At 46.4% G+C, this 287,507-nt stretch overlaps 3 protein-coding genes across 6 annotated transcripts; 2 read left to right on the top strand and 1 right to left on the bottom strand.

Moving 5' to 3' along the window:
• Nucleotides 1-17,619: 17,619 nt before the first annotated feature.
• CD2 (CD2 molecule) lies at nt 17,620-28,591 on the bottom strand. Its single transcript, XM_068538153.1, has 5 exons — nt 28,519-28,591; nt 28,075-28,380; nt 23,495-23,728; nt 19,056-19,178; nt 17,620-17,955 (listed from the first exon to the last, which is right to left on the bottom strand). The coding sequence occupies exons 1-5, from the start codon at nt 28,577-28,579 to the stop codon at nt 17,657-17,659; spliced, it is 1,023 nt and encodes a 340-aa protein (XP_068394254.1). The 5' UTR covers nt 28,580-28,591; the 3' UTR covers nt 17,620-17,656.
• A 58,404-nt stretch (nt 28,592-86,995) lies between these two features.
• Nucleotides 86,996-187,813, top strand: IGSF3 (immunoglobulin superfamily member 3). 4 transcript variants are annotated; one of them, XR_011073572.1, is made up of 13 exons: nt 86,996-87,081; nt 87,719-88,389; nt 142,892-143,269; nt 151,011-151,421; nt 155,908-156,297; nt 157,696-157,755; nt 160,497-160,898; nt 163,587-163,991; nt 173,446-173,856; nt 177,648-178,055; nt 182,353-182,835; nt 184,666-187,206; nt 187,311-187,813. XR_011073572.1 is itself a non-coding variant. In XM_068540579.1 (12 exons), exons 2-12 carry the CDS (start codon nt 88,347-88,349, stop codon nt 184,914-184,916), a joined length of 3,642 nt encoding a protein of 1,213 aa, XP_068396680.1. In that variant the 5' UTR covers nt 86,996-87,081; nt 87,719-88,346; the 3' UTR covers nt 184,917-187,813. The 4 variants fall into 4 exon arrangements, 3 of the variants coding, with proteins under 3 accessions (XP_068396680.1, XP_068396683.1, XP_068396681.1); XM_068540579.1 differs by having other exon boundaries at nt 184,666-187,813; XM_068540580.1 differs by lacking the exon at nt 86,996-87,081 and adding an exon at nt 87,515-87,592 and having other exon boundaries at nt 184,666-187,813.
• A 3,752-nt stretch (nt 187,814-191,565) lies between these two features.
• On the top strand, nt 191,566-235,868 carry CD58 (CD58 molecule). Its single transcript, XM_068540578.1, has 6 exons — nt 191,566-191,702; nt 212,974-213,270; nt 221,708-221,977; nt 227,176-227,247; nt 229,839-229,879; nt 234,746-235,868. The coding sequence occupies exons 1-5, from the start codon at nt 191,633-191,635 to the stop codon at nt 229,856-229,858; spliced, it is 729 nt and encodes a 242-aa protein (XP_068396679.1). The 5' UTR covers nt 191,566-191,632; the 3' UTR covers nt 229,859-229,879; nt 234,746-235,868.
• Nucleotides 235,869-287,507: the final 51,639 nt, after the last annotated feature.

Raw genomic sequence — 287,507 nt, 5'->3', positions numbered from 1 at the left:
AGCGGCTTTTCCGTAGATACCTTCTCACTGAGCCTCTTGGACTATGTCAACATTTTATGGGGTTCTCTTTTCCAACTCTCACCTTGGGATGGGCCTGAGGCTTTAACTTCAGTCCTTACACAACCATTATACTCAAAACTCTGGTTTATGGGAATCAGCAAATCTCCAAAGGGCAGCTACAGCTTCAGAGTCAACTCATTGCAAAGTTTTCCAGCTTCAGCTTCAGTTGGGTATGTATTTCACTACCTTTTTTGCCAAGATTGGTAATGACTTTCAGAGGAGATTTGATATATTTTGTCCAGGATTTCTAGATTTCTTGCAGTGGGATATTTTCTCAGGACATTTCACTCACAATATTGGCAGAAACAGAAATCTCCAGAATGCTAAAAAAATTGAACACAGAGACTTTTATGTCAATAAAATTGATTGGCATAGCACCATGGCACATGGTACTATATCCATGTGTAGTGGACTTCGCCATGCTTTGTGACCACCTTATGTTATTTGAACAGCTTCCTATGTTTGGCAAACTTCCCATATTGCTGAGTGCAAGTGTGGACTTGCACTTCCTAAGGTGGAAACCAGAACTCAGTTCCCCATCTTCCCATGTGGGTGTAGGGGACAGGCATGCTATCTAGACTTGGCTTATCCAATGCCCCAGTGTAAGAATTGGATTTGGAAAAGAGCAACATGAAGAGCAGGAACACATGGAGATACCTTTTGGCCAGAAGAGCAGCAGAATGGCTGCTTTTGGGGGGAACAGTGACAGAGCTTCTGATGTATAGTGCCTGGCATCGGCGGTGGGCACTATGGTGCTGCCCAGGGTGGTCTTTCTGATACAACCCTGTGATGAGTCGTACACTGGGCTGTGCAGCTTCCAAGCCCGACTGGCCCTCTCAGACAATCTGTGTGCTACCTCATAGCCCATAATAAATTCCCTTTTTGCTTAAACTAGCTAAGTGGGTGATGGTGTTTTGAATTAAGGACTCTGACTGATAGCCTTTGGATATAGCAAAGTAAAGAGGTTTAATTATGAAGACTAATTCTGCAAGGTACATGCAGAAATCAATATCATTATATACAGTTCCGCCTCATTGACTTCTGTGTGCTAATAAAGAGAAGGCTTACAAACTCAGATTATCAAAATAAATGTGATATTGTATTTAGAAGAGAAAAGTAATTTAGACTTTAAAAAGATACCTTTCTTAACAATTTTGGTTCAATGGCTTTTTAAATTATACAGAATTCTATTGTTTGGTTCAAATTTAGGAGTATAGTGGTATGTGTGTGTGTGTGTGTGTGTGTGTGTGTGTGTGTGTATGTGTGTTGCAAGTTTGGTTTGATCTGTGGTTTAGTTAAAAATAAGAAATGAGTATTCATTTCCAGTTGGGATTTTATGTAAGTTCCTGGCAAGGTTATTATTACAAAGATGCAAAGAGGTCAGCATCATGGAGATAAATAATCACAATGATTTTCCACATGATATCCCACGACACCCATGATAAATAAAGACTACACATCTCATTTCCATTCCCATTTCACCTCTGCTCGGAATTCCCTCCCCTCTGTCTCTGCAGACCTAGATCATAGTTGTCCTTTAAAGCTCCCTTTTCATGCTGCTTCCTCCATCAAGCCTTCCTTTCATCCCAGCCAGAGGAATTGAGTTCTACTTAATATTCGTGTATATGTCTGTAACCTGGCAGCATCCCTTCCGTGGAAGGTGGTAGAGCCAAACAAGAATGGTCTTTCAGTGGTTGGTCAGTCGGTTCCAGGAGTGACCATCTTCATTTCGCCGCCTTCTGTGGCCCAGGAGCGCGCTGGTGAAGGAAGGGTGGGAGGTGGGTGGGAATGGGAAAGGTGACTTCATCTAGGTCTCATGGAGTCAAACACACAAACGGAATCACAGAGGATGTAAAACCAGCTCTTTATTTCTGTCTCCAGCCTTATAATCCAAAGCATTCAGGGTCCCAGTGGTTAGTTCACTTCGCCTTTTAATTTGTTCCCACCTCGGTTCATGGGCACAGGCCTCCCTGTTCAACCTTGGGGTCCACATCGAGCAACTGCTCTGCGTGGCAGGGTCCATTCCCCAGATCTTCCTTCGGCTGCCCACTTCTCCCCTCCCAGGCAGTTATCTTAACCCTTTCCCTCCACGGCACCACCCCCAGGTCCCACCTCTCTTTGTGTCTAAGCTTCCAGATGCCTTGTCAGTTACTCTCTGCTTCATCTCCTTCCGCTCTGGGATGGGGGAGAAGGGGAACTTTGAATGCTAGAGTAGAAGAAAGTTGAGGAAGGAACCCTCATGGGAGGCTGAGCATGAGACGGAATATTTTAAATTAATGTAAGATCTCTCAGAAGGCAAATGTTAACCTCTTATCTGCCTATCTCCTGTATCTCATTGTATGAAAAGACTGTCTCTTTCCAAGACCTGGATTTCATAACAACAAAACGACCTCCTTTATTATTGTAACCTTGGGAGGTTTATTCTCTGGGAAGGGGTGGGGATGGTGAGGAAAAGAAAACCCCATCCTTCCAATTACCTCTCTGGCTAGAAATTAAGCATTTTGAGAGAACGAGCTGTTTTCTTACAACTTCCTCAGTCCTTGTACAGATAGATCAACAAATATTTGTTTAATGGATGGATGGACTGTGGAACTAATCTAGCAGAGAGAATGTCATGTTCTGATTTTGATGATACGTATTATGTCTTCAAATGACTGGTTCTTGTTTTTAAGGTGAGGCAAGTTTGTTATGACCTAAATCGTCAAGACATTTATACCCACCTAAGGCGCTCTCTATGGCGTGGAAGTGGATGCCCACAGCCTTTATTTGCCTGCTGCAGCCCAGCAGGGCTAGCCCTGGGCAGGGTGTGAGGAGGGGGAGTTTGTCCTTGGCTCTCTTGCTCTCCTTTTTGTCCCCCAACCCCCAGGAATCTCCCCTCCTCTTCCACCCCAGTCAGCGCTTTCTTGCTCTCAACTTGCTTGCAAAACAGGAAAAGGTCTGATAGCATGTGTATTTTCACTGAAATTGCTTCAGGTGAGATAACTAGATGATTCAGAAAAATTGTAGATGCTGTCTTTGAGATACCGTGGAAGTGTGACAGCCCAGATAAAAAGCAATTCCAGAGCAACAGAACTTTATCGGAGAGCCTGGAAATCTCGAAGGACACAACAGGAAGTTTCAACAGAAACTGCTTAAAGTGTCCACCCAAAGCTCCCCGTGCAGCAAGCGGGAGCAGGGCGGCAGGGCTCTGTCTGGGATGCAGAGGTGAGGGAGGGAGGGAGGTAACAAATGAGGCAAAAGGGGGGAAACAGCTGTAGCTCCAGGCAGGCAGGGGGTGGGGGTGGGAGGCTTGGAGTTTAACAATTGCTGTGGGTGGTCCAAGTCAAATACCACTGTACTGTCACTCCACCCTTGTTCATTCCCAAGGCTGATGAGACTAGGGAAATAAAGGTGTGTACACTGCAACTGGATGGTGAGTTTTCTAGGCCAGCTATAATATTTTCCATCCTTCTAAGCCCGGTGCCTAATACTGTACCTGGCCTGATAGATGTTCACATAGAAAACTACTGAAGAAATGGATGGCTGAATGAATGACTAAATGAAGAGCACATCTTACATTTTCCCAGTTCTCTGAGCTGAAAATCAAACAAACAAACAAAAAATAAAGTTGAAGAGGAAGGAGGCATGGTAGCTTCTGCAGGGGCCTGAGCAATTTCCTGAACATTCTAAGCGATTTTATATACCCATTAATGCCAATGAAAATTCAGAATTGCCTCATGTTGCCCTCCTTCCCCACTCTGCAAGGTCTGGTTGTACTCGCGTGGTCATAGGGCTGTCCCTCCACACCTTTGCTGTATCACATACTCTTATGGTGGGTGCTTTTGAGCACTGCTGACAACTTGAGGGTTCAGGTCTCTGGGCTGAAGTTACGACAGTTCATTGTGCTGAGACCCAAGCCATGTGGTCCCACATCCCGCCGCAGCAGGCTAAGAGAGGGCTGATTTTCCGTCCCCAGCCTCTCCAGGAGCCTTTAAGACATGCTACACTCCAGGACCAGCCACAGCATAGTATGGTTTGAGGTAGAAGGAGAAGGGCTCTCACACAGTCCTTGCCATGTTCCTTGCACACTTGCTGAAATTCCTAGAGGGCACCAGGTTTCTCCATAAATTGCACATGGCCGGCTGAGGGGAAGCATTGCTCTGAATGGATGTGACTGCATTTTCAGCGAGGGTGTAAATGATGATGTATGACCCTGTCCTGTGAGAAAGCAGAAGCAGATCTGGCTCTGAGAGACTGCCAGAATCCACATGACGGGGAAGGGTAGAAGGGAAAGAAAGTTCTCCCTGAGGAGAGCTACCCCTCAGGACGGCTCCCCCTGAGGGGCGCTCCCCTGAGGAGAGCTTCTCTCTGAGGATGGCTTCCTCTGAGCAAGGCTCCCCTGGCCTCTTCCCTACAGATTCTCCCCTGGGCTCTGGGTTGAGGAAACACTCTGTCTCCTAGAACGGGGGACTTTCCTCCTTAGAAGAGGACAGATTTCTCTTTCACTTTCCAGGCAGCTCTTGGAGGCTACCAGGGGCGGGCGCGTGGCAGGGGGCAGTGGTCTTCACGGGCCTGACAGCTGCTCGGGAGAGCCCAGGCCAGCTGCCCTGCCTACCCAGCTCCGTCCCTCTGCTCTGGGGCTCCGGGGTCCAGTGTGCTCTGAGCAGGGCTGGCCTCAGGCAGAGTTCTGAGGGGACAGAAGTTGGCCCAATCCCCTCCTCACATTACTGTCCCACCCCTAAGCTACACGCTCAGTCCCCCAACCTCATCCTACCGTCTCCACACCTTCAGCACCTGGTGCCAACCTGCCCTTCTTTCCACACAAAAAGGCTGCACTCTTCTGGGAAGACTCACATTCTAATAGGGCTCAAACCCTTAAGCCAGAGGCGGGTGGCCTTTCCCATACTCAGGAAAAATACAGTGCACACAGGCCCCACTTGCTTCCCATTGAAGTAAATATGAAAAAAAAAAAAAAAGAAAGGATAATCTCAGGACCTGGAATACCTACCTTACTGAATAAAAGAATGTCTGTGGCTTCCCTGGTGGCGCAGTGGTTGAGAATCTGCCTGCCAATGCAGGGGACACGGGTTCGATCCCTGGTCTGGGAGGATCCCACATGCCACGGAGCGACTGGGCCTGTGAGCCACAACTACTGAGCCTGCGTGTCTGGACCCTGTGCTCCGGAACAAGAGAGGCCACGATAGTGAGAGGCCCGCGCACCGCGATGAAGAGTGGCCCCCGCTTGCCGCAACTAGAGAAAGCCCTCACACAGAAACGAAGACCCAACACAGCCATAAATAAATAAATAAATAAATAAATTAAAAAAAAACAAAACAAAACAGAATGTCTGTGAGGAAATTGACAGGGCTCCCTAATCATTAGAAAGTTAGGAAGTTCATCCTGAAATCACCGGGCAGTCTGATGGTCTCACACGTGGCTCTGAGTCCTCAGGTTGTTCCTCACTGCTCCACACTGAAAAACGTGAAGCTTTAATAGTGGGATTTCAGTTATCAGCCAGTGGGATGGTAGCATCTGGGGGATGGGGAGCAGCGGCCCCTCAGAAATCACATCAGTGGGTTCTCCTTGGGCCTGGCCCTGAGACATGGATCTCTGAAATATAGAAGGGACTTTCCTCTACCTCCTTACAGCTTCACAGAAGACCCCTGCTCCAGGGAGGTGAGTGGTAGGACACACTGATGACAGGCCTGCTCCCAAAGCAGGAATCTCTGCTATTTGTTCCCCTCACGTTCTTAGGGAAACGTGTTTCTGTGGTGTAACCAACCGTCACACTGAATCTCTTTATCAGCTCTGTGAGGGCAGGTGTTGATGCAGTGACCAATCTAGGTCACAGACACCTTGCTTTTTCCCATCAGGGTTTGCCTCTGCTGATGGGCATGCTGATGTGGGACCTATTCATTCAAACACTGGTTAGTCAGCTTTCTTACTTCAGGTAGCTCTGCTGTCGTCAGGCTATTGCTACTGTTAGCACTCTTAAGGCACATGCAGCCAGCTTTGCCCCAAGAGCATCTTATAAAGTCAACCTCAATGGCCTGACCTTGAGGCAGGAGCAAAAGGAAGCAGCTAGAGTCTCTGTGAGCTCTCCTCTGGCACGAAACCCACCTCTTCAGACCACCTGCCTTCTCCCAAAGTCTTCTGAGGGTCAATTTTCAGTCTGGTGATTGTGAAGGTGAAAAAGACAAAAATATCCACACAGGTGCTTTCGTTTTCTGGAAATTGCTTCCCTATTCTCTTAAGCTCATTCCATCTGGGGCCAGGGAGCGTGAGTGGAGAACCTGCCTCGGGTCCCTGGGCTCTTCCCTGGCTGCCACCTGCCCACTTCTCACAGATGGTCCTGGTCGTCTCCTCATCTGTAGACACAACCCTGTCCCAGTTCTCAGATGAGTCCTGACCAGGTCCATCCTGTTCCTGTCGTGGGAAAAAAGCTACACATTGATTACGCCGTACTTCTGGTCGGGGCTGTGGTTCCTGAGGTGGTCCTCTGGCTCCTGAACCAGTCACACCCGTGCAAACATATTTTAATGATTAAATCAGTGAATTTGTTTAAAAATATTTATTGAGCACCTACTATGTTTCAGGCACCATATTAAGTACGGGTGACTCCAAGGCAAACAAGACAGACCCAGGACACATGGCCCAGCACAAAAGGCAGCATTAAGCAAGTGACTGCTCTAAAATGTTAGGAAGGTTGTGGAAGGGGATGGTCATGGTGCTGTGAGGGATTTGGGACAGGGGCCTTGTACTCTAGTCTGTTAGGGAACGTGGTTGGGGTCTTAGGTAAGAAGAATGATATTTAATCTGGAACCTGAAGGACAGATAGGAGTTTGCCAAATATGGCGGCAGGGCTGGCATATGCAAAGGCCTAGAAGTGAGAGTTTAAGTATATTTAAAGAACCGAATAAAGTTCATACACCTAGAACTTAGTGATGGGGGGTAGATGTGAGGAGATGCTTGAGAGGCAGGCGGAAGTCAAGTTGGGAAGTGCTTCAAAAAGTGGCAGTAAAGAGTTGGGCCTTTTTTGAATTTGGAAAAAATACATGTATATGTATAACTGAATCACTCTGCTGTGCACCTGAAACTAACACAACATTGTTAATCAACTATACTCCAATATAAAATGAAAAGTTAAAAAAAGTTGGGCCTTTTTTTTTAGACGACATGGAAATAAGATGGCTCTTAAGCAGCACTGGTATTTTACAACTTTTTTTTAAGATTAGGATTTATTCACTACTGTAATAGAGCAGAGCGTTCATGCCTGAGCACCAAGTTCTCCACAGTCTCATACCTATGAGCTAAATAACAACCTCCTGCCACACAAGTATATCGTAATAGTCTTGGTCAGGAAGTGAAATTACAGCAGAAGAGCAAAGATCTAATGACATCCTGACATCTTTGCCCTTAATTCTGCAGTTGCTTCCAGACCCCGTTTGCATAGTATTTGTATGGAAGGTTCTTGCTAGCCTGCCTTTATTTCTCCTTTAGTCTTGTAATTATCTGCAAAAATGTCTCATTGTTCTGGAATAGTCAACAGACTTACCCACCCAAGTTTCCTTCTAGTTTTTTTTTTTAATGGTAAAATAATTATAGATTCATAGGAAATTGCAAAAACAGTATCTAGAGTCCAATAAATTCTTCACCCAGATTTCTTCAATGGTGACATCTTATATAACAGTGTTACAATATCAAAACCAGGAAATAGATATTGGTACAATCCTGTTGACTAAATCACAGATTTTATCTGGTTTTCACATGAACTCTGAGTGTATGTATGTATATATGTGTGTGTGGCTCTATGCATTTGGGTCCCATGTACAGATCTATGTAATGAATCTGTAAATACTGAACTGTTCCATCACCATGAAGAACTCTCTCATCTATCTCTTTATAATTGCTCCCCCTGGCAAAAATAATTCGTTAGCAGTACTGTTTTTAAGATGTCTCCTTGTTGCTGTGTACTCATTCAACTTGTTGTTTCTAATTGCATAAAATTCCACACAAGCACCAAAATATGCTTATCCATTCTCTTGGTCACCTTCTAGATTACCTATAATTCTTTGTAAGAACAGATATAAGGGGCTTGTACAGGTATTTCTCTAAGATATATACACCCAGGGATAGATTTGTCAGGTCAAATGTTTTATGAATTCTTGATTTGACTCCCCACTGCCAGATGGCTCAGAACGCTGCCCTTTGACTAGAGCCTAAATACTTGGCCACATCTAGTAGCCGAGGGTGGATGGGAAATGTAGTCTTTACCTTGGCAACCATGCTATCCAGGTCAACTGTTATCATTAGAAGGGGACCAATTAGCAACCATGGCTGGATATTTTATTCTTAGTAGGCTAAGACTTTTAATCAAATGTTGTTTGTTTGTACACTAATATAGTCATGATTTTTCTCCTTTCAGCTATTTTGTAATTTTATTGATAGATTATTTTTATGTTGATATTTCCCTGAATTTGTTGGATGAACACTACTTGATCATGATGTATTTTTAAAAATATAATGTTGGCTTTGTTTGTTAATATTTTATCTAGGATTTAAAAAATCTACATTCATAAGTGAAATGAACTCATACTTACCTTTTTACATTGTTCTTATTCAGTTTTAGAATCAGGATTATTTTAACCTCATAAATTGAACTGGGCAGTTTTCACTCTTTCTCTATTTTCTGAAATTACTTGTATAAGATAGAAATTAGTGCTCCATGGACATTTCATAAAAGTCACCTGTAAAATGCACTGGAGATATTTTAAAAGGTAGATCTCTGATAATATATCACTTTCTTTAACACCTCATAGTTTATTCCTGTTTTGTGCCTCTTCTTGTGCCAATTTTGCTTTTTAAATTTTTCAAGAAATATAGCAAATTTCCTTAGTGTTAAAAATATATTAGTGTATAGCTAGTTATTCATAATGCTCTTCTATGAATTTTTAAATTTCTGCTGCATCTGTAGTTATCCCCTCATTTACATTCTGTAATTTTTTTCTTATTTGAATCTTCAACCTCTCTCTTTTTCCTTAAGTAGTCTCACCACAGGTCTATCTTATTAGTCTTTCTAAAACACTAGTTTATGATTTTATTAATACTCTCTAGTTTTGTTGTTGTGATTTGCGATTTCATTGATATCTGTTCCACCTTTATTATTATTCTTTTCTTTCTGTTTCTTTGCTTATTCTTTTCCCACCTTCCTGAATATTATCCTTTGCTTGTTTTCAACCTGTCTTATATCTTGATAAATATATTTAAAACTACATATTTGTTTCTCAATACGTACTGCTGTAGATGTAGTCTTCAAATTTTAACATGTAGTACTTTCATTATCATTTGGTTTTATATATTTACTTCTTTGGTGATTTTATTATTAACCCAAGAATTACTTAATTATGTGTTTTCTATTTTTCTAGAAATAATGTATTTCCAGAAAAGTAATGTTTTCTAGTAATCTGACGTAGATTTCTTTTCACTAATTTTTTAAATAAAGTTATTTATTTATTTATTTATTTATTTATTCTTGCCTGCATTGGGTCTTTGTTGCTGCGCGTGGGCTTTCTATAGCTGCGGCGAGCGGGGGCTACTCTTTGTTGCGGTGTGTGTGCTTCTCATTGTGGTGGCTTCTCTGGTTGCAGAGCACGGGCTCTAGGCACACAGGCTTCAGTAGTTGTGGCACATGGGCTCAGTAGTTGTGGCTCACGGGCTTAGTTGCTCCATGGCATGTGGGCTCTTCCCAGACCAGGGCTCAAACCCGTGTCCCCTGCATTGGCAGGCAGATTCTTAACCACTGCGCCACCAGTGAAGCACTCTTTTCACTATCATTTTTTAAAAAATTTTCCAATTTAATTCATTATAATTGAAAAAGGTAATCTGAATAGTAGTCATTCTTTAGACTTTCTTGTAATTTCCTTTGTGGCCTAGTATGTGATTAATTTTTTAAACTCTTTTATGTGTACTCAAAAAGAATATGTACCCTATTGGATATAGATAAATTGAGCTTTATTGATTGAAATATTCAGATCTTCTACATCATGGCTTATTTTTTTCTCTGTTTAACCTATTCATTTCTGAAGGCTCAGTCTTCCCCTATATAATTTTTTAATGTTACAACTTCCAACTAAGATTATTAATTTGGCTCTTTCTTATCAAGCTCTATCAGTTGTCAGTTTATATTTTTTGAGGTAATATTCTCAGGTGCATATGTGTTTGCTCTATTATTGTTTCTACCAACATATGATTTCCTCCCTTGTCCCTGGAATTTTCTTTTGTCAGGTATTAAGACTGCTGTCTCATCTTTTTTGCTTGATATCTTTTTATTTTCAGCCTTTCTATATTCCTTTCTTGTAAATGTGTCCTCTGTAAACAATATATTGTTGGATCTTTCAAAATGTCCAATTTGAGATGCTCTGCCTTTTGATTTGTGACTTAATCTATATACATTTATCATAACCACTCTATATTAGGACTTGTTTCTGCCATCTTATTTTGTAGTTTCCATTACTGATATATATATATATTTTTCTGTTTTAACCTTCTTACTCTTCACTGAGTAGATGTGATTTTCTTCTGCTGGTTTAAAAGAACATATTTAATTTTTGTTCTTATAGTGGTTGCCCTTACCTTAAGATACATATTTGATTATTTCTTCTTCCTGACTTATTAAATGTATCAATATCTATTTCCTCTCCCTGACAAGGCAGGTAGTTTAACAGGTTGTCTCACCTATTTAGACTCTGCTTCCCCTGTCCCACACATAATACACACAACGAAAACCACACACACACATACACACGAAACTGATATAGCCTAGATCAAATTTTAGTTCTGGATTCTTATGAATATAGTTTTCCCTTTGCTTTTTTTCTGTAACCTTCACATTTTTTTTTTTTTTACACAACAGTTTTGCTAGGTTATTTGATCATCCTAACTCTACATTTCTCCTCAGCGTCTCTTGGATTCATTTTCCTCTTTTTTGAATATTTCTTCCAAGGGTTTTTCAAAATGAGTCTACGTATAGCATAGTTTCTGAGGTTTTGTATGTCAGAAAATATCCAGAATACTTTCTATTATGTCCTCACATTTCAATGTCAATTTGGGTGAATATAAAATTCTATGTACAACACTTTAAAAATAGTATTGCTTTTTAATCTTCTTGCATCCAGTGTTGCTACTGAGAAGTATAATGTAAATCTGATGCCTGTTTTTTTGGATGTGAGCTTCTTTCTCTCTCTGAAAACATTTCAGAATTTTCTTAGTCGTCAGTGATTTTAATTCATAGTAATGTGTCTAATTTGGGGGTTCCTATCTCTTCTGTTTGGCTCCGCATCATAGCCTTCATTTTCTTCCCTATGTTTTTTTTTTATTTTTTCTTCTGTGAGATCCCTGTTATCTGAATGTTGGTATTTTTATCCCTCATATCTCTTAGTATTTCTTTTACTTTTTAAAATCTCTTTATATTTTCCCCTGCCTTCTGGAATAAGTCTTCAGGATTATTTTACAGCTCCTTAATTCATTCTTTCACTGTATCTATCTTGCTACTTATCCCAGCTCTTATGTCTTTTGCTTCCACTACTATATTTTTCACATTTGATATTTCCACTTGGTTGTTCTTACATCGCATTACTAATATCCTCCCTGATCGAATTTCTGACAAGCCAATGAACCAGCTTGTGCTGCTGGTCCCTTCCTCCAAAATTAACTCTTGGCAAACTACAGAACTACTGGAGGGAAAAAAAGCATGGATATGAAAAACTAACATAAAACTGAGGACCCATGGGGGCTTCCCTGGTGGCGCAGTGGTTGAGAATCTGCCTGCCAATGCAGGGGACACGGGTTCGAGCCCTGGTCCCGGAAGATCCCACATGCCGCGGAGCAGCTGGGCCCGTGAGCCACAACTACTGAGCCTGCGCGTCTGGAGCCTGTGCTCCGCAACAAGAGAGGCCGCGATAGTGAGAGGCCCGCGCACCGCGATGAAGAGTGGCCCCTGCCTGCCACAACTAGAGAAAGCCCTCGCACAGAAATGAAGACCCAACACAGCCAAAAATAAATAAATAAAATAAAGAATTATAAAACAAAACAAAACAAAACAAAACTGAGGACCCTCTGAGAAGACCGAAGGCTCTTGGTGAGTGGGAGTGTGAGCAAGGGGACCTGAGGGGATGGATGTCCACAGCCTGGGGCAGAAGAGGGTAGGTGAGCGGAGAGCTTTTAAACCACCCCTGCTCTCTCCTCCCTGTCTGGGCTGCCTCATCACCACAGCAATCCTGGGCAAGAGTCCCAGCAGCTTGGCGGTGGCAGAGAGAGTGAGGGCAGCTAATCTGAAGGCAGTGCCAGAAGAAAAAACAAACGCGTATACAGTCAGTTCTCATTATGCATAGTGGTTATGTTCTCTAAAGCCACCACGAACACTGACTTAGCAAATACTGAACTATGCTCCCAGGGGGAATACAGGGTTAGGTTCCTGGAAGCCTCTGGTCACACATTTTTATCAACTGATCAATACAGAACCTTGAACCTTATTTTATGTGTGTTTCTGTTTAAAGACACCTAATTTAGTATACATTGCTGATGCATTAACATTGAACTCACGGCCAACAGTACTATAACTCATGCTTCAATGAAGCTAACCTGACACATGGGTTTTTTCCATAGGACACATAGAGCCTTCTTGCCCTTAGGAACACTAGCACTTCAACACTGTTATGGACTAAATTATTTCCACCAAAATTTATATGTTGCAGCCCTAATCCCCAATGTGACCGTATTTGGAGATGGAGGAAGAGTAAAGACCAAAACCTCTGTGAGCAGGAGGGGTTTAACGACTAGCTGGGTGGTTTTACTGGGAAACCTTGGTTGTCAGTGTCATTAGGTCTTTTTAGGTGAGATTTTTCTTTAGCTGATAAATCTTTCCCAACATCCTGCCTGAAAATATCATGAATACTCTGCCTGATTTCTGCAAGCTGGGTGGGGTAAGAGCTCAGTCTCAACATTCAGTAGAGAACTTGTATTTAATCCCTCTGTTTTTAATTGTGCTACTGTTTTTTGTTTTTTTTTTCCCTCTGTTCTCTTCGTCCTTGTAGTTTGTGTCTTTTATTGTTGTTAAGTTTAATGTTATTTTTGTTGGGTTTCAGAAGGGAGTAAAGGCTGACGCATGAGTTAAGCTGCTACCCTTAACTAGAAACTCCCCTGCTTTACTGTTACCCCTGCCCTGTTCTCTCCCTGAAGACGGCTCCCTGCAATCCAGGTTTTGCTTCCCCAGTCCATGTGGCTGGGCTCTGCGGCACCAGTTCATGTGGGACCTCCGGGACTGCTTGACTGTTTGCTAAAATCCATGAAATTGATTGTCCCTCCCAACATCTGCTGTAAGCACCTTCCCGATGCCGGCCCTGACCAGTGGGTAGATCTCACACCCTATCAGAGGCAGGCTATCAGAAAGACCCGAACTTCCCCTGCCACCCCTTCCCCTGCTCTGTATTGCTGTGAATAAACCACCTTCCTGTGGTTTTCAACCTCCATCTTGTGGAGTGATGTCCAAATGTGTCATCAGGGTGGCCCTGCTTATGGGGCCTGGGAGCTGTCAGCAGGCTGGTGGCCCAATCCAGGCTTTGTGGGGCTGCCTCACAGGTCTGTTCTTTGCTTTTAATATATCTGGCTTTGGATTTTATCAATTTGTCCCATGTGGCCAGATGTTAGGAAACTAACTCAGGTGACTCAAACTCACAGCACACTAAGTCACCTTACAGAGTGCTTATTTATTAATTTAAAATGGGTTGTATCTCTTTCTGATACTGGACCATTTGTATCTGCTATCCAGGGTATTCATTCTCAGGTATCAAGCCAGAAAGAAAGCTCAGAGTTGTCAGATTTCTGCTGTACACCAGGGCATCCCAGTTACATTTACAGACATTATTTCTAGTTAATCCTCACTTTAACCCTGTGAGGTGTTATCCCCATTTTACAGATGGGGATAACACCTCACAGGGTTAAAGTGAGGATTAACCAAGGTTCAAAGAGGCTGAGTAAATTATTCAAGCTTTCAAAGCCAGTGAGAGAGAGTCAGAACCTTCTGGCTGCAGTACCTGTGGGCCTCGTCCTCCTTTGAACTAGAGGACCACAGAATGAGACACAGAGATGAGATGGTCTCACAAGGTTCATGTCACAGCAGAGTTCAGGGGTCAGGAAGGGCCTCTTTCATGACCCTCAGTCTGAGTCCTGAAAGAAGAGTGTGGACAGGTGAAGAGCCAGGTGAGGAGTGTGGGCAGCGGGGTCAGCACGTGCAATGGTCCTGCGGTGGGGAACACATGGGTGAGCTTGAGGAACTGTGTGGCTGCAGCCCAGCCAGCCCAGGCGAGCTCACCCTAGAGACTGCAGAAGGAAGACTGAGATGAAATTGCTAGTCTGCAGCCAAGGTCCCCTTGGAGCTAGGCTGACCCAGTTGCTAGGATCAGACTGCTTTTAGGGAGAGCAGGGAGGATATCAAAAAGACCGGAATTTTCCATCTTCATGGGACACTCTAGGGTGTTCCAGTGTCTCAAATTACCTAAATATATCTTCCAACCAGGATGAATTCATCGTAGTGGACATTACCCGCAGAGGATTTTTTAACTGGACTGTCACTGTTTTTCTTACAATGCTGTATTATCTATAAAGTCCTCAGGTTTGACAAGTCACTGAAGATTAATAATTGGAGGACCCGTATTGGACCACCAGACCTGTGGTTCCCCACTTGAAAACCCCTCAGAATTGTTATCGTTAAAAATAACAGAGCCTCGGGCCCCAACCTAAGCTACTGAATCATCAATTTTTTTTTTTTTTCTCACAAGCTCAGCAAGCTATTCTGCAGCTGGCCTGACCACTTCTCAGAGAGTCCACACTGTGGGACAGGCTCAGTGGGAGATCACACAACCTCAGCAGGGGTGACTGCAGCACAAGTCTTGAGTGAGGCCTGTGTTTTCCGTCTCACGGTGGAGATTCCAGCAAGCCGGGGAGTGTATCTTCCGTGTGTAGATGCCACGGATGTTCACTTCCCCTCCTTTTATCAAGACTGTACTCACCCATTGAGTCAACTGGCCAGTGAAATTTTCAGTAAAGTGGTACGGGCAATGCTGAGAAATGGTCAACATCCTCAAGAGGCTTATTAACCATGCATTTCATTGCTTCTAAAATGCACTTTTTTTTTCACATTTTGACACCTCAGGAATGGGGTTGGGCCTAAAATTGATTGTATCTTAGCATTTGTTACAGTGCGATTGAGAGTGTTTTTTCTTTCTTATGGTATGTAAATAATGGTGCCAGTTAAAAATCAATGGTATCGGGGGATTCCCTGGTGGCGCAGTGGTTGAGAGTCTGCCTGCCAATGCAGGGGACACGGGTTCAAGCCCTGGTCTGGGAGGATCCCACATGCCACGGAGCAACTAGGCCCATGGGCCACAACTACTGAGCCTGCGCGTCTGGAGCCTGTGCTCCGCAACAAGAGAGGCCGCGATAGTGAGAGGCCCGCGCACCGCCATGAAGAGTGGCCCCCACTTGCCCCAACTAGAGAAAGCCCTCGTGCAGAAACGAAGACCCAACACAGCCAAAAATAAATAAATAAATAAATAAATAAATTAAAAAAACATCAATGGTATCTTCAAATTGATGAAACAGTAGTTGAAAAAGGAATAACACATTTATATAAACAGGTAGTCGGCATGAGCTTGCCCTTGCTGCTCCCTTTACATGGGTAATTCTGCACCTCTGCTTCACCAGTTCTACTAATCTATTACAACTCAGTTCAAATGCCACCTCCTCCAGGAAGCCTTCTGTGTCACCCCAGTCCCACCACTCAATCCAGATTCCAAGTCCTTCCTCTGGGCTCCTGTATTGGCCTCTGACCTATACTTATCACACGGTTACATTTATCCTGTAATTAGTCTACCCCTCCCCCAACTAGACAGTGAGCGTCTTGAAAGCAAAGATGCCATGTACACCTCTGTGCTCCTAGTACCTAGCGCAGAGCCTGGTATGTAGTAGAAGTTCAATAAATGTTTGTTGAATGAATAAATGATGAAGGATTGAATAGTTAGAGGCAATACATGTTCTGTATGGTATATAATGCCACAAGATTTCAGGAGAAAGGCACAGCGCGGGCTGGCAAGGCCAGGGAGGGCTTCAGGAAGGGAATGGGATAGGAGCCATTCTGGCAGGATGGCCGATGTAATAGCTCAGGACTGCAATGAGGAAGGAGAAAGGGGGCAGTGCTAAGACCTTCATTTCTCTTCCTAGGTTGATCTTGTGATGACTGTTACTTGACTGGATTTCATGTTTGAATTTCAGGAAGCTATGGGCTTCCATTCATCATTATTCTTAATAATTAACTCTGGGTGCTAAAACAATGGACGCTCAGGTTCAGAGAAAAGAGCAGTTCAACCCTCCGTGAGCTCTCACAGGAAGTCCTGAATGTACATAGACTTTGTGGTTTAAACCTCAGAGCTTCCTGCCAGAGCCTGACAAGGTTTAGCAAGTCTAAGAAGCTGGGAGAAGGTGGGCGGATGGGACCACAAACAACATGGTACCAACATTTCAAAGCAGGTGGCTTCTCACCACCTATTGTTTTAGAACCTTAACTGTAAACTGTTCTTTTCTCTCCCACTTCCCTCAAAGTACAGCTAGCATGACTGCTAGCTGGGGGTGGGGCCTGAACTTTTAATAATGGTCCCTTAAGACTTGGGATTTGCTTCAGCCAAGTTGTCTCTTAGCCTGCCCTTTTACATGTCGTCTGGTAGGCTCATGGCACCTTCAGTATTCATGGATTTCCCTCTTTTCAAGGATGGTTCTACAGATCATGGTGACCATGTCTGAAGAGTCAAGGAAGTGAAACCCAAAATGAGATTATGTTTTCTGGTGTCTCTTGTTGAAGTTTGTGCACAGAGATTTCAATTCATTGTATAAATCTACCAATAGGCTGTGGGTCCAGCTTTGCATCTGAGACCTGGAGAGTGGATTCTGGTTGTGCTGGTGGGGATTAAGGTGGCCCAGTTGAATTGGGATGGCCAAATTTGGTCCTGCTGTCACACCCCACCCACTAGCCTCTTTCTCATTCAGCAGCTGGATGCTGGACTCCTTTCTACAACGAGTAGATGCTGGGGACAAGTCAAGGCTTTTGTTTCACTTGTACTCCCGATACAGTGAGCAAGTGTCCACCTAAGAAAACCAAGGGTCTCTCAAGCAGGAAGCTGCTTGCAGCGAGACATGGCCACAGCGACTGCTTGACATCTGACACCTGCACGTGCTCTGAGAGGGAGGGTAGGAGAGCTCTAGGATTCTGCGCTCGATCACCCATCATCCTAATGTGTGCACCTTTATTGTTTTTCCCTTCCTGGTGAGGTGGAGCTCTGTGAGGAGGCCAGAGACTCCAGACGTCAGACCACATGGCTGAGTTGGAAGGTACAGACATGGCTGTGGCTCCTGGGCTGGGGAGGTGATCATGGTCTGCTTGTAGAGCACACTTGATGGAAATGTGGGTGTGCACACCTGGAGTGGAGAAATTCCACAGTGCCTTTTATGGGAAAGGACGGTTTTTAATCTCTTTTAGTTAGAGGAAGAGGACAGCTGCGTCAGGAGACAGTTATGAGTTTTCTTCAGCCTCACAGGGAGGTTTCGTTTGAACTCGAGGCTTGGGGAGGGGAGGGCCTTTTTGCTGGTGAACTTGTTTGCCCAGGGTTGGAGGAGGCCTCTTCTTCTGCTGGTGCTGGACACGGGGGCCAGGAGGCCTGGGACGACGAGCGGGTGCTTGGGAACGATGACCAGGTATTGGAGGAGTTTGGGACATGGTTGGATTTTGAGGAGTTGAGCCTGGAATTTGGTGGGGCTTCAAGCCCCTTTCCTCAGGGGTCACTCTCTTCCCTCTTATCTCCAGCTCCTCATCTGCAACAATAAAACCTCTGAAGAGTTTTCTTGGCAAGATACAATCAAGATCAATGTAACGATTTATTATTGAGTGTCCCTCCTGTGTACAAGATGTCATGCTAGCTGCTCTGGGGGATACGATGAGGAAGCAGAAGCCACCTCTACCCTCTAGAGATTCCAGGCCTTGGGGGGGGCGGGTAGGGGAGACAGAAATGCCCACCAGAAAGATAGAGGGAGAGCCTAGGGCTTTAGAGCCCAGGGCTTTAGATGGTTTTGTGCCTGGGTCTCCAGGGAGCAGAGAGGGCACTCAGACCCCAGCCCTGCCTCTGAGTCATCCCAGGGATCATGCCCTAGAGCACGGAAGGGCTAGAGCCCTTGTAATAAGCTCTGAGTAGTCAGAGAGGACATTAGTCCCTACCTGCCTCTGGATGCGTCTCTCCGTTAGATCTGCCTTTCACCCAGTTCTGCTGTAATTCACCCACACTGCTTGGAGTGGCCTGGACGCTCCTTGAGCCATCTCCTCACTTATGAGCATAACTTTCTCATTCTAGGTGAGTTGTCAGACAGGCCTGATTCAAGGAAGAAACGCTCACAGCCCTAACCCCTCCCCTTGGAACAGTGAATGGGAAAGGGGATATAAACATCCAGTTTTAGAACAAGTGTGTTCCTGGGAGTCCCTGTGATGTCCTGAAATGTTACCTGTGTTCCTAGGAGCTCGGTCTTGAACCCACCTTGGCCACACCCTCAGGAGAAGACAAGATGTTTGTTCATAGAAACGGTGTTTCGAAGCTTATCTTTCTACCCACATAGATATATGTGGCTCATTCAACATATGTCCACACAGCTTTATACCCAGTCAGCCTCAGGTGGTGGATTCCAATGAGGCCGGCCTGGATGGAGCTTCTCAAAGCTCCCACATTGTTACCCCTGAGAATTTGTTTTTCAAAAATCAAGCTAACCACAAAACGGAACAAACTGTAACTGCCGGTTACAGCCCTGACATTCTGAAACTACCCACCTCCATTATCTTCTTTCCAGACTCTAAGTGCCAGACCCATGAGTTGTTTCCACGGGGATTTCACCCAGACCTGCGGTGGGACAGAAGAGAGGGAGCTTACCATTTCTCTTTCTCCTCTGTTTTTTCCTCTTGCTAATGTAGAAAACGAGTAGCGCCATGAAGACCAGGAAGACGGTGCCTCCTCCACAAATGCCAATGATGAGATAGATATCCAGACCTTTCTCTGCAAGAGGAACAGACGTGGGATGGATGGGAGGGTCCTGGGAAGAGGGGCCATTTCGTTGCTCTGGCCAAGGACTTGAGGACTCCTGCCTCCTATCTTTCAGATAAAAGAGCTTGGTGGGACTTTTCAGCCTCAGGGAAGACAAGCTCATGGAGGCTGGTGAACTGGGTCAATACCTGAGCGGGTGCAGGGTCCAGGATAAGCCCTCTCAGAACGCTCCTTGGAGAACTGCTCTCCTGAACCACAAATGCCTGATTCTTCATGTACCAAGCACTGTCCCCTATCAAGGAGAATGTCACAGAAGTTTAGATCTGAGAAAGAGTTTAGAGAAGATCTAGGGTAACCTCTAGTTTCACAGACAAGGCCCAGAGAGGGAGGATGAGTTGCCTGAGGCCACACCGTATCCATTCCTGAGTGGTTCCTTTAAGCAGCCCCTCATCTCCACGTTTCTGCACTGTTTTTCCAGCTTCATCTCTGGCTGCCCTCCCACGTCATGATTTTTTCTCACCCTCTTGGCCAGAAAGTTTCTAAAGACAGGATACATGTTTCACGTGTCCAACCCAGTTCTCTGACCTCAGAGGCAGCACCCCGTCCCAGACTTTCCCTGGCCTGTGAGAGAAACTCAAACACACAACAAGTTAGCAGCAGCAGTGGACTTGATCTTCAGCTCACAGACCTTCAGCTGCTGTCATGCAATGAGGATAACAACGACTGTGTTAAGAGAAATGGGTTTGAGTGCAGGCTCTTCTAGGCAAGAGCTGTGTGACCTTTGGCAAGTTACTCCACCTCTCTGAGCCTGTTCCTCTCTTTAAAAAATGGAGCTAAGGAACTTACATCACAGGCGGCTGCTGGAAGTCAATCAGATAATGGATGTGAAAGTGCTTTGTAAACTGTAAAACTACACACAAAGATGAGGGTCTGCTCTGACTACAGTTCTGTGCACCGGTGCTTCTGGGAGCTATTTCCCGGGAGGAATGCTGGGCCATCTGCCCTTTTGTGAGCCAACAGCAGTCACAGAGGCAGCAGCTGGGGCCAGGGGTCAGGGGACTCGTACATCTGGAGAACAAATGGAGCTCAGGAAACCAAGGAAACCTTGGAAAACAAGGAAACCCTTCTCTAGCCAAACATTCCTGGGAAGATACTATTGTACATGAAGCCCAGGATGGGCCCCAGGAGTAAGCCAGAGGCTCAGAAACTAAACTAAACAGGTTTTCAGACTGCGGTGGTTTGTTAATCCTTGCTTTCTTTCCTAAGTCTCTCTCTGACCCATTGTTTGCCTGCCCATTACACAGCCTCTCTATGCTCTGTGGATGAAGGGGCTTCCGTTAGGAAAGCAAGCATAATCCTAACCTGCTGTGAAGCTGGACCGGGAAAGTTAGGTGGGTCTTTTAGGCTCTGCCTGCTTGGAGGAAGGGCCAGGGCTATTGGAGTCCACCTTGGGCTGAGCCAAGGACTTCCCAGGGTCTGACCTGGGTCGGGGGTGGCGGGGGGGCGTGGGCCTAGGACCAGTTGGGGAGCAGGGGCTAAACCATGAAGCCACTAGCTTGTCTTCTCAGAGTCCTCAGGCAGGGCAAGCACGCCCCTATCTGGGCACGCTTGGGAATGTAGGAGCGCCTTACACAGTCTGTTCACAGATTTGTCCAGCACAGCCTCTGGGTGCTTTCTGCGGGGAATGTTCCAGCCTGTCTCAGAGGCAGCTGTGGCTCTGTCATTCAAAGCTATGTCCTCGCAGTCACTAAATCCAGCCACGCTCCTTCCTGCACTCCCTCTTGGAGATAATGTGCCTGCGAGTTTATGTGGTGGAGTCCTTCTTGTGTGTCCAAACCTGCTCCTTCCTCCTACTGTTTTGGTTTTAAGTACATGCTCATTCTTTTCTGAGCCAAGTGGTTAATCTTATCATTGCTCCTCTCTGCCTTGGCCTCTTAGGACGAAACATCCAGATCCATTTTACGGTCTTCAAGAGCAGCCCTTTCCTCCCCAGTCTCCCCCTAGGTATTCCTCCCATCTCTCCAGTGGCCCTTTCCCAGACTGGCTCCCACTCTGTACCACAGAGTAAGGGACAGGAATGCTCCAGTCTTCAAACCTCAGCTTCCCCCAGAGCCCTTCTTCCCTCGCTCCATCCCTCACGCACACACATTTTGATACTGGTGGGATCTAGGTTGCCAGATAAAACACCGGATGCCCAGTTAAATTTGAAATAAGCAACGAATAGCTTTTAGTATAAGTATGTCCCACGCAACACTTGGAACACATTTATACTGTCTCCTTTTATTTGCTAAATCTGGCAACTCTAATTAAGAGCCTCCTAAAAGGGGATAAGAGCTTGTGAAGTCGAGGAGGGGCGACTTCACTCGCTCTGCCTTAGTGATGGGGGGCACGGAGGGACGGCTGGTGGGCAGACATAGACTTCATAGGAGGTGAAGCGACGCTGGTCTGAGCGTGTGACTGGCAGACTCTAGGATGGTCCCCGTTGAGCCCTGCCTCCTAGTATTCCCACTGATGTGAGACCCCTTCTGATTCAATGTGGGCTGGACTTACTGAGAGGCTCCTAATGAATAGAATACCGCAGCAGTGATGGGACATCTATCACTCCTGAGATCAAGTACAAAAAGGCCACAGCTTTTGTCTTGGCCGCTTGTTGTTGCTCTTTCTTAGGCTGCTCTGAGGGAAGTAGCTGCCGTATTGTGAGGCAGCCCAATGCCGCCCCCGTGAGTGAACTTGGACATGGATGCTCCCCCAGTAGTGCTTGCACCTGACTGACATGACTGCAGCCCCTGCCTGTGTCTTGATTATAGCTTCATGAAAGACTCTGAGCCAGAAACATCCAGTTAAGTCACTCCCAGATTCATGTCCCACAGAAACTGTGAGATAATAACTGCTTGTGTTTTAAGCCACTAAATATGGGATTGTTTGTTACGCAGCAACTGATAACTAATTCAAAATGTATATTAAAAAGTCTCACTTCTGACTTCACACCAGCTCAGGGCTGCTTCCTAGGGTCACTGACCAGCCATACTCACTATAGAAACTCAGGGTCTCTGGCCAAATAACTATCTTTTGTGCTCAGTTTCTTGTCAGGGGGTTGACTAGACAGCAGTGGAAAGATAATCCCAGAGTATCAGATGAGTAGACTCTTGGGGATCACAGGGCTCATCTTCTTTGTGCACCAGGAGGCTGAAGCCCAGAACGGGGAAGAACTCTGTCCAGGTCATCCCTATATATTTGGACAGGCCCAAACTAGAAGTCAAGACCCCTGGCTCCCAGAGCAGACCACCTTTCAAAAATTACTTCTAGGGGCTTCCCTGGTGGCACAGTGGTTAAGAACCCACCTGCCAATGCAGGGGACACGGGTTTGATCCCTGGTCCAGGAAGATCCCACGTGCCGCGGAGCAACTGGGCCCGTGCGCCACAACTACTGAGCCTGCGCTCTAGAGCCCATGAGCCACAACTACTGAGCCCTCGTGCCACAACTACTGAAGCCCGTGCACCTAGAGCCTGTGCTCCACAATGAGAGAATCCACTGCAATGAGAAGCCTGCGCACTGCAACAAAGAGTAGCCCCCGCTCGCCACAACTAGAGAAGGCCCGCACGCAGCAACGAAGACCCAACACAGCCTAAAATAAATACATTTATTAAAAAAAAAAAAATTACTTCTAGGGGTCACATCAAGCTGGCAGTCCAGGAAAGAACTTAGACTCTTGAAGTTTCAGAACTTTCTAGTGCTGGGCTGTCTGCTCTGAGGCAGTAAGAGCATTGCCCACCTGTGTTCATGGTCTTCCCTGGCCTCGAGCTCTTCCTCCCCACAAGCCTCTAACTCCCAGGGTTTCTACAGCCCTTCTGCCTCTGCCCCTGATAGGAGGTGCCAGCCATCTCCCCTCCAGAAAGGAATCTTTTTTGCTCCCTATTATTGCCCTAAGAGCCACAATCATGCTCACTGACTAGCTGAGGGATCGTGGGCAAGTCAGCTCGCCTCTCTGGGAAGTGGCGGTCTGTGTGAGATCACCGTTACAGCTCCTTTTATCTCTTCTACTCGGCAATTCTTTCGCCTAGAAGAGAATCTTTTTCATTGCCTGAGGTTATACCACGCTCCCTGAGAAGACTCCCAAGACGGGCAACCATAGAGCACTACCTCCTCTCTCCTCTAAGACTTCCCTTGAAGATTTCCGGGGAAAAGAGGTATGTTTTCAGTCCTCATCCTGAGCCAGGGATGCCTCGCAGCCCAAGCCCCCAGGCCCTGGAGCGGTCCTCTGCTGTGGGCCTCAAAGGCTGTGTTTGTGAAGTGAACTTGGGGTGTCTGACCAGTGCCCACCACGCACCTGAACAGCTGATGGTCACCGTGCTCTTTTGGGCACTGACATTGTTACTTGCCACGCAGTTGAACGATGCAGTCCATTTGCTGTTCCACTTGTGTGTGATGACCTTCTGATGACTTTCTTTGATACGGGTCTCATTTAAAAACAGTTTTAATTTAGGGTCACTTCCTTTTGCTACCTCGCAGATCAGGGTTCTGTTGGTACAACTCCAGGAAATTACAGGTTTCGAGACCACCTCTGAAAAGAAAAGAAAGATCCAATTCATATTAGGCCATTTACTGATTGTAAAAGACATACCTATTTAGAGAGGGGAAATTGAATTAGTTTGGGACCAGAAAAAATTTCAAAGACCCCTAGCAATTTTCAAAAATCATTTCTATTTCATTTTATTTGTACAGCACATTCAGAACAAATTTATTTCTGATATTTATAGATACATTATATCAGTAAAAAATACATCATATCACATGCTTATGTGCTGTTTTATACCTTAAAATGTTTCCATATATATGATATCATTTCACCCTAACAAACAGAGAGGCAGATGTTTTTCTTCTTGTTTACAGATGAAGTGCCCAAGGCTCTGAGAGGTTAAATGGACAGTCCAAGGGCACCCACTAATAAATGGCAAATCAGGAGAGGACCTCACCCTTCCAAATCCAAGTTCAGTAGTACGGGTAAGAGGTTTACCATATCCTGATCCCCATACGCTCAGGAGCCTGTGAGGGATAGCGGGGTGGGGGCAATGTTTTAAGAGCAGCTGCGAACTTGACCCTGGAGGACTGGTACATGTGTAGCCTGGGGCCTTGGTCACAAATGAAGCAGCAGGTCCTGGGAGCAGGGGGCCAGGTGTGCAGTTCAAGCTCTGGAGGGAGAGAGCGCCTTCAGCTTTCCCAGAGCTGCTGTACCTCACTGGACCTCACTGGACCTCATCCACAAGAGAAGGATAAGAAAGACATTCCCCACCTGTCACAGCAGGGATGACGTGACAAAGCCCTGGCACACTGACAGGTACTGACAATATTGGTGGTAGTTGTTATAATCATAATCATACACGCCCTGCCTCTCCTTTTCTGACATGATAATATTCGAAGGCTGCATCATGAAAGAAAAAGCCCTGGCCTTGGCGTCAGTTGGGCCGGGTCCAAATCCTACTCCACCACTTGTGAGCCGTGCGACCAACTTCTGCCCTTTTTCTCGTCCTTCCCTCTCTTTCCTCAGACTTGCTACTTTCCTCTCTCAGCATCTTTCCATTCATTATGCAGATGGATAGCTTTTTTTTTTTTTATGATTTCCTCCGTCCCAGACAATAATATCTTCCCCACGAAATTTCTCACCAAATTTCATTTCTGTCCCAAAATATAGGCAGGCAGAAATTAAGGTTTTTTTTTTTCCCATCCAGGGATTCGGTGTGACCCAGAATGAAGAGGATGGAAAAACATCACCATACAACAAGACAGGGTCAGTGCATACGCTAGGGGTTGAGTCAAGGAGTTTGCTTGTGTTTTCAAAATGGAAATACTCTTTTTTTATTTATAAGAGTAAATCGCATTACTGTAAAAATTGATGAAATACCAAAAAAGTTTCAAGAAGATTAAAAACCACTTGCAATTCTACTACCCAGAGTCAATAATTATTAATGTTTCGATGCATCCCTTTGACAAATGTTTTCTATGCCATGCATACCACATATGAATAGTGTTCTAAAAACTAAAACTGGATCATAGGTTTTTTTTTAGTCTGCCTGTTTTCCTTTAATGATCTATTATGAAATTATTTTAGGAACACCAATAAATATACACTTTCATCATCTTTTTAAATGACCTATTCTTTTTTTTTTTAAGAGCTCCTGACCTATTTATTTATTTATTTATGGCTGTGTTGGGTCTTCGTTTCTGTACGAGGGCTTTCTCTAGTTGCGGCAAGCGGGGGCCACTTTTCATCGCAGTGCGCGGGCCTCTTACTATCGCAGCCTCTCTCGTTGTAGAGCACAGGCTCCAGACGCGCAGGCTCAGTAATTGTGGCTCACGGGCCCAGTTGCTCCGCGGCATGTGGGATCTTCCCAGACCAGGGCTCGAACCCGTGTCCCCTGCATTGGCAGGCAGATTCTCAACCATTGCACCACCAGGGAAGCCCTAAATGATCTATTCTTGATTTAATTAATAAGTTCCTATCTGCTGGGGACTTTAAGATCCTTTCCAGTATTTCACTGATATGAACCACCCAGAAATGGCCATCCAGTCGAAGTTATATCTTTGCATACATCCTCTCTGTAAGATAGTTTCATACAAGAGGCATGGTTGGATCCTGCGGGGCATGTCTCACAGATGAGGCTCTTTGATTCCAGGTTGCTAGGACAAACTCCTTCTCCACTAGCATCTGCTTTTAAGGGGCCTTCCACTGGTTCCTCAGCTGGCAGCAGCAGCCCCTTCCTTAAGGAGATGTGGGTACCAAGGTTGGAGACTGAGAAGCATGGAGGAACAAAGAGATGGGGAGAGCACGAGCACTGAGGAAGCAGGTATTGTGTCCCAGGTGCCCAAGGCACCTATGCTTAGTTGTCTCCCTGAAGCCTTGTCCCACTGAATAGCCGATAGAGTTATTATTATGAAAATCAGACTCAGAGCAGACAGAGAATTTGCCCAAGGTCATGTGGCAGGAAATGGTGACTGGACCCACAAATTGACATGCTGTGTGACATTCACACACACACACAAACACAATGAGATGGCTGTTGTGTCATGCAAAGATCTGTGTCTTTTGGCCAAGGAGTGAAGGTTAATTTTTGAGGTCATGAAAGCATTCTAAAATTGATTGTGGTAATGGTTGTACAACTCTGTAAATATATTACAAGCCATGGAATCATACATTTTAAATGGGTGAATTTTATGGTATGTGAATTATACCACAATAAAGCTGTTTGGGGTGGTGGGTGGGGGAATGTCTCCATCCTTGCTAAAACTAGCCTTGGGTTTGGATCCTGACTTTGCTCCTGTCAAGCCACTTCTGTCTCCTTATAGATAGTAAGGGGATAATAACAGCTACCTCTCAGGATTGTTGGGAACCTTAAATAAGATCACGTAGCAAAGCACGTGACATCTCACTGGTAGCCATTATTACCACTGCAGTACTAAAGGAAACACGAATGTGAAGCTCAAGTTCAAAACAGGACACTCAAGCCCATGTTGGCAGGAGTCATGACATCTGTGGTTCCCAGAGCCCACAAGCAGAGGTCCCTGCTGGCTCCATTCTGTCTCGCCCCATTTCTGGAATGTACCCTCCGTTCTGGTGCAGGTCTAGGTATGGAAAGTTGTCATTTGCAGAGGGGCTGACAGTGTCTGTGACTGTTGGAGGGGGGCTGCTACCAGGTCCCAGTGCTCAAGAACAGGGCTGGATGGTGACTCTAGGTAGAAGGAGGGGGCCCTTCCTTTGGCAGCGTTTCCTGTGCGAAGCACAGAAATGCTTATTTGCTCACTGAATCTCTGGCTTGTGCTCATGCTGGGGTTCCTGTCTTCCTCTCCAAGCTAAGTACAGCTTCCTCTTCTCACTTTTATCCACACCCAGCCAAGGGACCCCGGACTCGTGACTTCATTGTCACTTCCATTCTATTGCACTTTCTCTTCCCTCTCTCCCGAACTCAAGGCACTTTGTTCATCCTTTCTCCACACATGACCCCCAGTGTAATTATTCTTTAGGCATTTTATAGGCACCCTTTAGTCTAAGCCACTAGTTATCAGCTTTGGCTGCTCATTAAAATCCCCTGGGGAGTTTAGCACCTATGATGCCCAGGCCCTGCACCAAGAAACTCTGATTAAATTGGTCTGGGATGGGACTTAGCACTGGTAACTTTAATAGCACCTCAGTTGATTCCAATGCGAAACCTGAATTGAGTCTCACAGACCAGCCCCTCCCTACTTCACTTGGATTAAAGCAGCAGCTTCCTAGCTAGGCTTCACGCTTCCATCTTCAATAGCTACTACTGCCCTCCCAGTACACGCATAGACATACAAAGCCACACCTTGTGTATTTTCTACCGATATCAGCAAATATCATCTTCCACCGTTGATCATGCCGATGTTGAGCTGATTAGAAACAAGGGCTGTTCATCCTTAAATTCATCATTTCCAGCCCTTTTCTGCCTTACAATTACTCCTTCAGGACATCCTGGCTTGAAATTGTCTCTCTGGATGGAAGACCCACTGTCCTCCAGTCCGCCTCCCCTTCCCAGTCTCATACCTAGCTTGCCCTTCACCATCCACCTGGAACGGCCACCTTTTTCTTCTCCCCACCTGTTCCCCTCCTCTTGATTAACGCAGGATCTTAATCCAGATCCTTCACTCAACCCTGCATCCCCACAGCCTCTGAAGAGAGAGTTTGACGTATGTAGACTTGAGGGTCTATTAGCTGTGGATTCCATCTCTCTCACAGGACTGGAGCCTGCACCGAGGCAGGAGGGATGCATTCGATTTCCTTTAGGGCTCCCCCAAGGCCAAGGTCAGGGCTGAGGACATCTCATAAATGCTATTCCTCACCTTGCTAAATAGCACCCATACTGAGATGGAGGAATTTAGGGGACAAAGACTTACCTTGAATCTTCAAATCAAATGCTTTCTCCAATATGTTTTTTCCATTCGAATCATATACAGATACTGTGTAGACATCGCTATCATTTCTCTTCAGAGCTTTAATTTTCAGAGTTCCATTTTTTAACATCACGTACGTGTCCGTTATCTGGTAAGGTGGCTTGTCTTGTTTTAATTGTGCGATCTTGATTTTGTTTTTGTCCCATCGTGTGTCTGCTATCCCATCATTCATTTGGAAACCAGGAATGTCCAGGTTGATGTCATGATCCAGACGACCCCAGATGACTTTAGTATTTTCAGAGACCTCACCTACAAAAAGCAAGAAAGTTACTGAGGTAGCTCACTGCCGAGGAAAGCTGGGCTGTGACTTCTCTGATTCTTACACTCACTTCAGGGTTGCCAAAGAAGCTTCTAATGGTGACAGTGGAGACCCACGCACCAACTTACCTTTGGTGGAAACAGCAAAAATCAGAAGGAAGCTGGCTAAGATTTTACACGTAAGGCTCATCTTTGGGGTTAGTTTCCTTCTTGTGACTCTGAGCTCTTCTTTTAAAAGGAACTGAAATAACACCAGTGGAATCCACCCCCTGAGAGCTTAACCACGTGCCTCTCCTTTTTGCTTCTTTACAGTGACATAGAAAACAGACACACACACACACACACACATGCACGCACACGCACACACATAAAAAACCTGGCTGATGTGCTCCTTTGCCAAAGCAGGTATATTTATGAGTGTATATCTTCTTATAACATTTTAATCCTCACAACAACCTTGGGTGGGTTTTAGTATTCCCATCGAAGAGAAAAGGAACTAAAAGGCTAAATAAATCACTCAGGATCACCCTTTAGTTAACAAGGAGCCAAATCCAACCATACGGCCCATCTTCTATCCATTCTGCTGTAATGTCCCTAACAGGACCACATAGAAATATAGGTAAATATTTATAAGCGAATAGTTAGTAGAATACAATCATTTATTCCATGATTACAAATACTGGAAAATGTATACATACTAAATAATTATGAAAGTGGAATTTTTTCTCTTTCTCAAAAGGCATTTTAAATGTTCTAAGACTGTTTATGTGATAAAAAGAAACAAATATAAATTAAGTCTCAGCTGTAAATGCTTGAAATCCCCAAATCTTATGTTTAGCATACATTTTTAAAAAATTTTTGTATTTATTAATTAATTTTTTATTTATTTATTTTTGGCTGTGTTGGGTCTTCGTTTCTGTGCGAGGGCTTTCTCTAGTTGTGGCGAGCGGGGGCCACTCTTCATCGTGGTGCGCGGGCCTCTCACTGTCGCGGCCTCTCTTGTTGCCGAGCACAGGCTCCAGACGCGCAGGCTCAGTAGTTGTGGCTCACGGGCCTAGTTGCTCCGCAGCATGTGGGATCTTCCCAGACCAGAGCTCGAACCTATGTCCCCTGCACTGGCAGGCAGATTCTCAACCACTGCACCACCAGGGAAGCCTAGCATACATTTTATAACTATATTGAAATTCACAGATAGGTAAATAAAAAATTGTTCCAAAACAAACAAAAATGCATTGAGACTATGAAATGCTATTAAACAACCAGAACAAATCATCCAAGAAACATTTAAGATGGTTAACACTGTAGATGGTTAAGGAAAGGAAGAGATAAGGAGAAAAAAGAGAAGTGCTAGAGGACCAGGAGAAAGAAAGAGGAGAGAAATGTGTGAGACAGGGAGAGAAACAGAGATGCACTGATGAACACAGCCAGAAAAAGAGGCACAGAGAGACCCAGCTATAGAGAGAGGAACACCCAGTTACAGATTTCCAATGTAAAATTCTAGCCTTATGATTCTTCAGGATACAGTGAGCAAAAATCTTAAAAATTGTGCTTGTTTTCTGTTTCAACTTTAGGTGCAACTATGGATGTCCTGTCTCAGAAAGTTGCCCAGGAAATGAAAGCAAGTCAAAACAATGGATCTCAACCACTGGGCAAAAGGAAGCCTGAATAGAATATTTACCTCACGATTGTGTGGCAAATCCCTAATTCACATCATCCACAAAAATAGAACGCAGTTGGATTACATTTTTAAATGTTAAAAGTATTACACAGTGCTACAAAAAACCAGTATAGAGGATATCTTCATGCCTTTGAGTATGGAAGGCCTACCTACATATGCTATAGGTTCCAAAAGTATTAATAAAGAAAAGATGGACACAACTATGTAAAAATGTAACACTGAAGTATAGGCAAAGAGATGATGAACAAAATGAAAAGACATGACAGAAAAATTTGCAATATATATGAAAAACTATTAATATCCAAAGTATATAAATTATTCCTATCAATCAAAAAGACAAATGAAATTCAGTTTTTAAAATGAGCAAAAGATATAAATGAGCAGTTTATAGAGGAAATACTTTATAGAAAAAAAGTCAATAAATGTATGAGAAGCCATCTAATGTTACATATATATATATATATATATATATATATATATTATAGCCATAAAACACCATTTTCACAATCAGACTGGCAAAGTTAGAAAAGATAGTGATTTACATTATTGGCACAAATGTAGGGAGAAACAGGCACCTTCATATAATATTAGAGGGAGTATATAAAGCCATACCTCCCATGGGGTGGAATTTGGAAATTTTCACTGAACTTTAAAATATATATATTTTTTACCTAGTAATTTTAATGTGAGAAATCTATCCTTCACAAATACTTGCATGAATGTGCAAAAATCCTGTTCAAGGATGTTTGTTATAGTGTTTTTTTGTAATAAAAATGTTCAAACAACTAAAATTATGGTACATTCATACTATGAAATATTTAATAACAGTTAAAATAGAATGAAGTAGCCCTAAAAGTAAGAATATATTATATTATATCATTATTATATTATATTATATCACATGTAATAGTGTATGCATAGGAAAAAGTCTGTAAGGACTCATGCCAAACTTTTAACAGTGTTTCCCCTTTCAGGACTAAAATTTGGAAGCGGAAGAAAGGAAACTTTTACTTTTTACTTTATCAACTTCTGTGAAGTTAGAAATTTTGATAATGAATACATTAATTTTGTAATAAAAAGTTTTTTTGATAGAGGGTGCTTAAGACACATGTTTTCTCAAAAGTATATGCAGATCCTGAGAAGCAATTATCATCTAGCTTCCTTACTTGTAAGTGGCTAACTCACTGGCCAACTGCCAACTCCAGCCTCTCAAGGTCTGGTCCAGACGGTGTGGTGACGGCCATGGTGTTACCTGCTTCAGCTTTCCTGATAGTTTTCCTAGGCTCTCATGGAGCAAGTGGAGAGCAGCTCTCTGTTCTTTTTAAAACGTTATTCCTGCTCCTCTCACATCTTTCTTAATTCTGAATGACGAATGGGCAGGACTTCAAGGGCAGAAACTGAAAAAGAAAGGGATCGATAAATCTATGTAAAATTTAAAAATTTTGTACATAAAAAGCCCTAAAAAACATTAAAAGACAAAGTACCAAAAGGGGCAAATTATTTGCAAGATATATAACAAAGGTTAATATCCTTAAAATTAAATTTTTTATGTAAATGTAGAAAGAAAATGTAGAAAAAACACCTTGATATTAAATTTGGTTAAGGTTGTCAAAGGGACAATTCACAAAAAAAGAAATACAACTGAATAAGCCTATGAACATGTAGTCAATTTATTAATAAAGCAATGTAAATTTTAACATAGATGCATTTTTCATCTTTTTTTAAAAAATTAAACTATACAGTGTTAATGATGGTAAAAACAGACATTCTTGAATATGGACAGTAGAAATGCAAACAGGTGTAGAGTTTCTGGTGGACAGTTTGTCAGTGTGAATCAGAAGCATCAAAAATATTCATATTTTGACCAAGCAAGTCCACAAGAATGATTTTGTCTTAAGAAAATAATGAAAGACTTACAAGACTTGGCTAAAAGTTTATATCTTGTAGCATTTTTTATAAGTCAAAATTGCAGATGATTTAAACATTTGAAAGGAGGAAATCTGTTAAACAAATCATGATATGGGCAAAAACTGAATATGGAAAAAAAAAAGGTCACGATAAACAATGTAATCCCATTTTTGTTTCTCAAAAAGTGTGTGCTGGGTGTGTGTCTTTTGGAAGGATGTCCACCAGGGTGTTGGTCTCTGCGTGTGGGATAATGGCTATTGTTCTGTTGTCCTTGGTTGTTGCTGCTATTCTAACATTTCCGAATTGAATATATATTGCTTTTCAACTGATTTCTTTTTAATTCTAAGTGGGCCTCCCACTTAGGTAAAAGCTCCCAGTACTGAGGGTGGGTGCAGTTCCTGCCCGTCTGTATGTGAGCTTCCGGGGAAAATCCACTGATGACTCATTCCAAATTTTCCCTCTCCATCCTCACTGCCCTCTAGGGACTGTCTCTTGTTCTGTCTTCATTGACTCTTCCTACCCAAACTAATACTCCTGGGGAAATAGTCTAAGAGGGAAGGGAGTAAGAAGCAGAGGAGGAGGGGGCGGAAGAAGACGTTTCCAGAGATCTCGCTCTAGGACTAGTTCCTATCCCTGACTACTGAAATACCTTTGGTCCTCACTCCTGCCTCCCTCAAGTCGTGTCAAGGTAACGCGCTTGAGAGAGAATCAGGTTGTGTTCACGCTGCAGCAGTTCACGCCCAACCAAATGTCCTGAATTGTCAGATTTTAGAGCAGCAGGAAATTCAGGAAGCGATCTAGTCTCCTCTCTGCATTTCAGCTGAGGGTCTTGAGCTCAGGGAGGTTCTGGGGTGTGTCTGTCCCCCTTGTCCAAGTCAGCAGCCTAATGCCCAGCTTCTGGGACACTGTCTGTTTCCTACTGAGACCTCAGGGTCATCTTTGCCTCCCAGCCCTCGTGTGCTCCCTCAACTTAGGAATCACTACGTCCAGCCTCGCCTTCCTACTTAACATCCATCTCCTCTCTTTGGTACCTCTGCTTGTGCCCTTGTTATACCTTCCCGCAAGCTCAGGTGAGAAACACGAAAAAGGAGGTAAGCAGGTTGCATTTTATACTAAAAACTGAGTATGCTGTGGCTTCAGTGAGGATCAGAAAGGCCACACCGTGTGTGTGTGTGTGTGTGTGTGTGTGTGTGTTTGCAGCCTGGTCCTGTTGATATTCAGCTTGGCTGTGTATCTGGGTGGTCACATCAGAATCGGCATCAATCCACAGCCATTTTCACTGCCAGGCAGCGAGTGGGCCTTCTCCCAAAGGCAGCCTCGTGCAATCAGCCGCCGACGCATATTCCACGCAGGGAGACCCCCATCTCTGAGCGCCAAGTCCTCTGCCAGGTGTTATCTCCTCTGAGGCAAGAACGGAGCTTTCTTTTCCTTTGGTGTTTCCCACCCACACAGCAGGCAGGACAGAATCAACCCACAGAGACAGTTCCTGTGTGAAGTCTGGATACCTGAAATGAGAGTCGTTCAGCCTGGAAGTCCCCCCCGGGGGTGGGTGGCTGGGGGGGGCCCGTAAATGCCTCTGAGAGAAGGGATACACTGTGTCTGTGTATGTCACTAGTCGTATAATCACGTGATTACAGAGAAAAGAGATTTGTGCCAAACAGAGCCGGCCCACGCATACTAGTTATACAGATCTAGGCATGCAGTTCCTGCCTGTGAGACTCCGTTTCCACGTTTGTGAAAGAGGACAGAGACTTCATTCTCAAGCTTATTGTGAGTCAGATGAAGTGATGTGTGTCCAGCGTCTAGGGCAGTGCCTGGCCCCGAGGAGATCCTCGACAAACATCAGCTTTCCTGTTTGCCACTATGTTCCTGATAAAGGGGTCTACTTAAGAGAATAAGGGGAGGGGACAAAAATTGAGAAGCTTTGCCTTCAGAAATAAGCCAGGAAAGCTGGAGGCTCTCAGGGTTTCGGAATACTTTCCAGCAAGAAAGTTAGGGATTAAGACCAACAAGAGCTAGGAAACTATAAGATTTCTTAGGACACATATTGCTTTTCTCTGCTTTTTATTTTTGTAGTCTTCTTCCCCGTATTTATTTCTCAGGGTTGCTGAGCTAGAACACCAGCAGGACCTGTGAGTTTGTGATAGAAGAAGCAGTGAAACAGAGCGCTTCTCAGCTGCTAGGCTTGGGGACACGAGCCCAGGGCACAAGAAGACAGTGCTGGCCGCAGAGTAGGGGAAAAAGAGACTGAGGGCCAGCACCTGAGAAGAACAGGATGGAGACACCAGCTGGCCTAGGCCCTGAGAAGGGTCCACGGTGGCTGGAAGTCCATGTAACTCTCCCACAAACAGCAAGAATGCAATAAATGCTGGTTGCGTGAACAACTGAATAGAGAAGGTGAAAGAAGTGGTGGTATGCTGGAAGTCGAGCTGGAAGACCCAGGTTTAAAGTGAGTTCTAACTTTTCCCGCTTGCTAGCTGTGTGCTCCTCAAAGTCCTTCTGTGAGCCTCAGTTTCTTCGAGTCTGGGATGGCGAGGTGGAAGAGGGGCAGCAATTCTGCTGGCTCAGTTTAGCTCAGAAGGTTGTGGTGAGGGCTAGATAAGGTAACCGATGAAAAACTTACACGTGACGGTGAGGGTGGCCATCAAAAGCTTATGGAGAAATCATCAAAGGGAGGTTTCTGGGCTTAGTGCAGGCACAGCCAGATCCCACTGCAGGAGAGAGGGCAACCTCTTCCGAGTTAGGTGAGCTGGGCAGAAAAGAAAAAGATCACCGATCACCGATCACCGCAGGGCAATCCAGCAGCTCCCGGCACTGCTTTATTTCAAAGGACCATGGGGCAAAGCTTCCGCCTGCTGCTGCTGCCACCCTCTGGTCACAACCTGAACCGCACCCTTGCTAATTGCACTGGAGGTGGTTAGAATGCTTAACCTTTGCATACAAACTATTTGTGTAGTGTTTTTGTTTACATTCCCCCCCCAAGAAAAACCACGTTCTTTCACCCACACAATATCCTTGCAGTATAAACATTTTTTGTAGGTGAAGAAACCAAAGCTCGAGGAAGTTAAATGAATTTCTGTGGAGACTTAGCCAGGAGATGACCCAGATTCTTTTATCCAAGAACTGTGTTCATTCTGCCACTGCTGTAGTAGGGGTGTGTCCGTTAGCTCTGCCACTACTATAGTAGGTCTCAGAATCTGAGCATGGGCTTCTCCCTACCTCTTCTCCTACCCCATCCTTCCTCCACGGTCCCAAACTCCTGATACCCCATCTGTATCCGAGACCACCCGTGAGCAGGGTTGGTGCGGCTACAAAGATGAGCAAGGCACATGCAGCCCCTGTCCTCCCAGGGATCTCAGACTCATGAGGGAGGTGAGACGGGCATCCAGGGACCCCGGTACCCATGAGAAGTGCCACAGACACGCTCAGGTGGAATTCATGGGAGCTCAGAGGCTCCAGCTGGGAGAGGTTGTGCCTGAGCTGACCCTTAAAAGACTAACAGGATACAAGTTCATAAAGTGGTCAGTGAAGGACATCCCAGGCTGAGGGCCCGGCAGGAGGGAAGCACAGATGCAGAAAAGCTTCAGTGCGAGGGGAAGAGGAGCTCCTGTTTGGCAGAAGAGAGAAGTGGGCAGTGACGCTGGACATGGAGGTTGGCGACAGGATGACATTCACACTACTTTCTAAGGGCCCTCCATTCTTCATGCTTTCCACTTTCTCAACAAATATTTATTGTGACAGGCACATATTCAGTTTGTTTCTGAGGATAATAGCAAAACCAACACTTTGTCACATAGTATTCATTTATTTATTCAATGAATATTTATCGACTGCCTATTTCCCTGTGCCAGGCGCTCTCCGGGGCCCTGGGATGTATTCTACCCCCTCCCCTCCCCCAGTGAACTTACATTCTAGTGGAGACACAATCTACAGCATAAATAAGTAACATATAAGCATTTAGATGGTGAAAATGAGGGAGAAAAATTAGGAATAAAGCAGGGGTGCAAGCCGGGGTGGAGGGTTTGCACTTTTAGAGAGTGTGACCACGAAGGTCTTACTGAGGAAGTGGCTCAGGGTAAAGGTCTAAGGGAGTGAGGGAGGGGGAGGGGGGTAGCATGTGTGGGAGGAGCTCTCCAGGCGGGGGAACAGAGCACACGAAGGCCCTGAGGTGGGACCGCAGCGCATTGCGTTTGGGGAGGGGGGCTCCAATGGGGATGTGTGGGGCCGGGCAGGTGTTGGGAGGGGAAGAGGTCAGGGAGGCAGAGGAGGGACAGGCGGTAGGAAGTCATAGGAGGCTTTGTTCCGAGTAGGAGCAACTCAGTGCTGCCTGCCTTGAAGTCTCCTTCTTTCTGCAGAGTTTAAAGCAATGTGAAAGGAGCCTTTTCTGCAGCCTGGTTCTGTAGATTTGATTGGGGTGTGGGGAAGTGAGGCCGGGGGGCCTGGGATGCACAGCAAACCGCCACAAACGTAGTGGCATAAAACACCACCATGCCATTATGCTCACAGAACCCGTGGGCACGGCTCTTCCCTGCCCTGCCACGTCTGTAGCCTCCACTGGGAAGGCTCAGGTGGCTGGAGGGATGCTGGGAGAGCTGGGAGAGCTGGGCCTGGGGGAGGCACGTCCAACACTGACTCTGTTCGTAGGCCTGATGCCTGCACTGGGGGGCTGCAGCACTGTGGGCCGGAGGACCCCACGTGGCCCTTTATGCGGCAGTGTGGTGGCTTCCTTCCGAGAGGGAGGGGCCCCCAGAGAGCCAGGATTCCAAGAGGAGCAGGCACAAGGGCCTGGCCTTTTATGACCTAGCCTCAGGAGTCCCAGACATCCTTCCCATGCACTCAGCTGGCTGAAGGAGTCACAGAGCTCAGATTTCAGGGGCAACTAGGCCCCATGTCTTGATGGGGAGCATCTCAAAATAATAGCAGCCTCTTTAAAACACCACCTCAATGAACCTTGAGGCCTGAGGCCAGTCTACAGGCCGGTCAGAGCAGAGCACCAGACTTCCCTGGTGGTGCAGTGGTTAAGAATCCGCCTGTCAATGCAGAGGACAGGGGTTCGAGCCCTGGTCCAGGAAGATCCCACATGCCGCGGAGCAACTAAGCCCGTGCACCACAACTACAGAGGCTACGCTCTAGAGCCTGCGAGCCGCAACTACTGAGCCCACGCACCACAACTACTGAAGCCCACGTGCACCTAGAGCCCGTGCTCTGCAACAAGAGAAGCCACCACAATGAGAAGCCCGCGCACTGCAATGAAGAGTAACCCCCGCTCGCCGCAACTAGAGAAAGCCCATGCACAGCAACGAAGACCCAACGCAGCCAAAAATAAATAAATAAATAAATGTATATTTTTTAAAAAAATCAGAAAGACCCAAGTTACCTTTAACACCGTGCTCACGTGAAGAGGTCTACTGCCTGTGTGTCTCTGGGCCTTTAAAAGAACGAGCTCTGATGAACATGGGAATACATGATTCACAATAGCCAATAGATGGAAACAAGCCAAGTGTCCATCGACAGATGAATGGATAAAGAAAACGTGGTATATGCATACAATGGAATATTTTTCATCCTTTAAAAAGAAAGAGACCCTGCCATTTTGACAACATAGATAATGGTGGACATTATGCTATGTCACAGAAGGACAAAGACTGCATAATTCCACTTATATGAGGTACCTAAAATAGTCAAACTCATGGAAGCAGAGAATACAGTGTGGTTGCCAGGGGCTGAGGGAAGGGGAGATGGGGAGTTGTTGCTCAGTGGATGTAAAGTTTCAGTTATGCCAGGCAAATACGTTCTAGAGATCTGCTCTACAACACAGGGCCTGTAGTTCGCAATACGGTATTGTGCACCTCAAAATTTGTTAAGAGGGTAGATCTCACGTTGTGTTCTTTCCCCCCAGCTTTACTGAGATATACTTGACACATAACACTGTATATGTTTAAGGCTTACAACCCAATGATTCGATAGGAGTGTATTTTGCAAAATGACTACCATAATAAAGTTAGTTAAGAGCTCCATCACCTCACATAATTATCTTTGTGTGTGTGTGTGTGTGTGTGTGTGTGTGTGTGTTAAGAACATTTAAGACCTACTCTTAGCAACTTTCAAGCACATAATTCAGCATTGTTAACTATAGTCACCAAGCTGTACATTAGATCCCCAGAACGTATTCCTTTGATGAGTAAAGTTTGTAGATGAAAATCTTCCCATTTCCCCCACTCCCAGCCCCTGGCAACCACCATTCTAACTCTCTGTTTCTATGAGTTCAGCTTTTTTAGATTCCACATATAAGTGAGATCATACAGTATTTGTCTTTCTCTGAATTATTTTGCTTAGCATAATACCCTCAAGGTCCATCCATGTTGCCACAAATGGCAGGATTTCCTCCTTTTTTATGGCTGAATTATGTATTTTCTTTAACGTTCATCCGTTGAGGGACATTTAGGTTGTTTCCATGTCTTGGCTATTGTGAATAGTGCTGCCATGTACACAGCATGCAGAGATCTCTGAGTTAGTGTTTTTATTTCCTTTGGAAATAAATCCAGAAGTGGAATTGCTGGATCATATGATAGTTCTATTTTTAATTTTTTGAGGAAACTCCATACTATTTTCCACAATGGCTGTACCATCATGTTAAGTGTTGTTATGACCAAAAAACAAAGGGACACAAGGGGACTTTGGAAGGTGCTGGATATGTCTGTTACCTGGATTGTGGTATCATGGATCTTGGCATATGTCCAAACCCATCAAATTGTGTACATTAAATATGTGCAGTTCTTTGCATATCAATTATACATCAATAAAACTGTTTAAAAAAAAAGAAGAAGAAGAAAAAGAACAGTAGTTCTCCAGAAGGGCCCTGGAAAGGCGGCTGCATCCTAGGCCTTTTCCCCCTGTGGGCTGTGTCTGTAAACATACAACTAATCCCTCCTCCCTCCCCACGGGGGACGGGGCAGTGTCGGGTACCAAATTTGTGCCAAGTATGTATTAATAAACCCTGAACCATATTGGCAGCTTTGTGGTTTTCTGCAGCCTTTTGCAACCTGGAAAAGGTTTTCCGATTAGAAGCCCCTGCTGTTTTATCTATTACACGTGAAACCGAATAAGTCTACACGTGTCCGCTGGGAGTTGGTGAGTAACATCAGAGTGTGCAGCGAGGGGAAAGGAATTAAAAAGGGAGCTAATGTCATCCGTGGGGAATAGCTGGGGGAGGGAAAAACCCGCTCTGGAGGAGAAGGGCTGCCGAAGGATTTTTTTGCCATGTGTTACGGCCACTCAGGCAGGAGCACACGTCTGCTGTCCGCACCCCCAACGTGTAAAAGGCAGCTGCACAGAATGTTACACACGGGCTGACTTACAGGGAGAAAAATTTTTATCTCACAAGGCAGATTTGATTTCCTGAGACCATATGCTCGCTTGTCTTTTCCCCAAAGAGCCCACGATCTCATGTGGGAAAAATTCAGAGTTTTATTGGCTTTCGGAGAAGAGGGAATTGGAAATGTTAGCTAAATAGAGACCATGTGGACCAGAATCTCGTAGCACTCCCCCAGGGCTGTGGATGAGCGTCGTGATATGAAGCTGCAGATCTGCAGACAGAAATGCAAAACTAAGAAGAGCTGTGGCTGGGAGCAAGGAAATGTGGGCTTTGGTCCCTGCTCCGTTGCTTACCTCTTCCGAACCACGCTTTGCCTGTGATGTGAGGGGAGGGCAAGATTTGCCCTGTTTATTTTGGAAAACCAACGTGAGTAAAAGGGGCACCATATATAACACTGACTTGGGACACAAAAGTGGTGGTCACAGGCCAGGTATTGTTATTATATGAAGATGTAACTTACAATCTGACCAAAGCTAAGTTATTCATTTGTCCACTTTGTAAGCAACTATTACTTGAATGCTGTATTAGGGCACTCTGTCTACAGGTGGCATAAAGCCAAATGAAAATACCTTACTCAAAATAGGGAAGTCATTAGTTCATTCACTTATTCATTCATTCAACAGTAAATTGACAATACTCTGAGTCCCTGCTATGTGTCAGTTGCTGTTCTAAGAATTGGATATACAGCAACAAACTAAACAGTCCAAGTTTCTCATAGGATGTACATGCTAATGAAAAGATACAGATAGTAATAACCACATATATATATAATTTTTCAGGTAGTGATGAGTGATATAAAGAAAAATTAAGCAAGGCAAGGGGACACAGAGTGACAAGGAAGTGCTGTTTTAAGGAGGACTGTCCAGGAATGGCCTAACTGAAAAGGCAGCAGCTGAGCAGAGCCCTGAAAGGAAGAGGGAGCAAACCATGCAGCAGTCTGATGCAAGAGCATTCCAGAGAGTGGGAACAGCAAGTGCAAAGGCCCTGAGGTGGGAGTCAAAGGCCAGTGAGGATGGAGTGAGCTGAGCTAGGGCGAGAGTGGTGAGAGATGAGGTCAGAGGGGAGCAGGCAGGTCACGCAGGGCCTCTGAGTCAAGGGAAGGATCTTGGAATTGAACACAGAGCTTTCAGAGGGTTCTAAGCAGAGCAGTGGTATTACCTGACTTATGGGTTTAACAGGATCTCTTGGGCTACCCTGTGGAGAATAGTGCATAAGGGAAGAGGGTGGAGCCAGGGAGACCAGTGTGCAGGTGTTGCAGTGGCCTGAGCCTGAGGATTAGGAAGGTGGCTGCAGACATACAAGGAGGGGCTGGATTATGGATGTATCTTTCAGGCAGTGCTAGTGGGATGTGTTTACGGCTTGGATGTAGGGTGTAGGTTACCACAAAGGTCTAGGGTGGTTCCAGCACAGCTGGATCCATGAGTGCAAATATTAAAATCAAGACTCTTAGCCTTTCTGTATCTCTTGGCTTTGCTTTCTTCTGTGTTGGCTTCATTTTCGGGTGGGCTCTTCCACATGGTGGTAAAGATGGCCACCTGCCCCTATGTCTTACTTCGGGAAGCCCTCTCAGAAGGGCAAGGAAGCATTTGTCCCAAAGTCTTCAATAGATGGCCCCTCTAGTCTCCTCGGTTTGAACAGGGTCCTGTGCCCACAGTGAACCAATGAGAATGGCCAGGGGATGGAGTCACATTGACTGGGTTAGGCTAAGCCACACCCTCCCTTTCTAGAGCAGCGGGGAGAGTTAGCTTCTCCTTGGCACAGGAGGAGATGCAGGTAAAGGGAAGAAAACCAAGAGTGGCTACTAGAGAAGGGGGCTGGCTGGGGCGCGGCCGCCGCCATGTGCATGGCAACCAGGGGAACTTTAGCAAGGGCAGCCAGGGCACATGGAAAGGGGTATACACCAAAGATGCAAATTGGCGAAATATCGTGTGTGGAGGTTGAGGGAGAAGGGAGGTCAGAGATAATTCTAGAATAATTTAGGCAATATGTTAACAGAAATGAGGACCGTGGGATCCAAAGTATGTTTATATTGCAAAGGGGTGAGATGATGAGCTAGGTTTTGCCATGTGAGAGACACATAAATGACTAACCACGAGTCAAGGCAGAACAAAATAGACGTTAAATGAGAGGCATAAGCAAAATACACCTGGGAAGCTTTAACTGTGGTGCCCACAGGTCAGAAATGGAGAGACAGACAACAATCAGGTAGACATTTAGCTCTGGCTCTCAACAGACCAGGAGTGGTGTTTCACTGTCACTGATAACGAGCACTTAATTATCCAGGGCCGCTGGCCCCGCTAAGTGTGCAGCATATTTTCAGTTGTTAGTTTCTCCAGCAGTCTGTGCCCCAAGCTGCTAATAGGTACCCATCTGACTGCCCAGCTTCCCTCTCCCTCAGGCACAGCCTTCTGTACCAGCAGCGAAACAGCCAGGGGAAGAATCACCTGCAGTCGAGGGGCAAAGAGCACTTTGGCTGCAGATGGAAAACTGGAGAAACCTGGGTGGTTTTCAGGGGAGAAACAGGTGGCAAAGGAGGGGGCCCACCCATAATTAAAGCCCAGCCCAGCCCAGCACTTCTAAAGGGGAAGCGAAATACAATCAGTGCAACTTCCTCCAAAGACTGATGAGAGAGCTGCAGAGAAAGAAATCCACTCCTGTCTGTGGAGAAAAAGGGAGAGAATTAAATGAGAATATGCTGCATCAGTTAAAGCTTCCTGGGAAAAGATAAGAGTGGTGAAAAATCAGAATTAGATCACACCAGCCAAAGCAATTAAGGAGAATAAGATGTGCTTTCACAAATATCAGGGGAAAGGAGATTATGAAGAGGAAATAAGACTTAATAAATGCAGAGGACCATGAAATTAACGATGACCACAAATGGCTGAAAGACCTGATTCATTCTTTGTTAGCCTTTAAGTAGGAAAACAAAGGAAAGAAATTGAGCAATTAAAAAGCAAGGACAGGGGCTTCCCCGGTGGTGCAGTGGTTAAGAATCTGCCTGCCGATGCAGGACACAGGTTCGAGCCCTGGTCCAGGAAGATCCCACATGCCGCGGAGCAACTAAGCCCGTGTGCCACAACTACCGAGCCTGCGCTCTACAGCCTGCGAGCCACAACTACTGAGCCCGTGAGCCTAGAGCCCATGCTCCGCAGCAAGAGAAGCCACTGCAGTGAGAAGCCCGCTCACCACAAGGAAGAGTAGCCCCCGCTCGCCGCAACTAGAGAAAGCCCGTGCGCAGCAGCAAACACCCAACGCAGCCAAAAATAAATAAATTTATTTTAAAAAAAGAAAAAAGCAAGGACGACTTGAGAAGAGAGTGACATAGCTGCCGGCAGGGAGGAGGTGTCTACCTCCGTGGTCCTCAGGCACTTTTTTGGGACCTGACACACGGGGCTCGCGTATCAGCCGCAGCCCTGCACGTGCACTGGGCTGGTGGGTGTGGTACCCTCATTTTCCTGAGTCTAATGAACTGATGGAGCTGAGGAAAGAGAACAGAGTGAGAAGGGGAAGGAGAGACTCCTATGCTACGGTGAGTTTGGAACCATCATAATGACCCCGAACTAAGTTCAGCTGGGCTTCGGCGTGGCCCCTGCCCTCCCCTTCTTCCCGCCCTGCCTCGGGACCTCCGTCCTCAGGGCTTACTATCCAATGTTTAGTGCACATTTCTTAACGTTTTTCCTGTGAAGAGCCCACCCACAAGACTGTCCTGTTTCTGAGAAACGGAGAGACTAGGGCGTGCTGACCAAGCAAGAGTGGCTTGTCCTTTTCTGCTTAAGTGAGGAGATCGAGTTGATTTCTACAACTTGTAACCAAAAGTCCTGACTTACCCAGCCAGGTTCTGTGACAGGCACTGGAGATACACGGGTATGAAGATAAGGGCACTGCTCTCAAAGAGCTCACAGACCCCTAGGAGAGACCTCACATATACACAACTTTTTGCAATACAGTGCGATGGAGGCAATCGTGGTGAACGTCTGGAGGAGGTGCCCCAACAGCTCAGAGGAAGAAGCGACTCTGCTCAGGTGGACCAGTGAAGGCTTCTAAAGGTCTCTTGAGCTTGCTCCTGACAGATGCCTGGGATTTTTGACATGTGGCATAGGAGCGCTTTTCGGACAGCGGGAACCCCGAGTGCCAAGGCCAAGAGGCACCCACAGCGTGTGGCCTACAGGATGTAAGTCATTCCCTTTCGTTTCTAAATCTTTCCAATGTCTCCATCCTCCAGGTGCCTAACATTCTCTTGTAACAAATATTTCTTGCTAGAGAGAGTGTTTTAGGAATAGATTAAACTTTTGGCTAAACTCAAGCGTTAGAACACTCTCACCTCCCTTAACTGCATTACAGAAAAGACTGAAAAATTGCATATATATGTGGCTATTATTATCTGTATCTCTTCATTAGCATGTACTTCCTATGAGAAACTTGGACTCTTTCGTTTGCTGCTGTATGTGCAATTCTTAGAACAGCAGCTGTTCTAACTCAAAGACTTGGTTAAGGACAGTGCTTAACCAAGTAATAGACCTCCTGACTTGGTGGTTACAGAGGTTTGGAGGGAGTCGGGGAGGGGACTCAAGGGCTGGAGAGCACCATATTGATGACCACCTCCTCTGTCTAGATGGCTCCTAGGCCACTGGAAGACACTGGAAGCACACAGCACCTCACACACCTTCTTCTCTTCATTCTTTTGTTCAAGGGGTGCTGTGCTGAGCGCAGACGACTCCTGCCCTCCCAAAGACTAGAGGCTAGCAGGAGGCTCAGGTCACCACAGAAATGAATGGACAGCTGCCAATGGGAGAAGTGCTGGGAAGGAGAGGCATGGGTGTTGTGACCGTGGACTGGACTGAGTCGGGGGACAGGGTGGGGTGCAGGCGGTGTGATCTGGCCAGGAAGACCAGGGGAGGCCTCCCTGAGAAAGCTCCACTAACCCGGGATGGGTAGGACAGGTACCTTGCCTAGGCCAAGACGGGTGGGAAGAACAGTCCCCAAGGCAGAGAGGAGAGCAGAGCAGAGGCCCATGGTGGGAGGGTTCGTGGGTGGAAGGAAAGTCGTGTGCCTAGGACTGAGAGAGCAGGGGCTGGGGGAGGAGCTTGAAGTAAGACTGAGCTGGAGAAGTACACAGGTGCCAGAACAGGCAGGGATGAGGCTGAGATTCTTTATCCCAACAGCAATGGGAAGTCACTGAAGAGTGTAAGCAGTGGGTGACTGGACTGGTTCTGATTTGTGTAAAATAAACTGGAGGGAGCCGCATGGTGTGGGTTCAGGTTCAGATGACAGAAGATAGATGGAAAGTGGGCAGGATGTGGTGATGGACTGAATATGGCGGGGTGGGGGGCGGGTAGGGAGAGGAAGGCATAGCATATCTGATGGTCAGAGGTGCCATCAACAAAGATGGGGACCCTAGAAGAGGACTGTGGCCTTACTAAGCCTCAGCTCCCTTTGTTCTTGTGCGTGGACCTTGCCAAGGACTGTTTGGAGGTGCCAGCACTGTCACCGTCGCCCTAATTGGCCTCCAGACCTCTCCTTTGATCATCAATAGGCCACAAGGTGTCCTTCTTTCCCAGTGGAGGGAGAGAGGCACAGCCGGACAACAATAAGACCTTGAAGTTGTGGCTATATTGTTTTTGCCAACTTTTTTGCTCCCCCCCTCTAGAGGGAAGACAAGAGTCTAATGATGAAGACAAGAACTTTAAAAGGAGCTATCGACTTGGGAAAACATACGGAAGAGTTACATGATCAATCAACCATACAGTGTTGGAATTGAAAAAAAACTTAGTGAAAGAAAAAACCAATCTCTTCCAGAGCAACTTTGACAGCTGTTAAAACACCCCCTGCTTCAGCATTTCCAATTGCTGGGGGCAAACTGTCTGAACAATCAGCCGGCTCCATTGTCAGAGGGCTCTGATAGCAGGAGATAGGGTTTTCTTGCATTCAGTCGGAATTTCTCTCTGAGCAACTTCCACCCATTTGTCTTCGTTCCATTCTCTGGAGGCAGAGCAGGTCAATGTCCCTTTTAAAATGTGGTGCCCAGAAGGCGACACAAGACTCCAAATGTGGCCTGATTTAATTAAAGCCCTGTGGGGAATTTAGAGGGGAAAAAAATAAAGCCACTGAGTTAACCAGCTTTAAAAAATGGCAGTCATAGAAAGCGCCCATAAGCAGAACCTTAGAATCATAAACTAAAGGGGAGCCTTTGAAAATACCCAGCTGGTCCCTTTCCCTGAAGAGATCACACCTAAACCTGTGCAACCCAGAGAAGCTGACCTATTTTTTAACATCTCTAAAAGCAAGGATTCCATGGATGTTTATTGCCAAGAGGCTTCTTACAAATCAATCATTGTAAAATATTTTCAAATCAGTGTTTTCTAGTAGACTAATTTGTTTTCACATTTTCCTTTCTTGCTATTATCTCGCCTACTGCATAACTCGTCTTCCTAATGAAGCCGCTTATTGTATCATTTTCTGGGAGTGCATGTTCTTCTGCTCTTTCTGCTTCTGTTTCAGTTCCTACTGCATTAATTAACCACACTTCCTCTATTATTTTCTTCTTTTTTGTATGGGATCCATGCTATTTATCCTTATATTGTTGCATAATGCTTTTTGTGATGGATGTGTTCTCAAAATTGTGTGCAAATCTAATCTTTGTAAATTGAGTCTCTTCAATTAGAAGTGCCTTCCAAATGCATTTTGAGTGTCATTTTGAGGCGTTCTGTGGGAGGTGGTCTGGTAGAATGGGAAACACTGGGCCTTTGGAGCGAGAAAACGAAACCACCCAGATCGGGGTCTGCGTCTTACAAGCTGTGTAACCTTGACTGGTTACATAATCTATGTGGGTCTTTGTTTCTAATCCACGAAATGGAGATAATAACGGCTGCCTCCAAATGTTGTTGGAAAAAATAACTAAGCAAGGATTTCCCTGGTGGTGCAGTGGTTAAGAATCTGCCTGCCAGTGCAGGGGACATGGGTTCGATCCCTGGCCCGGGAAGATCCCACATGCTGCGGAGCAACTCAGCCAGTGCGCCACAACTACTGAGCCTGCACTCTAGAGTCTGTGAGCCACAACTACTGAGCCCTCGCACCACAACTACTGAAGCCCACACGCCTAGAGCCCATGCTCCACACCAAGGGAAGCCACCGCAATGAGAAGCCCACGCACCGCAACGAAGAGTAGCCCCTGCTCGCCACAACTAGAGAAAGCCCGCGCGCAGCAACGAAGACCCAACGCAGCCAAAAATAAATAAATAAATAAAATAACTATGCAAAGCAAAATCCCTGCAACTCCAGAAATAGATACATCTTCCTCTCTTTAAAGTGGAGAATCATTTTTTTAAGTAAATAATCTTCTCAAAAATCTGTTTTGCAAGTTCAGACGTTTCTGATCACACGTCCTGAAAGCAGGATGCAGCAAACATTGATTTCCTTCACTGACTTAGGAAGCTTCTACCAAACCTTGTCTTGAGTTCTCCCCTCTGGACCCCACCCTGTTCTGACAGACCTTCTCACCTGGTCCATAACAGAGGTTAACATCTGCAGTGCTAGCCGCGGCTTTGCCAAGTCTGCTTCTACTCAGCAAGCCTGAGTTCTTGACGCTTAAGTCACATTCCTCTGTTCTCACTAGCATCTACGTCTCCTTCTGAACATCTTTACCTGCTCTTTTTCTTGTTATTTGAATCTTTTTGGTTTCCCCAAAGTTCTTCCCCAGAAGGGTGGGATTTTGCATTCGCTCGAATCACCCATCTCTCCTCTCTGACTCTGAGTTCCTTGAGAGGCCACGCTCGCCCCCAGGCCAAGCACGGTGCATGAATGAAGGGCTAGTGACCGTCCCTGGGAAGCTCTTCTACAGCCTGACATATGGAGAAAGTCACTTCAGTTCTCAATTTATCTGTAAAATGAGGAAATACAATGATATTAGTGGTTTCCAGGCTGGAGTTCATAGTCTTTAGGGATCCACAGTGGGAGAAATGGAGAAAAGGAGAAAACTACTCTGAATGTTTTTAAGAGTTCAAAAGAAAGTGTGCATCTACCCAATTATGGCTACACTGGTTCATGTAAACCTTGTCTCTTGATCTAGTTGGAATGATGTCAGTTCTGTGCAGTATCACAGGTACAGTCATGTCGCTCAGCATGTGCACCAGTCAGGATTCTTGGTTGTGAAGAACAGAAACCAAGTCTGATTGACTAAAGCAAAAAATAAGTGCGTTGGAAAGATGTCAGCTAGCTCCAGAAGAAATGGAAAAGCAGGAGGAACAGGCTCTGGAAATGGGCAGTAAGCAGAGACAGCTGAGCAATGAGGTACTCAGATAAGGTCCCATGAAAGGAGCAGCCCAGTGGGGGATGCCACTGGACACCAGGCACTGACCCACTGGAACCACCACTCTAGGGCATAGGACGCTGTTGCCCAATGAGATGAATTCCAAACCATGGTGGCTTCTTTGTGTCCCTCACTCCAGATGCAAAGTCTCAGGTGATCATCCAGTGGGCTAATCTTAAACTTTTTGTGCTCGTGTCCAGCTTCTGGAGAACAAGGATACTTGCTGGATACTTTCTAGTATCAGTTCTTCAGAATCTCTACTGTATTAGGAAAATTCCCCAAATATAGAAAGAGAACCAGCTGTTGGACAGCCCCCAAAATGGCAAATGTCCACTATGGTTGTTAAATGTTTGCCATGATGAGTAAACCAATTAGAACTTAATTGACGGGGGGAAAATTTATTTTGAAACATAGGATCCATAGAAGAAAAAAGTAATGAACATGCTTGATGATTAAAAAAAAAAAAATTGATCAGAAAGGATGATTTCTAATGTCACTCCCAGGCTTCGGTGCCCCCTGCAGGCAAGATAGAGGAATAAGAACTGAACTGATTTTTCTCAAGCTCTTTGTTTCATCAAATACAGTTGTCCCTCAGTATCCAAGGGAGATTGGTTCCAGGACCCTCTGTGGATACCAAAATCTGCAGAGGCTCTTGTCCCTTATATAAAATGGTGTATTTGCATATAACCTACGCACATCTTCCCTTCCATATACTTTAAATCACCTCTAGATTACTTATAATAGCTAACACAATGTAAATGCTATGTAAATAGCTGTAAATACAGTACAGATATTATGTAAGTAGTTACCAGTACAAGGCAAATACAAATTTTGCTTTTTGGAACTTTCTGGAATTTAAAACTATGTATATTTTTGATCCGTGGTTGGTTGAACACACAGATGCAGAACCTGTGGCTGTGGAATTTGCCTTGCACTGACTGTATATGCCATAAAACCCTGGACTTATAGAATTAATCACTGCTCAGGAGTAATTAGCCATAGCTAATTTTAGGTTCTGCTGCATATAAGAGAAAACAAAAGGAATAATAGCATAAACATGATATGGAGTTTTCTTTTACATAAAAGAAATCTGGAGGTGGGCAGTCCCAGGCTGGTATGGTAGTTTCATAGTGTTCATGAATGCAGGCCTCTTTTATTTTTGCTCTTCCATCCTTAGTAGTTCAGGCTCTTATCCACAGGGACACTTCCTTAAGGCTGCTGGAGCTCCAGCCATCATGTCTGCATTCCAGACAGGAAGTAGGAGGAATAGTGAAGGGACAAATGGCAAAAGGGCACATACAAACTGCCCTCTTAAGACTTCCTGAAAGTTGTACTTAACAATGTCTGCTTACATCTTATTGACCACCTCTAATTTCAGGACAGCCTGGGAAGTATATGATCTTTTAGCTGGGCACTTTGCCACCCAAATATTGAATGGGAAGCTAGCAGTCTTTTCCTCCCCAGTGAACTCTCAAGGTGATCAGAGGTAGGCAGAGGTCTCATTTGGTGCCCATCAGCTCTCTGCAGTTAGGTTTGTGGGTATCACTTAAGATCAAGGAAGCCTCAGTGGGGAAGACCAGCACAGATGCCTTAGGAGCTACCTTTCTGAAATGCTTGGAAGGTGGTTATGGGTCCTTTGAGAAACTTCCTAGAGAATAACAAAAATAGTGAACATTTGTTGAGTGTTTACCTTCTGCAGGTGCTGTGCAAAGTGTTTTATCTCCACTCTCTCACCTCATTCTTACAGCTACTCCATGAGGTAGGCAAATATGTGCCCAGACTACACTTGAGGAAACCAAGGATTAGTGGCGATAAGCATTTTGTCTGATCAGAGTTAGTAAGTGGGAAAGCAGGGTCAAAACCTAAAGGGTCTGTCTGACTCTGAGCCTAATACACATACACACACAGCAGCTGCGCTGTCCCATACGGTGGTCGCCGGCCACAAGTACATTTAGATTAAAATTAATTAAATGGAATTAAATTAAAAATGAAGTTCCTCAGTCCCACTAGCCACATTTCAAGGGCTCAGTAGCCACATGTGGCTAGTAGCTACCATATTGGATAGCGAATATATAGAGCATTTTCAACAACACAGACAGTTCTATTGGACCACCTTGTGCTACACGGATGGATCATTCCTGGATTCCAGCTCTCATCATAAATGAGGTGATGAGATAGTCTCTTCTTTTCTCTGGCCCCCTTTCCTGTTTCTGTAGCCCCATCTTGTTACACATACAGCCCAGCCATGCAAAGAGATGAAAGAAATTCTGAAAAAGAAAATACCCATGAAAGTTGGAAAAGCGGTGGCGTGTGTTATTTGTGCTGCTACCGTACTTAACTTTGGGGCAGGGGAGCCACTGTGGAGGGCAGAGCCGGCCTGGGGTGGAGGGTGCCCCCTGCAGTTCACAGTCAGCTCAGCTCACAGGGTGGCCACAAGACTGGCCTGAATTCCTGAACACTAAGTTGCAGCCCCCTTATCTCTCCCCTCCTTTCTTTAGCTCTTCCTCCCTCCTTTTCCCATTTTGGCACATGCCAAATGTGCTTTCATTTAAACCTGCTCTGTTAAAAATTTGCAAAGCTCCCAGCTGTTGCGAAGTCAGATTTTTAAGAACACATTTGCATCTTTTCTCAGTTGCTGCCTTAATTACATATAATAAAGGTACTTAGTTATAGAAGAATAGCTGATGAGTCTGCACTATCATAAAAAGGTCTTTTGCCAAAAGCCGTTTCCTTTGTCAGGAGAGAACTTGCTCAAAGACAGTGAGAAGCCATGATTCATTCTTATGCCGCAGTGTTACTCTAAAAGATTCGGTTCACTGCCGCACAAACTTTAAGCAGTGACAGAGTTCTCAGCCGTGTTCTGCAACCAACACCTGTGCCTGGACTGGAAAAGTGTGATAAGAGAAGACCGGCGTCGTTTGTGACTGGTTTATCAGGGTCAGGAAGCTTTGTGAGCTGACTGCCTGTTTTTGCAAATAAAGCATTATTGGGACATAGTCATGCTCATTGGTTTACCCATTGTTTACGGTGGCATCCACGCTACAACAGCAGAGCTGAGTAGTTGCCATGGACTCCACCTGTAAAACCTAAAATACCCTCTGCCCTTTCACCAGCCCCTGGCTTAGAAGGCAGGAGTTGGGGTAGATCAGAGGTCTCAGTCCTATCCTGTTTGGGTGTCTCTGTTGGAGGGTTTGCATGGACCCTGCCCTCCCACCTGGTCCAGGGCACCATCACCTCACCCCTGCATGACTGCCCTGGCCTACTTCCTGCCTACCTGTGTCTCCCTGTCCCCTGCAGTCTATTCTCGATTCTCCAGTGACTGATCTAGTCACTGCAACCAGAGTGCCCCTTTGAAACATAAGCCCTTTCTTGTCACTGCCTTGCTCAAAGCCCTCCAAGGGCTTCCATTTCATAGAGAGTAAAGTCCGAAGTCCTTAGGGTGAACTGCAGGCCCCTCCATCATCTCCCCACCACCCACCTTGCCCCACCTGGCTTCCCCTGCCCCAGCCAAAGCAGCCTCCTTACTTAGCCTTGAATTACCAGGCCCTGTCTCCACTCACAGGTAGAGGGGGCCAGCTGGCCCCCAAAATGCCTGTCCACAAAATGCCCTGTTGCTGGGAAGTAGCAACCCCGTCAGACCCCTGGCATTCAGGGGTAGCCTCCTGACTGGTTCTCACCGATGGAACATAGCAGGAAGCGGTGCTTGTCACTTCCGCTGGGGGTGTGGTCTTAAGAGCCGTCTGTGCCTTCTCCACTCCCCATCTGCCCCTTAATGGGGAGGTCTTCGAGGCCCTTGGAAACAGGAAAGCCGCAGGATAAAAGGCATTTGAGTCTCTGGACCCAAATGGAGACTGCCCATCACCAGCAGCTTAACAGTAGACTGGAACATGAACGGGAAATAAACATTCATTGTTGCCATCCTTTTATTATGGAGTTTTAGGATTTGTTTGTCATGACAGCATTACCTGGACTAAGACGGGGCCTTTGCATTTGCTGTTCCCTCTGCCTGGAAGGCTCTTCCCCAAATAGCTGTATGGCTTTTCACTTCCTTTAGGTCTCTGTTCAAATGCTATCTTATCCTAGAGACTTTCCCAGCTGACCCTAAATAAAGGAGAACAAATCACCTGCTACCCCAGCACTATCCACCCTGTACTGTTTTATTTTGCTTCATAGCACACACCATCACCTGATGTAGTCTCTATTTACTAGCTCATTGCTCAGTGCCCGACTTGTGTGCCATCTTTCTCACTCCACTAGAATGTAAGCACCCACGTGTCCCCGGGGCTGAGCACAGTCCCTGCTACAGCGTAGAGGTTCAATAAATGTCTGATGAATGAATGAATGAATGAATGAATGGACCAACAATCTCAAGGATTAGTGGGGAAAACAATAAGATTTAGAGTAGATGGTCGGGTGGGGAGAAGAAAGGATGTGGGATGATTCCTTTTGCAATTTTTTACATTAAGTATTATCTGATGCCAAAGGCAGTGCAGACACCTGGCGTTTGGAGCACCTGCTCTCATGAGTGTGTGGGCACAGGTGGCAGCATACCGTGAGGGCTGCTCTGTCACAGGGAGCCCAGGGTGCTCAGGGGATGGGCATCCAAATTAGCCTGTGGGGTCATGGGATGCTGGCCAAAGGAGAAAACACATAGAAGGAACTGGCTGTGAGAAGAAGCCAGAAGAGGAGATTCCGGCACATGGGAAAGCAGGAGACGAGCCCTGAACACTCTGATGCGGCGTGAATTTGGGACAGGTGGAGAGTGAGAGTAGGGGTGGGCAGCAAGGCCTGTGGGGCCGGATCCTGAACAGACTTGCTTGCTATGCTAAGAAGCTTGAACTATATCCTGAAAGAGATGGGAACCAGGCAAGAGAGGGCATAATCAGAGGTGCATTGTATGAGGCTCTTTCTGGCAGCAGCCTGTAAACGGGATTGGCAAGGGTGTGAGATTAGAGTCTAGGTGAGGCAACTCTATGGAGATGCCCTGGGGTGGTCCAGGATCCCCGCCCCTCTCTGCTGGAAGACAAACAGCACGGCCTAGCTCTGGGCAATGGGAGCCTGGGAATCTGTTTCTACTTTCTTCCTCCCTGTGCCAGGTGACGGGGTGGGTACCATCTGGGTCTAGTTTCATAAAACCATGGGCTCCAGGAAAAGGCAGTGACTTCAAGCAGTGGCATTTCTGAATCCTTACTGCATTCTACCTTCCCTCGCTATCCAGCAGGGACCCTGCAGGGATGGTGGACCCTGATGTATCTCTGCCACAAACCAGTGCCTATGAATATGCCGAGAGCCTTGGGGTCCAGATGAATGGAGGATGTTTGGGAGGCCCCGGGCACTCAGGTCTGCCATGTCGTAACCTAAGTGTTTACGGTCTTGGCACCTGAGGGGTGTCCAGAGAGGAGATATTTAGATGACGCAACTGCATTTCAGATGAATGGGGTTGGCATTCTCCAGTTAGGAGAGGCCAAGGAAGATAGGGGGATGTCAGCAGGGGGCAGCTGCAACCGCTCAAAGGTCAGCAGTAGCCCTTTGAGACTCTTGGTTTGCTCCCAGGCATTTGGTGGCTTCCACACATCAGCGTCCACACAGCACTAGAGCTCTGGATACGTTCATTTCCATCATCTCCTGAGCTCACCCTCCCCTGGAGCACTTGCTGAGGATCCCAGGAACGGGAGGAGGGTGGATGGGGTCTCCCAGGGTTGTAGCTGAGCAGTGGGTGAACTGCAGGGGTCCCGGCTTCCAGCAATGACTCATGAAATCTGGGAGACGGTCAGGTCAGCCCTTGTTTCTCACATGGTTTGTGCTGTGAGCGAGCCTTCTGTGTTCAAGGCACTTGGAGAAGTTGCCAGGCTGAAGTGAGGAGCACAGGCGCTGGATGTGTCAGTGAGGTCAGAAACAGAGGAAGCCATGTGGAACGTGTGACGAGTGCCTGAAACAGGGCATTATTGCCCAGGACTGGCTTTTACAGCTCTCTGTGACTCTTGTTGTACATGGGTGGCATGGGAGTTTGAGTTAGATGTTTAGAAGGGCCCACGGCCATGCAGATGAGTAAAGTGGGCAGGTGATGACCAGTCTCCATCCAAAGGGGGAGCCACCCTTCATCTCCAGCCACTTGTTGCCATGGGGCTCTGGAGGCCAGTGTCATCAGATCTTCTGACTCTTTAAGAGAAGGACAAGGTCCAGATTGTTACGGGCTATCTCCTCTATCCGTCACTTTTTCTAGGTTAGGCTGTGGTAACGAGTAGCCCTCAGAGTATCACTGGCTTGTAACAGTAAATGTTCATTTCTGTTCCTGCTACATATCAGCAGCAATGGTTCTGCTCTGCGGTTCCTCTCTTTCCAGGATCCGCACTGAAGAGCAGACCCCATCCTGGGTGTGCTCCCAGGTGGCAGAGGGAACTTCTGCTCACATCCCATCCACCAAAGCAAGCACCCTGGCCAAACCTGAGCAATTGAGGAGAAGGGTGATTGCCCACCCCCTCACCCCCCCACAGGGAGACATAGCTCTTCACGTGGCCACTGGTGGGAGGGCAGAGGGTAATTGGGGCAAGAATATGATCCGCCACGCTTCCTCTTTTTAAACGTTGGCAACTGCACCAAAAGCATCATAAAACGTGGGCAGAGCCAAACAAACACAGGGAACCACAGGCTACTAATTTATAACTTCTAATTTATGGGGTCACAGATGGAGTGAACAGTGTCACTCTCTTCCTAAAACACAGACACTGGCTCAGAATCCCCTTAATAGTCCTCTCAAAAAGAAAAAAAAAAAATGCTTACAACACCTTAACATTATGGGTGAATCTATACTGGCTCCTAGTAATCACTACTTCCTATTTTAGGTACTCATAAATTCCCTTTAAACAATTCTTTCATAAATACTACCCAGGATCCAGGTTGCTTGCCATTTGTGGTTTTCAGAATTCACCTTCTGTTTGTTTTTTTTTTAATTTATTTTTTCTTATTAGTCATCCATTTTATACACATCAGTGTATACATGTCAATCCCAATCGCCCAATTCATCACACCACAATCCCCACCCCCCACCACTTCCCCCCCTTGGTGTCCATACGTTTTTTTCTCTACTTCTGTGTCTCAATTTCTGCTCTGCAAACTGGTTCATCTGTACCATTTTCTAGGTTCCATATATATGCATTAATATATGATATTTGTTTTTCTCTTTCTGACTTACTTCACTCTGTATGACAGTCTCTAGATGCATCCACATCTCTACAAATGACCCAATTTCGTTCCTTTTTATGGCTGAGTAATATTCCATTGTATATATGTACCACATCTTCCTTATCCATTCGTCTGTCGATGGGCATTGAGGTTGCTTCCATGACCTGGCTATTGTAAATAGTGCTGCAATGAACATTGGGGTGCATGTGTCTTTTTGAATTATGGTTTTCTCTGAGTTTATGCCCAGTAGTGGGATTGCTGGGTCATATGGTAATTCTATTTTTAGGTTTTTAAGGACCCTCCAAACAGTTCTCCATAGTGGCTGTATCAATTTACATTCCCACCAAGAGTGCAAGAGGGTTCCCTTTTCTCCACACCCTCTCCAGCATTTGTTGTTTGTAGATTTTCTGATGATGCCCATTCTAACTGGTGTGAGGTGATACCTCATTGTAGTTTTGATTTTCATTTCTCTAATAATTAGTGATGTTGAGCAGCTTTTCATGTGCTTCTTGGCCATCTGTATGTCTTCTTTGGAGAAATGTCTTTTTAGGTCTTCTGCCCATTTTTGGATTGAGTTGTTTGTTTTTTTAATATTTAGCTGTATGAGCTGTTTATATATTTTGGAGATTAATCCTTTGTTGAAAATCCTCAACAAAATACTAGCAAACAGAATCCAACAACACATTAAAAGGATCATACACCATGATCAAGTGAGATTTATCCCAGAGATGCAAGGATTCTTCAATATACAGAAATCAATCAATGTGATACACCATGTTAACAAATTGAAGAATAAAAACCATATGATCATCTCAATAGATGCAGAAAAAGCTTTTGACAAAATTCAACACCCATTTATGATAAAAACTCTCCAGAAAGTGGGCATAAAGGGAGCCTACTTCAATATAATAAAGGCCATATATGACAAACCCAGAGCAAACATCATTCTCAATGGTGAAAAACTGAAAGCATTTCCTCTAAGATCAGGAACAAGACAAGGATGTCTACTCTCACCACTATTATTCAACATAGTTTTGGAAGTCCTAACCACAGCAATCAGAGAAGAAAAAGAAATAAAAGGAATACAAATTGGAAAAGAAGAAGTAAAACTGTCACTGTTTGCAGATGACATGACACTATACATAGAGAATCCTAAAGATGCCACCAGAAAACTACTAGAGCTAATCAATGAATCTGGTAAAGTTGCAGGATACAAAATTAATGCACAGAAATCTCTTGCATTCCTATACACTAATGATGAAAAATCTGAAAGAGAAATTAGGGAAACACTCCCATATACCACTGCCACAAAAAGAATAAAATACCTAGGAATAAACCTGTAGAGACAAAAGACCTGTATGCAGAAAACTATAAGACACTTTTGAAAGAAATTAAAGATGATACCAACAGATGGAGAGATATACCATGTTCTTGGATTGGAAGAATCAATATTGTGAAAATGACTATACTACCCAAAGCAATCTACAGATTCAATGCAATCCCTATCAAATTACCAATGGCATTTTTTACAGAACTAGAACAAAAAAATCTTAAAATTTGTATGGAGACACAAAAGACCCTGAATAGCCAAAGCAGTCTTGAGGGAAAAAAACGGAGCTGGAGGAATCAGACTCCCTGACTTCAGACTATACTACAAAGCTACAATAATCAAGACAATATGGTACTGGCACAAAAACAGAAATATAGATCAATGGAACAGGATAGAAAGCCCAGAGATAAACCCACACACCTATGGTCAACTAATCTATGACAAAGGAGGCAAGGATATACAATGGAGAAAAGACAGTCTCTTCAATAAGTGGTGCTGGGAAAACTGGACAGCTACATGTAAAAGAATGAAATTAAACACTTGCTAACACCATACACAAAAATGAACGCAAAATAGATTAGAGACCTAAATGTAAAACCAGGCACTATAAAACTCTTAGAGGAAAACATAGGAAGAACACTCTTTGACATAAATCATAGCAAGATCTTTTTTGATCCACCTCCTAGAGTAATGGAAATAAAAACAAAAATAAACAAATGGGACTTAATGAAACTTAAAAGCTTTTGCATAGCAAAGGAAACCATAAACAAGACGAAAAGACAACCCTCAGAATGGGAGAAAATATTTGCAAATGAATCATTGGACAAAGGATTAATCTCCAAGATATATAAACAGCTCATGCAGCTCAATATTAAAAAAACAAACAACCCAATCCAAAAATGGGCAGAAGCCCTAAATAGACATTTCTCCAAAGAAGACATACAGATGGCCAAGAAGCACATGAAAAGCTGCTCAACATCACTAATTATTAGAGAAATGAAAATCAAAACTACAATGAGATATCACCTCATACCAGTTAGAATGGACATCATCAGAAAACCTACAAACAACAAATGCTGGAGAGGGTGTGGAGAAAAGGGAACCCTCTTGCACTCTTGGTGGGAATGTAAATTGATACAGCCACTATGGAGAACTGTTTGGAGGGTCCTTAAAAACCTAAAAATAGAATTACCATATGACCCAGCAATCCCACTACTGGGCATATACCCAGAGAAAACCATAATTCAAAAAGACACATGCACCCCAATGTTCATTGCAGCACTATTTACAATAGCCAGGTCATGGAAGCAACCTCAATGCCCATCAATAGACGAATGGATAAGGAAGATGTCGTACATATATACAATGGAATATTACTCAGCCATAAAAAGGAACGAAATTGGGTCATTTGTAGAGATGTAGATGCATCTAGAGACTGTCATACAGAGTGAAGTAAGTCAGAAAGAGAAAAACAAATATCGTATATTAATGCATATATATGGAACCTAGAAAATGGTACAGATGAACCAGTTTGCAGAGCAGAAATTGAGACACAGAAGTAGAGAAAAAAATGTATGGACACCAAGGGCGGAAAGCGGCAGGAGGTGGGGGTGGGGGTGGGATGAATTGGGAGATTGGGATTGACATGTATACACTGATGTGTATAAAATGGATAACTAATAAGAAAAATGATAATAATAAGTGAGTTTAGTATGGTTGCAGAACACAAGATCAATATACAAAACAAATTGAACGTATTTCTGTATACTAACAATAAGCATGGAAAATAAAATTTTAAATGGAATTTTTCAACAGCACCAAAAATATAAAATACTTAGGAATAAATTTAACCAAACATGTACATGACCTGTACACTAAAAACTACAAAACAAAAAACAAAAAAAACCCCTGCTCTTAGCAGCAGTGGGAGGAAAAATGCCAAAAGCCAGGCTCTGGGTCCCCCATCTGGACCTACAACCTACCTCAAAGGAACCCAGTACTGTGTGATCCCAGGATCAGGGAACCACCTGGGGGATGGGGACGTAGCTCCTGGTGTTACTACCTGTGAATCCTCGCAGGTCCCCAAAACCTAGCTTCAGCAAGGCCAAGGCAGCTCAGCACCACCTTGGAGATCAAGGCCCCGAGCCTCTGAGCTCCTTCAAGTCCGTGGTAGAGCCAGCAGCCTTCAGCTCTAGCACTGAGGACCCCTTGCCTACGCTGCACCTGACTGAGCAAGACATCGTCCTGAGCAGCACCATGGCAGTTCCACTACTAGATGTGTGTCCACTGGGGTCTGTGGCCCTCACCAAGGAGAGCTCAACCAGGAGGCCGCCTGGCACCACACTCCTCAGCCCTCAGACTGTGAGCGCATCCAGCAGTCCCTCCCCAGGAGCCCCTGTCCGAATCCCCAAGCACCAGCAGGTGCTGCCCCCGTACTTGCACACTGCAGACTTCTACCAGCGTCTGTGGACAGAGACGCTCTCCTTCATCTTCTTCTATCTGGAGGGCACTAAGGTGCAGTACCAGGCAGCCAAAGCCCTAAAAAAACAGTCGTGGCAATTCCATACCAGATACATGATATGTTTCCAGAGGCATGAGGAGCCCGAGGCCATCACCGTCCAGTTGGGGCAGGGCCCCTAAATCTATTTTAATTAGGAGAAGTGGGGATCATGGAAGAAGGAGGACTTCACCTTTGAGTGCGCCGGCCCCTCACTCCACCCCACCCCTCTCCCTGGCATACTGATCCTTCTGCCCAGGTGAGGGCCCTGCCCTGGAAGATTGATGGGACTCCCCGCCCCCCTTTAGAAAGCAGGGAGCGGGCCCCGAAGTTTTCCCATCCTGCTGGCCCAGGAGCAAGGGTTGTCCCCCACCTCCCCAGTAAGGGACATTTTTTGGTAAACCTATTTTCATTTTGGAAAATATTTATGAATAAAAAAATTTATGTAAAAAAAAGGAAAGATATACCCTGTTTGGGAATTGGAAGACTCAGTATTGTTAAGCTGTCAATTCTCCATAAATTGATTCAACATGATCCCAAGCAAAATCTAAGCATATTATTTTTTAGCAATTGTCATGCTAAACCTAAAATTTATATGGAATTGCAAAGAACCTACATTAGCCAAAATAATTTTGAAAAAGAAATTCAAGATTGGAGGACTTGAACTATCTGAGTTCAAGTCTTGTTTTAAAGCTACTGTAACCAAGATATATTGTCTGTAGTTGCTTTCTCACTATAATGGCTAAGTTGAATAGCTGTGACAGGGACCATATGGCCCACAAATCCTAAAATATTTACTATCTAGCCTTTTACAGAGTTTTCTGACCCCTGTGATAGATGATGTTTATATATAAGACATACTCTTAGGTACAATTCCTGGCCCAAAAGGTATTATTCTACCACTTTCTCTGCTGCTCATTATACCGTATTAGAATGCAGGTTAGTCAGCATAATTTTAGAAATAATCTTTAATCCCAACTAATATATTTAAGAATATAAATTGTTCATAAATTATGATACCTTATAATTAATAATATATTGTTTGCAATATCCCTTACAACTGCCCACAAAGCCATGGTTGAAAACTGCTCCTAGCAGGATGAATATAATTGCACATTAAATTTGTATGTAAATATGTAAATGAGGCATAGTACTACTAGGCCCATTTTAAATACTTTTTTAAAAAATTTATTTATTTATTTATTTATTTTTGGCTGTGTTGGGTCTTCGTTTCTGTGCGAGGGCTTTCTCCAGTTGCGGCGAGCGGGGGCCACTCTTCACCGCGGTGCGCGGGCCTCTCACTATCGCGGCCTCTCTTGTTGCGGAGCACAGGCTCCAGACGCGCAGGCTCAGTAGTTGTGGCTCACGGGCCTAGTTGCTCCGCGGCATGTGGGATCTTCCCAGACCAGGGCTCGAACCCGTGTCCCCTGCATTAGCAGGCAGATTCTCAACCAGTGCCACCAGGGAATCCCCTAGGCCCATTTTATAAATGAGTGGCAAATGTATGTTAGAGCCTGTTGTAGGTGGTTAGGAAAAGCAGACCAATGAGACAGTGGGATGAATAGGTACAAACTGGTGATGGATTGGATATAGGTAATGAAGACAAGTATTGAAAAAAGTAATTCTGAGGGTTATTGGAGACTGAGTTTTTAGATGTAGTTGCTTTTGACCTTCATGGGAAGATTGTGAAGAAATATTTATTTAGCTGTCGAGAGCAGAAAGGCTATGAGTTCAATTTGCAACTGCTTAAAGCAATGCGTTTCAGATTAATGAACTTGCCAGGTCATCCTGCTGGAATGTAGACTGATTCAGTAGTTTTGGGACAAGTCCCAAGTTTCTGCAGAAACCAAGAAGTTTCCAGGTGATTCTGATATGGCTGATTCAAGGAGCATGCTTTGAGTAGCTAACAGAAATTCAAGTGTAGGTTTCTTCTGGAAGATAAGGGGAAGGTTGTAACAGGGAGTGATTTTTATGCATGGAAGGAAAGAGTCTATTGGTCTCCTCTAGAGGCAAGATTGTAAAGGGCCTGCAATCTTGAGGAGATCCTTAATGCAGAGAAGAGGAGGATCCAGGGCAATCAAGGAGAAAGAATAAAGAGAAAAGTCAGGAAAAAGAGAAAGACAAACCAGGTGAATTTAGTGGCATTAAGGAATCCTATGGAATACTGAGTTTCAAGGAGGAGGTCAGTGGAATTCCAATATATAATTCATTCATCACATTATCTTCCCTGGTCCTTTTTCAGGTCCTCTCTTGGCTGTAGTAGATATTGATGGATTGTCTGTCCAAAGCTTACCCGCTCCTTTTGCTAAAAGGGCCTCTCCTTATCAGTGTGAGGTCCGTAAGAGCTGCCATGTTTTTATATAACCCCATGCCCCCTCCCTACAGTTGATTGGTCCAGGCATGAACACCTGATCCCAGCTGGGCCAATCATAGTTCTTCCCTAGGATAACTTGAAATAGGACTTGATCATGACAAGAGTTGTTTGGTACAGAATAGTTTCTATAGTGGTAAAGGTGTTAGGTACAGAATCTGCTAGTTGTTGCCAGCCATGTTAGAACCAGCACAGAGGAAAATTAAAGACATGTGATGGAAGAGAGCCCTGGCAGTGTTCCAGCTGTTCCAGCTATTCCCAAGCCCAACTATATGCCCTTTTATTCCCCGTAATTTGGTTATTCAACACTCCCTTCTATGACCCTGAAAATTCCCCTCTTGCCTAAGTGAGTTTGAGTCACTTTCAGCAGAATTCTGACTAATACCCAGCAAACCTTTTCCCAACACGTTTCCTCATATACATCACTTCCCAGGGCCTCTGCACCCTGTTGACTGAAGCCTTCCCCAGATGCTTCCACAGGGTGACACTAGGCCAGAACCAGCTGCTTGACAAGGACCAGAAACTCCAGCTTTGGTCTTGGTGGATGTGAATGTGTCACTGAACACCAGTGTACCAAATCCACGTGTTCATGGCAACAGCCGAAAAGAGCCCACGAAAGTATAATCTTCAGCACACTGGGCCTGTCCCGGCAGATTGTTAAGACCCTGGGCCAGAGCTTAATGTGCATGAGTATCGGCAAGGCACAATTTCCTTTTTACTCGTTTCGACTAAATTAAATTCATTTTGGAATTCTCAAAGTCATTACTTGTTGATTTCTCCTGTCACCCTTACTTCACATTCTGGTTGCATTTCCTCCCAAACTGAAAGTCACCCCCTTCTCTAGTTTCCTGGGTGCCTCAGATCCCTGGAGAGGTTCTATCCCTTGGCAGTTTGTTACGGTTCGTGGAATAAGTTAACTCCTTCACTGTTGGGAAATTAAAAAAACAAAAAATAAAACCTGCTGTTCTACAAAAAGGCAAAGAATTTCCCACTCCCTTCCCCACCTCCACTACACACACACACACACACACACACACACACACACACACCAGGCCTGTCTGAGGGCAAGAAGCCTACCTCCTACCACCCCTTCCGCAGGCAGAAATGCTGGCATTCGTGAGCTGTCACTCTGAGGAGGACAGCAGCTGTGTTATTCTCTGATTTATAGAACAGATTTGCATTTCCTTGCCTTTGAAGATTGCCTATGATCTGCCACATAAATATTTGAAAGACAGGATGGTGGAGACAGACCTAAGCAGCTTAATCGAACACTTGGCAGGTAGAGGACTTGGGCTGGTGTTCATTTCAAATGTCCCCATTGCCCTGGGGCCTCTTGGTGTGTGTATACAAAATTGAAATTCAATGTTTAAACCCAATCCTACAGTCAAAAATCCCACTTGGAGGAAAAGCCAGAAGAATGCCCGTTGGAAAATAGGTTTCATTTCATGTCTGGTCTCTTGGGCCAAAAGCCTGTTTGGCTTCCTTAAACTCTGCTCCAAAAAACAGGGGGCAAGGAGTAGAAGCATCTCAGCCACTCCGGAAGCCCCACCTGTGCAAATGGGGTGATCTGAACTCCACCCTGCCCTGCAGCCGCCCTGAGGCCACGGAGAGCCAGCTTCACCAGGGAGTAGGAACACAATTTCCCAAGAGTAATTCGGGGTTTGGCTGTCTTAGGGAGCCAGAAGACCCTGGTCCCAGGGAGCCAGAAGACCCTGGTCCTGGGGAGCCAGAAGACCCTGTTCGAGGAGCAAGGAAGCTTCAGATTTTCCATGCCTCTTCCCCCATGCAGCATTTCCCAAAATGTGGTACAGAGCGCAGTTTCTGGAGTTATTATAGGTTCCTATTAGATGGCCATAGTCAGAAGCTCTAAGTCCTGCAGTAATAACAATCATAATTTGTATAACCTAATTGTTTGAGCAGAATATATGCATTCTTATTTTCACAGGAGTCCTATTAATATACTATAGAATAAGTAGAAAATAGCAAATTATTCCCTAATCTGATTCAATAAATATGTGTTGATTCTCCTACTTGGCCTAGGAGAGGGACTGTCAAAGGTGGTCTTCATCCTCAAGACAGACCACCGATGCCACTCGTGGCTGGGCCCCTTATCAGATGTCATACAAAGTTGGTGGAGGGCTGAAGGAGGAGGTGCTCCAAGATAGAAGGACTTTTGTAAAATTCTGAATGGGAGAGGACAGATGATGCAGTAAACAGAGACGCAGACTGAAAGTCAGGAGACGTGGTTAACCCCATCCTGCCGTGAGTTCTGTGGTCCATGTCCTGAGTTCAACCACTTCCCCTCTCTAGACCTCTGCTGGCTCATCTGCAGAATGAGGCAGTTGATCTTAGGGACACCCCCCCACACACAACTCCCTTTGATGTTAATATTCTACAACAGGCTGGGTTAGAGCCAAGATTCAGGTACGTCTGAATGATGGAGTGACATCTTCCCACCTGGATTTCCGGAGCTGCAGAGAAAGAACCCCAGCTGGGGTTGCCTGCAGACTTGGGACAAGGAGAGGAAGGAGGCAGGGAAATTGGTGACAAAAGTCAAATGTGAAGCTCCTGAGAGATGGTTTAACCTCAAGGAGAACAGAGCCTGGCAGATTCAGCGGCACAGGTCCAAGTCAGGAGGAATCAGTGGTCCTGGGGCCAGTGTGGTAGTCTCTATGGCAACCAGCCACCCTGGAGGCAAGAGGACAGCTGGGGTGTCTCGCCCTCCTCCCAGCCCCCCGGATGCCGAGCGACCCTGTTCTAGGGCCCGGTAGTATTGTCACACTGGGGGCAGGGAGGTGTTTTCCTTCTTGTACTCCCAAACTGACTGCCAAGAGCCAAAGGTCCAGGAAGGCAAAGCGATTTGCAGACATCCCCAGGGACTTCCAGAAAAGCTGTGGCTATGAGACACACCAGGCAGGTGGGTGTCCTGGGGCAGTGAACAGGGACAGGGTACTGATGTGAATGTGGCCTCATTTGGACACTCCACGAGCCTACCCTAGTTTACTTAAAATGGATCTGGGGGGCTTCCCTGGTGGCGCAGTGGTTGGGAATCTGCCTGCCAATGCAGGGCACACGGGTTTGAGCCCTGGTCTGGGAAGATCCCACATGCCGCGGAGCAACTGGGCCCGTGAGCCACAATTACTGGGCCTGCGCATCTGGAGCCTGTGCTCCGCAAAAAGAGAGGCCGCGATAGTGAGAGGCCCGCGCACTGCGATGAAGAGTGGCCCCCGCTTGCCACAAGTAGAGATAGCCCTCGCACAGAAACGAAGACCCAACACAGCCAAAAATAAATAAATAAATAAAATTTTAAAAAAAGAAAAAAAAGAAAAAATGGATCTGGGGAGGTAGCTGCCTGGAAGACGGAGGCAAAAAGACCAGCCTCCAGAGGAAGCCCCGTGAGCACGCCTGCCATCACAGCTGACAGAGGAAGGGGGAGGAGGACCCACTGCTCTGGCCTGGCCGGGCTGTGATGGGCATGACTGGCTTGAACCTGGCAGAAGCAGGTGAAAATCCCCAGAGAGGTTTTCACTGTTGGCAAGAGGAGGAAAGAAGAGGAATGACCAGTCTCTGAAAAGGAATGAGAATTGGGGACCACATCTATCAGTCCATCCTCATGTCCACCTAGAAACTGGGCTACAGAAAGGTGGGAGAGAGTCCTACAACAACAGCCCAGAATCTCAGGCCCTGCCTCTTCATCCCGCAGAGCTGTCACACCTAGCAGCAGCCTTGCCCTGCTTTCACGTGAAGGAGGAGCAGCTGGGCCCGCCCTGGCACGATGGGGGAGCCTGTGAGCCCATGGGGGACACAGAAAGCAGTTCCATGGTTACCTTACACCTGTCTGTTCATACCCCCAGGTAGCTGTGGCCGAGGAAATCTCTGCTACACAAATTAGGCGAAGTCTTTGACCCGATGTGTGGGTCCTTTGTCAGAATCATGGTGGCTTTCCCTCTCTTCACAGGCTGATCCCACAGCTTGCCTATTGTCCTGTGGCCTCAGCAGCTGTGCCTCTGACCTGGGTGGGGCTGCAAGTCTGGGCAGGAGAGGCTCTGGGAAGCCGGAGTTGTTGCCAGTCATCTGTTTCCAGCCTGGGGTGGGACCTGGGCTGGGCTCCAGGAGCAACATTTGATCAGTCATTAGGCACAGACTCTGCTCCAGCCACACCATCACCTCATTCCTGCCTCAGGGCCTTTGCACTTGCAACGTCCCTCTACCTAGAGTACTTTTCCTCCTGATCTTCACCTGACGTGTGCTCCCTGTTCCATCAGATGTTACCTTCTCAGAGAGGCCTTCCCTGACCACCCAGGCTAGTGTAGCCCCTGTTCTCTCTCTGCTATACTGCCCTGTTTATTTCCTTTTTGACACTCCCAACAGTCTGTAATTCTCCTGTTAACCTGTTGACACGTTCACTGTCCCGTTCCCCACCGGAATGTTGGCTCTTTGGGGGGAGGGGTCTTTTGTTTCTTATTCACAACTGTCCACAGCTTCCAACACGATGCCTGGTGCATGGTAGGCGCTTAACAAGTATCTTGTTGGACGAATAAATAAATGAATGAACGCCACAGCAGCCATGATAAACTTACCCCCACGCTTCTCCCTTCTTCACAGAAACTCAGTGTTGTTTGGCAGCCTGTCCTACTCATTACCATGAGTTATGAGCCATCATGGTGTCCCTTTCCCTGTGCTAATAAGTGGCTACAGAAAGAACAAGTAATAGAATTCTGGCCAGAACCATGAGCAGAAGTCTACTAGGTGAGGGTCAGAGGTTCTAAAAGAGGTTTTCGCATCGCAAAAGGAGCAGCAGATACTGCCATTTGATCTGGATACCACGCCTGAGTGCATCTGTAGACCCTGGGTCCTCTTTGGCGTTATTGAAGAACAGTACTTCCTGTTCTGGGCATAATAAATGTTCCCATTTTTAAGCCATTGTAAGCTGCATCTTTTGTTCCCCGCTGTCAAAGGCTTTTGAACCATAGAGACTATGGCATATTCTGGTCCTTAGTCCTAGCGGCTGCCCCTGGCCGGTAGACTGGAGCCTCGGCTTTTATCCCCTGGGTGTAGTGTTAAGTGAACATGAATTAATGAACTAGTTCCTTCCTTACCTCATCTGTACAGCCAACAAACCTCACTGAAAACATCTGTGCTAGAAAGAGAGATGGATGAGGCAAGGTCCCAGCCCTGAAGGAGCCCAGAGCCCATGGGAGGAAAGCTTGTGAATAGACTGGCAATCCGGAGGGTGCCTGCTACAACAGGGGTCTGAGAGGTGCCACGTGGAGTCGAGAGCAGGTGAAACAAGGGTCTGAAAGCAGGAGGTGGGAGGATGACTACAAAAGAGGTTGTGTGTGAGCTGAGTCTTGAACAAAAAACAGGAGTTGACCGGATGGACAAGCTGGCAGAGGGAACAATAATACCCCCCGTTCTAGAAAAGTAAAAGAGTAAGCAGGACCACTTTTTAAACACCTACAATGAGCCAGGCACTGTGCTAAGTGATTTAACATACATTTCCCCTCTCATCCTAAGGATAAGCATTTCAAGGCAAATACTGTTAACCCATTTTACAGTATGGAAACTGAGGCTCCAACTAGTTGTGACTTACCCAAGGTCATGCAGCCAGAAAGTGGCAGGGTCAGGCTTTGAACATGGACCGTCTGGCTCCAGATCCCATATTTTTTCTACTACCCCAGCACTCTTCCTACAGAAGTGGACCCAGCAAGCACACATTTGTAGTCTGACCCGGTGACCCACATGTGGACAAGACACGGCTCCATGAGCAGCAGAGAGAAGCGAGTAAGAGGCCATTGGCAGAAGGTGTGCTCTGGGTGGGGTAGAGGTGAGGCAGGTGGGTGGTTGATGGAGACGGTGGGCAGAAAAGAGAATGTAGGTGACCTGGAAATGCCTATCTCTCTTACGCGGGGTTTATTTTAAGTTGCATGGCTATAGTCAGGGTTGCCATCTCCTAACCGTTTCCTTTTACATCACCCTTACAGCTAAATATTATCCTAAAAATTTACCAGCCCACACATTTTTGTTAACCAGCCTGCTACAAATATTATACAGATGGCAAAATAAATAAAACTCATCAGTAGTTATGACTAGCCTCCCTGAAATGGTAAGTGGCCTCCGGCTCACAGAGACTAAGCTTTGAGAAGACTGCCTTAAATAATGAACAGGAAGATGAAACAAACTCCCCGTCTCCAGGCACTGCGTGGCCCTGCAAGTTAGCACCCCAGATCCTGCAGACACTCTGGTTTGCAAACTCTCTTTTTCACGAAACAAGGGGTATGGCAGACACCCATCATCATAATAAAATAATGGCACCAGCTAATTTCCCAGCAGGGAAGGATATAATATTACAAGCCCGCAGAAGCCAACCAAGTGGTGATGAGGTAGTTCTGTTTTACATTACATTAAATGTTACTATTTCTGAAGGGAGTATCTGTGGAGCACTGGTGTAACCCATAGCAACCAGCTAATAAATTGTAACTTACACTGCCTCAGCTTATTGTAGGGGTGGAGAACAGCAGGAAAAAAAAAAAGACCAAAATTTAAAAGAAAAAAGCAAATGCTGGCAAAACCGCCACATTTTCCCCCTCTCACTACCTCCCCTACACAGACACACACACACACCACCCCCCGCACCCCACCGCAAATACAGGCTGCATCAGCATACTCTGGCAAAATTACTTAAGGTGAAGCGGGACAATTAGCGGTTAAGGGTTTAGAATTCTTGACCTTCATATTTATATATATGGTGCCTCTTTAACGCTCAAAAGATGTACTTTAAATGTTTCTGACTCTGGGCCCTCCCCTCTACAAGGATAACCCTGTGCATCATTTCACAGCCTCTACGGAGGGTGACAGTCCTCAGCGTCAAGGCTGCACCTCGAACTGAGCCGCTAAGCTCACCTCTTCTCTGTCTGTCTGCAAATAGCTCATGCCTAATTGCCCGCATACTTCAAACTCACAGCTGGCTGCTGGGCCTCCTTCTTTGCTACAATGTGCCTACTCTCCAACCCCAAGTCCAATAGATTCCTCCCACCCGTTAACTCCTGTTCCCAGAGCCGTTCAGTCTTTCACCCACCCAATCAGGCTCTCTGAAACTTAGGCACTGGATTCCTATTTACATGGGGCACTCTGCGGCCTTCAGATAGTCTGTTTACATGTGGGCTGATTAACTGTGTATCCGCCCCCATCTGTCTATGTGAACAACGGTGAACTTAAGGAAATTGCTTCCTATTCTGAAATGCCGGTCACTCAGCCTACTGGGAGGAAGTGACCGACGCTCATGCCACCTGAATAAGTGTCCCTGGGCATCTCCTTTCTGCCTGGCCATCTCCACTCTGCATGCAGAAGAGGGGTGTCAGGGAGTACACCAAGGCTCAGACCAGAGGGAATTCCCTTGTCTCTTCCCCTAGGGGACCAGCACAGGGTACAGAGACACGTGGGGCTTGGAATCAGGCCGTCAGGATCAAGAACCACCTCAGGTACTTACTAGCTGAGTGTCACTGGGCAAACCTATTTTGCTTCTGGGGGCTTAATTTCCTCATCTGCAAGTGAGGCTACTCTATCAGTTAGCACACATTTGGCGGCAGTAACTGAAAACCCAACTGACAAGACTTTAAAAAGGAGGAAAGATATTTTCTCGCTTGGCCATGGTTAGGGCAGGCTGGAGGCTCTGCTTCTACTTCCCTGTGATTCTCTCCTGGTGGGCCCCTTTTCTCCCCACATTCTCCTCACCAGAGCGTGTCTCTCTACTGCAGTTTGTGTGTTCGTCTCCTCACCTAGACCTGACCCCCTCACTCATCTCTGAAAGCCCCCTGCCTCTAGCTCAGTGCCTGAATGTGGTTGGGATGGAGAGATGGGTGGGTGAATGAATGAGTGAGTGATTAGAAACAGTCCCCCTTCTTATAGAAGGAAAAGGAAATTGGGGGAAAATGAAAAGCTGTAATAAGTGTGAAAATGCTCTGTAAACTGTGAGATGCTACAAAAACTTTAGGAAATGCTATAAGTATTCATTATTACAATCATGAAGCTTCCTGCTATAGGAGCAGCCTCTTGGATGTTAGTATGGGCTCTAAGGCACACCATACTATCGGCGAGGTTTTTAATGGGACAACGGAGGGCAGATTTTTTTTTTTTTCAGGAAAAGTAGACTTTTTCAGGAAAAAGACTTTAACACCCACAGTGTAATTATTAATTACAAAGGTCAAACGTTGTCTTTACAATGAAGAGATCTGATAGACATTCCCTTAGCCGAATTTTTAAGCTTGGCATCACAGACAATGAGGGTAACTGACGTTATGGCCTCCTGATGTGGGCAGTGGGATGCACACAGCTTCACCTGTGTAGTATTCTTGCCTCAAACACTCAGCCTGAATATAATCATGAGGAAACAATCAGCAAAACCCAGATCGTGGGACGTTCCACAGGATAACCAGCTGAACTCTTTAGATAATATCAGTGTCATTAAAAAAAAGAAGTCAAAAGGCAGGGCTCTTTCAGATGAATGGAAACTAAGAAGATATAAGAACCAAACTGCAATGAGTGAACTTAATTGGATCCTAGATTATAAAAGTGCTATAAAATATATTTTTTCGATAGTTGGACTATATATTGGATAATACTATTGCAATAATGTCAAATGTCTTCAGTGTGATAGCAATATTTTAGGAGAGTGTCATTATTCTTAGTAGTTACATAGTGAAGTGTCTTGATATCCATAACTTACTTTGAAATAGTTTACAAAAAAAATACGGACACAAATACACTCATGTAAACACACACACCACACACAACAAACAGTCAGGCACACATATACACAGAAAAAGCAAAAGTGGCAAAATGCTAACTAGTGGATCTAGGGGAAGGGTACAAAAGTATTCACTGCACTATTGTTTCAAGCTTTTTGTAGCTTTGAATTTTTCACTTTAAAACACTGGGCAGAAAGACATTAGCAGAGAGCATGAAAATCCTATTTACTTATTTAGACACTATTCTAATTAGACATTTACATTTTGTCCATTTTGATTCTCTCAATTTTTATTATTATGCATTTGTCTTTGGAATCCTTTTACCTAGGCTAAATTAGAAAAATGAGGGTAATGTATCAGAGCACATATATTTGTAAGGATACATCATTCTTTCGAAAACATCATCTGGGCTCCTGCTCTGTATTCCTTCTGTGCCTCTTCTCTCTCTCTCTCTCTCTCTTTCTATCCTCTCATGTCTTCCCATCAGCGACCTCAAGTGCCCTATGCATTTAAACGACCTCGGTCCCTGCCCTCCAGCCCTGTGTACCCTACACAAGACTTCCTTTGAGCAGAAGCAAGGGAAAAAGCACCAGTCACAGCCCCAATGCCTGCCTTGTATAAACACACACCTGAGACTTGGACAAAAAAGATCAGCGGGGCTAAAATTTAGCCTTGGTTTATCCAGTCCACAGTACAGGTGGTATTTGGGGAAGGATCGTGGTAGAGGGAGGGGCTCTGAATTGAAAGGCTTGGTCTGGCCCTGGCTGATAAAATGTAGATCAAGCCAAGCCCAGGATGCTAGACCATCTGGCAGAATTTCTAGGAAGGGCTGGTCCCTGCTGTGTCTTGTCCCCGAAGCCGGAAGAGGCCAGGCTGTCCTACTGGCCATTGGCAAGTGGCCCTTTGTCCTCTGGGATATCCAGTGTTGGCTGTGCTCGTTTACCAGATCCACACACCTCTATGGTATTTGGCTGTCTTGTGACTTCATTCCTCAACTTTCCTCTGGTACACTTCTGCTCCCCAGGCAGGGCCCGACTTTTCCACAGGCAGGACCAGCGAGGTCCTGATGGTGACACAGAGGTCCTCTGGCACCCCACCTCACGGGGTGCTGCCCCTAGTTTTAGGACCGTCAGGCTTGATTTACCCATTAGGCATAGAGGACAAAGAACCTTAGGTCCACGGTACTTTTAGGGGCCCACAAAAATGTTTTAATTTCTTTTAACATCAAAGGGGAAAAAATAAGCTGTTAGGGTCAAAGATTATATTCTTTATTCCAACATAGTCATAAAACGTAATTTGTAATATTTTTATAGAAGAAGACCTGCTCCCTACACCCCTCCCCCCAAGGAAAGCATGCCCTGGAAGGTCATGACACAGCCCTGGGGGCTAGTTGCCTCTACTCCCCTCCCTCCCCCAAACCCAGGGCGCCCAGAAAGACGAAGTCCCAGACGCCTCAGCACCTCTGTCCACCTCTGTCCACGTTCCTTCACTCTGCTGCTGCGCCTTCCCCAGCTTCTCTCCCCACTGCAGCTCTAGGACTCATGTTTTCATGAATCTGCAGCCAAATGAGAAAAATAAGAACAATGTGATGATTTCTTCACAAAGTTAAAATTATACCAAGTACAGGACAGTCCTTTTTTCTGAAGTTGTGTATTTTTTTTTTAATTTTTATTGGAGTATAGTTGATTTACAATGTTGTGTTAGTTTCAGGTGTACAGCAAAGTGAATCTGTTATACATATATCCACTCTTTTTTTAGATTCTTTTCCCATATAGGTCATTACAGAGTATTGAGTAGAGTTCCCTGTGCTATACAGTAGGTCCTTATTAGTTATCTATTTTATATATAGTGGTGTGTATATGTCAGTCCCAACCTCCCAATTTGTCCCTCCCCCTCCTTGCCCCTGGTAACCATAAGTTTGTTTTCTACATCTCTAATGAAGTTATGTACTTCTGATTTCTCTTTCTTTCTTTCTTTTTTTTTAAATTTCAGGTGCTAAAAGGCCTTTCATCTATAAAATTATGATAATGGCAGGTGATATTTTATATGATCATTATCTCACAAAATGTAAACGTCGGTGACCCAGTAGTGGCCCTGCCCTCCCCAATGATGACGTGAACATTGTGCTGGTCTCTGACCAGCACTGGCTGAGATTATCTGAGCTTATTTTCAGGACTTGCCTCTCATTGCTCATCCTCCAGGATGCCCTCCCTGGCCCTGGGCCCTAGGCTCCATAGGTCCCTCCACTGTTTCCACCACGGCATTCACTTCCTCTCGTCCTGTTAGCGTTTTCTCGACCGTAGCCACGACTAGGCATCTTCTGGAAGGCAGGCCTGCACCTTACTTCTGTGTGTCTCCTCCGCCTGGCACGGTGCCTGGCACACAGTAACTGCCCAATCAGTCTTTGCTGAATGAATGAAGAAATAGGCTAATTCCCAGAAAATTAAGTTAATGGATAGAATTTCTCCAGTTTTTTGTTTTTTGCTCTCTACATTTTTGTTAAATCTTTGGCACCTGCTATTGCTTGTCCACTGGCCAGTGCTAGCAGATGACAGAGAGAATTAGCAAGTAGCAAGTGTATATTAATGGACCCAGACATAGCCGCCGGTGCTTAGTTTGACAGCTTGTTTTTTCTATGGACAGGTGTTTGGGCTTATGGTTGTGGTTTTATATTGGGTGTTAGTGTCCGTAAATTTAATTAAATTTAACATTTCTAAGCAACTTAAGCATACAGTAGCTAAATATCTAATTTTGTGCTAAATCATAGGCTGTATTTTGGACTTAAATATATCAATATTTTATGGTGTTCTGCAAAGGGTACCGTGACTGATGGGAGCTCCACTGTATAAAACATTAGAGACTAGAAGATAGAGAACCACTGTCCTGGTGCAAATGTGGGCTCTGGGGGCAGATTTTAAACAGAATGAGGGGTGGGGGGGACTTCCCTCGTGGCGCAGTGGTTAAGAATCCACCTGCCAATTCAGGGGACACGGGTTCAATCACCGGTCCGGGAAGATCCCACATACCGCAGAGCAACTAAGCCCGTGCGCCACAACTACTGAGCCTGCGCTCTAGAGCCCGCGACCCACAACTACTGAGCCCACGTGCCGCAACTACTGAAGCCTGCGCACCTAGAGCCCGTGCTCCGCAACAAGAGAAACCACCTCACTGAGAAGCCCGCGCACTGCAATGAAGAGTAGCCCCCGCTCACCGCAACTGGAGAAAGCCCGCGCACAGCAACGAAGACCCAACGCAGCCAAAAATAATAAATAAACAGAATGGGGATTCTTTTGTGTTATAGGGAGCCTAAAAGAAGGGGGAGTGGAGCGGAATCCAGGAAGAAGGGTTGGAGAGGTTTGTACAAGGCCGGGGCAAATGATCTGTCCCTGTTCCTCCCTCCCACGGCTTGGGTCTGAGAATGTAATTCTCTCTTGTTTGTTCTTGCTGAGGCTTTAGGTGCATCTATATTAATGTCTGTGTGTGTTGAGGGTGTGGCAAATAATTAAAACAGTTATTATTTGGTAAAAAAGAACAGGCTTCGGTCCGTCTACTAAAGATGGATCTCCCCACATTCAGCTCTGATCCTGTTACCTATCTATTGAGAATATCCCCAGGGGCCGCCATTTGCAACCTAAGCAGACCCTCATTTCTTGGCCTGGTATTTAAGGTGTCTCAAATCCTGACCCAGTGTAACTTTTCTACATTATTTCCACCCCTCCTCTACACACTTTCCATACGCCAGCTGAACCGGATGTTCTACTTGGCTTTCCAGACCAGTCCACTTCCTGGATTCTGCCTTTCCTTGTACAGATTCCTAGTTTCTAGACCTGGAAAGCCCTTTACTCTGTCTCTAAAAATCCTACCTACTTTTCAAGACCCGGCTTCTATTCTACTTCCTTCATGGAGACTAGCCCACTTTCCCCCAATGGATGCTATCAGTATCTTCTTTGACCTCCTGTATCTCTTTCAAGGCACTTAACATATTCTGCTTTCTAGAAGAGTAATTTTATATTTTATTATTCCCATCCCCCAATACAAACACACATAGATTTGTTACAAGTAAGTTATGGTAAGGGAGTTTTTCTCATCTGTGTCTAATACCATGCCTGGCACGTTGTTCTCATTTTATCTGTGTTGCGTCGAATTGAATTGGTGTCCTCAATAAAGCCAAGCTAAATTCTGCATCTATTTTGCTGATATTCTGGGTATCAAATTTCTTCCAGTTGCAAAACACAGATGAACCAACACAAAAGGGCAACATCAATAAGGAAAATAGCTGATAATATCTCACATACTAAGATGGCAGGAGGTAGGGAGGCTCCTGGGTTGAATTCAATGGCTCAGTGATGTCATGAAAGACCTTCCTTCTTCCGTGTGGCCCCCCCTTAGACCTGGCCGCAGTGTGGCTGCTTCAGACTCAGGTTCTATACACAGTTAACACAGGGGCGCTAAGAGAAGAAATATCCTTTCTATGATTCTCTTTTTATCATAAGGGAAAATCTTTTCTAAGAGACTGCCAACAGATCTCCCCTCACATGTTATTGATCAGAATTGCAACACATGTCCAGGCCTACAACAATTGCTGGCAGAGGGACCAGAATTATCTTCATCAGCTCACACTAATCAAGATTCACAACCTTGGTCAGGGAAAAGACCCAGACTCCCCTAAGCACATGGCCACCGTGTATCTGAACAAAACTGGGTTCTGTGTCAAGGAGGAAGTAAGAAATGGCTTTGCCTAGGCTCAGTAGTGCCTACCAAAGTCACTCTACATTACAGGCTATACAAAGCCTGGATCTACCAGTGTCCTAAGTCCTGGAGAGTAATGGGTAGGATGGGAACGCTCATCTCTCACAGGGAGAGCATACAATGGCTACCATTCATTTCTACCCCTTCCTCCTTGACCTTCCAACACCCCTTCCCTTATCCTCAAGTTCAGCCAATGACCTTGCCAAGAAAACGTCAGCAGTGAAATTTCGTATACTTCTACCGACATCTACTCATTAGCTTACATCAGTTTCCACGTATTGTGCCTTTCCTCCCACATTATGTATGGTCCATTCTTGTTCCCAGCTAAGGCCAGTGCCTCCACTTATACCCTGCGTCTTATTTCCACTCAACTCAAGGACGTTATCCGGCGAATCTGCTTTCTGTCTCCTTCATCACTTGATTTTCCTCTCTCTACTAAATCATTCCCATCCATAAACAACATGCTCCCAACCTTAAGACACCTTCCTTGATTGCACATCCTTCTACCACTATGGATGCATTTTCTTATTTTTCTTTTATATCAGAATCCCTCAAAGGGGATTTCTATGGCCATGGTTCCATTTCCTCTCCTCCCATTCACTCTTCAATTCCTTGTAAGCAGGCTTCCACTCATCACTCCACTAAAACTGTTCCTCTCAAGCTAACTAAAAACGTTCATGGACTAAATCCATTGGTCAATTCTCAGTCTTCATCTTATTGAAACCATCAGCAGTATTTAACATAATTGATTCCTTCTTTCTACCAGTAACACAGTCTGCTACTTGGTACCAGGACACCACACATGCCTGGTTCTTCTCCTTTTGCACCGACTGGTCCTTCTCGGTCACATTTGTAATCCCTCTTCCTTTCTGGATGTTGTGGTGTCTCGGGCCTCAGTCCTTGGACTCCTCTTCTGTACCTATACTCACACCGTTGGTGCTTTCAGTCTCATGGCTTATCTATCATTGATATGCTGATGACTCCCAAGATGTGTTTGCAGCCTGGACATCCCCTGGATTCTAGACTCATACGTCCAACTGCCTACTTGACATCCCAGCTTGAATGTCCATAAGACATTTCAAATTTCACGTGATTGTACCAGTTATCTATTGCTCATCAGAAACCCTAAAGCTTAGTGGCATTTTGGGCTGGACCAGCTGGATCACTCATGAGACTGAAATGCTCTGGAGGCTTTACTGGGACCAGATGGTTGAAGATGCCCTCATTTACATGTCGGACCATTAGCTGGAGCTCTTGGTTGTCCTGCATATTCCTCTCCAGCAGGACAGTCTGTGTTTCTCACATGGCTGAGGCAGCCTTCTAAGAGGGCAAGTCCCAGGGTACAAGCCCCAATGCATGACTCATTGGGGGCTATTGAGGCAACAGTCTCGCACAATATCCAAAACAGAACTCATAGCATTTACTCTAAATGGCAATTTCATTCAGGCCAAAAATCTCACAGACATTCTAGAACTCCTGTCTTGTTTTCACACTGCTCATGGAATCCGTCATCAAATTCTGTCAGTTCCTCCTTAAAAAACATATGCTGAATCCAACCCACTTCTCACCACCTCCTTTCTTCTGCCTGATCGAGGCCACCACCGTCTCTCACCTGAACTACTACTGCACTGGCCTTTAACTAGTTTCCCTGCTGCCACTCTGACCCCTGTGGTCTATTTTCAACCCATCAGCCTGAGCACTCCTGTTAAAACCTTAACTGTATTATATCACTCCTCTCCTTAAAACTCTCCCAAGTTTTTACAGTGATCAAGAAGTCCCTACGTGATTGCACTCCCTGTTACCACCCTACCCTGCTGCACATGCGAACCATTAACCCTCTGGCCTCATTTCCAACTATTCTCCCACCCCCACTCAGCTGCAGCCACACCAGCCTCCTAGATGCTTCTTAGCCCCACCTGGTGCACACCTGCCTCAGGGCCTTTGCACTTGCTGTCCCCCCTGCCCAGGAGGTTTTTCCCTCAGACATCTGCAGGCTGGGCTCTTTCACCTCCTTCAGCTCTTTATTCAAATGTCACTTTCCAGGGAGTGTTGGCCACTGTATTGAAAATTGCAAATCCCCCCTCCTCCAGCACTCCTATCCCCTCCCAGATTTTATTCTTTCCACAGCCCTTTTCATCATCTAACATCCTACCTATTTTACTTATTTACTTGTTTCTTGTCTGTCTCCCCCTCCTAGAATATTAACTCCATGAGATCGGGGTTTGCTTTTTGTCTGTTTTTTCTCCCAGCACCTGGAACACAGACTGACATTTAGTAGGTGTTAATCATATTCGTTAAATGACTGAATTCTTTAAACATTTACTATGTGCTACAGATTTTACCCACCGTATTACCCCTGAGCTCCCTGTGCTAACCCTGTGAACGAAGCACTCCAATACCTCCTCACATGAACCAGGTGCTATTATCTCCATTTTGCAGTTGAGGAAACTGAGGCTGGTAGGGTAAATAAATTATCTAAGGTCACGTAGCCAGTGAAGGAAGAAGCTCTTCCCCAAAAGCTGAACTGTATTGCGGTGTCCTCTCACAGCCCGGAGGTGGGGTTGGCAGCTCTGGGGCCCTCCGGGCAACATCTTTGTGTGGTGAGCCTTCCAACTGCCTTGCTGGACTTCCATTGCTGTTCCAAATCTGCAGTGTGAAAGAAAAAAGGAGGAGGAGAAGGAAGAGGAGGAAGAAGAGAAGAAGAAAGCATTGGGAGAGAAAGGGATGGAGGAGGTGGTGGAAGGAGTGGGGTCTGGAGCCATCCAGCTGCTTCCTGCCTCGACAGTAGGACACAGGACCACCCGGGAAGCACCCACGGGAGGAGGACTCGTGTGTGCTCCCCACCACACACCCCAGCTCCTGGTGCTTCTTTCAAGCCCTGGCAGTGAGGTCTGTCCTGGTTTTCCCTGATGGTCACGACTGGATCCCTAGGTTGAAAACAAGCCTTTTTAATAAGCAGCAGTTGCTGAGCTTTGAGAACAGCCCTAACCCACCCCATCTCCGTTCCCAGGAGGCTTTGCTCTCACCCTCCCCACCCCCTCACCCTGCACCCCTAGCTGGCCTCAGGCTAGATTAGGCCTCTCTCAGATCTGGGGGGGGTGGAGCTTGGAGAGGGTTGTCAGCCCTCACCACTGCACAGACCAAAATGGCTCTGCGGTGGGTGAGGATGAAAGGGAACCTCTGGCTGGCTGACATCTGGCGGCCAGGAGTGGGCTGTGGGCTGGGAGAACCCAACTGAATTCCACAGGGCAGCCATTGTTGCGATGGTCTTGTGACTGATACACACACGCACATATTTAAAAAAAAAAAAAAATTCTTTTTTTTTTAAACAGTCTAGGACCAAGACAGACGGCTGTGGTTGGTAGTGTCTGGAGAAAACTAGCAACTACTGTGTTTGGGTTATCATATGGCAGCTCACAAAGAAAGGGGCTTTGTTCTATGATTGGTTTCTCTAGTCAATTAAATGTGTAATATCTGTCATGAGGTCCCTGCTGTTTAAGTAGAGATACTTCAGATATGTTTCTTAGAACCATGTGTGGTTACTTAATTTAAGGCTCTTTCTTCTTTCTTTCTTCTTTCTTTCTTCTCTCTCTGTCTCTTTCTCTCTTTCTCTCTCTCTCTCTGTCTCCCTCTTTCTTTCTCTTCCTTCTTTCTTTTCTTTCCCTCTGCTCCTTCCTTCATTCCTCTCCCTTCCTAATTTTTCTTCTTTGGTTCATTCTCTCTTTTCCAAGTTCTTTTCTTCCCTTTCTGCTTCTCCCTACCACTTTTTCCATAAATAGAAAATTATAAGTGAGGAAAAGAGTGGAAAGAGGACCAGGGGGCGGGGGGGGGGGCGGGTGTCAGAGAAATGTTATAGAAATCACAAGTGATTATGAAAGAAGCTTGTTAATATCCATGTATGGTCATTTGTGCTGTGAACTTAAGGCACACTGTGGGCTCCTAAACACTGTCAGCTTTACCCAAAGCCACCCAGTAGAAATGCTGTCTCTGATTAAGTCCCAAGGGCCATGAGGTCTGGGCTGCGGTGGAACTTGGGGATCCCAGGGAGATGGGCAGGGGTGGTGGAGGGCATATGTCCCTTGCCTGGGGACTTTGTGGAGGGAACTAAAAAGGAAGGCTCTTGGGCACAAGTAGGAACAAAAAATTTGACCTCCTACTTGTTTGCATGGACCATCCTTCCAGAGCAGCTGGGCAGAGAAGCAGATGCCATGCATAAAGTCACCCAGAGTAAAACTCATGAAATGCCCCAACCCCTGGCTGCTGTGGCTTCCTGGAGCTCAGGGGCTGGGGGTCCACTCTGTGGGCTTGAGGATACAGTCCAGGGTATTCACATAACCACTCCTTCATCTAGCCACTAGAGCTTTAGTTGAGCGCCGGCTAGGTGCCAGGCTCAATGCAGGGAGCGGAAGACACAGTTCTATCAGACAGTCTCTGACCTCAAGAAACTCGTTAGACAAAATACACAAGTAAACACATAACCTTAATCAGTGGAAAAGCGCTAGCCTAGAGGTCTACACAGAGCTTTCCTAGATGATGAACTCAATGCTGGGAGGAGGCAAGCAAGGAGAGGGGAGAAAGTCTGCTTCATAGAGAAGCTGATGCTTCAACTGTTCCTACTAGAAGGGTGAGCGTTTGCCAAGTTGATGGTAGTGGAAGGAGAAAGGGCATAAATGGCAGATGACGGCATATATAAAGGTGCGTCCAGGAAACCATAGGTAACTGGGTGAGACCAGATCATATCATAGTGGGAAGAATCAAGGGCATAGAGAAGTTGGAGATGGCTCCAGAGTGGGTGTGGGGATGGGGGTATTGGAGGAGGGGCCTGTAACCCATTCTAAGGGGTTTGAATCTTCTGTAAGCAATTGGAAGCTCCAGAAGGGTTCCACCTGCACTTTAGAAAGATGTGTACTTTAGAAGGATGCATGGGCTGGGAGAAACCATGAGAGTGAGAAACCATGACAAGAGTCTAGAAAGAGGTGACAAAGCCTGAGCAAGGGCAGAAGCCATGAAAACAGAAAGGAGCACACATCTTTGAAAGATGTTAAGGAAGGAGGTAGAATCGCCAGTCCCTGTTACCACTTGGACCTGGAAAGTGAGAAGTCTAGAATTAGTCCCAAGGTTCTGACTTGTCGAGTGAAAAGTGGTATCATTAACTGAGATAGGAAATTGAGGAGAAAAAAAAGAGTTTAGAGGGAAAAATGACGAGCTAAGTTTTGAGCATGTTTAGTCTAAGGTCTGATGACATCCAGGTAGAACATTTCAAAAGGTGGTTTGCTCCATAGGGGTAAAGCTCAGAAAAAAGGACTGGGCTGAAAATTACAATTAGGAACTTGTCTACTGAGAGAGAAGTAGAGACCACGTGGGGACTGGGGGAGAACGGGGTCATAGAGGGAGTACACGGGGGCGGTGAGCTATTCTGACCTTTTTCCCATACCCCATGTCCAATCCATCAGGAAGAGCTGTCAGCTCTCCCTTCAAAGTATATCCCGAATTCACTTCTCACCACCTCCATCACCACCACCCTAGTCTAAGCCTCCATCATCTCTCACCTGGACCTTGCAATGATCTACTAATTGGTCTTCTTGCTTCTACTTTTGCTTCCCTGTAGCCTATTTCCTATACAACAGCCAGATTCGCCTTTTAAAAAAGCAAAGTAAGTCATGTCACTTTAATGCTGTAAGCCATCCAATGGTTTGCCTTGACACATGGAATAAAACCCAAATTCCCATCCCCACATGATCTGCCTTTGCCTTCTTTCCTGAACTCACTTTCCACCATTCTCTCTCTCTCCCGCTCACTCTGCTTCTGCCACACTGACTTTCTCTCCCTCAAATGTGTCTCAGGGCCTTTGCACATGTTTTCCTCTCAGCCTGGAATACTCTTCCTCTAGATCTTTCTACAGCTTCCAGTTCTCTGACAAAATTTTCCAGTTTGAATTTCAGTACGTGTAGTTATTCTATTGGCTGTGTCAGATAACTCCAATATCTTAAGGATGTGTGGGCCTGTTTTAGTTTTCTGCAGTTTCTACTGGTTCTCACTCATACTGTCTTATTTCCTGGTTATATATGATTATATGCTGGAAATTTCATTTTAGAATAATAATAGGATCTCCCTCCTGAAAGGATTTTCATTTGCTTCTAGAAGGTACCTGGTGCTGCTCCCAGTCTGCAACTCCTTTAATGGAAGTTCTAGGCTCCTGTCACATCCAGATGACTTGAAGCCAAGTCAACAAATATTTATTTACTGAGCACATTCTTTGTGCCAGGCATTTTGCTAGGCATTGGCACACACTAGAGGACCAGGCAGACCAGATTCTGGCCCACAGGGAGCTTACATTCTCAGGAAAAGACAGACAATGAACAGAAAAATCAACACAGTGTAAAGTCTACGAGGATAGGAAGCATGCCTGCTTTCTCCAGCGCTTCAGGGCATAGAACAGTGCTTTATGTTAACTAAATATTTGCTACATTTAAAAAAAAATCCTGTCCCAATGTTATTTTTCAGTATTATTTAATCACTGGTGTTTCAACTGTATTGTTGGTTGACTGCTCTTTTCCTCTTAAATATGTAGTATTTTAAGCATATAAAGGGTTAAAGAGACTTGTGTGTCAGCCTGGAAATATAATCACCATTTATTATCTTACTCTTATGGGGAAATATTTTCTGAGTTCCAAATAATTAACTTCAAAGTGAACTTTTGGAAACTGTCAGCCGGGCCCACATATATTTGGGTGAGATTGGCCAATGTCTTTGCACTCTTTTATAGAAACAGGCAACATGCCAGCCAGATCAGGCCAGACAGCCTGGGTGATCAGCGGGGTAACAGATGTCTCAGAAAGAGCACCTCCACATCCAGAAGGCTCTATTCTGCTCTAAGCTCATGGTTGTTTAATCCTTAGAATCTTAGGTCTGTGGTGACACACCTTCCCCTGTAGGAGGACGGAGGCTCTATGATCAAACTAACATTCTTTTTTTACAAGAGAGGCCAAGCCAAATTCTTAAGAGTCCTCCACCTGGGCAACAGCATGGTTGAAAGTGGCAGGCAGCCCTGGCAGCCAGCCCGGCTGCCCTGGGACACTGAGAGAGTGAGACAGAGATTGGGGTCAGCCAACCTAACTCAGAGGAATCACTCCAACATGACAAGCACCACAGCGTTCAGCCTGAGCTCAAAATCCTTGCCTACCCGGAGGCTCTGGATTATTTCCATTCTTTAGCAAAGGGAGGGAGTGCAGAGAGAGAAGAGCACAGGTGGTGAGCCAGAGTTGGGTGTAAGAAGCCCATCTAAGGCTGTTGTTGGGTTTAAACAAACAAACAAAAAAATCAGGACTTGCTGAGATTTGGGAAAGGAGGCATGAAGAGCAATGAAACGCTCAAGGCTTGGGGTGGGAAGGATGGGGAGCCTCTTGACATGGTCAGGACGAGGTTTAGAATGGAATAGTGGTGGAAATGATGGGTTCTTCTAATTCTTTTGATCTAGGTGACATGCTATTGTAGTTGAGGGTCCTCCCAAACAAAATCAGAAATGGACTTGGATAGAGGAGATGGACCTTGAATTTCCATTTATGATGGAAAGATCCATCATAAAATTTTGAGCTGGAAGAGCCCTTAGAACTCATTTAGTCCAGTCTCACACCAATGCTTGGAAACTGAATCTTCTGGGATGGGGCTTGGGAATCTGTATTTTAATGCTTCTGGAGTAATTCATGCACAGCAGTTTGGGACCTTCTGACTCCTCTGACCAACCCCATTTTACAGAAGACAAAACTTGGGTCCAGAGAGGTCAAAAGACAGCATAAGCAGCAGAGTCTGGACTGAAACCTCGAATTTCTGGCTCCCGGTTCCCGGCTCCTTGGACTGTGTGAAGTTTATAATCAGTGAAGAGAATAGCTAATGAGTACTGAGAACTAAGTACCAGGCATTTTGCTAAGTTCTTTCTACATATCAGCTCGTTTAATCCTCACAAGCTCCTTGCGACGGCAGGTGCTATTGCGATCCCTTTTTGCAAACCAGAAACCTAGGGTGAAGGAGGTGAAGTAACTTGACCAGAGTTGAGTGTCAGTAAGTGTAGATCATACAAACCCAGGCATTCTTCTCCAGGTCCACTGTTCTCTGTCAGCCGGAGAATAAGCGAGCACAGCTGTGGGGTTTTGTGGAGAAAGGAGAATGTTCGCTGAATGAATCTTACTTTTCATCCCGGATGAACCAGCCTTCAGAGTTCCATGGGCAGGTGGGTGCAAGTCCAGACCCTTCTCTAACGCTAGATGGCACCCCTTGGGTTCTGAGCACCCACCTGTGGGGAAAGCTTAAGGGGCCTACCCCTTCACCACCCCATCTCAAGACAGAAGAGTCAACTCTATATTTTTTAAAGACAGATGGTATCCTGAGTAAGCTATTCCTAGTCTTCAGCTCTGGGGATCCTCGCCCGTGCAGGAGGGTAATCACCAAGAAGGAAGCTTCTACCAGGAAGATTGTTTAGTGGCACTTTGAGCTCTTACTTGGCTGTTTAGTGAAGGCATCGCTATTTCCACCCAGCATTTCAAGATGCATTAGGAGCAATTAACATCAGTGCTTGTGAGCACGCAGGGTCAGGCTATATTTAGGCAAAATGCCTTGCCCTCAACTTCTTTCGGCTGACAAAAGAGAACTAGGTTAATGCCCCCTTCCTTTTTTTCCTTTTTTAAAAAATAGAACTTTCTGTCAGTTGTGGTTTTGTATTAGTCTTTCGATTGCAGCCGCAACAGGTCTGGAGACGTCAAAACAGATAGAACCACTTGGCCATATTTATCCACAAAGAAATTCTGTGCTGTTGCTCCCCAAGAGTGTTAATTTTTAAACACTAGCTTCCAGCAAATAAAATTAGGAAGAATTCAGTGAACGTCTGGATTTCCTGCTTTTCCTGAAAAGTAGGAAAATCAGGCAACACTGGACCTTTGTTCCCGAGTGCAGCGCTTTGCTGGAGCTGTGCTTCTGTAGGCTTCTTCGTTTGACTCCCTGGGGGAGAAGATTGAGTTTTCCAAAACACTCAAACTATCCACCCGATTCCAGACCAGTCCAGGAGAGGCTTCAACATTCCAACGTAAGATGTTTTGAAGCACGTTGCTAATGTTCAGCCTGGGCACCTGACAGATTTGCTGACTGGGGACTTCTGTCCCCTCTTCTCCTTGGATGCTTCTCCCTCCCTTGTGACTTGAGTCTCTCTCGGCCTGTGGATGATCTCCTGAAAGGGCCACTGTTCAGCACTTACTTCATGTACTTGTTCCTCTGTCCGAAGGGCAGAGGCATTCTTTTAATTGTACTTTACTCTCCCCGCCTGACAGTTAGCACAGCTTTTTGAATATCAATGTGGAAATAGGAAAGATACTAGGCTGGGAACCAGCCATAACGTATCTGGAGTGGTGATGGAAGTCCAGGGTTGACAGATCATCCAGAGGGATGCCAGGGGTCTAGGTGGTAGGAGGTGGGGTGGGTTGAGAAGGAAAGAACTGAGAAGGGATAACTGAGTACAAGGTTCAAAGATGGAGGAAGTGGCCTGGGCAGAGGACTGGGGTTTGAATGCTTGGGAAGCATGGTCTTGGAGAAGGGTTTGGGCAGCCTGGTGGGGCTGAGAGCTCCGTTGCAGGCTGAGGTGGATCTTCTGGAAGAATCCTCGACTCTCCTCTTTCTCGCCCCTTCCATATCCAGTTCTCCAGAAAATTCCATTGAATCTACTTTCAAAATGCTTCCAGACGCCACCCATTTCTCACAACCTGTATCTCTACCACCCTAGCCTGAGCCACCATCCTCTCTCACCTTTTCAGTGTCCCTTCTCAACGCCTATATCCCAACACTGTAGTTCCCCCCCAGACTGCCCCCAAGCCTGCAAAGTCCTACAGGATTTTGCCTGTGCAACTTCCCTGATCATATTTCTCCTTCTCCTTCCCTCCTATGCCGTTTCAGGCACACTAACACACCTTCTATTATCAGAGCATGTTAAGGGGCTTTGTGCTTGCTGTTCCTTAAGCTTGGAATGCTCTTCCTCTAGAAATATCCAGGGCTCACTCACTCCTTCTAATTTGATCTCAGCTCAGATGTCACTGCCTTTGTGAGACCTTCCCTGACCGCCTACTTAGAACAGAATCTTCCTCCTTACCCCACACACATACATGCATATTCCCTTATCCCAGTTTTCCTCAGAATACGTCACATGATGCCATATATTTCTTTGTCTCATTGTCTGTGTTTCCCATGAGAATGTAAGCACCACGAGCGAGAGCAGAGAGTTTTCTTGGCACATAATAGACACTCAATAAATAAAGGAAGGGGTCTAGCAGATAAGGAGAAGTGAGAGATGCCGGAGTCAGGGTTGTCTTGGGGGAAAGGGGTAATATTTAACACAAGAAGAGATTTTCAATACAATACTTGGCAGATGTGATAAATATTTAATTTAATTCAATTCGGTCAAAGTATTAATACTGTAATTATTGTATGCAGATCACAATGTCAAGAGCTGTTTGGGGTAAATGATAATTAAAGGGCAGATCCTGCCCACAAGAAATTTATAGCCAAGAGAGAGGGGTGAGGGCAAATAAGACCCCTTAGTTATTTTTGCATCCCCATAGCATGACCTTCATTGCCCTGCAACCTGGTGAGGGGAGGGGGTAATTAACATTTTTTTTTTTTTTTTTGGTATCAGTGGATTATCAGACTATTTCTTCACTAAATACTGTCACCATCACACTGTCCAATGGGGTGAAAAATACCTTACAAAGCCATAGTACCTTTCTGACTTCTGAACTCCACTCTACCCTTACCCCCCATCCCAATTACATTTTGGACATCTTCATTTGCATGCCTCTTGAGCATCTCAAGCTCAATACATCCAACCTGATCCTATGTATTGTGATCTCAGCTGCTGAGGTTGCACTGGTTTTTCTGTTCCATTCCTCACCCTCAACCTGGCATTCCACAGAGCCTAGCTCCTGACCTGCTCATTCCTCTCCCTCCCTGTTGCTACTTCTGTGGCCCTGGTCACCATCATCTCTCGTCTGGAGATGTCGAGCCTCCTGTAGAACTCCCCTCCCATCCATCCTCCACACCTAGGCCAGAGTGGTCTTTCTAGAATGTACATCTGATAACAATACCGCCTTACTCAAAATCTACAGGGGCTTTGCTATGGCTCTGGGCTAAAGTCCACACCCCTTAACACATCATATGAAGCCCTTCAGGTTCTGACACCTGATTTCTTCTCTGCTCGTTTCTTGCCACTTCTTTCTTACAGATTAGTTTGGGCCCAACAGAGATTTCTGATCCCCTACCTGGGCCACTCTCTCTCTCCTCTCCGGGCCTTCAAGGATACTGATTCCAGGGCCTGTGAGTCCTCCCCTTCCTCTTCTCTCTCCCCCTGGTGCCTCCCTCTGCTCTTTTGGATTCTACCTAGTTTTCATTTCCTCTGAGAAGCCTTCCCGGCACCTGGCCTGATCTGATCAAACCCCCCTCCTCCTCATGCCCTGACCCCCCAACACAGGGTCGGAGGACTTGCACGTGCTTCCTCAACACTGTTCTTTTCCTGCCATACCTGTTTTATGGTTTCCTTACTAGACTGCAAGCTCCAGGAGGGCAGGACTGTCCTATTCTACCTTGGTTACCTCGGGTCTGTGCTTACTCAGTACATGCATGTGTTGGACAAGTATTGAATGAATGAAAATGCACTTGCTTGGATACGAGTGTTCCTCATAAAATAATTATAGCTTACATTTACTGAGTGCTTAAGATGTAGCAGGCACCATCCTAAGTGTTTTACAAGTGTGCCATGGACATCTCATATAGCCCTATTAAGCATAGGCCATTTCCTTGTATAACAGGTGGGTAAACTGAGGCACAGGGCTATTACGTAACTCGACCAAGGTCCTTAGCAGGGAAGTGGAGGAGCCGGGGTGAGAAGCCAGACTGTTTCCAGAGTCCAATTCAGTCTCAACGTCTAGGAAATTCTGTCTTAGAGTGAAGTGCAATGTAGGGTTCTACTATATGAACAGATTCAAGGCTCCTGCAGAGGGCTTTGTTTTTGTTTCCCCGAGAGGGGACGTGCTCCCGGTCCGCCCTCTTCCAGGCTCAGGGGTCCTTTGCTGGGCTTTGGGAAGGGCCTGTGCATCCAGCCGGCGGCCGGGTAGTCTGCATGTGAGCCCCCTGATTAACTTTCGGCGCTGCCCGGCCCCCACGCCAGCTGCGCCCAGGTCCTCGGGCGGCCCTTGCTACCCGCAGGTGCGGGTGGGGCTCCACCAGCCGCACCCGGGGCCCCCGCCCGGCCCCCAGCGCGTCCGCCCGGCCCCGGGGGTGGGGGGGAAGGGGCGGGCCCGGGGGCGGTGCCTCTAGCCGAGGCCACCGCCCTCGCCCCGCGCTCGGCTGGCCCGGGTGCAACGGGCCGGGTGGAGGGGGCGGGGACTGGGGAGGGGCTGGAGCGCGGCTGCTGGTGCCGTTGCGGGAGCAGAGGGAGGAGGCGGCGCGTCCCTAGAGGCGTGCGCCGGGACAGACGGACCGACTGACCGACGCGCGGAGGCAGAGGGCCGGCGGCGAGGTCGGTATCCGGCGAGCGCGCGGGCGGCGCGGGGAGGGGCGGCAGCGAGGGGAGCCGGAGCCCGGGGGGGAGGGCGGCGGGAGGGGCGGCGGTGGGCCCGGCGGCGGCTCCGCTCGGGGGGTCGGCCCGAGACCCCTCCCCTGGCAGCGAAAGCGGAGCCCCGGGCTCCCTTCTCCCTCCTTCTCTTTTCTTTCCAATCAGCGAAAAATAAACACCCGGGAAGGTAAAACAATAGCGGGGCCACCTGGGACGCGGCGCGCGCCGAGCTCCCACGTTTGGGGCGAGGGCCGGGGGTGGAACGGGGAGTGGCGGCCCCACCTCGGAGCCTCTTCCCGATTTGCCCCCGCGGAGGGTGGGGCTACCCGCGGCGCCGGGGCTCGGTGGGAGGCGGAAGGAATTCCCAGGAGTGAAGCATTTGGTGAAAGTATTGCAGGAACAATCGGGCTTCCCACAATTGCTCGGCTCTGTGCGGGGAAACTGAGGTGGAGGCTAAGGTGGCGACTTGGCCAAGGTCAGACTGCAAAGGTTGACCGTCCTGGTCCAGGACCAGGTGCCCGGACCAGCTTGGCGCTCAGCCCCTCTCGCTTTTGCGGCGGCCGTGCTTGCCTTTGATAAATCTCTGTTGTGTTTGTTTTAGAAAGCTGCTGGCATTGTGGGACCGCTTCAGGGCTGCCGAACGAACGCCAACTTGCTTCGTGCGTTGCGGGCAGGTCTGGGGCAGGTGGCAGCCCCGTGACCCATCATCATGCATGGAGACAGACTTTTTGATGAAGAAACCCAGAGCAGTCGAGGCCGGCTAGGGCGATTTGGCTGTCAAAGGTTTTGACAAAACCTGCCCTGTTCCCTTTCGGGAATCCGAATGAGGGAAGATCACAGACACCTTCACTGAGAAGCCAAGGACATTTCTGTATAATCAGTGGATGAAAGGATTTTCTCAGACTCTTTTTTTCCTTTTCCTTGAGGATTAATCCACCGCAATCTACAATTACAGCGGAAACCACAAGGCACAGGATGTGCAGCAGGAGCCTCCAGCGCCGTCCGAATTGTTCTGGACCCTTCTTTTAGCCTAGGGGAGTTTAACACTTGCCACCCGCCGCCCCTCCCCCACTCCCTCCTGCTGAGCTCTTTAACCTGTTCTCATTCCCTGAGTTAAGTTCTGTTTCCAAAACTGTCTTCTGGAGCTATAAGTGGATTGCCAGAAATGAGAGATTAAGTGCTGGGAGAAGAGGAAGCGCCCTGTGTTGTGTCTCCTCTCGGCTGCCGACATGAAGTGCTTTTTCCCAGTGCTGAGCTGTCTGGCTGTGCTGGGTAAGTGGCTGCTGCTTATCAGCACGATCGATGTGAAAGTTTAACCTGCTCTTGGCTCCTGTAATTCCTTGTGGTTCTTTCCCATCAGCACTCGGCTTTGGGGGACCCCGGGAGGCAGCAGCGTGTGTCACAGGTTGGAATAGAGCCCCATTTCTGACCCAGGAGGAAAGGTGGCACATCGTTTGTTGTCTTTAAGAAGGATCATTTGCTGTCCTTAGTGTCTGTCCCGGGCCTCGCCGTGGGGTCCCCCATCTATGTCGACGCTTTAGGGACTCCATGTGGATCGTGGATTGGTTTCCTGTATTTTATAAACGTGGCGCTTCAGCATCTAAATGTCTGTGTCAGTCCACGTCAATTCCTAATCCGAAGTGGCAACGTCATTCCCACTCTCAGGAAAGTTGGTTTGGTGATAACGATGGTGTTGTTTTTGTTTTTTGGGTTTTTTGACGGGGAAGGAAGCATGGGTGGAATAGGGGTTGAAGGGATGCTTCGCCCTACCTAAGTGATCAGTGGACTAAAAATGTTTGAGGGTCTAGTCATATGTCCCCTCACCAAAGAAGCGCAGATCGTAGTTCTGGGGGGAAGAGAGACTGGAGGAGTGGTGCCTGGTAGGGGGCTGTGCTAGGATCGGGTTTTGTGACCCCACAGAAGGTTAGGATGGTTAGATCGGGATGGAGAAACTGTGGCCTGAGAGGTGAACCCTTGGCACCTCTCTTAAGATTCCCTCCCATTGAAGAGGCCCCCCCTTTGCCCGACATTCTCTGATTCAACAGTGCTTTCCATGCCATCGAATGCTGTCTTACTCTTAAGTGTGGTATCTCAGGACACATCTTGGGTCTAAGATAAGCTCCCTGGCCAGGATCTGATGCATCCTCTCCCTCCATTGCCTTAGACCTGGCACGTGAGCACACCCCGCTGCCCTCTGGGTTCAGCTCAGTCCCCTGCATTCAGAAGAGGTCATCACTGCTGCTTGTGGTGTTTGCATCGCCACATCTAGGTGTCTTGCATTTATGGGACTTACTTGAGACCTACCGGCAGTGGAGATTGCTTTCGTGTGTTGTCTACACCCTTGCAAGAGTTCACAGAAGAGTGGAAAGAGAGTGGACTTTGGCAGTGGAGAACCTGAGTTCAGATCTCAGCCTGACCATGATTGACGTCTGAATCACAGTAAAATGGGGTGTACCGCCAAGGGCTATCTTGACAGTTAAAGGCTACAAGGTGTTCTAAAGGTCTTGACTGCTTTGAAAAATGTCGGGAGCACATAAGTATGTTCCATCAGTGGTTCTCAAACTTGGGGGCCTGTTAGAATCACTGGGGGAGCTTTAAAAAATCCCGATGTCCAGGCAGCGACCCCAGACCAATTAAACCAGATTCTCTGGGAAGGTGACCCAGGCATGAGTCTTTTAGCTCTCCTAGACAATTCCAGTGTGGAGCTGAGTTAGAGAACCGGTGTGTGAGTTCGTCGCTGCCAGCTCTGTCCTCCCGTTCGCAACACTCACAGGGACACCCCGTCTGGCGGCAAGTTTAGTCTGTCTTCTCCTCAGGTGTGGGTCAGGATACAGTGTCTCTGTGTCTCCTGTATGCTCAGGCAGAGTCAAGAAGACAGGTAGCTCTCCATTCGCCAATCCTAAATATTGTATTGGTGTTTGTCATTCACTTAGTGTCTGGGTTTAAATCAGTAATTAGTGATTCATGTGGATACAAGAGGACAAACAGGGGAAGCCCTCCGGGAGGCTTGGGCATGGGTTCGATGGTGTGGCTAAGGCGGGAAAGAGGGCTGAGTGGAAGGGTAGGGCCCAGGGCAGGAGAAGGAACCACCAATGGGCAAACAAGGAAATGTGACATTTGTGCCTTTTGTTTCTCCTGGCTGCTCCAGAAATGTAAGGCTGCTGGCTGGTTCCCCTTCTGTTCACCCTCTGGGCCACTCTGGAGTGGAACCCTGGCACTGGGCACTAGTATCTTTCCTCCACTCCCAGCCTCAAGTATAAACAGGTGCCATGGAGGAAAATGAGTGTCAAGGTGGTGTCAAAGGGGAACGGTGGCAGAAGACCACACCTGGGTGAGAGTGGGGAGGTTTAGAACTGTGGACATGCCTGGTGTTTTTGATCCCCCACTGGTGAAATCTCACCTTTTCTTATCACTCGATGACTGGCAGCATGGCAGGGAGGGGGCCTCGCTACTACTTTGTTAACCTTGGAGACTAGAAGGTCTTTTTGGAGGGAGCAAAACCCAGGTTGGGGTCTTATTTCTTGCTTGCAATCTGGTGTGATCTGATTCATGTGTCAGCATTCTGGCTGTGTGATGAAAATTAATGTGTAATATGAATTGAAAATAGCAGAGACTCTCAAGGTTTTGTGTCCAGGTGGGTCACACACTTGGAATAAAATTTTGTATGTAAAAAGTAGGACCAGTTTAAGTGCTCTGCAAAGTGAGACTGATACAGGTACTGCCAGCCTCCAGAAGTGGCAATTTGAGAAAACCCTGTGACAGTATGTGAGGGGTATACAGGGTAAATCTGAGATGCTTGTGACTCCCTCGACATCATCAGACCCGTGCGTTCCGCTCCCTTCCTTTACCGATGTCTAGGATTTGGATCAGGTTCCTCCTTTTCTGCCTGCTTGGGTACCGATTCCTGCCCTCTTGACCACCGTGTCTTGTTTCGTCCTGTTGCAGCTCTGGGTGCCCCACCCAACTAGGGAACCATCGGCTGCCATGGCCACCCTTATTCCAGTTCTAAAGCCGTCTTAAGCGTGGGCTTGGTTGAGCCAAGAGGATAGTAGAGTCTCCGCTACCGAGAAGGGATGGAGCCAGAGGGGCAGAAGATGAGAGAGAACAGGGGCTGGTGTGGACGTGGCTTGAGTGTGAAAGAGGGAATAAGGAGAGAAGAGGGTGGTTGTGTCTGTGCCTAGGCCCGGGGCAGGGAGCAGCCTGTGTGAGTGACAGGGACATGGAAAGGTGACAGCACTGTGGGGGAGACAATAGGATTTGTCTCTGCAAGAACAGGAAGGGAATAATCAGGAAAGTTGAATATAAGCTTTAAGCACATAAAGCAAATTTCAATTTTGCGTAACCATGAAGAGTTAGGCCTTCCAGACCAGTGCTGATGTTGCAAACAAGCTGAAATAGCTTTGAAAGTGTTAGCAGTGAAAAATGTAAGTGATTGGGACATCCCTGGATCAACACAGAGAACTTGTAGATGTCAGATGGTCATCTGTGTTCTTCTCCAGTGGGAGAGAAATTCATTCGTAGAGTTTGAAAAGCCTCTTGTTTGAATAGGTTGGGACTGAGGAAGCGATCACGACCTTCCCAGTTAGTTAGGGAAGGCTTCTTAGGGGTGAGGCCAGAGGGTGCTTCCAAAAGAGATTGAAAGGGACTTTGATGTTCTGGGGGGAGTGAGCTCAGAGGCAGGACTGGGTGATCAAAGGCAGAGGAGAAGGAGGAGGAAGTGGAGAGCAGGGAGGTGGCTTGGGGCAGTCGGGGAAGGGTTCTGAAGGAAGAGGATGGGAATCGTGATTTACGGATGAACAAACACCACTGTCCCAACAGTTGTCCCAGAGGCAGCGCCCTTCCCTTTTTTGGGGACCATTTGACAAGGGTGCCAGAGAAGGGAATTCTTGTCAGGACTAGGGTAGCTAAGATGCCTTTCAACTGTGTGAATCACTGAGCCACCCCTGGGCACCCAGGGCTGTGTTAAGATGTCCCAATCCCCTCCATTTGTCATTGCAGCAAGAGAACAGTAGTACTACCACCTCTCCTAACTCTAGCCCTTACTGTGAAGCAAGTCCTATCTCATTAAATCCTCAAACAATCTTGCCAGCTAGATACCTTATATTATCGTTCTTTCGTAGATGGGGATATTGAGGTCCAGGGAGGTTAAGGAACTTGCCTGAGGTAGATGACTGTACCAGTTTGAAATGGTGCTCCACAGGGGTGGGGACCAGGTCCTTTCTGTCTTGTTCCAAGTGCAGGCCTCTATTCCCAAGGTCATCTCATGGTCCAAGATGGCTGTGCTAGCCCCAACCATTAGGAAGGAGGAAAAGGTTTGGTGAAGGGCATGCCCTGGTGAACACATTACTTCTGCTTATATCCCCATTGGTTAGAACTTGATCACATGACCATACTTTGCTGCAACGGAGGCTGGGAAATGTCATCCTTAATTCTAAGTATCCAGCCAAAACTGGGGTTCTATCATTGTAGGGGAAGGGGAGGACGGATTTTTGGGTGGTCAGCTCTTGGTCTCTGGCACAGTTACAAAGCTAGGAAGTGGCAGAACAGGGTTTTGAAATCAGGACCGTTTGGTTCAAATCCTGTGTTCTTGCATCTAACAAGTTGCCCCTCTGAGTATGAGGCCCCGCCCCGGGCCTCCAGGAAGCCTTGTTGGGAAGGCATGAGCTGGATGAACCAACACTTGTTACATGGGAAGCAACACAAATCAGCATATAATTGAATGCTCAATATTGTGGTTTTAACAGTGGTACTGTAGTGTTTATAGAATGCTTATGTGCCAGTCACTGCCAAACACTTTATATGGCATGATCTTCTGTATAAAGTGCTTAGGGACCGTCTCTGTCCAGTTCATTACTGTAGCCCCAGAACTCAGCCTTGTGCCTGGCACAAAGTAGGTATTCAGTTAAATTTTTGATGAATGAATGGTTTCACAAGGTAGGTGTTGTTTCTATATTGACTCCCTCGATCAAGATGAGGAAATTCAAGGCTCAGGGGCTTCAAATCATTGTGCTCAAAGGGAAAGAGCTAGAAATCGGCAGAGCCTGGATTTGAATCCAGGTTGTCTGGCTATAGAGCTCGTGCTTTTACTCCACTGACCAGGGGTTCTTAACCTTTTTTGTGCCATGGATCCCTTTGGCAGCCTGGTGAAGCCTATGGACCCCTTCTTAGGATAACATTCTCAAATGCATAAATAAAAACATAGGATAACAGAGAAAATCAATTATATTGAAATGCTGGCATCAAAATATTTAAAAAAATTTATGATACAGCAATGTGCTCCTTTAATAACACATTAAACAACAAGATCTACCAGCAGATCTAACAGTTACGTAATTTTGCTGTAGTGAAGGGTGAAAATGATATTTTGAGGTATCTGCCTCCACTGTGATGTGATATGAAAGTATGTGTGATTTGTATTGTGACATTCACAGGTCCTGGAAACATTACCATGATGCTTGCCTACATTCACAATTAAGGAACAATTAACTTAGAGGTTTGTGAAAATAAAGATGTAATTTTTTTTCCCGTTCAAGTTCACATACCTCCTGAAATCTGTCCATGGACTGCCGGGAAGTTCAAGGTAAAGTTCAATGTAGTCACTGGTTGTTGTTTCCCATAGGTCACTGGGAAAGACCTATGCGTGAGGAGTTGGGCTGGGCTTTCAGAAATGGGCAGTCTTTGGATGGAGAGGGCATTCTCTTCCCATTAAGAGTCCTACAAATGCAGAGGAGTCGGCAGTCATAGTGGTGGCATAGTGGTGGCATAGGGATTGGAGAAATGACTGTCAGTAGTTTTAGGGACCAGTTCATGCAGGATGATGCCGGACACAGAATTAGTTCAGATTGTAATGAGTTTGGGATTTGGGCTTAGACTGGGTCTGTGGAGCTCAGGCAGACCACTTCCACTGAGCCCTAGCCTGGGAACTGGATGAAGTGGCTCCACTTACTGGCCTCCCATGGTCCCTGGCCTTGTGCATCCTGAATTATGGTTCCTTGATTATTATTTGTAGGTTCCTTTGGGAGTTCCTCATTTACCGCGATTGGACACCTGTTTCTTTGCTGCTTCGATGTGAGCACAGCTATTCCTTGTAAACGGTTGGATTTTAATTTAAGGAAATTTAGGACACCTGTGTGTGAATGGCCCTGCTTTTCAAAGAAATGAATGGTTGCATCAAAACCAAGCTTTATATTTGTAGAAAATCACATGTTGCCAAATTCCCTCATCGAGACCCCTTTATTAAGTGACTAATTGTGGGCCACAGTGGCGGGCACTTAACAAAGACCATGGCAATGGGCCTCCCTTAACTGGAATCCCATCCCAGCTAAGTGGGATTTTGTTTTTATTTTTGAGCTCCACTTTCAGGAATGTGAAAATCACAAGATGTAGTAGCAGGGATTGATTCTAGAAATTGGCTTCCAGGCCACCATCACCCCAGTCTCTACATCTTCCGCATCTGTAATTATAGTAGCAGGAGAGAATGATGAGCCTGGGGGCACTGCAAGATTCTGAATCAAAGATTAAATTATATTAACTCTACTCAGGCTGGGAAGTGGTCAGATGTATCTTAAAAATAGGCTTATAATAGGCCTATTTATAATAGGCCTATTTATAATAGGCTTTATGATCATGAGGATTGAAACAAAGGTTCTGCCTAACCCTCTATTAACCCTCTAAGATATTCACCCGAATACCCTATTTCCCTTCACCCAGGTGATCCAGGCTTTGCTGGCACACAACCATGTTCCTCCCCTCTAGGAGATGATCATCTAAAGCCTGGGGTAAAAAAAGTGGTAAATCACTTTGCAAGTGGACAAGGAGACGGTGATATACCACGTGCTCTCCAAGGACAGTTGTCTTGTTGGGGAAGGAGAGGCGAGACAAGTTTGGTCTTGCTTTCAGCTTAGCAGGAGGAGTGAAGGGAATGCGCTGTCCAGGAGAGGGATGCGACTGGAGTAGCTCTCGAGTGGTCAGTCTGGAAGGGCTTTCTGGATGGGCGGGAATTTTAGGCATTTTTTTAAGTAATAGGAGAGTGAGGTCCTGGCAGAATTGTGGGGTGGAGGACACCAGGGCACCAGGGGCTGCTTTGAGAAGACTTCTAAAGGGGTGGAGAAGCCCGGGTGTCAGTGGGCCTGGGCCCTAGAGGTGCTGGTGGGAAGAGCTGGAACAATCGGTTGGTGTGAGGTCTAGGTATTTGGATCAGAGACAGATGGCAGATACCAGAGAGCTGTAGGTGGGTGTCCTAGAGGACCAGCGGGAGAAGTGGCAGGGAGGGCAGGGGGCATTACTGGAGGTGGCGGGTCCAGAGTGGAAGTGAAGGGGACCTGTTTCTGTACCGAAGGAAGAGCTTTTGTGTATCCATCAAAACATCATCAGAGCAAAGACATTCTAACAAAACTGTGAACTCAAAGAGACTGGTGTCCAGTCTTCTCGTGGGACCTCTTCCCATCAACTTACAGGTCCCCAGACCTTCCCTTTATTAAAACAGAGGGAAGAAATCTGATACCAGCTATGTGTTCTTTCCCATTATGATTCTTTTTTTTTTAAATAAATTTATTTATTTTATTTATTTATTTTTGGCTGCGTTGGGTTTTTGTTGTGGCATGCGGGCTTTTCGTTGTGGTGGCTTCTCTTGTTGCGGAGCCTGGGCTCTAGGTGCGCGGGCTCAGTAGTTGTGGCTCGCGGGCTCTAGAGCGCAGGCTCAGTAGTTGTGGCGCACGGGCTTAGTTGCTCTGCGGCATGTGGGATCTTCCTGGACCAGGGCTCGAACCCACATCCCCTGCGTTGGCAGGCGGACTCTTAACCGCTGCGCCACCAGGGAAGTCCCCCCATTATGATTCTTTGATGTAGTGGAGTATGTTCAGAATTGCCTTAAGTTGGTGTTATTTTCATGTATTTGTTTCTGCTTTTGCTTGTAACACCCATTTTCCGCTACTCTGGGGTGCGGTCTGCTCCTCCTTTTCCATGGCAACCTCTGCAAACACTTTCTCTGCTCTCAGCTGGGCACTGGCTTCTGCTTGTGTTATGCTGGTAACGGAGCCATGTCATGAGATGGGCTGACTGCCTCCTTCTCAGGGACCCCCTTTATTAACTCCCCTTCCCCCAAGAGCCACCTAAATTCGAAATCTTCTGTCTCCCAGCCAGGCAGCATTTATTAAGTAGTATTAAGCTGTTTTTTTCTACGTGATAATCAGTGTGACCCCTCACATTTGATACAGTAGTCCAGTTTTAAAGCAAAATTAGTTTGGTGCTCTGGGTTGCCGGTGACCAAAGGAGACATAGCCTGGATGCATTAGGTACCTTAGCCCTGTGTCTGCAGCTTAGGGAAAGTGGTATCATGGTGAGGTGATTCTGAAACCTGTAAGGTGGCCAGCTTCCTCACCCCAAGTGTTAACTTTGAGAGCCCTAAGGAGCTTACGTAACTTACCTAGGGGTTTTTGCCCATTAACTGGTTGCGTGGGCAACCTTGATTTGACTTTGCTAGGAAGGGCTTTTAGGAGGAGGAGGAGGAGGAGGAACCGGAGACCTGTGTGTGAGTAACCATCCTGGCTTCAGGGCAAACCACACCTTCCCTGTCCTGGCCAGTTACCACCTCCCCACCCCACATACCTACCCTTTCTAAAGACTTCCGGAGAATGAAATTTCACAACCTCTTAGATGTAACACCCCCATCAGGAAGGAAATCTCGATTTTCACTGAAGATTTGTCATAATTTAAAACAACAAATTAAGTGCTTCAGGGTAAAATGTTACATAAAAGAAAGGTACTGAGCTGTTAGTTGCAGTTTCACAAGACAGCTTATATTTGCTTGCTTTATTTCTTTGACTTCTAATTTTTGGACAGAGTGACGTGAATATAGTTCTGTTGTAAAAATCCAAACAGTACCTACAGAAAGTAAAAAGTGAAAGTGTTCCCCTCTCTGCCCTGTGCCCCTTGTTGAGTCTGAAATATATTCTCTACAGTTTGATACACCAAGTTCTCTCAGGCTTTTTTTCTATAATTTCTATTCGTATACTCACACAAATATAGATTTTTTGGACATAAATGGACTCATACAGAACATATTGTTCAACAACTTGATTTTAAAGGGGTGATGTATTCCACTATTTTTTCAGTCTTAATTTTATGGCCGTATCAGAACTGATTTGGCTCTTTTATAGCTAGAAGAAGCTGTAATTGGTGAAATTGTTGGGGAGTAGTGAGCCTTATTCAATAGCTCTATAACAGAATAATTTTGTCTTGCTGTATCAAGAGCAAGAGTCATAATAAAAACACTACCCTTAAGTTTTAATGTACTGAAGAGAAATAATTGACTTGTTTATTCTGAATATTTTCTCTAGAAACACATAAATTTAACGAATTAAGCACACACATATTTTATTGACTGTCTTAGTTATAATCTTGAATTAAAATAAAGCCCATTCAAAACTTGTTAAGAGGACAGTTGTAAATACTGGATTTTGTATCCAGTTCAATCAACTGTTCTTATTTGTTCACAGACTAGGAAAAAAATGAGAAGTTTTCCTGCGTTTTCCACTCCCAAATGATTCTTCCATTTAGAGTGAACTGGACTGGAATAACCTTTAAAGTTGCTGGCTACCAGACCTTCAAGGCCTTAACCCAAAGGAAGAGAACTGTTTTTCTTTAGCCCTGCAGGAGCAACTATTGCTGTAAAAAGATGATCATTTCCAAGTGTTGGGTTACTTCTCAGGTTCACTGGTGTGACTTTCTTTAAAACCCTGGGGGCAAAAGCAGGTTTCTTGGATGGTTCACCTTTAGACCTGATTTTTAAAAGAGTCGCTCTTTTGGAGGGATGGTCGTCGGATTCACATATCACAGCCAACCCTTCTTTTTTTTTTTAGAGATACTTCTTTTTTTTTTTTTTTTTTAAGCAGTTATCTTTTTATTTTATTTATTTATTTATGGCTGTGTTGCGTCTTCGTTTCTGTGCGAGGGCTTTCTCTAGTTGCGGCAAGCGGGGGCCACTCTTCATCGCGGTGCGCGGGCCTCTCACTATCGCGGCCTCTCCTGTTGCGGAGCACAGGCTCCAGACGCGCAGGCTCAGTAGTTGTGGCTCACGGGCCTAGTTGCTCCGCGGCACGTGGGATCTTCCCAGACCAGGGCTCGAACCCGTGTCCCCTGCATTGGCAGGCAGATTCTCAACCACTGCGCCACCAGGGAAGCCCACAGCCAACCCTTCTTAAACGTCAGGGTTTGACCTGGCTACCACCCATCCAGAGACCACTGTTGTGTTAGAATCTCCTTCCAGTACTTTCCTGGAAAGACTTTCATCTGTTCCTTCGACAAATATTTGAGTGCCTGTTACAAGCAATCGTTGTTCTGTTATCTCAAATACCAAGAACTAAAAGCTAAAATCATGATGAACATTTGAAGTAGTCACCTGATAGGTATTTTTAATCTTCAATAAATAGAAAGATTAATGAAAGACACTCTGACGTAAGGGAACTCTTTTCCTAAGGTAAGTCTTCTTTCTTACTGTTTCTTAAATCTTTTCTTCCTGTTTTGTTCTCCACTCTTCATTAGCAGCCATGAATTACACATGCCCTGGGCAGGCCTGGTGAAGGGCCTATAGGAGTAAGAGAAGGGTACCAATGATGGCGGGAGCTTGGGGGTGGGGAGAGTTGTAAGGGCAAATATCCTGAGTCCTGGCTATGTGGCACGTGCTTATTAGCTGCTGGGGATGTTGTATTGGAATTGGGAATTGCATACTTAGCTCTGAACTTCTAGGAAGTCAGAACAAAGGAGACCTAGAATAGTCACATACTTTGCCATCAGATAGGAGACAGCATCCATAGCCAGCTTTCTGCTGAGGACCCTGGTGTTAGGGGTATGGTGGTGTTAAGGCTGATCACCCTTACGTGGTACTTGGCCTCCCTTAACTCCTGTCCGGAGCCCAAGGCTCTCACCACGGTTGTTTTCCGGAAGCTGCTGGGTTAGCTCAGCCGGGTGGCACGGGACACACTGACGGACTCTTCCAGGTCTGCACCTTCCCAGGGGCCTTCCCTCGACCTGGGGTGAACCCTAAGAAGCCCTGATCTGCGCTTCTCTCCCTCGCTCCTGGGATTTCCCCCCCTCTCGCCCACGTCCCCTAAGTCTGCAGGTCCCAGGCAGGTTGTAAGCTGTGCCTGGCGGCGACGGCTTGAGCCCCGGAGCAGGCAGTACTGCTCCCAGGAGCCTGTGCGCAGGGCCGGCCTTCTCCCCACGAGCAGCTCTTCTCAGAGGCCTTTCTGGTTTTCCTCCTCAGTGGTTTTGTTCTGCGGTGGTTTTGTGTTGGTTTGGAGATGGGCGGTCTGTTGGGGGGTTCTGCTTCGCAGATGGACACGTCTGTTGGTTTGTTAGGGGAGGGACTGTGCGGACAGGTGTGTTCTCGGCTCACCCCCAAGCTGGACAACCCTGCGTGACCCTGTTCAGAGATGATTTGCTGAGCAGTTTCTTAAGGTCTTCTGACGTGTCAGTACAGTAAGGTAGCTTGCTGGAGGGTTCTGCAATCTGTCTACTGGTATTGCATTACAAAAGAGCAAGATTGCGTTCGGAGCGCCGGCCCAGGTCTTTCTCCGTCCCTGTGTCAGGATGGGGCATGACTCTTAGCTGGGTGTCCCCGCACCTCTCGGCTGGGAGGAGCGGCATCCGTCGTGGCCCCCTTTCTCTCTCACACTCCGAGTCCGGATCCTTCCACTTCACCCCCCACCCCCAAGGGTGGATTTCTAAGAAGGCTGAAAGTAGGTGGAAACGAATGTGGCTCTAGACTTGAATTTATTTTAGAAGACCCTTTGCAGATCTCATCATGCATAATCCCCTGATTTTAAAGGGGTCATTATTCTGGAGGGGAGGATAAGACTGATGGCCTGGTGTGGGGAGAGAGTGGAAGGAGGCCTGGAAAACTCTCCCAGCAGACGAGAAAGAGACTCCGGGTACGTTGTCTTTGTTTTAATTAAAACGTTACGCAACACACGTATTGCCTTCCCACTCTTACCCCAGCACAGAAGAGCTGTAATTTCCCATATTTGGAATCTAGGGAGAGCCAGGCCACACTTGAGGACAAGGCCAGATTCAATCTACACTTTGGGGGAAAGTAAGTAACTGTGAGAGCCGGAAGGGCTGAGGTATTTATGGCGAATCTATGGTTAATGCATGTGCTTCCTTGTCATAATTTATTCAGCAGCCCCTGATGTCCTGGGGCTGGTGCTATGCCCATCCGTAATCTGACTCTTGTTTTCTTCTGCATATTTTCCCTTTTTCAAATGTATAGGCATTCAGCTTTAATCAAGTAGGCTTTTCCTCTGTCATCTGTAACGGGGAAGGACTGAAGTCAGGTGGAGGATTTTAAGGAACTAATCGCTTAAGACGTTCGTTCAGAGCATAATCTCCCCTAGCCCCTGATCATCCTGCCTGCACCCCAGAGATTGGCAAGGTTCCGCAGAGGAGGCAGGACAGGGACTTTGGCGTCCTTCGGAGAGACCGGGTGTCCTCCTTGCTGGCGACAGAGTTTTGTTTGCCTTTGGCATGGGGACAGGGCCTGCTGATCATTTGCTATGTCAAGAGAGTTCAAGACGTTCCATGAATGTGACCAGTGTTTTACCAAATCTCTGTGCTGGTACAGCGAGCAATGACAGGCCAGACACGCATGAAGATACTGTCCAGGCTCATTGATGTCTGTGCAGTGTGTCAAGGGCTGGCTCTCACGGAGATGCCGCAAAGTAGATAGGAGGCCTGCTGGTTAGTGGTGTTCACCGATGTTTTTCATGAAATTACGTCAGGTCAATCAAAAGATCAGGGCTGCGGGGCCTAAAGCTTTCACGTGCTTTGCTTGGAATTTGAATGGGACTTCATGTAGGTGTCACGTATTAGGCTGAATTGGATTACAGCTGCTCTCCAAATTGTCATTTCCTTATTTTTTTTCCCACCCGCTCTCTAACGTTAGCTCTGGTTCTCGCTGCCAGAAGTGTCCTGCAAAAGAATTTGGTGAATATTACTCGCTGCCAGAAGTGTCCTGCAAAAGAATTTGGTGAATATTACTCTAAGTGCAGCCTTTGATACTTTCTCTTAATAGGATAGTAAAATCCCTCACAACGTAGACTAACGAGGAAGATTAGTTTGAATTAGAAAAATGTCCGAGTTACCAAATATTTCTCCAGAACTTCACTGTTAGTACTTTTAAGTAAATACTGTAACTCAGACTAGGCTAATAGAGCACCTAATAAAGATCCTTGGGGCATCCTGCTTTAGGAGAGAAATAAGAATGATTTGCAATTAACGTACCAATTATTTATGTAAACGGCGTTTCTGAAATACTAGACTGTGCTTAAAAACAGTTTGTTCTATTAAGTATTTTAAATAATCCCCATGAAACTCCATGTACTTATGCTGCTGGCAGTTTCTGTGTGGTTATACGGACCTGTTTTTCGAGGACCTAATTCAGCCTTATCAGCAATGTTAGAAATTCCAAGTTGGTGAAGTCCCTGACAATTATGTCCCCAAATTAGTTAGATCACTTTGCCAAATGCTTCCACAGCACCTGCACTTGTCTACTGTAACATGAATTAATAAGTTTAACGAATATCCAGTGCATTCTGCTACGTGTTTGGCTGTGTGTTATATAGAGGAGACACAGCCATCCTTGTGGTTTATAGGCGTACAAAGAAGTCAGGCAGTAAACACATAAATACACATATAATTAATTATAATAGTGCAGCTAAACTGTGTATTCCTTTCTTTTCTTTTTTTAAAAACTGAGATGACTTTTTAGTCAATGGTTTAATGCACTAGACTGTAAGTTCCATCAGGACAGGGATTATGGCTGTGTAGTTGGTCATGGTGTCCCAAGCCAGTTGCCTGGCACAGAGTAAATATTAGGTTGAACTGTGTGACATTGCCGTGTTTGTAGGTCAAAAGTGGTCGAATATCAGCAGTGTCACACAGTTCAACCTAATATTGCTCCGTCACTGTGTATCGAATGTTGCATACGTGTCATAATCAATGAGTTCTGAGAGTGGCTATATTCAACACAGTTTTCTTTAGCCAGTGAAATCCCAGCTGCAGTATTTGAAAAGGAACTCCAAAACTTCCAATAGGTAAAAACTCATGGGCCTGTGATGTAGATGTAGGGCATCTGTGAGACTTCAGAGCCTTGTGTTCAGTATATTTTCTATACAGTTCTTTGTGCATTTTCCACTCAAGGGTGGAGGCATGTGCCTTTGGGGTCTGGACTGCTGTCCGTAGCCCAGAGAATCTGGGAGAGTGTGCTGGAAAGCTGAGCTGGGAGGCAAGGATAGGAACAGGGTGGCCTGAAGAGGAAAGAGGGTGCAGAGACCTGTGAGCCCCGCTGAAGGAGCCATCCCTGACCCTGAGTGAAGGGAGGACTTGTTTTCAGAGCCCGGACCTCCTGTGCTAAGGTATTCATGGTCCACAGACTTGTGGTGCCCATGATGTGCTCAGAGACCTGCTAGGCACTGGGAACCTCCTTTGTGCCTGACCGGCTGTGGGCTGGATGTAGACCCCTGGCCCAGTGGAGGCAAGGGTTGAAATGAGGAGAAGGCCCAGCTGGGCCCTGCTGGGAGAGGCCCAGCCCTCTGGCCTGGTGCCCGCTCCCTGGATGTGGAACTGGGAGTCAGGCCCAGCCTAGGGTTTGGACCAGAGCTTCCCAACCTCCTCTGCTAAGTACTTTTTTGCATCTGTTTGGATTTCATGGCCCTCTTTCCATTTTCTATGCACAAATGTCCACTTGTGCCACTCTATTATAATGCTCACTGTTTTCTCACACCCACAGGATAATTCCTAGTTTGGCTGAATTCCACTGGTATTTGTTGAGCATCCATATGTGCCAGTGCAGGATGGGTGTGGCAAGGGAGGGAAAACGCAAGGATGCATGACGCTGGGCCCTGCCTGTGGCAGACACTGTTGGTTACCTACACAACAGCCATTTGTTTTCTCTTCTTGTTGGCAGAGCCCTGATTTCCTTTGAATGTCATGCCCCCCTCCCCGCCTCCCTGCCAACTACTCAAGGAAAGGTAACTCTGCTTTAAGCTCCATGGTAAAAGCTGATTGATCCAAGCCAGTCGTGGATGCCGTAGTCTAGATATGGGCGTGTGACATCGTTTTGGCCAATGAGATATGAGAAGTCCTCTGGGGAGGGCGGGGAGTGGATTCTGGGAAAGACGTTTTCTCTCTTAAAAGGAAACACAGAAGGGACAGCTCCATGCACTAGATTCTTGGAAATGAGGCAGCCATTTTGTCACCATGAGGAAAGCAAATCTGTTGAGGCCATCAGAGGGGAAAAGATGGGAAGAACCAGCGTCCTTGATGTTAGAGCCACTGAAGAATGAGCAGGCCGACCTTGCACTTTCTGTCATCACTGTTTCAGCCAAAGGAATTGTAGGCAGTTAGGGTAAGGAGTCCCCGAAGAAAAAGAACCAGGCATGGCTTTCTTGACATAAGAGAAGCCATTTTTGGCCTAAGTTATTTTGGGATCTGAGCCTGGCCACAGTGCTTGCCCTTGAACAGACCTCAGTAGTTAATAATCTTAAGGGAACAAAAGAATGCAAGAACTGTTATCAGGCAAGAGATAGTAAGTATATAGCAAAGATAATAGATCAGTTATAAAGACTCCCAGTTCTCTTTCAATAGTAAAGGTTAGCCTGAAGCGCTCAACCGCCAGATCAACTGGAACCTAAGGGATGATGATGTTGACCTTTTCTGACCCTCGTGACTTCAGTCAACTAAAGCTTAGACTCTCAACCACCCAAGCCCCTCCATGAATATGCATGTACCCTGAGCTTAAAACTATCCTAATCTTGCTGTTCGGGGTGACACTGCTTTGGGAAAGACCCCCAGTGTTCTCCTTACCTGCTTCAAGTAATAAATCCTTCCTTCTCCTGATCTTTGGCTTGGTTGTGTCTTTCTTGGCTCAACACCCACCGAGAGGCAAACCCAGTTCTTCGGGTGAGAGAATTGATGTTTTCCACTACGTACAGTTGAAGGCAACCTATATTAGACATTCCCTCCAAGGAGCAGGAAATAGGATTTATTCTTGTAAAACAGTACAACGTATATTCTCATCAGAAGGCACACTAGGCAGAGACAGCGCTTAGCCCTGTGGTAAACCAGAAGAGAAAGAGGTTAAGTATGTTAGTGGGAAGGACTCAGCTGAGGAGGTCGTATTTGGAATGGATCATGAGGTAGGATTAGGATTTGCACGGGAAGAGCGGGAGCGGGTGGTGTGAACAGACCTGTGGAGATGGGAGTGGACGTGGCCGTGGCAGAGAACAGGGCAATTATGTCCTGCCTAGTTCCACAGGCAGATTCTAGAGCACTGCAGATTGCAGCCTTAGAAGGGGACCCTTGTTTTATACAGTGGGGAGGATTGTGGGCCCTTGAGCAGGGGAGAAACTAAGAAAGTGGACCTTGGAAGGGAGGATTAGGCAGCCGTGTACCAGGTCGATGGGAAGGGAAGAAAATAAAAGCCAAGTGACCAGTTTAAGCTCCTGGAATAATTCAGTGGTTGGTGGTGAGATTTGAGTTGAAAGTAGTAGGAAATGGGGGGAACATATCAAAGGAAAATTGTAAAGGAAAGTAACTGTTAAAAGAAGGGAGGATTGAATGAAGAGATGATTGAATCTTGCATCTAGAAGATGACTGTAGGGGTTTGAGTGTGATGACTTGACATAAAATGGAAATTTGGAAGTGGGGACCGAATTTAGGAAGATGCTGTCTGTTTTTGCCACTGGGGTTTTGAGGTAATGATGGAAGCTCTAAGTGATGAGACCTTGAATTCATTTGAAAGTAGGGGCTTGACCTTGGGAATGAGAGGTCTTAGGACTTAGACGATGTGGCAGAGACATCAGCTTGCCAGATGTGCAGGCACTCCTCCAAATTTTTGCAGATTTTTTGACGCCGTGTGACTAATGTGAGCCAGTGAACTGGGTGAGGAAGCGACAGGTGTCATCTCCTGGCCGAGGCAGCTAAGAGCCTGTATTCCTTCATTTTGTCCTCCCCTGCCACAGCATCCTTGGGGCCCAGGGCCAGGGGCTGGGGGGTGTGGCCACAAAGGGAGGAGTGCCATCCTTCCAGGATCAGACTTGGACTGATCCACCTTTAGCTGGGGATCCTTGTGGAAGCCAGGTCTGGAGCTGTAACAGGGTGGCACTGCTGACTGCTGTTTGTGATGCAGGTGATAGATAAGTGGTCTTCAGGTGACACTTTTCCATCTACTTCTGACTTGATTTGCTCGGAGATCTGTGTTGAAGGAGCTAGAGCTTGCTGGCTGAGGTTTATCCTCTCTCTGGGGCTCTGAGTATTTTTGGAGGGTGAGTTTACTTCCACCCCCAAGGCCCTTTAGCTTAGGGGGATCCTTGTCCCTGAGCCATGTCAGCGAGATGGCTGCTCTCTCCCATCGGTCACCAGAATGTCAGTGGCTTGCAGAGGGAAACGTTTTGGTGACTGGTATCCACTGGTGGCCAGCTTCAGCATCTCAATCATCCAGCTAAAGGTGGAGCTTCAGGAAAAAGTTCCAGACCTCTAGACTAGACGAAGAATGAGGTACGAAGCCCATCTTTTTCACCTTTCCTAGCCTGAAAAGATTCCAAATGTGCCTTTTCTTAAAGGCTCAGGAGCGCGGATCTCGGCCCTTGGAGCACGGGCGTGCTTTGTTCAGTGCCGTGTGCATTTGGCCTGGCTGACTCAAGTTGTTTTCCGAAGGGCAGGGGCCCCGACGCAGTGCTGGGAGGCATTTGGCATCTGGTTTTCGTCAGGCAGCGAGTAAAAGTGCAGATGCTGAGTCTGATCTTGCTTTAAACAAAGCAGAGTTAGACACAAAAGAAGGGCCTTTGTGCGGCGCCTCTCCTGCTCCGATGTAATCTCTGCTGTGTCCTGTTTCTCCTCTAACTGAGAACTTTGACTCTGCAAATAAATACTCAGAGGAAAACCCTTCAGACCTGGGGACAGCCGGCATGGGCCACCGGGGCTCTTCTTTATGATTTGCAAATTTAAAGACAGGGAGAGACTGTTTCTCTTTTTCCTGTTTCTCATGGAGAGTTGGTGTTTTTATTTTTCCTCCACTTTCAGCAGAATAGGGCTGTCATATATATTTATCGATGCTGTCCTGTTCATGGGCTCGTTTTACCCACCGCTCTCCCTGCTCCCTCTGACAGGCCCAGAAGGGCCAAGTCTAGTCCCAGGAGGCGCTGTGTGTCAGCCTGGCCTTTCCTTTGTCCATCCATCCATCCGTCCACCCGACCACCATTCGATAAGCATTGGTTATTCAGCCAGCGGTGTGATTTGGAGCAAGTTACTTAACTCTTCTACGCGCCCATTTCCTTATCCGAAAATAGCAGGAGCCACTCATTTGGGTTATCGTGAGACTTGAATGGAACCGTCGGGGAGAGTCTTAATGTAGGAGATGCTCCCTAAGTGGTAGTTATCATTGTTGTTCAGGACCAGGGTGCCACCCTAGTCAGCTGACGGCCTCAGGTTGCCTTAGTTAGATACGCGGTCATTTGGAGGTTGGATTTAGGCCACAGTACATAGCGCTGAGCCATTAAGGCACCACCTTTGGACCACGTTGTCACCTCCCTCGGGATATCTTGCTGTTCTTGTTTCAGTCTTGGCGAGGCCATTGTGGCTGAAATCTCTGAGCCTTTGACCAAATGGCCCCTGGGCGTTGCCCAGCTTTGGTGTTCTCTCACGCTGACAGCATCGGGTGGCTCTGAGGGGTCCTCCCCCCATGGTCTGGGTGGTGCTGCCTGGGTCTCCCCTGCCCTGCAGCAGTCACCTCTTTTGCCACCTGCCACACCTCCGCCTCTGATGTCCCCCAATGTGTCAACCATTGTTCCCTCTTCTCCATCTCCTCCAGCACCTGTTCCTGTCAACACTGCTGTCTCTTGCCTGTTCTTCAAGGTTTCCTTCGTTTTACGTTCTCTCCCGGTATTTTAGGGAGCGGTGTTGACATCCTCTGTGTACCGTACTGGGCTTTACTCCAGAGAACCTGCACTGGCCCTGTGAGTGTCAAGCAAAAAGGATGTAGTTAGAGTGTCCTGGAGAAAGGGAGTGGTTTATCACCGGGTGGCGGGGAGGGTTTGCGGAGATAGCAGCCTTACCTGACTTGGTGTCACCTGAAACACAGGCATCTAACAGGCAAGAAGGCTCTACCAGGCTCTCCCGAAGGACCCACAGTCTTGTTCCCAGTTTCCTTTGTTGCCCAGCTTAGCTGTCTGCAACTAATGCCCTCTCTGCATTTCACCCCTGACAGCTCACTTGATTCTGCCTCTGGCAACTTTAGTTTCCTGTGGGTTCTCGTCTATGGCCACTTTCTGCCTCATTCCACCTCCATTCAGAGAACTGAGGAAATTCTCACTTTCGTTATTTTTTTAATTTATTTCTTTTTTAAATTTTATTTAATTATTGGCTGTGTTGGGTCTTCGCTGCTGCGTGCAGGCTTTCTCTAGTTGCGGCAAGCAGGGGCTACTCTTCGTCGCGGTGCGCGGGCTTCTCATTGCGGTGTCTTCTCGTTGCGGAGCACGGGCTGTAGGCGCGCATGGGCTCAGTAGTTGTGGCGCGAGGGCTCTGTAGTTGTGCCTCACGGACTCTAGAGCACGGGCTCAGTAGTTGTGGCGCACGGGCTTAGTTGCTCTGCGGCATGTGGGATCTTCCCGGATCAGGGCTCGAACCCATGTCCCCTGCATTGGCAGGTGGGTTCTTAACCACTGCGCCGCCAGGGAAGCCCCTCGCCTTCGTTATTTATGAGCCCAAACTAACCCTGTCTCGGCTGGAAAATGTTTTGTGCCAAGAGGAACTTTCAGAGTAAAATAAGACATAGTAAAGAACTGGCACCATGAATTTCCAAGCCTTTTAAAGTTCCTAGAAGTCCTTTGGATCCATTCCCTCTTTTTGAACCACCTCCCCCCGCACCAAGTCCCCCGCTTCCTCCTAAAGATACTGACGGTGGCATTTAACCAGAAACCAGGGAAAGGAATGCTCAGTCCTGGCGCCTGCGGGAAGTGGCTGGAGCTTGTGTTCTGTGTCGCAGAGCCCAAGGGTTCAAACGGGTGGGGACGAACCACAGTGTGTCATAAAGGAGACTTTGTCCTGCCCCAGCTCAGCTCTGTGTTTAAGCTGACGACTTTATAGGGAGATGATGCAGTTGTGGGAAAGCACTTCTGTGACCCCTCGTTAAAGTAGAGGAAATGAGAGACCTGGAGGCCACAGCCAGGCTGGCCTTGGGCAAAATGGTCAAGCGCTGGGCTGTCCCACCCACCTCTGTGCTGTCCCCAGCCTCAGCCCCTTCCCCAGCAGCCGCCTCCATGAGCTCCCCCCACCCGCCCCGCCCCACCCAGGCTGTGGCCTTTGTCCTTCACGCTCCGCGGTGTTTCAGTTCCTCACTGGGTCCTCCGGCTCATCCCTGACACCGGCTGGTTGAAGGCTTATGGGTCAGTAGAGTCGCTGACTTACACTGGGGAGGGCGGGTGGGCAGAAGCTGACACTTACGGACCCCCACTTGGTGCCAGGTCTGTGCATTCACTCACATCCTCCGACTTCATTCTTGTCATTTAGAGCCAGGGGACAGTGAGGCAGCCCCGGTACAGATGGCTGTACAGATGGCACAGTTGAGGCACAGCAAGGTTATGCGATTTCTCCGAGTCACAGCCAGCACGGGCCACTTCTTTGAACCCTAGTTAAGGAAAAGGAACCTAGTATTGTTTTGATTTGCTTTATTGTGGTATAATTTACATACAACAAAATTCACCGATTTTAAGTGTATAATTCGTTGAGTGTTGACAAGTGTAAACAGTCATGGAAACCACCATCACAAACAAATGTAGAATGCTCCCATCACCCCCAAAAGCTCCCGCCCCACATCTCCAGGTCCAACAACCACTGATCTGATTTCTGTAACTGCAGTTCTGCCCTGTCCAGCATGTGGTCCACATGGAATCCTGCAGTATGAAGTCTTTTGAATCTGGTTTCTCTCACTCATCAAAATGCTTTTGAGATTCATTCATGTGGTTTTATGTGTCTGGCTCATTCCTTTTTATTGCTGAGTAGTATTCCATTGTATGGATGTATCACCATTTGTTTCTCCACTCCCCAGCTGATGGACATTTGGTCTGTTTCTAGTTTGGGGCTATTATGGATAAAGCTGCTCTTCTGTGTGTAAGTCTTTGTGTGGACATAGGTTTTCATTTCTCTTGTGTAAACACTGGGAGTGGGATTGCTGGGCCATATGGTGAGTGTGTTTAACTTTATAAGAAACTTCCAGATCGTTTCCCATAGTGATGCACATCTCACATTCCCACCAGCAGAGAATGAAAGGGACATGGTACATTTGACTTCTAATCTCGGACCTTTCTGGTCATACTGTAGTGTCACTCGCTGCTGAGGTTTTAGTGGCTGATAGTTACGTTAACGAGCCCCGGGCCGGCCCTTCTAAGAGTGGGTGTCTGGAGAGGTTTCAGTGTTTGGAGCCAGTTGATATTGGAAAGGGTTTATGGAGGTGCCCTCCCGCCAGTCAGGGCAGCCTTCTCCTCTGACGGCCATGTACTCCGTGGACATCCTCCTTTGCTGGCTTTCCCACTGGCCGTCACCTCGGTTCACAATTCAGAGTCACCCGTGGATTTGCGATGCTATAACCGGGGCCCTCTTGCAGGGTGGACACTGGAACATTCTACACATGTGTTGTTCACTTCCCCAGCCATCGTGGCCCCGTGGGATAGCTTCAGGCCAGAGCTGGAGTTGGAGACGCCCTCTCCCCAGCGACGGCAGGGGCAGGAGCCACTGGGAGCTGTGGGCAGGCTCCGCGCTGGAGGGCGCTTTGCTGGGGCCTGGGCAGCTGTTTGGCGGCCGCAGTTTCACGGGCATCTCAGGGCTGCAGCTTGCTCAGGATGCTCCTGAACAGGCACCCAGCGACTGCAGTGGCCTGGATCATTTTCCTGTTTTGTGCCGAGGTTTTGACAGAGCCCGTAAATGGTAGCGGTGGATGCACTTCGCCCTGGTGCGGCCTCCGGGGGAAATGGAGAGGAGGAGTTTGAGGACCTGTGGTTGGGTGTACTTTTTTCTTTACTTGTGGCAGCATTTCCTGAGTGGTGTGCTTGGTAGGGGTCAGGATGGAAGGAAGCACAGGCCATCCTTTCTAAAGGAGTGATATCCGGAGTGCGAGTGCGCAGCTGTTTGTCCTGCAGCACGTGGACCGTGGAGGGGCCTCGCCACGTTGGGGCCACAGGTTTGGGGAGGTCAGAGCCCACTGGCAAACCCGCCTGTGGGGGCAGAACGAGCCCTGCCCTCGCAGTGGGACGCCCTGGCTGCTGCCCTTTCCTTGACTCCTACGGACTTGATGACCTTGGGTGAGTCACTGACTCCCTGGCCCTTAGCTCCTCACCGAGGAGTAGGAACAACATCCCCGTTGCCCAGGGATTTGGATGCCAACCGCCCTGCCCACAGGGAGTCCTCCTGAGTGCGTGCAGTCCCTTCCTGCAGCCGTAACCTGGCCTCAGCTCCCCTCCCTTCCTCTCCCCCGGATCTGATTGCTGCCCAGCACCCCCCCGGGAGGACCAGGCATGGATGGGTGCCCCTGGGGCAGGCCGGCACCAGGTGACATCTGCTGAGAATGGTCAGCCTCTGAGCACCCGGCCTGGAAACTTCCTGCTTGCTCCCTTAGACTGGCAGGAATAGATGCACAAAAGAGCACAGAGCTGCTGACGAGCGGTCCAGAGTCGAGGACACAAAGGACTGCAGGGGAGTGGGTCAAGGCCCCTGAAGGTCCTGCCACAAGTGCCCATCCAAATGAGATCTCAGTGGCCCAGGGGTGTGAACAGAACAATTGCCGGGATTCCAGCGCAAGGAGGATGCTTTAGAAGAGGGAGGCGTGGGACTTCCCTGGCGGTCCAGTGCTTAAGTCTCCGTGCTTCCGCGGCAGGGGGCATGGCTTCCATCCCTGGTTGGGGAACTAAGATCCCGCATGGTGCCATGGGAGGGACGAGAGCGTTGATCTGGGAATCTGGAGACCTGGCCTCTCTAAGTCCCTTTGTCAGGAACTGGTCGTGTGACCTTGGACAGGTTGACCTCAGCTCTGGAGTGCATTGCCTCTGCAGAGGAGCTGGCGCCACAACCCCGGCCCCTTTCACTGTTCACACTGTGCTTTCCGGACCTGTGGGCTTTGTTACTGGCTGGTAAATGCCTGTGGTTAATGAATAATTGCTTCAGGGGCAGAGGTGGGCGAGTGACGACTATGAGTGAAGATGTGTGGGACACACGTGTGTGAGATGGTTTTAGGCAACAACATTCCCAGGAACTTGGAAACGACTTGCTGAGTGGTTTTTGCTGCAGGCTCGATGGCAGGTGGCCCTGGTGGCCCCCGGCTCACACCTGCCACCCTGAGCTCCCAAGGCCCGCTGGAGCCGCCATTGATGACGGACGCTGCGGCCGAGCCTCTGCCCTGCACCTGGCGCTGCCATGCCCTGCCTTTCAGTACACTTCAGACATCCTGCGTCCCAGTTCTACACCACTGGCTATAATTCTGGTTGAGGCTTTCCCTTTTCCACATTTTCTTAATCCAGTTGAGCTAATCTGCCTTTTCCTACCTATGTGACAGGAATTTTTAGCTCCCTCTCAGGTCAAATTTTGCTCTGTCTAGAATTCCACTCTGTGTTTCTTTGGGGATTATCTTTTATATCCCAGGCATCCTGACCAACTCCATTGCTTGGACCCCTGCCCTGTAAGCGTGGGGACTCAGGTCCTACCTGCTTGGAGGCACCCAGAATTCTAATATGATTCATGATGGTTACAGTTTCACTCAAAAGCATGCAGTATGATCTCTTATCCTTACTGAAGTCATTCCAGACTTAAAAGCCTAAGGACCATTTTTTTTTTTTTTTCACTAAAAAGTTTTTTGTTTTTTTTTTTTTTTAATGAGGTAACAGGTAATTCTTGCACATATTAAACAACAAACTTGGGAGTATGAAAACAAATGTTCTGTAATTCACAGTAAAATTTCATGGAACAAATACTTGAGTGATTTTGAATGGTGATCATCCTATCAATCGTACGTTTAAAATCTGATAACATTTAATTAGGTGCTACAGTATTGTAAAGGGTCATCAGAAACACCAATTTGAGAAATAATGTTCCTAACTCTTCTGACTTAAATCACAACACAATTTGAAAGCCCCCTCTGCCAGCTTCCTTTTGTCCTCTCCTACCTGTGGCTCCAGGCTCTGCCCTTTCTGAAGGTTGCCTTCCTTCCACTGTTACAGGGGCTCCTCTTTGTTGCGTTTTCTTTGCTCCAAATGCTGCTGCTGCTTTTCCTTATTTTAATTTTTTATTGTGGAAAATTTCAAATATAGACTAAAGTGGAGAAGATAGGATAATGAACCCCCATGCACCTATCACCCAGTTCTAACAATGATCAGCTCATGGCCAATCTTGTTTTATGTGTACCCTTGCTCACTTCCGTATCCTTTCTGTATTATTTTCCAGAAAATCCAAGGAAAACTTTTTCTATTCCCATGTGTTGTTGAGAACTCTTGCCCACTAAGCTGCATTTATTAGTAATGTACTTTCTCATTTAAAAATAATTTTCAGAATAACAAGGAGATAACATTTCATCCCCATCAGATTGGTGACAGTGTAATAGTCGAACAATACCAGGAGATGATGAAGATACAAAAAGAATACTTAGACACTGACCTTGGGAATATAAAATTGGTGTACCAGTGTTGCAGAGTCATTTGGGCAATGTCTCCTGTGACCAAAGATACCCCTAGACAAACATTTACAAGAATATTTATTGCAGTGAAATGTTGGAAACGTCTGAAAAATTCATCAACAGGAAAATGAATTTAAAATTTGTGATGCATATGGTGAATATTCCTACAATGAAATGTGATCTGCAGCAATCAGAATGAATTCACTAGAGTGACATATGTCAACAAGGATTACTCTCAAAAGTGTTTTGTCAAGTAAGAAAGATGCAAAAGAGTACGTACAGTGTGATGCCATTTTACAAAGTTTTAAATCATGCAAAAATTATTAATATGTTTTTGGAGACATACATGTATAGTAAAAGCATAAAAATGCATGAGAGTGATAAATACCAAGTTCAGAATGTTATTTCTGGGGTGGGTAGGGGTAATTGAATTGGGAAGGGAGTGAAATAGAGACTTGATCAGTGTCTAATGCTTTCTTTCTTTCTTTCTTTCTTTTGCAATTAATTAATTAATTAATTTGACTGCATCGGGTCTTAGTAGTGGCATGCGAGATCTCTCGTTGCGGCATGCAGGCTCCTCCTTGCGGCGTGCGGGCTTCTCTCTAGTTGAGGCATGCGGGCTCCAGAGCGCGCAGGCTCACTAGTTGTGGCGTGTGGGTTCTCTAGTTGTGGTGCAGGCTCAGTAGTTTTGGCATGTGGGCTTAGTTGCCCTATGACATGTGGGATCTTAGTTGCCCGACCAGAGATCGAACCCACGTCCCCTACACTGGAAGGCAGATTCTTAACCACTGGACCACCAGGGAAGTCCCATAATGCTTTCTTTCTTGAAAAAAAATCTAAAGCAAATGTGGCAAAAATGAGGATTTGACAGTCTTGGATGTATACAGGTATTTATTATTCTCTATACTTTTCTATATATTTTAAATACTTTATCATTCAAGAAGTAAATTTAAGAAATGTGTAATTGTTCTTCATCTTCTGACGAGCTTGAGATGGTCACTGTGTCACGTGAAGTTGTCAGCATCTAAACCAAAACTCAAAAACTTGTCCAGTCCTGAGAAAATGCTTATTTTCTTTGTCATCCGATGACATTAGATCACAGTTTCTCCCTAAATTTAATGGATTCCTAGAAGTCCATGACTCCACGTATTTTCCAGACGCTCATATTGATAGTTAGCAAAAGCCAAGTAATGAAGCCCTAAGGATTTGACTTAACAAGCTTATAGAAGAAGCAATTGCATTGTATTTTCTTTTTCTTGTTGGAGAAGGTGAGGACAATGTGAAGAGGGGAGACTGAGGAGGGCATCCTGTCTTGCCTGTATGGGGACTGGTCCTAGATGCAGCTTCTTCCCTTTCATCTGCAGTTGGTTAACACCTGTTTGCACTGGAATAGGGTGGATGGGCCTTGGAAGAGGGAGGGTTTAGGTAATGAGAAGTGGTTGACCTAATGTGTCGCAGGATTAAGGGCCCATCTATAGTGAGACAAACCCCTCAAGACCTAGTCCCTGCCCCCCATCTTCACCTCTGCTCACTGCCCACCTCCATTCATGCTCCCCTTCCAGCCAGAGCCCACACCAGCCCTGTGAGTGAACTCATCCTTTGTTCTCTGGCCTCTGGCTTTGCCCGTGCCCTGTCTTCTCACGTGGCATGAGTGCCTGTACCTGCTCCTGGGCTGCCTGCCTGACTCCTGCTTCCAAGACTCAGATCAAGGTGCCCTCCGTGTGACGCCCTCCCTGACTCCCCGGGCTGACCCCGCCTCCCCCAGTACCTGTACAGCTGGCTGCTTGTGTGGGGCTGGTGCTTAATTCCACCTGTCGTGCAAGTGGAGTGGTTCAGAGTACAGACTCCATGTGTGCCCTGGGCAGAGTGCTTAACCTCTCGGCGCCACACTCATCTGCAAATGAGGATAAGGATGGCAGCTACCTCCTGTTGTTGTCGTCAGGGTTAAATGTTGTCATGTGTATGAGGCGTTTAGAGCAGGGCCTGGCAGGATACTTCTGCGAGAGTTAGCTGGTGCTGCTGTCGCCATTCTTCCGTTTTCTTCCCTTCCTCTTTCTTTTCACTCTTCCTCCTCTTCTCCCTTCCCTCCTTCCTCTTCCTTTTTCCTTCTTGTTTAGTTCTTCAACACCGGAAGATGGAAAACATTGGAAGCAAAACCTATAGGTGGGAATGAGTCATGGCGGGCTTGGGAGGAAAAGGCAAATTGTGGAAGGACATGTAGGAGTCAGATTAGATAGATGGGGGAGCGAGGCCAGAACTTGGGAGCCTTGAATACCAAGAGGAGGAGTTGGACATGAAGGGATTGGTAAAGTGGAGCCCCTGGGCCATTGTTCCTGAGGCGGGAAACTGCCGTGGGGGACATAAGTGGCAGTAAGTTACTGGGTAGACTGGCTGGGGCGGAGGGAGAGAGTGGCAGTAAGGAGCCAAGTATTAAAATATGCTCAAGACCTTTAAGATTGAAGAGAAGACAGCTGGACAGGGCTGCTGATGGTGGCAGAGGAACAGGAGAGGCTCTGGTGAGGAAGAAGCAGGCTTGGGTGAAGGGGTAGAGTTAGGCTGCAGGAAGCCACAAAAAGAGGGAAGATAGCAGAGATAACATTTTTTTGTTGTTGTTTAAATTTTATTTTTAGTTTTAATACATGTGGAATGGCTTAGGATTTGGCATCAAATTGGTGTATTTATTGAGCATACCTGCTGCGGATGCCAGCTAGAGACACCATGAGCTCATACACTTACAGGCAGGACAAGAGCAGGGAAACATTGTGCCCAAGCATCGTTGTCAGAGTTCTGTGGCTGGGTTAGGTGTTGTAGGATTCTGTCCTCGACCTTTCTGCGTGTTTCTAGTCCGTTTTGATGAAGGTAGAGGTCATACTCCTCCAAATCATTTCAAGTTGTGTACATCACTTTAAAACAAGAAAGGACAGCAAGTATGTGGCTTGATAAGGAAGAAAGAGATGGGCTGATGGTCTGGATCCTGTTAGGACGGACAGGGATAAGTGTCCTTATCCTGAATAAGTTCTGAATCCAGTTGCACAAGTGTGGGAGGGGCAGGTGGTGGAAGGATGGAAGGTTTTAGCTGGCAGGCGTCAACCGAGTGATGTGGCCACCAAACAACTCTGTCTTATCTGCACTAAAGGAGATGCGGTGTCTAGAGCCGAGGGGTAGTGGTCTGCTCACTCCGTGCTGACCAGACCACACGTGGGGAAGAGCACAGAGTTCTGGGCAACACGCTTGGCGGGACAGAGGCAAACTGGAGCCCGTTTGTAAGAAACAGGGAGAGGAACTAAACCCATGTCATGCACAGCCACGAAAGATCTCCAGCTGTTCAGCCTGGAGACGAGAAGCTTCAGAGCTTCTAGATGGCGAGCTCCTTGAGGTTCAAGATTGTTCTGTGCATCTCTTTGTAGCCTCAGTGTCTGCTTCAGTGTCCAGTGCCTAGAATGTGCTCGGTTATTGCCCATTGAATGGATAAATTGAGAGACTGGGTTTGTCCAGGACCCTGGAGCCCGATATCAGTTCACAGTAAAGAACTTTCCAATAGAGCTTCCCCGCCTGGGCTGCCATCAGACGATGTGCCTCTGTGGGGAGAATGTCCACAGTCAAGTTTAGGTGGGTGGTTAGACCAGTGGGCCCCAGGAATCTATCATTGTTTACATGAGTCAAGACTTTTTGGTGGAGGAGAGGAAGGGGGAGTGGGTAAAGATGTGTAATCATTGAGGGTGGCCAGGAGCAAGTAGATTTGTAAATGAATCTGGTGGCAAATTTACTTACAAGTCACACCCCCGTCCCCAAAACAGTGCTTTTTACAATTTCTAGATAAAATGCCCTAATTTGAAATAGCATCGAGTGGAATTCAAGTTAATAGTGTGAACGGCAGTACCATCTGCTTGGCTTCATGGCCCAGTAGATCTGCAGAGCCATTTGTCACAGTTTGTTTTAAAGCCAGGAAGAAAAATACTCCTGGATGCCATCCAGAACTTCTCGTGGAGATGCTGTCTTTGGAATGTGGAAGGGGTGGGTGGTGAGAAAGCTGCCCACTTGGGCAGAAGGAGGGCCATGTGCTGGGAGGCAAGAGACGGGGGTTCCAGTTTCCCTCGCTGGCTTGCTCATGACCTTGGGGAAGTCGCACAACCTCTCAAGCTTCGGCACCTGGTGTGGAGCGGCCCGGCAGACCGCAGCTTCTCCATGTCAAGGCTGGGCCAGGTGACTGTTCATTCTTTCATTCATTCAGCTAGTATTTTTGAGCTCCTATTAAGTGCCAGGCACCATTCTTTTTTTTTTTTTTTTTAATTTATTTAATTTATTTATTTTTGGCTGCATTGGGTCTTCGTTGCTGCGCGCGGGCTTTCTCTAGTTGCGGCGAGCAGGGGCTACTCTTGGCTGCAGTGCACGGGCTTCTCATTGCGGTGCCTTCTCTTGTTGCGGAGCACGGGCTCTAGGCGCGTGGGCTCAGTAGTTGTGGCTCGCGGGCTTTAGAGCGCAGGCTCAGAAGTTGTGGCGCACAGGCTTAGTTGCTCCGCGGCATGTAGGATCTTCCCGGACTAGGGATCGAACCCGAGTCCCCTGCATTGGCAGGCGGATTCTTAACCACTGCGCCACCAGGGAAGCCCCAGGCACCATTCTTGAAGCTGGGGATTTGGCAGTATTAGTGCTTTTTCTAGTCTAAGACCTAGGATGCTAAGCACATCACCATCCATTTCACTAATGTTACTGGAGAGCGCAGCATTTCCTTCAGGCGTAAGCACCGTATGTGGGAAAACTGTTCTGAGCTGGGGGAAGTTGTCACCAGCCTTCCAGCTGATGTGCTTGAAACCTAAAGGGTAAGTAGGGCTGACTCAGAAGTGCATGAAGATCAAGCCATGAAGCCTTGGATAGCTGAACAGGTGCTTCTAGAGGCACCTTCCAGCCTGGAAGGAATCATAAACCTGGGGTGGGGCGTTCTTCCCAGGAAAGATGGCTGTGGAGTGGGGCTCTCAGCGGGATGAGGGGTCCTGCTTTGTTCAGGGAGAGGCTGAGGGAGGCCTCAGAGTGGGGTGAGGGGTGATGTCAGCCCCTGTGAGGAGGGTAGGTACACGGAAAGGGGGTCCCAGAGAGCAGCCAACTGAGTCATTCCACGAGCACTCACTGGGCACCTACCGTCTGAAGTGCGAAGGGCGCACAGAGATGAGTTGAGATGAGGCTCTGACTTAAGGTGCCCTGAGTCTGCAAGGCAGGCGAGTGTGGAGGTAAATGTTGGTGCCGGGGGCTTCCCTGGTGGCGCAGTGGTTAAGAATCCGCCTGCCAATGCAGGGGACACGGGCTCGAGCCCTGGTCCGGGAAGATCCCACATGCCGCGGAGCAACTAAGCCCGTGCGTCACAACTACTGAGCCTGCGCTCTGGAGCCCGCGAGCCACAACTACTGAGCCTGCGTGCCACAACTACTGAAGCCCGCGCGCCTACAGCCCGTGCTCCACAACAAGAGAAGCCACCGCAATGAGAAGCCCCGCGCACTACAGCGAAGAGTAGCCCCCGCTCGCCGCAACTAGAGAAAGCCTGCGCGCAGCAACGAGGACCCAATGCAGCCAAAAATAAATAAATACAATAAATAAATTTAAAAAAAAAATGTTGGTGCCGGGCAGGCACACCACACGGGGAGAGAGTGACTGACTGCCTAAGGGGGCGAGGAAGGCTTCCCAGCAGGGATGACAAATGAGCTGGGCCTCAAAGTGTGACTAGTTGGTTGGGTGTGTGGTAGAGAAAAGGCCACTGCAGGGGAGGAGCCTTGAAATCTTCCCGAGTTTACCTTCATGTTGTGAGTGGAGGGCAGAGGTTCTGTACCCAGATGTTGTTCATTTGATTCTTGGTTCGCTGGAGGATATACTGCTTCAGTGCCCCCGCAAGGGGATGGTCATCCCCGTGTTTGAGGATGAGAATTCTTGGTGCTTAAGCTGCCTCAAGTCTTTTCTGAAACATCGTGGGTGTAAAACAAACAAACAAAATAGTCTTTCCTGTTGTGTGTGTGGGGAGTTGGAAAGGATGAGGGGCAGCGAGGTGGCTGACACAGCCCCCGGGTGCAGAGGCCTAGGAAAGTGGACGGAGATGTGAGTGCAGGAAGGCAAGGAAGGATTGGGGCCGAGTTCCTATGAATACGCAGAGTTTAGGGACACTTGCATGAGGGGGGGTGAAATTAACCAAGGAGAGGAGGAGACCATGGACTCCTCTATTCCAGGAAGAGAACTGAGTAAGGTAGACATCAGTGGGACAGTTTTGGAGGAATAGGCATTATGGGCAGACACAATGAATTTGTTTAAACAAATTTCTGGAACTGGCGACTCGAGGGCTTTGTCTAGCTCAGTGCCTTAAAACCAGTAAGAAGTGGGAACCTAAGGTGAGTTTGAGATGGGGCTTTGGGATTCTGCTGTTTAGAGGCAGGTTATTAATGCTTTGTAAGCAATCATCCCAAATCTGTGTCTTAAAAATTATTTTATTGTCTTTCAGGAATTCTCTGTAGCTCAGGATTCCGGGAAGGGTTTGGCTGGTGTCTGTGTCTCAGTGTCTTTCATGCTGGGGCTGGGCCACTGGCGAGCTGGAACAGCAGGGCCACCATCTAATTGTCTTCACGGGGTCCCTCCTGGGCGCTGACTTGGGTTCCTCAGCATGGGGTGCTCAGAGCAGTCCGGCTGCTTACGTGGCTCTCAGGACTCCAATTGAAGTCACAGAGGGTCACTACGCTCACAGTCATGAGCCCACCCAGCTTCAAGGGGAAGAAACACAGATCCCTTTTCTTGATGGGAACAGTGTCAAAGTCACGTAAGGCAGAGCTGGCGGGATGGGAGATCGTGTTACAGGCAACTTTGGGAAATAACACCTGGGCTCAGGTGGGGAGCCCGTATGAGCAGGTGAACTCCCTAATAGTATGATTACAGCAGAGGAGAGTGGAGGGCACCCCCTGTGGTTTGGTGGGCAACCTGAGTCTCTGGGCAGGAGGCAGGAGGGGACATAACCAATTATTGAGGAGTTGTGGGCGGGGATGGAGGAGGAGAGCCAGGTGTTCCGGGCGCAGAGCTGGGCTTGCTGTGGGAGCTCCGAGGCAGATGTGAACAGCGAGGAGGACCGGAGAGTGGTGGGTTTGGCCAGGACGGATGGCTCTTGTTTATCACGTTGTTTTCTTCGCTAGCTTGAGCCCTCTGCATCCCCCTCCCCTAGCCCCATTTTCCCCTTAGATTTTGAAATGACATTTCATTAGGAGAAGTTTTAAACTATCTTTGTCTTTTTTATTGTTTTCCTATTTTATTTTGGCATGGCATGTATTTTATTCATTTATTTTTGAATAGGTAATGCAATTAAAAAGGATAGCTTAGGAGGTAGACTGTGCAGATTGTCTGCTTCTCACCCCATCCCCCCAGAGGTCACCGGTATTCTCGGTTTCACATGTTTCCTTCAAAAAGTATTCTCTCTCTGTGTTGCTGCTGTGATGCTGGCTGTGGGCTCCTTGCTCTCTGGCCTCCATTTCAGTCTCCGCAGCATAGGGTGGGGTGGGGTGGGATGGGATGGGGGTGGAGGCACTTCCCTAGCTGGCACCCCCTCTGCAGACCAGAATCTTACCCACCTTCGCAAGAAGGCAGGGCCTGCGGGCTCAGGGCTGACTTCAGCCCTGGATTCTGTTCAAGCTTTTCTGAACCTGTAATTTTAAATGTTGCTTCTTAATTCAGGTCAGATTCCTTTCATGGTGGTTCTTCATTTCTACTTTGTATGGTTTCTAAGTGTTCTTTTACTCCCAAGATGGTGATTCTGATATTTGGTTTCATTCTATCATGTACATGTAAAATTTCCTGAAAGAGGAAAATATATATAATTAGGGGAGTCCTGGGGCTCTGAATTTTGGTATCACAAAATCACACAATCTGAAAAGGGACTTTAAGGCTTGTCTAGGTGTTTTCCCTTTTGTGTTTTTTTGTTTGGGTTTAAAATGTTTTTTAAAAAAGGTTTTTTTTTTTTTTTGCATATAGGGAATTCAGCACTAGACAGGAAACTAAAATATTGTCTAAAGCCCCTCCCCCCCGCCAAAAAAAAAAAAAACCAAAAAACCCAAACCAACTCTGCTATACTTCCTGGGATGGATGGTGACCTGCTGAGACCTCCCAGTTCCCTGGAGCAGGTAGTGGAAGTACCTGGCCCAGCTCTGGACAGGAATGCTTGAACCAGGGATATTCTAGATGATTCGAGTGTGGGGATGTTTGGTGCTGTGTCCAGGCCTGGGGCTGACTTCTCCTTAGCTGGCTTTCAGGGGGACAGATTGCAGCTGAACTCTGCCCAGGACCCTGATGCAGCTCCTAGAAACCCGAGGCTGTGTCTGCAGTGCACAGCATCGATCTGTAGCGTTCGAGTCTATTTTTTCTCTCTGCGTGTCCACAAAATTCATTACTTTACAATGAGCCTGTCAGGGATAGCTGCAGTGAAGAAATGCTCCACTCCAGTCCCAGGGCCTCATACTTTCGGAATTTTGCCTTGGCAAGTGAATCAAGTACTCTAAACACGCTAATGTCACGGTCCCTACCCATGGGGAGTTAGAACTTTTTCAAAGCCCCTTTCTATCTGTTGCCTCACCTGTTCCTCACTGCAGCCCTTTCTTTTTTCTGGATTTGGCTGGAGGTTCTGTAAAAAGGATTTAAACAGCAGCTCCTTTGCCCCCAAAAAGTGCCCCCCATGCACTGGGGCCTGTTTTCTTGGCACTGCAGGTCTGGTGAGTTAATCCTGTCGGACAAGGGCAGCTCTGAGTTAATGAGTACAATCTCTCTTTCCCTCCTTGGAGCATGGATTTTTTAAAAGTCTTTCCTAACTTGGGAGAGACAGAAATATATGGCTGAAAAAGGATTGCGGGGCAGGATTAAAAACTAATCCTTCAGCGTCCACGTGCCCGTTTGTTGCCTTCCGGGTTTGCTCTCCTTCCCACCTCCGAGGGCTCCTCACTCAGCGTGTTGTGTGGTTAGTTATTCCACAGTGGTCTTGGAAGTGGTTTCGGAGATGCTGTTTCGATCCTGGAGGATGTGTCACCATGCGACGACAGCCTGCTGTGCTGAGGGATGCGGACAGCCCCTGCCCAGCCCCACACCGGCTCCGCATCTCATCTGGCGAACACAAAAGGCAACTGATAATTCCAGTTCTCAGCACTAGGTGGGCTGGAGACCTTTGGGGATGGTCATCGTTGTCTGGTATTTTCAAGGTGCAGCTCTAGCCAAGTGATAACCTTCACAGCTATATCATCAGAGCCCTCATCACTGGGATCATTTTCTGTTTTGAACGTCTTGCTTGTCTTTCCTCTCTTTCCTCAAGCAAGCCTTCCTTGGTTAGGTCACGTGAGTCTGGAGTCCTTGATTGCTTTCCAGGGATGGGCTCTGCCCTTGTTGACTTCTGCTATGTCTTGACCTTTGTGGTGACGGTACCCATTTGGGAGCTGCGGGGTAGCTGCAACTGATGGAGACTTGGAGGACTGAATGCCAAGTATTTGGGAGCAGCTTGGAAATTAACAGTCTTCTGGCAACTTTCTCAAATGGATCGATGGTTTATTATGGCCTCTGAGGCCCCTCTTGTCTGAATGCTTGCTATCCATCAGTTGTGTGACTGTTCTCTGCTCCCTCTGTCCTGCCAGGGGCTAGCTGGAGGAGATGATTTCTGGCTGCATGTGATGCAGTGGTCTAGAGAGCTGGATGGGCCCAGGGGATAAATTCTCAGTCCAATGATGACATCATCCACTTCCCCCTAAGCCTACCCCTCCTCTGTTTCCATTCTGCACGCCACCCCCTCCCCCGAGTTGCCTAAGATTTGGGGGTTGTTCTCAACAGCTCCCTAGACACCCCCGCCGTGCGCTCTTGACTCCTGATGTCATTTCCTTAGCATCTCTCCTGCCAGACCACACCCCCTCCACCCCCTGTGCTCTGCTCCAGTTGGGGCCTCAGCAGCTCTCATCTGGAGCACTGCCGGAGCCTTCTGCTGGGGCCCCTTTCCCAACATTCCTGCCAGAACTATCTTCCTGAGACCTGATTCAGAAGATCGATAGATAGATAAATAGGTGATAGGTAGATTTTCCTTTACTTACACCCCTCAGTGGCTCCCCATTGCCTGTGGTCCATGGGCCGAAGCTTCTTTCGCGTGGCATCCAAGCCACACCCTGATCTGCCCCTTTCTGCTGCTTCCTCTTGGTCTCCCTTTACCCCTCAGTTTCCGCCTCACCTGTCAATGGCAAACTGCTACAGCACTCTGGCCCCTCTGGCTCTCTCCTGTAGCTCTGCGCACACTCGGGCTGCTCTGTGCTGAGATCCTGCGATATGTCCTCCTGCCCTCACCCAGCAGGCATGCCCACTCCTCTCAATTAAAACCTGGCTCAAGGAAGCTCCTTCTCTGAAGCCTTTCCTCACTTCCCCTGGTTAGAGGGGACCCTCGCCCCATGTCCTCCAAGTGTCCTTGACCACGCCACGAGCACGTTGCAGCCTCCGTTTACACATCTGTCTCCCCCTCCTAGACTGCGGGGATTTGGGTCTGCACAACGCCTGGCAAAGAAGAGCACCATCAATATTTGTAGAGTGGATGAGAAAGGAGCTTGGAGTCAGAGATTGTGGGCTGTGGTGCTGGCTCTGCATCTACTAGGACACTGCATTTCCCTGAGCCTCAGTTTGCTCATCTCATCTGTGAAATGGGGACAGTACACTTTTCTTACGAGATGGCTGTGAAGTTAAAATGAGAAGATACCTGGGAAAAGGCTAGTGTGGTGCAGATTTGGCGAGTGTCTGGAGCCGAGCAGGGACTCGGTCCTTATTGCCCACTTCAGCTGACAGCTCGGGAGGAAGTCTCAGTTTCGGGGTGATGAGTCTCATCACTACCTTGTGCTTCTGTCTCCTCTCAGAGAGGGCTTCTCATCTTGCCCCTATTTCGGTGGGGGGTGCCTTACAGCAGGAGGGCTGGGTTTGCCACCAGGGGGCAAAGGCGTGTGAACACTCCTCACTTTGTGGAGGCCTCAGCGAACGTTCAGAACCCAAATCCTGTTTGTCCAAGTTTCTCCAGGGCCTTGGATGGTGCGCCCGCTTGGCTGTCAGTAGCGATTGAGAAACAGCCCTGTGTGGGCTGTCGTGTCCTGGGCCCTGTGTAAATCAGTGGCAGCCTGCCTGTTAATGCCTGAACTTTCTGCTTTCTCAGGATTTCTCCAACCATCTGTCACTCAGGTGCCTTCTTTGTTGGATCCTGGAAGGATGATTTTCATCAAGGCTCATGGTATCTGTTAATGCCATGCAGAGGCATCCAGTTGGAAGAAGCAGGGGAGATGTGTTAGAGAGATCAACCTGGAATTGAAATTTTAATACCTTGGAAAAAAAAGAGTTTTAGGGAAGTGACTAAACAGCCTTAAAAGAACAGAGATGAGGTCAAACCTGTTCAACCAGGTCCTTGAACAGTAGGTAGCTCAAATAGAAGGCAACTGACTAAACATGTGACACGTCACACACTTGCTGGGCCACTTGGCCAGTCTGGCCCCAGCTCGTTTTGGCATCAGTTCCTCTCTCAGCCCCTTCCCTATTTCACATCAACCCCCTCTGCCACTTCCACAGCCTCTGACTCATCTGTACCAGAGTGTTCACCCCTCTTGACTCCTTTTTGGGGGGCGGTGAGGAGGAAGGTGGTCTGAGAAATGACTTAGGACCATTTGTCCTCGTTGCAGGAGCAATCCACGCAGAGTGCAGAATGGTTGGAAAACACTAAGTGCAGAGAAAACAGTCACTTGTTACCTTACTGCCTTTTAGCATTCTCTTGTGTGTTCGCTCAGAACTTTCCCCACCCACGTGTGTGGGTGTGTGTGTGAGGGGGGGTTCTTTACAAAAATACTTTCAAACCCTTTTAGAGCCTTTTCCTCCTTTAACTTAGTCATGCGCTTTCAGCAGTGTTGGTGTTCATCAGTGTTTTTCTCTGTGATTTGTCATGGCTGCATAGTATTTCACCGCACGGGGAAGTGCTGTAATTTATGTAACCGAGTCTCCCGGTGGACCTCTCCTTGCTCTGGGAATGCCCCAGGGGTGTGTTGCTCGTTCTTCTACCTCCCTCTGGAAGGTTCCTGTACTCTCTGCCAGCACAACCCTCCACATTCCAGTACTGTGTCCAGACTCCTCCTCCTCAGTTCTCTGCTCGGGGCTGCTGCAGAATTAATCTCTGCCACCGTGGTCTGTCTTCCGTGCCTATGCCCCCCCCAGTAAGAACAGGCAGGGCCCACTGCCTATCACCTGTTCACAGTCATGCTCGAAGCATGTTCCTCTAGTTGAATTGGGAAAAAAAGATGCAACCCCAGGGCTGCCCACAGAGGAGGGCAGAGAGCAAGAGACTGAACCACCAACAAGGAAAGTCAAAGCTGAGAGAGGAAGAAGGGCCACGCATTGTTATTCTCAGTAACACGTGCCTGGGAAAATCCCCAGAAGCCGTGTCAGTGCACTTGACTCTTAAGTTTTAGTTGAGTGTAGACGTTGGTACTTTATTACTGGCCGCCCACACTCAAAGCAAAGTGGGCCCCTCCTCGAGTGGTCCCTGCTGCCCTAAGTGGTTGTATGCCAGGTCATGGAGTACAGATGCCCAGCTGGTCAAGTCTGGCTGGACCTGGGTGGGGTGAAGTGTGCATCCTAATTGGCCCCCAAGTCTACAGCTTGGGAGGGCTGGTTAAGAGTTGCTCAACCCTTGAGCTTGCTGTCTGGGTAATCTGCGCCAAGAGGCAGAGCGGGGAGCTGCAGGTGAGTGCAGCGGCAACAGTAGGCACGTGTAGGCTGCGTTGTTGGAGCCCAGAAACTGAGGCCAAGGGCAGGAAACACATCCCTGAAGAGTGGAGTGGAGCTGTCTGCGGGGAGGGGGCCTAGGTCGTGCAGGTTTTCCAGTTCTGGGCCTTCCAAGGCTTAGCTGTGCTGTGATCGTACTCTCGGGTTGCTCTGAACCTCCACTCTGAGTTGTACCCCCTTCTCTACCCTCCTCCCCAGCACACACTTGAGCTAGTTGAATGGGCTCAGCTTCCTGTGATTATCTGGTCACCATCCAACAGGACAGCCCGCGTGTGTTGGAGATGGCTGTGGTCTAGGAGAATGGTCATCTCTGCTCCCCGCCCAGCTGCTGCCCTTACTGTCCTATGCAGCCAGCCCCCAGCGCCCAGAGCCACCTGTCCTTTCCCACAGGAAGCTGGCCGGGAACCTCTGGAACCAAATGCGAGTGTTCAGGGCTTTTCCTCACCTCGGGGAAGTGAGCACTTGGAGCCAGTGCCCTGCCGGAGTCATCGAGCTCATTCACCCATCCATCAGTAATGTTTACTGAAGTCTCTCATAAGCCCAGCGCTGAGCTCTGCCCAGGGCCGCACAGAGAGAGACACAGTTGCTCATTGTCTAGTGACTCCAGCCCCGAGAGTCGCAGCACGGCCGGGGGACCAGAGGAGAAGGCTCTGGGCAGGGGCCTTGGATGGAGTTGAGAAGAGCATTTATGTTTTGCACAAGGAGGCTTACTGCGTCGGAGCTGGAGGGGCTGCACCTGGAGTGGGAAACTGCTCTGTGAGGCCCCCTGCAGAGTACCCGTTCAGACCTGGGCACCCCTTGGCAGCAAGGCAGGCTCCACTTTCTAGCTCTGTGTCTCCGAGGCTTGGGTGCTGAGAGGCAGAAGTTGGGGGTGGGGGGCGTGTGTCAAGGACCCCTTCACGTCAGGTCTTGTTCCTGATGTCACTGGGGAAGCCCCGGAAGGTCTTCTGCTTCTTTCTGCTGCCCCAGTGAGCCGGCATCCTTATGCTGCCCAAAGAAGCCCTTTGAGATTGTTCAGGAAGGACCTGGGCTCAGTGGTCCTCTTCCTGATGGGACTGGCCAGCTTCCAGGAGGAAGAACAGGATGGCTGAGCGTGAGGGCAGCCGCGGAGGAGTTTTTCTGCCCTGTGTGCCGGGAGGGCGGGCAGACAGTAAAGAGACTGTTGTAAAGCCCAGCAGACACCTCTTGATCTGACTCAGAATCTGGATCAACCGAAACATCCTAGGTCCAGAAATGCAGCCTAAACGAGCAGCGGTGGCAGCAGTCCTGAAATGTCTGCTTGTGAGAAGGACCAAGGCATCTGCTGGTTCTGAGTGATGGTCCTTTTACTAGAGCTCACTGTAAGCTTGTGGTTCCTAGGCCCCTGGACTTGGCAGGGACTGCTGTGCCATGAGGCCGCCTTCTTACTGAAAAGAATCAGCCTGACACTCAGCCCACTTCTGTTATCTTTGAGACCGGATGGAAGGAAACAGTGGTCAGTAGATCTAGGGTACCTACAGGGAGAGCATTTACAGGCAAGTAGTGCGATTCTATCTTTTAATTTTTTTCCCCTCTGGAAAACAGAAGGCAAATACTGGTACTTATATTCAATTATGATCGTTTTCCATTGGATTTGCTGCCTTGAGTCCTGGTGGAGCTGGGAGAAGGGTCTGTCTCATAGCCATGGGCATGGTTGGCAGGGCTGCAGGACTCCCCCCTTGGCTGCCTGTCCTTCCAGATGTTGCTTCCATGCCATTCCTAGGTTGGGAGTGAAGGGGAATACGGGTGAGGAATATTATGGGGTGGGTAGGACTCTGGAGTGTTATCCCTGCCTTTTTCAGGGAAAGGAGTGGAGGGTAGTGGCAAGAGGTGAGTGACAGGAGAGGAGGGGCTGAGGTGGAAGAGCAGGGAGGTGTGGTCTTTGGGTTGGTCCTCGTGCCAAGCACGTCATGGGATGAAAAGAGCCATGGACATCCTGGAAGTGCCCAGGTCTTCCCTATGGTTTAAATAGTGAAGGAGAGGAGAGCTGGAGGATTTCATAAGTTCAGGTGAGAAAAGGACAAGAAATTGAAGGCATGTGAAAAAAGAAGGACTTGTTTGTTATAGCCCCCACCCCCCAAAAAAAGAAAAAAGTAAACCTAAATATCCACCAATATGGGAATAAATAAAATGTGGTGTAGTCCCGTTGTGGAATACTATACAGCTGTATAAAAGGAAAGACCCAGAATTATATTCAATCTCAAAAATGTTGAGGAGGAAAACTAAGGAACATTTCTGTATGAAAGGATGATGTTTATGTTAAAAAAAATGCTGATCAATAGTGTACATTTTCAATGGCTTTATATATATATTTTTTATATATGTAAATATATATTTACTATATATATATATATATATATATATATATATATATATATGTTTTTTTTTTTTTTTCCTTTTTTAAGTCAGGAGTGATCCATCCCTAAGTCTTAGCTGTACCAATCTCTGGGGAAAGGAGGGGGAAGCAGGATTAGAGCTAGTAGTCAGAAGAGATTAAAAGCTTGTAATATTTTAACTAAAAATTTTTTTAAATTTTTGTCTAAATCAAGTAAGTATTAGAATGTTTAAAAAACTTTTGAAGTCATAGTTTAGCAGTCCTCTAAGGTGGCCGTTTCAACATTTAGTAATGAGTGAATTAGACAACAGCTCAGAAGCAGGGACCCAGCCCAGGGTCTTGGTAGCTAAATGTCCTGGGACGGTGAGGCACCTGGTGACTCAGCAGACATCATGGAGATCAAAGTCAGTTTGGGACGAAGTGATTCATTCGTTTGCAGCCCTCTTTGCTGGTTCTGGAGCTGGTAGTCACACCTTAGAAGTAACCTCAATAATTTAACATTTATTCATCATTGTCTCTAGAACATCTCTTTTAGGTACCACTGGAGATTTAAACTAAAAAAAGAATGAAGGATTAAATGAGTGATATTTTTGTCCTTGAACTTAAAACCAGGTCAGGCCCTCATCTTGTCTCACCTGACTGTTAATTTTGGTCTCCCTGCTTCCGGTCTTGCCCTCTACTCTGTCCTCCACCTGCCACTCGAGTGATGATTCAGGAACACAAATCTGATCTGTCTCCTACTTGCCTCTTCTCAGCTGCCCCGGTCCCAGAGGAGGGGTTTGACTTTATTTGCATGCCTTTCAGTGCCCTTTCCCACCTGGCACTGATGTGCCCTCCAGTCACGTGACAAAAGAGACCTTGGCAAACTTCTTGCTAATCCTGGGACACAGTACAGTGTTTTCACAGGGCATGTACCTCACCTTGCTTCCTTCAAGACCCGGTTCAGATGTTACTACCTCTGTGAAGCCTATTTGGCCTTACTTTCTCCTTTTGAGAGGTCTTAACCTTGCACTTGGCACCTCACTGCCATCACATCCTGTTGTATAGTGTTAATTAGTTATGAGTATTTCTGTGGGGATTGTCAACTTAGGATAAAACTATGTCTTATTCATCTCTCCTTCATGGTTTCTGTGCTGGTCCCCTTCATATAATAGGTATTCAAAAAACGTTGGCTGAAAGTATAACACAGGTTCTAGTTACCTTTGTTGTGTAACAAATTGTTTCACAACTCAGTGACTTAAAATAACCATTTTATTAGGCTCACAGAATCTGTGGCTTGGAAATTTGGGCAGGCACAGCAGGGGTGGCTTCTCTCTGCTCTACAAGGTTGGGGGCCTCGGCTTAGAGGATCCCAAAGCTGGGAGGCGGCTCACAGCTCAGGCCTGGAATCATGAAGGCTGGTTCCTGCCCTTGGCTGGCTACTGATTGCGAGCTCTGCTGGCGCTGTGGACTGGAGCGCCCTCTCCATGTCTTGGACTCCCTCACAGCATGGCAGCCTCAGGACTTCTTCCACGGTGGCCACCGCATTGCTTTTTATGGCCAAGCCTTGAAAGTCACACCATGTCACAAACCTGCCCAGATTTAAAGGGAAGGGTATAAACTCCATCTCTTGGTCACAGTGCAGAAGAGCATGTGGGACAGGAGATATTGTTACTGCCACGTCTGGAAAATACAAACTGCCATGGTTGGTGTGTGGGAGAGATTAGTTCCACAGCTAGAGCTAATATCACTTACAACTACTGCTACAACTACAGTTGCTGGCTTAATGCATATTGAGCACTTATGGTGGGCCAGGTCCTAAGGGTTTTAACTCATTTAATCCTTCAGCAACACTGTGAAGATTACATTACATTACAGATAAGGATGCTGAGTCACAGAGAGGTTAAGTAACCAGCCAGGGTCTCCAGCTACTGCCTGTGCTGTGGGAGGTCAGAGAGGGAGAAGATTCCAGAATTAGCTCCATCCTTCAGGTCTCCTGCTGTGTTGTGCCACTGCACATGTCACGTGGGTGTTGATGGCTATTTCAGGGGATGTTTTTGATGGAAGTAAGGACCTGGTTGCAGGTCTTTGTGCTCGTGGTCTGGGGAAGCTGAGTCATGAGCTGCCCTGGCTCTGTGGCTCCCCCGTGTGTGTGGACCTTGGTCAGGCTGCCCCTGGAAGGCAGTGACATTGACCTAACGGGGCCTTCCTTGTTAAGGTGTTTTCCATAGTGTGTGTGTCTCCAGCCTGGCTTCGTTGACATATTTTTTTTTTTTTATAAATTTATTTATTTTGTTTATTTATTTTTGGCTGCGTTAGGTCTTTGTTGCTGCACGCAGGTGGTGTGGGCTTTCTCTAGTTGTGGCGAGCGGGAGCTACTCTTGGTTGCAGTGCATGGGCTTCTCATTGCGGTGGTTTCTCTTGTTGCGGAGCATGGGCTCTAGGCACGTGGGCTTCAGTAGTTATGGGGCATGGGCTCAGTAGTTGTGGCGCACGGGCTTAGTTGCTCTGCAGCATGTGGGATCTTCCCAGACCAGGGCTCGAACCCGTGTCCCCTGCATTGGCAGGCAGGTTCTTAACCACTCCGCCACCAGGGAAGCCCCTCGTTGACATATTAATACACATAACTTACTGTCCCTGATTGGGGCCCAGCAACTGCTGGCTCTTGGTGGTAAGGGCCAAGCTCTGTGTCTGTCTGTCCCCTGACCCGGAAAGGGATCAAGTGAGGATTCGTTTTAGCTCACGCCCCTTCTTGTCCTCCCTTGGCTGAAGGCTGAAACGTGAGAATCCCCAGCCTTGTCACTGGAGCGGCCTTCCTGACTGCTCTCTCGGGAGCCTTTCCGTTCTGTGAGGCCCTTGGGTGGCCTGGTTTCCACCCCGTGGCTGGTCTGTTTGGCATTTTTAACATGAGACCTTGCACATTCCCCATCATAGTCTTCAGGACCAAGTTGGCAAGGAAACGCAGTGGGTGGTTTATCATCACTTATCGCTGATATTCACCAGGCACATTCAGGATGAGCCACAGACTAAGAAAACGATTAGCCATGTTCTTTGTCACGGAGAAAGTGACTTAACCTGAGAAACCATTTCCTCCTCTGGTAAATGTGGCTATAAGGAAATCAACCTCATTTAGTTGTTGTGAGGATTAAATGAGATGATGCATGCAGAATATGCCTGATACACTAAAGTGCTAATCATCCTCATTTACCTTCATTTTAAACATATACTTGCTTATTTTTAAAAATGGTAAAATAGAGGAAAGGAAAAGAGAGAGGGAAAAATCATTCACCATTCAGATTCAGCCCAGTATCATTAATGTTTTGTTTGGTTATTTTCCTAGGTACAGTATTTTTTTTTTTTTAACATAAATTTACTGTGTGGGCAGTTTTGCATTTTTCGCTGAAATTCAAACATTAATCTTCTCTTTAATGCTTTTGTACTTACAAAGATTTTTCCTGTTTTTGGATTAGTATCTCACGTTGGTAGAAACAAGATGAAATTTTTAAATTTTCATTTGGTGACCTTCACAGTATTATTTGATCTCTAGGATTACCTCTGAGGTTGATATATAGTGCATTTACATTATTCCCATTTTACAGATTAAGAAATATACTAGTGTGGCCGAGGCACATGCAGAATTTGTAACAACTGTGTGCTGTTTGAGCTCGGAGGATCATAGAGGTCACAACTGGAACAGGAGATGTGGAATGGTGAGCTAGATCCTTCTGACACTTTGACATGCTCACTTATGCATCTTGAACTCAGAAATTGGATCCTGTGCTGAGAGATGTGTGTCCCTGAGCCCAGGCATGTTCCAAAAATGCCCGGGAAGCTGACTTTCACAGGTGCAGCCACCCCTCCCTGCTCACTAACTCCTGAATCATATTGGCCCTAGCCAGGTTGTCTAGGAGTCAGCACAAAGGAAAAAGCGGGAGCAAACTTGGACAAGCAATAGCTTGAAAAACTAGTTAAGTGATATCATGTGTTTATGGACTAGAGACTGCCAAAACTAATCTAAAAGGATGTAGCCTTTCCCACTGACCATTTATTGTCTAAAGCAATGATTCTTAATCTTCTTTTCTGGGTCTTGAATCTCTTTATCTTTTGAAGTTTATGGACTCTTTTTCTAGCAGAACATACACGAGTGCACGTAATATAATTTTTCGTTCAATCTTAAGACCCACAGGTGTCTATATTAGACACATATTGGTACAAAACAAATTACTCCAACACTTAAGACTAAAAGAACAGTAAATTCTTCTCAATTTTATTGTAAGCGTAAAACTGCTCTTATAAAAAAAATTGTCCTAAAATAAAAATCTTGATTGGAGAAGCTGTGTTCTCCTAAACCAGTAGTTACTGCAATTGTGAGTATAATTCTTAAAGCAAAACAAAACAAAAAAACCCAAAACCAAATCAAAAAACCGACAGTAAACATTTATTATCTCTCACAGTTTCTGTGGATCAGGAATTCAGGAGCGTCTTAACTGTGAAGCTCTGACTCTGGGGTTCCCAGGGGGGCGCAGTCAAGATGTCATTTGGGGCTGCAGTCATCTGAAGGCTTGGCCAGGGCTGGAGGAAGTCGTTCCAAGGAGGCTTAGTTATATGCTGGTTGTTGGCACTAGGCTTCACGTGGACCTGGTCACAGGGCTGCTTTGATGTCCTCATGACATGGCATTTGGCTTTCCTCAGGGTATGTGATCCCAGAGAGCGAGGAGGAAACCCCAGTGTCTTTTTATGACCTAGCTTTGGAAGTCACACTCCACCATTTCTGCATTTCCTTTTGGTCACACAGGTCAGCTGTATTCAGTGCAGAGGGCAAGGTATGGGGGAGTAGCTTCCAGGCCCTCTCCAGGTGTGCCACCCTCCCAGCACATTGACCTGCAAGTTCTAATCCTGTCATTTAGGGTTTTTATCTGGGGCTGGGGGGACGGGGTGTTGTTACATAGGCATGATTGATTAAATCATTGGCCATTGGTGATTAAACTCAACTTCCAACCCCTTTCTCCTCCCTGGACTTCAGGGGGTGGGGCTGAACATTCCAACCCTCTCTTGAAAATATCTAAGGGCCTACCTTGAATTACCTCATTAGCAACAACTTCTGTATGGTCAGAGGCTCCTTGTGAATAACAAAAGACTCTATAACTAAGGAAATTCCAAGAGTTTTAGGAGCTCTGGGCCAGGAACTAGGGGACAAAGACCAAATATATAGTCTTTCTTGTTACCTGGGCTTGGCTGCTTGCTGCTTGAAAGGCAATACAGGAGACACGTATTGGCTGTAAAGGAAAGGTTGCTCTATTCAGGAGGCTGGCAAAACCCAACTCCGAAGATTCTGCTTGACCATGAAAGGGAGAATCATTTGCGGAGGGCGTCAGAGTCTTCGTTATCTTCCACTGTTTGCAGACTTCCTTTTGATTGGTTGGTGGTGAAGTAACAGGGCGGTGCTCCAGGAATCTTGTGCTCAGCCTGAAGTTACCATCCTCCGCCTGGGTGGGGGCCTTAGTCCCTGCAGAAGAACTCAAAGGTATTGTTTATGTTTTTTTTCCTTGAAGAGGAACCAGGACCCTGCCCCATGGCTGCTCCTCCTCAGTTTCTGCATTCTTTAATCACTTGCCATTCTGTTACCCAGTTTTTTCTTTCTCGTCCTTCTCTTTCTTTGTTTTTTTTTGTTTTTTTTTTTTTAATTTTTATTTATTTATTTATTTATGGCTGTGTTGGGTCTTCGTTTCTGTGCGAGGGCTTTCTCTAGTTGTGGCAAGTGGGGGCCACTCTTCATCGCGGTGCTCGGGCCTCTCACTATCGCGGCATCTCTTGTTGCGGCGCACAGGCTCCAGACGCGCAGGCTCAGCAATTGTGGCTCACGGGCCTAGTCGCTCCGCGGCATGTGGGATCTTCCCAGACCAGGGCTCGAACCCGTGTCCCCTGCATTGGCAGGCAGATTCTCAACCACTGCGCCACCAGGGAAGCCCTCTTTCTTTGTTTTTTTAAGAGTTTCTTTTTAAAAAAATTGTTTTTTTATTTTTATTGAGATATAATTGACATTTAACATTATATTAGTGTCAAGTGTACAACATAATGATTCGGTATTGTATATGTTGTGAAATTGTTACTGAACCAAACTCAGGTCTACTTGCTTGATGCACACAGCGAAGCCAATCTACCGACACTGGGTTGTGGTGAAGGAAGGTACAGCGTTTATTGCAGGCGCCTAATGCTCAAAAGACCCAAACTCCCCAGTGGCTTTCAGGGAAGAGTTTTTAAAGGCAACATCAGGGGTGAGGGTTGCTGGGTGTGTGATCAGCTCATGGACTTTCTTCTGATTGGTTGGTGATGAGGTAACAGGGTGATGTTTTGGGAACCTTCATCATCAGCCTTCTGGTTCCAACCAGCCTGGGGTCTAGTGCTTGTGGTCAGCATGTTGTCACCAACCCTCTACCTGCACGGGGGTCTTAGTTCCTGCAGAACAACTCAAAGATATGCGTCAGATTGTTACGTGTATCCCTTGAGGAGAAAGTAGGAGTCCAGTGTCTCTGTCTTATCTCTGAACTGTTGTTTAAGCTATCATTACTTTTCTTGCTTGACTGCTTTTCCTTTGTTTCTGCATTCTCTCACTTCTCTAATTAGTAACTGTTAGAGTCTGCTGTTTGGAACTTGGGGAAGGCCTTAGGAGACTAAAGCCTCTTTCTGTAATCAAGAAACAGGGGACACTGAGGGGCTTGTGTACCTAGGAAGGCCCTGCAGGATCCTGCTCAGTTTCAGAAGGATTACCACCAGAAGTCTGGCTAACATCCTTTGCCACACATAGTTACAGTTTATTTTTCTTATAATGAGAACTTTAAAGATTTATTCTCCTAGCAACTGTCAAATATACAATACAGTATTGTTAACTATAGTCCCCATGCTATATATTATATCCCCAGGAATTGTTTATTTTATAACTGAAAGTTTGTACCTTTTGACCACCTTCACCCATTTCCCACGTTTCCACCCCCTGCCTTAGCATAACGCCCCCAAGGTCTATCCATGTTGTCGAAAATGGCAGGATTTCCTCCTTTTTTAATGATTGAATAATATTCCATTGTATATATACACCATACTTTCTTTATTCAGTCATCAATCGATGGACACTTAGTTACTTCCATGTCTTGGCTATTATAAATAATGCTACAGTGAACATGGATGTGCATGTATGTTTTTGAGTTAGTATTTTTGTTTCCTTTGGGTAAATACCCAGAAGTGGAATTGCTGGGTCATATGGTAGTACTATTTTTAATTTTTTTGAGGAACCTCAGTATTGTTTTCCATAGTGGCTGCATCAATTTATATTCCCACCAATGGAGCACAGAGATTCCCTTTTCTCCACATCCTCACCAACACTTGTTTTTTTCTTGTCTTTTTGATAGTAACCATTCTAATAGATGTGAGCTGATGCCTCATTGTGATTTTTAGTGGCATTTCTCTGATGATTAGTGATGTTGAGCATCTTTTCGCGTGTCTATTGGCCATTCGTGTGTCTTCTTTGGAAAAAAACATCTGTTCAGATCTTCTGCCCACTTTTTAATCAGATTGTTTCTTTGCTATTGAGTTGTATGAGTTCTTTATAAGGACTTTATTTTCTTTAGAGCAGTTTTGGTTTTACAGTAAGATTGAGAGGAAGATACAGAGATTTTCCGTATACCTTTAGTCCCCACACATGCATAACTTGCCCCATTATCAACATCACTCATCAGAGTGGTACGTTTTTTAACCAAGAACGAACCTGTATTAAAACATCATAATCACCCAAAGTCCGTAGTTTACCTCAGGGTTCACTCTTGGTGTTATACATTCTGTGGGTTTGGACAAATGTATAATGAATGACATATATCCATCATTGTATTGATAGTATCATACAGAGTATTTTCACTGCCCTAAAAATACTTTGTGCTCTCCCTATTCATATCCCTGCCCTCCACAACCACTGATCTTTATGGAGACTGATTTTCCATAGTTTTGCTTTTTTCAGAATGTCATTTACTTAGAATCATACAGTGTGTAGCATTTTCTGATCGGCTTCTTTCACTTAATAATATGTATTTTCAAGTTCCTCCGTGTCTTTTCATGGCTTGATAGCCCATTTCTTTTTGCTGCTGAATAATATTCCATTGTCTGTATGTATCACAGTTTATTTATCCATTCACCTACTGAAGGACATCTCATTTGCTTCCAAGTTTTGACAGATATGAAGAGAGCTGCTGTAAATATACATGTGTAGGTGTTTGTGTAGACAGAAGTTTTCAGTTCCTTTGTGTAAATACCAAGGAGCGCAATTGCTGAATTGTATGGTAGGAATATGGTTACTTTTACAAGATACCACAAGACTGTCCTCCAGAGCTTCAGTACCATTTTGCATTTCTGTCGCAGGAAGGGAGACCCCTTCCAGGGCCTGAGAGTGGGCTCTTGTCTAACACTCAGAAATGAATTGTCCGAGGAGACACACGTGCTGACAAAGCAGGATACTTTATTGGGAAGGGGCGCCCGGGTGGAGGGCAGGAGGGTAAGGGAACCCAGGAGGACTGCTCTGCCACGTGGCTCACAGTCTCAGGTTTTATGGTGATGGGGTTAGTTTCCGGGTTGTCTCTGGCCAATCATTCTGACTCAGGGTCCTTCCTGGTGTCATGCACGTCGCTCAGCCAAGATGGATTCCAGCGAGGAGGATTCTGGGAGGTTGGTAGGACATGTGGACTGGCGTCTTCTCTCTCCTTTTGACCTTTCCCGAATTCTTCCAGTTGTTGGTGGCTTGTTAGTTCTGTGTTCCTTACCAGATCTCCTGTTGTACAATAACTCATGCAAATTGTTACTGTCTTTGCCTGGCCAGGGCAGGCGGTTTCAGTCAGTGCTTCCCCTAACATGTCCACCAGCAGTGAATGAGCATTCCTGTTGCTCTGCATCCTCACCAGCATTTGGTGTGGTCAGCATTCCAAATTTTGGTCATTCTGCTAGGCGTGTAGTAGTATCTCATTTTTGCTTTAATTTGCATTTCCCTGATGATGTATGATGTGGCGCATCCTTTCATATGCTTACTTGCCATCTGTATATCTTCTTTGGTGAGGTGTCTGTTAAGGTCTTTGGCCCATCTTTTAATCAGGTTGGTTTTTTCTTTCTTTATGTTTTAGGAGTTCATTTTATGTTTTACAGTACAGTTCATTATCAGATGTGTCTTTTACAAATATTTTCTCCCAGTCTGTGGCTTGTCTTCTAATTCTCTTGATATTGGCTTTCGCAGAGCAGAAGTTTTAAATTTTAATGAAGCCCAACTTATCATTTATTTCTTTCATGGATAATGCCTTTGGTATTGTGGCTGAAAGGACATCACCATACCCAAGGTCATCTGGGTTTTCTCCTAGGTTATCTTTTAGGAGTTTTACAGTTTTGCATTTTACAATTAGCTCTGTGATCTATTTTGAGTTAATTTCTGTGAAGAGTGTAAGGTCTGTGTCTAGATTCATTTCTTTTGTATGTGAGTGTCTAGTAGTTTGAACACCATTTGTTGAAGAGACTATCTTTACTCCATTGTTTTTCCTTTGACCTGTGTCAGAGATCAGTTGACTATATTTATGATGCTAATGTAAATGGTATTGTGCTTTTACTTTTAGATTCTATTTATTCATTATTGGTATATAGGAAAGCAGTTGACTTGTATGTTAACCTCTTGTATCCTGCAATCTTGCTGTAATCGCTTAGTTCAGGAGTTTTTTTGTCAATAAAAACTTCTTTATTTTTACATAGGCAATCATGTCACCTGCAAACAAAGACAGTTTTACGTCTTCCTTCCCAATATGTATACCTTTAAAGTCTTTTTCTTGCCTTATTGAAAAGGAATGGTGAGAAGGGACATCTTTGCATTGTTCCTGATCTTAGTGGGAAAGCTTTGAGTTTCTCACCATTAAGTGTGATGTTAGCTCTAGGTTTTTTGTAGGTAGTCTTTATCAAGTTGAGAAAGTTCCATTCTATTCCTAGTTTACTGTGAGTTTTCATAATGAATGGGTGTTGAATTTTGTCAGATACTTTTTCTGCATCTGTTGATATGACCATGTGGTTTTTCTTTTTTACTTTGATGTGATATGTTATAATACGTTGATTGATTTTCGAATGTTGAACGTTGAATGACATATATCCATCATTGTATTGATAGTATCATACAGACTATTTTCACTGCCCTGGCAGTGAAATGTACCTGGGATGAATCTCATTTGGTTCTGGTATATAATTCTTTTTATATGTTTTGGATTCGATTTGCTAATATTTTGTTGAGAATTTTTGCACCTATGTTCATGACAAATATTGGCCTGTAGTTTTCTTATAATGCCTTTGTTGGTTTTGGTATCAGGGTAATGCTGGCCTGATAGAACGAGTTAGGAGAGGGTATTCCCTCTGTTTCCATCCTATGAAAGAGATTGTAGAGAATTGGTATAATTTCTTCCTTAAATGTTTGGTAGAATTCGCCAGTGACCCCATCTGGGCCTGGTGCTTTCTGTTTTGGAGGGTTATTAATTATTGATTCAGTGTCTTTAATAGGTATAGACCTATTTAGATCATCTTTGCTTCTTGTGTGAGTTTTTGTGGATTGTATATTTCAAGGAATTGGTCCATTTCATCTAGGTTTTCAAATTTGTGATCATACAGTTGTTGATAGGATTCCTTTATTATTCTTTTAATTTCCATAGAATCTTATAATTTCCTCTCTTTCATTTTGGATATTAATAACTTGTATCCTCTTTTTTTCTTTGTTAACCTGGCTAGAGGCTTATTGGTTTTATTGATATTTTCAAAAAACCAGCTTTTGGTTTCATTAACTTTCTCTGTTGATTTTCTATTTTTAATTTCATTGATTTCTACCCTAATTCTTATTTCTTCTGCTTATTTTGGATTTACTTTACTCCTCCTTTCCTAATTTCCTAAGGTAGAAACTTAGATTATTGACTTAAGATTTTTCTTCTTTTCTAATTCAATGCTATAAATTTTCCTCTAAGCACTGCTTTCCCTGCATATCATAGCTTTTGATAAGTCATATTTTAATTTTCATTTATTGATAGTTTAAAAGTATGTTTTTAAAATTTCTCTTGAGATTTTTTTCTGTGACCCGTGTGTTATTTAGAGGTGTGGTGTTTAATCTCCACATATTTTGGTATTTTCCAGTTATCTTTCTATTATTGATTTCTAGTTTAATTCCATTTTGGCCTGCCAGCAGATATTATATGATTTCTATTTTCTAAAATTTGTTAAGGGGTATTTTATGGCCCAGAATGTGGTCTGTGTTGGTGAATGAATGTTCCATGTGAGCATGAGAAGAATGTGTATTCTACTGTCGCTGGATGAAATAGTCTGTAGATGTCTATTGTATCCAGTTGATTGAAGGTGTTGTTGAGTTCACCTATGTCCTTATGGATTTACTGCTTGCTGATTCTGTCCATTTCTGAGAGAGAGGTGTTGACATCATCAACTATGCTAGTGGATTCATCTTTTTTTTCCTTGCAGTTCTATCAGTTTTTGCCTCGTGTAGTTTGATGCTCTGTTGTTATGTGCATACGCAGTAAGACCTGTTATGTCTTCTTGGAGAATTGACTCCTTTAATCATTATGTAATGTCCTTCTTCATTCCTGATAATTTTCCTTACTTTGAAGTCTGTCTAAAATTAATATAGCTACTCCAGCTCTTTTGGTAAGTGTTAACATGGTATATTTTTCTCCATTCATTTACTTTTAATCTGTTTGTCTTTATGTTTAAAGTGGGTTTCTTGTGGACAAGATATAGTTGGGTGGTGTTTTTAATCCACTCTGACAATCTCTGTCTTTTAATTGGTACATTTAGACCATTGACATTCAAAGTGATTATTGATATAGCTGGATTAATATCTACCATATTCATTACTATTTTTTGTTGCCCTTGTTTTTTGTTCCTATTTTTGTCTCCCACTCTTTTTATGTCTTTTGTGTCTAGTCCTTTTTATACAGTTATATATAATACTTGGATCATTTTAATTTATAGAAGTGATACTTACTTATTGCAAAACAAAGAGTACAGAAATGTCTAAAGTAAAAAATGTTATTTTTGATCCCTGCCCAGAGGAACCTTCTATTGTAGGCTGAGAGGGAAGATGGAAGGGACAGTGGGGTCAGGAGATACCTTGGCCAGGGTCGGGGACCTGGGTCTTTTTGAAGGTAGCAGCATCTAGGAAAATGAGATCCGGACAGCAGGGGCAGTGCCAGGAGAAGGAAATGGGGAAGGTGGGGTATGGAATGGGAATTAAACTGCTGAGAAGAAAAAGTTAATTTCTATTTCTATGTTAAGGTCCACTTCCTAAGAGCAGCATTATTTTCAAGGGTCAGAGGCCCTTTGTGGGGTCGGAAGGGAATTCAGAAGATATTTAACAAGCAGGTGCAGCTGAATGTGTATGGGTAAAGTACAATCTAGTATCTATTTATTTATTTATTTGTCAGGACTGTTTATAACCGGCTTCCGACTCGAATAAGTTGTTTTGACCCTGATGCCCTGGCTCATTCAGGCCACTTAGCACTGTTTACCTTTCAGGGGAATAATGTGTATGATCCCCCGATCCAGTGCTTTTGTAAAGTCTGTAAATAGACTGCACTCTAGGTGAGCTCAGTATTGCATCATCATAGCCAGTATCTGATGGGCCTCAGCTGCTTTCTTCTGCCCATTCACTAGAGGAGAATAAAAACTTTCTTAACCCAAATCAACGAAGGGAGGAGCTCAAAGCTATTGAGAGTCTTAAATCAGGATCTGGTCTTTAATTTGGGCACCTGGCTGGCACTCTGTAGATAAAGACATCTGGACACTGCTCTGTGTTAGAGTTTTTAAAACTCCTAATGCCCAGGCTTCTGCACACCAGACCAGTTACATGGGGTGGGGCCCAGGCCCTGTTATTTTTTAAAGCTCTCCAGGTGATTCCAGTGTGGGTCTAAGGTTGAGAAGTAGTGCCCTAACAAAGATGCTGGCTCGTCCTGACCTGCTTCCAGCCTTCTTTGCAGCGGGTGGGGTGTGGTTGTGGCTGTTTTGTCCTATGACATTGAAATGCACGGAGACCTAAATGTTATGAATGTAAGTAAATTTACGTACGTACCACTTCCATCTGTTGATTTGCCACCTCTCCCCACCCGCCTTTTCACTTTCCTTGCTTCTGTTGCTTAAGCCAAGGTGGGGTTCCATGTAAGATTTTGTTTGGGAGAAAAGACTGTGCGTGAATAAAAGTTTATAAGCCACAGGCCTTTCCTTGTAGCGTCTGTTTTAGATTAGATCAGCTTGCTTTGAGGCTCAAGCATCCCCCGGGCTGGGCTTAGAGCTGCATCCCGCTAGGATTTGAGCTGTCTCGGCTGTTCCCCAGCTGGATCCGTTTCAGATAAGTTTATGATGGGGCAGCTGTGATTGCCTTTTGGAGGGAGAGTGGGAGAAGCTTTCATGGGAGTGGGAGTGGGCTGCAGCTGTGGGTGGAGGTGGGTGACCCCACAAACGGTGTCATCGTCAAGAGGCCATTGGCGTGTCCTTGAGGGATCGCTGGCCAAAATCCTGTCCTCTCTGGATCCAGAGCCACAGCATATTCCAGCCAGGAGGGGCCCTAGCTAGCAGCTCTTTCTTAAGGACTAATTATGGGCTAGGCCCCATGCTAGGGGCTTTATATATGTTATCTAATTCAGTCTTTTGATAACTCTATGAGGCACACATGATTATCCCTATCTTGCAGATGAGAAAACTGAAGCTTGGAGAGGTTAAGTAACTTATCCAAGGTCACAGCTAATCTAATAAGTGACAAAGCCAGCATTGGCACACGTGCTAGTCCACTCCAAAGCCTTCTTAGAAATCATTTTGTGGATGAAGAGATCAAGGTCCAAGAGAGGAAAAGCAGCCTGTTCAAGATGGCACAGCCAGCTCCAGTTCTGGGCAAAGCTGTGACTAGTCCTCCCCTGCTCTTTCAGCCACAGTGCTGTGCTCCCCTGCTGTCAAGGGGAAGGCCACAGGGGTGTGCCCCCCTCCCACCTTCTCAGTGGCTCAGGCAGAATCAGTTGCGCTGGCATGGAATGAGTAAGCAAACTCACTATATTTCCCGCCCCTGAATCTGCGAGGGGAGACCATGTTAAGAGCACGGAGAAGGCAGGCAGAGGCCAGGCGGAGACGCATATCCCAGCCAGAAGGTGGGGCGGCCGGTGGTGAATCAGAGCTCAGTCTCCAGAGCAGCCTGACTTCCTTGTTATGGGGAGTGGGGGTGGGGGGCGCCATCAGTTGCCCCCATCGGCGGTGTGTGGGCATCTGGGCGTCAGGGATGTGCGTCAACCCTTCCCATTCCTGTTCATGTGTACTCAGAACAGCGGCCTGCAGGAGCTCAGCTTTGCCTCCGCATATGGAGGGAAGAGGGTGTAACGAATGCTCTACATGGTGTCACGGGAGTAGCTACCTCTTGCAAATAAGGGTGCAGCACCAAAGAAAGGGCCCCAGGACTCCCTCCTACCAGCCCTCTAATCAAGAAAGGAGCGTTTATTTAGTTTCAGCCAGATTGCAAGGCAGTTGCTTTTATTTGTTTTCCTCTGAATTTGTGCCAAGGATTCAACTTTTCCTGCTCATTTTATTAAAAACTTCATAAAGGGCATTAATAAATAGATATAAAACTGCCGCATAAATGACAGAGGGACTAAATGAAATTCCCAAGGGTCAGCCATTGAATAAGTAGCAGAACCATGTCCTTGCGTGGTCAAATTCCCATATATGCAAATTAGGGACAGTGCTTTACCACAGTGTTTTAATTAATATTTATAAATCAAAGAGCGCCTCAGAAAGGGCCAGTAAGCTACTTATATTATCACCACGTCGCATGAATAACAAACCCTTTGAACATTGCTACCTGCTTTGCATTTTGGTCTGAGAAGTCAGTGAACCTGTTGTGTGTGTCTCCCCCACAGGGGTAGTGTCAGCACAGCGGCAAGTCGCCGTCCAGGAAGGACCCTTGTACCGCACAGAGGGCTCCCACGTCACCATCTGGTGCAACGTCAGTGGCTACCAGGGGCCTTCTGAGCAGAATTTCCAGTGGTCCATTTACCTGCCCTCCGCCCCTGAGCGCGAGGTCCAGATTGTCAGCACCATGGACTCTTCCTTCCCTTACGCCATCTATACCCAGCGTGTCCGCAGCGGGAAGATCTACGTGGAGAGGGTCCAGGGGAACTCGGCTTTATTGCACATCACCGATCTCCAGGCCCGGGATGCTGGGGAGTATGAATGCCACACGCCCAACACCGACGAGCGATACTTCGGGAGTTACAGCGCCAAGATGAGCCTCGTGGGTAAGGAGATAACTGTGTTCACGTGGCTGGTGTCCTGCCTGAGTGTCATAGTCAGTGTGAGCTGCTATCATAATTTATCATAGACTGGACTGGGTGCTTAAACAACAAGCATTTATTTCCCAGTTCTGGAGGCTGGAAGTCCCAGATCAGGGTGCCAGCATGGTTAGTACTGGTGAGAGCCCTCTTCAGGGTTGCAGAGTACTGACTTCTTGTTGTCTCCTTACATGGCAGAAAGGGAACGAGAAAGCTGTCTGGGGTCCATTTATAAGGGCACTAATCCCAGGGACTTCCCTGGCGGTCCAGTGGTTAAGACTCTACGGTTCCACTGCAGCGGGCACGGGTTCAGTCCCTGCTCTGGGAACTAGGACCCTGCATGCAGTGTGGTGCGGCCAAAAAAAAGGTGGGGGGCACTAATCCCATTCATGAGGGCTTCACCCTCATGACCTAATCACCTCCCCAAAGCCTTATCTCCAGATACCATCACACTGGGGATTAGGTTTCAACACAGGAATTTGGGGGGGAACATAAACATTCAATCCATAACACTGAGTCACTTCTTTTATAGCGCACTTTTATTTGACTTTAAAAGGAGAATCCAAAGCTCCCCAAATATTTTAGAGGTCAACAGGTAGCATAAGTGAACCAGATTTGTGTGTTCACTTGTAAATAGTAGAAGGCTGAAGCTGAAACTTAAAGAAGATCTAATGCAGATGTTAAGAATTTCAGAGAAGGTTAACTGACCCTCTAGCTGGTGAAAGGGGATATAAAAACATAAGGCAAGGACATTTGTGGTTGATAAGCTGAAGAACTGATGAGGAACACTAAGCAGGTGACATCAGGTGGAAGAGAGGCCAAACCTCTAGGAAATGATGGGCCTTTGTTTTTTTTTTTTTTAATTTAATTTAATTTATTTTTTATACAGCAGGTTCTTATTAGTTACCTATTTTATACATATTAGTGTATACGTGTCAATCCCCATCTCCCAATTCATCACACCACCACCACCACCTCTCCCGCCACTTTCCCTCCTTGGTGTCCATACGTTTGTTCTCTACATCTGTGTCTCTATTTCTGCCCTGCAAACCTGTTCATCTGTACCATTTTTCTAGGTTCCACATATATGCGTTAATATACGATATTTGTTTTTCTCTTTCTGACTTCACTCTGTATGACAGTGTCTAGATCCATCCACGTCTCTACAAATGACCCAGTTTTGTTTCTTTTTATGGCTGAGTAATATTCCATTGTATATATGTACCACATCTTCTTTATTCATTCGTCTGTCGATGGGCATTTAGGTTGCTTCCATGACCTGGCTATTGTAAATAGTGCTGCAGTGAACACTGGGGTGCATGTGTCTTTTTGAATTATGGTTTTCTTTGGGTATATGCCCAGTAGTGGGATTGCTGGGTCATATGGTAATTCTATTTTTAGTTTTTAAGGAACCTCCATACTGTTCTCCATAGTGGCTGATTCAATTTACATTCCCACCAACAGGGCAAGAGGGTTCCCTTTTCTCCACACCCTCTCCAGCATTCGTTGTTTGTAGATTTTCTGATGATGTCCATTCTAACTGGTGTGAGGTGATATACCTCATTGTAGTTTTGATTTGCATTTCTCTAATAATTAGTGATGTTGAGCAGCTTTTCATGTGCTTCTTGGCCATCTGTATGTCTTCTTTGGAGAAATGTCTATTTAGGTCTTCTGCCCATTTTTGGATTGGGTTGTTTGTTTTTTTAATATTGAGCTGCATGAGCTGTTTATATATCTTGGAGATTAATCCTTTGTCCGATGATTCATTTGCAAATATTTTCTCCCATTCTGAGGGTTGTCTTTTCATCTTGTTTGTAGTTTCCTTTGCTTTGCCAAAGCTTCTAAGTTTCATTATGTCCCATTTGTTTATTTTTGTTTTTATTTCCATTACTCTAGGAGGTGGATCAAAAAAGATCTTGCTGTGATTTATGTCAAAGAGTGTTCTTCCTATGTTTTCCTCTAAGAGTTTTATAGTGTCTGGCCTTACATTTAGGTCTCTAATCCATTTTGAGTTTATTTTTGTGTATGGTGTTAGGGAGTGTTCTAATTTCATTCTTTTACACGTAGCTGTCCAGTTTTCCCAGCACCACTTATTGAAGAGACTGTCTTTTCTCCATTGTATATCCTTGCCTCCTTTGTCATAGATTAGTTGACCATAGGTGTGTGGGTTTATCTCTGGGCTTTCTATCCTGTTCCATTGATCTATATTTCTGTTTTTGTGCCAGTACCATATGGACTTGATTACTGTAGGTTTGTAGTATAGTCTGAAGTCAGGGAGTCTGATTCCTCCAGCTCCGTTTTTTTCCCTCAAGACTGCTTTGGCTATCCGGGGTCTTTTGTGTCTCCATACAGATTTTAAGATTTTTTTGTTCTAGTTCTGTAAAAAATGCCACTGGTAATTTGATAGGGATTGCATTGAATCTGTAGATTGCTTTGGGTAGTATAGTCATTTTCACAATATTGATTCTTCCAATCCAAGAACATGGTATATCTCTCCATCTGTTTGTGTCATCTTTGATTTCTTTCATCAGTGTCTTATAGTTTTCTGAGTACAGGTCTTTTACCTCCTTAGGTAGGTTTATTCCTAGGTATTTTATTTTTTTGTTGCAATGGTGAATGGGATTGTTTCCTTAATTTCTCTTTCTGATCTTTATTTGTTAGTGTATGGGAATGCAAGAGATTTCTGTGCATTAATTTTGTATCCTGCAACTTTACCAGATTCATTGATGAGCTCTAGTAGTTTTCTGGTGGCATCTTTAGGAATCTCTATGTATAGTATCAGGTCATCTGCAAACAGTGACAGTTTTACTTCTTCTTTTCCAATTTGTATTCCTTTTATTTCTTTTTCTTCTCTAATTGCTGTGGCTAGGACTTCCGAAACTATGTTGAATAATAGTGGCGAGAGTAGACATCCTTGTCTTGTTCCTGATCTTAGAGGAAATGCTTTCAGTTTTTCACCATTGAGAATGATGTTTGCTGTGGGTTTGTCATATATGGCCTTTATTATGTTGAGGTAGGTTCCCTCTATGCCCACTTTCTGGAGAGTTTTTATCATAAATGGGTGTTGAATTTTGTCAAAAGGTTTTCCGGATCTATTGAGATGATCATATGGCTTTTATTCTTCAATTTGTTAATATGGTATATCACATTGATTGATTTGCATATATTGAAGAATCCTTGCATCCCTGGGATAAATCCCACTTGATCATGGTGTATGATCCTATTAATGTGTTGTTGGATTCTGTTTGCTAGTATTCTGTTGAGGATTTTTGCATCTGTATTCATCAGTGATATCGGTCTGTAATCTTCTTTTTTTGTAGTATCTTTGTTTGGTTTTGGTATCAGGGTGATGGTGGCCTCATAGAATGAGTTTGGGAGTGTTCCTTCCTCTGCAATTTTTTGGAAGAGTTTGAGAAGGATGGGTGTTAGCTCTTCTCTAAATGTTTGGTAGAATTCACCTGTGAAGCCATCTGGTCCTGGACTTTTGTTTGTTGGAAGATTCTTAATCACAGTTTCAATTTCATTACTTGTGATTGGTCTGTTCATATTTTCTATTTCTTCCTGATTCAGTCTTGGAAGCTTATACCTTTCTGAGAATTTGTCCCATTTCTTCCACGTTGTCCATTTTATTGGCATAGAGTTGCTTGTGGTAGTCTCTTAGGATGCTTTGTATTTCTGCAGTGTCTGTTGTAACTTCTCCTTTTTCATTTCTAATTTTATTGATTTGAGTCCTCTCCCTCTTTTTCTTGATGAGTCTGGGTAAAGGTTTACCAATTCTGTTTCTCTTCTCAAAGAACCAGTTTTTAGTTTTATTGATCTTTGCTATTGTTTTCTTTGTTTCTATTTCATTTATTTCTGCTCTGATCTTTATGATTTCTTTCCTTCTGCTAACTTTGGGTTTTGTTTGTTCTTCTTTCTCTAGTTCCTTTAGGTGTAAGGTTAGATTGTTTATTTGAGATTTTTCCTGTTTCTTGAGGTAGGCTTGGTATTGCTATAAACTTCCCTCTTGGTACTGCTTTTGCTGCATTCCCATAGGTTTTGGATCATCGTGTTTTCATTGTCATTTGTCTGTAGGTATTTTTTGATTTGCTCTTTGATTTCTTCAGTGATCTCTTGGTTATTTGGTAACATATTGTTTGGCCTCCATGTGTTTGTGTTTTTTACGTTTTTTTCCCTGTAATTGATTTCTAACCTCATATCATTGTGGTTGGAAAAGATGCTTGATATGACTTCAATTTTCTTAAATTTACCGAGGCTTGATTTGTGACCCAAGATGTGATCTATCCTGGAGAATATTCCATGTGCATTTGAGAAGAAAGTGTAATCTGCTGTTTTTGGATGGAATGTCCTATAAATATCAATTAAATCTATCTGGTCTATTGTGTCATTTACAGCTTGTGTTTCCTTATTAATTTTCATTTTGGATGATCTGTCCGTTGGTGTAAGTGAGGTGTTAAAGTCCCCCACTATTATTGTGTTACTGTTGATTTCCTCTTTTATAGCTGTTAGCAGTTGCCTTATGTATTGAGGTACTCGTATGTGGGGTGCATATATATTTATAATTGTTATATCTTCTTCTTGGATTGATCCCTGGATCATTATGTAGTGTCCTTCCTTGTCTCTTGTAACATTCTTTATTTTAAAGTCTATTTTATCTGATATGAGTATTGCTACTTCAGCTTTCTTTTGATTTCCATTTGCATGGAATATCTTTTTCCATCCCCTCACTTTCAGTCTGCATGTGTCCCTAGGTCTGAAGTGGGTCTCGTGTAGACAGCATATATATGGGTCTTTCTTTTGTATCCATTCAGCAAGCCTGTGTCTTTTGGTTGGAGCATTTAATCCATTCATGTTTAAGGTAATTATCGATATGTATGTTCCTATTACCATTTTCTTAATTGGTATGGGTTTGTTTTTGTACGTCCTTTTCTTCTCTTTTCTTCTCTAAGTGTGTTTCCCACTTAGAGAAGTTCCTATAGCATTTGTTGTAGAGCTGGTTTGGTGGTGCTGAATTCTCTTAGCTCTTGCTTGTCTGTAAAGCTTTTGATTTCTCTGTCAAATCTGAATGAGATCCTTGCCGGATAGAGTAATCTTGGTTGTAGGTTCTTCCCTTTCATCACTTTAAATATATCATGCCACTGCCTTCTGGCTTGTAGAGTTTCTGCTCAGAAATCAGCTATTAACCTTATGGGAGTTCCCTTGTATGTTATTTGTTGTTTTTCCCTTGTTGCTTTCAATAATTTTTCTTTGTCTTTAATTTTTGCCAATTTGATTACTATGTGTCTCGGCGTGCTTCTTCTTGGGTTTATCCTGCCTGGGACTTGCTGCGCTTCCTGGACTTGGGTGTCTATTTCCTTTCCCATGTTAGAGAAGTTTTTGACTATAGTCTCTTCAAATATTTTCTGGGGTCCTTTCTCTCTCTCTTCTCCTTCTGGGACACCTATAATACGAATGTTGTTGCGTTTAATGTTGTCCCAGAGGTCTCTTAGGCTGTCTTCATTTCTTTTCATTCTTTTTTCTTTATTCTGTTCTGCAGCAGTGAATGCCACCATTCTGTCTTCCAGGTCACTTATCCGTTCTTCTGCCTCAGTTATTCTGCTACTGATTCCTTCTAGTGTAGTTTTCATTTCAGTTATTGTATTGTTCATCTCTGTTTGTTTGTTTTTTAATTCTTCTAGGTCTTTGTTAAACGTTTCTTGCATCTTCTCGATCTTTGCCTCCATTGTTTTTCCGAGGTCCTGGATCATCTTTACTGTCTTTATTCTGAATTCTTTTTCTGGAAGGTTGCCTATCTCCACTTCATTTAGTTGTTTTTCTAGGGTTTTATCTTGTTCCTTCATGTGGTACAAAGTCCTTTGCCTTGTCATTTTGTCTGTCTTTCTGTGAATGTGGTTTTCCTTCCACAGGCTGCAAAATTGTAGTTCTTCTTGCTTCTGCTGTCTGCCCTCTGGTGGATGAGGCTGTCTAAGAGGTTTGTGCAAGCTTCCTGATGGGCGGGACTGGTGGTGGGTAGAGCTGGGTGTTGCTCTCAATGATGGGCCTTTGGACGTGGCTCTGAGCTGCCTGGGGTGCTGCTGAGTCAGGAAGCTAATGCAGCTGCAGGACCGTGCTCAGACCTGAAGTGGGTCTGTGTGGTCCTTTGGCTCCAGAGTAAGGAATTTTGCACCAGCTGTCTGCCTTGGCCCCTGGATGATGGAGGGAGCTGGAGGAGGAGGGAGAGGGATTTCATTGTGGACGGCTCTGGGCCACAGTGTTTGCCAATGTGAAGGGTCAGAATTATCAAGGCTGTTCTGTTTTTCTGTCCACGTCATAATTTCCAGGCTTAATTGTGATAATAAAATCTAGAAATTAAGATTTCGACCCTTCACATCAGAGAGGGGGTGGTGTTTAGTCTCCACAGCAAACTGCTGACCAGGTGACCACAGGGGAAATCTCATCGCTTGCCTGACTCATCCCCATACCATGGCTTCCTTCCAGCCCACGAACATGGCACATGTTGACACATGAATCATATGAAAATTAAACCTACTAAAAAATTGAGGATGCTGCTGCTTCTCTCTACCACAACCTTTTTTTTTTTAAAAATAAATAAATTTACTTATTTATTTTTGGCTGCTTTGGGTCTGTGTTGCTGCGCACGGGCTTTCTCTAATTGTGGCGAGTGGGGGCTACTCTTTGTTGTGGTGCTCAGGCTTCTCATTGCGGTGGCTTCTCTTGTTGCAGAGCACGGGCTCTAGGCGCAAGGGCTTCAGTAATTGTGGCACGTGGGCTCAGTAGTTGTGGCTCACGGGCTCTAGAGCACGGGCTCAGTAGTTGTGGTGCACGGGCTTAGTTGCTCTTTGGCATGTGGGGTCTTCCCGGACCAGGGCTCGAACCCATGTCCCCTGCATTGGCAGGTAGATTCTTAACCACTGCACCACCAGGGAAGTCCTTTTTTTTAAAAAAAAAAAAAAAAAGGAAGAAATAACCTTCCTAGACCACTGCATTGCTGACATGGGGGTGGGGTGGCTAGAAGGGAGAAAATGAGCAAGTTGTATAGAAAATGTGAAACTCGAAGTTCCAGGGACTCTTTTTGTTTGAAGTTCAGTCAGAAGCCAAGTTAAAATGTCTGGAAGCAATACTACCGTGAACAACAAAATCTTATTTGACCTGACACAGAATTCCTTTTACATGTTATTTTCAGGGAGTTCGTTTATTATGTAAACTGAAGTATGACCCACTTTCTTTTAGGTCTACAAACATTATTTTACTTATGTATTTTTTTTATTGAAGTGTAGTTGATTTAGAATGTTTCAGGTGTATAACAGGGTGATTCAGTTATACACACGTATATTCTTTTTCAGATTGCTTCCCATTATAGGTTATTACAAGATATTGAATATAGTTCTCTGTGCTATACAGTAAGTCCTCGTTGTTTTCTATTTTATATATAGTAGTGTATATCTGTTAATCTCAAATTCTGAACTTATCCCTGTGCCCCCAACCCACTTTTTATCTGAGTGTTATTGAAATATCAAACAGGTAAGTGTAAGTGCCAGAAAATTGCAGTCCAAATCCAAACAGAAAATTCATTCGGTTTCTGTGCCATCTGGGGTCCTCCTCCATGGCCACACAGGGACTGTCGAAGGCTGGTGGGTGGGGGCTCAGCCCCACAAGTGTAAGATCTGTGGCCTTGTGACCGTGTCCCGTGGCTGTTCCTGTGTTGCAGTGATCCCGGACTCCCTGCAGTCCACTGCTGTGCGCCACACTCTGCACAAAGTGGAGCAGGACCCCCTAGAGCTCACGTGTGAGGTGGCCACGGAGACGTTGCAGCACAGCCACCTGTCCGTGGCCTGGCTACGGCAGCGGGGCGGCGAGAAGCCGGTGGAGGTCATTGCCCTGAGCCGGGATTTTGTGCTGCAGTCGAGCAGCGACTACGCGCAGAGGCAGAGCCTGGGGGAGGTGCGCCTGGACAAGCTGGGGAGCAGCACCTTCCGCCTCACCGTCTTCCACTTGCAGCCCTCCGACCAGGGCGAGTTCTACTGCGAGGCCACCGAGTGGATCCAGGACCCAGACGGCTCGTGGTACCCGATGACCCGAAAGCGTTCCGAGGGGACTGTGGTCAACGTCCAGCCCACTGGTCAGTCTCTCGTCCCCAGTCTCTGTCTGGCAGGGAGGGTGGTCAGACAGGCTGTGCAGACTCTTCTGGCAACTCTGCAAGTACTCGGGGTACAGAGGGCCCAGGTATCCCAAGCCCTGACCTTCTCAGACTGCACTCCCCCGGCCCCTGAGTCCAGCGGGGCTCTAGACCAGAGCCAAAAGCTATTGCTTGACTGCCTCAGCTGGGCTGGGGGCAGGTGTTCCATGGGCCTTCTGTCCCCTGGTTTTGGTTGGAAGGTGGTGGTGTGCTGTCATGGAGCTGCAGCAAGTGCCCAAGGGCTTTTCCTTGTGTTGCTGCCCACCTTCAGTGAGGGGCTGCCATTGTCCTGGTGAGCGGAGGTGTGGTTTGTGGGAGGTGAGCTGGGGCGTCTGAGGTACAGGTGGGGGGCCCCCTTCAAGACCTGTATTTTGACACCCCGCCACCCCACCCCATCCCATTTGCTCCAGTCAGATGGTGGTGGTCTTGGTCTTTGCATAGCTTTCCTGCCCCCTGTTCTTCTGCCATCCTAGGGGTGTGCTTCAGACTTAGCTAATAGCACAGATTCCCAAGCTCAGGCAGTACAGATTCCTGAATCAGGCTTCTGGGGTGGGACCTGGGAAGCTGGATTTTCAGTACACTTCCACTGTCTATGCTTTGTCAAGCGCAGATCTAGAAGTAAAAGGGCAGAAGCGATTCTCTGGACATCTAATGGGTGTGAGGGCTTTTACGAGAAGGGTTGGGCTCCTGCGCTGGGAGCACTTTATCTGCTCTGTAGGACCCAGAGCATTTAGCAGCTTCTGGAACTTCCGGTACTAAATCTACAGAAGGCACTTTATTTCATATTTATCCCTTCCCTTCCTGGATGGTTTTAAGAGCAGCTTCAAAAGTCTGGGCCAAATTTTAAGTCTTAGCACTTTCAAATTAGGTTGCATCAGTTAATCTTCTTTATTTTAATCTTACCAATTTGGAATGAGGATTTTTTTGAATTTGCCCAGCAAATGTATCAAGATGAAGCCAGGAAAGGGAAAACTAGGTGAAAAAAAAGTCGATGACTTCACTCTGTGTCTGTGCTGCTCTGGTTCAGTGGTTGTAGCCCCAGTGTTGCCCTTCTCTTAGTTGATTTCAGTCAACATTTAGTAAGTCTCTGCAACGCTGCAGGTGTGGCGATAGGCATCGGGGATTCAGAGATGAATAACGCTTGGTCCCTGCACTCAGGGAACTACAGATGTGAAAGCCAGTGGCTGAGTGAAGGATGCCCTGGGAACATGGTGAATGTAAAGTGTTCTTGCAACATTGTTTTCCCTGGGTGGGGTGGTTGAGGAAAATTCAGGAAAACCAACGCATTTGGTGACTTGAACTGAGTCTTGAAGCTTGAGCAGACATCAGGAGGAGAAGCATAAAGGTACAGAATCGTTTGACCTGTTTGGCAAGCACAGAGAAGTCAAGGGTGAGCAGATGTTGAGTTCCGGATAGGAGTGGTGAGAGGAGATAGGAAAGGTGGCCTGAAGCCCACATGCTAGAATGTGAGCTTGGCCTTGACTCTGTGGTCCCAGCATTTCAAGTTGTTCTCCTTGGAATCTTAGGAGTCCTGTAGAGGTGCCTGAGCAGTCGCTTGTGGGTGTGGGCATGTGTGTGTGTTCGTGTGCATGGGTGCATGCCATGGGGTGCTTGAGGAGGGCGTATGAGGGCCGTGGTGTTCCCCCCTTGCCTGAACCAAATGTTTTCTGTATTGGGCAGCAAAAGACTTTGTATGAGGAAAGGAAGGCCTCCCCACTACCGCCCCACCTGAGCATAGCTTGAAAACCACTGCTGCCAACATTTGGAGGAGGGAATAGAGATTTTTAAGCAGAGAGTGACACAATCAGACCTGGGTTTTAGAAGGGAACAGCCATGGAGGCCACCTAGTGTTGACTAAACAGGTTGGGTCTGGAGTAGGGAGACCAGGTAGGGAAGGGCTGATAAGGCCAGGGCTAGGTCAGTGGCAGTGACCTAGGAGGCGGGCAGTGGGTGCTCGAGGCAACAGAATGGAGAGGATTGTGGAAGGAGGAATCCGAGGCTGGGGCTCGGGGGGTACCTGGAACTGTGATAAGGAGGGATGAGGCAACGTGCCAAGTCTTGCGTGAGAGCCTCTGCTTCGCCTTCAGCGGCAGCACTGGGTGTCTTTGCATTTGTTCTTGTAAATTTTGGTCAAGGAGTCCATCCCGCAAGCGGACCTTCGTAGAGATGCTCAGCATGTCATCAGACGTGGCACTCAGAGGCTGAGCTTGGGAGCGATGAGGGCCCAGGAGAGCTGTGGCAGTAGGAGGTGGTCAGGGGAGCAGGTTCGAGAGACAGAGTGGCCAGGCCAGCGGGAGAAGCAGCAGCAGGAGGGACGGTGTCATGGACCCAAGGGAGGAGAGCTGGTCCAGAGGCTAAAACGTACTTGAGAAACGCCTTTGGTTGTGATGGGCGGGGGTTGTCATTGGGGACATTTGCTGGGTCAGCGAAGTGTGGGAGAAGGCCCAAAGCCAAATTTCAGTGAGCTGAGGAGTCAGGGGGTATTGGAAAAAGCATAAATCGATTTACGGAGGTTTAATTGACTGGGTATAACAAGGGCAAATGGCCGTGCAGAAAAGAGGATGGTTTGCCCTGAATCTCATCTTCAGCCTGGGAATGTGAAGCCTTCACCAAGCCATGGGGGGATTCCTGTGAGATCAGAAGACTCTTTGGCTGCCAGAAGAAGACAGCCACTGTTGCAGCCAGCCTAACTCTGAGGAAGTGGGAAGTCTGAGGTCTGGGGCACCTGTTTGCATGTCTTCAGTGGCATTTATGTGGAAGGGGTGCTTTTTTTTTTTTTTCTGAAATCTCTGATGTTGAGGTATAAATTACTGTAATCTGGTTGACCAGAAAGCCAGTATCTGGCAAATGACATGGGCTCTGTCCCACGTGGGTGTATGCATCTAGGCAGAGGCTGGCAGAGTGAAACCCAGGTCTCTCAGGTTGTTCTTTTGGGAAGGGAAGCTGAGGCAGCAGCTGTCACTTTAGAAGTGAGCCCTTGGAGTCGTTGAGGGTAATTCGCTTTGTCAGGAAGTTTGGGTAATAAAGGAAGAAGCTGATTCGCTGGAGAAAATGGGTATTGGGGGCAAGACACTGGCTCATGTGGGAGGAGAGGAGATGGAGAGCCTGAGGAACAGGTGGGTACAAAGCCAAACTTGAGCTGGAGAATAGGAATGTGGAAGCAGCACTCTTGTGATTGTGTTTTTTAGGGAAGTAGGATTCTCATCTGCTTGAAGAGTGCATGGGATAGGGGGATAAGAATGGGGCAAGGGCCTTAAAGGTAAGATACCGCTTAAAGATAGTGGTAACGGTTTGGAAATGCCGGTGTGGGGAAGACAGTCGAGATTGGAGCTAATGGATATACAAGGAATTCAAACATCCCTGTAAATGCGATTCTCCAGTCAATGTTTTCTTTAGAGGAACAGAGCTAGAACTGGGAGGGGAAGGACTTGGGCAGTACTTACAACTGCAGCCTCTCCCACCCAAGGCTCTGTGACTCTGTTTACCAGGACCCTTCACTCCTTTGTCTTCTGCCGCGGGTGCCTGTGAGATAAGATCATTGTCTCACGGCATTGACAGTCACAGTGCACTGTTACATGGTGTGTGGGACAGTTAGTGGCGATGAGCCCTTCTTCGATCACCACCTGCCCTCCGCGCCGCCCCCCCCATGCCTGGTTCAACTCCCAGCTCTTTGAAGGGTGCTTGGGTTCACTGACCATTTCAGAGGTCATCTGGCTGTCCTTGGAAGTAGGTACTTTCCTACTCCATCTTTCTAGAGATTTGATCTGACAGGTGATAGATTAGTGAAAAGACATTAGTTTTCACTTTTCCTATGCAATTTTGTTAGGGATTGTCTTACCTGTGTCTTATTTCCAGTATTCACTTGGGGGTGGAAGACATCTTTCTCTCTCTCTCTCCAGGCAGATAGATAGATAGATAGATAGATAGATAGATAGATAGATAGATAGATGGATAGATAGATAGAATGTTTATTTGGATTGGGGTCAGCACCTGGGGCACTGGGTAATTTGTCTTACAAGTCTCAGCAGGGTCATGTCTATAATATCTACTGAAAATATTTGTAATCCGGATGCTTTAATGGAGTTCTGGGCATATAGATCAAGGATGGACCTTTGTAATCTGCCGTGCAAGTGAAATTAGGAGTGATATTGCTTGCTGACCTCAGAGTCTAACCTAGGGCATTATACGCTGCAGAGAGAGTCCTGTCGACTTGATTGGGATAACAAGCCCTTTAGACTCTCTGGGTCTGGCTACCTTTGAGTTCTCTCTGTGATATTCGAGAGTTTTTCTCTCAAGACACGCGTGGAGGTGCCTTCCCAGTAGTCAGCTTGGTGAGAAGGTGTGGGTGGTGGGAATTTGCTGATGCAGTTTGGAGAGCCGGGGCCCTCGGTCACCCAGCATGCATCCGTTTTGTTATTTGTTTTCTCAGACAAAGAGTTCACCGTTCGGCTGGAGACGGAGAAGCGGCTGTACACGGTAGGTGAACCGGTGGAGTTCAGGTGCATCCTGGAGGGGCAGAACACTCCCGACCGTTACTTTGCCGTCTCCTGGGCCTTCAACAGCTCGCTCATTGCCAGCATGGGGCCGAACGCTGTGCCGGTCCTCAACAGTGAGTTCACCCATCGGGAGGCCAGGGGCCAACTCAAGGTGGCCAAGGAGAGCGACAGTGTCTTCGTGCTGAAGATTTACCACCTCCGCCAGGAGGACAGTGGGAAATACAACTGTCGTGTGACAGAGAGAGAGAAGACAGTCACCGGGGAATTCATCGACAAGGAGAGCAAGCGTCCCAGGAACATTCCTATCATCGTCCTCCCCATCAGTAAGTGGAGGGATGTGCTGCTTCCTTCTCCTCCCGCTGGTCTGGTTCAGTAGCTAGCACCGTCTGAGAGAAGTCGGGGCAGAGGAGAAGAGCCATGGGGAGGGAAGGGCAGGGCGGGGCAGGTTCAGTCAGAGCTGGCAGAGGAAACCTGTTAGCCCCTCTCCTTTCTCCAGCTCACCTGCCCACACTTAGCAACCGCCCCCCACCACCCGGTAGGCAGAGCATCAGGTGCATGTTTGCAGGCTGGAGGGGGGCATGGCAGATCCTAGCGCTAGCAGCTCTGTGTAAACGCCTGCATTGCCAGCTCAGCCTGGAGGCCAACCAGGAATCCAGGACAGCTGTTTGCTCCTGTGTGGGAATTAAGTCCCAGAAGAAGTGGGTGGATGCCTGTCTTGAAATCTCACTTAAGAGGGTTGGTCTTTTATGGGAGGATTTTAAATGCTAAAGTGCATTATTAAGAAAGATTTGCTCTCTGGGTTTTGGAGGTATAGGGATTGGCATTACCCTAATTGTCTATCCCCTATCGGAATTGGGTTTTTAAAAGTCAGTGGATGGGACCTCTCACATCTTCCTGGAGCACAGGCTTTTAAAGCTTAGCTTATTTCCAAGGCTGCTTAGGTGGGCTCCCTGCCTCCTTGTAGCTGGCATTGTCTGGGTGGGTATCAGTCAGGACTGGGGACTCGGGGGGCTACCTGTGTTTGCTTATGTTGGGTTTAATTCTCCGTAGTATCAGGATGTTCTCATTAATATCTCATTTCTCTCATAGTTTTGTTTTTAGTAAAATGAGAAAGCTTAGAATGCCCTGATTTTAAGCAAGATGGTGAAGTTTTTTAAACTAACCTTTAACCTATTTCTCCACTGCTCAAGCTGTTCTTTCTCTTAGCCCTGTAATGATTCCCTTTACATTTTTATTTACACTTTTACATATTTAATGTAGCTTCAAGTGTGAAGAAAGGAAACAGACAACAGGGGTCTTGCCACTCTTTTTTTCTTTTCTCGCCAACAGGATGACTTTCCTTTGTGCTTTTTTTTTTTTTTTTTTAAATCTCTCTCTCACACACATCTCATTATCTTGAAATTCTTTTCTTTCTTAGACTGTTTCCCCCTGCAATGCCTAGCATGGTGCTTTGCGTAGGGTAGGTGCTTGCCGAATACTTGTAGAATGGAATTTGTTAAACTGGATGCCCACTCTCTTTAGTATTTTCCTGTCAGACTGCGCCTGCCCTAACCACGGTCTCTCTACTTTTAAATCTGCAACTAATTCCTCATTGTTCTATAAGGATCCAGGGAAGGACAGCCACACTGTGTACCTCCCTATTTTTTTGTACTAAGAGATTTCCTCCATCCCCTTCCAAGAACTTGTTTGATGATCTGTGGCCTGCTATATTGCTTTTCCAGCAGATAACTGGGTAGTTAAAGTCCCCCAGCAGCACCAGATCCTGCCCCAAGGCCACTTGGGTAAGTCTACCAAAGAACAACAGTGATCACATCGGTAATGGTGATAATAAAAACTCGGATTTTTAATGGCGCTTTTCCTCTCAAGAGCCCAAAGTGCTTCTGCGTATATCATCTCCTTCTCCGCTCCCACCCCTCCAATCCTTGGAGAGGCCAGTATTCTATTCATCCTGTGAATGAAGAGGCCAGAGCACCATACAGGGACGTGGCCGAGCCGGTTCTGATAGTGGTCGAGCTTGCATCGCATTAGAAGTATTTGCTTCTAACTCCAGATTCACTGCTCTGCGCTTAGCCTGTGCTCCGTCATCAACCTCCTGATTTGAAATTTCATTTGTAACCGTGCACTCAGATTCTTATTAGTTCTGTCCTAGTTTTCATTTAATCCAGAGAGTTTTAAATTGTTGGCTGCCTCTTCTCAGGCCTGAGAACACTTGTAAATAGTCTTAACGGGCAGTCAGCACTGTGTCTGCATTTGCCTTTGCCTGGGCTGCGGAATCGTTTTGCTTCTCGTAGTTTCACATCTCACTGCGTGGTTTTTCCAGGCTTGCTCAAGTAACAGAGCACCAAACAGCAGCCCTTGTAACAAACAAGCCAGGGCTTATAGAAGATAGAGCCCATTGGGGTGACAGTAGGGGGTGGGAGTGATGTCCTGCAAGTCATTCTTCTGCTTAAGGCAAGCAAAGGGATTTTTTTTCCATTGATGCCGAAGTTGCCCTTCTTTAATTCCTCACTTTGAACTGATAACGCTGGAAGTGAGTCATTAATGAGTCTTTAATCTGAAGAGGAATATTGTTATTATTAATGATGATGATGAAAAATAATTACCCCATCTAATACTCTCAGTGTCGTGACCCTAAGAAGTAGGACTCTTAGTATCTCCATTTTGCACATAAGAAATGGAAGCTTGGGTAGGTTAAGTAAGAGCCCCAAGATTGCAGAGTTAGGAAGCAGTAGACCTGGGCCTGAGCGTGGTCTGCCTGCCTCCAAATCCTTGCTTTCAGCCACTACTGCTACAGAGGTAGCTACTCGGGAGCCCCGTCATCTCCATGACTCATCTAGGTATGGCTCCTGGGAAAATTCCTCTTCCCCACCCTGTCTGTCTGGACCTTTTTTCATGTGAAACAAGCCAATCCAGAATGGGTGGCAGACGTGTTCACTATAGCAAGAGCTCCATGCCTGGGCTCAATGCTCATCTTTGCATGTTTCTGCCTGTGAGGGAAACGCACGGGAGAAAAGATTGATTCAAATGCATGGTCATGGGTATGCTTTTTCCCTCAGTAATTGGGTGTGCCTCTTAATCTGGGATTTGATTTACTGATTGATTTAAAATTGATATATGTGTTTCATGTGGATGGTGCCCAGAAAACTGGAGCCGAATTAGTCTGGTACTTTCTGTTTTTTAACACTTAAGGGCTTTTGGAGCTCTATAGATAATTATACAAAATAATCTATGCATAATTAAGATAGATTAAAGTATCCACACTCTTTATAAAAACAAAGAGTTAATGGGAATAATAAAATTAATTATGATCATGGTAACCAGTTTTTGAAAACCTATGTATTAGGTGATTTATAGACATTGTCTCATTTACTTTTTAATCTTTAAAGAACTGCACAATGTAGCACTCTCCGTATCTCATAGAAGAAGGCATGTAGAGCTTAAATAATTCCATTGAGGGAGTTCACATAGCTAAGTGAGTAGCAAAGGAGCGAAGGAGAGAGGAATCCTTATCCCAGAGTTTGATTGGCAGAAAGTCAAGGTCAAGAGCAGCGGAACCCCAGGGCTGAAGGTGGACAGCCGCAGGAAGGCGAGCCACCGGCTTTGGTCTGTTCCTGTGTGTTAATCAAAGTATGAAAGCTTGCTCCCCGCACACGCTGTGAAATGAGGCCATCTGTGCTCCATTACTGCCCACACCCAAGCAAGCACGTGTTGTCCTCCAAATACTTCCTGTCACTTTTTTTTTTTCTACCTCCTGATATTGCCCTGAAGGACTCAAATGGCATGTATGGATGTTCAGCTTTTATTTGACTGCCGTAGCCCTAAATTATGGGAAGATTCGGTGAAGTAGAATTTTCGAGGTATTCAACTTACTGAAAATCCAAGTCAAAAATTCTTGAACCCTGCTGAACACATTACAGTCATCCTTCAGATTTCGAGGGGGATTGGTTCCAGGACCGCCCCAAATCTGCGGATGCTCAAGTCCCTTATATAAAATAGCATTGGATTTGCATATAACCTACGCACATCATCTCTAGATTACTTATACTTAATACAATGTACATGCTATGTAAAGAGTTGCCAGTGCACAGCAAATTCAAGTTTTGCTTTTTGGAACCTCCTGGAATTTTTTTTTTTTTTTTTTTTGGCATATTTTCTATCCATGGTTGGTTGAATCCATGGATGTGGAACCAGGGGATATGGAGGGCCTGATGAATTGCTTTGTGCCTTAAGGGTAATGTCTTTCTGTTCTGATTCAGTCTCAGGGCTTAGACGCTCATGATCCCACACGTTATCTTTGTATCCAGTAAAGGGCCTCCTAGGTTATCAGATCTAAAATCACAGGGAGCGAAACCCAGAACCAGCCAGGGCTTGCAGCAGCAGCAAGTGTCAGAGTGCTTGCATCCTCCAAGGTCCCCTTGTACCTGAGTAGAGTGACATTTGTACCCCTCCTCCTTTGATGTCAGTGGGGAGGGCTCAGTGGAGCCCAGAAAGCCCCAGCGTGGCACTCTCTCCCTCTGCACAGAGAGCAGCATCTCGGTGGAGGTGGCCAGCAACGCCAGCGTCGTCCTGGAGGGCGAGAATCTACACCTCTCCTGCAGCATCCGCACAGCGGGTAGAGCCCTAGGCCGCTTCTCCGTCATCTGGCAGCTGGTGGACAGGCAGAACCGCCGCAGCAACATCATGTGGCTGGACCGGGACGGCACCGTGCAGCCTGGCGCGTCCTACTGGGAGCGCAGCAGCTTTGGGGGCGTCCAGATGGAGCAAGTGCAGCCCAACTCGTTCAGCCTGGGCATCTTCAACAGCAGGAGGGAGGACGAGGGCCAGTACGAATGCCACGTGACCGAGTGGGTGCGGGCAGTGGATGGCGAGTGGCAGGTCGTGGGGGAACGCCGGGCCAGCACCGTCGTGTCCATCACGGCTCTCGGTAAGTAAGCTCGGCAGTCTTTTCGTGGGCCCTTTGGGGTGATGCTGCCTTGTCAAGACTCTTGTAGGAGACGGACGGCACCTTCCAAAGGGTTTGATTGAAGAAAGTATTTATGGAAGTGTGGATGGGGTTCAAGGAACCAACAGTGGTTCTCCATGGTGGGCCCTGGGGATGGGCAACAGCTGGGCGCTGTTACTACTCCTTGGTCTGGGTGGTAGGAGCGAAGTTGTAAGGATTCTGGCCAGGCGAGTGGTGGCCCCAGGTGGAGGAACAAAGGCCACTGCCAAAATTAACCTGGAAGAGCGGGAGCAAATCCTCTCCCTCCTGCACCCCAGGCCCTCCTGTACCAGGGGCTCAGCCCTCCTAAAAATTCAGAGCAGGGCAGAGAAGGGTAGAAAATCACCTTTTGCCATTTATTTAGCCCTTACTACCCTTCCTGGCTGAGTGTAAGCACTTAAGCTTAATTGTCCCTTGGAATCCTCACCTAGCCTACAGATAGACACTGTCATTTTACAAGGAGACTAGTGAGACAAGTTGGCTAATTTGCCCAGGACTATAGCTTTTAAGTGACAGACACACAATCTGAACCCAGGAAACCAGCAATCTGTCTTAAATTTTTTTTTCAAAGCCTGTGTTTTTACCTTTTCCTCTATAAGGCTCTTCCTAGGGAAAGCCATGTCCTGATTAGCATGAAATGAAAAGATACCTTGAAATTTGCTAAAACCAAAGAATATTAGATTTGCTTCTCACAGGGTAAAGAGGCTTCTATCAACATTTATCTGCCTAATAGAATCAGTATATTAAAAGACCAATCTGCTACTTTGCTGGGGAGGTAACCTGTCATGTTAGGTGTTTCTGTTTGTTAAGAGACTGTGACATCAGTTGTCCTCAGTGACTTTGCATCCCACCCCTGGGACCATGCTGCCACCTTCCTCATAGGTAGGGCTGGTGGTGCTTTGGACCGTCTTACCCCAGTAAAGATGGCAACACCAAGTGGTTTTGCCCCCAACAAAGTCCTTTTTCACCGCCTGCCCCAGATTAGAATTATTTTTACTTTCCATAAGCTTAATCCCAAAGGTTGACCTGCTTTCTGCACTCATCATCCCATTCAGATTTCTGTCTCTGGAAACCTCATCCAGTGGTTGAGTTTCCAGGTCAGCTCACTCCCCGTGTCTCTGCTCAGTATCCTGTGTGGACACGTGGAAATGGAACCTGTGAGGAAAGTCCTGGGCGTCCAGCAGAGGGAGTCTTTCCCATCCTGTGAGGCTAGGAACGTCTGAGGGGTGGTTAGGGTTAGAAGTAATTTTACAGCATCAGGTTATCCTCTGAGTTTTTTCATATTCACTGTATGTCTGTGGTTCCCATAGCCAGAGCTTACCAAGGGGCTCTGGCCAGGCTCTGCCGAAAGATTCATTTGGTGCCTTGTTTTTTACCTGTGAAGTTTAAAGTACTTTCCTTTATGTCTGTTTGTTTTTTAAACAAACTACATATTTAACAAAATATAGTATATACTGTGTGTCAGGTACTATTCCAAGTATTTTATAAGTACTAACTCATTTAATCTTCACAAGGACCCATTTTACAGATGGGGAAATAGAGGCAGAGAGAAGTTAAGTAACTTGCTCAAGGTCACATAGCTAGAAAGTGCCAAAGTTGGGCATCTGGCTCCAGGGTCTGTGCCTTTAACCACTGTCTTATGCTTCCTGGGAGTAAAGCAACCTAATAAGCCCCCCGGAATCAGTGACACACAGATTTATAGTGTGACTGCCATTTACTGGCAGCTTGATAGAGGACAATTTATCTACCCTCTCTGGGCCTCAGTTTCCTCATCTGTAAGAAAGGGGTGATGGATTCAGTGAAGTGTGATGAAAGCCAAGCAGTTGGCACCGTGCCTGGCCCATAGTGCTCAGGAAATATGGCTGCTGTCAGTTTTATGATCATAACGAATGTGTTAACAGTCAGTCGTATTTCAAGGCTGAAGGGACTCTGATCACTTCTACTGAGGAGTCAGTATTGGGGATTAGTGATGCTGGAATATGGAGAGACTCAGCCTAGCGCACCTGCAGGGCCCCAGCTCACCCCAGGTCCTCCTTGGTGAAGGTCAGTCCCTCCTGCTGTGGGTCCCTCGCTGCCTCTTTGCCCTGGATTCCGTGGGGAGGTGGGAGAGGGACCGGAGAGCAAGCCGGCGCTGCCCAGCCCGGGGAGCACAGGCACCTGCTCCACCTGCCTCCCCTGCTCCGGCACTGATGCACTGGTAGGCCAGGCACAGGGGCCGTCTGGGCTGGGGCAGGGTGCATCCACCTGAGTGTGATGAAGGAAATCGGCTCTTTTCTCCTGTTCAGCGTGGAATCCCAAGATATCTAGGGATGGCCCCGCCTACATGCACTCAGTCCCTGTGAGTGGGACTGATCCAGCACAAATCCACGTGAGGGTTTCATCGGGAAAAGTTTGCTAGTGCTGCTTAAGGAGGGTTGCCGCCGGCCTCTTTCTGTGGGGTCCTGTGAACTGCTGGGTTTCTGTGTCAGCACGCTAACAAAAGTAATACTGGCCTGGGCATCCAAAGAGCCCCACGTGTGAGCCTTTGCTCTGTCATGCTAGCTTTTGCCAGGAGCCCTGTCACCGCGTCGCATGGCCCTGAGAAAGCCAAGTGTCTCCTCTGGCCTGAGTTTCTCTGCTCTCTCTCTCCAGAAACGGGCTTTGCAGTCACTGCCATCTCCCGCACGCCGGGGGTGACCTACAGTGACTCCTTTGACCTGCAGTGCATCATCAAACCCCATTACCCCGCCCGGGTCCCCGTGTCAGTGACGTGGCGGTTCCAGCCGGTGGGCACCGCCGAGTTCCACGACCTGGTGACCTTTACCCGGGATGGAGGAGTCCAGTGGGGGGACAGGTCCTCCAGCTTCCGGACCCGAACGGCCATTGAAAAGGCTGAGTCCAGTAACAACGTCCGGCTGAGCATCAGCCGAGCCAGCGACACGGAGGCGGGCAAGTACCAGTGTGTGGCAGAGCTGTGGCGGAGGAACTACAACAACACCTGGACGCGGCTGGCCGAGAGGACCTCCAACCTGCTGGAGATCAGGGTGCTGCAGCCAGGTGAGGGGCCCGGGGTCCCCCACGCCTGCTCCGGCTGAGGAGACCTACAGGGAGGCGGGAAGTGTCGTGCGCTGAGCCCTCGGCCCGGCTGCTCTTATTTCCCAGCTTTCTAGTTTGAGAAATTTCAGGTGTGTAGGAGGTCGCAAGACTCGTATTCCCTTTTGGCGATGACCAGTTGTTAACATCTTACCACGTTTGTTTCTCCCTCTGTGTGTAAATTTTTGTTGTTTTTGAACCATTTGAGGGTAAGTTGCCAACGTCAGGATACTTCCTTCTAAATACTTCAGTGTGTATCTCTGAAGATCAGGACTTTGTCCCACCCGACCACAGCAGTGTAATCAGACTCTGGGAATTTGACGTGATTATAGGACAGTACTAGCATTTCCCCAGTTGTCCTGAAAATGCCCCTTACGGTGTTTTTTCCTTCTAGGATCCAGTCAGGGGTCACACATTGTATTTAGTCGTCATGTCTCTTTATTTTTCTTTAATTTTTATCATTTGTTAAATTTTTATTTATTTATTTATTTTTAATAATTTGGCAGTTTCTTTTCTTTTTTAAAAATTATTTATTTATTTATTTGGTTGCACTGGGTCTTAGTTACGGCTCTCGGGCTCCTTAGTTGCAGCTCGCTGCCTCCTTAGTTGCAGTATGCGAACTCTTAGTTGTGGCATGCATGTGGGATCTAGTTCCCTGACCAGGGATCGAACCTGGGCCCCCTGCATTGGGAGCACGGAGTCTTATCCACTGCGTCACCAGGGAAGTCCCTGTCATGTCTCTTTAGACTCCTTTAATCTAGAATAGTTCCCTAGCCGCGTGCGCATGCGTGCGCGTGTGTGTGAAGACATTGATATTTGTGAAGCGTGCAGGCCAACTAGACTGTTTTGCAGAAAGTTCCATCTCTTAATGTCACCTCCTATAATCCTTGCAACAGTGATGTGAACAAGGTACCACTGTCCCCCCCGTTTGCAGACAAGGAACCTCAGAGGCTAAAGGGAAAATAACAGGTACTTACTGAGTATTTGCTTTGTGCTAGGTGCTTAGGGTTGGTTATTTTATGAGAATTGCACAACAGCCTCAGGAAAGATTAAGTGATCAGCCCAGGGTTGCCTAGCTGGTGAATGGAGCCAAGGTTTGAATCCTTGTCCTTCCTTCCTCGACACTTTCCCTGACCCAGACCCTGTCCCCCTGCCCTGGATTTGAGCGCATGAGAGCAGGCAGGCGGAGTCTCTCTCGCAGCAGGTGACAAGGATGCACTCATTTGGGGAGCCTTAGTCAGGGGGCGTTCTGCCAACACTCGCCTTCATCAGGCCCTTCCCCTAACGCGGGGCAGAGGGTAAGTTAGTGCTGCTCTTATGGTTTCCTCCGTGTCTGTACCTGTCTCCGGTTAGGGTGGAAGCAGGTGGAGGGTGGACCCCGGCCCTGGCTCCTGCTTCCCTCCATTGCCTGGCCCCAAGCAGGAGAGCACAGGCATGCGTGCAACGAAGGGTGGGGGCTGGATGGGAGGTGACTTTGCAAAGACTTTTTTCTGACTTTCTGCCCCACCCACTTTGCAAAGATGGTTTGAACACCTTGCAGAAAGGATTTTTCTGCCTGCTCACAGCCATGATGTGTGCCCAACCCGGTCTGCTCCACCACTGCAGATGGTCACGGTGCTTGTTATTTTCAGCAACGCGAGGTTACGAAATGGCAGTGTCTGGGCTTATCCTTCGCCTCTTCTAACCCCATAACGGAGTTCTGTATCGAACCAGTTTGGAACAAGTGAACTGTATAAATGATGGGACAGTTCCTTGGCCAATTAGAGCCTAAACTTGGACAACGAGATGCCGGGGAAGAGGCTGCTCTGCTGAAGTGGATTTTCAGGTTAATGGAAGGCTAAGCAGAGACCCCATTTTATGTGAACCCTTGTTGTGGAAAGTGCCAAGGGACCCACTTGCCTGCCTCGCTGAGTAATTGCACCCTTTGTGGTCTCCTCTGGCCTCAGGGTCGGGCTGTGAGCCTCCTTGGTGCCCGTCACGTGGTTCCAGCTGCAGAAGGTAGAGGAAGTGCTGACCCCAGGACCTTGCCTAGCCTTGCGTTTTTGAATAAATCCCTAATAGTTGCTTGTTTGTCTCACGACTTAGAATCTAAGGCTGGAGTGACTCAGGGAAGAAAATGGAGTTAGGTCATTGAAGGTTCTAGTTATTTGGATTCAGATCAATTCATGGTGCTACTAAAGGGGAAAAGGGGCAAAGATGTATTAAATACATCTTGGGTGCCAGGCTTTGTGCTTAGTACCTCTGTTTTCTTTTTAAATTCATCCAGCAATGAAATAATATAGATGCTTTTATGCCCATTTCGCTAATGAGGAAAGCCAGGCTCCCAGTGTTTAGGAGCCCTGATGGAGGCAGACCAGCTTGTCAAATGGAAAACAGATTGGAACAAGACTGGAGCCTAGGTCGTTCTGATGTCCATATATCTCTATTTTCCATTACATCATTTTATTGCCCCCTGGAGAATAGTTAGGGGACCCAGGATCTGCTGTGACCCAGACACTGTCTTCGTGTCTCCTGTGGCTTACACTGAGTCAGTTTGTTTGTGATTTCACTGTAAAGCGAGAGCAGGGGCTGGCGTGGGAAACTTGGGAGGCAGCAGCAGCGTGCTTGGCCTCTGCTCAGAGGTGCATGGTAATGCACTTGGCTGGCCCTCTGGGGGCCGCAGAGAGCAAGGAGGGTGCTGAGGCTGGGCGGGCGCGGCCCCTGGGAAGGGCTGTGGCACCAGGGAGAGTGCATCCCCCTTAAGTGTTACAATCTCTCCTTATTAAATATTTATGCATTGAGCACTTAATATTTTCCAAAGGGCTTCATGTTCATTTTTACTCTTTTCCCCGCACACCCTGGTTGGTACTGGTGCTTTTATTTGGGGGAAGTAGAAGTGGAAAAATACCAGAGGGCTGACCGCGTGCCGGAGCGTGTACTGGACACTTGGTGTAGATGACCTCAGTCACCTTTGCTGCAGCCCTGGGAAGAAGCTACTGCTTTCCCATTTTATAAATGGAGTAACTGAGCCTCAGAGAGGTTGGGACTTGCCGGAGTCAAGAAATAGAGAGTGGGAAGTGGGGATGGGAACCCAGGTATGAACTTTATTAAAAAGCAGTTGGGGTGGATGAGAGGGAGACTTCGGCCTTTCTTAAGGCCATACAATAAAAAATTATTCTTTCTAGGACTTCCCTGGCGGTCCAGTGGTTTAAGGCTCTGTGCTTCCATTGCAGGGGGCACGGGTTCCATCCCTGGTTGGGGAACTAAGATCCTGCATGCTGCACGGCGCAGCCAAAAAAAAGGGGGGGGGGAAGTATCCTTTCTGCATTCAGTTAATAGTATCATTTACAGAAGCGGTTTCTCTTTGTAGAGTGCTGTGTGGAGGCGGCTCAGCACCGGTAGCGGCAGAAGTAACAACAGTAACGATAGCAGCTAATCTCTGCTGAGCTTTTGTAGCATGCCCATTACCACCTTGAATGCTTTATATACAATAACATTCTTCGTTCTTAATTCATGCAATGCCATGAGGGGGTGCTAGCTTCACCCATTTTGTAGGTGAGGACACTGACACACAGGATAGATAAATTCTCCAGTGATTCACAATAAGTGGCAGAGGCAAGATGCAAAACCAGACAGGCAGTCTGGCTCCAGAGTCCAGGCTCTTCATTTTATTTTATTATGGTAGTTCTTTTTTTCCCCTCAGAAATTCTCTTTGGTACCATATACTTTGATTTAATCCCCGCTCTGTCTGGTTTACCATCCCTGAGCCCCTTTAGCAAATACTTAAATTTGTTCTTTTTAAGTTGGGGTCACAAGGTCCCTGTAGAGGTTCCTCAAGACACGGTTTGCTAATGGTATAGGAGTTTAAGTTGTGCCTCTTCGAATGCCTCTATTTGTTCTAACTTCTGCCACCAGGTGGCTCTAAGGCTTGGGGGCACCAGAGCTCAACCCAGTGCTGGCTTCTTTATGCTCTCCTTCCATACCTTGCCTCTCAAAACGTGGATTCTTATCCCTGCTCTGGTGTTCTCCACAGGAATATCATCGCCCTCCCCCTGCCCCCAACCCTTTTAGAAGATGATTTTGTCCAATATTCTTATTCCAACAGCATGAGGCAGAAACCCAGGGACCGTTGGCTCGCTCATGCCAGTCCATTTATCAGCCCTCCACAGCTGATGTCACTGGCTCCCAAGAAGGCTCTGTGTGGTCTGTGCCCCAGACCAGTCCTTTTGCCAGAGCCACCTGCTGACCTGACCACATCACGGGTATTTGTTTCTTTAAAATCTCTGGCTGGATGGCCTGATGAACGTGTTGTGGATCTCCTATTGACCATTCTAGACTTCCTGTTCCAAATGCACATCCCTAAGGTAATCTTCAAGGAACACCCATCCCTCCTGTTTTGTTGTTGATTGGGCTTAGCCTTACTGCCATCGATGGCAGAGTGTGACCCCTCAAGGGGCATTTAGGCAAGCCTTTAAGCCAGGTCAACATATTCGATTCTTAGCTCCTAATCAATTCTTTTCTCTTTTAATTTTGAAGCATTGCTTTGCTTCTTTCTGATTTTCTTTAGCACCCAAAACACCCTCCAATTACATCTCCCTAAATACAGAGGAATAAGGGAAATGTCAGCACTCATATTCCAGATATTTACAACCATATCTTGGTTTGGCTATTAAATATTGCACGTTAAAATTGACGAAGCGGGGACTTCCTTGGTGGCGCAGTGGTTAAGAATCCGCCTGCCAATGCAGGACGCACGGGTTCAAGCCCTGGTCCGGGGAGATCCCACATGCTGCAGAGCAACTAAGCCCATGAGCCACAATTACTGAGCCCGCGCGCCTAGAGCCCGTGCTCCACAACAAGAGAAGCCACCGCAATGAGAAGCCTGCACACCACAACGAAGAGTAGCCCCCGCTCGCCGCAGCTAGAGAAAGCCCGTGTGCAGCAATGAAGACCCAACGCAGCCAAAAATAAATAAATAAATTTATTAAAAAAAAAAAATTGACGAAGCAATAAACACGCTTCCAGGAGGACAGCCTCCGGTGTAGAAAGCTGACTTGTCACTGGGTGTATTCTGCTGGGATTTTACTGATGGGCAGTCAGGATGAATATTCAGTACCCTCTGGATGCTGCCAAATCCGTTCTCTCCAATTTCTTATTGCTGACCTGGCAGATTGGCAGAGCGGAGGGCTTTTTCTTTGACTTCTGGGAGTCCAGGGCTTGCGACAGTGGCTCTCCTTGTCACAGTCTAGTAGGTGACAGGCTGCCCCATCCTTCAGAGGGATTGGCCCCTCCTTTCTTTCAGGAGAACCTGGGGTTCTCCTTCTGTCCCCTGTGCATGTGGCTTCTGCCCGCTGGCTGTTCACAGATAGAGTGAGCATGAGAGCAGGGGCCCTAGAGGAGTGCCCACCCCGCCCCCCCTCGCCTCAGGTCTCGTTGTCATGGTAACACCCGGCGCAACTATTTGGAGTCAGTGAGCAAGGGTCGCTGCTGTGTCTGCAGACGGGTAAGGCAGACAGGGCAGTAACCCTCCTTCTATGAGGACAGGTGGGACATGCGCGCGTGCACACACGCACACGCACGCGCACACACACACACACACACACACACTTCCCCCACAGCTCTTCCTTCATTCTCTCCCAGTCTGTTGGCTGACTTGCGTCCCTCAGTTTGAAAAATCTCGGCTGTGCAGCCACTGGCCCCCTCTCCTCCTAACATGACTGATTACTGTCACGGATCTATAATAAAGAACAGAGTCTTCCTTTTCTCCCTCTGCTCCCTCACTGCCTGTATGCTACCCTCTGGCTGCTGCTTGCACCACTGCACAGAAACTGCTGTCTCTAGAGTTACCTGTGGCCCCCTCGCTGCCACACCTGTGGCTTCTCGAACTTAGCGCATCAGAATCACCTGGAGGGCACGTGAGCCCGCAGGTCTCTGGGCCTCACCTGTGGCGTTTGTGAGGCAGCGTCTCCACCCCAGGTGGTGCTGATGCTGCCCGGCCACAGGTGATCCGAGGCCTCAGAAGGAAACTCTCCGGAGGCAGAAAGAAAGGGCCCTTCCCTCCGGCAGGGAACAGCCCCGCTCTGGAAGTCGTGAGGTGCCTGAGAAGGCGGCTGCTGGGTGCGCTGGCGTCTGGGCTCGCAGGCGGGGTGCTGCAAGGTGGGGCCTGGCCCGCAGCCTCACACCCTTCTTCCTGCCTCTTCCTCCTGCTGACTCACTGTTGGCGATTAACCAAGTCCTCAGCATCTTGTCTTTCACCTTTGTGTGTATTGCCTAAGTCCATTTCACTCACACAGCCAAGTCCAAGGTTTCTCGGGCTTTCAGGTGCATCTGAGTCACCTGGGGGTCTTGTTAAAAGGCAGAGTCTGGTTCAGGAGGTCTGGGGTGGTGGGGCCCCAGAGTCTGCATTTCTGACAAGCTTCCAGGCGACACGGATGCTTCCACTCCGTGGACGATACTTTCAGTAGCAAGTTTGCCACTTAGGTCTGGCAGTTCTCGATCTAATATGGAGCTTTGAACGTGGGACTGAGCCCGCAAACCGAAAAGAAAGGGGAACAGTGAAAATGTACTGCGTGTTTATTATAGACCAGGTTCTGTGCTAAACTCTTACTGTAGGCTATTGCTTTTAATCTGCACAGCACTCCTCTCAGGTAAATGCTGTGATTGTTCTCATCTTGCAGATGAAAATACCTACGGTTCTTAAGGGGGCTGGGCTCTCCTAACCCCACGGAGGAAGGTGGTGCCAGCAGGCTGCGCACCGCCCAGGGCAGCGCTGGGCAGAATGTGTGAGTGCTTCCTAATTAGTCGTGCAGGCTGCTGTCTCCCCTGGGTTTCGGGAAAGGTCCTCCCTGTCCTTGAGAAGCGGGAGGAAATTCAGAGTGTAGAAGAGGAGCTGACCCCTTGCCTGCCTGTCAGACATGCACCCAATTTCAAAAATGCCTCTCTTTCAAGCTTTTCAACGCTTCACAATATTTTGACGTGGGAAGGAGGGAAAAAAATGGAAATGCTTTGAAACAATTCTCTTCCTTGGATTCTTGTTCTCAGACTGACCATGTGACTGAGCTGAAGTTTAGTCATAGGCATCCAGTTTAATATATGCGGTTACTATAGCAATGGAGGTTTCCTTAGTAACAGTTGCAAAAATAATCTGGCCCCAATTAATAATGCATTTTAAAGCTCTTTCTACTCTACACTGAACAACCCAGTTTTTTGGGCCCAGAACCAGATAATTCAGGTGGTGTCATTTGCTCTGATAGAGATATCATTTGCATGCGGTGAATCAGGTTGGAAAGGAATGAAAAGGGAGCTGGTTGTTTCAAGTATTAGAGGCAGCGGATATGAAAAGTCGACTGGCAAGCTAATGTGAATCTAGTTTCCAGAGCTTGGTTGCTTGCTGGTAAAGCCTGCCCTGGATTCCAGTGCCCTGGAGGACTTCGTGCGTTTGAAGAAGGGAGAAGGCAGGAGACTGGGCTTGTTCCCCAAAAAAAAGAAGAAACCAGAAGGGTAGGGTCATGGGCCAGGGGATTTCTCTCAAGACGGGTGCCGGGTGTATTCCTGATGGCTTGAGAAGGTCTGTAGGTACGTGAATCCAGCTTCCTTTGTGAAGAGTGTCCCCTGATTTAGCACCGGGAAACAGCCTCAGAGTTGCTTTTGTAGTCATGGTATTGGGTGTCGGATTCTGCCGTACTTAGCTCGCTGAATCCTCTCGGCCACTCAGAACCTTTGTCTGTGGGTTACCCCAGTGCCCAGGTGACAGTCTGGGGCTTTCAGAAGTTTCAGTTGCCTTGGTGCATGGAACTCAGACCTTGATCCTGTCTTTCCACACTAAGCTCTAAGTGAGCCAGCTAGCCAGCCCTGGCAGAGGAGGCCCAGGCACGACCACTGGGCTCAGTCCTGTGTCTAGATCAAGAGAGGTGACCAGCAGAGGTGCTGGAGAAAGGCCCAGGCCAGCCTGTTCTGGCATCCCCTCCGGGCAGGGTCACTGGAGGAAGCCCAGCTTGCTCTCCCTGTCAGGGTCTGTGCCTTGTCCTGGGTTCCTTTCTCAGCTGACTAGTGATTTAGTCCTCGACAAGTGAAGTGTAAAGAGAAAGGTGAGGGTGGGATGATGCTTTTACTAATTAGCTGCGTAAGAGGAACTTGGAATTGTGACTTTTTCCTTTTTCCTCTTTTTCAGTAGGGGGCAGATGGTGGGTAGGGGAAGCAGAGCCAAGTATAATAATGATGGAGTGGGTGAGATCTCAGATTACCTTCATAAGATATATTTCATTAGACCGTGGCTTCTTGCCACCTTAAAGGAGAGCACGGTCATTAATTAGCAGGTAGGGTGGCCCTCTGGAGTCTGCCCTCCCTTCTGGTTTTGGAGCAGGGTCGTGAGGGGAAGGGGAGGCCGGAGTTGGCTCTGTTCTGTCCCATTGTTTGTCATTTTCTTCTCTGCCTTCTCTCTTCCCATCCTCCAGGAAGAGCACCCCAGCATCCTCCAGCCACCTGCTACCGTATTCCTCCAGCTCACTCTCGTTCGCTCACCCGCTCACTCACTCACTCACTAACTAACATATCCCAGCAAACACTGATTGAGTGGGTGCTCTCCAAAGCCCGAATCTGGGGGTGCGGTTATGAGAACATCTCCAGGCAGGACCGTCTTATTCTTCAGAGCACCCCCAGCACTTAGCCTCGTGAGGGGCACGGAGTGGGCACACTCTAAATATTTGCAGGTCAAATGGAGAAAGCTTGATTGATCTCTGCTCTTGGGGAGCTCGTGGATAGCATGGGAGGGACGTAAGGAAAAGCAAGCTGAAGATGCGTGAGGGTGCTGATGGGAGCACAGAAGAGGGGCCTCTGACCCAGTGGGATGGGGGTGAGGGAGAGGAGGACTAGAGGGGGGTGAGCAGGGAGAAGGGCCGGAGGGGAGATGGTAGGAGACAGGCAGGGAGGGCAGCTGAGCAGAGACCGAGCTCAGGGCGGAGCAGCATGGGGAGGTGTGCTGTGGGTGTGACGGGGGAGGCTTGGAGGTGAGTGAGGACAGCGGGGCGAGGGCCAGATCCTGGAGGGACTTTGTACTGTGAAAGGAATTTTTTTTCTCGTCTGTAAGCAGTTGGGAGCCATTAAACTTCTTAAGCAGGGAATTGATACGGGCTGGGTGTGTTTTTGCCGGATCCCCCTGGCGGCCATATGATGGCAGGAGAGCCGGCAGGAGACCAGGAGAGACGGTGAGGACCTGAACCAGGGAGAGGCAAGGAGGAGGCAAGCGGAGGGTTCTTTGGGGTGAGATTGGCTCTGTTCTGCCGTCCTCAGGCCGAGCCACACTTTGGGGGAAGCCCACCAGTGTCTGGTACTCTAGGAGCCGTGCTGGACGAAACCAGGCAGGGAGCCTGGAGGCGGGACTTGGGCCACATTTCCAGGGGTGTGTGGTGATTCTGCTGAAGCACCCCCTTTTCCTTTGCAGTGACAAAGTTGCAGGTGAGCAAATCAAAGAGGACCCTCACCCTGCTGGAAAACAGGCCCATCCAGCTGAACTGTTCAGTCAAGTCCCAGACCAGCCAGAACTCCCACTTCGCCGTGCTCTGGTACGTCCACAAGCCCTCGGACGCCGACGGCAAGCTCATCCTCAAAACCACCCACAACTCCGCCTTTGAGTACGGCACCTACGCCGAGGAGGAGGGCCTGAGAGCCAGGCTGCAGTTTGAGAGGCACGTGTCCGGGGGTCTGTTCAGCCTCACTGTCCAGAGAGCCGAGGTCAGCGACAGCGGCAGCTACTACTGCCATGTGGAAGAGTGGCTGCTGAGCCCCAACTACGCCTGGTACAAGCTGGCAGAGGAGGTTTCGGGGCGCACGGAAGTCACTGTGAAGCAGCCAGGTAAGGACAGACGGTGCAGCCAGCCTGGGCCCGTAGGCTGAGTGCAGAGACTGCCTGGGGGTGGCAGGGCTCTGCGGGGTCCATGATGGATGTGCGTGCGGTACAGGGCATCATCCTAGTTCACTGCAGGCCCACCCACTTCACCTAGTGGATCCTGGTGCTGCTGGCGAACTCAGAGAAGCATCCTCTGTCAGCATCTGCTGTTGTACACAGCATCTTCACCCGAGAGAGGCCCGAGGGGCAGCTGGGGGTCGCAAGGTGCGGCAAGCCAGGATCCCCGGCAGCGCCTGGATCTCATTCTGGGTTTGCAGTTTGCACCTTGGATCTCGGCCTGGTGCCAGCTCCATACCCAGGATTCCTGCCTGGAAGGCATTTTCTGGTTTCCCCTTCTTCCTTACCACGCACAGCCCATGGATGAGCCCTTCCTGTCTCTGAACGGAACCACCCCTTGGCCCCCTCTCAGACCCTGTGGGTGCAGCCTTTATTCTGTTTATATCCTGCTCCCTGGCAGATGGCGTCTGACTTCTGCCGGAGCATTTCCCAGGAGGGAGAGCTGACTGCCTCCACAGCCCTCAGTTCCACTTTTGGGCAGCCCTGGTTGTTGAAAAGTTCCTCCTCCCTGTAATTTCCCTCTCAGGTTTTAGGTCTGCCCGAGAACAACCCAAGATTAGTCTGAGTCATATCCTTTCCAACATGTGAAGGAAGCCCTTCCTCCTTGTTGAAAAACTCTAGTTCTTTGAACTTCTCACATAGTGTGGCCCTAAGCTCCCTCTCCATCCCTCATTCCTGCGTGCCCTATAGTTAGTTGCTATCCCTACCTCTGGTGCCCGACGGGCTGTGGGATGCTGTGTTGCCACCCTGAGTCCCATCTCCATGCCTTTGCTTATGCTACCCTCTCCTCCTGGAATGCACCCCTCCTGCAGCTTCTCCCCTGTCTTCACCCCATTCCTAAGACTTTACTCAGCACCACCTCCAGGAAGCCTTGCCTGATTTCTCCTATATCACCAGGGGTTCCGTATAAAACACATAATGTAATAATTATTTTCATTTCTTCTCCACTATACTGTAAGCATTTTGAGGACAGGTGCTGTGTCTTTGTATCTCCAGCCACTGACATGACACCCTTAATAAATACTGGTTGAATAAGGAATGAATGGTTGCTTTCCTTGACACCCCAGGGCCTTTGTACTTGCTGTTCTCGTAACCTGGAATGTGTTGACCACAGATGTCCATCTATCTCGTTCTTCCTCAGAGAGGCATTCCTAGCTCATTTTAACTAAAATGGCACCCTAGTCACTCTGTATCCCCTTTCCCCAGCCCCTTCATAGCACATGTCACCACCTGGCATACCTATTCATATATGAGTAATTATGAACTACCTGTTCAGATTTTATACTCATGGAAATTCATTTATCATTGGTTATTATGTTCACTGTAGTGCACACTATCACTTGTTCACTCTTAATATATTCAAATTCACTAGATGGGTAGCCCCATGAGTGAGCACAGATCTTGTTCTCTTTACCATGCTATCCTCACGGCTTGTCTCCCAGGAGGCCTCAATAAAAGTTTATTCCGGGACTTCCCTGGTGGTCTAGTGATTAAGACTCCGTGCTTCCACTGTAGGGGGTGTGGGTTCGATCCCTGGTCGGGGTACTAAGATCCCGCATGGCGCGGCATGGCCAAAAAAAAAAAAGTTCTGTGAGCAAATGGAACCAGATGCAGAAGTCCAGGTGTGGCCTGGCCCTTGCTGAACGCCGTGGGGCTCGTCCCCCCTCCTTTCCTCAGGATATTATATTTCTCACGCTGCCCCGATCCGGGGATTCTCAATCCAGGGATTCAGGTCTGCCCACGGTGACATTTCATGCAGACCCTTCTGGTGCATAAAATAGGAAGCTCTGGTCTAAGTGATTCCTGTTGGTATTTCCAGTGACCTATGTCCTGCCTTCAGGCCAGTCCCTGGGGCTTTTGAGAACTGAAGGTTGCCATTAGGCCCACAGATGTTCTTTCAGGTTTCTGTTCTTCCTGTCTTTTCTCAGTTCTGACCGCTTTCCCCATTGGGAGGTCATGGTCACCCCTCCCCCACCGCGTTTCCTCTTAGTCATCATTCTGCCTTTCCCTTTTCTCATTTGTGCTGAAACTAAGAGGTTCTTGGTAGGTCCTAAATTTATCAAGGGAATTTCCCCATTGGAGATGACAGACTCACAGCAAGCTAACTGGGGCAGTGCACTAGGGCTCTAAGGCTTCTTGTCAAAACACAGTGAAATCTCTGCTTATGGGGAACATTAACACTATAAACAGAAAACTCACAGGACACAGATTAAAACAAGACATTCCCCCTTTTCCGTTGAGATTTTTAATTTGTGTGTTTTTCTCCCCCTCGCCCCGCTTCGTCTAGTCCCCACCCCCCCCTTTTTCCCCCCCCCTTTTTTTTTTTTTTAGAAATTCACGTTCTTTTATTTATTTATTTATGACTGTGTTGAGTCTTCGTTTCTGTGCGAGGGCTTTCTCTAGTTGCGGCGAGTGGGGACCACTCTTCATCGCGGTGCGCGGGCCTCTCACCATCGCGGCCTCTCTTGTTGCGGAGCACAGGCTCCAGACGCGCAGGCTCAGTAATTGTGGCTCACGGGCCCAGTTGCTCCGTGGCATGTGGGATCTTCCCAGACCAGGGCTCGAACCCGTGTCCCCTGCATTGGCAGGCAGACTCTCAACCACTGCGCCACCAGGGAAGCCCTCCCCTTTTTTATTAATAAGAAAGCATACATTTATAGAGCTTTTGGAAAATACTAAAAAAGCACAAAGGAGAAAATAATCTTTCAACGCAGAGACAAGCAGAGTTAATATCTTCCCAAGTATGTATTTTCGGAGACTGGTTATTTGAAATACATTCTCTGTTGTTTTTTAATTTTTTGACCTTTCATTACAAAGGTGAAATAAATGTGCATTATAAAACATTCTGACAGTATTAAAGTGGAAAAGTGAAAAGTGAAAGTACCTCCCCCTCCTCAGATATCACTCAGGAGGTGTCCTTCCCAGGCGCTTCTGTGCATTTACAGTTTCATAGCTTTTTAACCCCTCTGGTCCAAAGAGGCTTTTGGGCCCTTTATGAAATTGTATGTGATCAGAGTGTACCGCGTTTAATGACACTTTTTCTGTGGAGGAGAATCTGATTGGCTGAGGTTTCAAACAACAATCAGTATCCGTCTTTTCTTTACTGATGTCAGTTCAGTTCTGTTTCCACCTTGAGAGGGAACCCGTGTGGGGTTTTTTTTGGTAAAGAAAGTAAGAACCGCAATTCTTAGGGCCAGCTAGTGAACGTATTAACGTGGCTTTCCCCTGCAGTTCTTTTGAGGCAGACAGCCCAGCACATTCTAGCCATCATGTAGTCAGTTTTAAAAATTTGCTCTCCCAGCAGGGTTCTCACCATGCCCTTTGCTGTCCCTTCCCAGCCACCCCCTCCCCTTGGCCATACTCTTTGTGGTCTGCTGTCCCTTGGACGTGGAGTCATCTACCGTGCACGCTCGTCCTCTCCTAAGCATCTGAACCGATGAGAGTTATAAATTAGGGGGCAGCTGTTACCGTAACATTGAACTCCATGAAACTCAGGCACTCAGACCCGTGATCAAGAACTCAGAACGTTCAGGGTGTGGGCCTGAGCAGTGCTTCTGCTGATTGAGCGTGCTGCTGTCCTCCTTCGTTTGGAAGGCACCTGCTCACGTCCGCCGGGAAGGGGTGCGTGCAAGTGGCTCGTTGTTTTCTTGTTGGCAACATCTCTTTCCTCGCCTTTGCAGACAGCCGCCTGAAGCTCAGCCAGGCGCAGGGCAACCTGTCGGTTCTGGAGACGCGGCAGGTGCAGCTGGAGTGTGTGGTCCTGAACCGCACGAGCGCGGCCTCGCAGCTGCTGGTGGAGTGGTTCGTGTGGAAGCCCAACCACCCGGAGCGGGAGACCTTGGCCCGCCTGAGTCGCGACGCCACCTTCCACTACGGAGAGCAGGCGGCCAAGAACAACCTGAAGGGCCGGCTGCACTTGGAGAGCCCTTCCCCGGGCGTGTACCGGCTCTTCATCCAGAACGTGGCGGTGCAGGACAGCGGAACCTACAGCTGCCGCGTCGAGGAGTGGCTGCCCAGCCCTGGCGGCACGTGGTACAGACGGGCAGAGGACACCGCTGGCCAGACGGCTGTTCGAGTCATGCGACCAGGTGAGGGTTAATGCCCCCAGGCCTCCGCTCTCTTTGGTGGTTCCCCTCTAAGTGGGGTATTTTATGCACTGCATAAAATTAGTTAATTTTAAAGTGAACTAATTGTTAATTAAATTAACGCAATTAATTAGTTACTTACAGTTAAATATATGAGCATTTACGTTGTACATTTGCATTCACAGTTGTCTGAGATTTTTTTTCCCCTAGTAAATGGAAAATTGCACATCTGGCTTTGGCCTAAGGTGATTCTGTTTCTTAACTAGAATAGCATTTGTCAATTATTTATTCCAGAGCCTAGAATATTTTCTTTTTAAAGAATACATTCAGATTCAGACAAGTGGCAAAAATCTTGCAACAGTAGCCATGCGGTTCAGAAAATTCAGCTTGTGGATTTTCAGTGGAAAAGAATTGATTCATATGATTTAAATGGAAAATGAAGTAGCTGCAGCCTTTATACTCTCACTTCCTAATAATTTTATTGGTACTAATGACTGTTCTCTGTGGCCTTGTGCTTTTCTTTATTGTTGCTTCTAAAGTACCCAAATGCATATAATTACTGGGTAGAATTATTGTTCCACATTCAAACACATAATTAAAGCAGAGATTTGCAGGGTTCCTGTGTCCTGCGAAACATCACATCATCATTCATTCATATCAGAGCAGAAAGTCAGTGATCCCCTGAAGGACATGGAGCGGAAATGCACTGTGACCTCTATGCTGGGGAATGCTTTGTCTTGTGTTCTGAGCATCCAGGTTCTGTTTGTGGTCGTGAGCACTGTTGGAAGCGTTCATAATGTTTTCACATCTAAGTAGAGCAGCTCTTTTTGTTGGTGGAATCCTGGAGCTTCACGGTTATGCCCGCCCCACACATCATGGAACACACTTCGGGGAGTGCATACAGCCTTTGTTACAGGAGAGGGACATTATCTCTCTCCTCCGTGTCTTGCCTAAGCTGGAGGGGAAATTGCCTCTACTCTGAGTCACTCATATTTCCCATGAGCTTTCTTCCCCCGTCCCCCTTGCTTAGAAGCTGCTGCGTGTCTTTTCCCAAAGGTAAATGGTAAGTACGGCAGCGGAACACTCTGCCCCTCCACCTCCCACCCATTTCAGAGATCCGCACACTGAGGCCCCAGGCAGCGTGGGAGGAGGCAGCCAGCTGCGTCCCAGCCCCAGTGAGGCTGTTTATGTTCAGTCTTCAAAACAACCCCAAGTGGTCGGTTTTACTGTCGAGGGAACTGAAGCCTGAAGAGAAATGTTGCACAGCCAGCACTTTGAGCAGACTGGGTGGTCGCCCAAATTTCCCTCCCGGCACACTGTGTGCTCACAATGTGACCCCTAAATCTGCAGCCCTGAGTCTGCCTTGTGTTCAGTCAGTTGAGTAGCCTGCCTTCCTCCCTCCCTCCCTCCTTCCTTCCTTCCTTCCTTTCTTCCCTGATTATATAAGGTGATCATGCTAATAACAAAGCATTTGGAAAACAGAAAAATATAGGTTTGAAAAGAAAATTTATCTGTGGGGACTTCCCTGGTGGTCCAGTGGTTAAGACTCCGCACTTCCAATGCAGGGGGCACAGGTTCAATCCCTGGTCGAGGAACTGAGATCCCGCATGCCCTACAACCAAAAAAACCAAAAAGTTATGTGTAATCTCACTACCTACATATCTTCATATTCCCTCTGTCTCTCTCCCTCTCCCTCTCTCTCTCTCAACGAAGTCAGGATCTTATTGTTTCATGTGATTTTTTTTTTCCCCACTCAGCATTCTTTTGTGAGCCTTTCCCCATGTCATTGAAAGCATTTCATGACCACCATTTTTACTGGTTGCATAACATTCGTTATGTAGGTGTACCTCAAAGCTTTTTTTCTGAGATATAAGTTGAACATAGAGAAGACTTGAAATAAAAGAGCTCTAAAAGTTGGGTTAAGAATTGCCTTGCATTGCTTAGGGGCGACCATAGTATGAAATATACAAACTGAAGGACTACCCTGGGTGATATTGTAGCTGAGTAGATTAGTAGTTGTGTTTGGCTCACTGGGGAAGAGAGAGAACCACATTCCTCACCCACAGCCCAGAGTCACTGGTCAAGGTCACAGCATGGGAGCATCAGCATGACCTCGGGGAGGGGCAGGGACGAACTTTTTTCTTGTAGCTTACACATGGAAAAGGAAGGAAAGAGTGTCAAAGGCTGACCAGGGAGATACTTTGGCCTCTTCTAGAAGGGGACAGACATGGGAAACCAATAACTTGAGTCATTAACAGAGACAATGCACTTGAAGGGGCCCCGAAAAATTGTGAGCTTTAGATGAGAAGACAGCAAAGAGAGAGTAGATGGGAAGAGGCCCTTCTAGGGAACTGAATGTCCCACGGTCCCTGACCACCTTGCCATGATGGGTCCATTGCCTCACTGCACAGCGTCTCTCTCTGTTGGCATGTCAGCCTTGCTCCCTGGAGGGATAAGGCGCTGAGTGAGGGAGTTTGAGTCGCCTGTGAACTGATTTCCTGTCCTGCCGCTTTCCGCCCTCCAGCATCTCTCCCCAGCCCCGGTGATAGCTGGGCTGATGCACCGTGCTTGCCACCTATAGCTGGTTCCTAAGCTTTTGTGTCCAGCGGTGCACACAAGGTTCCAGATGTGCTGAGGGGGTGGGGAGGGGCTTGTCAGAGCCCCACGGAAGCAGTAGTAACCAGCTTTGTGTTCACTGGCACGCCGATTCAGCCACTTCATTGAAAGCCCAGGACAGTACTTGGGAAATGCTCCTATTTGGTTGTCATCCAAGTAGAATCCGATTTGGTCTCTCTACTTTCGTTGATGCCACATTGGCATCTTTCATGAGCATTTCATAAACAGAGCCAAAGGGAGGCCTTTTAGGAGGTAGGGAGTGAATTACTTGTTTAGAACCTACCCCAGTGAGCCAAAACCCGCAAAAGAAAGAAACAGATACAGCTGTCTGGTGGTGTCTGTGGGATGTGATTTACCTGCTCAGGTGTCTCTCCGTGGCTAGTCTGCATCTCCCACCTCTGTCAGGACACTGTCTGTGTTATCCTCCTGGGGGTCCATACTCAGGGTGAGGGGCTCTTTCAGGTTTATTGTCTGTTGTTTAGCTTCAATCCTTTGAGAATTATTACCTCCTTGGGTTGGTTCCCTGTGGTGTAGGCAATAATCTACATGCACCCGGTTTAAATTCAAAAGCTGCTGATGGGGTGAATTCATTTCCAAGGGCTGCCATAACAGATTAGCACAAGCATTGTAGCTTCAAACAACAGAAATCTATTCTCTCTCAGTTCTGGAGGCTAGAAGTGTGAAATCAAGGTGTCATCAGGGACCTGCTCCCCCGAAGGTTCTAGGGAGGGGTTCTTCCTTGCCTGTTCCAGCTTCTCACGGCCCCGTGTTCCCTGGCTTGTGGCTGCCATCACTCCAGTCTCTGCCTCTGCCTTCCCGTGTCCTTCTCTCTGTGTGTCTCTCTGTGTCCTCTCCTCTTCCTATATTTAGGCCTGCCCCAAATCAGTATATGAGTGCATCTTAACTAATTACATCTGCAAAGACCCTGTTTCCAGTTAAGGAAATTCGGAGGGTCCAGGTAGACATGAATTTGGGGGGACACTATTCAACCACTACAAGGGGTTACAGTGAAAATAAGTGTCCCCCCCTCCCTGGATCCCTATAAGCATCCATGTTACCAGCTCCTTGTGCATTCTTCCACAGATATTCCATGCAAATATAAACGGATTCCTTTTTTTTTTCTTTTTTTTTATTATTTATTTTATTTTTTTTGGCTGCATTGGGTCTTGGTTGCTGCGTGTGGGCTTTCTCTAGTTGTGGCGAGCGGGGGCTACTCTTCGTTGCGGTGCGCGGGCTTCTCATTGCGGTGGCTTCTCTTGTTGTGGAGCATGGGCTCTAGGCGCACGGGCTTCAGTAGATGCGGTGGTGGGCTCAGTAGTTGTGGCGCACGGGCTTAGTTGCTCCCGCGGCATGTTGGATCGTCCCGGACCAGGGCTCGAACCCGTGTCCCCTGTATTGGCAGGCGGATTCTTAACCACTGCGCCACCAGGGAAGCCCCTAAACAGATTCTTATGCTAGTATAAAACTTATTTTCTATTTTCTTCCACTCGATGATGCATAGAGTGCACAGTGTGGTGTACTCTTAACAGTTTTTCTTGAATCTCCTTCCACCTCTCTGCACACAGCGCCCCCTTGTTCCTTTCAATAGATACATAGAATCCTCTTGTTTATTACTAGAACATATTTAGTGGTGGACATTTAGGTTGTTTTGAACAGAAATTAAAACAGCCTTGTCTCCCCCCAGATGCCGCCCTGCAGGTGGACACGGTGGTTCCCAATGCCACGGTGTCCGAGAAGGCAGCTTTCCAGCTGGACTGTAGCATCGTGTCTCGCTCCAGCCAGGACTCCCGCTTCGCTGTGGCCTGGTACTCCCTGAGGACTAAAGCTGGAGGGAAAAGGGGCAGCCCTGGCCTGGAAGATGGGGAGGAGGAGGAGGAGGAGGAGGAGGGGGAAGAAGAGGAGGAAGAGGACCCCACAGAGCGGACAGCCCTGCTGAGCGTGGGCCCAGACGCTGTCTTTGGCCCAGAGGGCAGCCCCTGGGAGGGCAGGCTTCGCTTCCAGAGGCTCTCCCCGCTACTCTACCGGCTCACAGTGCTGCAGGCCAGCCCCCAGGACACGGGCAACTACTCCTGCCGTGTGGAGGAGTGGCTGCCCAGCCCTCAGAAGGAATGGTACCGGCTGACGGAGGAGGAGTCGGCCCCCATCGGCATCCGGGTTCTGGACACAAGTGAGTTTTTCCAGTTTTCAGGGGCAGGATGTCACTCCAGTTGATTCCAGCTGTCCGGAAGATAAAATCAGAGCTTGATGGTGGACTGCTAAGCCGTTATCTTGCCTGTTGTGGGCATTTAGGATTTGACAAACCAGTTCATGTAACTGACCCTTGATTGCCCTTGGGAAAAATAGAGAGAGGAATTAAAGTGATAATTGAAGTGATAATCTTTATAATAAGCTTGATGCTCCACCAGATTCAATTTTAGTTGGATTTCATTTATACAAGTGTATTGTTAGATGTTACCTTGTTACTCGTTAGAATGTCCAGCTTAGTCTCTTTTTAGCAAATCAGCAACAGGAGAGGAAGAAAAAATAAAATGAAGTCTGAGTACCTCACTGCCATTCTCCCTTTTTCTCAAGTTCCTGAGTCATTTTTATTTTGGAGGGTAACTTGGAGGATTAGGTGGATTTTGCATGGTTAGTTGGGAAGACCAGCCTAGAAGGGCAATGATGTTATAGAGCATCTGGAAAGAGCTTAGCAGCAGCTCTGTTAGCCAGCAGCTATTGCTACAGAATGATCCAGAACCCAGTGTTTTTATCATACCGAGGGACTCATGAACAGAGACTGGAGGAAATACTTGCTGACCTGAATTATTAGTTCTAACGAGGAGCTCTTTTGGTTGACCTTCTGTCAAAATGTGGAATTTATCAGACTGAAAATGGTGTTTGTTATAGTAGAATTAGCCTATGATACAGAAATTAAAAATTGGCTAGAAATTTCAACTTCTCATCACAACATTTTATCAGATCATTTTGAGTTTTGTCAGCTTTTTCTTTTCTTTGATAACCTCCTGTTTATTAAATAGAACCTTAGGAAGTGGAGGTTTCGTTGGTCAAAAGTGTTTGATATCACCAATCTCACAGACCTTGGAAATCTAATAAGTGTAAGTGTGCGTTAAATTTTCTTAATAATACTGATGAGCAACAGCTATGCAGTAGAAAGGAAAGCCGAAAAAAACCCACAAAAAACCCTAAATCGTACTTAGACCCCCTAATGATCTGCTGAATAACCCACTGTCCAAAAGTACAAGCGAGGGTGTTTAGACCACATTTTTTCTGCCCACTGTGGCTGTTCAAACTTAGTAAACCTCACAGAACATAGAGATCATCCAGCAGCCTTATTTTACAGAGAAAATGCAGCCTCCCAGAGCCCAGGCTCCTGTCACAGAGCAGCAGTCCTTGATGAGGTCAGGGGTGTGAGGTTTCATTCTCCTCTGTATCCAGGAATAACTAACACTGTGTTCTGTGCAGCCACAGATACACTGCAGACATCTGTAAGTGGTCCATAATGACTGTTTAATTGTTAACATTAATCAAATGAGCATCATTTCTGGTAAAACTGCTCTCAGAAGCTGGTGGGTAGAGAATGTGTTCTGTTCCAAAGGACAGTGGCAGCAGAAGTAAGTGCAAAGGGACATGTAAAATACAACCAGGAAGGAGGTTCAGGCTGACGTGGAGTCAGCGTCTTCACCACTCCAGATACAGCTGAGTTCACAATCAATAAATTACACTTTTTTGTGTGGCTTTCCAAGCAATACAACTGACTCATAGTGGGAAATGGAGGCATGGCTTTGTTTGAACTTCCAGCTGTGTTGGAAGAGATGGCGGTTGTGAAAACAAGAATACCAGGGTAGTCTGCCCTCCGGTAGTGGCAGGAGGGGAAAGACAGGGTGGATGCAGGAGTGCTGCCAAGTTGCATCCATGCAGTTGGGTGGGGTCTTCAGGAGTGAGTGAGAGTCCAGGTTCTCAGCCCTCATTGTCCTGTCACCCTCTCGGTCCTTTTCAGGTTCCACCCTGCAGTCCATCATCTGCTCCAACGACGCGCTCTTCTACTTCGTCTTCTTCTACCCTTTCCCCATCTTCGGCATCCTTATCATCACCATCCTGCTGGTGCGCTTCAAGAGCCGGAACTCCAGCAAGAACTCCGACGGGAAGAATGGGGTGCCCCTGTTGTGGATCAAGGAACCACACCTCAACTACTCCCCCACTTGCCTGGAGCCCCCTGTGCTCAGTATCCACCCAGGAGCCATAGACTAAGGGGACCCCTGGCGGTCATAAGCCACAGAGGAGCTGAGGCTCTCCCCACTGCCTCTTGCTCTGCGATCAGACAGCGGACGGCACCCGACCTCTGGGGTGCTCTCACAGAACACGGTCGGACTTGAGAAGTGTTCGGAGTCGCCGCTCAGCCAGAGGCGGACTGCCTCTAGGTGGCAGTCTTGGTTGGTTAGCTATTTTCGAGCAGATGGCGCCATCCTGCCGAATTAGGTTGCTTGTTTCTGTTTTCGGTAATGTGGTGAGTAGCTCCCGGTGCCACGTCTACTCACTGATTTATATAGTATTCTCAGATATAGATGTTACAGGGGTTCTTATTCTTTGTAAGGGACGCTTTTTCAATCCCTTTGGTTTACGCTTTTTGGATTCCATAATGTTGTGGACAAATTACTCTTAAATACAACTGATGGCAGCAGGAAGGACGAACTTTATAGCGCAAAGGAATCTCTTCCAAGACTTTTTTTCATTTTTGCACACTTGAAAATGCCACCCATGGATCAAAATATGCCCAAACATTTTTTACTTCCTTAAGGAGACTTGAAAATTATGTGTAGTGTGGGCCCAATTTGTATCGTATATTTTCCCTCAGCTGGAGTTGTTGGAACCACTTTGTAGTCAAGATGAAAGCATTGAATTTTGCTTCAAAGAACTGTATGTACAAGATAAATCCTGCATAACCCCACTAGGAGTAGATAGCGCCCAGCCTAGCCTATCTGTTGGGGAGGCAATAGGCTTCATCCCAACCTTGCCAAAACATGAGCAAACTCTGTTGGAGAACAAGTCAGAAGCTCCAGACGGCACACACTTTGCAAGTTAAAGTGGGCAGAGGGCTGCTTGTAGCAGCTGCTGACTTTCAGATTGATCAGTCACTGATCAGTGAAAGAAGGAAACAAGGCTGGTTGTTGGCTTGGTCTGTTCTGCAAGGGCAGTCTCTGACTGATAACTGCGAGCAGGTGGGCTTCTATTTTCAGGTGCTTTGCCAAACTCTTAAGGGAAGATGGCCAGTGAGCCTGCAGTGGGCCCAGCAGCCCCCGCATACACCGTCGGGAGGCACTGGGGCTGGTTGACGACTAAGGTTCGTGAACATTGGGACAGTCAGCCAGCAGTGAGGGGCGGGTTTCCAGAGGCAGGCATTGTAGAACAGGGAGGAATAACTACCTCCCTGGAGATATGAAGACTAGGTTTTCCTTCTTCCTTCCGATTAGATTTTTCTCAAAGATACTGATGTCTTTCCTCTTCGCCGTTTGACCTGCATCTCACTGCCATAAGAATACCTGCCCAGGTGAGGCCCAGACGCAGCCCTTTGTAATCTTCATGGATTACCTCATCTCGGCAGAAAGTGACCCCATGCCTTTGTCTGTGGATTTTTTATCTTTCCCTTTCTTAGATCTTGTTTGTGGCTTTAGGTGATTTGGTTGTTCACTGTCGTGGCAGCTTTTTATTTGAATGCCCCTTAAAGCCTGGCGAAGGCCAATGTCACCTGTTATTTTACACTTGCTGGGCAAGATGCTGGGCTCTGGAGCAACATTGGTTGCAAGTGTTTCCTTTTGCCCGCTCCATGAAGATGTTTTTCTGCCCTGGCTTTCTCATATTTTGCTGGCCAAAAGGTCCATCTCCCTTCCTTATGAACTTGCAGCTTGAATCCCAAGGGAGTTCCCACTTTGGAAAAAACCTCCAGGGATTCTGGAACTAAGTCTAACCAGAGAGATTAGTGTGAAACCCTGTTCTGAGACAGAACAGACTCCAGGGGAGGGCTGTAGGATTCCAGGCCACGTGGGTGCTGATCCTTGTTGGTGTCTGCGGGTGCGCAGGGGGCCTGGGTGCTCGGCAGGTGCTTTGATGTGTCACAGCCAAGGGGGAAGCAAGGCAACTGCCCAGCCGTTTTCTGAGGGGCTTACATAGGCTGCCTTCTCTCCCTCCCAGATACACCAGTCCTCTCCTGTGAGACTGTGTAGGCACCGCCACCTGAATCCCACTGATGCCTCACGTACTCGTCCCCATTTCTTGTGCTGCATCAATGCTGTAGAGGTACACAACAGGCGCAGTGTTGAGGAAATAAGGCGGTCTTTGGCCCCATTTCTTCATTTCAGGGTGTGGGCTTTCAGTGGGAAATTGCTGGCCCTTAATTCATAGACAGAGCCAACTCGAGAAGATGATGTACATTCCCTCTGTCTGAAAGGAAAGATGCCGGAGGGCTGGCTGGAACTGGGACACATAATGAAGATCTGAGTTTGACTTGGTTCACAGAAGAAAGAAAAGCCAGTGCTGCACATAAGTAAGTGAAGCACTTGCAGGAGATTTGAAAGGAAAAAAAAGAAACCGAAGCCAGTATTTTAATAACTTTTTTTTTTTTTTTCTGTGCATTTTCTATTGGGCCAGGGGATACTGTCAAAGGGTGAGCTTTTCAGCTTTCTATGAAAATCCCCAGGACCTTCTTTCTTTGGCCATTTCTATGGAAATGTGGCGTCAGATGAGTGATAATGGTGGCCTCCGGTGGCTGGGAAACCTCACTGCAAGTTGCCTACAGGAGAGACACGCAGAGGAAAACTGCCGACCGCTCTCTTGACTTATCTACATCTACGATGTTGCATTAATGAAAAACGACACTGTGCTAGGCCCGTTCCAGGACATGGATATGACCACACCCTCTTTCCCCAGGGTGTTTCTGTAGCAAGTTTTCATATTCTTTTCAAACAATGGTTTCTCTGCGTTAGCTTTTGAAGAAAAAAAAAAGAGGTAGGGTAGGCAAACTACCCATGCATGATGTAGAGAGCTGTTGATTTGTTTTTGTTTGTTTTTTTAAAGGAAAACTATTTGTAAGATGTTGCACTAAAATGTTTTATATACACTTCAGAGACCTGTAGTAAATTATGTTGAAAATACGGCTGTTTACATTGACTAGAGCCCACTGTCCTTCTTTCTCCTCACTAATCAGCCACTCTGTCTACAGAGCTGTGCCCTGGGGGCCTGGAGTCCTGCCCCGGACTTTGGCTTGCTAAACTCAGGGTTTGTGAATTGCAGCTTCTATTATCACGCCCCACCCCCAGCGCAAGTGGCACCTTTGTACAAGTGATAAAAACCACCCCTTTCTCGAGACACTTTACTCTCGGCTGCTGAAAATGTATGTATATCACACATACATACATACACACACATCTACCCTGACTGTCAAGGCCAGCGTCGTGCACCGCTCAACACACAGGCCTGGAGGCCTGACAGGCCAGTTCAGTATCTAGCTTTCTTTTGGGTGGGAGTGGGGTGGAGGTGGGGAGACAGGATGCAGTGAGAGGAGACTGATAGAGGAGGAGAGCAGGAACCTGGGACAGCGTTCTCCTTGGTCTTGGCAGCAAGACCACACCATCCTCCTCAAACTCTGTAGTACTGTCCTGACAGTGAAATGCTCAGCAAGCCTTTTCCAGGATGGAGGAAAGCGCAGGAGCTGTGCATTCCTGTGCAGTGAGCCCACAGAGCACACCCATCTCTGTTCCCTGCACAACTCAAATGCTGGGAGGTTTGGGGGGGAGTTCACCACATCTGCAAATTGAGAAGAATGACAGAATGATTAAAGCTATAGCAGCGACATGTGATTAGTCAGAACCCATCTGTAATTCTTTAAAATTCACAGAATGTGCAAAAGGAACTAGATGGAGGTAAAAAGCAGAAGGAGGTACTTCCTTTTCTTCTTCTTCTTTTTAAAACTCAAGCCTTTCAAAGGCTTTAATATGTGCTTTCCTCTGCTCCCCAGCCCCGTTTGCTGCATCCTTATCAACTTCTTGCAGCTGCTGGCTTGGTCGGGAGTTGAAATGTGACTGTTTATCTCTTGGGTACCCAGAATGGTTCCATGTTAAGTCTTATGTATTATTTTTGCCTAATTTTTTCCAAATGCTCTCTTTTTGGCAGGGAGCATTTTAAAAAGGGAAACAGAGTATTAATGGAATAAAGATTACACCCCCCCCCCACACACACACCCTTGGTGCAAATCCACTCAGGGTTTATATAAATGAAGTGAATATACACTTCCACATGGGGCAAGGACGATTTTCACATATGCAGGATTAGAATCAGTGTTTTGCTCTGTCTTTCTAGGATTCCCAAGCTTCTTGGGTGTAGTTCCAAGCTTGGCAAGAACTAGAGCCAGAGAACTAGAGTGACATGCTGGGAAGAGCGGCAGCCCATCCACGCCACATAAGCAGACTGAACGGGCCCTCCTCTTTTCCCTTCTAGTCCATGATTCTTTACAGTGACGAGCAGATAAAACTGGACCTCTCAGGCTTCCCTGGTGGCGCAGTGGTTAAGAATCTGCCTGCCAATGCAGGGGACACGGGCTCGAGCCCTGGTCTGGGAAGATCCCACATGCCGCGGAGCAGCTAAGCCCGTGAGCCACAACTACTGAGCCTGCGCGTCTGGAGCCTGTGCTCCGCAACGGGAGAGGCTGCGACAGAGGCCCGCGCACCGCGATGAAGAGTGGCCCCTGCTCGCCGAAACTGGAGAAAGCCCTCACACAGAAACGAAGACCCAACACAGCCAAAAATAAATTAATTAATTAATTAAAAAAAAACAAACTGGACCTCTCAACACTAGTCACAGGATGTAAAATACATCCAGCCCTCCTTTTGGTGGCCAGTCCTCAGTATATGGATAGGGCCTTTTAGGCCATCTGCCTAATGCATTGCAGGTCCAGCCTTTCTGAGCCACTTTTGACTAATGAAGTCTGCTAGACCAGGCATATAAGGGCTTCTAAAAATGTTTGCTGGAAGCACAGCATCTCTCTTGATGAAAGAGCTGGCAATGGTTCGTTGGCCAGAGAAGCAGCCAATCAAGGAAGACCTACTGAACCATTCCTTACCTGGTACCTGGAGACCATGACCTGGGGAATACTTCCCAGCCCCAGGTGACTGGGCAGTCCTTTCCTCAGCCCTGCTCTTGAGGGGGTTGACAGCTTTTGCTGGCCAGTCCAAACAGCAGTATGGCTGCCCATCCTGTATGAAAGGGTAAGAGTGGTACTTTGGGCTTACCCTTGGTTGGACTCCCAGTTCTGCACCTTACTCTGTGTCCATGGGCAAGTCATTTACCTTCTCAGAGCCTCAGTTTCCTAATCTGTAAAAACAAGGAAAGCAGTAAGATTAAATTAATGCAGGTAATGCACTTAACACAGGGCTTGGCTCATAGTAAGTACTCAACAGATGTTTGCTGTTATATCACTTCCCAGCTCAAAAACTTAGGGGCTCCCCAGTGTTTAAAGGTCTGATCCCATCTTACCTTTCCAGGTTAGCCCGAGTTCTTACCAGCCCAGAGCAGAGGAGAAACGATCTTCTCACATTTTGTGCTACACACTGTACCTGCCTTACGTTCCCAATATCTTCAGATGATAGGGAATGTCTAAGCTCATGGTACAGAACATCAGTCCCAGAAATTTCACGGATATAGACACCTTTTACAATTTCATGACTAATGTAAGAAATAATTTATGAAGGGCAGTTCAAGTGTCTTGAGTGGTTTGGGGGTCCCCACCTGAGGATGATGGTAATGACAGCAACAATAAAGCATACTTCCACCGCTTCACAACTGGCAAACATGTTGGTGTTTGTTAGGACATCAGGGAGTCCCGTTCAGGAGTCCAGTTCATGGGAGGAGTTTCCTGCTCACATGGTAACGAAGAGTTCCCTGAACTGCAATGGCTGAGCAGGGATCATTCTGGTGCCACTGTCTGAAAGAAAGGGGGCTGACCGGGAGGCTGATGCCAGTAGCTGGTTCTGGGAATACAGTGGTAACTGAGTCTGGGATCAGATGGATTTGAGGGGAGAGGACTGGCCAATAAGATGCGGAGTTCCAAGCGCCCACTGCAGCACGAGGGAGAGAGGTTTGGGGAGGCCAAACGGCGAGGGAGTGAACAGTCCTGACTCCCCAGCCTGAGGGCCAGTCCACAGTAGAGCTGGAGGAAGAGTGAAAGAAAGAGGAAACGGAGAAGGGAGAAACCCAAGGCTGGAAATCCCAGCTCCCAGCGAGGGAGTGTTGTGGTGAGGTCCGTCTTAACGAAAAGGTGGCTGCGCTTGAATGAGGAGAAGCAGGCACTTGTGTGTGTGTGTTGCGGGGTGGGGGGGGGGGGATTGGGGCCGCACCAGGGCACCCCACACAGTCTAGCAGTCGTCTAGAATGTTGCCCGTTTCCTTTTGTCTTAACATTTGAGGAAGCTGTCTTGTCCAGGGTCGTAGTAGCGAAGTGACTGGCAGGAAAAGCGAGGCTGCGCGACTGCGGCTGCTGGAAAGCGCTGAAGGAATAAAGCGCTTCAGAACCTCCCCGTCCCGGCACAGAGCTCTGCTGTCACCTCCAGCCGAGTGGGGCGCAGTTTTCGGGGAGCGACGGTCCGATACCCCCGGCTATGGGGGCGCCTCCATCACGTCCCAAATGCCAAGGAAAAGTGCGGGAGGTGCGGGAGGAACGAGGATAAACCTGGTTGTGAAAACGCAAGCCACTTCGCGGGGAGAGCTCCACCGAGCAGGGCGGGGGGCTGCAGAAGGGCAGGAAGGACCCGGGGCCCAGACCGCTTTCTCGAGAGGGGGGAGGAGTCGCGCGCCAAGACGTCATCCGGGGCCTGGCGGGACGCGCGGGGCGGGGCGCACCGCGGGGCGGGCTCTCTCTCCCTCCGGCAGGCCGAGGCGACGCCCGGCTGAGTCCCTGTCGCGGAAGCTGGCCCGTCCGCTATGGCCGCGGGGAGCGCCCCGGGGTGGGCCGTGGGGGCCCTCGGAGTGGTCTGCCTGTTGCTCCGGTTGGGTGAGTGGAGGCCTCCCCCGGGAGCCCGCGGGGACCGGCAGCGCGGGGTGTCAGTGGCCCCAGGGCTCCGGGGCCGGGTGGACGGGCGCGGCCCGAGGCGGCTGCAAGGTGGGGTGGTGGGGATGGCGTGGGGCACGCAGCCCGCGCGCGGGATCTGGTCGTGTCACCCACAGGTCTCCCTAGGGTGGTCAGCAGGAAACGTGGACCGCAGGCTCTGAAGCCTCTTTGGGAAAAAGAGGGGCGGGACTCCGTCTCGTTCACCTCCCCTGCGCTCTTTCCTCCCTCTGGGGATCCTTCTTAACCTCCATGATCCCCGATTCCCGCTCGTGTTCCTCCGGAAGGGGTGCCTTTTCAGTGCGACTCAAGTGACTAAGTTACTACTTCCAGCCCGAGGTGCCGTAGCGCAGAACTTGAGGGGAACTTTTTTCACTGCTTCCGCCGCCCGGGAGGGAGCTTGACTCGGGCGGGCCTCCCTGGCCAAGGACCGCGCTGTCTGCGCGCGCGCCGGCCTCCACGCTGGGGTGGACGCGCTGCGGTCAAAGCCAAGTCCGCCCGCGCCCGCGCCCACGCGGAGGGCGGCAGTTCAGAGCTGCCCTGCGGCAGGAAGGCGAGGGCCTCGATTCAGAATTCCTAGGGAGTGACGGCTGGTCCCCTTTCCCCTCCCTTCCGGACGTGAAAGGACTAACATGTGAGTGTCTAGGACTGTGTTCATCCCTTTCACGCTTCGTCAGCTAAATCGTCACGGCAGCGCCATGAAATAGCTATCTTTGTCTCCATTTTTTACCTCCTCACCCTTATCAACCTCCCCCCACACAGGCCCCTAGTTAAGTCATAACCAAACCCCTGAAGCATAGTAACAACCCCCTTAACTAGTACTTCTTTCCTTGGAATTTCCTGCCACCGGCCCCTTAGCCCCCACCCCTGATGAACCTCCCCTCTCCACTCTGCGTTCAGCGTTTATTGAGTGCCTTTGGGGTGCATGCATCTATGGCTTACAGCCTGCGGAATGGGGGGTTGAGATACGCTCAAAAGTACCTACAGTATAAGGCACAGAAGTAAATGTCGTAAGAGAGGTAAAAGTAAAGTGCTGTGGGCGTGCAGAGGGAAGACGGCAACATCTTTTGTGAAATCAAATATCTTTTGTGAAGCAGAAACTTCATGGAAGGGAGGGTATTTGAACCTGGCCTCCGAGGACAGGTGGTATGTGAACATGCCATGATGTGGGAAAAGATTCCAAGAGCAGGAGACCAGGAAAGAAAGGGGAGCAGGGTGTAGAGGGTGATCTTGGGCAGTAGGGAGTCATCAGTGTCCCTGGAGAGTTGCAGTGCCCACGGGAGCTTGAGGCCCCCTGGGGGAGCCCTGAATGTCCCCTTTGGGAGTTGGGATTCTCTTCTGCAGGCAAAGGAGACCTCTTTCTGGGCCTGACAGGATCAGAGCCATCCACTTAGGAAGAATAATCTGGCAGCAGTAAAGAGAAATGATTGTAGTTGAGAGGAATCGGAGGTGGGGGACCAGGGCAGGTACCATCACAGACCCCAAAGAGCTGTGAGGGTTTCATATGCTGGTGGCTGTGGGCAGGAGGGAGAGGCATATACAGAGGTTGAAGGGATGAGGTAACTCCTCCAGAGGCACGGGTCTCTCCCTGGTCCCAGAATGCGCCTTTGGTCGCTACTGCCTGCTCTATGCTCTCTCTTCAACTGAAAACCCAGTTTACCCATCAAGCCACACCTCCTCTAGGAAGGTTCTTTGAACTAGCTGGTTTCTCCCACCTAATTCATTTATTTATTCAGAGGTCATTTCGTTCCGCAAGCATGAATATCGCCTTCTCTGAATAGGCTTTGCGCTAAGGGAAACTGTAGGTCTGCAGTGAGTCCTTTGGGGGCCAAGCCCACCTCACTAGGGAAAGCTGCCTAACAGTGATGAACAGTATCTGCTCCCAGAGAGATGCCTGGCCTCTGACCTGGCCCCGCCCCTCACAGTTAAAACTTCTGTAAGTTACCTTACTTCTGTGTGCCTCCATACCTTTGCCTTTAAAGAGAGCGCCACTCACATGAGAGAAAGGATAATAATAATATCTGCTTAATAGAATGATTGTGAGCATCAGTCATTCAACACGTACTTATGGACTATCAACTATGTGTCAGCACTGGGAAGCTTACATTATAGTGGGGGAGAGACAGTAAGGAAATAAAGCAGTAAATACGTAGTTGTTGGGTGGTGGTGAACATTTACTAATATAGAGATTACTAGTGCAGAGGCAAGGGAAATGGCAGTGGTTAATAGTTCCTTTTAATTTTTTAAAATTCTGGAACATTTAAAATCTTTAGAATAGTTGCAAAAATAGTAAAGTGAACACTTACACACCTTTCTTCTTGAATCACCACTTACTAACATTTTATCACATTTGGTTTACATCTCTCTGTACACCCACGCCCACCCAGTTAACTTTTTTATTGTTGTTGTTAAATCATTTGAGAATTGCAGTTCTTATGACAATTTAACCCTGAATATTTCAACATAGGTCTTCTTTTTTTTTTTTTTAATATTTGTTTATTTACTTTGGCTGTGCCAGGTCTTAGTGGCGGCACGCGTGCGGGATCTAGTTCCCCAACCAGGGATTGAACCTGGGCCCCCTGCATTGGGAGCGCGTAGTCTTACCCACTGGACCACCAGGGAAGTTCCAACATAGGTCTTCTAAGAATAATATGTCTGCAGTTAAGCCCTGGCACCATTATCACAGTCAGGAAATACAGCATAATACAATACTGTTTTCAGATAGGGTCCAGAAGCCAATCTTGTATCACACACCAGATTTGGTAGCCATTCCTCTTTAATCCCCTTAAATCTAAAAATCTAAACTGTTGCCAGCTTCTTTTTTTCTTTTTGTCTTTTCTACTTTATGATATTGCCCTTTTTGAAGGGGTCTGGACTAGTTTTTTTTTTAATAAAAATGTCCCTCGATGTTGAAGTACATGCTTAGATTCTGGTGTAAACATTCCTGGGCAGGAATTCTCACAGGTGTGCATCTCATCAGGCTGCAGATGCAGTTCATTTGTCTCATTATTGGAGACGTTAATGTTGATGATTTGGTTAAGGTGAGGTCCACCAGATTTCTCCATTGTAGAGGAGAAAATACAAGCGTGTGAATACAGATTTTGCATGCTCGGTTCCAAACCACTGGAAATATCGCAAAAAAGCAAGTCATACAAGTTTTTTGATTTCCTAGTATATTTAAAAGTGATGTTTATACTATACTGTAGCCTATTAAGTGTGCCATAGCATTATGTCTAAAAAAATGTACATACCTTAATTAAAAGATACTTTATTGCTAAAAAATGCTAACTACCATCTGACGGTGCAGAGTTGTCACAAAACTTTAATTTGTAAAAAACACAATATCTACAAAGCACAATAAAGCAAAGCACAATAAAATGGGTATGTCTGTAGTACCTGATTCTTTAAGTAACACTTTGAGATTGTGTGAATATGCTGTTTTCCAACAATCTTTCACCCAATGTTTTACAACCCAGTGGCGATTCTTCCCACTAAAATGTTTGTAGATAGCAATTTTTTATCCCTATTTTCTTTATACTTTATTGACATTCTTCAGTAACAAAGAGCTTCTGCACCTCCCTTTTTTATTTTTAAAATTAATGTTTTTTTTGTTTTGTTTTTTTAATTTTTATTTATTTATTTATGTATGTATGTATGTATGTATGTATGTATGTATGTATGTATGTATGGCTGTGTTGGGTCTTCGTTTCTGTGCGAGGGCTTTCTCCAGTTGCGGCAAGCGGGGGGCCACTCTTCATCGCGGTGCGTGGGCCTCTCACTATCGCGGCCTCTCTCGTTGCGGAGCACAGGCTCCAGACGCGCAGGCTCAGTAATTGTGGCTCACGGGCCTAGTTGCTCCGCGGCATGTGGGAATCTTCCCAGACCAGGGCTCGAACCCGCGTCCCCTGCATTGGCAGGCAGACTCTCAACCACTGCGCCACCAGGGAAGCCCTGCACCTCCCTTTTTAATTTTTTTTTTTTTTTTTTAGTACTAGTAAGGACTCGTGTATTATTTAAGATGGCATTCCTGTCATTTTTCATTTTGATGCTCAGGGATTCTGTATTTGGCAAGTGGGAACCCTTCCAAGTTTCAGTGTCCTTTTGCCATGTTTCCCTCAGTTTTGAGCACTTCTTACTTTCTGGTGTAGAAGGGTGTTCTGGACTCATTTTGTACTTTTCCTGACTCAGCCTTGGAATCATTAGATTCCTTTTTCCTTTTAGTGGGGGATGGTATTTAGAAATTAAGACCTGGGTGCTAGGTGTGCTCAAGACTCTTGGAGCCATAGCTTCTAGGCCCTGTCAGTTTTCAGTGCTAGGAAATAGTTTTCACAAAGTCAGGCATTTATCTGGTTACTGCAAAGGCTAATCCAACAATTCAGTTCTTCCTTTTCCTCCATTCCATATTAGTACCTCCCTTCCCCAGGGTGAGAATTCTATTCTTAGTAGCATTAGTATAGTTTCCTAATCTACATTAAACACAAACTAATTCCATAATTGCTATGCCAATACTACTCCCAAGCACAAACTTTATTAAATACAGTTCAAGATTTCTTAGCAGTTCTTTTTATTCTTTCATATATCCCACTAAATATGTATAGAACACTGTATTTTCAAGTTATTTGAATTTTTCTTCTGTGTGGTTATGTTATCAAAGTGATACATAGTTGCATTAATTTGTTTCTGTCTCTTCAGTTTTAGGGTTTCCCCCACCTTGATTTAATTTTTAAATATTTAAACTATTAACATGGTTCAAATCAAAACCATATACAGCTGGCCTTCCATATTTGCAGATTCAACCAGCTGCAGATTAAAAATATTCAGGAAAAAAAAAAATTCCAGAAAGTCCCAGAAAGCAAAACTTGAATTTGCCACATTCTGACAACTATTTAAATAGCATTTACATTGTATTAGGTATTATAAGTAATCTGGAGATGATTTGAAGTACATGAGAGGACGTGCATAGGTTATATGCAAGTACTATGCCATTTTATATGAAGGATTTGATCATCCTCAGATCTTGGTATCCACTGGGATCCGGGAACCAATTCCCTGTGGCTACTGAGGGATGACCATAAAAAAATATGCTCAGAAATTCTATTCCCACCCCCTTCCTCTCCCCCCATAACATATAATTTGTTTCAGTTTTATCTTTGTTTATTTTTGCAGTTATAAACAGATACATATGTTTATTTCTAACTCCCTTTTTTAAACAACAGTTAACATACTCTGTGTACTCTTTTGTACCTTGTTTTTGTCAGTTAACCATATGTCTGGAAAATCATTCCATATCAGTTCATAGAGATCATCCTCTTTGTTTTACAGCTGCATAGTGCCCCATGGGATGGAGGTATGATATTTCATTGTCACTCTCTGGTGACTAGTATTTTATATAGTGTGGTCAGGGGAGAGTCTCTTTAAAAGGGAAACAGTTGAGTGTAGACTTAAAAGGAAATGATGCAGCAGGCCAGGTTACCATCTGGGAGAGTAGTATTCCAGACAGGACAGCAGCAAAAACCCTGAGACAGGCTTCAACCATTCAAAGAACTTCGAGGAGACCACTGTGCTGGAGAGTAAATAGGAAATGAAGTTGTACAAGTAGTCAGGGCTGGACCCTAGAAATAAAGTTTTGTGGGCCCTTTTTTTTTTTTTTTTTAATAAATTTATTTATTTATTTTTTGCTGCGTTGGCTCTTCGTTGCTGCGCGTGGGCTTTCTCTAGTTGCAGAGAGCGGGGGCTACTCTTCGTTGTGGTGCACGGGCTTCTCATTGCAGTGGCTTCTCTTGTTTCGGAGCACAGGCTCTAGGCACGTGGGCTCAGTAGTTGTGTCTCGTGGGCTCTAGAGTGCCGCAGGCTCAGTAGTTGTGGCGCACCGGCTTAGTTGCTTTGCGGCATGTGGGATCTTTCCGGACCAGGGCTCGAACCCATGTCCCCTGCATTGGCAGGCGGATTCTTAACCACTGCGCCACCAGGGAAGTCCCTGTGGCCCTTTTAAAGACTAACTCTTTTTTATTCCCAGTGAAATAGGAAGTCTCAGAGAGTTATGAACGGGAGTGAAATTGTGTTGAGTTGAGTGTTTAAATGAATTATTCTGGATGCTGGGTGGAGGATAGTCCTTGCTGATGAAAAAAGAGAAGCAGGGAGACCAGTTAGGAGGCTGCGGGAACAATGACTGGGTGGGGGTGGGTAAGAAATGACTGGGGTTGGGGTGAGGAATTGGAGATAGCCGGGTGTGTTTTGAAGGTAGGGCTGGCAGGATTCGGCACTGGATTGCATCAGTGGGTAACATGTGGACAGGACCTAGGTAGTGCCGGGCAAGTAGCAAGCTCAAAAATAGGAACTGTTGTATTAGTTAGCTCTCATTAGCAGAGCCTGCCTTATTCTGCTGTGGTTGACCTTTTATGGATCCTTTATCTTGCCAGTTGTCTCTCCAGCTAGATTTTAGATCCTTGTATGCAGGAACCGAGTCATACACTACTTCATATAAAGTTTCTTTCATTGATTTATTTTAATATTTTTAACAACACGGATTCTTAAATCTGGACATTAGATGATAAAGTATTGGTCAAACATTTCTCCATTTTAAATTATTATCTCACATTATTATGTGAGACTTGTTCATATGCTTTGCTTAATTAAGATTCAGAGAGCCTGTGAGGTTTTATTTATGAAAGGTAATCCAAATCAAAATAGTGTTGTGTTTTCCTCTCAAAAAAACTAGATCCAGTATTATAATGGGGTGTATATAATAGTTGCCATGAATTAAGCACATGCTCTGTGCCAAGTGCTGTGCTTAGAGTTTTAGATTTTTGTTTTCAGTTAATTGTCACACCAGTTTTATAAGGTAGAGACTGTTAAGGAGGAGAACAAAGTTGAGGTAGGTTAAGTACCTTGTCCAAGTTCACACAACAAATAAGTGGTAGAACCTGCTAGCACTTAGGTCTATTTGACTCAGTCTATGTATTCCCAACCCAAGAATAGGTAAGCAACTCTTTGATGATTGGTGCAGCCATAGTTAATCTCTTATATGTAACATATATATTGTCCAATATAATTTTGCTAAAGCATGTGAAATTATATAAGACAGCAAATTACCAATCACATAGATTGTATTCAATATCGTACTCTACAGTAGAGGGGTGGGGGAACCTTCTTTGGGCCATAGAATTCAGAATGGGGGTTTATTTATGTATTCATTTATTAACATTTTGCCATAATTATACTTTCTTTATACACCCACACATCACTCCTGAATGCTTTGGCATAAGCCCAATAACATAATATTTATAAAAATTAACAGTAATCTCATAATATCACTTAACTTCTACTCTTACTCAAATTCCTCCAATTGTCACAAGAATGTCTTTTTTTAAATACCAGGATCTAATGAAATTTCACATTTTTGCATTTGTTGCTGTTTTTGTTTATTTTTGACAGGTATCTTTTAGGAATTTTGAAAAAGACTTAACAACTACTTTTAAAGAACTAGATCTAGGAATTTGTTTTATTGCCTTTTTTTTTACTGTAATTAAAAAAAATTGAATTGTACACTTTATTATTGTTATTTGTTTTTTCCCTTTTTAAATTGACTTACAATATTATCGATACATTAGTTTCAGGTGTAAACATAGTGATTCAATATTTTTTTACATTACAAAATGGTCACAATAAGTCTAGTTACCACCTGTCACCACAGAAAGTTATTACAATATTATTGACTATATTCCCTATGCTATACATTACATCTCCATGACTTATTTATTTTATAACTGGAAGTTTGTACCTCTTAATCTCCCTCACCTATTTCACTCACCCCCTCTATCCATCTTCCCTCTGGTAACCACCAGTTTATTCTCTATATCTATGAGTCTATTTCTGTTTTGAATGTTTGTTTGTTTTGTTTTTTAGATTCCACATATAAGTGAAATCGTATGGTATTGGTCTTTCTCTGTCTCACTGATTTTACTTAGCACAATACCTTCTATATCTATCCATGTTGTCATAAAAGGCAAGATTTCATTTTTTATGGATGAGTAATAGTCCATTGTATATAAATACCACATCATCTTTATTCATTCATCTATCAATAGACACATAGGTTGCGTCCATATCTTGGCTATTGTAAATAATGCTGCAGTGAATATTGGTGTGCATATGTTTTTTTTCCAGTTAGTGTTTTTGATTTCTTCAGGTACACAGAAGTGAAATTGCTGGATCATATGGCAGTGAAATTGCTGGATCATATGGCAGTTTCTATTAATTTTTTGAGGAACTGCCATACTGTTTTCCATAGTGGCTGCAACAGTTTATGTTCCCACCAACAATGCATGAGGGTTCCCTTTTCTCTGTCCTCTCCAACACTTGTTATTTGTTGTCTTTTTTGATGATAGCCATTCTGACAAGTGTGAGGTAACATCTCATCGTGGTTTTGATTTGCATTTCTCTGATGATTAGTGATGCTGAGCATCTTTTCATGTGCCTGTTGGCCATCTCTGTGGCTTCTTTGGACAATGTGTTTTCAGGTCCCCTTCCTATTTTCTAATCAGGTTTTGTTGTTGTTGTTGTTGTTTTTACTATGGAGTTGTATGAGTTCTTTGTATATTTTGGATATTAACCCCTTATCAGATATATCATTTGCAAATAGCTTCTCCCATTCGGCAGGCTGCTGTTTCATTTCATTGATAGTTTCCTTCCCTGTGCAGAAGCTTTTTAGTTTGATATAGTCCCATTTGTTTATTTTTGCTTTTGTTTCCCTTGCCTGAGGAGGCAGATCCAAAAAAGTATTACTAAGATGGATGTAAAAAAAGCATACTACCTATGTTGATTTCTAGTCTTATAGCACTGTGGTTGGAAAAGATGCATCATATGATTTTAGTCTTCTTAAATTTATTGAGACTTGTTTTGTGGCCCAGCATGTTATCTGTTCTGGAGAATATTCTATGTGTACTTGAAAAGAATGTGTATTCTACTGCTTTTGGATGTAATGTTCTATATATATCTATTAGGGTCATCTGGTCTCATGTATCATTTAAGGCCAATGTTTCCTAAATGATTTCCTGTCTGGATGATCTGACCATTGATGTAAGTGGGACATTAAAGTCCCCGAATATTATTGTGTTACTGTCAATTTTTCCCATTATGTTTGTTAATATTTGCATTATGTATTTAAGTGTTCCTATGTTGGGTGCATATATATTTACAACTGTTTTATCGTCTTGTTGGATTGGTTCCTTTATCATTATGTAATCTCTTTCTTTGTCTCTTGTTACAGTCTTTGTTTTATTTTCTTAAATTAATTAATTTATTTTTGGCTGTGTTGGGTCTTCGTTGCTGCGTGCGGGCTTTCTCTAGTTGCGGTGAGTGGGGGCTACTCTTCGTTGTGGTGTGTGGGCTTCTCATTGTTGTGGCTTCTCTTGTTGCGGAGCATGGGCTCTAGGCACGTAGGCTTCAGTAGTTGTGGCTCGCGGGCTCTAGAGCGCAGGCTCAGTAGTTGTGGCGCACGGGCTTAGTTGCTCCGCGGCATGTGGGATCTTCCTGGGCCAGGGCTCGAACCTGTGTCCCTTACATTGGCAGGCAGATTCTTAACTACTGTGCCACCAGGGAAGCCCCACAGTCTTTATTTTAAAGTCTGTTTTGTCTGATGTAAGTATTGCTTCCCCAGCTTTCTTTTTATTTCTATTTGCATGAATACCTTTTTCCGTCCACTCACTTTTAGTCTGTGTCTTTAGATCTGAAGTGATTCTCTTATAGGCAGCATATAGATGGGTCTTGTTTTTGTTTTTTTTTTTTTAATCCACTTAGCCACTCTATGTCTTTTGGTTGGAGCATTTAGTCCATTCATTGAAAGTAATTATTGATAGGTGTGTACTTATTGCCATTTTGTTAATTGTTTTCTGGTTGTTTTTATGATTCTTTTTTGTTCCTTTTTTCTCCTTTTGCTCTCTTTTCTTGTGATTTGATGACTGTCTTTAGTGTTATGTTTGGATTCTTTTCTCTTCTTTGTGTATGTATCTATCATAGGTTTTTGGTTCCCATGATGTTCATATATAACTATATAATGAGTCAATTTTATGAGATTATTTTAAGTTGATGCTCTCTTAAGTTTGAACACATTATAACAACCCTGCGTTTTTGCTCCCCACCCCACCCTCACAGTTAATGTTTTTGATGTCATGTTTTATATCTTTTTGTTTTGTGTATTCCCTAACTTTTTATTAAAGATATAGATGATTTTATCGCTTTTGTCTTTTAACCTTCCTACTAGCTTTTTATGGGGTTGACCTTTACTGTATGTTTGCCTTTACCAATGAGATTTTTCCTTTTTTAGTTTTCATATTTCTAGTTGTGGTCTTTTCTGCTTAGAGAAGTCCCTTTAACATTCCTTGTAAAGCTGGTTTAGTGACACTGAACTCTTTTAGCTTTTGCTTGTCTCCTTCATATCTGAATGATAGCCTTTCTGGGTAGAATATTCTTGGTTGTAAATTTTTTTCCTTTCATCACTTTAAGTACATCATGATACTCCCTTCTGGCCTGCAAAGATTCTGCTGAAATGTCAGCTGAAAGTCTTATGTGAGTTCCTTTGTGTGTACTGGTTGCTTTTCCCTTACTGCTTTTAAGAGTCTCTTTTTATCTTTAATTTTTGCTGTTTTAATTGCAATGTGTCTTGGTGTGACCTCTTTGGGTTCATCTTGTTTGGGACTTTCTGTACTTCCTAAACTTGGATGTCTGTTTCCTTTCTCAGGTTAGAGAAGTTTTTAGCTGTTATCACTTCAAACAAGTCTTCTGTCCCTTTCTCTCTCTCTTCTCCTTCTGGGACCCCTATAATGTGAATGTTAGTATGCCTATTGTTGTCTCAGAGGTCTCTTAAACTATCCTTACTCTTTAAAGTTCTTTTTTTTTCTGTTCAGCTTGGGTGAATTTCACTACTCTTGTCTTCCAGTTCACTGATGCATTCCTCTGTGTCATCTAATCTACTGTTGATTCCTTCTAGTGTATTTTTTAAATTTCAGTTGTTGTATTCTTCAGCTGTTTGAGTCTTCTTTATATTTTCTAACTCTTTGTTGAACTTCTCACAGTGTTCATTCATTCTTCTCCTGAGTTCACTGAGCATCTTTATGATCATTACCTGAAGTCTTTATTGGTTAGATTGCTTATCTCCACTCACTTAGTTATTCTTTGGGGGTTTGTCTTGTTCCTTTGTTTGTTATATATTTCTGTCTCCTCATTTTGTCTAATTCTCTGTGTTTATTTCTATGTAGCGGGTAGGTTGGTTACGCTTCCTGGTCTTGGAGAAGTGGCCTTATGTAAGAGATGTCCTGTGGGGCCCAGCAGGACTCTCCCCTTCCCCTTTGGTGACTAGAGTTATATGCTCTAGGGTGCCGCCCCTATGGGCTGCATGCACCCTTCTGCTGTGGCAGAGCCAACTACTGTGGGCAGCTGACTCCACTGACTTCCCTGACTCCATTGGCTGCCAGGCCCCGCCTGGTGTGGAAGCTGCTGGCCTGCTGGGGGGTGGGGCTGGGTCCCAGCATGTCTCACTCTAATGTTTTTTAATTCATATAGGCTGTGATGGTAGGCATTGCTTTCTCTGTTTTTTTTTTTTTTTTTAACATCTTTATTGAAGTATAATTGCCTTACAATGGTGTGTTAGCTTCTGCTTTATAACAAAGTGAATCAGTTATACACATACAATATGTTCCCATATCTCTCCCCTCTTGCATCTCCCTCCCTCCCACCCTCCCCATCCCACCCCTCTAGGTGGTCACAAAGCACCGAGCTGATCTCCCTGTGCTATGCGGCTGCTTCCCACTAGCTATCTATTTTACATTTGGTAGTGTATATGTGACAGGGTAAGAGAGTGTCATGGACATATATACACTGCTTTCTCTGTTTAAAAGCAGAAAGTTTGCCAGCATGCATCAGCCCTTGTTTGCACGAGTTTTCTGTCTTTTGGTTTCTTCTCATGTTGTTTTGTCTTGAGTACAGAAGGCTTTTTGAAGTTTTTACTTAAGGGCACACAGCACCTTAGATTCTGCAGTCACAGATAAAAGCTTCCATCTCAGGATTGAAGGTGAAACCTGGATACAGCCTTTTCCATTTGCTCAGACAAGTTTTAATATGAGGTGTGACTAAAATAGTGATACCGTCCCCCCAAAAGTGTGGAAAACATTTTAGCAGTTCCTCTTTGGAGATGAGTTTCAGTGCCCATCTACCAGACTCAAAGGAAAATGTCTTTTAGCTACTTTATGGGCATGGGATTCTCTCCTTTGGCCTCTTTGTTTTCTTGTTTTCAGTCCCTTTCCCTTGTGCGCATTGGCCTTCTCCTTCTCCATGCTGCTCGTGCCTGTGCTGATGAGCTCATAGCCCAAGGACTCTGGGGCTCAAAATGAAACCAGTGAAAGTGAGGGGACCTCTTGCCCAGAATCACTGTAAGAAATCATGTCTGCTCCCTGCCCCCATTTGAAAGTTATTAGTTCCGAGTTCTATCCTTTGTGACCTTGATCTATTCTGTTTAGCAAGTATCCATCTGAGGGAACCAAATTATTTTGATAGGCTTGTTCTGAGGAAATGAACCCGTTTTGGTTCCGAGTGACTTTCACTTTTCATAATGTTCCCCTGAATGTCTGTTAAGAACAGTGTCTGAATTTCCATCAGCCTCTCTGGTCTGTAGTTTCTGAATGTTTTTCCCATGTAACAGTTAAAAACTAGAAGAAAAAAAAAATGAAGTTTACTGTACACATTCAGAAAATAATAAGAAATTCATATTAATAAGAAACTAATAAGGCTGTGTCATCATAAATTAGTTGTAATAGAGTTTCTCAACTATGAACTGAGTAACTAGAAAATAATAGGGATTATAAAGAAATTTTTAATGAAATGGTCAATAGCATATTGAAATACCTTTAATCAGACTTTGGAGAATAGATTTTAAAAGACTTGCAGAGTATTAAATAGCTCTAGTAAGAACCTTATTCTCCAAAGCATGCTGTAGGTCTCAGATATATCCTATCTAAGACAAGAACAGTCAAAGGCAAATGTGGCTTTTGAGCGTGATGTGATGTGGGTATCTTGAAAGAGCTGGCCAGAGTAGTGCTGTTAAATAGAAATATAATGTGAAACAGGTAAAATTAATTTTAATAATATATTTTATTTAACCTAATATACCCACAGTAGTTTCATTTCAACATGCAGTTGATATAGAAAATGTTAATGAGAGATTTTACATTCCCCTTTTCATACTTGATCTTCAAAGTCTGGTGTGTATCTTATACTAACAACACATCTCAATTTGGACTAACCATGTGGCATGGGCTCACGAGCCGCATTGGCTAGTGGCTACTGAATCGGACTGCACAGATGGAGAGGGAAATGTCTTGTGAAAGGAGGATTTTTAAGTGCAAGAATAAGGGGTTAAAAAGGCAAGTATTTTAGCATGACAGGAAACAGGGACGTTCAAGAGGAAGTTGATTTAAAGAACAAACATCTTAATTCTGGATGCACTCATCCAGGAGACAAGGAATAGCTTGACAACTGAGAGCATATGTGAGGCGAGTTCTGTGGAGTTTCTGGGATTGGGGGACCACGGGGTTTATTGTCTGTTGGGAGCCAGGGGGCTGCAGTTTCAGTCTGAAATAGATGAAGACAGGGCAGCCATGGTGGCATATCTGAGACCAGCAGATTTCTGCCTTTAGCACTCATGGAAGCAGAAATCACTGACTGGGACCGGATGCAGGTGGAATTGACAAGGAAGGACCAGGCATCTCACGCTGTGGCTGACAGTGCAGGCTTTGGAGCTGGCCACCTGTGTCTGGACACCAGCTCTGCCCTGGACCAGCTGAGTGACCACGGTCAGCTTCGGAACCTCTTTGAGCCCCAGTTTCCTCAGCTGTAACTTAGTGGTTCTCACTCTTTGAATGCTCTTCCCCATATGCTCAAGCTCACTCCCTCGTTTTTTCTGGGCCCTGCTCACATTGCCAGCTGTGACCACCTCACATATAATGGCAACCTCCCTTCTCATCATTAATCCTCCTCCCCAATACACTGCTTTATTTTTTTCAATAGCACTTAACATCACCTGTGATACTTACTTTTCCATTTAATGTGTTCCTCCCTGCCCCCCGTCCCCACCGTCACCAATAATGTAAACTCCAAGAGGGCAGGATTCTGTCTGATTTGTTTAGTGTTGTATCCTAACTGCTCAGTACAGTGCCTGGGACATAGCAGGTACTCAACAAATATTTGATGAGTGAATAAATGAATAATAAGACCTACCTCACAGAGTTAAGTTGAGGAATAAATGAGCCTATCCATCCATCTATCTATCTCTTGGAACAAGTGCCTGGCACATAGTGAGCCTTCAGGAAGTGTGCTGCTGCCGTCGCTGTTGTTGAATATTATTATTGAGGCTGAGTTGGCCTAGGGCTCATTTGGATTGGATTTATTAAGAGCTAGGTTAAAGAAACGAGCTACACTAAACTTCCTTGAGTGAAAAGACTGTGCTCTTCTTTTGATGGTCCATGTACCTGGTGAGCATATTTCGTATGCCAAAACTGGGACATGAGGGCTGACAAACAGAATGTTTGTAGACTTAATGGGACAGATTGTGTGACACCAGCACTGACGTAGACATGTGAGGAGAGTGGCTGCTCTCCGTACTGTGAGCATGTGTGTTTGTGTCTCCAGAGACTTAGTTTCCCAGGCTGCCACCACTCCAGTACCCCAAGTGGGTGTCAACTGAAATTGTGCTGTGATGCTGAAGTGAGAGGAACATGGTCATGGTCACAAGCCCCTGTCTGCAGGAGAAATCCAGCTGCTCACTTGGGTACAAAAATGCCCAAGGCCCTCCTATCTCCCAGCTTGAATGAATCTTTAACCGAATTGTCGTTATGGTGTCATACACACAGGGGGAAATACCAAGATTTATGTATTTGGGTACTGAAACTCAGGGGATTTTTTTTTTCTTTTCATCAAATGAATTTTTGCCTTAACTGCTAAAATCTGCAGCCATGTGGAACCTTGAAGAAATTTTAGGAAGAGAATGAACTATTTTAAAATCACATTGTTCGTTTCTAAGAAAAAACTCCAGAAAAACCTTTCCTCCAAATCCCAGAAGAGTGGTTAGCTCGTCTCTCAGCAATGGCATCAGTGAAAAAATTGCATCTCCTCAAACCTCAGACAGGGTGTTAACATTGATGAAGGGCTGATATCCTGAGTGGGTGTAAGCTTATCTGGTGCAGTGCCCTGAAGCCCACAGCATGTGGTAGGTGAAACCTAGCTAAACCTGAAGGGGACGGGGAGTGAGGAGCCAGCAGACCCTCCAGTCTTGCTTTGGTTCTGGAGGCAGGCAGTTGGGGAGGAAAGAGTTCTCTTCTGACTGCATACGAAGGGTCCCAGGCCATTTATTCTGCAGCTTCAGTTAAACGTCTCCACCTCTCCTTGCTGAGTCATGGTTCTTCAACCGGGTTCCACAGCGATTTGAGGTATTGCAAAGCTCAGGGTTTGGGGTGACTATCAAATATTGTAATTCTGTCAGGAAGCCCTGCCTTTTAGACTACATTTAAGTTGTATTTAAATCAGTTTAGTTAATTCACTCAGCAGATATTTATGGAATGTCCTTCACGTGCCGGGCAGTGGGGATGCAGCGAAGATGGACAACAGCCCTGTCTTTGTCCTCATGGGGCTGGCCTGACTAGGGGATACCCCTCGGCTCAGATTGGAGTTAATTGCCATCTAATTCCATAAAATTTGATTTTTGTGTTCACATAAAATTTGAACGTCCAGCATTTCTTGGAAACTTAGAAGATCTGGCAATTTCCACGTGTCCACGTGGGTAGGAGCTGAGGAGCCTCTCCCTAGGCGAGCCAGCCTCACTAGAGCTGCAGTCTCCACTGCTCCCTTTTGGGTCACACCTCGCCCGTCCATGGCGCCTCTGTTGGCTGAATGGCTGGTCTCTATCTCAGGGCTTCATTTGCTAGCTCTCACAGGCTTCTCAGCTGCTCCTGTGATTTTGTGTCCTTATTTACTTCTTTGTTTGCCCCTTGTTTTCTCCCCACACACCCCGCTCCAGCTTTTCTTCCTTCCTGCATTCGAGTCTCTTTTGTCCCCTTACCCTCTCTTACTTTTTCACATGTCACATATTACTTGCCATCACACATGAGAAGTGCAAACTCTTAGACCTTACTTTCAACTTAGTTTCTCTTGGTCCTTAATTATGAAACCCTGTCTCATTTCCCATTGAACATCTAAAATTATTTTTAAAAAAACAACAGCATTATGAAACTTAGGTTTAAATTTGGGTTCCCATGTAACATTTTGGAGATTTGGGTTCATCGCTATCTTGCTCAATCAAATCTTCTCAATTTCCTCATGTATATGAGGATGGGTGTGGGGCAGGCCAGGGTCCTCTGAGGACCTGTCCAGCCCTGACATTCAGTGATTTGGTGACCACTGAGCTTATGCTTCACTTCTAGGTTTCAGAGGTGTGCTTCACTCCCGACTAGAATGGTTTGACTTTCTCATTCCCAACATCTGCTATTCCCATACGTTCTAGAAATTGCATTCTGACATACCCTGTATCACGTCACTGTCTTTAATAGCCATATACCACATAGCTAGCCAAGTAAGAAGCAGTGGTTAAAAGTCAGACTGTCTGGGTTCAAAAGCAGTTTCACTACTTAATTAGCTAGTCAGTTAACGTTTGTGTGTCTCAGTTTCCTCATCTGCAAAATAGGATTAAAAATAACAGCTGCTTGATATGTTGTTTTGTTTTTTTTAGTTTTTTTTTTCTGTCTGTCTATCTATTTATTTATTTATTTATTTTTTGGCTGCATTGTGTCTTTGTTGCTGCGCGCAGACTTTCTCTAGTTGCAGCCAGTGGGGGCTACTCTTCGTTGTGGTGCATGGGCTTCTCATTGTGGTGGCTTCTCTTGTTGCGGAGCATGGGCTCTAGGAGCACAGTCTTCAGTAGTTGTGGCACGCGGGCTCAGTAGTTGTGGCTCACGGGCTCTAGAGCACGGGCTCAGTAGTTGTGGTGCACGGGCTTAGTTGCTCCACAGCGTGTGGGATCTTCCCGGACCAGGGCTCGAATCTGTGTCCCCTGCATTGGCAGGCAGATTCTTAACCACTGTGCCACCAGGGAAGTCCTGATATGGTTTTTGAGAGGATTTGCTGAATACATATTTGTAGAGTTCGTCCAACTGCCTAGTAGATAGTAAGTGCTATATAAGTGTTTGATTAAATAAACTAAAAATAGCAGTCAATCTAAATCCCAGGACCTGGGACTTCCCTGGTGGTCCAGTGGATAAGAATTCACCTTCCAATGCAGGGGACGCGGGTTTGATCTCCGGCCGGGGAACTAAGATCCCACATGCCACGGGGCAACTAAGCCTGCGTGCTCTAGAGACCGCACGCCACAACTAGAAAGCCCACGTGCCGCAACTACTGAGCTCACGCACTCTGGAGCCCGCATGCCACAACTAGAGAGCCTGTGGGCTGCAACTACTGAGCCTGCATGCTCTAGAGCCCACACGCCATAACAAAGAGCCTGCGCGCTGCAATGAAAGACCCTGCGTGCTGTAACTAAGACTCAGCGCAGCCAAATAAATAAATAAATATTAAAAACAAAAATCCCAGGACCCAAGTGAAAATGCGCAGAGGAATTTGTGGCTGGGAGTTGGGGGAGGTCCCATTTCATTAACCCAATAGTTACGGTTACCATATTTTCTAAATCAAAAATCAGGTCACTTTGTCTGCAAAATATTTGAGTTCCACTTCGGACTTCAAGCCCTGTGAGAAGAACTATCAAAACTGGGTATAATGATGATGTTTTGTAAGACTACAAGAGTCTTTGAAATTGGAAATGAACGCAGTACATATAGGTATTAGGTACCCTCATATCTTTCAAAAGAAAAGATCATTCAGTATTCTTCAAAGCAAATAAACCTCTAACAGTTAAAAAAATTCTGTCTAGCACAGAATATCTGTTTAGGCAATCACTGATACATTTTCCCCCTACCTCTATCTCTCTCTACTTTGAAACAGCAAAAACTCACTCTATGCCCAATTCTCACACAGCCAGGGTCACCTACAGTGAATGCATTGATGGTGGCCACCTGAATCATTGAAAGCAAAAGAGGGAAAACCCTGTTGAAAGCCTACTTCATTTCAGCCATTGTGTGAAGACTCTCAGTCTTATTCAAACCTCAAAACAATCTTTTGTGGTAGGCATTATGATTTGTTTTTTAGGCTGAGGAAACCTAGTGTGGCGAGAACTTTTGAAGGTTCACCCTGGGCGCATCTGCCTTGAAAGTCGGGGCCCTTTTCATTCTGCCCTCTGGCATGGTAAGGTAGCATCTCTGTGGTCCCTCTTCTGACCATTCACTGTTATCAGCGAAGTAACCAACTCACTGCTGACTCCTTTCCTTAGCTGCTGTTTGTTTGCTCGTTCTTTCATTCGTTCAGGGTGTGTGACCTTGAGAAAAAACTCACTCTCCTTTCTCCTATTCTTTTTCATTGGAAACAGTCATATTGGTAACTTACCTTAGGATCAGTCTTGGAGGGGCAACAGAAAAGGCTTTACTATAGGAAGGAAATGGTAGACATAGCATCTAAAAATGTGATGAATCCCAAATCTGTATCTTCCCCTGGGAACCCCCAGACCTGTGGACCCTGCAGCCTCCTGGACAAGCTCCACGCAGATGTCTTACAGGCCGCTATGCTTAGCATCCGTCCGTCAGCTGACGTCTGGGTGAGGAGGGGGAGGAGAGATGGCCAAGCAGACAGAGGAAGAAGCGCCTCTGAGGGGGCAGGTCCTGAATCAGGAAGGCGCTTGGCGTGTCTGAGGAAATAAAAGCAGTTCCAAAAGGCTCAAAGGAAGAGAAGGCTCAAAGCAGTTCCAAAAGGCTCAAAGGGGGGAACGGGTGGGGAATGAGGCTGGAGAGGCCGGCAGGGGCCAGACCACAGGGGCTGTGAGTGAGGGGCTGGGCCGTGTCAGGTCTGTTCTGGTCCCTCAGCTACCATAAACTTGCTGAGTGACCTTGAGCAATTGATATGTCTCCCGGGGCCTGTTTCCTCATCTGAGAAATGGAGTTAGCAACACCACTGCAGAGGGATGTGGAGAGGATTAAAAAGGGACACAAGTACGTGAACACGTAACTGGCAGAGGGTAAGCATTCAGTAACATCTTCTTCCATTTTTCTTGGTGCCCTGTCCTTTCACCTGTGAAATGGGGGTAATTTGACTGACTAATTGTTGGAGTTTTCTTCCAGCTCAAAATGACTATGATTTTTTCTGAACTGGTCTCCCCCTTTTTCCACCGTTAGCTCCATTCCAGACTTTTCTTCTTCCTGTTCTCAAGCCCAGGAAACATCACCTTCCCCTGGGAAAGACAGAAGCCAGCTTTATGCAGCCAGGGAGGGGCAGTTCAACTGAGACCTCTTCTCTTCCTCCATCACCCTACTTACTCTCATCCGTTCATTCATGTATTCATTTACAAGACATTTCGCGCCGCCACTATTGTATGTGGATAGACTTTCACCCCTCAAATCTTATTCCTTTTCATGCCTTTCCATGGGCTCTGGTTGATTGGGAGAAATAGTGCATGGTCAGGAAAGCCACAGAAGGATGCTGGTATATTGCAGGCAGCCTCCCTTGATTAAGGGAGGTGGGTTCTAAAAATCCTTGCACATAGACAAATGGGGCGTATTTGCTTCTTATTTGAAATTACTGGACACAATTGCCTGCAATTGGTCTATTTAATATTTTTGATTTTTCCTGTGCTCTGTCAATTACCCTGATTGCTTCTAGGCAAAAACTTCAATCAATCAAGTTTTAATTTCTCTTTAATGTCTTTCCCCTAACAGCTGCTCTTCTCTCTTAACAAGAAAGTCAAGTCTGGAGCAAGATGCGTCGAAGCCCATTTTGGGGTATCGAGAATATCCCAATCTAGTAGTAATAGTAAATGTTTAACAACTGGATTGGTGTGGAGGAGGTGGGAGGTTCTGATTTGAAGCATGAGTCAGTTTCTCTGCTATAAACACTCCCATTGTGGTGCACTCCAAGCTCTCCAGGCTTCACTGAACGGAGTCCAGCAGAGAGGCTAACAGTTGGTTCCAACACACCACCGCACCCAGACCTTGAGACCTTAATCTTCATCACACTCCCTGACTTCCTTCCTGGTCATTCTGATTTCAGTTAATGGCACCTCAGTCAGCCAAAAAAGAGGCCTGGCAGTCACCATTAACTCCTCTCATCCAATCACTAAATCCTGTTCATTTCCCTCTCAAATGTAGAGTCTGTCCACTTATCCATCCCCACCGCCAGCACCCTGGTCTGGTCTCCCGGTCCAGCCTTCTTTCACCGCTACCGCACTGACTGCTCTTCTGGGTTTTCTCTGCCCTCCATCCTTACCCTGTCGACCAGTGTCCACCCTGCAGACAAGGTCAACCTACTGAAACTTAAATTATGTCATGCCGGTCTTCTGTTTAAAACCTGTCCATGACCTTCGCTTGCCATTAGGATAAATTCCAAACGCTTAGCGTATCTTACCGGACGTGGCCCGGCCCCTCACTCACAGACCCTGTGGTCTGGCCCCTACCTGCCTCTCCAGCTTCATTCCCCACCCGTTCCCCCCTTGCTCTCTTCCTTCGAGCCTTTTGGGACTGCTTTTATTTCCTCAGACACGCCAAGCGCCTTCCTGATTCAAGGCCTGCCTCTTCAGAGGGGCTGCTTGGCCATCTCTCCTCCCCCTCCTCACCCAGCTGTCAGCTTGCAGACTCCTCTTATCTTCTGGTGGTTTGCTGTCCTGTGTCAGTTTCAGCGTGATTTCCTAGGAAAGGCCTTTGCCTGGGTGGCTCTCCTTGCCTGCTCTGTGTCTCCTCCCTTGAGGGCCTGGAGTGACACCTGTCTTGTTTGCCGCCATATGCCCAGCATTGCCCACAGTACCTGGCACGTAGTTGGTGCTCCATAAATGTTGAATCCATTTCTTGTATTTATGTGGGCCCCAGTTCCCTCTTAAAGAATAAACTCTTACAGGGTCAAGCATGTTCTCCTGCCTGTACTTTTTATCAGCAGTTTATCAGCTTAGTACAAAAAGTAGCTGATGAATAATTTTTACCACTAAATTTAATCATTTTCCCCCCACAAGGCATCTTGGAAGATAATTTTCTGCTTTTGATCAAGTCATGTTATTTTCCCTAACCAACTTCCTTTTTTTTCCTCCTAGATTTCATTAGCTGTGATTCCCAAGTAATATATGGAGCTGTGAACAAGAATGTAACTTTATACGCATCAAGTTTTAAACCCTTTAAGGAGATCGTGTGGAAAAGAGGAAAGGATAAAGTTGTAGAATGGGATGACCAGTCTGAAGTCAGAGCTTTTCTGTCTTTTAGAGATAGAGTTCATTTAGACATTGTGTCGGGTAACCTCACAATCTTCAAGTTAACACGATCAGACGAAGATGAGTACGGAATTGAATCCCCAAGTGTTAGAAATAACAGCAAGTTCACCCTCAAAGTGATCGGTGAGTATCCCATAAACCGGTTTGTTCAAATGGCAGATTCCTAACTGTTTTAAGAGACTAATACTAATCATTGGTTTATGAGAGAGAAAAATTAGTCATCACCTGTTGTCAGGGTTTTCCTCTCTTTCCGGTACACAGGAGCCACTTTCAGCTCCCTTGTCGTCCTCTTGGTGAGGAGAGGATGTGACTGAGGTCAGGAGAACAGCGCAAGTTGGGCAGAGCTGCTGGCAGCAGCATCCCTTGTCTTGCTGGGAATGTTCTGGAAAGGGATGTAGTGGCATCAATGAGCTCAGAGCTCTGAACCATGGATAGTTGGTGCTCTATAAATTAGAGTTCCTGCTTCCCCTTGCAGCTCACACAGGAGAATGGGATTTTTTTTTTCCCTCCTCTATCACTTTAAACTGGAACTGGGGATAGGATACAGGTTCCTCTGTGCTTCTCGCTGATGTTTCCAGGTTATTCTCCTTCCCTCATCTCTAAAGCACTTTCCTTGTTGCAGTCATCCAGAGGCTGATGGGTACACTTTAATGTTTCTTTTTTTTCCCCAGTTTTATTGAGAAATAATTGACATCCATCACTGTACAAGTTGAAGGCGTACAGCATGGTGGTTTGATTTACAGGCACTGTGAAATGATTACCACAGGAGGTTCAGCTAACATCCGTCTTCTCATATAGATACCATAAAAAGAAAAGAAAGAAAAAAAGAAAAAAAAGGAAAAAAATGTTCTTCCTGTGATGAGAACTCGTAGTATCTTCTCTCTTAACAACTTACCTACCTACCATACAGCAGTGTTAGCTGTAGTCATCATGTGGCACATTGTATCCCTAGTATTTATATGTTTTATAACTGGAAGTTTATACCTTTTGACCACTTTCCTCCAAATCCCCTTCCTCCCACCCTCCACCTCTGGTAACCACAAGTCTGATCTCCTTTTCTATGAGCTTGGTTTTTTTCTTTTTAGATTCCACTAACTCTAAAAAGATTTCTAGAGATTTCTCTCTTTTTAGAGATCCTACAGTATTTGCATTCTCAGTCTGATTTATTTCACTTAGCATAATGCCTTCAGGGTCTATCTATGTTGTCACAAATGGTAGGATTTTCTCACTTTTTTTTATGGCTGAATAATAGTCCATTTATATATACCACATCTTCTTTACCCTTTCATCTGTTGATGGACGCTTACAATGTTTCCATGTCTTGGCTATTGTAAATAGTGCTGCTAAGAACATCACCCCAATATTTCCTGGTTATTTTAGTGCCTGGTTCCTTTTCACTGTTTCTGGTGTTCCTGCTGTCATAATTCTTGGTGCTTGTGGTATTTAAATAAAAGTTCTTTCTAATATCCTGACTTCTTAGTCCTTGCTCTCCTCTCCTGTAATGATCTTCTCCTTCACTCTGTCTTACCTCTCCCCACAGACATAATCTAGAACTTGTCTTTACCAGTGATTCCATTCCCTCCATCGTCTCAGTATCTCAGTTCCACTTCCTCGACTGGAAGCTCAGTTCCTCTGCTCTGCCAACTCTGACAGTCCTTCCCCCACGGATGCCCTCCCTGCCCTCCTTCTGCAGCCCCAGTGCTGTGCTCACTCCCTGGGCTCACTCTGTTGCAGACACACATAGCTTCTTTGCTCCTTTTCTGATTGGTCATGCTCAATGATTGAACTTTGAATGGACGAGCCCAGGCCAGCCAGGTTCAATCCAACGTTCTGTGCTCACGCCTTGTAGCTGCAGAAAAGCACATCACCTTGCAGAGTCCCACACTTTAAAATTCTGATTATTTACTGCAGCTAAACCCAATATGTTCCTAGTGTCTTCACTCACCCACTCCCAGCAGTTACCTTTCCTCTCCTCAAACCTTGAACACCTCCTTCTCCAGACCCACTCCTCAGCTGAAGGCTTTGCTTCTTGTTTCACTGAGGAAAACAGGCAACCAGAAGAGAACTTCTACAAGCTCTCACCACCAGCCTATCTGCTTACCTGTGCCTGACCCTATATACCCTGTTCTCTACCATTCCTGTTTGGCATTTCTTATTTTCAGCTTGCTGAGTTCTCATCTGGAGCCAAACCCTCTACTTGTGCCCTGGATCCCACCTCCTCTCATTATACTCAGGGATGTCACTTCTATAATTCTACCCACTCTCTCCTTACAGTAATTTCCTCCATGAGCTAATGGCTCATTCCCATCAGCATACAAATAAGCGATTATCTGTACCATCATTGCAAGCCCTCTTCTGGCCCCTCTCCTCCTCCACCTACCACCCACTTTCTGCCTTCAGTTTATAGAGAATCTACTCGAAGAGCTGTCTGTATATACCCCCTTTCTCCTATTCACTTTTAACCTACTCCAAACAGGCTTTCATCCCCACTGCTGTACCCAAACTCCTCATGACTTCCTCATGAATAAATCCAGTGACTCATTCTCCATCCACATCTTTCTCTCAGAAGTTTTTGAAACAGCTAATCACTCCCTTCTCTGTGAAACATCTCCTTCACCTAGCATCTAGGCACCACCCGACTCCGGTTTCCTTTTAACTCACTAACAGTTCCTTCTCAGTTTCCTTTGCTGGTGCGTTCCCTCATCCTCTTGCATCCCCCAACCTCTTTTTTTTTAAATTTATTTTTGGCCACGTTAGGTCTTCGTTGCTGCACGCGGGCTTCCCTCTAGTTGCGGTGAGCGGGGGCTACTCTTCCTTGCGGTGCGCGGGCTTCTCGTTGCAGTGGCTTCTCTTGTTGCAGAGCATGGGCTCTAGGCGCACGGGCTGCAGTAGTTGTGGCTCGCGGGCTCTAGGGCGCACAGGCTTCAGTAGTTGTGGCACACGGGCTCAGTAGTTGTGGCTCACGGGCTCTAGAGCGTAGTCTCGGTAGTTGTGGCGCATGGGCTTAGTTGCTCTGCGGCATGTGGGATCTTCCCAGACTGGGGGTTGAACCCGTGTCCCCTGCATTGGCAGGCGGACTCCTAACCACTGCGCCACCAGGGAAGTCCCTCCCCCAAGCTCTTAACATTGGCGACTTCAAGGCTTAAGCCTTGGACCTCTTCCCTTCTCTGCCTGCATTCACACGCAGGTGGGTGGGCTTATCACATGTCAGGGCTTTAAATAGCATTCAGTGCTGATAATGCATAGATTTAGAGCTCTAACCCAGACCTCCACTGAGCTCCTTAGGTGTTTATCTGACTGCCTACTCTGTCTCCACTCAGATATCTAAGTGGCCTCTCAAATCACACATGTCCAGAAGTGAGCTCATGACCTTTCCCTCAAAACCTGTTCCTCCCCAAATCTTCCCCCTCTTGGTTAATGGCAGCTCCATCCTTGCAGTTGCTCAAGCTGAAACCTTGGTATCATCCTTGACACCTCTCTTTCTCTTGAACACCATATTCACTCCACCAGAAAATTTTGTTGGTTCTGCCTTCAAAATATAACCAGAATCTGACCACCTCTCATCACGTCCTCTGGTCTGATCCAGGACTGCTTCATTCTCACCTGGAGGATTGCAATAGCCTGCTAATTGGTCTCCCAGCTTCCACCCTTGCCCCTCTACAGTTTAATTTTAAACACAGAAGCCAGAGTGGTCTTTTTTTTAAAATTTTATTTAATTAATTAATTTATTTTTTTAAAAATTTATTTATTTATATGTATTTTTTGGCTGCGTTGGGTCTTCGTTGCTGCGCACAGGCTTTCTCTAGTTGCAGCGAGCGGGGGCCCCTCTTCATTGCGGTGCGCGAGCTTCTCATTGCAGTGGCTTCTCTTGTTGAGGAGCACTGGCTCTAGGTGCGCGGGCTTCAGTAGTTGTGGCACGCGGCCTCAGTAGTTGTGGCTCACAGGCTCTAGAGCGCAGGCTCAGTAGTTGTGGCGCACGGGCTTAGTTGCTCCATGGCATGTGGGATCTTCCCAGACCAGGGATCGAACCCATGTCCCCTGCATTGGCAGGCAGATTCTTAACCACTGCGCCATCAGGGAAGTCCCCAGAGTGGTCTTCTTAAAACAGAAGTCAGATCACATCACTCCTCTGCGTAGAACTTTCTAGTGGCCCCATCTGACTCTGAGTTACAGCTAAAATCTTTACAGTGGCCTACAAGGCTATGTGAGATCCGGCTCCTGTGACCTCCCCTTGCTTTTCTCAGATGTCCTAGTAATGCTTTTGCCTCATAGCTGCCTTTTCTGTGCCGCCACCCAGCACAACTCAACCTGTACCCATCTGTCCCCTCTGCTGCGTCACAGTTGCACTTGTTTTATCCAAGATGTGGGTATAGTTCTAGGCCTACTTCCTCTATGTTAAAGGGTGTTTTAGGAAGATCCAACTGGTGGCAAACTGTGTAAGATGGTTTCCAGGGGATGGAGAAGAGGCAGAGTGCAATATAGCAGTTCAAGTCTGAGCTGTTTGAGGTGGTCTCAGTAGAACAGGATATAGCTGGATGAATAGCTGTCCCTCACCGGTTCAACTACCCAGTATCGGAGACAGTGGGAGGAAGAGAGAATTTCTCTGTTGTTCACCATTGTACCCCCAGAGCCCAGCAAAGGATTTGAATAGGTAATGGGCACTCAGCAGATATGGAAGCAATTGATCTGGATGATTGGGAGGTGGGATGCGCAAGTTACAGTAATGGGGGGGGTGTCTCAGACTGGGTGACTGGTTTGTCCAGGAGATGATGAACTCCTTTTAGATAAGTGAAGCTTGTTAAGGTGTGCAGGCATCCTGTTAGAAGGATCAATCAATGCCTTTGAAGAAGCAAAATCCTTAAAACCTGCAAGCTGGAGATTTGGCAGTTGTAGGGCAAGCAAACAAAAAGATTGATTCAGAATTTAAATTAGAATAGAATGCATTTTACGAGCCCCTTTATAGAGTTTGTAAAACTGAATTTGAAACATTTAAGTTTTTCTTTTTAAAACTTGATGAAATGTTTAAAAGTAATAATTTAAAAATAATTTAATTTTAAAAATTCCATGGTGACTCAACAAAGGTGCTTGATTTTGGTAGTTAGACTAACTGGATAGTCCTTAGGAAGCTCAGCAAAGGCCTGCAGAGGAGCAAGGTGCAGGGGAGGCGAGTTTCAATCAGGAGGCAATGAGTGATATTGGCCGTTAATGTGTTGACTTCAAGTTCTGGCTTGGGAATCGGGGTTTTAGCCTGTGGGAGTGGAGAGCCACTGTATCTGATACTGGAGCAGAGAAGTGCCTTGATGAAATATATTTCTGGAAGGTTAATCAGATGGGAGATATTTACGGTGGATTAGAAAAAGGAGACGCCAGGTTGGAAGCTACTGTGATCATCCAGGTAGACAGAGGTGTTAGTAGTAGATGTTTGGAAAGGAAAGAATCAGGAGACACTTCCAAGAAAGAGTTAATAAGATTTAGATTTTGGTTATAAAAATACATACCTGAGGGCTTCCCTGGTGGCGCAGTGGTTGAGAGTCTGCCTGCCGGTGCAGGGGACACGGGTTCGAGCCCTGGTCTGGGAGGATCCCACATGCCGCGGAGCGACTAGGCCCGTGAGCCACAATTGCTGAGCCTGCGCGTCTGGAGCCTGTGCTCCGCAGCAAGAGAGGCCGTGATAGTGAGAGGCCCGTGCACCGCGATGAAGAGTGGCCCCCACTTGCCACAACTAGAGAAAGCCCTCGCACAGAAACGAAGACCCAACACAGCCATAAATAAATAAATAAATATTAAAAAAAAAAAAAAATGGGGACAAATAATTCCTGGAAAAAAAAAAATACATACCTGAATGTCAAAACGATTAGTCATACTTTTTTTTTTTTTTTTTTTTTTTTTTTTTTTAGAAATGAGGAAGTCATACTTCCGTGAGGGTATGTTAAGACTAAAATAATAAGACTCAGTAATCTTCCGGAGACACCAGACCCTTTCAGAAAGGATATTTTAGACAGGGGGATTTCCTGGCACCTCTAGGTTCAGAGCACCTACGTCCTTCTGTGTAAGTGAACATCTGGCTTTCCTCCTTCCCTCAAAGTCCCCTTAAAAATTTCCACCATCAGCGTTTAACAGTCCTTGCCCATCCTCTGATAACCTTTATTGCATGGAGGCTGGTAATGTTCAGGTAAATAGAATTAACTGCTCTATCCTTAAAAGGTCTGGACTGGCATATGACTTTTTATTAAAGTTTATGGAAATATACAAATGTCATCAGATATGTATAAGAAATTCTCATTTCTTACAGAATAGTGAGCTGAACTCATTAATTATAAGTTGACTGAATTGTCTTAGGGATGAAGTAGGCACATCTCTTGCCAGTTGCTTAAGGCACAGATGTAACTAATATTTGTTAGATTATAGCTGTGGTAAGTCCCGTCGTGGGCAGCGAGACTTTGGCTGAACTAGGTCCCGTCATGGGCAGCGGGACATTGGCTGAACTAGATCAATAAACTAGAATCTGTAACAGACCAGGTGAACTTTTCATCTTCCAAACTGAAACTCTGTACCCATTAAACACGAACTCCCCATTCCCCCCTCCCCCAGTTCCCTGGCAACCACCATTCTATTTTCTGTCTCTAAGAATCTGGCTACTGTAAGAACCTCTTATCAGTGGAATCGTGTAAGATTTATTCTTTTGTGACTGGCTTATTTCACTTAGCATAACATCTTCAAGGTTCATCCATGTTGTAGCATGTGTCTGAATTTCCTTTCTTTTAAGGCTGAGTACAAATGTGATTTTGAATGATCATGGTTAGGATTATCTGTGGTTTTCCAGTAGACCATGGGATTCTGAAGTGATTATTAGAAGAGGCTCCAAGTTGCTACTTGAGCCCTGGGCTCAGCAGTCATTTCTGCTCAGAACCTGTTCTTGGCCAAATCATGAAGCATGGCTTCTGGGCCTTCCAAGTGTCCCCTCCCCTTCCTTATCCCTTTTCCCTGGAAACCAAGCTTTGTTGGTGCCTGCCTCTGCCACAACTCACCACTCGTCACCCTGCTTACTGATAGCAGGTAGTCTGCAGTGAATACACACTTGTGTGTGTGTATGTATGTGTGTCTTAGAGTTCTTTTAACTAAAAAACACAACTTCAAGGCAGCATGTAATGAATTATGTGAGCTAGATTAAACCTAAAACTTGAGGAAACGCCAAGCAGAAAGGGAAGTCGCGTGTGACTCAGGTCTAACAAGACAGGCTGGGTGTGTTATTTAACTGAGCCAGAAAGAATTCAGGAGGAGAAGAGGGAGGCAAGATGAGATGAACATATTTATTTTTTAGATTATTAAGTGGAGCTTGTGTTCCTTTGTCTTAGAAAATATTTTAAATGACAGCATAGTATCGCATCATCTTGATGAACTTTAATTCGCTTTTTAGTAGATGTTTGCAAGGTATTGAAATTTTATTATCCAAATGCTACCATGACCAATTTTTGTATCTTCCATATATTTTTACATGTTTCTCAAATCTCTTATGATTAGTTTTTGGTGGAAAGGAGAGATGCAAGAAGGTATATGAGTTAATAAATAAACCACTGACTAATGGGGTGAGCCGATTGGCTTTGAGGTTAAATTTAGAGGGTGATAGTGGCGTGTCATGACTTTTGTCTTATCCATCCTTGCAACTCCAGCTGCCTTAGCCAGCAGGAGGTGCTTCCAGAATAAACGTGGGGATGAGGCCTCTAGACCGACAGCGCTGTGACAAGTGCCATGCCCTCCTCTACCTCAGGGCGGGGCCAGCCCACAGTACAGCTCCTCAGGACCTTTTGCAAAATCCTTTGAGTCAGGTGTGCTTTGGAATTCAGCCTTCTTCAGATTTTAGAAAGGCAATACATATAAACTGTTTCCTCTGTGTGTGTTAAGAAGCACTTCACTTAGTTATGGAGAGCCGCTTACTCAAGCATGTAAATATTTTTAGTAAAACATGGTAATAAATATTTGTGAAAAATCTTTTGGCTTTCAGAACTCTGGATCTCAGAATTGAGGATAAGTGATTTGGGGCCTGTATCCATGCTGAATTTGAGCAGATAGATCTGACTCAGAAGAAGAGAGAATTCTCTCCCCTTGGTGCTCAAGGGGGTGGACTGCTCGTCTTTTCAAGCTCATAAGGAAATTAGGAGCTCGCTCTTTTTTTTTTTTTTTTTTTAATTTTTGGCTGTGTTGGGTCTTCGTTGCTGCACACGGGCTTTCTCTAGTTGTAGCAAGCGGGGGCTAGTCTTCATTGTGGTGCACGGGCTTCTCATTGCAGTGGCTTCGCGTACTGCAGAGCACAGGCTCTAGGTGTGTGGGCTTCAGTAGTTGTGGTGTGCAGGCTCAGTAGTTGTGGCACACGGGCTCAGTTGCTCCGTGGCATGTGGGATCTTCCCGGACCAGGGATTGAACCCATGTCCCCTGCATTGGCAGGTAGATTCTTAACCACTGTGCCACCAGGGAAGTCCCTGGAAGCTCTTTCTGAATTTGCAGATGAGGAGTCTAAATATTACTCTTTTCTGTACTAAACATTACTTTTTTTTTTTCCCAGAGTCTCTTCCATCACCAACACTATCTTGCGCATTGACTGACGGGAACATTACACTCCAGTGCGTGATCCTGGAAGCTTACGACACCCATGTAGAACTCATACAGTACTCCTGGGACTGTCCTTCGACAATACAGTGTCAGAGTGGCTCAAAACCATCTGAAGCGTATGTTACGAAGGAAGGTGATCTTTCACAGGAAATTCAGTGTATCATTAGCAATCCATTATTCAGAAGGACAACGTCAATCGTTTTGTCAACCTGTGTCCCGAGTGGTAAGTGACTGCATGTGTCATGGTAGAGATCCTATATACACGCGGGGTTCATGGACCTACATACAAGTAGTGGCTCATGAATTGCATACCACAGATGCAGTAACTAACATACACTTCATAAATGTGAAACTTAAATTGAGTTACAGTTTTCACAGACACTTTATTACAGATATAAAGCTAATGTTTTTTAGTGCTTTCTGTGTCAAGTACCATTCTAATACATATGTTAATTAATTCCATCCCCACGCAATCTAGTAATTATCCTTATTTCATGAGGAGAAACCAAGACATAGTTGGGAGTTTAAGTTGCTTGTCCAAGGTCAACAGCCAGTTAAGTGGTAGAGCCTGGTTTTGAAATCAGGCCATCCGGCTTCAGAGCCCATGCTCTTAATTATTCACAATACTGCTTCCTAATATTCTTCATTACCATTGTGTTCTTCAAGGTTGCACACGTGCAACAGGAAGGTGCCTTCAGGGACTTCCCTGGTGGTCCAGTGGTTAAGACACCAAGCTCCCAATGCAGGGGGCCTGGGTTCGATCCCTGGTCAGGGAACTAGATCCCACATACATGCTACAACTAAGAGCCCGCATGCCGCAACTAAGAGCCCTCATGCCGCAACTAAAAGATCCCACACGTGGCAACGAAGATCCTGTGTGCCGCAACTAAGACCTGGCACAGCCTAATTAATTAATTAATTAATTAATTAATTAATTATTTTCAAAAAAGTGCATTCAATACGTTTGTCTAGGCTAATGCTTGGTTAATAGCATGACAGTCTGTCTCAGCTATGGTCTTTTTATGTTGCTTAAGTATCATGTATATTTGTAATTTACAATTCTTCTTATCTGTTTTATACATTATACCCCCAGTTTATAAACAGACGGATCAGTAATTTTAAAGTGGTTCACTAAAGCATAAGAGATGAAAATGGTAAATACTGTATTTCAGGATAATATCACAATTGTGAGGTGTGAACAGGATTCTAGGGCAGATAAAAAATGTGAGTCTCCTTGGGCTGGGGTAGGGTGATTCTGCAAATAAATATTTTTCTTTTTTTAAAAAATTATTTATTTAGGTCACTTAAGTAATGGAAATAGAATCGAAATTTAAGGCTTCCGATTTCTGGAGTTTTTTTCCATGACACCATCCTGACTCTTTATATTATATATCTCAAAATAAATCAAATTAAAAAAATGTTTTTGGGCTGATTCACGGGAATTGGCTAGTGAGAACCATACCATGTTAAATGAAAGTACAGACTGTGGAAGATTTTATAGGACTGAAGATCAGGTTTCTTCAATAAATAAATTATAAGGGGAGGAAAAAGAGAGGTGATGGGGGGACTTAAAGTTTAAGGAAATTTAAGAAACATATCAGTTAATTGCAATGTATGGACCTTATTAGGTCCTGATTCAAACAGAAAAGAGTAAAAAACAGGAGCGATTTAAACAGAGATCCCATGTTTGATGATGTTGAACACAGTATTTTAAGTCTGATGATGCCATGGCTGTGTTTTACAAAGAACCCTTATCTTTCGGAAATACATACTGAAACGCTTATAGCTTATAAATTGTGCTCTCTGGAGTCAAACAGGGGCTCGCATCTCTGATTGCTCCATAGCAAGTGGGAGGGGAGAAGGAGAGGGATGGAGCCTGGTCCTCCCCTTTAAAGATCAAGTGTGGCATGCATCCCTTCCATTCACACCCCCTTGACCAGTCTGAGTTCATGGCCACACCTAGCTGAGGGGGGCTGAGAAGTGCCATCTTTTGCTGGCCATGTGCCCAGTTAAAACACAGGGGTTCTCTTCCCAGAGTGAAAAGGAGAGATTGGTTATTGGGGAACAACAGATACTTCTATCACAATGTACTACAAAATGAATATAACTCATACAATTTAAAAACATATACAAAATCTAAAAAACTTAAAGAATGACATAAGTAGTAAAAATAATTTTCTAATTTTCTAATTTTTTTTTTTTTGCACCTCATTGGTCATCTTATGTTCTCCCTGGGGGTTACGTGCCTAATTAGGAAACTCTTGGTCTAAGCAAGAGAAGATGGTGTCTCGGACTAGTAGAGTTGGGAGAAGCGGTTCCAATGAGGCTACATTTTGAAAATAGAAACAAGAGGATTTTCTAATGGTTTGAGTGGGGAAGAAGGGTGCCTAATAAGAAATACTCAGATGACCCCTAGATTTCTGGCCCAAGCAACGGAATGAATCGTGTTGCTATTAGACTGGAAAGCAGGGGAACAGCAGGTGTGTGGAAGAAATCGAGTTTGGTTTGGGACATGTTGTTTGAGATTCCCATTAGATTTCAAATGGAGACGTCAGATAACGGTGCTTTGATTTATGAGTCTAGGTCTCTCGTGAGTGGTTAGGGCTGGAGATAGAGATTTGGGCATAATCAGAGTAAAGTAGGCATTTAAAGCCTTGGGACTAGAAGAGATCATGTGGAGGAAGCAGTCGTCAGAGAGGGGTGCTGAGACTGAGTCCTGAGGACTCCAGCACGTAGGGGCTGCTAAGGGCAGAGGATCCAGCAAAGGAGACTGAAAAGGATCGCTAGGGAGGAAGGCAGAAAACCCCAAGAACTTGGTATCTCCAAAGCCGAGTGAAGAGAGAGCAAGCAACTGTCAGTGCACTGGCCAGGTCAAGAAGGATGAACGTAATCAAGAACTTGTATCATTGTTGTTTCATCTCCCCTAAATATCTGCTATCCCAAAGCGATGGATGACAGCATCTGGCATCATCCCATGGGAGAAAGGATTTTGGAAGGGACTGTATCAAGTAGCATTAGATTCAGCTGTTTAAAAAATTTTTTTGAAGTATCAGTGGCTTAAAAATGTAGATTACTTCTTTCATGCTTAAAAAAAAACCCAACAAAACATTGGGGAGGGAGGGATAAATTATGAGTTTGGGATTAAAAGATACACACTACTATATATAAAATAGATAAACAAGAATCTACTGTATAGTACAGGGAACTATATTCAATATCTTGTAATAACCTATAATGGAAAAGAATCTGTAAAAGAATATATGTGTGTGTGTGTGTGTGTGTGTGTGTGTGTGTACACACACACACACACACACATGGTTGGCCAAAAAGTTTGTTTGGGTTTTTCTATAACATCTTACAGAAAAGGTAAAGTACATCAGGTATATCGCTGTGCTGTATACCTGAAACTAACACAACGTTGTAAATCAACTATACTTCAATTTTTTAAAAAAAGGATAAATGATTAACTTTTCTCAACTAAAAAGGAATAATAATAATAATTGGAGGTAGGCAGCCCTGGGCTCATTGCTACTTTATGCAGTTGTGTGGTCCAGCTCCTGCACCTTCCCTGCTATCTCAGGCAGCGGGACCCAGGGAGGGGAAAATGGTGTGTCTTACCCCTTTCAGGGAGACTTTTGAGAAATACCACACAACCCTTCTTGCATCTCGCGGCCCAGAACTTGCCACATGGTTAAACCTTGCTACAGGAAAGGCTGAGAAACTAATCTTTTAGTGGAGTGGTGGTGTGCCCAGCTGAAAGTCTGAATTCTTTTATTAAAGAGGGGAGAATGGGTATGGGGAGCAACTAGCAGTTTCTGGCCAGGGGCCTCTCAAATCAAACCAATGGATTATTGCCTATTTGCTCTAACTCACCTGTGTTCCTACTAAGAGGAAAGGGTGTGTGTTCATACTCTCATTCATTCATTCGTTTTCTCTCTCCCCTTCCCTCTCTTCCCCTTCCCTCTCCTCCCCTCCCCTCCTCTCTCCTCCTCTCCCCTCTCTCTTATCCATGTTGTACTGGCTGTTAGTGACCCCACCCTCTCCCTTAGCAATGTGTGGTGATCATTTTGCCATATCCTCAGTATTCTGCCCTTAGATTTTTAGTAGGTGGATAGAGTCCACCTCATGAACACATCATTCTTTTCTATTGTGGACACTTCGGTTGTTTTAGCTTTTTGATATTGTAAGACTGCGGTAAATATCTTTGTGCCTTTTTTGGAGGGAGGAGAGGGGCACATAACTGATAGTTTCTGTAGGTTAATATCTTAGAAATGGAATTGCAGGATCAAAGGACGTTAGTAGAGATTCCAATAGCATCAATTCAATAGGTTCATGGCAACAGCTAATAGCTGTTCTTAAGTGTATTGACTCAATTAATGCTCACAATTACCCTAGGAGGCATATTTATCAGTTCCATTTAGAGTGATCCCCAAGAGGAAACTGAGACACTGAGAGGTTAGAGCACTAATCCAACGTTGTCGCAATGATTCGGTGAGCCTGTAGGCACATCATTTAGCACAGTGTCAGCGGCTGTATGATGAACATTTCTCAGGCTTGCTATGCATGGCTGCCACATTGCCCTGCCAAGCACACGATACCAAGCTGTGCTCCCACTGGCCAGACGGGATGGCTGAATAGTGGACTATTTGCTGCTTTTAATAAACAGCACTGGGCCTGATATGTATCAACCTTGTGCATATAAGTTTATTTAGAAATACAGTCGATTCTCTTTATTCACGGTAGTTATGTTTTATTGTCACTGTAAACACAGAATTAGTGCATGTTGAACCATTGCTCCCAGGGGAGATACAGGTTTAGGTTCCTGCAAGCCTCCGGTCACAACATTTTTGGCAAGGAATCAATACAGAACCTTGCTTTACGTGTGTTTCTGTTTAAAGACACCTCATTTAATATATGTGGTTGATGCATGAACAGTGAATTCACAGCACCATAACTGATGCCTAAATGAAGCTTATCTAACACATGTGTTTTCTCTGTAAGGCACACACAGCCTTCTTATGCTTGGGAACACGAGACAGCATTTCAGCACTGTGCTTGGGGGCCGTTTTAGACAGTGAAATAGCCAACAAAAAAGTACAAAAATGTGAAACGCATGACACTAAATAGACCACAAATAGGGCACATGTCTACAGTACAAGGGCTAAAACACAAGGGCAGAGCATTGCCTTCAACCTCAGCTTGGGAATGTGTACATCAGTCAACACAGTTTTCACCATTCTGTGGCCCATGTCAGCGCATGACCGTGAAAGCGCTGCAGGTATTGGTTTGGGGAATACAACTAAATTTTAGCAAGTAGATAATTTGCAAATACGGAATCTACAAATAAAGAGGATCAACTGTATGTCTGTTTTGGTCAGTTCCAGCTAATTGTATTTCTTTCTTTCTTTTTCTTTTTTTCAGACAATACAAGGCACAGGTTTGTGCTTTTAACCGTACTGCCAGCACTAATATGTGGTTTGCTGTTTATAAAATGTACGTATACTTTCTTTTTTTAAAAAAATAAGTTTTCAAACTGGAATTGGTTTTTCAAAGGCCAGAAAATGATTAATTTGAAGATGAAAACAAAGTTTGAAATTTTAACTGTTTCGAAAGAGACAAAACCTTTTTTGTTGTACTTGGTGTCTGGGGTTGCTGAGCATGTCGGGTTTCCCAAGATTCTGCATTATCTTGAGGTGGAATGAATCCTTGGGCCATAGAGAGCTGTACAGGAGTGGGAACACAGCCGAATATACTTAGGACTGTTCCACAGCCTCATATCTGTGGCCCACCTCAACGTATAGTTATGCTTCTGGTCTCAGGCCAGATTTTGCAAAAAAACCTCTTACTCTTGGCTGCCATGGTCATAATTTTCATGACTTATAGCCCAGAAGGAGGTCCCAGGTAGGAAGGAGCATTTGTTGAGTCGGGTGACATGGAGTGGGTAAAATGACCTGGTATTACCCGTGTTGCCTTCCTGAGCCTTCCTCAGTCTCCAGAAAGCAACCCATATGCCCTGGAGAACTGGTAACCTCATCCCAGCCTGTTCTTTCCTGGTGCCAAGAAACCCCTCCTCAAGTCCCAGAGGATGTTGACCAGGCTGTAAATTTCAGAGTAGAGGTTCTTGAAGCCCCATCAGTTTCCATATCAGCCTTCACCAAAAGGAAATTTACGAGACTGATTTGTCACTCTCACAGGGAATGTTGAAGAGGAAGCTTTCTGCAAGGTGATGGCATCTGGGGTCCATGTCATTTCACAGTCGTGTCTTGAATCAAGTTCACAGACTAGATTTAAGTTTCCCTAGACCTGCACTGTTCAATACAGTGGGAACTAGCCACGTACAGTGATCTAAATATAAATTCTAATTAATGAAGATTAAATAAAATTTAAAATTTAGTTCCTCAGTCATACTAGCCACATTTCAAGTGCTCAGTAGCCACAGATGGCTAATGGCTACCATGTGAGACCAGATAGAGAACAATTCCATCATTGCAGAAAGTTCTGTTGGTCAGTGCTGACCTAGACTATTTTGGGGTATTGGCACTAGAATATGATTTCCCAAAGGTACCATTTCTATATTATAGGTTTCAAATACCACGAAGATCCCTAAGTAATAGATTATCAGTCAACTGAATCTCCTCCAAACGAGTTATAAAAAAATCAGCTGAAGAAAGTTTTAAGCCATTGTTACCAATAAGTAAAACATTTGGGGAACTCAGGTGTTCTTTTTAAAAAGTTATTTTTAATCCCAAATAGAAGTATTATAGTTAATCATCTCCTTAACAGATTGGTCCCCAGAAACCAAAATAATTTTCCACTCATGTGTTTTTCTTGGGAGGGAAGGGGCGGGGGGGGGGTCTACCACCAGAACTCCTGAACCGAAGAAAAGTAGCACTGAGTACTTTTCTGGCTGATTTAACTTATTAAAAAAAAAAAAAGTTTATTCAGTGGAGGGAAACTTACATCAGTGATCAGTACTGGTAGCACCATATAACCTGAAAAAGAAAAATTGTTCTAAAAAATAATTACTTCAGCAAGCATCTCAACCCTAAAGCCATTAATTGGGAAAGTGAGGCATTCGGCATGGAGCCTTCAGAAGGGGAGAGAGTTGAATGTAAACAGCTCCGTCGGCTAGTTGTAGTTGACACTTTTACAAGCTCAGTCAAGCCTGTGGACTTGGCTTCTGGACCGTTAGCATGGCTCCAGGCTAGCTGATGCCTTCGATGGGGAGGAACCTGATGCATACATGTGGGACCGTATCTGAACGTCCAAACCGGTGCTGTCCAAAATGGTAGCCACAAGCCACCTGTGGCTGTTGAACCCTTGAAACAGGAGAGTCCAAATTGAGATGTGCCATCAGTATAAAATAGACACCGGATTTGTAAGACTTCTTATTTAAAAAAGGAATGTAAAGTATCTCATTAATAATGTTTATATTGATTACACGTTAGAATAGTATCTTTGGTATGTTGGTCTAGTCAATAAAATATATCGTGAAAATTAATTTCATCCATTTCTTTTTTTTTTAAATATAATTGCTCTACTACTATTTTTATTTTATTTTATTTTATTTCACTTTATTTTATTTTATTAATGTTTTGGCTATGCTGCGTGGCATGCGGGATCTTAGTTCCCCAACCAGGGATTGAACCTGCGCCGCCTGCAGTGGAAGCACAGAGTCTTAACCACTGGACCGCCAGGGAAGTCCCCATCCATTTCTTTTTACTGTGTAATGTGGCTACTAAGCATTTTAAATTACTTACGTGGCTCACATGATATCCCTGTCAGGCAGCGCTGGTCCAGAACATTCCAGCCTTCCCTCCATCTTTAGCTTTATGCACAAGCTGCTATAGAAAAAAACATTCGTCAACAGTTTTTGTTTTTCTGTCATCTGATGACCAGTTTTTGAACAACTCTTTGGCCCAACTCTATGGCCAATTTGATGTAAGCATTTAGGAGAGTAGGAAATACCAGCTCGACAGGGCTCTGCTTTAGAGTTTTCCCAGTTCAGGCCTCTAGCCAGCAACTCCAGATTCCAGCTTTTCTTTTCAGCTCTTTAATTGAGATGAAAATGTCTTCATTTGTAGGTTTTCTGGGACGCCCATAGCAGATAAACACAGAGAACTAGGTAAGTATCCTGTAGACTGCTCAGTGGGTACATTGTATATCGTGTACTAGAAGCAGAACAGCCTGATGTAGAGGGCCTATTCCTTGGGGAGCCAGATTCTACTTATCTGTCAGTTAGTTGCCTTGAACAGTAATAAGTAACATCAGCAGATATACTCACCACAGTTCATTAAGCACCAACTGGCCACTTTCCATGTAACATCTCATTGAACCCTCTCAGTGAGCTTTTTGCAAGGGGGTATCTTTACAGCTTGTTTAGAGACAGCGAACGTGAGACTCGGAGAAGTCAAGTCACATCGCTCATAAATGTAGAGCTGGGATTCAAATCTAGGTCTTCAGACTCCAACAAGAGTTATCCTGTTACCCACCACAATCTACTCCCTCCTCCTCCCATCCCAGGAAAATTGAGCCAAGGATAGGGTTCACTTCAAGAGCCAGGGTCAGAGCTGGGCCCGTATCATGAACAAAAGATAGTATCCAAACACAACGAACGGTGGCGGTGGGTGAAGTAAGTTGCCGTAAGGAGGCTCCAGAAGGTCCTGTCCTGGCAGAGCCCCCGTGGTCAGGAGGCAGGGACCCATGAGCCGGGCTTTGAGGGATGAAGGGAAGAGTAAAGGCCCAGAGCTGTAAAAGGCAGGGTAGGGGGTGGCAAGTCATCCCTTTTGGGGGTAGCATATGTTGGTGGGATAGAGGTTGAGCCAGGCCAAGATATTGAGAGAGAGTTGCCAAGAGGTTGGGTGATTTTTTTGGGGAAACCACTGAGGATTGATTGATTGATTTTATTTATCTTTGGCTGTGTTGGGTCTCCGTTGCTGCGTGTGGGCTTCCTCTGGTTGCGGCAAGCGGGGGCTACTCTTCGTTGCGGTGCACGGGCTTCTCATTGCGGTGGCTTCTCCTGTTGCGGAGCACGGGCTCTAGAGCGCAGGCTCATGGGCTTAGTTGCTCCGCGGCATGTGGGATCTTCCCCAACCAGAGATCGAACCCGTGTCCCCTGCATTGGCAGGTGGATGGATTCTTAACCACTGTGCCACCAGGGAAGTCCCCACTGAGGATTTTTGAGCAGAGCTATGCTTTGGGAAGATCGCTCTGCTGGTAAAGCATAGGGTGAATTAATAGACAGGAGGCTAGAGATGGGGACACTGGTTGGTGGATAAATAAAATAATCCAGCCAAAGCAGAGGAGAGGCTGAATCGGGGTGGTCATGGCAGAAATGAAGGAGGGCTAGGTTTCAGAGAAAGTATGGATATCGTATGAACAAAGTCTCTGCGGAGGGTGTAGTCTGGTGCCAGACTCCCCGGGGTTAAATGGCAGCTCTGTCTCTCACAGGCCTCGGACAAGTCAGTTAAACTCTCTGCACCTCAGTTTTCTTCTGTGGAAAATGGGCATAACAGTAGTATAGAAATAACAATGATAGTGTAGGTAATAATAGCATAGAAATAATATGTACAAACAAGTTAGTGTAAGCAAAATGCTTTGAAGAGTGACTGGCTCATAATGGTGCCCAATAAATGTTAGCTATTATGGTTATGATTCTTCTTCAAGAAAGGAGCCAAGGGACTTCCCTGGTGGCGCAGTGGTTAAGAATCCACCTGCCACTGCAGGGGACACAGGTTTGAGCCCTGGTCCGGGAAGATCCCACATGCTGTGGAGCGAGTAAGCCCGCGAGCCACAACTACTGAAGCCCGCACGCCTAGAGCCCCTGCTCTGCAACAAGAGAAGCCACCGCAGTGAGAAGCCCACGCACCGCAACGAAGAGTAGACCCCGCTGCTGCAACTAGAGAAAGCCCGCGTGCAGCAACAAAGACCCAATGCAGCCAAAAATATAAATAAATAAATAAATTAATTAATTAATTAATTAATTAGTTTTTTTAATGAAAGAAAGAAAGGAGCCAAAAGGGACAGGAATTCTGACCCTCGGCAGCATGCCAGGCACAGCGGGGGACTCAGGCGGGGCCCTTGTTTGGGAAGGTGAATTGGTGTTCTGACAGGCTGAGCTTGGGGTGCAGGCACATCACGTGGATAGGGGTGTCCAGCATATAACTGGAGAAGTGGCTTTCGGGGCTGGGGTTACAGGTTGGGGAGCATCTTCGTCAGAACAGTAATGGATTCCCTGAGCATCTGAGGTCACCAAGAAAGGGAAGCTGAAGGCCTTCGAGTGGTGGGCGAGGCAGAGGAGCCAGGAGGAGACCCAAGCGGCACCCTGTTGGGGGTCCGAGGGGGAGGCCACGTGTGAGAGCTGCAAGGAGGCAAAGGGGGAGGCGGTGGTCAAGACCTTTGGCTTGGTTGAACGAGTTGCGGACTTTCATGAAAGCCCCTGGGTGAGTGGTTGGAGTGGAGGGATCGCAGCACAGCAGTGAGGGCCTGGGGGCAGTCAGACCAATGGATGGGCCTGGGAGGCTTCCTTTCTCCCCAGCTGCCGGCCAGGACGGTGACCAGGTCACCCGGGAAGTCAGCTGCAGCAGAAGGCCTGGGGCAAGGGGTTCTAGGGGACAGCTCAGCCAGCTTCAGGGTGCAGGGTGGGCAGGGGTAGTGAGTCTGCGAGGGGTTGATGGCCCAGGAGGCCCCATGGAGAGGGGGTGGAGAGGAGTCAAGTAGCCATGGATGAGGTGAGGGGCAGGTGTGCTAGCAGTGTGGGGAGAGGTGGAGGACCCGGGGGTTATGGTCAGAGGTGGGGCGTTTCAGATTTGAAGTAACGTGTGTGAGGGCAGGTGACGGTGAGGTCGGAGGAGTGCCTCTGCTGAGATCCACATGGTAGCAGTGGAGGCCTGGCCATCACAGACAGTGACGGGGAATGCTGGTCACGGGAGCGCTGTCATCCAGGGCCACTGAGGAAGGTGACGGCGTATCCCAGAACTCATTCCTTTACCTTGCTCCTTTATTCCATTCAACAAATAACTTACTGAGATTACTAGATGTCAGGCACTGTGTTAGCCCATGGCTTGAGATCCATGTACCCAGTGAGGCTAGACATTGTGTGGGATTCAGAGAAAGCATATATTAAGGCTCCTACCCTGAGAAGCTTATGGTCACAGTGGGGAGAATGGATGAGTGTGTAAGAAGCAGAAAGACTTAGGCAAGAAGCATGTGGTGATGGGCTGGAATGGATGGTCAGGGCTGGGCAGCCAGCAAGGGGGAGGTGAAGAGGCCAGAATAATCATGAAGACTCTGAAGGGAGTACGATGTGAGCTAGATCTTCAAAGCAAGAGCAGAGTGGAAAAGGCATTCCAGCTGGGAGAATCAGCAGAGACATGGAGGGGAACGAAACCTGTCGTGGTTATTTGATAAAGACGTCAACCTGCTTAGCATCAAGTTGAAGAAACGGCAAAAGAATATTTGCAAGAAAAGTTTTGGAAGTCAAGGGCATTAAAATCAAGTGATATGGGAGTAGGGGGTCATTGTAGGTTCTGGAGCCAGGAGAGTTTTGCATGAAAAACATTGCTTTGGAATGATGAGCTAGGAAGGTAAAACTGACTTCTTAAGGTAACATCCCGGGGAGAAACCTAGGTAGGATGGGGTTGGGTTTGGGAGAGGAGCTTACTTTTCTTGGAGTACTTTTGTTTGCTATTCAGATTTTGTACTTTGTGTGTTTCCTACCCTATTTAATAATACTTTTTAGATTTAAAGAGCCCATTGTGGCTTCAGGGAGGAGTTCCCTAGACTCAGTTATTGAAGGGTTACACATATGATGGAGGGGCAGGGCTTGGGGGAGGAGCTGGGGAGGGGCAAGCACAACCAGGAAGAAATGTGCACTTGTCACATCTCCGTGAGACCGGTGTTAGGAAGAGCTAAACCCAATTAAAAATATCTGAGGGCAACCAAGTAAATATCAGATATCTGAGGGAAGATGGATGTGATATGACACTTCTCACCAAGACAGTTCAATTTAGACAGTTGCTGGGAGTGCTGGTATTCTTCACTCTTGGTAAATGTCTGGAAAACAGGCCTCAGAGCCAACCAAATTAAAAAGGGAGCAGAGTCCCCCATTTCTCTGGGAAGAAAGACTTGCAGGTGCTACCTCAGCCTGATGGAGAACTGGAGATGCAGGCCTGATTCTCTGGCAGTGGTTGCACCTGGCTGTGGGAGAGGGTGAGGAAGTCCCTGTGGAAGAGCGTGTGCCTGCCAGGGCTAGATGGAGAGCTGCTGCCCACTTTATCCCCCTCAGAAATCCACAGCACCCATTTTCATGTTCTACAGCGTTCTTCGTAAGGAAAACTCCTATTTCCTTTACCTAACCCCTGTGACCCCAGCACTAAATTTTTATGAATTCCTGTTACCAAAGGAATGCAGATATTTTGGGAGCTGTGGTCTGATCTGGCCTATGGAAATATAGACCGTGGGGAAGACAAAAAAAGCCATGAAATGGAATCTCAGTTCAAAGGGACTTGCTCAGGCAAGGCTGTAGCTGGGTGTTTGGGCTGATTTCCTCTGAGTTACCCAGGGGTGCTCTGTCATCACCACAGAGATGACTAATCAGAAAGAGAAGCTGAAAGAAGAAAACCACACCCGGGGATTCACGTGGCAAAGAAGGAGGTGACTGTTAGAAGGGGTGACAGTTTACATATGGGTCTTACGGGCTCAGCTCTGTTGTTTGGAGATTTCAATTATACTCAAAGACTGAGTTGGTTTGAGAAGATGGGACTGTGAATTAGTGCTGTGCACTGAGGGTAGCACTTCTGGTGGATCCCCAGCTACCATCTCATGAGGGCCAAAGACCAATCTCCCTCCATCTCTGCTCCCTAGAACCCTTGCTTTTGATGGGTTTATTACAAAAGGGCTACCCACATTAGAATAGGAGGGTAATTTAGACTCATAGACTGCAGCACAGATTGACTGCATTTTATACTAATATGAGACATTTCTTTTATAGCACCTGTTGTTTGGTAACAGAAGATGACGTCAAACGCATGCTAATTAAGTTATTTCAGTCACTTTGAGAAGGCATCTGATTTACCATTTGAGTATTACCTCATCCTTGAGGAAACTTTGGAAGTCTAACCTGAATGGACCCTTTATAAGAAGCAATGTTTCAGGACTTCCCTGGTGGCGCAGTGGTTAAGAATCCGTCTGCCAATGCAGGGCACATGGGTTCGACCCCTGTTCCACGAAGATCCCACATGCCGCGGAGCAGCTAAGCCCGTGCGCCACAACTACTGAGCCGGCGCTCTAGAGCCTGCGAGCCACAACTACTGAGCCTGTGTGCCACAGCTACTGAAGCCTGCACGCCTGGAGCCCATGCTCTGCAACAAGAGAAGCCACTGCAATGAGAAGCCCGCACATTGCAACGAAGAGTAGTCCCCACTCGCCACAACTAGAGAAAGCCCGTGCACAGCAACGAAGACCCAACACAGCCAAAAATAAAACAAATAAATAAATAAATTTATAACAACAAAAAACACTGTTTCATGGAAGAAACAAGGACTAACAAACAACAGACATTAGTTTCTACTCTGTCACCAACACTGAGTATCACCAGATACTATTTTGTCCCGCAATTGTTTATTATAAATTGTATTTTTGGAGAAATGTAAATCTTTGTAAATAATGTAAGTATGTATATATATATGTGACTAAGTGGCTCTTTTTTTCTTAGGGTTGTAAAACAAAATAGTCGCGACTCGTGAGGTAAAGGTTTTTTACTAAAATCTGTAATCCACTCCTCTTTTGTTTTAGAGGAAAAACAGTTCTTTGCAGGATCAGTAGCATAGTAGTTTATCATGTTAGCTGTCACATTGGCAGGTAAACAGCAGAGAACTCAAACCAACGATACTCCAATAAAAATTAATTAAAAAAAAAGAAAATTAGAATTTTAATTGTATATTTAGAGAATTTGTTTCAGAAGCATAAGTTTATCATTCATTAAAAAATACATTTCTGTTGTACAATGTGCATTATCTGTAAATTATGAGAATATAAATAACAATTTCATGTTCTTCCCAAATGTTTAAATTTTAAGTAACCAATATATGTACTATCGTATATGTTTGAAATAACTTCTTCAATCTTACTTGCACTGTCTCCTCTCAATAGAAAACACTAACCTGAAAAAATTCTTCATCTATTTTTTTCCTCTTTCCTAACTGTAATCAGTCTTAAGTGAGAAATGAATTATTCTTGGAATTCATACTTTAAAGTGGCAAAAATGGGGGAAAAGTTATAAAATACTTTGGGTGTTAAAATCTGTATCCTGATCAGCACCCAAAACAAACAAACGAACGAAAAAACAAAGTATAAAGTATATACACTTTATATACTTTATAAAGTATATACACAGGGGTCCCCAACCCCCGGGCCTCGGGCCGGTAGCGGTCCTCGGCCTCTTAGGAATGGGGCCGCCCAGCAGGAGGTGAGCGGCGAGCGAGCGAAGCTTCACCTGCCGCTCCCCATCGCTCTCATTACCGCCTGAATCGTACACCCTCCCCCAACCCCCCGCCCTCACCACCGGTCCGTAGAAAAATTGTCTTCCAGGAAGCCAGTCCCCGGCGCCAAAAAGGTTGGGGACCGCTGCTCTACACATGCAGGACGGCAGCTTCTCCTGGATAAAGAGGTGAATTGCCCCAGCTCTCCCCTGGGCAGCCATCATAGAAACCCGAGATCCCCCGAGTCAGGAGGCACCGTGCAAAGGCCTTGGCTCCTGAGCCCGCACTCTCCCTGCAGTTCCTGTCGTGTGAGCGTCTTCAGCCTGAAAGAGGAGACGTTTCTTCCCTCCAAGGTGGGTGTTTGCAAAGGGGCCCTGGGACACAGTGGCATCCAGCTCCCCACAGCGTCAGCAAGAGGGAGACCGAGGCCTGGGAGCCGTGCGCGCCCCCGAGAAGAGCCCCCCTTGGCCTCCAGGTGGCTTAGCTGTCTAACGAAATGTGTCTTCCGTACTTTGGTCCCCGTACGCTCTCTCTGGCCCTTTCTGACCCCATCAATCAACGGTAAAGTTCCTAGTATCCTCTTCAACGAATGTTCACGTCCCCTTTCTGTTGTCATGAACCCTGGCTCTCCCCCAGGTTGCTGCTTCCCGCAGTCCTCTCAAGGGGAAGCTCTCCTCTCCTGTGCGCCTTGTATGCTGGGCCCAGAGGGAGGGGGGGGCGTCCTCCCGGCTCGTTTCTGCTTCCAGACCAGTGCTCCTTCCCCAGCTTTGATGCTCACTCCAGCAGATCACCACCACCTGATAGCCCTTTTCCGAGTTATCCTTTGTATTCTTCGTGGTGTAAAGATTTTTAGCACCAGGTGGAAATCACTCTCCCTTAACACTGCTCCTTTCAGAATCTGAGTGTTTTCAAAACCTGCGAATCATGGTCTCCCCCCAGGGCTCTTCCTTCCCCAGCACCGCCCTGGCCCTGCTCCTGACCTTTTTATCAGTGAAACCGCAGTCCCTCACCATCTCAGCTACAAGCATACCCTCCCTGCTTGTTATCTTCCTCGCCACACCCTTGAGGGCCCCGAATCCAAAACTCCTGCCACCCCACCAGGACCTGCAAGCCAGCCATCCTGCCTCCTCCCTGGCCCTCAGCTGCTCGAAGTCCTCGTTCTCCTCACTGTTTGGGGTCTTCAGCGCCCATCAGTGTAATCACTCCTCTACCCTCACTCTTTACCCCCTCACTTGGCCCAACCCCAGCTGTGGTTGTAGTCGCCTCTACTAGTTCCCTCCCTGCATCCAAAGTGCTGAACATCCTGGAGAAAAACACACCACCCGGCCGACAAGTTTGATTTCAATGACCGCAGACCTCAAAGGGACTCAACAGTGTTTCTCAGATGTCCTCGTTGCATTGCCCTGGTCCGTTCACTGCCTCCTCATCGCTCTTCTTAGACCTGCAAGGCTACAACTCTCAACTGCTCACCTTGCTTCCCATATCACTGAAAACAAACAAAAGCATTGAGGAGAACCCTTCTCCCACCTCCCACCTTCCCACCACACATCTCACCCAGCTGCATGGCACCCATGTGCTTTGCCTCCTGTTACCGTGGATGAAATCTCCTTGCTCCTAAAACCAATCTCTCCACTTGTCTTAGTGTGCTCGGGTTGCCATAACAAAATACTGTAGACTGGTTGGCTTAAAACACAGAAATTTATTTGTCCCAGTTCTAGAGGCTGGGAAGTCCCACATCAGGTGCCGGCCACTGTGGTTCCTGGTGAGAGCTCTTCTTGTCTGGCTGTGTCCTCACACGGCAGGGAGAAGAGCTCTGGTGTCTCTTCCTCTTAGAAGGACACCAATCTACTGGATTGGGGACCTCCCCTTATGACCTCATTTAACGTTTATCACCTCCTCGCAGGCCTTATCTCCAAATACAGTCACAGTGGGGGTGAGGCTTTCAACGTGAATTTTAGGGGACGAATCATTCACACTGCATATGCACAGGACACCATCTCCCCTCATCTGCGTAGGGACATCACTCTTGTCTTTATCCACCTGTCTCCGCATCATCAACTTTTACCTTTCAACGACATCATACAAACATACTGTCATTTCTCATATCTTCAAAAAACCAAAGTACTCTTTGCTACACTTCCCCATCCAGCTCTTGTCTCATTTTTCTGCTCTCTTTTATGAAAAGTTCCTCAAAAGAATGATCTGTACTTCTTTTTTCTGACTCCTCTCTCCCCATTCTTTCTTTCTTTTTTTTTTTTAAGATGTTTATTATTTATTGACTTTATTTATTTTTATTTTTGGCTGCGTCGGGTCCTAGTTGCGGCACGCAGGATCTTCGTTGAGGCATGCGGGATCTTCCGTTGGGGCTCACAGGCTTCTCTCTAGTTGTGGTGTGCAGGTTTGCTCTTCTCTAGTTGTGGCACGCGGGCTCGAGGGCGCGTGGGCTCTGTAGTGTGCGGCGCACAGCCTCTCTAGCTGAGGTGCATGAGGTCAGTAGTTGAGGTGGGGGGGCTTAGTTGCCCCACGGCATGTGGGATCTTAGTTCCCTGACCAGGGATCGAACCCCGTGTCCCCTGCGTTGGAAGGTGGATTCTTTACCACTGGACCACCGGGGAAGTCCCCCCCATTCTTTCTTGAACACACTTCAATCAGCCTTTCACCCCCACTACTTGCCAAGCTTACCAATGACCCCCTCATTGTAAGATCCGATGGTCAGTTCCCAGGCCTCGTCTTACTCTGTCTGTAAGCATCATCTGAAGCAGTGGAAGGCCGCCCACACATTTGTTTAGTGCTTTCTAGGTGCTAGTTTCCATGGGGTATTCGAAGGAAGCTCGTAGCATGACAGGGCAAGCAGACCTGTGAGCACTTGTGAGGAGTATACCACATCCTAAAATGCAAGTGTATGCAAAGAATGAAGGAAGTATAACCATATGACCCAGCAATTCCACCCCTTGGTATATACCCAAGAAAAATATACACATATGTCCACAGAAAAACTTGTACACGGATGTTCATAGATCATTATTGACAACAGCCAAATAATGGAAATAATCCAAATATACATCCACTGATGAACAGATCAATAAAATGTGGTCTATCCACACAATGGAATAATATTCAGTATAAAAAGTAATGAAGGTCTTTAGTGATGCAGACTATACTGTTTGGTGATATATGGTAAAGAAAAGGTCATTCGTGCTCTAAATGACGGGGTGGGGGGGGGAGGGAATACTGACTGTGAAGGGGCGTGAGGGCTTCAGGCGAGTTGACGTTGTTATTTCTCGACCCACATAGTGTTTACGAGAGAATATACTCTATGGTGTGTTCGTATAATATTAAAAAACATTTTTCATGCCACGGAGCAACTTAGCCCATGCACCACAACTACTGAGCCTGCACGCTAGAGCCCGTGAGCCACAACTACTGAGCCCACATGCCACAACTACTGAAGCCCGTGCACCTAGAGCCTGTGCTCCACAACAAGAGAAGCCACCGCAGTGAGAAGCCCGCGCACCGCAACGAAGAGTAGCCCCCGCTCGCCACAACCAGAGAAAGCCCGCGCGCAGCAACGAAGACCCAATGCAGCCAAAAATAAATAAATAAATAAATAAATTAATAAATTAATTAATTAATTAAAGAAAAAAGAAGAGAAAATCAGAGGTGATTCTCAAGTTGGACATTGTGTCCAGGCTCCCATGAGGTGCCATTAAAAAAACAAAAACACAAACTGAAAAAATATTGGGAGAGTTATCATTTAGCTTAATGTTCTACTTTTAGGATTTCAAACCTAACTACATTTGCATTTGGATAACAGAAACCTACCTATATCTGCGTAGAATGAGTTTCGCACTGAATTTATAACTAGCTAGCATTTAATTATTTAAGGCAACGATAGAAGATAGGTCATATTTGAACACCTATCTTTTACCAGTAAACATTCTTAGATCCTGTTCTTCAGCAGTTTCTGGGTCAGAGTTTATTGTAATTTGTAACTGTTTCCACCAAGACGGTAATTTGTTCAACCTTCAGTGTCACTTGCCCTTCAGATGGTTTTCCTGTTATCGGAGGAGGGCTTATGTGCAGATTTGGACTCGGTTATATAAGCTCTCTTGGTCTCATGTATAAAACAGGGCTAACAGCATCTACCACATGGGATTGTTGGAGATGACAGATACAAATCGTTAAGTACAAGGCCTAGCTTATAAAGAGTAGCTACTACTATTGCCCATTCTCTTCTGTGAATAAGGTTGAAGGTTTTCCTGAGTTTGGTGCTAACTGGCCGAAAGTTAGAGAACAGACCAATCTTTTAGGATGTCAGCCAATCTCTACTGGTATTCTAAACCTGGAATAGATCTTGAATGCAAAGTTCCTATTTTACTAATCCAGATCTTTTTCTCTCTCCCTTGAAAATATTGTGGGGTTCCCCCCCCATTATATAAATAATGTATGCTCTTATTTAAAAAAGTGTAAGATAAAAAATTTTAATAAATAAATAAAATAAAAATAAAAAACATTTTTTAAAACTAAAAAAAAAAAAAGGTAATGAAGGTCTGACTCATGCTACTACATGGATGAACCTTGAGAACATGCTAAGTGAAAGAAGCCAATCAAAAAAGACCACATAGGGGCTTCCCTGGTGGCGCAGTGGTTAAGAGTCTGCCTGCCAATGCAGGAGACACGGGTTCGAGCCCTGGTCTGGGAAGATCCCACATGCCACGGAGCGACTAAGCCCGTGAGCCACAACTGCTGAGACTGCGCGTCCGGAGCCTGTGCTCCGCAACGGGAGAGGCCGCGACGGTGAGAGGCCCGCGCACCGTGATGAAGAGTGGCCCCCGCTCGCCGCAACTGTAGAAAGCCCTCGCACAGAAACGAAGACCCAACACAGCCAAAAGTAAATATAAATAAATAAATTAATTAAAAAAAAAAAAAAAAAAAGACCACATATTATGCAATTTTATTTATACAAAATTTCCAGAATAGGGCTGGGAGGGGGATGTTGGGTGGGGGGAGGGAGTGACTGCTCATGAGTACAAGGTTTCTTTTGGGGATGATGAAAATGTTCTAGAATTGGTTGCAGTGATTGCACAACTCTGAATACACTAAAACTATTGAATTGTACACTTTAAATGGGTGGATTCTATAGTATATGGACCGTCCTAATAAAACTGTTATTACTAAAAAAGAAACTAAGGAATTGGGACTTCCCTGGTGGTCCAGTGGTTAAGACTGTGTGTTTCCACTGCAGGGGGCACAGGTTCAATCCCTGGTGGGGGAACTTAAGATCCCGCAAGCTGCGTGGCGTGGCCAAAAGGGAAAAAAAAAAAAAAAGAATTATAGGAGGAGGCTGGCATCCCACCCTGAAGTAGGCCTTCCCCATCAGCTTCTCAGCCCAGGCTCAGCTCTCAGCTCTTTGGAGGCTGAAAGGCTATGTATGCAACTTCCTTCCCCTCAGGACTCTAACTTCATTTCGCCTCTCTACCCGGGGCTGAAAGTTACCAGGTCAAAAAGCAACTTTCTGTTTGGAAGTCTGAGCAAAGAACTAGCTTCAGACGCTAGCTAGTGAGTCTATGAAAGCCCTTTAAACCAGAGTTTAATGTAGAATCTTGAGACAGTTTGTCCCATTGTGTTTCTCCCTCCTCCCCTCTTAGCCAGGCTCTGCCCAGTGTACACGTCCCCCGGTCATCTGCCTTCTTCTGCCCGCCCATTTCTACACTGCCCCATGCTTCCTGCCCCGCTCCTCCTTCTGGGTGTGTCCTCGTGCAAAGCCACTGGAACCTCCTTTCCACCATCAACCTCCTTTCCACCTCCTTTCTACCCTGCAGCCTCAACCCTCAGCCTTGTGTTTTAATCACACCCATCTCTGCATCCCCTGGCCCTTCTCCCCAAAAACTCTGTCTCCACTGGCAGCCCTCTCCAAGGGACAAGCAGGTACTATCACTCTCCTTGTTTCACAAATGAGAAAACTGACATGTACTTGTTCGAGGTCAGGCAGTTATAAGTGGCAGAACCAGGATTCAAACCCAGGCAGTGTGGCCCCGGTGGCCTCTCGACCACCAAGCCACACTGTGATAATATAGATGTGTGTGGTCTATTTTTCCACATATAGTTGGGAGTCCTCAGAAATGCTTTTCCAAGTTTTGTTCTGTTTACTCAAAGGAAGAGTGTATCTTTAGGTATTCTCTAGAGAGAGGGCTTGCCCTCTCCACTTGTGTTGACCATGGATCAAAGGCACCAAATATTATGCTGAATTCTACCTTCTAGACTCCAAGCTGGAGGGGTTTTCAGAGGTCTCATTAGACAGATGAGAAGACTGGGGCTTAGAGAGGGAAGGGAACTGGACCAAACACTCACAGCTAGTCCAGTGAAAGGCCCAGAAGCAGGAGCCCTAAAATCTTGGCCTTGTCTCCAATGCCTTCCTTTGACACCAGGGTGCCTCCCAACATCCACCCTCAGTTTTTTGTTTCTTTTTAATTTTTATTTTCAGTACATTAAATTTACTCATAAAAACATTCTAAAAATGTATAATTTTTCCTTTTTTACAAAGTATAATAAAACATAAACCCCCCCAAACAGAATACTTGACATTTACAATTCAAAATCAAATTAGCAGAATATTACATACTTACAAAACTATATCTTTTAAAAATGTTTATAAAGTTACATGCAATTTTGTAGAATTGACATAAAAGAATAGCTCAAAAATGGGAGAATTTTCCTTCATTCCTAAAAAGAAAATCTGTCCAATAGAAGCTGTGAAGATTCTTTTTTTTTTAATATATAAATTTATTTTATTATTTATTTATTTATTTATTTTGGCTGCGTTGGGTCTTTGTTGCTGTGCGTGGGCTTTCTCTAGTTGTGGTGAGCTGGGGGCTACTCTTCGGTGTGGTGCGCGGGCTTCTCGTTGCAGTGGTTTCACTTGTTGCAGAGCATGGGCTCTAGGCACACGGGCTTCAGTAGTTGTGGCACGCAGGCTCATTAGTTGTGGCTCGCGGGCTCTAGAGCGCAGGCTCAGTAGTTGTGGCGCACGGGCTTAGTTGCTCCGCCGCATGTGGGATCTTCCCAAACCAGGGCTCGAACCTGTGTCCCCTGCATTGGCAGGCGGATTCTTAACCACTGCGCCACCAGGGAAGTACCTGTGAAGATTCTTGAGTACACGAGGTCTTCAGTTTCAGTACCAAAGTCTGTCTTTGTGTATCTAAGACCTTTATGTATGTGAGGGGCTTCTTACAACCCCAAGATGGACTGGCTGCCTCCCCTCCCTCCAAAAACAGTGTAGTAACATTGACCTTTGGCCTCAGCCAGCATGATGTATAATTTGCGATGTTGAGTAAAGATACTCACTTTGATTCAGAACCTCAGGACTTTTCAGTAATTGAGCCTCTTCGGTTTTAACCCCCGACCAAGTGTCAGATTTGTACACCAGCACGAGGAAGCACAGCGCTGGCTATTGGGACCATGTAGTGGGAGGCCTGGCTCAGCTCAGCCCCCCTTGAGGGGTTGTGGTGCGAGCCGTCTTGGGTGGTACCCATTCCTCTGGGTCGGAACGGCAGAAGTGAGAGCAAAGTGAGCAAGTGTGTGGGTTGTACGGGCTACCTGTGTTAATGTCTGATGCCTGGGGAATAAGAAAGCCCTTCCTCTTTTGCCAGCCTCTTCCTCTTCTTGATCTCTTTTTCTTCCTCAAGATTTCTTTCTCAAGATCCTTTCCTGCAGGGGGAAAGCTAGTGATCAAATAGGCCTATGTGTCTTGATTTGGGAATCATTGAAAAGTGCCCCAATCAAGACCAGCTTGCTCACCAGCCTCCTGAAATCCCCTCACCTCCTCCTCCTTTATCTTTTTAATATTTATCCTTTTTAAACGTGTTTTTTATTGAGGTTATATCAGTTTATAACATTACATAAGTTTCATGAGTACATTGTATTTCTACTTCTGTAAACACTACAACATGCTCAGCAGCAAAAATTTCATTTCCATCCGTCACTATACAGTTGATCCCCGTTACCTATTTTGCCCTCCCCCCTCCCCTCAACCCTGTCACCTCTGGTAACCATTACTCTAGTCTCTGTATCTTCGTGTTTAGTTTGGTTTGGTTTGTTCGTTTATTTTGTTTTTTGTTTGTTTTGTTTTTTATATTCCACATAGGAGTGAAATTATAGGTTATTTTCTTTTATTTCACTTAACATAATAACCTCAAGGTCCGTCCACGCTATTGCAAATGGCAAGATTTCAGCTTTTTCTATTTATATATATATTATATATATATATATATATATATATAATATATATATATGCATGTATTTTCTTAATAGGTCATATTTTTCCAGAACATTAAAATAGCTAAAAAAATGAAAAATTGAGAAATAGGTATATTAAAACTCAACATTATTTTACATTTAAACATTTTATTTATACCAAAAAACCAGAATTTATTAGACTGTTACTTTCCTATTAGACTGTAACTTTATTAATGAAAGAAATTCATTAATAAAGTTTCAAAGTCTGCTTCTTTGCTTACCTTATTTTCAGTTCAGAACATTGCCATATTTGAGAATTTCTCTTGACCAAGTGACAATCTTAAATAATTTTCAATTAACTTTAGCTCACTGCAATTTCTTTCGGATCATGTCTTTATTTAAAACTTTGAGATTTTGTTCATCACAGATTTTTTGGCATTAATTTTGATTTTTTTTAAACTATTGCATTAAATATCATTTATCTTGATTACTGAGTTTTCTTGGTGCCCCCTTAAATTTTGCACCCAAAGTGAGTGCCGCACTGACCTCACCCTAGTTGCAGCCTAGACGAGAATCTTCTGAAAGCACAAATATCAGGGAAGAAAGGAAACCAATTCATCCATTCAACAGTGAAGTCACTCAATCACCCATTCCATCCATCCAGCAATCCATCCATCCATTTTTTCATTCAACACATTTATTGAGTGCCTATTATGCGCCAGGCACTGTTCTGGGCACTTGGGATATAACAATAAAACAGATGAAAACCTGTCTTCATGGGCCTGCATTCTAGTGGGTGGAAACAGACACTAAACAAGATAAATAAGGAAAGTACAGTACTAAGGGCTATAGAGAAGAATAAAGTGAGGAAGGGGTAGGGAACACCAGAAGTGGGGAGGAAGAGCCTTGCTGGTAGAGCTTTGAGAATATGAAAAATGGATCCCTGGGGATCAGCATTCCCAGCAGAGCTGGAGGTCAGGGAATGCCGATTGTGGCCACAGAGCAGTAAAGAGGCCCATTTGCCCACAGGTGTGTTTTGTTTGGCACTCACAGTGTTAAACATTTGTTTTGGATTTGGATACTTTTAGATGGGCATGGCTTTATCCACAGGCCCTACTCTTCCCTATTGTCTTGCACTCATTTTTGCGCCAAGCCACAAAGATAATTATGTGCTCTAACTATGTCCTGGAAGCAATAGAGAGCCACAGGACAAATGGACAGGGCAAAGGACATCCAGCCCAACCTGTGTGGGTGAAAGATCAAGGTCAAGCACCCTCCACCCCCAGGTCCGCAGCGCCACCCACAGTCCGCAGCGCCAAAGTGGGGGGTGGTCCCCAGGAAGGACTGGGGTTGAAGTTTTCCACCAACAAAGAGAAATGAGAACTCAGAGTCAGAAATAAGTTGAGTTATAGAAACTAGAGGACATGACATTTATTTCAGATCTTAGCTTGTGGACTAAGAGTCACGTCCACAAGAATGATACCTACCTGGCCTCTCCTGTGTTCCAGACAACTTTGCACTCTAACCTCTATTTAATTCTCACCGTAACTGCTCAAGCTCGATGTGATTTTCCCACTCTTGTTCTCCATGTCTCAGATGACAAAGCTGATGACTTGCCCAAGGATGTGCAGTGAATTCCTGGTGAAAGTGCATCCAGATCCCATACATCTGCCTCCAAAGGGTAGGTTCCTTGTTGTAAACCTTGCTGCTTGTTGTAAGGATGGAGTCCCTCACCCCATGCCATTGTTACAAATGTTATCTAGGGTGTACACATATGAAAATAATCCAGATGATCCTGTCGTTGTGACGAATACTTTTAAGAACATTCCTCTCATGTGAGCCTCAAAAGAACTCTGTGAATTAGACAGTGTCACCCCATTTTGCAGACAAGGGAACAGATGTAGTGATGTAAGATGACATTCCCACAGTTATGCAGGAGGTTAGGGGATTTGAAGCTGGGCCAGAGTCCTTAACCAGCCCTGCATCACCTGTTCTGAGACAGGATTATAAGCATGAGGTCTGCCCTCCTCAGCCAGGCTACTTGCCCCAGACTTTTTGCCATGTTAGTCAAAATGCTACATGATGTATTGAAAGAGAAGGCTGTAATCCTCCATGCTTCCTCACCCTCACATCCACTTGCAACCTTAGATATTTCGATCATAGAATAATCGACAGAGTCACATGATCTGAGAGCTGGATGTGATCCAACAGGGGTTACCAATTCACAGCACATAAGGGTTTTCAACGAAGTTCTACCTCTTGTAACTGACCGGCCAGGATCCATGACCCTGTGCATTCTCTCCGTGAAACGTACTGACTGGTGACCCCTCGTGGGGAGTGGGGGGCACTGAATGTGCCACCAGAGGGTTCCCACACCTTCCGGGATGCCGTATACAGTGGCATCTACCTGTTGACATGAATGTCACCCACACTGAGATGTATTTATTCCCAAGCCTGTTTAATGCCAGTTGTACCGTATCAAAATGTCACATAAACTGAGGAAATGTGAATGTAAGAGAAAAAGAATTACTGTTTCTGTAAGAACCAAGTTGACAGTTTCGGAAAGACAGTAAAGGAGAGATCCTAAAATAAGGTTATTGTTGAATTGGGTGTAGGCAAGACAACTGAATAAGTTGGGGGGGAAGCATAATATCTGAAAGATTCCTGTACAGACTTGTTTTCCAAGTGTCTAAGTCCTCACTCCACTCTACAGAAACTAAAATTAGAAATTGCAGACAAAGCATTAAGGGTGTGATTTTTGTACAAAAGGCAGAGTGGGGCAGAACCCATCCCCCCAAACAGACTTATTCTCAGTGAAAAGATCTTGGCTGTCTGTCAAACTATTGGTGAAGGAATGTACATTTGGATGCTTTAGGTTAACAAAAATGTTTAAGATACGTATATATAATTTAGAATTTTCTTCTTACATCTACTTACACAGATACTTTTACGTTAATACATAGATATATTATACATATATATATTAATACATATATATGTATTAATTTCAATGCAGTCTTTTTTTCTTTTCCTTTTTCTTTAGATTGGGTCCTCCCTCCCTTTATCCCTTCCCTCTCCTGCCACAGGACAGTCCTTCCCTCAAAAATCGTGATGACCATTGGGTCGGGATGCTGCCATGTTCTTCTCCATGCTCATGTGTGTTGGCTCACATGCACAATGGGGGCCGGGGGTGGGGAGGGTGGCATTATTTCTTCTTTAAAATGGAATGATTTAAAATTTTATAACCAATTTCCTGCACTTTGCTTTTTCTCATCAATTATTCATGGCAATCCCTGTGAGGCACCTGATATAGCTCCAATTTATTCTTTTTAACGGCTGTAGAATATTCCCTGGCATGTCCTAATACATTCAACAATACTCCTTTTGAAGGACATTTTCTCTGTTTCTAGGTTTTGTTTGTTTTCCACCATAAACAATTCATTCTACATATTTGTGCACATAGCCATACATTCGGGTGTTTTTATTTCCATAGGGTAGATTTTCAGGAGTGGAACTGCTAGGTCAAAAGGTTTATGTATTTTATTTTTATTTATTTTTTATAATAATTTTTTTAAAATTTATTTTATTTATTTATTTTTGGCTGCGTTGGGTCTTCGTTGCTGCGCACGGGCTTCCTCTAGTTACGGCGAGCGGGGGCCACTCTTTGTTGCGGTGCACAGGCTTCTCACTGTGGTGGCTTCTCTCGTTGCGGAGCTCGGGCTCTAGACGTGTGGGCTTCAGTAGTTGTGGCACACGGACTCAGTAGTTGGGGCTTGCGGACTCTAGAGCGCAGGCTCAGTAGTTGTGGCGCAGGGGCTTAGTTGCTCCATGGCATGTGGGAACTTCCCGGACCAGGGCTCGAACCCGTGTCCCCTGTACTGGCAGGTGGATTCCCAACCACTGCGCCACCAGGGAAGTCCCAAAAGGTTTATGTATTTTTAATTTTAATTTTAATAGATGTTGCCAGATTGCTTTCCAAAAGGCTATGGAATCCAAGAGCAATGATTCAAGTAAACTTTTCCTCTGCATCCCCGTCAGCAACTGGTATTATCAGTCTTTTGAAATTTTGATCATTCTGATAGAAGTAAAGAAGCAGCTCATTGCTATTTACATTTATATTTCCCTGATTACTAGAGTCTGAAACCTTTGCATATGTTTTTTGATCATATGGACTTGCTCTTCTGTGAATTGCCTATTTGCGTCCTTTGCAAATTTTCATTCTTTTTTCTTAAAAAAAATAATTCATTGCTCCAATTAATTTTTGCAGCTAGTCCATCAGTTTCCATTCCCTGTCCTGTTGGATAAGACTGAAAAATGTTATAAATGTTGATATGTTGCTATTATAAACCTTTAAAAACAGACAGAAGACATGAAAGCTGCAAAAGGTTATGAAAAAAAATGGTATAGAAGAGGTTAGAACCAAAGGCAAAAGGAAGGATGAAATAAGATATCAAGATGCTTGAGAAGATAGAAATGATTAGCCCTGTGGTGCTCAAATTGGTATGTGGTAGAAAAAAACACAGTAATTTCGAGTGCTCAGGAGAGATACACACATTCACACACACACACACACACACACACAGACACAGAGTCATTCACTGAACATTTGCTATGGGCCAGTCACTGTGCTAAGTGCATTGCCTGCTGCATCTCACCCCTCACTAGGAGGTAGGTAGTACTATTATTCCCATTACACCAAGAGAAAAACAGGGGTTTGTAGAAGTGTAGCAACATGGTTAAGTTTGCATTGCTAATAAGTGGTAGAACCGGGATTTGAACCCAGGTCTGCCTGACCCCAAGACCTTAGCTGATAGATGACGGGACCTGAGAATTATCCAGGAGCAAATGGTGTGGACAAAGTCAGCACCTAGGAGCTTGGGCGTACACTGGGGTTCCGAGCTTGCCAGGAAGGGGTCACAAGTGGGGCAAAGTCAAAAAGCTGAAGCCTGGTGGGGTAGTTTCCTGAGGAACTGGTGTGGTCAGAGGGGCACTGGGGAGAGGTTTCAGCGCTTTGAAACTGACTGAGGCCCTGCTCTGGGGCAGGCAGGGCTGACGAGTGCCACAGAACACTGCCCGAGGTGTAAGCACCAACCGGATGAAGTGACTCACCCACCCCCGTGTCACGCCATGCTCTCGGCAGCAGTAATTACTGGCAAAGGGAACGTCATTCGTCATAGCAAGTTGAAGGATGTGCATATTTAAGGAACTGTTATTGACTCAATCCCTTGTTAACCACTGAATTCACAAGTGCTTTGACTGTGAGCCCTTCCCTCGCTTCAGCCTCTGGGTGACAAGAACCCTTTAGCCCTTAGGGCAAAAGACTGAAAGGTCAGAGGAGCCACCTTGGCAAGATGCAGAGCACAGTGATGCGGGGAAAGATTCTCAGCAGTGGGCGTGGGGGGCGTGGCGTCCAGCAAATCAGGGAAGGTACCGAGCCTGGTCCCACCCGAAAGATAAGGATAATGATACTCTCCCCCACCTCACAGCGGGTGAGTGAAATCACTGTAAAACATCAAGGCACTATGTAAATAGTAACTTTTATGAGGAGCGGGAGTGTCAATACCAGAAAAGCCTTGACTAACTGTAGGAAGCGGTTGAGAGATCCCCTTGCCCCAGGTGGACGTCAGGCTGGCTCCATTCCAGCCACAACCAAGGGCGAGAGGGCCCTTGTTCCAGCCCCTCCTCACACCACCAGGAATATGAGTATGTTAAATACAACTATATAACACTGGGGCTTCCCAGAGCAACCCCCAAGCTAAATCCTCTCCCAGTGGACTTGTGCCCCACAGCATCTGTCCCAGAGGTGTCTCTGGAAATCTGTGAAAAGACTCTTTGGGGTTGGATCCAGCAGACAGACATTCAGATCTCAGTTCTATTTATGAGCTGAAGCCCTCCCTGACCGTCGGTGTCTTCTTCTGTACAGTAGTAGAGTAGCACTAGATATTCACCTTGTTGTGAATACATGAAAGAGTAGGGCAAAACACATTTGAGGCTCAATAAACACTTGCTGAATTTGAATCCAGTTTAATTCCATTCTCCACTTTCATTTTTTCCCTCCCCAGTGGGAGGAGGGGGAGGGGGAGTGGGAGGAGGACAGATGATTTGTAGGAATTCTACCAGGTCCTATGCTAGGTACTCTCTCTATGGAAACTCATCTAACCTCTCGGCCACACTGTGAGGTGTACATCTTTCACAAACGAGGCATCTGGGGCTCAGAGAGGGTCATCTGTCCACCCAAGCCCTGACTTTTGAACCTGGACCTGACACCCAAACCTATGCCATTTAGATAACACAGCATCCACAATCTATTCAAATCTACAATCATTTTTCTCACTGACAATGAGAAAACCTCAAGGTTCAAAACAAAGGCTGAGAAGTTTCAAACCCCATCTCTAGCTGTTCAATGGCTCTGCGGTCACTGATTCAATCTTCTCTTGGATGACTCTTGATCACCACTGTGCTTGTTCTTATCTCACTCACCTGCACCCCAGGCCTAGGCTGGAGAAGCATAAAACCACAGAGTATAAGAGGCCATCCCATCCAGTCCTGCCCTCTAGAGGGAGGAAACTGAATTCCAGAACAAGAGCCCAAAGTCACCCAGGAGGAGGCAGGAGCTCCTGAGGGCCAGCCCCGTGGCCTTCCCTGAGTCCCGCCTCGCCGGGGGCACACGGGGCTTCTTCTCCCTCCCCTCCCTGTGCCCGTTTCTCTGAAGCAGGGGTCAGAGACTCAACACTCAGGATAGGGGTGCACCACTGCATTTTCCTTTGAACAGGACAGCCAGGCCACTGGACCGCCACTTTCTTCTTCCAGATCTAGGACATCTGATTGCTGAGGAATTAATGTTTCCATAGACAGTGGAAATAAAAAACGCTTTTGCTAAGAAGTCTGGGGGGTAAAGGCAGGGCACAGCCTGGAGAAGTAGGACAGTGCATTGAGCTCGAGGCTCATCACGTCGGTCCTTCTCTGCCCAGCCCCAGTTCCTCCCCGACTTGTGCATTCTGTGCTTCTTGTTCCCCAACCAGCCCTTCCCCTTTGGGTCCTAGGTCCTGCTCTCTCATTCTTCTCACGCTGATTTCTCATATTCTGAACAAGAATAAGGTCTGTTCTTCTTCAAGGCTGTGCTGCATCATGATGTAAGAATTTGCTCAGGAATCTCACACATTCAGTCTAAAAAACCATTCTTGCACTGACTAGCTGTGTGACTTTTGGAAGCTCAGTCTCTGGACCTGTTTCTTCATCTGTCAATGGAGAGAATAACATTTCTTTGGCAGAGCTCGTGTCAGAATCAACTAAATAGTGTCCCTTACAGGGTTTTGCACATTCTAAGAGCATGGCAGACGGTCACTTTTCTTCTTCCAGCAGGTTGATTATCCCGGGTCTTACATGCCCACTAAATGCAGCCATAGTGCCCCAGGAGCCCACCTGGAGGGGGCCCAGAGATCTGCTCTGCTCCTGCATATGACAAAGGGACCCAGCTGCAGCCTGATTCTATTTCACCACTTCTATCTGGAGCCAGGCCAGGCATGCCTCCAAAGCCATAATTTTCAGGGCGCAATTATCCATCTCAGCCCGAAGAGACCCACAGAGGCCCCAGAGCAAAGAATGATAGAGTGGAAAAGAAATGTGCCTTGGAAACTTGGGTCCAACTTTCTGCTGCATCACTAGCTAGTTCTGTGAATTTGAGCAAGTCATTTTGGTTCTCTCTGGTTCAACTGTAGAAAGTCATTAGTAATTCTTCCCTTCCCTCTCCCCCTGGCTACCACTTTCCTTCAACAAACATGAATTAGGCATCTAGGCACCAGGGATATAAAAATGAATAGAAACAGATAAAATACCTCCATGATGGCATCATTGAACTCATCGTCCAATGAGGCACGAGTACCGTAAATAAATACGTGCAGAATTCCATCCCTGAGGAATGCGTGCTCTGCCAGAGAAGGTCATGGTACCTGCGTGAGTCTAATGGTGGGATTGACCTAGTTGGGGAGGTCAGGGGATGCTTTCTGATGAGGTCGTGGCTGAATGGAGATCTGAAGGACAGGAGGCAGCCACGGGCCAAGAGGGGGTGGAAGAGATTTCCAGGCAGAGGACAGGGTCAGTGTAAAGACCCAGCAGTAGTGGGGAACTAAGGTGTGTGGGAGGAACTGGGAGAAGGTGGGGGGAATGCCGGGTGGAGGGTGGGGTGGGGGAGTGGCCGGTGGACAGAAGGGCCTTTTGGACCTTGCTGAGGATTTTGTCTTCAGTCTCCAAAGAGCAATGGGAAGCCCTGGGATGGTTTTAAAAGGAGTTTTTGGAAGAGTGACTAAGTCCCTTAACACCTTATCTTCCCATTCGTTTATCAGATGAAGCTGTCAGTCATTTAGAAGGGGCTGAACATTTGGGACACAGAAGAGGATGTTTTGATGGAGGACATTTTGCTAGACAAAGGGCATAGGGAAAATCTGGAAGGTGAGGTGACGTCTCAGAGTTCAGGCCTCGACACTGTGTTACAGCAGGGTCCCCAGGCCCCTTGTCGGGACCTCAGGGCACTGGGCACATGGCATCAGAAGAGAGTCAAGACAGGTATCCTGAGGAAGAGAGGGGAAGAGTCCGGTGTCTTTAACACCAGAGATACTTAGCCTGCTTCATAATTGGGATAAGGGCTAGCCATTCTTGAATACATTATGGGTAGAGAAAGAGGAAAACCTAGTGATTGTTTGGGGTCTTTGCTGAGCCAGACACACCCCCTAAACCAATGGGAGGAGCCATTATCTGACAAGGTAAAATGCATATGTCCATAACTGAAATTCAGTTCAACCCTCTGGCTCATAAAGATATTTTATATCTGTTTAACCTAACTTTCTACCATCTCATGGAATCAAATCCAGGTCTGCCTGCTTGCCTGACCGCAGCAGTTAATTGCATGGGGAAGATACTTGCTGTTTGATCCTGGGCAAGTCGCTTAAGGGTGGTGAAGCCCAGTTTCTGCATGTGTGAGTTGAGAACAGTGATACTAATGCACTGGGTTAGATGAGAGAATGTACGTGCCATGCTTAGCATAGTGTCTGGTCCTGTGGCAACAGTTATTATTATGGCAGTTATTCCATATATGTGATATAACTATAACGCTTCCATAGAGACAAGGAAGGCAATGTAATCAACAGCAGGGCAGGCAATAAGAGGTAATAGGGAGGAGTGAGGACTGTGGCAAACTGGAGAATACTTCTAAGGGGGCGGCAGCTCCTCAGCTTCAACCACTGGCTTCAACACTTAGAACCAGTGTTGTCTGACTTTTCCAGAAATGCTAGGAATCCTAATTTATGATTGTGGTATCTAATTCCAATTAAAAAAAAACAACAACCCACAAACAATAGCAACATCCCAAGCTAACAACCTTATGAGACACACTAAACAGGTCCTGGAGCAAAGTTAGACTGAAGGAAGCATAAACAAAGCTTCACAAAGGCCAACCGTTCCCAGGAGTCAGATGTGCCCCACAGATAAGACTCTAAAAGCACAGGAAAGGCCATGAAGGCAGGTCTAGGAAGCACTCCTAGCACGTCCTGTGAAATGGCAGCATTGTGAGTGCATGCAGACACCAACCTCCCTCAGGGAGGGTTTTGAGGAGGACAACACTCATTTGGTTTCACGTACTGGGACAATTACTCAAAGATGACACCAGGTTTTTACACTCCCAGCCCAAGAAGTGAGCTCCTGGAAGCCTGAGGGTGCTTCTAGAAAGACTCTTAGGAGCTGCGATACCACTAATATCCACTGGGGGTCTCTCTCACACCAGTGATGGCGTTGCCGTCCTCAGGTCTGCGGGATGCAAGGTCCTCCAGATCTCTGTGGGAGGATTGCTGTGGCTCCCTGATCTTCACAGTTATGTGACTACCTGTTTAATCTTTACAGAAGCCAAACATGGATTTGAAAGGACCGCTTTCCTGCCAGCCAGTCAGCCAGTAGCCTTTCATGTGCACAGAAAGCCCTTGGAGATATTCTGCACACAAGGATTTCATGAGACTCTTAGGAGTGCCTGTACAGGTCAGCCTGGTTCCTTTCCATACCCGGTGTCTCTCTCTGATGCCGCACCAAGGGACCTGCTTGCTGCCTCCTTCCCTGATGGGGCTGAACAAGAGGCAGACTCCAGGTTTCAGGGATTGCCCTTTCCAGAGCAGCTTTGCCTGGTCCAAAATCCCTATTAGCTGTGTGACCTTGGGTAAACCTTAACCTTTTGGTCCTCAGTTTCCTCATCTGTAAAATGGGACAAATACTAATCTCCAAAAATGTTTCCAGTATGAAATAGGAAGGTGTGTGCAGCACTAAAAGCTGGAATACCAGTGAGTCATTTATATTAGTACTTTGAAGCAGGGCTTGGCGAATGTTTTCTGTAAAAGGCCAGGTGGTAACTATTTCAGGCTTTGCTGGTCTCTGTGGCAAGTGTTCAATTCTGCTATTGCAGCCTGAAAGCAGCCACAGACAGTACATAGCATGGCTGTGTTCCCATACAACTTCATTTTACAAAAACAGGCAGTGGGCTGGATTTGGCCCACGGGCTGTACCTTGCCCACCTTTACAGTCTGTTTTTGTAAGGCCTGTGAGCTAAGAAAGGTTTTTACATTTCTAAAGGGTTGTAGGAAACAAACAAAAAAATAGGTGACAGACTGTAGATGGCTCAGAAAGACTAAAGTGTTTGCCATCTGCCTCTTTATAGAAGGTGGCCAACCCCTGCCCTTGAGTGCCTCAGGCTTGTCTTAGCCCAGGAGACGGCAGCTCTGTCCCCGGGGGTGATGGGACCTGGTGATACGTCACAATAAGACAGGCAGGATCCAGGGCCTGGGACTCCGAGTCACTCCCACAGGGGAAGCTCTGGGGCTGGAGGAGGGAGGGGAAACGAGGCCTCCTAGTTCTCTTTTCCGATGTCTATTTTAGATGGGTTTTATGCAAGAGGCTCAGAAAAGATTCCTTCAGAAAATGATCAAGTCCAAGGTGCTTTCATTTCCTGAATTGTTTCTAGTGTGCGAGGCTGTGCTGTCATCTGGAACTGCCGAGCTCTTATGAACAGGAGCTCTGAGTCATGGGAGAGCCCGGGATTTCCACCCACTTGGGGAGGCAGGGACTGACACAGAGACCAGATGAGGCGCTCCGTCAGGCCTGAGACCTGCCCCTGGAGCCATGATGTTGCTTCTTTGTTTTAGATTCAGTCACTCACCTGAGCAGAGCCAGGAGGTACCAGGCCCAGAGACAGTCCCCAAAGAAAAGAGAGCGAAAACCTGAGGGAGGAAAGCTGGTTGTGCCCGTGAAACCATGGCCCACAGCAGCAGGGCCTTCTCTGGAGGAGGTCTGGGAGCCCGGATCCTTGGGAGTGCTTATGTTTGCGTGTGTACCAGGCAGAGGAGAGCAGGGTGAATGTCACAGCTGTTGCTGGTTCCGTTTTCACTCCTCTCTCCCCTCCTCAGCGCTCCCCACCACTGGTCCCAAGACAAGATGCTGGTGGCTAAACAGGGGCTTCTTGTCACCACTGAGTTCCCCATCTACCATCAGAGACTGGAGGTTCCCCCCAGTATCCTTATGGCTCCAAGGAGCTCAGGACAGACCTGGTGCCACTCAGACCCCAGAGGTTCTCCCAGAGAATGGTCCTGGAGAAGACTTCATTTATTGCTTTTTGTGACTAAAAGTGATATATAGCTACTGCAGAAAACTTGGAAAATACAGACATGTGTAAAGAAGAAAATGTACAGAATGATTTTAGATGGAAAACCAACCTGATTAATTCAGGAAACAAGTATTTAATGGAGCACCTACTATATGCCAGGCACTGTTCTCAGTGCTGGGGATACTGCATGAACAAAACAAAGTGCTTTTCGTCCTGGAGCTTCTATTCTAGTAGAGGAGACACTCGGCAGAGTAGAGGAAGACACTAGAGGCTGACGGAATGGGGCACCATTTTGGGTAGGTGGTCAGGAAAAGAGGAAGCAGCTAGGCGGGCATCTGGGGAAGAGCGTTTCAGGCCGAAGGAACGGAATGTGGCAGGAGCCTGCCTGGTGCTTTTAGGGCATGTAGGAGGCAGTGTGGCTGGAGCTGATGAGCGAGGGGGAAGCTGGGTGAGGACATGTGGGGACTCTTAGGCTGTGGTGAGGACCTCAGATAGACAGTGGGTGAGTGAAATGGAAATCTAACGCAGGGTCTTGAACAAAAGAGCTACCTGACCTGCATTATGCTTTGAAATAATCATTCTGGACACTGGATGGAAAATAGACAAGGGCTGGGGCTGGGGGTTGGCAAGGGCGGAAACTGGGAAGCCAGAGCTGTGATTGCAATAGTGTAGGGAGGGGAAAGTTTTCCTTCTCCCTCTTAGGGTCCCTGGCTGGGTCTGAAAATTAAACTGACAAAGACAGATCAATGAGAGAAAAGCATATACATTTAATTTATTTTTTTACATGTACATGGAAGTCTTCACAGGAGAATGAAGACCCGAAGAAGTGGCCAGAGCAGGAAGCTTCTATACCTTTTAGACAAAGAAACACTACATTTGTGAAGAATTGACAAGACAAGGGAGTAAATGTGAAGAGGTAACAGGGTTTGTTTATACTGCCTTCTGGGCCCTAAATTTCCTGTGATAAGGAAATTTAAATTTCTGGTGATAAGGACGCCTTCCTTCCTCCTGATACAAGGAGGGTCCTTTTGCATGGGAGATTCATCTCCTGCTTCCAAGAGGACAAAGTAGGGTCAGGGTGTTTTTTAAACCGGCTATTTCATAAGTCCTTTTAATTCAAAATGACCAATAGGTCAAGGTGGCATATTTTGGGGTGACATTTTCTCCTCTTTAATGGTAACACAAAGTTGTACAAGGGGAGGGGGCTGCCCTGAGTGAAGGGGAGAGGTGGATGGGAGCCTGAAGCCCCTCCGCATGGAACCCCAGGGTGCCTAGGAGCACAGTTTGCAAACCCCTGGACTGGAGAGTCTCTGGGCTCCTGGGCTCTTGTGCAGGCTGGGTCTCTACCATCCAGGCTTCTGAAAATGTGACCTTGAAAACTGGATGTGGCCGGCCCTGTGCAGGGGTTATAAAGATGAGTAAACAAAGTATCTGCCCCAAGAAACTCACCAGCTGGGATGGGAGCTAGGAAGTCACACAAATGACCTAAGTACACTGTAAAGGGTCTGTGGCCCCCTCCCCTTGCCTTTCTTCCTTGTGCCCCTGGGCCAGTGGTTCCCAAACTGGGCTGGTCTTGAGGTCACCTGGGGAACTTTATACAGACTCTCAGAGGGCTCCTCCAGAGATTCTAATTCACTTGGCCCGGGTGGCGCCTGGGAGTCTGTATGTTAAAACTCCCTGGGGCGGGGAGGGGAGGGGAACAGATTTGCTGCTGGGTTGGGGAAGCTTGGGAACCCCCTGCCCCAGTCTCCTCGGCTGGCTACCCGTACTTGGGTTAACTATCTTATCTCAGAACATCTCTCCTGGGCTGAGTTATTGATCTGTGAAAGCACTTACTGGCCTGAAATATCCCCAGAATACAACCAACACTGAAGAAAATTTTCTTATAGAGCATCACAAATCTCACTGAGGGGAAAACTTACAGGTGGGGTATGGCATGCTGAACGGGTGGGACCCTAAAATTCACTCCAGAACCTGAAGAAAATCAGACATTCCCAAACAGAAAGAGAAAGAAAGGGGAGGGTGGGGGAGGGAAGGGGAGAGTGAATCGCATGTGAATGAATGGTCATTTTCTCTCAGTTACCAGGAAGAAAAAGTATATCAGCAAAATCAGACCAAGAGCCATCAACGAAAAAGATTTCTCTGAGTCAGACTTCTTCCCTGAAAGCTGTGAACTTTATCCTCCAGCAGCCATTAATCTAATATTAAGCCCCTTAACCTTCCTAATCGTTCTCTTTCAGCATCGGCTGGTTTCATATTAACCTTTCAATCTTTCCTTATAATGCAGTCACCTCCAACTCCAGCCAGACCTGGTCCAGGTGTTCCTGTCGGCCCCATCCTTTTCCTCTCCTGGCTGTGTGTCCCCCTTTCCACCAGCCTCTATGCCCTTTCTTTCTTTCTTTTCTTTCTTCTTTTCTTTCTTTCCTTTCTTTTTCCTCTTTCTCTTTCTTTCTCTCTTTCCCTTCCTTCCTCCCTTTCTTTCTATCTCTCTCCCTGTCTCTCTCTCTTCCTCCCTCCCTCCCGTCCCTCCTTCCTTTCCTGTGAAGCAGCCATCTGGCGTGGTGTCTGACTCCTGGATCTGGGCTGACAGAGCATAAGGAACATATTTTGCAAACGGGCTGTGATGGCTCCTCTATTATTTCAGACGAGGCTGTCCGTGGGAGACCACAGCTACCGGCCAGGCAGGGCTGATCAGCCTCAGGCTATTTCTGTGACTCTGGTATTTGAGCTTTGTTTTTCCTCTCTCCTGGGAAGAACTCATTGAGATTATTTCTTTGGAAAAGACCAAGCAGGTCACCCAGCTGCTCAAGGAACATTTGGAAGCTGGCTGTCTCGGGTTCCCCCTTGTGCCCCATGAGGGGTGAGGGCCACTGGGCTCTAAAGCTGGACTCTGGTTCTGTCTCCAGAGCAGCCAACTCAGAAGGAGCCCTCTGTGGCCGCCACACAGCCTGAGTTTGAATTCTGGCCCCTCCTTTGAGCAGTGAGTGAGTTTTGGACAGGGCCCTTGACTCCTTGGGTAACGGTAATAAATGTGAGCAGTGAGGGCTGGGGGAAGGTCTTTTGTCCCACGGGTGATGCCGCTGGGGCACTTCCTCTTCTCTTTTACAGTCAGGGCAGAGCTAGGAGGAAACTCAATACCACTATCCAAATCCTCATCCTATGGGGAACAGAGGCCTTGCCTCAACCTGGGGCTGCAGCAGGGCTGAGACTGGTGAGAAGCCTTCACCACACCTACTCTGGGAAGGGCAGGGACAAGCTTCCCAACAGGCATTGGGCAGACAAGGCTGGGGCAAGGGGGTGTCCCCGACTGAGGCCCTTCTCCCAGCCGCCATGGACCAAAGCCAGCTCTTCCACGGCCCCCCTGCCAGGGGCATCCAGGTTTGGTGTTTGTTTTGGGCCTTTGCCTGGTGAGGACACCCTGCCAGCACCTCCTCAGGCCTCAGGGCGCCCCCCCCCCCCCCCGCCAAATGAAAGCAGCTCTGAGGGTGGGAAAAGGCAGGCCCCTTGCACATCCGGGTCCTCTCTCGCAGCTCGGCACGTGCCCACACAGAGCCCACCCCTTGTCCCCACGGCAGACCTGCTTCTCTGGGGTGTCAGGCTTCCCAGGCACAGGACCCCTTTCCATAAGCGGACCAGCCCTGGGCTGAGTGCTGGGGGGAGCCGTACTCTCGCTGCTGGGCCCAGCGTGCCTTCCCCGGGCAGCTCTGGCCTGCATGCCCGTGGTTTCCTGCAGAGAGTCTCTGGGAAGTGGCGTCCAGCTCCAAGGTTGATTCTCCCCTGGAGGCACCCTGACTTCTGCGCCTTTCTCACCTCAGTGGGATACTTCTACCAGTTTACTCACACCTCAGGGTACTGGAGGGCAGGTTCCAGAAAAAGGAGGTTGGGACCCCCAAACCAACGTTGCCTCCTTCACGCTGTGGCCCAGCACAGCTCGGCTTGCTTACAACCACACACAGCAAGGGGGGGCTTCACCGGCCCTGCGCTCCCAGGCTCTATGAGACGTTGCCCGTTGGACAAAGGGAAGGCCCCAAATCTACACCTCATGTTTGTAAGCTTAACCTTGCCCTAAAGAGCACTCTGGAAGGGCTCCAGCCTCTCCCAGGCACGAGGAGCTGCCCTTAGGTTGGGCGGTCTCGCATAGCCCTTCACGTGAAAATGCAGAAGAGGGTCTCTGGGCCACGTTAACTGAAGGGGGTCATGGGCCTTGGGGGTAAACGTTTCCCTGGGTTTATCCCAGGTGACAGGCAAATGAGACTAAAGAAAAACTTGAAACAGGAAACTGATTTAATACCCACAAAAATAAAACACTTCTAAATAACAAAGCACTGCTTTTTCATTCTTTATCAGCTCAGGGTATCTCAGGGAACTGAAGCTTTAGAGTTCTTCCCTCTTTTGGTTGTCAAATGTTCAAAATGATATCCAGAGCTATACAATTTGCCTGTCGCTCCAGGCGTTTGAGCCTTAAGAAGTAAGATTGAGTAGGTTTAATTGGACAGGCTTGGAGGTTGAGTCTGTCATCTCTGAGAGTCAGGGAGTAGCATTTACCAAGGACCTGTGATCAGCAGAGCCCGGCCTGGGGTCTGTGGGACAATGCACCCAACTGGCCCAGGTGTGCTCTCATGGGGCCGCAGTACTCTTGGGAAGAGAAAGTATAGGAGCTTGATAAGAAGGGGAAAAAAAAATAGCATAATGAGAAACCAAGCAAGTGATTCCACTCAAATACAAACTCACTAGAATTGGGAGGTTTCGATTGGAGAAGGGATCGGCCAGGTGTGGTTAACCCCGGAGTGGGGGAGCGAGCTCTAAGCTGGACTTGGAGGTGGAAGAGAGAAGGTAGGGGAAAGTTTTCCTCTTTGGGTGCAGTGGTTAGTGGGGGTGGGAGGAGGGAAGGGTGTGGATAAGAGAAGTCACATACACACACAGTTTTGGGAGGAAAAGGAGCAGAGGAGCCACGTTGGCCTAGAGAAATCTGTCACTAGTCTAACAGGTCACACCCGGGATTCTTCGACACCTCCCTCCTCCACTCCCCCCACCCCCGCCCCCCCCACTGCGTGCAGTGCTCAGCTTCTCTGCAGGCAGGCCTGTGCCCGGGGTGGTACAGTCATTTCCATAGCAACCAATTGTTCTGTCACAGAGACACGATTCTGACTCCAGGTGGGTTCTGAACAGAGGGAACATATGAAACCACTAAGCGACAGAGATCTAGTTTTCCAGTAAGCGCCCCTGCTCATAATAAAGAAGAGAAAATGTACAAACCACAAGATAAATGGAACAGGGAAGAGCAAATGCTAAATTTTCCGGGAGGCATCAGCTGTTTGCTGCAAATGATAATAACTACCTAATGGGTTCAACAAAAACGATGTTGGGTGGGGAATGGGGGGGGTGGGGAGAGGGAGCCAGAACAGCCTCTATCAAGCTGCAGATTAAGGGTGGCAGCAGGGCTGGGGATTCACAATGCCAAATCTGGGAGGTGGAGAGGAACGCCTTCGGTGTGTTGTCTCAATCTTGCACACATTCCTAGTGCTTTTGCTGGGAAAGCGGAACTGTGGCGGTCGTGAATCCAGCAGGATCTAACAGGATCCCAGGATCCCTGACTGCCTACACGTGTTCTTCCGAGGAGGATTCATCAATGCTAGCTACGGTTAGCAGCCCAAGGACAAACCTCACTAATTAGAAATCACTGGGAGAAAATGAAGTCTGAATTACAAGGTCCTTTAGGAGCAAAGCAAGCGTATTATTACTCTGAAGTCATGACTGAGACGGTGCCTTTGTCATGCAATCAGAGAGTCTGGTCCAGTCTGATCTGCAACTCACACCGCATGACCCTGGGCAAGTCACTTCCCTGTCTGTGTTCTCATCTTGTAGACTTAAGACCCTCCAGATGCAGCACCTGTGCTAGTCCGTGCTTCCAAGTCCTGTCTAGTGCAGGGACCTCCTGGCAGGGACTGAACTGTGAATGTAAGATTGATCTGCTGCATTGAGTGCTTTCATAGAGCAGAACCAAGACCATTTATTCATTTGCCATTCATTTCCACCTTCAGTTAACACCGATTGAGCACCTTCTACATGGTGATCACAGGGCCAGGCATCAGGAATCAAGGTAAGAGGTGGCGATGGCTTTGGGTGTCGTCGCAGCTGAGTGGGGGAGACAGGCAGGTGCACGCTCAGGCCCAGGGGCAGGGCTGGCCTCTGCGTGTGGATGGGACCCAAGGGGGCCCCAGGAAGGGCGTCTGTGGGTGCGGCTACAGTGCTCTCCATGCCCCACGTGTGGCTGGAAGGAGAGGCGGGAGGCTGCGTGGAGGGGGGGAAGCAAGCTGCGTGGAGGGGTGGTGCTGACCCCAAAGGACCAGGGACCTGGGGACCTGGGGCGGGGGGAGAGGTGGGAGCAGGCATGCCATGTGGGCGTCAGTGCTCAGACCTCATCGTTCTTCTGACAGAGCTGGAGATAAACGGGCCACTCAGAGAGGAAAGACAGTAAGTTAAGAGGAGAGAAAACAGGCAGAATCCCAGGGGGGAAGAAAATGAGATCTGGGGTTTGTGCCGGCGGATGTGTCCCTAGAGGAGACGCGAGGCGTTGTTGGTGGCCAGTGTGGTTAGGCCATCATCACGGAGTCCCTAGGGAGGGGCTAGACGTGAGCACCCAGACTTGGGAAAAGACCAAGGGAACAGGCAAGGCTGCCGGAAAGCCTGGACCACTCCCGCCGAGCCCCCTGGACCCAGTGGACAGGGTGCTTCCCACCACCCCGTGCCCCCGCCCAGGACTGGCAGATGGTTGAAGGCATGGATTTTGTGCAGGGCAATGGCAGTCTCCTCTGAGACCCCCAGAAAGCTGGGGAGAGGATTATGGACTCTGGTGCAAAGGTGAATCTTGGCTAAAGAGCCAGAGATAGCAACCACCTGTCTGAGTTTTCCGTGCTTCTCTACTTAAAAGAATCACAGGGACTTCCATAGCCTCTCCTAAAAATTCACCAGGAATCATTCAGTACCGGTTATTATTTGTTATGCTAAGCCTTCTCAGGGCTCCACAAGGCCAGTGTCCACACCCTTGAGGAGTTTAGAGCCCACCTGGGAGTTTACAAATGCATGTGCAAGTTTAAATGAGCTGAGCTATGGTCCCTGTGAGGGCTGAGCACGGATCACAGGCTGAGAGGGTCAGAGGGCAAGAGAGAAGGAGGGAGAAATCTCTTGGAACTGTGTGCGCAGGAACTGTTCATGGGGAAAGTGGCATTTGCAAGGGTCTTGAAGGGTAAAAAGAGTTGGAGAGAAAGAGGTCAGAACAAAGCTGTGTTTGGAAGGCAGCGGAGAGACAAAGCTTCCAGAAGCATCCGGTCAGTGACCGCCATTACTTGTCTCAGAGGAGGCGTTGACGAAAATAATCAATAAACAATAATAAGAATAGAAAAGAGTTTTACGTGAGCCAAGCTGGGGACCAGCCCGGAAGCCAGTTTTCCAGATTATTCTGAGAAACTGCTCCAGAGAAGCAGGGTTTTCAGCACAGTTTTATATCTGGACAGGAAAAAGAACACTCAACAAGTCAGGGCTACATTTCTTCAAGGTTTCAAAAAAACCAGACCAACACGTACACGTACAGCACATACAGTGTGGCCTTGGCACCTGGGAAGGGAGTCCTGTCATCAAATGAAGGGGGGCATTTGATCTTTAACATGGACGTTCGTTACTTCTGGTCAGTGTGGCCTTTTCTCTAACAATTAAAGCAGATGTACAATATATGTTTGATAGGCCACAAAGAGGCTACTGTAGTTAACATCAAACTCAAGTTAACTCATGTGTAAGTCAGAATGACTTCTCTATGGCTCAGTACGTGAACATTTCTTTTATCAAAAGTCTGGGCGCCAGCATGGAAAGGACCCTCTTTTCTGGCATTGGAAATACCCGTCAATGTCAACCTAGACCCAGGTTTGATTCCTGGGTCTGCCGTTTAGTAGCTGGCTGGGCCTGGCCACCCACCTCCTGAATTTCCTCATCTGTAAAGCGGGAATGGCCATAATGATTATTTCAGAGGGCTGTTGGGGGGATGCAACTGAATGTGGCAACAGGTAAAGCACCCAGCATTTAGCAGGCTTCCAGGAACACTGGTCGCTTCCTTTCCTGGCCCATTGAGGGCTACATTTGAGACTGAAGGGAGTAAACATTCCAGAAGTCCTCTGAGTGCCCTTGCAGAGGTAAATACACAGATTGATCAGTGGGGAAAAATATGTTCTCTTCCAGCCTGTGGGGCGAGTTGACCACGCACACTTGTCTCCGGATGTTTGACTTCCTGAGGCTTCCCTGAACAATGCCATCTCTGTCTTGGCACTGCTGACGAGCAGTCCCATGAGAGCCAGGTCCTTGTCACATGTCCTTTTCCTGGAGTGAGTCACTAGGGAATTGGGCCGTAGTCATAACCTTCACCGGCTAAGGGAGGTGAAAGTGGGTTGGAATGAACACAAACACAGAACAACTTGGTGCTTAATGTTCCCTTCCATCAACGTGTTGCCCCGGGCCTCAACCTGGCAACTCAAAAGTTGGGTCGCATAATGAATGAGATAAACTGAGTGACCCCCTTGTAATCCACGAACAAAGGGCCTTTCAATAGTCTGTGGTCCTAAGTCTTATCTATCGCACTGAAATCTAAGCAGTTACAAACTGGAGTGAGAATGGGTGCTCCTAGTAAGACTTCTCAGCCCCAACAGAAAATCAGAAAAGCCATTAAAAAAATTTTTTTTAAATTGAAGTATAGCTGATTTACAATGTTGTATTAGTTTCTCCTGTAGAGCAAAGTAGCTCAGTTTTATATATATATATATATATATATATATATATATATCCTTTTTCAAATTCTTTTCCATTATGGTTTATTATAGGATATTGAATATAGTTCCCTGTGCTATACAGTAGGATCTTGTTGTTTATTTTATATATAGTAAGTTGTAAGGGAAAGCCATTTTGATACTTTCCCAAGGAAAAAAGGTGACAATGAACAGAGAAGGGGAAAATCTAAATAGCTGATGTAAAGACACATAGAATTTAAACTTTGAAAATTGACTGCATGTCTTCCTTCTTTGGTTGTATAAGCATAAAATAATTTTATGATGGCTAGCATAAAAATAAACACACAAATCTATGTGTAACCTCTACGACCTCGTATTTCCCAAAACTTGAGGTTTCCTTGGGAATCGATGGTGTCTTTAACCTGGACAGCTCGTGCAGTGGAGCAGAAAAATAGTAGCCAGGGAACTGGGACAGTCTAAGTGCCAGCCTACGCTCTGGCCATGTGATCCTGAGCAAGCCACCTTGCTGCTCTGGGACTGAGGTTCCTCAACTGAGAAATGAAAGCTTTGTCTAGGTAATTTAAAGTTTCCTGTCAATGCCTTGTCCCCCCAGAAAGCTTTGATGTTCAGGGCTACTCATACTTTGATCCTTCTGAAAAAAAAAAAAAAAGGGAGCAATGCCAGGCATCCTTACCAGCCCCACTCCATTCCCTCACATGGCCCCTCAAACACAAGCCCAGAAGGGGCTCCCCTTTTGTGGAAGGTTTGTGCCGACATTTGTAAATTCAGGTGGAGCCAAGATGTTGGCTCCCCCAGTGGTGTAAATGGTCACCCTGGCTCTCTGGCTTCCAGCAGGCTCACAGGTCATTGTGTGAGGTGTTCACATTCACACCCAGTCCCCACGTGCCCCTCTTCCGTGGAGTACTAGCCCTACTCTGCAAATCCATTCTACAAACATTTATTCTGAGTCACCGACATGGCAGGCTCTAGTGCCAGATGCCAGCAAGCATGGCCCCAGCCCCGTGGAAGCTTACGCCCTAGTAGGGAATGCAGAAGTACTTTCAGGCCAAGCCTAATAGAAGCATAAGCTCCTATGACAATGCTTGGGAGGGTGGGAGTAGCTCAAGCTTGGGTAAGGCTCCATGGAAGAGGAAGGCTTTGACCTGAGCTTCGCGAGATAGGTAAGATTTAGACAGGCTGAGGAGGGAAGAGATGCCAACAGAGCAGAGCCCAGGCAGAGGGGCAGAAGGGCACAGTCATATCCCAGGAAGGGTGAGCACCCCTTTCTTGCTGGAGCTTCAGATGCGTGGGGGAAATTCAGACAAAGACCTATTCATAGAAAGTCTTCAGAATTCTAAGGAATTTGGACTTTGGGGAAGGAACTGGGAAACTGTTCTGGGACATTCTTGAGCAGGGATGTGTCATGGTGGGACTTGTGCTTTAGGAAGAGTGATCTGTCGGCTGCAGGGCTTGAAGGAGAGCAAGAGTGGAGGCAGAAAGAACAAAGCGATGATTACAATCACCCAGATTGGTGGTCAGGGAGGCCTGAACTCCAGTGGGGAGACTGGGGCCGGGAAGAGTGATCTGTCGGCTGCAGGGCTTGAAGGAGAGCAAGAGTGGAGGCAGAAAGAACAAAGCGATGATTACAATCACCCAGATTGGTGGTCAGGGAGGCCTGAACTCCAGTGGGGAGACTGGGGCCGGAAAGGAGGGAAACTTTGGGAAGGAGCTGTAGAGGCAACAGAGTGGAGCTCCGTGCCTGATGGGATGTGGGAGTTGTAGTCTCACCGAGGACCACAGAGAGAACGTTCCAGAGGGAATCTAGCCACCTGCCCGGTCTGGGCTCACGCCAGCTTATCCTGGGGGCTGTCGTGCAGAAGTGCCCTGAAGTCAAGAAGTGAACAGGCTTAGAGAAACTGACCTACTGTGGTAGAGTCTGTGGGTTCCCCCCCAATATCTGTTCTTCCTTTCCTAAAAATAGAGCCCCTAATTTTTAGTTAGACACCTGCCTCCTACCCCCACTTTGAACAAAGACCCTTTCCACCTTTCCTGCAGCTCGCTGTGGTCACATGACTACATTTGACCTGTAATCAGAAGCGTCAGACTTTTGGTCTCCTGCTGGCCAGAAGGCGATATGACTTAGGAGGATTCGGGTCTTGTTGTTACAATCAGATTTGAATCCTGCCCTTTCTGAACTTACATACTGGATGCCTTAACTGGCCAGGAACTCACTTACAGAAAATCTTCTGCACTTCTGCTGGTGTCCATTGTTTGTGTCTTTAATGCTTTTACATTCACCTTACCACCTTATTTCTACGCTCTAGGGGATCCCTTGTCTTATGTACTAACTGCAGGGGACATGTACAAACGAATAGCCAAAAGTGAGTCTGATGTCAAAATGTAGCTGCTGGGGAGGATGGAGGAACCAATCCCCACCTCCCAACCCTGTGAAGGACACCTAGAGGTGAAACTGATTTTAGTAGGGAGATGGCAGGATCAGTTCCAAGCCTGCTGAGTTGTGATTCTAATCAATAACTGATGATATTTAACATGTATTGAGCACTTACTTTGTGCCGGGCAACGTTCTAAGCGTTTAGAACTGCATCACCTCACAACTACCATTTGAGGGGCTGCTAATATTACCCCCACTCAAGATAGAGAAACTGGGAGCTAAAGAGGTGAAGCCATTTGCTTCATTGTCCTACAGTTCACGAGTAGAAGAGCTGTCACTTGAATCCAGGTGTTTCTGATGCCAGGGCCATTAACTATTAAGTAATTGTTCTTAGGGAGTTTTTAAAAAAATGTCTTTCCCACAGCCTCCCTCTTATCAGAATATATCTCTTTTCTCTGATACTGATTTCATACTAGGTGGTTTATCTGAGAAAACCCCCTGCTAACGGACTGATATGGTCCATCTCCCAGGTGACAATATTTGAAGCTTGACAGGGGCTTTGCAGTGGTGTGCTGACAGATGCACCGGAGGGGGTGGGAGAGCTCTAATTTGTAGCATTTGCCAATTTCCCACCACCTATTGCAGCTTTTAAAATTCCTGAATATTTAATCATGGACTCTGGTGCAGCCCGCTCCAGCGCACCCCTGGGGCCCAGAGGATTGTACTGTAGCTAAAAGAGCGCCCATGCTAGCTGGGAATTCTTGGAATCCACAGCCGGACTGATAGAGTGCAGGCACTGAGGGGGCTTCCAGTGCTCTTCCAGGTGTACCTTTGAGGGGGTCCCTGGCTGCTTCTCGCTAGAGGTCTGGCCCTGGGCATTCCAGGAGGCCTTGCTGTGGCTGGTGGGCTTAGCAGCCCCTGGCTCGCCCGTCAGCTTTCCTCTGGAGGCTTCAGCTCACCTCCTGAAAACAGCCCCTGTGGCCAGCAGATGGCAGCACTCTGGCATTCAACACTCGGTGCCCAAGCAAAATGAGGGGCCTTTGTTCTGAACCAGAGGCGGTGTCACCAAGAGAAAGGCCCAAAGGGGCAAGCTAATCGCTTGTCCTTAACTGACCTTCGCCTAAAGAGCCAGTGGACAGGCTCCCGCAGCTTGAGATAATGAGTCACCTTAGCAAACGACAGAGACAGCCCAGTCTCAGCACCACTGCCTGCCCATCCTAGGGGCTTAGGCTCCGCCGCCTGGGCTGGCATCATGGAAACAGGCACTGGGGTCCTTTCAGGAAGGGAGCTAAGTGCCAAGAAGGTGTTTCCAGTTCTACGGGGGAAACTCTTTATTCCTACCTGTCATTGCCCACAGGCCACACTGTGCTGTGATTTAACTACTAGATCATTGACTCTACAGGATGGTCAACTCCTACTTAGGTGACCAGCTGTCCCAGTTTGCCTGGGACTGTCCTGGGTTTAGTACTGAAAGTCTCATGTCCTGGGAGCTCCCAGTACCAGCAAATATGACGGTCAGCCACCAGAACTCCCAGGCCCAGTCCATGCAGAGTGCCAAGCTGGCACACAGTAGGCACTTTATATTGTGGTTACCACTGCAGATGGTGGTCCTGATAGAGAGGGGCAAAGCGGAAGTTGAGTGGGATCACAGGGGCCGACCAAATCCAACAGACAGAACTTGATTTCATTTCATTTAAAAAACCTACTCCCTTTGCTTTTTATCAAAGGAAAGGTCTGGAATGTGTGAGGGGGAAACTCCAGAGCAGTCCCTTTCTTCTCCCCTCTCCCCTTCCATCTTTGACCTCCCTCCTGGTTTCCTTCTTCCCGCTCCACCTCGCTGCAGCACAGCTTGCATCTTGTACCTGGTCCAGGGCCCTTCCAGAGTCCACAGCAGAGAACTCCATGTTCCAGGGGAGGGTGGGGCCGTTTCTGGGGCAGCGGGCAGGGGTGGGGAAGCGGGCAGGCCGGAGGAGGGGTGAGGTAGGCAGAGGCTCTTCCGCCCTAGAAATGGAGGAACGGGCGAAAGCTGCCCAAAGGAGCCCGAGGTTCCCTGGAGCCCTCGGCTGGTCCCCTCAACTCCGGGCAGGGCCATGGGCATTCCTCTCTCCTCCTATGGCTCAAGCCTCATTGTAATGTGGCTGATCTGCTTTGTCTCGTTGAATCCTCTAGATGGTTCACTTCTACTCCAAGTGGCTAGCTCAGGAGAGTCAGGGTCCGCAAACACCAACCTGCACTACCGCTTGAATCAGGGCAAGAAAGCTTTGCTGAAACCGATATAAGACATTTTCAAATTCTTCTTCCCTGCTCTGGACATCGGGGTAAAGGGCAAACCTTTAACCATCGGGATAAAGTGGCCCCCAAGTTCTGCACAGATTGTTCCCTATCAATTCTCCAACCTTACCTCGTGCCGCTTTCCCCAGCGCTCACAGTGGCAATCACCCTGGCCGTCCGCCAGTCCCTAAAAATGCCACGCTCTGTCCTGCCTCAGCAGGTGGAATCTGGCTTCGATGGGGTGGTCCTAGAAGCCACTGTGAGAGGGTGAAATTGAGGCTTTGATGGGAAGGATGAGAAGGGAGCACATCGTCAAACTGGGGAGCGGGGAGAGCAGTGAGGACGCTTTCAACGTGGCAGGTATCAGCTCTTCTGGCCCCTCGGTGCTGAGAAATACAGACTTCTCATGGGTTTTTTGTTTCAAAATTTCTGAATAATCCACCACTCCTCATGTCAAAATCTATCATTCTTGTTGGGTTCATATTTATTTCCCACTGGTGACAAATTAATGCAGGCATAGCCCTGTTCTAGATAAAAATTGGCCATGCAGGTGAAATCCTGCTGACTTCTGTCTCCCAGCCAATATTTGGATTTGCTGGAGCCTGAATTAACCCCGGGGTCTCAATAGGGACTCTTAGGACTTGGTGATTGTTATTAATAGGCATAATCTTTCACCTTAAAGAACAAAGGGCAGGACTTTGAGTTATTTTCAGCCACAAGATAATGGTAAATGACTATGGGGTTTGCTGAAGAAATGCTGGGTTTGCGACAGGCCGTTTGCCAGGTAAACCAAATCCTAGAGAGCGAGCACAGCAGCTCTGGTTATTAAGGCACGGACATCTCTAAACCTCCAAAGTTTTGAGGGGGTTGGTGAGAGCCCTTACTGGTGTCAAAGAAGGGCCTCTCCTTCACCTCCAGGGCTAGAGGAATCTTAACTCTTCCACAGGGGCCATAGCAGCTGAACCCAACGTAAGGTACATGAAGAATACCTGGAAGGGATGCAGGCACAGAGGAGATGCTCGTGCCAGCTCCTCACTGAGGCTATATTGAGCCATGAAATGATTCCCATGGAAACTGGTGTGCCTTGTCCATCTATGAACCAGTCACCTTTGGGGTCCTGGGGACTGAAACCTTGGGTTTAAATGGCCTTTATCCTTTTCAAAGAGGCAGTGTCTACAACTTCTTCCTTTCCAGGCTAGCTCCAGACACTTTCCCCTTATCCTCCTCGAAGGGGGAAGCTGAGCTTCTGGGAAGAGGTCCAGGGTCTGGGGTCTCAAGGCAGCTTCAGGGACACTGCGTCATGGCTGCTCTTTGCCTCTGTCTATTATCTAAAAATGTAGACTTTCCAGGTTGCCCAGGGCGAGCAGTCAAAAGCTGGGAAGTGAAGGTATGGCTGCAAGGAGGGGAAAATGGAGGGAAAGGCTCCTCCATCCTGTGTTGGTTCCCACCATCCCCTCGGGCAGTCTTAATCCTGCCTTCCTGTCTGTGCCTGAAGAGTCCCCAGGCAGCCTGAGCTCCACCAGCACCCCAGCCAGCCTGCCCTTTTCATCTCCCCTGCCACTGGCTTTTCTGTAAGAAGAAGCCTCACCCTGAGCAGAACACTGGAGTTCTGTCCCAGAGTCTGGGAGGCAGCCGGCGGGTGTGGAGGGGGGAGGGCAGTCAGAGTTGGAAGGGAGGAGGAAAAAGGAAAAGGGACTCTTTGATTCCTCCCTTACGAACCCTGGGTCCCACCTGTTGCCAGAGAGCTGAGGTGACAGGGTGGTTAAATGACATCTTGCTCGCCACATTTGGTGACCCTTTGTAACACCCCCGACTTGGCTTCTCTGCTTCGAGACCACTACCACCTACAGTGCATTTACGGAGCGCCAGTGGATACCAGGCACTGTGCTAGGCGCAGGGGCTGGGAGTTTATGCTCTGCTGGGATCCACCGTCAAGGAAACAGCTAACAGCTGTTGTGGGCGTGCTACAGTGGATGATGCAAATATAAAATCTCCCTTCTGAGAACTGGAAACACGGCATCTTCAAACAATGGTTACCTTCCTCCTTAGAGGAGCTCCAGCTGCCTCTTCCTATGATGCCACCCATGCACGTGGGGTGGGGAAGGGAGGGGTGTTGAGACTGTGCCTTCTCTGTTGACTGATGGTGTTCCCATCATATCATCTTGCCTGTCCACTTGGGTCCCCACAGGTGAAGGTCAGCAGGCTGGACAGCTTGCCCTGCAGGACCTCTTTCTTTAAGGAAACACAGTCTGGGACCCACACAAAGAGGCAGTGTCTACAACTACAGTGTCTACAAAGGCCGCTAGGTGGGTGGGTGAGGGCTCAGTACCCACTGGTGAGCCCCTGGGATGACCGCTCCTGTAGTGGCTGTGTTGGAGTCAAGTCCACTTACCAATGGTCTTAATGTGGATGAGGAACTGAACAGATAATTAATATTAGGTGTAAAAATATAATCAGACATAAAATTTGTGAATTAGCTCATTCTTCCCTACGCTGGGTACGTAAACCAGCGTTTGTAGTGGAGCTTTGTACTATTTTCCAATCGCAGAGATAATTTAACCATGACGGGGCATCCAGAACCTGATTTTCTCCCCTCTGCTTTTAGGGAAGTAACTATGTGTGACGGTCCACAGGATAGCACATGGGATTCCATAAACTTGAATCACCTGGCACATGATGTGATCTATAGGAGTAGATTAAGGAACAGGAAAGAGAATTCAGAGACCGGTTGAAACTGACAGGTGATTTCAATAAAGGCGATGGTGTTTACAAGGAGCCAGCTCTTGATTATACAGAATATGAAATTATTATAATACATCCTGATAAAAATAATGAGCAGAAGAGGCAAAAGCCTGGCTCTGGAGGACTTATTTGGGTTGCAGATATCTTTCCCATTGGCAGTTTGGCCACCATCCCTCAGCCCATCTGTGTGCTGGTCTCAAGGAGCCGGAGCACGAGCATGAACAGGATGGACACCACTTCTTGTGGGGACATCTGGATGGCCTAGCTTGGGCGAGGGGACCCAGCGAGTGAGGCCCCCTGGGGGATTGCATCAACCATAGGCTTGAGGGTAGGAGGAGAGGGTCATCGTCTTGTAGGGCAAGGAGGAGGCTCAGCAGAAAGGAAGCACACGACTGATGCCACTGTCACCTTCCCAAACCTGTTTCCAGAAGCTCCCACCCCCCCCCATTGCAGAGGGGTGCTGAGAGACATGACAGTCCCAGCTGCTGAAACACCATCAGCTTGATGCAGGGCTGTTTTGTTTTGGTCTTTTATGATGGTTAGAGGTTTAGTGAGCCCCTGGACACTATTGTGCAGTTTCTCTTCGTGCACGTTGTTCTGGGGAGAAAACATGTCCTCCAGTCGTCAAGGGCCCATGACTCCCCATAATACAACATAAGCAGAACCTTCTGCTAGTAACCACTCCCGGGAGACCTCTCCTTAGGAACTGACTCAACCCAGCTTTCTACCAATGTGGCCCAGGGCAGGAGGAGCCCCCGCTAAATATGCTCAGGCCTGTTTGATCCAACACAGCCCATGGGAGAAAGGCCCGCCAGCCACCTGCCCCCTTTCTCCTGACCCTTCCCTTTCTTCTCTTTCTTCCCTTTTCCTTCTCTGGTTTTGCCTCCTCTCTTCCCTTCCCACCTGCCACCGACCCCATGCTCACTCTGACATCACTTCCCTGATCACCTCTCCTGCGATATTGATTTGATGTATTAATCATTACAACAGCAGCTAAGAATTCCACTGTGCTTCATTAATCCAGAGGAAAATACCATGTTAGCTGATGAGTGCTCTAGGGTACACTCATACATTCTTCCCCGGGTCCAAGATAGTGGAAATTTCTCACTTTCCATTTGTCACAAAACAGGAAGCCGTTATGGAAAGCCACAGTGAGCCCGGGTGGGGGATTGGCAAGGGGAGGGTGGGAACGTGGTGGGCTGCAGTCCATGAAGACATTAGTCACCCATCACGGACTCTGGCAGACCTTGGGCTATTCAAGGACTCTCGTTGTAGAGGCTGAGTTGTAAAATCCTATTAGGGTGGCCAAGACGAGAACAGTGTGACTTTAATAAGGTTAAAGTTTGGCTTTTTTACAGCTCTTATTATGATAAGGTTCTTAGTCACATGAGGGGGAAAGAACGAGAGTGGGTCTGTCCAAACTTAGCTGGTTAGACCTCAGGTATGGTCAGGCATGGCTTCCTGACAGGTGCCCCAGGTTGTCCTTTGTCATGCTGTGGGTCCCGCTTTCCAGCTACAAGTTCTTCCCTGCATGTCAGAAAGCCTGTTTATCCAACTCTAGCTGCTGGGACTGATAGGAGAAATGGGTCCAGGCAGCGATTTTCAGACAGGTAGAGTCCTTGAGACAAGCGGACTTACTAGAGAGAAACAAGTGCCCCATTCCCTAGCCAAAGGTGTCACCTGAACTTGCATTGTCATCAAGCCGTCACCCATAATAGCAGCGGGGGAGACGATTCCATTCCCAAAGCACGGTCAGGTTTGGATGCCTTTAATATCCTCCGGCCTAGAACACTCTGTTGTCCATCTGGATCTCTCCAACCTTCAAACGGCCCCTCCTTTGGGAGACCTTCTCAAGCTCCATCCTCCCTTTCTGACCCCAGGAAGAATCCTCATTCCTGAGAGCTTAGGCCATAATTCTCAGCAGCGCCCATCCCAGTGTAATGTGTTCATTGTAAATACACCTTTGGTCCCACTAGACTGGGAGCCCTCCATTCAGGGCCCACCTGTGCCTTGTTTAATTTGAGTACCCAGCCTGGTACACAGTAGGTGCCCGTAAATGTTGAATGAAGCTATGATTTAGCAGGAGGCCCTGCCCTTTTATTGGGAAAACAGCCTAAATGTCATGTCTTCCACACACGGATCACCTTTGCTCACGAAGAAGAGTAAAAAGTATAATTTCTTTTAAAAAAATTATTTTTAAATTGAAGTATAGTTGATTTACAATGCTGTGTCAGTTCCTGGCATACAGCAAAGTGATTCAGTTAATATATATATATATATAACTCTTTGATTCTTTTCCATGATAGTTTATTCAAGATATTGAATATAGTCCCCTGTGCTATACGGTAGGACCATGTTGTTTTATCTATTTTGTATATAGTAGTGTGTATCTGCTAATCCCAAACTCCTAATATATCGCTCCCCCCTCCCTTTCCCCTTTGGTAACCATACATTTGTTTTCTATGTCTGTGAGTCTGTGTTGTAAATAAGTTCATTTGTATAATTTTTTTTAGATTCCACATATAAGTGATATCATATGATATTCAGGACCAGAGGGTGACCTCTCCAGGGTGGCCGGTGCTAAGGATGGCGAAGAATCAGCCACACCTCAGCTCACACACAACCTCGCACCCAACCTCAGCTCTGTAGTCCGCAGCACATGAGCTTGTAATATGGTGGCCAGGAGCAGGTGGCATTGGGGGCTCAGTGTGACATCTGGGAACTGCCCTTCCGTGGTTGCTCCACTTGGCTTTCCTACCCAACATGTTAGAGCACAGCCTGAGCCACCTGGTGGGGGCCTTGGCCTCCTTGGGGGGTGGGAGGGGCTGTGGATGGTCTCCCGTGTTTGCTTTGGAGCCTGGACAAAGGTGGCCATTAGGAAGGGTCCAAGGACACATGGCTCCCATGTGGAGAGGAATCGGGCTGATATTACTACTAAATGCACACTCTGGATCCTAAGTCCTCCTGCAGGGGCAGGGGATATCCCTGGAAATGCCCCTCCTGGCCTCCGGAGTGCCCTCAGCTGCCCTGGAGAGGCAGGTCCCCTTTGCCTCAGGCCACTCCCTGCTCGTGAATGAGGCTTGTGACACATCTGTGGGCCAGGCAGCCGCAGTTAAGGGAGCCTAAATCAAATGCCAGGCAGACGCAAATAGCACGCTTTGCTTTCCTATGAATAGCCTCCCCAGCTGTTCCGCGGGAGGCCGAGCCATGTTCTCATCCAAAGTACATTTGTTCTTATTTACGAGCCGCATCAGGCACCATTTGCTGCCTACCTTTGGCCCCTCAAGGCCAGCTTCGTGTTCTTTGTTCCCTCAAGTCTCACCAAAGTGAAATATTAACCGGTGGTGGGACAAAAGGGCCTGGGAGCCTCTGAAGGCAGGGCTGATGAAGAAGGATACCTGGAGGGAGGGTTGTTCACTGACCTGGAATTTTCCATTCCTCTGACGCTCACATGACCAGGGCAGTGTTTTCTGCAAGCCACACAGCGAAGATGGGTGCCAGGGTGGCAGGTGCTTAGGAACTGGACAGTGGGTGACCACAGCTGTTTGTAGCATCCTGGTCACTGGTGATACTAATCTCGGCCATGCAGGGGGTGATGGGAAGTATCAGACCCGAGAGCCAAGAGACCCGGGGCCAGGCCGTGGCTCTGCCTTCGGGATAGCCTGGGGAGCCCTGGGGGAGACACTAGTCATCTCAGGGCTTCTGTTCCCTTGGCTATAAAAGGAGGGACTGAATGAAGGCACGGAGGTCCTTTCTGGGAACTTCCCTGGTGGTCCAGTGGTTAAGTCTCCATGCTCCCGGTGCAGGGGGCCTGGGTTCGATCCCATGTCAGTGAATTAGATCCCGTATTCCGCAATTAAGACCCGGTGCAGCCAAATAAATAAATAAATAAATATTTAAAAAAAGAAGCAAAACCCCCAAAACCCAAAGGTCCTTTCCCACTTGGACATTTTCTGCCCTGGATGCTGAGACCAGTGAATTCCATTTGTAGCTATTTGTAATAACGTATTTCTTTCTCTTCTCTGAGAAGTTATTAGGGCCCGCCCTCTGCTACCTTTGCTTCTCTCTTCTTTCCCTTCTCTCCATCGGCCTCACTGCTGCTTGGCCTCATTCCCTTTATCTCACTTCCCTTATCTTTATCTTAGGGCTGAGGACAACTCCTTCGAAGCTGGAACACAACTTAATCAGGTGTCTTTGAGTCAAGTGGACCCTCACTTGCCACTTTCTAGCTCTACTTCCTGGCTACGTGACCTTGGTCAAATGATCTCTCTGGGTGTCAGTTTCTCATCTATCAAAAGGGAACCATATTAGGGTTTTTGGAAGAATTACAATATCTCATACATGAAGGTTCCTTAAATATAAACCCTTATATGATTATAACTGAAAAGTTGGCACACACAAACAACTAATCCTTTAGCCTCTGTTTCTGCTAATAGGGATACTCTCCTCCAATTACTGGGCTTTGGACTGGATGTCACCTTGACCTTTCTTCTCATTTGTTCCCTGCAATAAGTATCTCTGGAAGACTTCCTTACAGCTCCCCTGGGCCTGACAGTTGCGGGCAGAAGGTCTATAGGTCCAGGGCCAAGCAAGGGTTCAGTCCTCTGCGGAGGTGGAGGTACTATCTTTGGGAATTGTGCGAAGATTTCCTCATCCAGGCACTTTCCTTGGGGGAATTAAGTCAAGTCATGGTTGATTAGCCAGGATTCCCTGAACGTGGGTGTGGGCTTCATTGGTGGGGGTCACGTGGATCAGGTTACACTTTCTTTGGATTTGCTATTGACCTCCTTACTGTCCAGAATCTGGCCTCGTGCAGATTCACGTTCCCTGGGCACTGAAGGTTGTCATGGGGCTCTTTTACAGAGACATGAACTTGAAACGTGTAGGGAAAGTGGGCACTTCCAGATAGCCCATATAATGCTTTGGGAATATAGTTAAAAATTGCTTCCTCTGGAAGATGCAGTTCTGTGGGCATGTAGAGGAATGTAAACTGGGTTTCAGTACCCACTCACCCCCTTGGCCAAGAGCCTTTGTGCAGAGCCGAACCTGTCCAACCTTAAGTGCAGTCCTGGCACTCACCCATTAGATTTCAAGTTCCACGAAGGTATGGTCCCTGTCTCTTTCATCAGCAAAGCCTGAATACTTAGCAAAAGGCCTGGCACGATGTAGATGCTCACTAAGTATTGATGAATATCGAATGAATGAAGGAAAGGTGACTTCTAGCTAGGGACGCTTGGTGTATTTGGGGCCCAAGAGCCCTGATGCCAACAGAGTTGGGTAGTTAAGTGCATTTGCTTTGGAATCAGACAAAACTGAGTTTGGATTTTGCCCTACCTCTTAATAGATGCATGATCGTAATTTCTTTGAGTCTCAGTTTCTCCATTTTTAGGGGCATAATGGCACCTGCCCCAGTAGTGTGGTGGTGAGGATTCACCGAGACGACGTATGTAAAGCACCTATATCAGTGTTTGAGAAAAGGTTGTGTTGTAATTGATGCCACCCAGAGAACACCGAGGACGGCATTCCCCAGGCCCTCCCAAATCTGAACGGCTTTAGGGCTGCCAGAGCCTGGAGCCTTTCCAGTCATTCTCAGTGGGAATCTCAGATATGGATTGAGGTGGCTTGTGGTCACAATGATTGCTTGCTCCTGGCATCCACCCCTACACATTTACTGGGACCTCAAAACCCATTAGGCTCGCAAGCAATCAGTACTTCAATCTTCCAGGAAAGGCATGACTTATGTTGGTTAGATTACAAATATCTTCTGCAATTTATGGCTTCCCATTACTGTACCCCTAGTTGCTCTTTCACTTGGTCTTGGAGATCAGCCATCATCATTTAGCTGATCTCATGCTATCAGCAAAGGCAAGGAAAACAATGGCCTCTCTACAGGACTCTGCCCTCCGACCACAGAGCATGCAGGCTGGAGTGGAAAAGTAACCTCCCCAGCTTCTGAGGATGTTCAGCTGAGAAATATGATACATGCACATACTCACTGGTGTCATGTCTGTGTTTTTAAAGCTCACAGCACCATCTGAGAGAGTGCATCAATACATTTCATCTTTCAGCAGTGCTGCAAGTGGGAATTTGTAAAAGGCTCTGCAGAGGAGCTGGAGAAAAGTTGGTGAAGAAACTCAGACTAGAGGGAAAAAGTGGGAGAGAATTTTTCTATCAGTGGGTGCATGTGTCTATGGGGACCTGAAGAGTGCCTTGAATTTATCAAACCTAAAATTTGCTATTTACAAACATCACTATTGGCCCACCCACACCAATTGATCAGGGGCTGAAGTGACTTTTCAGGGGGTGGGTGTGAGGGGGTCAGGGGCAGTAAAGGGTGGAGTTCATGGAATAATGGAACGAATGCAGGACTGCGGGTCAAAAAACTTAGGTTTAAACCTCTGTTTTGTCCCTGATTGATTATGCGTTTGATTGATCTGACATCATCTGCCAGTGCCTCTGTTTCTCTGTCGTATGAGAGCAGCACAGAGATGTGTGTGTGGCAATCATCATCAGAGCTTGTGGCTTTGAGTGTGAGCCCAACACGCGGTGGGTGGGAAGCCATGAGGGATGGGACCGTCTGAGCCCTGCAGTCAGCCGGGGCAGGCAGCCCATATTCTTGTTCTATAGCCTCTTTGCGGGGTCCAGAGGACACTTTTGAGAGAAGGAAACAGAAAAGAGTGCTGTAGGGGATTTGGGACCTTTTTCCATGGGGGTGCTGTGTTGATGATTCAGCCAATGAGCATGTCCTTCCCTGCCCAGATGACAGGATCTCACAGGTGTTAAAGAGCTTCTTCCATTGTAAAGCAAGGCAGCTGTGAGTGGAGGGGAGCGAGGAGGGAGACGAGCAGACTGCAGAGAACACACAGCCCAAGGGTGGATGTTGGGGTGAGACGGTGTTGAGGAGAGAGAGAGAGATCAGAGAGAAGCAGCGGTGAGAGCAGTATGCAGGGCGCTCAGACTGCTAGAGAGGGAGGGGAAGGCAAAACTGGAAAGGCAGGAGAACCAGGGAAGCAGAGTGAGCCTTAAGGATCAACAGTTACTCAGCCCAGGTGATAACTGATGTCAAGCTGCTGCAGAGGGACTCTGAGTGTCCCCTGCAACACAGGTACTGGAAGACAGACCCTCCCCCCGGGGCCTCTGGCAATAGGAGTAGGCATAAAATTTTGGGGGGGTTGCAAAAAAAAAAAGAAGCTTCAGTAATCAAAATAAATGATATCCCATAGCAATTTTTTAAATAGACTTTAGTTTTTAGAGCAATTTTAGGTTCATAGCACAACTGAACAGAAGGTACAGAGGTTTCCCATATATGCCCTGACCCTACCCATGCATAGCTTCCCCCATAATCAACATCCCCCGCCAGAGTGGTACACTTGTTACAGCTGATGAACCTACACTCATACATCATCATCACCCAAAGTCTATAATTTACATTAGGGTTTGCTCTTGGTGTTGTATATTCTAGGGGTTTTGACTAATACATAACGACATGTATCCACCACTATAGTATCACACAGAGTCGTTTCCTGACCCTAGAAATCCTCTGCGCTCCACCTATTCATCCCTCCCTTCTCCCTAATGCCTGGCGACCTCTATCTTTTTACCATCTTCATAGTTTTGACTTTGCCAGATGTCGTATAGTTGGAATCATACAGTACATAGCATTTTCAAATTGGCCTCTTTCACTTAATAATATGCGTTTAATGTTCCGCCATGTCTTTTCATGCTTTGATAACTTAGTTCTTTTTAGGGCTGAATAATATTGCATTGTCTGGTTGTACCACAGTTTATTTATCCATCACTTACTGAAGGTCATCTTGGTTGCTTCCAAGTTCTGTCAGTTATGAATAAAGCGGCTACAAACGTTTGTGTACAGGGTTTTGTGTGACATACGTTTTCAACTCCTTTTGGTAAATGCTAAGGAGAGCAACTTCAGGATTAATGCAATATTTAAAAGAAATAAAAATTCATCAGAAATAAGTACAAATGATCAAAAATTTAAATAAAGACACAATCTGACCTTGCACTTGTGTGACTTGGCCTCCTCGCCTTCCTCTAATCCTGGCTTCGTGGGTTTTACCCCAGCAACTGAGCAGCTTTTTGAGGGAAACTTTCCTACTCAATCCACATGTCTGAGAGACTCTACCCATAGTAACTCCAGAATGATTTAGTCTTTATTGGAGTGGAGTAATACTATTAGCAGTCCTAAGTAATTCTCGGATACTTTTCTCATTAGAGAAGATTAAACACACACCACATGCACACACATTTTATGCCTGGTGAGGCCAGTCTGCGACCCTCAGGCGTATGTGCGCTGGGAAAAGGAGGTGTAAATATCTAGGGGGCAGGAGCGCTGCATGATTTTATGCACTGAAATATTGACTTGGGCCTAATTGTTTGCAGATGGTTGTTTTTGTATATGTTCAGCTTCCTACTTCCTCACCAACCGGATATTGAAGGTTAGGGGCACTCCCTCATTTGTGCGTTCAGTACATATTTGTCACGCTCCTATGTGACGGGCATTGCTTGGTGCAGGGGACTCAGAGTTACACCGGCCTGACCTAGAAGTGCTTGCAGCCGGATGGGGGGACATGTAAGGGACAGTGAGGGGGGATGAGGGCAATAAAGGATTATTATTATTAACTGGAGTCACAGTTGTATAAAAAAAAGAGATTTGAATAGTAATCCTACAGGATGCAAAATTGCTAGATTTCTGGAACATGGTGGTGGCAGTGAAATCCACCCTTCCTGATTTCCTGCCCTTCAACCCAGAACCTGAAGAGCAGGGAAATGGGAGAAACCTCTAGAACTTAAACGGGTAAAATCTGTCTCTAACGGATATGCTTAGCCATCTGCAGTTGTAAACCAAAGTGATGTATTTGACTGAAGGGTTTAGGAATACTCAAACACTAATCAAAGTGATCTTGGTGTAACCTAAGGAAGATAGGCCTATATGGGATTGCAAATCAGAAAGCAGGAACCTAATGGCTTATATGTCACATTACTGTATCAACTGTGATGTGACACTGCTTGCAAGGGGGGGTCTACAGGCAACCCACATCAAAACTACCTGGAGATTGTGTAAAGATAGGTATGGGTGGTTAAAATGAGCATTCCAGGGTCCCATATCCCAGAACCATGAATCAGAATCACTGGCAATGAGGTCAGGGAATCTGTACTTTTAAGACATACCCCAGGTTCCAGAACAACGATTTTTTAGAGTCTGTTTGATAACAATCCGCTTAGAGACATCTCCTTAAGGCAAAAGCAACTTTGGAAAGATTTCAGAAGAAGAAATAAATGATGTAGGGAAACTAGGGCTTGTTTATAAAGGAAAATTAAATATGTATAGGATTGGACTCTGTGAAGTAATGACTATGGTTTATAAATATTTGAAAGGAACAGATTCAAGTGGTGGGATCTAGATGTTTATTCAGGTACCAGACGGCGTAAGTAGGAGTAATGGAATGACATAGGTGAAAAGAACTTGGGCTGGACATCAAGGAAAACATCCGACAGTGTAAAAAAAACCGTCATAGAATCACTTCACATGGTTAAGTCAACCAAAATATCAGTCCATTCGGTGGAAAAAAACAGTTGGGCAGCATTTGAAAAAACAACCAATTGAGAGCTTAAATCTTCTCTCTTTCTTTTTTTTAAATGGTTGTTTTGATGTCTGAACCTTTGTTAGTCCTAAGTCACAGGAATCAAGATGATTCTTAATAAGTGAAAATATGGCTCGTGAAAAATGTTTGGGACAGGAAGTGCCTACTGGTTCTGGCTGAGAGCTAGAACGAGGAGAAGCAGAAAGTTAGCATAAAACTGCCTCCAGCGAGCGTCTTTATGTTACCTTAGACCCCCTGCTGGAAATGGTATGAGCATCAAAAAAACTGACTATGTGTCAGGCCCTGTCTCATTTAATCTGCACAGCTCCGTCAGATAGGTGTTATTATTCCCATTTCATGGCTGAGGAAAGTCAGGCCTAAAGAGTATGAATAACTAGGAAATGAAAGTCTGGAATCTGAACTCTCATCTATATGACTCCAAAGTCCATGCTTTTTCTCTGCCATCAGGTATTGGGTACAAAGCTCTGTAGTCCTCCTTGGTCTTTCTTTCTTTCTGTCTGTCTTTTTTTTTTTTTTTTTTTTAACTTTTAATTTTATATTGGAGTATAGTTGATTAACAATGTTGTATTAGTTTCAGGTGTACAACAAAGTGATTCAGTTATACATATACATGTCTCTATTCTTTTTCAAATTCTTTTCCCAGTTTGGTTGTTACAGAGTATTGAGCAGAGTTCCCTGTGCTATACAGTAGGTCCTTGTTGGTTATCCCTTTTAAATATAGTGGTGTGTACATGTCAATCCCCAACTCCCTAACTATGCCTCCCCTGCACCTTTCCCCCCCCCCGGTAACCATAAGTTAGTTCTCTAAGTCTGTGAGTCTGTTTCTGCTTTGTAAATAAGCTTACAAACTCTGTAGTCCTCCTTGGTATTTCTTTCCGTACCTAAAGGTGACAAAGTGTGCTAAAGAGTAATGACACCTACAGATGATCTAACTCTCTCCAAGTGACCTTGTTACTAGGAAGCTCTGTGAGAAATTACTGTATTTGTCTCATTTCAGATCCAGACACTGTCCACAAAAACTTGATGATTTTGAATGCTAGTAAAATCAGAGTTGATGGGGCAGCTAGTGGAAGGGAATGCTCTTTGGGCACACTTCAAGTCAAGATCTCAGAATCAGAAGCAATAATGACAGAAATGTGTCCTTCCCTCTACCACCACCCCCCTTTCCTCATCATCCTCATTTTCCACTTCTTCCTCCACCACCAACCTCATCCCCATCAGTACCAGCACCAGGACCACTACCACCACCATCACCTGTTTATGAAGAGAAATTTAATATTATCTATTCAATGTTTGTGAATGTTACTTCTCACCACTCCCAACCCAAGGAACCCAAATCAATGTTCTGTGCTAGATACTTCTCCCTTTCATACCAGCCACACTTTGGAAGCATGAAGTAGACCCATTACGCCCACAGGAAAACAAAAACAGAATTACAATTCCTTACTGCAACCATTGCAAAAGAACAAGCCGGGTGCCAAATTGCTACGGCTTCAGAATCTCTTTAAACAGATATAAAGAGAGCTCAGCTTTCTTCATGCACCCTTGGGGCAGCTACAGAATCACTGGGTTAAAGAAAGCAGCGTCTGGTAAGCCCCAGACATTATGGTGCCAATCCGTCTCTTCACATCTGGGCCTGAGTGGGAGCTCAGAGATGTGGTCTAAGAGGGTGCCTCAGAACCTGTCTCACTCATAGACACATGACAAATAAAGTTCTGCAGCGAAGGCTCTAGCCCCACTGGGAAATCTCTGACTCGAGAACCTGCTGACATAAACAAGGGGAAAGGCTTGGTAGCAAGTCAGAAGGCTTGTTTTTGGAAGCTGCAACCTGACTTGGGCAACCATGGTTCTCCACAGCTCCCTAATTGGGGAGGCCTAGGACGCCCTCGGGGGGCCCCTGGGGTTTGTAACCAGCTCTGCTTAGGTCAGAGCTCTGTGCAAATAAGCCCCCTTGGGCCTGCAGACATGTGAACAGCTCTGCACTGACATTCAGACATAAACTCAGCATTCACGTGACCAGATCTCGGATCCAGGAGTGCAGAAGAGGGGCTGGGCCTCCACCTGTGCCTGAGGAGTGGGACCCAGAGATGGGCTGCAGGACGTTGGCTGATTTATTAGTGAGCCAAGGATGAATGATATGAAAGAGGGGGTCCAGTGAGAAGATGGAACCAGCTCGGACATGGCTTGGAAAGGGAATGTGTAGTCCACTAGGGTTGCTCTGGTAAAGACAAGTTTTGCTGACAAAGTAGGAGAGTGAAAAAGAAAGAGATTGGAGAGGGAGTCAGAAGAAGAGAGGGAAAGGGTAAGTTTCAGTGAAAAGCCAAGTGAGACAGTCAAGTGCCTTTCCAGGAACTTACTGTCATAAGGGGCAAGGGGGAAATGTTCTTGTTTGTCTGCTAGGTCAAAATTACAATACAAAATTAAGTAGATTTGGGGTGCAATCCCAAAGCACTGGGGTGTTTTGATCGATTAAAAAAAAAGAGGTTGAAGGTAAAATCTGACTGGGAAAGCAAGTACTGAAAAAACCTGGCCATCACTGAGGCCACGTCTCCACATCTTGATACTTTAGGCAACTGGTAAGTCAGTGAAGGGAGAAGTAGTTCAAATATGATCGATAGGAATTTCTCTCTCCTATGGACTGCATCGGCTTTGTGTCTTGGCTTCCCATTCTGGGCATGGCTGGCATGTCACTTGCCCCTAAGTATTCCCCCCAGTCTCTGATGCCTTCAGTCTTGCAAGAAATAACACTAAGTCCTGTTTTCCCCACATCGTGGTTGCCCTCAAAGGGAGGGATTCTTCCTTCCTGAGTGGGACCTCCAACTAGGACTCCTTGTGTTGCTAAAATAGACACTGACTTCTGAGTGTCACCCTCTAAAACATCTCTTTTTCCAGCTCTGCAGCCTTCCTGCCCATCATTTTATTTTCTGTTCTCACTAGTCAAGCTCCTAAGCAGAAAGGAGCAAGAGGCCTTCTTGGTTTCATTAGAAAACAGGGAGGGGTGTGTGTGAGGCCAGAATGGGACATGAGAGAAGCATGTAAAGAATCCATAGTTCTTTAATTTCCTGCCAGCCACCCAAAAGGATTATGTTATTTTCTGATTTTAACATTTTACAATTATCTGTCATTTAATGCAAAAGAGGCATATCAGTGAGGTTGACAGTAAAGTGAGTTTCAAAAATTCCAAATCCATTTTTCACTGACCTCACATGAGACTGTAGCTGTGTTCCCACAGGAAAAGGAAATCCTCCAATAATCGGAGATGAAACCTCTTCAGGTGAAGAGGTTAAGAAGAGGCCAGTTCTGTGGCGAACAGGATAATGTGTTATTCTAGCGGGATTATGCCTGCCTGGAATCCAGTGATGTGGGACAGGATGATACAGAGAAAAGAGTACAGGATTTGGAGTTAAGCACGTTTGGGGCTCAGCTCTGCCTCCTATGTAACGTTACCTGTAACATTAATTTAAATTTAAATTAAATCTCTGAGCTTCAGTGTCCATACCCTTGAAAGGGTGATCATCATACTTGTTTTGTAGGGTTATTATGAGGCTGAAATGAGAAAATGTTATAAAGTACTTGGTATATAGTAGGTACTCATAAATGATACTTACGCTTACCTAACAGCTCTCTTCCCTTTAGAGATTAGAACTAACTCGTATTGAGGGCCTACTGTGTGCTGCTCACTGGCTACAGACCCTCTGCATGCCATAACAGCTACTATTTACTGAATGCATAAAAGTGACAGGTGCCTTGTGACTCTGCTGATGATACTTAACAACAGCTCTGCACAGCAAGTGTCCATCTCCCCATTCTACAGATGAAGAAACAGGGGCCCAGATTTTCATACAACACCCTCACGGAACTTGAGCCACTCCAGGATGTCCTTCTGTTTGTCTCCCAGCTACTCTTCTGGGTCGTGGGGGTTACTTGCATATCTTGGATTTAGGGTTGCCAAGTTGAGCAAAAAATACAGGATGCCTAGTTAAATTTGAATTTCAGAGAAACAGCAAATACAATTTTGGTATAAGTATGTCCCATGCAATATTTGGGACATATTTAAACTGAAAAGAGAATTTGTTGTCCTCTGGCAGCCCTACTTGAATTCCACGTACTGCGTTCTGCTTGTCCTATCAGGACCGACCACGTCTGGAAACACTGGGCCGTGCTAGCCCACTTCTGAACAACGGTGCCTCTCCTACGATCTACGCTCCCGGCACGTTCTCCAGCTTCAAAGCATCAAGCATCCACCAGGGTGGATTTAAAGTGACCGTATGTGCATTTTCCTTAGAAATGAGACTTTCTGCATTTATTTCTGCTGAAACCTGTAAATATTTTATTTGCTGCTGCTACTCTGTTAGAACCCCCAATTTCACCATGCTCGGATTGGCAAATAGTTGAAGTGTTTGACTTTAAAACAGTTCCAGTTCTGTTTTAATTAGGTATTTAACTTAATTGACTGCTAGTCAATGGTTTCAGGATATTTATTTTTGGCTTGGTGAGAATGGCAATGGGACCAGTTTTGTGTATAATAGCTCGCTGGTTGTCCTCGTTTTTGGTGATGCCTTTGCTCTTACTGTTCCTCCTTAATGCCATGAATATTGGCTCCTCAGAAAGTTAAATATCAGGCCTGACTAGAAGCTGCTCTGATAAGCCCCCTTCTATATTGAAAATGACCATAGGAACTTCTCTGGTGGCGCAGTGGTTAAGAATCCACCTGCCAATGCAGGGGACACGGCTTCGAGCTCTGGTCCGGGAAGATCCCATATGCTGTGGAGCAACTAAGCCCGTGTGCCACAACTACTGAGCCTGCGCTCTAGAGCCCGCGAGCCACAACTACTGAGCCTGCGTGCCACAACTACTGAAGCCCATGTGCCTAGAGCCCATGCTCTGCAACGAGAAGCCACTGCAATGAGAAGCCTGCGCACCACAACGAAGAGCAGCCCCCGCTTGCCGCAACTAGAGAAAGCCCGCACGCAGCAACGAAGGCCCAATGCAGCCAAAAATAGATAAATAAATGTATTAAAAAGGAAAGAAAGAAAGAAAGAAAATGCCCATAGAAACACTGAGGCTAGGAGAGCAGAGGGTAAGGCAGGGCAGGGGATTCAGGAAAACTGAAGCCCATCATAGAACAATCAAACTAGAACTTGGCAATCTGGGAGCAGGTTCCCGAACTACCTTGGGCATGTGGGAGGCTGGGGAGGAGGGTCGGACTGACTCTCTGGCTGTGTCAGGGGAAGGGATATGAAATGCTTTAGCTCAGGATACTTCATCATGGGACCCTCAAATGCTCCCATTTGCTTTCTTCCCTGGAAAAAAAAAAAGAAAAGAAAAAAATGTGTGAAGAAAAAAAGTTGCCTGCCATCCCAGTTCTACAAGGATCAAGCCATTAGCTACTGCAGTCAACACCGACAATGCCAGTGCACCCGGAGAGGAATTTAGGGTGGAGAAAAACAGGAACCGTTCTGTGCTTTGGATATACTGGCCCTTAGATAGTTAAGATGCGTATCTAAGGAAAAATTTCAAACGACCCCAGATTTTTGCATCTTCCCATCCATAGAAAAGCGCTAAAATCATTAACTTGAGATGTCTGTTCTTTGTGATGAGTGG

Source organism: Eschrichtius robustus, chromosome 3, assembly GCF_028021215.1.
Source record: "Eschrichtius robustus isolate mEscRob2 chromosome 3, mEscRob2.pri, whole genome shotgun sequence".
Classification (NCBI taxonomy): Eukaryota; Metazoa; Chordata; class Mammalia; order Artiodactyla; family Eschrichtiidae; genus Eschrichtius; species Eschrichtius robustus.
The sequence above is the reverse complement of the archived record's forward strand: the minus strand, read 5'-3'. Positions and strand labels throughout refer to the sequence as shown.

Bases quoted from the DNA above. Each gene is read 5' to 3' on its own strand.
- CD2 (XM_068538153.1), bottom strand. From the start codon at position 28,579: ATGAGCCTTACGTGTAAAATCTTAGCCAGCTTCCTTCTGATTTTTGCT. The intron at 23,729-28,074 runs GTAAGTCTTTGT...TTTTCTTTTCAG, and splicing joins ATTTGATTTGAAGATTCAAG to AGGTGGTCTCGAAACCTGTA. The intron at 19,179-23,494 runs GTGCGTGGTGGG...TTCCTCTTGCAG, and splicing joins GGTGACCATCAGCTGTTCAG to AGAAAGGTCTGGATATCTAT.
- CD58 (XM_068540578.1), top strand. From the start codon at position 191,633: ATGGCCGCGGGGAGCGCCCCGGGGTGGGCCGTGGGGGCCCTCGGAGTG. The intron at 213,271-221,707 runs GTGAGTATCCCA...TTTTTTTCCCAG, and splicing joins GTTCACCCTCAAAGTGATCG to AGTCTCTTCCATCACCAACA. The intron at 227,248-229,838 runs GTACGTATACTT...CTTCATTTGTAG, and splicing joins TGGTTTGCTGTTTATAAAAT to GTTTTCTGGGACGCCCATAG.
- IGSF3 (XM_068540579.1), top strand. From the start codon at position 88,347: ATGAAGTGCTTTTTCCCAGTGCTGAGCTGTCTGGCTGTGCTGG. The intron at 88,390-142,891 runs GTAAGTGGCTGC...TCTCCCCCACAG, and splicing joins GAGCTGTCTGGCTGTGCTGG to GGGTAGTGTCAGCACAGCGG. The intron at 157,756-160,496 runs GTAAGTCTACCA...CCCTCTGCACAG, and splicing joins CCTGCCCCAAGGCCACTTGG to AGAGCAGCATCTCGGTGGAG.